At 37.3% G+C, this 288,358-nt stretch overlaps 1 protein-coding gene and 1 long non-coding RNA gene across 8 annotated transcripts; both read right to left on the bottom strand.

Moving 5' to 3' along the window:
* Positions 1–48,717: 48,717 nt before the first annotated feature.
* Positions 48,718–81,931, bottom strand: LOC102162836 (uncharacterized). Its single transcript, XR_014807845.1, has 6 exons — positions 81,210–81,931; positions 80,090–80,317; positions 52,415–52,502; positions 52,041–52,146; positions 50,902–50,955; positions 48,718–50,747 (listed from the first exon to the last, which is right to left on the bottom strand). It is a non-coding gene; the product is annotated as an uncharacterized LOC102162836 (long non-coding RNA).
* A 4,116-nt stretch (positions 81,932–86,047) lies between these two features.
* Positions 86,048–274,720, bottom strand: ASXL3 (ASXL transcriptional regulator 3). Of its 7 annotated transcripts, XM_084964439.1 has the most exons (14): positions 260,784–260,899; positions 257,858–257,913; positions 257,662–257,755; positions 241,624–241,710; positions 204,641–204,749; positions 203,284–203,389; positions 186,394–186,515; positions 177,184–177,301; positions 176,095–176,214; positions 164,098–164,261; positions 105,945–106,041; positions 103,981–104,086; positions 97,456–99,412; positions 86,048–94,385 (listed from the first exon to the last, which is right to left on the bottom strand). In XM_084964439.1, exons 5-14 carry the CDS (start codon positions 204,716–204,718, stop codon positions 90,663–90,665), a joined length of 6,591 nt encoding a protein of 2,196 aa, XP_084820565.1. In that variant the 5' UTR covers positions 204,719–204,749; positions 241,624–241,710; positions 257,662–257,755; positions 257,858–257,913; positions 260,784–260,899; the 3' UTR covers positions 86,048–90,662. The 7 variants fall into 7 exon arrangements, with proteins under 7 accessions (XP_084820565.1, XP_084820563.1, XP_084820562.1 ...); XM_084964437.1 differs by lacking the exons at positions 257,662–257,755; positions 257,858–257,913; positions 260,784–260,899 and adding exons at positions 243,709–243,830; positions 274,112–274,221; XM_084964436.1 differs by lacking the exons at positions 257,662–257,755; positions 257,858–257,913; positions 260,784–260,899 and adding an exon at positions 274,453–274,720.
* Positions 274,721–288,358: the final 13,638 nt, after the last annotated feature.

The raw sequence follows: 288,358 nt of genomic DNA, 5'->3' as shown, positions 1-288,358 counted from the left end.
TATTCTCTAAGAAGAACAACTTAAAGCCAAAATCTAGAGGAAAGAAAAACAAAAATAAAAGCAAAGTCACTAGAGCAATTTTATAAGCCTCTGACACTCACAGCTACAACAAATGTTAAGCACAGCCCCATGCCTTTTAATTCTTCCATTAAAAGCCTATTTACTTCAGTGCCCATTACCCAATAAAGCATGTCTGGATTTCAACAGAAAATTACAAGACATGTAAAACATCAAGAAAAACACAATCTGAAGAGAAAAACCAAGCATCAGAAACAGACTCATATAGTACAGATGTTAAAACAATCAGATAGGAAATCTAAAATAACTATGATCAATATATTGATGGCTCTAATGGATAAAATAGAAAATGAGAAGAAACAGATTATGTTGTCCGAGAAATGGAAACTCTCAGAATAAAAATTAATGTTAGAAATAAAAAAATACTAACAGAAAGGGAATAGGTTTTGCCAGGCTCATCAACAGATGAGACAGATAAGAAAGAAAATTCAAACTGAAATGCAAAGAGAAAAAATATAATTTTAAAAACACAAAACATCTAAGAAATATGGGACAATTTTAAAAGATATGTATAACTAGAATATCAGGAGATGAAAAGAGAATGAAGCAGAAGAAATACTCATATTATTAAGAGCTGATTAACTTTCCAAAACTAATGACAGAAGCAAAATCACAAATACAGGTAACTCACATATAGGAATATAGAATCTACAGGTTATCAAGCATGAAAACATGGGAAAAAACCTGTAAGGGTCTCCTGGTTCATCATATAAGAAGCTGAGAAGTTACCACTCCATACCAGTAATAAGAAAAAAGCTGAACAAACTGAAAACATGAAGTATTAGATACTTGAATTGTTTTAGAGAAAATCACTGCCCCCAAATTTGGAGAGACAAATAGTGAACACAGAGAATCACAAATTATTGTAGCAGAACCCCATGAGCAGAAATCTTGGCAAGAACGAGTACCAGGCTAGGAAAACCTTAGCTGCTATTAACAAGTTACTAGAGCCTCAGTGTAGACAAGTCTGAGAGTTATGGACTCTGGGGGGGGGCACTCATAAGGGGACACCTCACATTTTGGTACGTTATATCTCCAGGAGATCTACAAGGTCCTTGCAATGAATTTCAGAGAAAATTCCTCTTGTGCTTCCAGTGGGTTAGGGAGAGGTAAGGAATTTTTTTTCTTTTGATAATTTTTTTTATTATTCAATGAATTGTATTAAATTATTGGTGCATAATGATCATCACAACCAAATTTTATAGCATTTCTATCCCAACCCCTCAATGCATCCCCCACCCCTCAACCTGTCTGATTTGGAAACCATTAGTTCTTCAAAGTCTGTGAGTCAGCATATGCTCTGCCAGGAAGTTCATTGGGTCTTTTTTTCAGACTCCACATGTCAGTGATAGCATTTGATGTTGGTGTCTCATTGTCTGACTCACTTCACTTAGCATGATAATTTCTAGGTCCATCCATGTTGCTGCAAATGTCATTATTTCATTCCTTTTAATGGCTAAGTAATATTCCATTGTGTATATGTACCAAATCTTCTTGATCCACTCCTCTATCAATGGACATTTAGGTTGTTTCCATGTCTTGGCTAGTGTATATAGTGTTGAAATGAACATTGGAGTACAGGTGTCTTTTCAAGTCACGGTTTTCTCTGGATAGATGCCCAGGAGTGGGATTGCTGGATCAAATGGTAATTCTATGTTTAGTTTTCTGAGGAATCTCCATACTGTTTTCCACAGTGGTTGCACCAATTTACAGTCCCACAGTGTAATAGGGTTCCATTTTCTCCACACCCTCTCCAGCACTTATTGTTTATAGACTTTTTGATGATGGCCATTCTGGCTGGGGTAAGGTGGTACCTCATAGTGGTTTTGATTTGCACTTCTCTAATAATTAGAGATGTTGAACATCTTTTCATGTGTTTTTTGGCCATCTGTACGTCTTTTTTGGAGACTTGTTTGTGTAGGTCTTCTGCCCATTTTTTGATGGGATTGTTTGGGTTTTTTTGGTAGTGAGCTACAGATGTTTATAAATTTTGGAGATTAATCCCTTGCCAGTTGCTTCATTTGCTCCCATTCTGTGGATTGTCTTTTTATTTTGTTTAGGGTTTTCTTTGCTGTGCATAAACTTTTAAGTTTAATTAAGTCCCATTTGCTTATTTTTGTTTTTATTGTCATTACTCTAGGAGGTGGATCTGAGAAGATGTTGCTGTCATTTATGTCAGAGTGTTTGGTCTATGTTTTCCTCTAAGAGTTTTATAGTATCTGGTCTTATATTTAGTTTCTTAATCCATTTTGAGTTTATTTTTGTGTATGGTGTTAGGGAGTGTTCTACTTTCATTCTTTTCCATGTGGCTGTCCAGTTTTCCCAGCACAACTTATTGAACAGGCTGTCTTTTCTCTGTTGTATATTCTTGCCTCCTTTGTCATAGATTAGTTGACTGTATGTGCATAGATTTAATTCTGGGCTTTCTGTCCTGTTCCACTGATCTATATTTCTGTATTTGTGCCAGCACCACATGATTTTGATGACTATAGCTTTGTAGTGTAGTCTGAAGTCAGGGAGCCTGATTCCTCCCAGCTCCATTTTTCTTTTTCAGGATGTCTTTGGCTATTCTGGGTATTTTGTGCTTCTAAACAAACTTTAAAATATCTTGTTCGAGTTCTGTGAAAAAACGTCCTTGGTAATTTGATAGGGATTGCATTGAATCTGTATATTGCCTTGGGTAGTACAGTCATTTTGATAATATTAACTCTTCCAATCCACAAGCATGGTATGTCGTTCCATCTGTTTGTATCAGCTTCGATTTCTTTCATCAGCTTATAGTTTTCAGAGTACAGGTCTTTTGTCTCTTCAGGTAGATTTATTCCTATGTATTTTATTATTTTTGATGTGATGGTTAATAGGATAGATTCCCTAATTTCTCTTTCTGATCTTTCATTGTTAGTATATAGAAATGCCGTCAACTTCTGCATATTAATTTTGTATCCTGAGACTTTACTAAATTCATTGATGACCTCTAACAGTTTTCCAGCAGCCATCTGTAGCATTCTCTAAGTACAGTATCATGTCATCTGAAAATTACGATTGTTTTACCTCTTCCTTTCTAATTTGGACTCCTTTAATTTCTTTTACTTCTCTGATTGCCATGGCTAGGAGTTCAAAAACTATGTTGAATAGTACTGGCAAGAGCAGACATCCTTTTCTTGTTCCTGATCTCAGTGGGAATTCTTTCAGCTTTTCACTATTGAGAATGATGTTAGCTGTGGGTTTGTCATATATGGCCTTTATCATGTTGAAGTAGATTCCCTCTGTGCCCACTTTCTGAAGGGTTTTTATCGGAAATGGGTGTTGGATTTTGTCAAAGGTTTTTTTCTGCATCTATTGGTAGGATCATGTAGTTTTTAATTCTTCAGTTTGTTAATGTGGTGTATCACACTGATTGATTTGTGGATATTGAAGAACCCTTGCATCCCTGGGATAAATCCCACTTGATCATGTAAAATCCTCTTAATGTATTGTTGGATTCAGTTTGCTAGTATTTTGTTGAGGATTTTTGCATCTATGTTCATCAGTGAAATCGGCCTGTAGTTTTCTTTGTTTGTGGTATCTTTGTCTGGTTTTGGTATCAGAGTGATGGTGGCCTCATAGAATGAGTTTGGCAGTGTTCCTTCCTCTGCAATTTTTTGGAATAGTTTCAGAAGGATAGGTGTTAACTCTTAGCAAATGTTTGATAGAATTTGCCTGTGAAGCCATCTGGTCCTGGACTTTTGTTTGTTGGAAGTTTTTTTCATCACAGTTTCAATTTCAGTTCTTGTGATTGGTCCATTCATCTTTTCAATTTCATCTTGGTTTAGTCTTAGAAGATTGAACTTTTCTAAGAATTTGTCCATTTCTTCTAGGTTTTCAGCTTTGTTGGCATGTAGTTGCATGTAGTAGTCTCTTATGATCCTTTGTATTTCTGTGACGTCTGTAATAGCTTCTCTTTTTCATTTCTAATTTTATTGATTTGAGTCCTCTTTCTTTTTTTCTGGATGAGTCTAGCGAAGGGTTTATCAATGTTGTTGATCTTTTCCAAGAACCAGCTTTTAGTTTCATGGATCTTTAATATGATATTCTTCATTTCTATTTCCTTGATTTCTTCTCTGATTTTTATGATTTCTTTCCTTCTACTAACTTTAAGTCTTGTCTAGTCTTCTCTTTCTAGCTGCTTTGGATGTAAAGTTACATTATTTATTTGAGCTTTTTCTTGTTTCCAGGGTAGACTTGTATTGCTATAAACTTTCTTCTTAGAACTGCTTTTGCTGCATCCCATTGGTTTTGGACTGTCGTATCTTTGTTGTCATTTACTTATAGGTATTTTTAAATTTCCTCTTTTATTTCTTCAGTGATCCATTCGTTGTTTTGTAGCATGTTGGTTGGTCTCCACGTGTTTGTGGTTTTTGCAGTTCTTTTCTTGTTGATTTCCAGTTGTATAGCGTTGTGGTCAGAAAAGATGCTTAATATTATTTCAATTTTCTTAAAAGTTACAGAGGCTTGATTTGTAGCCCAGAGGATGAGAATGTTCCATGTGTACTTGAGAAGAATGCATATTCTGCTGCTGTTGGATGGAATGTCCTAACTCTTAAGTCCATCTGGTCTAATGCTTCATTTAGGGTCTCTGTTTCCTTGTTGGTTTTCTGTCTGGATGATCTGTTCATTGCTGTAAGTGGGGTGTTAAAATCCCCCAATCTTATTGTGCTATCATCAATTTCTCCTTTTAAGGTCATTAGCAGGTGCCTTATATACTGAGGTGATCCTATGTTGTGTGCATATATATTTATAATTATTATATCTTCTTCTTGGATTTATCCTTTGATCATTATGTAATGTCCTTCCTTGTCTCTTAAAATATTCTTCATTTTAAAGTCTATTTTGTTTGATATGAGTATTGCTAACCAGCTTTCTTTTGATTTCCATTTGCATGGAATATTTTCTACCATCCTCTTGCTTTGAATTTGTATGTGTTCCTAGAAGTGACATGGGTCCCTTGAAGACAGCATACATTGGGTCTTGTTTTTGTATCCATTCAACCAGTCTCCATCTTTTGGTTGGGGCATTTTGTCCATTAACATTTAAGGTAATTATTGATATGTATGTTCTTATTGCCATTTTATTAACTGTTTTGGATTTGTTTTTGTTGTTTTTTCTTCTCTTTTTCTCTTGTTCTTGCCTCTGGTGGTTTGATGGCTATCTTTAGTGTTGAACTGGAGTTGATTTTTCTTATTTGTGTATCAATTGTAGATTTTTTGGTTTGCAGTTGCCTTGAAATTTTGATATAGGAGTCCATATATATGAGATTGCTTTAAGTTGTTGGTTTCTTAATTGCAAATGCATCTCCAGTGTCCTGCATTTGTACCCTCCTCTTGTAATGATTTCTGATTTTGATAGCTTAATTGTGCATGGATGATTTTGTATCTTTACTGTATAGATACCTTTACTGGTGAGTCTTCTCATTTGCAGTATTTTTATTTCTAGTTGTGGCCTTTTCTGCCTGGAGAAGTTCCCTTAGTATTTGTTGTAAAGCTGGTTTAGTGTTGCTGAATTCTCTCAGCTTTTGCTTATATGTACAGCTTTTGATTTCTCCTTCAAATCTGTATGAAAGCCTTGCTGGATAGAGTAATCTTGGTTGGAGGTTTGTTCCTTTCACCACATTAAATATATTGTGCCACTCTCTTCTAGCCTGCAGAGTTTCTGCTGAAAAAATCTGCCTATAACCTTGTCAGGGTTCCCTTGTATGTTATTTGTTTTTTTTCCCTAGCTGCTTTCAAGATTTTCTCTTTAATTTTGGTCAGTTTGATTAATATGTGTCTCAGGGTGTTCCTCCTTGGGTTTATTTTATATGGTACTCATACTTTCTGGATTCAAGTGAGTGGCTCCTTTCCCATGTTAGGGAAGTTTTTGGCTATTATCTCTTCAAATATTTTTTTCTATCCCTTTCTCTCTTCTCCTTCTGGCACCCCTATAATATGGATGTTGGTGTGTTTAACATTGTCCCAAAGTTCTCTGAGACTCTCTTCATTTCTTTTCAATCTTTTTTCTCTTTTCTCTTCTGCATCAGTGATTTCCTCCACCTTGCTTATTCATTCTTCTGCCTCCTGTATTCTGCTGTTGGCTGCTTCTAATGACTTTTTAATTTCAGTTATTGTATTTTGCATCTCTGCTTGCTTAAGTTTTATATCTTGTATTTCTTTGCTCATCGTTTCCTGTAAATTATACATCTTCACCTCCAGTTTATTTCCAATGTCTTGCATCATCTTCAAAATCAACACTATAAAGTCTTTTTCCTGGAGGCTGATAATCTCCAGATCACTTAGCTGTTTTCTGGCTTATTTTTCTTTCTCCCTTATCTGAGTTATAGTTCTTTGTCTTTTCATTTTTATAGGGTTTTGGTGTGGTGACCTTTTTGCTGACAGTAAGAGTTGTAGCCTCTCTAACTTCTGATGTCTGCCACCCTTGTGGCTGAAGATGGTACAGGGGTTTGCTGTAGGCTTCCTGATGGGGGGGACTGGTGCCTGCCCACTGGTAGGTGGGGCCGATTCCTATTTCTCTGGTGGTTGCGGCTTTGTCTCTGGGTGAGAGTAGAGCCTGCTTTATGTATGCAGTCTGTTTACTGATTGGTGTGACTTTGATCACACCTGGATTATTGTTTGGCTTGGGGCTTCTCAGCACTGATGGGCAGGGTCAGATTTTCCCAAAATAGCCACCTCCAGAGAAACACGCACTGATGAATATTCCCAAGGGTTTTGCCTCCAATGTTCCTCCCTCACAATGAGCCACAGTCACCCTGTTTTCCAAGCAGATCCTTCAAGATCTGCCGTCAGGTCTGACCCAAATTCCTATGGAGCCTCTGCTTTGCCTTGGGACCCAGTGCACATGAAATTCTGTGTGTGCCTTTTGAGAATAGGGTCTCCATTTCCCCCAGTCCAGTGGAGGTCCTGCACACAAGCCCCACTGGCCTTCAGGTTCAGATGCTCTGGGGGCTCTTTCTCCCAATGTCAGAGCCCCAGGCATGAGAACTTAATGTGGCCTCAGTACTCTCACTACTGTATGAGTCTCTCTGATAAACTTACTTTCCAGTCTGTGGGCTTCCCACCCTGGAGGTATGGGATTGCTTATATCATGTAATCGTCCCTCCTACCTCTTTTTTTTTTTTTTTTTTTTTTTTTTTGTTGTTGTTGCTATTTCTTGGGCCGCTCCCACGGCATATGGAGGTTCCCAGGCTAGGGGTCTAATCGGAGCTGTAGCCACCGGCCTACGCCAGAGCCACAGCAACACGGGATCCGAGCCGCGTCTGCAATCTACACCACAGCTCACGGCAACGCCGGATCGTTAACCCACTGAGCAAGGGCAGGGATCGAACCCGCAACCTCATGGTTCCTAGTCGGATTCGTTAACCACTGCGCCACGACGGGAACTCCCCTCCTACCTCTTGATGTGGCCTCCTCTTTGTCCTCTTTTTGAAAGTTTCCAGTCCATTTGGTTTAAAGTTGCTCTGTGTTTGGTTGTAATTTTGTTGTTTTTATGAGAGAAGTTGAGCTCCAGTCCTTCTATTCTGCCATCTTAATCCCATAGCAGCAGCAAGGTTTTTTCTGGTGAGGCCTCTCTTCCCAACTTGAGACAGCTGCCTTCTCAATATGTCCTCAAACAGCATCTTCCTCACAGTGTGTATACATATGTATTGTTAATTTTTACAGCTGCTCTACAACTGGGACTTCTATAGCTCCCTGTATTATGATCCTCTTCCATCCCTATCCATTTCATTTTGATTTAATTTTTCTAGACCTAACCTTCCACTCTGTATACAATGGGGTGGGGATAGAGATGAATAATCAAGGGGTTTTTTTTAATAGTGATTTTTATTTTTTCCATTATAGCTGGAGTGTTCTGTCAATTTTCTATTGTACAACAAAGTGACCCAGTCACACATACATGTATTTGAAATATACCAGAGTATTCCCTCCTTATTAATAAGATCTGAACTTAGGAGAAACTATTTCACCAGATCCTGGCCTATTGGGCTTTTGTCAGAGCCTAAACAACTCCTGCCCACTCGTGCAATCCTGTCCCAATTAAGAAGGGAGAGATCTGAGAATCAAATATAAAGTTAACAATCCAGTGACATAGGCTAATGAAATGGCTGAGACCTTATCACAGGACTATGGAATGTTTCCCCTCTCTCCACACCTCCTCAGCACATCACCTAAAGTCTATTGACAACAGTTTCCTTTACCCAGTAAATTGGTCTATCTATTTAAAAATACAAACAAACAAAAAAACAGACAGTTTGAAGAGCAGAGCAAGCATCATAACTGGATAGGCAGAGATGCTGGAATTATCAGACTGGGAGTTTAAAACAACTATGATTAGGGTTTTTGCTGATAAAGTAGACAGAATATAAAAAGAAGTGGGCAATGTAAACAGAAAAGTTCTAAGAAAACATCAAAAAGAATTGCTAGAGATGAAAAGAAAATACAGTAAGAGAAATAAAGAATGCCTTTGATTGATTTATTATTAGACTGGCCATGGCTGAAGAAAAACTCTCTGGGCTAAAAAAATATCAGTAGAATTCTACAGTCTCTTCAATGAGTGATGCTGAGAAAACTGAACAGTAAATTAAACCATAAAAAAAACAAAAAAGACGGAAGAAAATCTTTGTAAATGGAGCAACCAACAAGGGGTTAATCTCCAAAATGTATAAACATAACATACATATCTATACCAAAAAATTAAAAATGGTCAGAAGATCTAAATAGACATTACTCCAAAGACATTCAGATGGCCAAAAAGCACATGAAAAGCTGATTAACATCAGTTAATTATTAGAGAATCAAAACTACAATGAGGTATCACCTCACACTAGTCAGAATAGCCATCATTAAAAAGTTTACAAACAAGAAATGCTAGAGAGGGTGTGGAGAAAAGGAAACCCTTCTACACTTTTGGGAATATAAATTGGTGTGACCTCTATGGCAAACAGTATGAAGTATCCTCAGAAAAGTAAATATAGAACTACCATACGACCTGACAATCCCACTCCTGGGCATATGCCCAGAAAAAAACATAATTTGAAAAAATACATGTACCTCAATGTTAACTGCAGCACTCTTTACAATAGCCAAGACATGGAAGTGACATAAATGTCCATCAACAGAGGAATGGATAAAGAACATGTGCTATACATTTACAATAGAATATTACTCAGCCATAAAAAGGAGTGAAATAATGCCATTTGCAGCAACATGGATGGACCTGGAAATGATCATACTAAGTGAAGTTAAGTCAGACAAAGACAAATTTCATATGAGACCACTAATGATACAAAAGAACTTACAAACCTGAAACCAAGACAAAGATTTTGAAACCAAACTTATGGTTATCAAGGGGAAATGCTGGAGGGTGGGATGAAGTAGGAGGTTGGGATTAATACATACATACTACTATATATAAAATAGGTAACAAGGATACTGTATATCACAGGGAAATTTGCTCAATACTATATAATAACCTATATGGGAAAAGAATCTGAAAGGGAATGGATATATGCATACATTGAACTGACTTGCTTTGTTATATACATCTGAAACTAACACAACGTTGTAAGTCAACTATATTCCAATAAAATAAACAAATATTTCTACCATTAAAAAATCCAAAGCAAAGACAACTAAGACTGCGAAACAGAACAGAATATCTAGAGTTGTGAGACAACTACAAAGTGTTAACATACATATAATAGGAATATTACAGGAGAAGAAGAAAGAGAAAAAGGACCAGAAGGAATATCTGAAACAAGAATGACTAAGAAAACTAATGTTAGATACCAATCCACAGATCCAGGATGCTCAAAGATCAAGCAGGATAAATGCCCAAAAAGCTATACCTAATCATATTATCTTTAAACTAAGAAAAATTTAAAAATCTTGGAAGGCAAGAGGGAAAAAAACACCTTATCTATAGATGAACAAATATAAGAACTCTTTCCACCTTCTCAGAAATCATGCAAGGAAGAAGAGAATGGATTGAAATTTTTAAAGTTCTCAGAGAAAAAAAGAGCCACCAACCTACATTTCTGTACCCTATAAAATTATTCTTCAAATGTGAAGAATAAATACTTTCTCAACAAGCCAAAATTGAGGGAATTTGTTGACAGTATATATGCCTTGCAATAATTATTGAAAGAAATTCTTTAGAGGGAAGGAAAATTATGTGGGTCAAAATTCAGATCTCAGGTCAGTCTCCCAAAGCAATAGAAATTAGAGCAAAAATAAACCCATGGGACCTCATCAAACTGAAAAGCTTTTGCACAGCAAAGGAAACCAAAAAGAAAACAAAAAGACAACTTACAGAATGGGAGAAAATAGTTTCAAATGATGCAACCGACAAGGGCTTAATCTCTAGAATATATAAGTAACTTATACAACTCAACAGCAAAAAAACCAATCAATCAATGGAAAAATGGGCAAAAGACCTGAATAGACATTTCTCCAAAGAAGATATACAGATGGCCAACAAACACATGGAAAAATGCTCCACATCGCTGATTATAAGAGAAATGCAAATCAAAACTACCATGAGATACCACCTCACACCAGTCAGAATGGCCATCATTAATAAATCCACAAATAACAAGTGCTGGAGGGGCTGTGGAGAAAAGGGAACCCTCCTGCACTGCTGGTGGGAATGTAAACTGGTACAGCCACTATGGAGAACAGTTTGGAGATACCTTAGAAATCTATACATAGAACTTCCATTTGACCCTGCAATCCCACTCTTGGGCATCTATCCGGACAAAGCTCTACTTAAAAGAGACACATGCACCTGCATGTTCATTGCAGCCCTATTCACAATAGCCAGGACATGGAAACAATCCAAATGTCCATCGACAGATGATTGGATTCGGAAGAGGTGGTATATATACACAATGGAATACTACTCAGCTATAAAAAAGGATGACATAATGCCATTTGCAGCAACATGGATGGAACTAGAGAATCTCATCCTGAGTGAAATGAGCCAGAAAGACAAAGACAAATACCATATGATATCACTTATAACTGGAATCTAATATCCAGCACAAATGAACATCTCCTCAGAAAAGAAAATCATGGACTTGGAGAAAAGACTCGTGGCTGCCTGATGGGAGGGGGAGGGAGTGGGAGGGATCGGGAGCTTGGACTTATCAGACACAAGCTAGAATAGATTTACAAGGAGATCCTGCTGAATAGCATTGAGAACTATGTCTAGATACTCATGTTGCAACAGAAGAAAGGGTGGGGAAAAAACTGTAATTGCAGTGTATACATGTAAGGATAACCTGACCCCCTTGCTGTACAGTGGGAAAATTAAAAAAAAAAAAATTCAGATCTACCTAAAAGAAAGGAGAGCATTGGAGAATAAAAAATTGAAAGAAAATTAAAACTTTTATTTTTCTAATTCCTAATTGACCTGGGAACAGTTTGCACTAAGTATTATGGCAACAATGTATTTGATAATGTATGTTTATGTATAAGTGAAATGAATGACAGTAATGATACAAAAGATGAAAGGGAGGAATTAGGGCTATTTTGTTATTGCAAGATACTCAGGTTACTTTTAAAGTAGTATAGCATTATGTAAAAATGGACTTGAATCAGTTATACACATATATTACAAACACTAAAATGTTTTTAAATGAAGTATAACTGGTATGTTAAGAAAGGGGAGAAAATGGAATTAAAATCCTCAGTTAAAATCATGAAAGGTAGAAACAGAATGGAAACTAAAGATAGGAATACTGAGCAAGAGAAAAAAAATTGAGAACAGTAACAAATATGGTAGTTACTAATTCAACTATGTAAATAATCACTCTCCAATGGTCTAAATACACCAATGCAAAAACAGAAGATTCCAGAGTGGATTAAAATACAACTCAACTATCTATTTGCTACAAGAACCTAATCTAAATATAATAGCACATATTAACTCAAAGTAAAGGTATGGGGAACAATATACCATGCTAGCACTAATCAAAATAAAATAGGAATAGCAATATTAATTTTAGTCAGAGTGGATTCAGAGCAAGGAAAATTATTAAACATACAGAGGATGTTACATAATGATAAAGTGATCAATTTTCCAAGAGCACAGAACAATCCTTAATGTGTATGTTGCCTAACAACAGAACATGAAACTACATGAGGCAAAAACTGATAGAACTGCAAGGATAAATAGATGAATCTACTACCACAGTTGGAGATTTCAATACCTCTCTCTCAGAAATGGACAGATTCAACCAGCAGAAAAATCAATTAAGAACAAGTTGAACTCTAGCACCGTCTATAACCTGCATTGTTATAATTGACATCTATAGACTACTTCATTCAACAATAGTAGAATACATATTTTTCTCAATATCACATGAAATATTCACCATGGTATACCACATTCTGTCCCATAAAACATACTGTAACAAATTTAAAAGAATAGAAATCAGAATATCTATGCTCTCAAACCATAATAGAGTTAAATTAGAAGTCATTTAACAGAAATAGTGCTGCTAGAAAATCTCCAAATACCTGGAGAGTTAACAATAGTTCTAAATAATGTATACTATTTGACAAATAAGAAATCAATATATTTAGAATACTTTAAACTCAATAAAAAAATCTATCAAAAATCTATCAAAATTTGTTGGATGCACTGAAAGCATTGTTTATAGGGAGATTTGTAGAATTAAATGTGTATATTAGAAAAAGGGATTGGCCTCAAATCAATAACCTAGGATTACATCTTAAGAAACTAGAAAAATACCAAATTAAATCCAAAGCAAGCAGTACAAAATAAAAATGAAAACAGAAAATAGTGGCTTTTTTTTTTTTTTTTTTTTTTTTTTTTACTTTTTTACGGCCATAACTGTGGTATATGGAAGTTCCCAGGCTAGGGGTTGAATTGGAGCTACAGCTGCCAGCTTATGCCATGGCCACAGCAATGCAGGATATGAACTTTGTCTGAAACCTACACCACAGCGTACAGCAATGCCAGATGCTTAACTCACTGACCAATGCCAAGGACTGAACCTGCGTCCTCAGGAATACTGGTCAGGCTCATTACCTCTGAGCCACAATGGGAACTCTAAAATGAATGACCTTAAAAATAAAAATACAGTAGAGAAAAATCAACAAAACCAAAAGATAGTTCTTAGAAAAGGTCAGTAAAATTGTTAAGACTCTAGCCAAGGTAACTAAGAAAAAAGAGAAGAGACAAATTACCAATATCACAAATAAAACAAAGGATAACACTATAAATGTCATAGATATCAAAAGGATAAAAGAAAAATACTATTAAAAATTCTATGCCCACAAATTTGATAACCAATGAAATAGACCAATTGTCTGAAAGAAAAATCTCCCAAAATTCACACAAGAGGAAAGAGATGATTTGAATATGCCTATATTGATTAAGGAAATTGAATTGATAATAAACTTCTAGAAAGTGTAAGGCACATATGGGTACATTGGTGAATTTTACATTTAAGGAAGAAATTAAAAGAATTCTCTACAATTTCTTCTAGGAGATATAAGCAAAAGAAATATTTCCTAACTCATTCTATGAGGCCAGCATTATCCTAATGCCAGAATTAGAAGATTTTAAAAGCCAAGTAAACTACAAACCTATATCTCTCATGAATACAGATGCAAAAAAATCTTCAACAATATATTAGCAAACCAAATACAACAATGCATATAAAGAATTATTCATCACCATTAAGAGTAATTTCTTCAGGTATCCAAGACAGTTTCAGCATTCAGAAATCAATTAATGTAATCCATCACATCAACAGGCTAAAGAAGAAAAAATTACATGATCATATAAATAGATGCAGAAAAAACATTTGACGAAATTCAATACCCATTTATAATACTCTCAGTAAACAGATGAAAACTTCCTCAACTTATTATTAAGTTTGAGGACTATCCTCAAAAATCCTACAGATACAATCTACTTAATTGTCAGAAACTTGAAGGTTTCCCATAATAATGAATTTGAGGCAGGGATGTCCACTCTCACCACTCCTTTTCAACATTATATTGGAGTCATCTGATAAGCCAGTAAGACAAGAAGAGGAAATAAAAGGGATACAAATTGGGAAGGAAGAGAAAATTATTTGCAGATGATATGATCATCTACAGAGAATTTGAAAGAATCGACAAAACATTACTGTAACCATTAAGTGATTTCAGCAAGGTTTCAGATTATAAGGTTAATTAATATACAAAGTCAATGAATAGGTATAATTTGACAATAAAAACAATACCATTTATTAGTTTCCCCTCAAATGAAATAGGCACAAATCTAACAAAAACATGTTCAAGTTCTACATGAAGAAACTTCTGATGGAAGAAATTAAGAAACTAAATAAATGGAGATATACTCCATATTCATGGAAAAGAGGACTCAATAGGGTCGAAAGTTCAGTTCTTCCAAGCTTGATCTACAAGTTGATCATTATTTCAATCAAAACGCCAGCAAGTTCTTTTACGGATATCAACAAAATTAGTCTAAAGTTTTTTTATGGAAAGGTAAAAGATACAGAAAAGCCAACACAATATTCAAGAACAATGTTATTACAAAGATACTATGTGACTGTAAGACTTTTAAATGTACAGTATTCAGGACAGTGTGGTATTAGCAAAATAATAAATAAAGGGAATGGAATAGAGAGCCCAGAAATAGAGCCTCAGTCAACTGATCTTTGAAAAGAGTAAAGACAATATAACAAGAAAAGAAGACTGTCTTTTCAACATATGGTGTTGGAATAACTGGACAACACGTGTAAAAAAAAAAGGAATCTAGATGCAGATGCTATAACATTCAAAAACATTAACTTAAAATGGATCATAGACCTAAATGTAAAATGTGAACATATACAACCCCTATAAGATAACAGGAGAAAATCTAGATGACCTTGGCAAGGCAACAACTTTTTAGATATAACACAAAGACATAATACATGAAAGAAATAATTGATTAGCTGGTTAGCTAATGATTGATCAGTTGACTGGAGTTCATTAAAAATTTCAAAATTCTGCAATGTGAAAGACATTGTCAAAATACTGAGAAGGCAAGCCATAAACTGCAAGAAAATGTTTGCAAATGACATATATGATAAAAGACTATTAGACAAAATATACAAAGAACTCAAAACTCAACAATAAGAAAACAAGGAATTCAATTAAAAAAATAAGCTAAAGACCTTAAGAAACATGTTACCAAAGAAGATAATGCATATGGCATATAAGCATATGAAATGATGCCCCATATCATCTGTCACTAGAAAATCCAAATTAAAACAATGAAAAACCACTATACATATTCTGAATGGCCAAAACCTTGAACACTGACAATGCCAAATGCCAACCAGGATGAGGAGCAACAGCAACTCTTATTCATTGCTTGTGGAAGTGGAAAACAGTACAGCACTTTGAAAGACAGTTTGGGAGTCTGTTACAAAAAAGTGATGGAGTTCCTTAGTATTTACACAAAGGAGTTGAAAATTTTAGACCATTTGAAACCTGCACGTAGATGTTTACAGCAACACTATTCATAACTGCAAAAACTTGGATGCAACCAAGATGTTTTTCAGTAGGTGAACAGATAAACATGGTACATCCAGAAAATGGAACATCGTCCAGCACTAAAAGGAAATGACCCTTCAAGCCATGAAAAGACATAAAGAACTGAGTCACTTTGCTTTACGGCAAAAATTAACATAACATTGTAATATTTAAAATTTTTTTAGGAGTTCCCGTCGTGGCGCAGTGGTTAATGAATCCGACTAGGAACCATGAGGTTGCGGGTTCGGTCCCTGCCCTTGCTCAGTGGGTTAACGATCCGGCATTGCCGTGAGCTGTGGTGTAGGTTGCAGACGCGGCTCGGATCCCGCATTGCTGTGGCTCTGGCGTAGGCCGGTGGCTACAGCTCCGATTCAACCCCTAGCCTGGGAACCTCCATATGCCGCGGGAGTGGCCCAAGAAATAGCAACAACAACAACAACAACAAAAAGACAAAAGACAAAAAACAAAAAACAACAACAACAAAAAAAATTTTTAATGAAAAAGAAAGAAATGTAAATGCATATTACTAAGTGAAAGAAATCCACCTGGAAAACTACATATCGTATGAGTCCACCTATATGACATTCAGGAAAAGGCAAAACCATGGAGACAGTAAGAACATCAGTGGTTTTAGGGGCCAGAGAGGGATTAATAGGCAGAGCAGTGAGGATTTTCAGAGATTTTTAGTAGGGAATGTACTCTGTGTGGCAGTGTAATGGTAGGTACATATCACACCAAGTGTGAATTCTCATGTCTATTATGAACTTTGGATGATAAGATGTGTCAACATAGGATTCATCAGTTTTAACAAATCATCACTACATGGGGGATACTGATATGGAAGGGGTTATGCATGTGTGTGGACAAGAGGTAAATGAGAAATCTCTGGATCTTCTGCTCAAAATCTCTGTGACCCTAAACTGCTGTAAAAAGTAAACTCTAACATAACAAGTAAACAGAACTACAGGTATGCATACATATTGAGAATGAAGAAAATTATGGGAGTTCTTATGGTGCAGTGGAAACAAATACAACTAGTATCCATGAGGATGCAGATTCAATCCCTGGCTTGCTCAGTGGTTGGGGAGCTGACGTTGCCATGAGCTGTGGTGTAGGTCACAGACATGGCTGGGATCTGGCATTGCTGTGGCTGTGGCAAAGGCCGGCAGCTACAGTTCTTATTTGACCCCTAATACTTAGGAACTTCCATATGCCACGAGAGCAGCCCTAAAAAGCAAAAAGTGAAGAAAACCAAAGACAAAAATAAAATAAAATAAAATAAAATTCTTGAAATAAGCCTGGGAGATACAGAAGTATCTTATCTTAAAAAAAAAGATAAAAATAAATAAAAAAGAAGTACCTTATCTATAGAGGAACAAGAAAAAGAATTAAAGTAGACTTCTCAGAAGCCATGCAAACAAGAAGATAGTGAGTGAATCTTCAATGTTTTGAATGAAAACAAATGCGACATGTCATTTTATATCAGGAAATGTTTTCTTCAACAATGAAGAATAAATACTCTCAGAAAAATACTTAAAACAAACAAATGAAAATGATGCATGTCATCACCAGCAGACCAGTCTTTAAAAAATGCTAAAAGATGTTCTTCAAGGAAAGGAATATTACTGGGTCAGAACTTTGGATCTAGATCAAGAAAGGAAGAGAAGGAATTCAGGGTATTCAAGAAAAGGAATATTTGAAGGTGAGATAATTTTCTTCTTAATTAATCTAAAAGATAACAGCTTAAAATAACAATAGTAATAATGTATCAAGTCTTTACAATATACAGATAAGAGAAATGAATGACAATAATGTCATAAGGTCTGGAGGATGTAATTAAGAATATTCTGTTTTAGAAGTTCCCATTGTGGCTCAGTGGAAACAAATCTGACTAGCATCCATGACGATGCAGGTTTGATCCCTGGCCTCACTCAGGAGGTTAAGGATCTGGCATTGCTGTGAGCTGTGGTGTAGGCCTGTAACTACAGCTTGGATTCAGTCCCTAGCCTGGGAACCTCCATATGCCATGAGCGCAGACCTATAACGATTTTTTTAAAAAAAGGAATATTCTGTTTTAAGGTTCCTTCACTGCATAGATAATGAGAGTGTTACTTGAATGTGGTCTTAGATTAGTTTAAAATGTCATAATATGGCATAGTCCTATGAAATTCTTTACCGTGTTTACTCTAATGATATTGTCTAGTACTTTGTTCTTCACAATAAAAAGTGCCCTCACTATGAGCACCAATGGGCAGCTCTCAGTATCAGATATCATTTTGCTTCTGATAGGAACTGATTGATATAAATTATGGATCCTCTGAATCTTATACTTTTCAGTGTTTCTCTATTTGCATCATTACTTGAAAACACTTTATGGTATGCCTTTTGACCACTAAACCGCACAATCCTGAAATCTTATATAAATTTCTTTTACCTCACTTTTTTCTTAGATTTCATGTTACTTTTTACCATGTCCTAATCTGTAGCTCTTTGTAACCTACTTTAAAATCTTTTAAAATAAGATAAAACAAATAAATCAGTATTGTTCAAAGTATAATCCTGAGGGATACGAGAAAATCATAGCTGCCACAGAGTAAACCAAATGGCATTTATCCTTTTAATCACTGATGAAGTTATTTATTTTCATAGTTGCCTCACTGTCTTTGAACCACACTAAGGGACCAATAACGTTACTATGGATTTGTCATATTTTCATATAGTTTTCTTATTTCACATAGTCATTATTGTACTTGTCACTTTGAAAAGCATTAATTAATTGCCAGCAAATAACAAGGATTACTATTGTAATGCAGTTTACAATCATCATTTCACAGAAACATATAATCCTAGAGCTAGAATCAATTTCAAAGGATCATTTGTTCCAGTCTTTGCCATCAGTTAATAATTATTTGCAAAGCTCCCAATTACAAAAACCCTGCAGGTTCTCCTAGAGCTTCTGAAAGACCTTTACACTTCTCTCTTGCCAATAAACTCAGGCTGAATGTTGATTTTTTTTTGGGGGGGGCACAATTGCAGCACATGGAAGTTCCCAGGCTATGGGTTGAATCGCAGCTACACCTGCCAGCCTACACCACAGCTCACAGCAATGCCAGATCCTTAACCTACTGAGTGAGGCCACAGATGGAACTTGCATCTTCATGGATACTAGTCAGGTTCATTACCATTGAGTCACAAGGAGAACTCCCTTGAATATTTTACAAACAAAAAATTCCTTATCTACAGTACACATTTTAGTATTCCTTGGAAACATTTAATACCATGATTAGTGAACATTTTCTATTTCTGAGAAAAGGTTATTAGAACTCTTACTTGAGGGCAAGGAGAAAAAAATATCCCACATTTTAAAGAAAACTAAAAATTGAGGTCAAATGACCCTCAGTCCCCTGGGGTTATTAAAAGGCAACTTCAGAAGGCTATGTTACCACTGATTTGCTCCCAGATCCCTCTTGCCTTGCTCTAAGTGCTATAAGAAGAATAGGGGAGATCTCTCATTGTACAGGGGGGGTATGGAATCAGTGTTGTCACTGCAGTGGCTTGGATTGCTGCTGTGGTACAGGTTGGATCCCTGGACTGGAAATTTCCACATGCCTTGGGTGTGACTCCTCCTCCCACCAAAAAAAAAAAAAAAAAAAAAAAAAGAAAATAGAAGAAGAGGAATGATAAGGCTTGCACATAAAGAGACAATTTTTTTGCCCTGAATCATTGGAAAAGGGTTGTGTTGTCTGCATTCCTTGCACATGCCCTCTTCCATAGACAATGTAAGAGGTGCTATCTGAAATAATCCTTCATAAAGACTGAGGAAGCCTGCAAGAAGGGGAGGAGGAAATCTCATTTCAAGCTTGAAAGAGAATCTAAGCATCCATCACCTGTGTCATCTCCAAGTGACAGGGATCCTGATTTGCCCTTGTGAGCTCCTCCTAGTTTGCCTTGAGAACAGCATATTTTTGTAGCCCTCTCTCCCCACCAAAAAAAGTTTAAAACTGCATGAAATCAAGTACACTGTCATTTACTAGTAAATATATATTTATAGAAGATATTTAAAGATATGAATGAGGGCAAATTGCTAATTTTGAGAAAGGGCCATATAGGGAAGGGTGTCCCCCCAATTATGAAATCCTTGGATTTCATTTTCACAGATCATCTTGTGGGACTGTTGTTCCATGGAACACATACTGGGAAAAAGTACACTGGACTTTTTAAAATCAGTAATAAAAGAAGACTGTCCATCCATATCTCATCATTACTATTTTAATAGTTTTGAGCTTTAATCAGTGAAATAAGACCAAAGATACCAAAATTAAAATCACAATTATTGGGGAGTTCTCACTATGGCACAGTGGGTTATGGAACTGGCATTGTCTCTGCAGCAGCTCAGATTGCTGCTGAGGCATAGGTGTGATTCCCTGGCCCAGAAACGTCCATATGCTGGGAGGTGGCAAAAAAGTATAATTGTTGGATAGAAGATAAAATTATCATTTGCAGATAATGTGATCATATAGCTAGAGAATTCATGATAATAAATTACAAAACTCTTAGAACTATGAAAAGGGCTAAATAAACTACACAGGTACAATAAAAATGCTCAACTATTAATGTCTTTTTACATGCAAGCAGTAAGGAACTAAAGGCTATAGATAAAGAATAGAAAAATATGAAAAATAACTTAGAATAGCTCAAAGAAAAATACAAAAACCTTTTAAAAAGGCTGTGAAATCCTTCTAAGAGACTTTTTAACTGTTTGAAACAAAAAGAAAATATTCCACATTACTGCATAGAAAGACAGTATTAGAAAATATTGTCTTTCTAAATTAATTTATAGGTTTAATGCAATTAAGACAATTTTACTGTGATTTTTTCATAACTTGATGAAATTATTTTAAAGTTTTATAGCTGGAGGCGAGCAAGATGGCAAAGGAGTAAGAGATTGTGCTCATCTTCTCCCACAAACACATCAAAAATACACATCTGCAGGTAAAATGACTAGCACAGAACATCAATTGAATGCTGGCAGAAGAACTTAAACCTCCAAAAAGGGAAAGAAATTCTTGACATAACTGGGTAGAACAAAAGAAAAAAAAAATGAGAAAGAGAAAAGGAATCAGGAAAACATAAGCAAGTTGAAGAAGCTCAGAAACCATTCTCATTTAAAACAAAGGATAATTCACCCAAAGCAGTGAACAATGAAACAGAATTCTACAGTCTGACAGACACTGAGTTCAAAAGGGAGATAGTAAAAATACTGAAGGAATTAAGGCTGAATATCAAGGAATTAAAAGAGGATATAAACGGTAATGCAGATTAGTTTAGAAAGGAACCAGAAAATATAAGGAGGAACCAAGAAAAATTAGAAAATTCATTTGCAGAGATGCAAACTGAGCTAAAGGCACTAAAGAGAAGAATGAATAATGCAGAGGAACAAATTAGTGACTTGGAAGATAGAATAATGGAAATCACCCAGTCAGGACAGTAGACAGAAAACCATGAAAAAACATGAAAGCAATATAGAGATATATGGGTTAATATATAGTGGGCCAATCCATGAATAATAGGAATTTCAGAAGGTCAAGAAAAAGAAAAGGGGATTGAAAAATTATTTGAAGAAATTATGGTTGAAAACTTTCCAAATCTAAAGGAAACTGATATCAAGATACAGGGAAGCACAGAGGGCCCCAAGTTAGCTGAACCCCAATAGGACCACATCAAGACATATTATAATAAAAATGGCAAAATTAAATATAGAGAGGATTCTAAAGGCAGCAAGAGAAAAGCAAAGTGTTAATTATAAAGGAACCCCCATAAGGCTATCAGCTGATTTCTCTACAGAAACACTACAAGCCAGAAGGGAGTGTCAAGATATATTTAAAGTGCTGAAAGGAAAAAATTTGCAATCTAGAATACTCTATCCAGCAAGAATATCATTTAAAGTAGAAGGGGAAATAAAGAATTTTTCCAAAAAACAAAAGCTAAAAGAGTACAGTGATACTAAACCCATTCTAAAATAAATACTGAAAGGGCTTCTCTAAATAAAAAAGAATAATAATAAAAAAGGAAGTAAGAAGAAATAGGATGGATGAAACCACAATTGGAAACCAATCACTTAAATAAGCCAGCATACAATTCTAAACATGAAGATGCTAAAAAAAAAAAAAAAAATCATACAATGTGGGGAAGGAAAGTAAGAAAATATAAATTCTTTTTTTTTTATTTTAATGATGCGTTTGAGCCTATTATGACCATCAGGCTAAAGCAAGCAGATATAGGAAGGGGTTAACGTATGTAAAAAACAGCGCAACCATAAATCAAAATGGAGCATTACATTCTCAAAAGCTGAAAAGAAAAGTACTCAAGCTAAAATAAATGGAAATCATCGAACCAAAAAAAAAAAAAAAAAAAGAAAAAGAAAAGAAGAAGAAGAAGAAAAGAGAAACCTAGATTGAGCTGGAAAACAAGGTTTAAAATGGCAATCAATATGTATCAATAATCACCTTAAATGTCAATGGACTGAATGCTCCAATCAAAAGACACAGAGTGATAGATTGGATAAAAAAGCAAAAACCTTCAATCTGCTGTCTATAAGAGACTCACCTTAGGGCAAAGGACACATATAGCTTGAAAGTGAGGGAAGGGGAAACTTTATTTCATGCCAATGGACGATATAGGAAAGCAGGAATTGCAATACTCGTATCAGACAAAATAGACTTTAAAATGAAGGCCAAAAAGAAAGACATGATTTAATGGCTAAAGGATCCATTCAAGAAGAGGATATTATAATCATCAATACATATGCCCCTAATACAGGGGCACCCAGATACTTCCAATAAATACTAACAGACATAAGAGGAAAAATTGATGGGAATACAATCATAGTAGGAGGCTTTAACACCCCACTCACATCAATGGAGAGATCTTCTAGACAGAAAAGTTTTAGACTTAATCAACATTTTCAGGACATTACATCCAAAAAAAGTCAGAATATGCATTCTTTTCAAGTGCACATGGAACATTCACAAGAATTGATCACATCATGGGACACAAAAATAACCTCAACAAGTTTAAGAGTATAGAAATTATTTCAAGTATCTTCTCTGACCACAATAGCATGAAACGAGAAATCAACTGCAGGAAAAATTGAGAAAAAACTAACTACATGGAGACTAAACAACATGCTACTGAAAAACAAATGGGTCAATGAGGAAATCAAGAAGGAAATTAAACAATACCTTGAGACAAATGGTAATGAAGACACAACCACTCGAAATCAATGGGATGCTGCAAAAGCAGTGCCCAGAGGGAAGTTCATAGCAATACAGGCCTTCCTTGAAAAAGAAGAAAAATCTCAAATGGACAACTTAACCCACCATCTAAATGAATTCGAAAAAGAACAAACAAAACCTAGCGTCAGCAGAAGGACATAAAGCTCAAAGAGGAAATCAATAAAATAGAGATTAAAAAAAGATAGGAAAAGAAAAAGCAATAAAACCAAGAGCTGGTTCTTTGAAAAGGGAAACAAAATTGACAAACCTCTGGCCAGACTCACCAAGAAGAGAAGAGAAAAAACCCAAATAAACAAAATAATAAATGAAAAAGGAAAAGTCACAATGGATACTACAGAAATACAAAAAAATCATGAGAGGATACTATGAACAATTGTATGCCAACAAATTTGACAACCTAGAAGAATGGAAAACTTTCTAGAGACTTACAGCCTGCCAAAACTGAATCAAGAAGAAACAAATCAACTGAACAATCAATCACTAGAAATGAAAACGAATGTCATGAAAACACTCCCTACAAATAAAAGTCCTCCTTAAACTTTTTTGAAAGGTTGAAGAAGAAACACTCCCAAAGACATTCTATGATGCCACCATCACCCTAATTCCAAAACCAGTCAAAGATACCACCAATAAAAAAACTATAGGCCAATATCTTCAATGAATTTAGACGCAAAAATTCTCAACAAAATTTTAGCCAACCGAATCCAACAGCATATAAAAAAGGCCATACACCACGATCAAGTGGGATTAATCCCAGGTTCATAAGGATGGTTCAACATACGCAAATCGATCAATGTCATACACCACATTAACAAAAGAAAAGTCAAAAACCACATGATCATCTCAATAGATGCAGAAAAAGCATTTGACAAAGTCCAACATCGATTTATGATAAAAATTCTTATCAAAGTGGGTATAGAGGGAACATACCTTAACATAATAAAAGCTATTTATGGCAAACCCACAGCAAATAGAATACTCAGTAGAGAAAAGCTGAAAGTCTTCCCACTGATGCCCACTCTCACTACTCTTATTCAACATAGTACTGGAAATCCTAGCCCAGCAATCAGACAAACAAACAAACAAAAAAAAATAAAAGGCATTCAAATAGGAAGAGAAGAGTAAAAATGTCACTATGAAGATGACATGATACTATATATAGAAAACTGTAAGGACCCCACCCAAAGTTACTAGAACTGGTCAACAAATTCAGCAAATTAGTAGTATATAAGATTAACATTCAGAAATCAGTCACATTTTTGTATACTGACAATGAAATATTAGAAAAGGAATACAAAAATACAATACCTTTTAAAATTGCACCCCAAAAAATAAAACATCCGGGAATACACTTGACCAAGGAGGTAAAAGACTTACATGCTGAGAATTATAAAACTTTAATCAAGGAAATTAAAGATGTAAAGAAATGGAAAGCTACCCCATGCTCCTGGGTTGGAAAAAATAATATTGTAAAAATGGCTATACTATCCAAAACAATCTACAGATTCAATGCAATCCCTATCAAAGTACCCATGGCATTTTTCACAGAACTCGAACAAACTACCCAAAAACTTATATGTAACCACAAAAGACCCAGAATTGCCAAAGCAATTCTGAGGAACAAAAATCAAGCAGGAGGGATAACTCTCCCAGACTTCAGGCAATACTACAAAGCCATGTCATTAAGACAGTGTGGTACTGGTACCAAAATAGACATACAGACCAATGGAACAGAATAGAGAACCCAGAAATAAACCCAGACACCTATGGTCAATTAATCTTTGACAAAGGAGGCAAGAATATAAAATGGGGAAAAGACAGTCTTTTCAGCAAGCATTGCTGGGAAACCTGGACAGCTGCATGCAAATCAATGAAACTAGAACACATCCTCACAGCATACACAAAAATAAACTCAAAATGACTTAAAACCTTAAATATAAGACGAGACACCATCAAACTCCTGGAAGTGAATATAGGCAAAACATTCTCTGACATTAACCTTACAAATGTTTTCTCAAGTCAGTCTCCCAAAGCAACAGAAATAGAAGCAAAAATAAACCAATGGGACCTAATCAAATTGACAAGCTTTTGCACAGCAAAGGAAACCAAAAGGAAAATGAAAACACAATTTATGGAATGGGAAAAAAATAATTTCAATGTTGCGACTGACAAGGGCTTAATCTCTAAAATATGCAAACAACTCATACAACTCAACAGCAAAAAAAGCTAACAACGCAATGGAAAAATGAGCCAAAGACCTGAAGAGACATTTTCTCCAAAGAAGATACACAAATGGCCAAGAAGCGCATGAAAAAATGCTCAACATCACTGATTATTAGAGAAACGCAAGTCAAAACTACCATGAGATACCACCTCACACCAGTCAGAATGGCCATGATTAATATGTCCACAAAGAACAAATGCTGAAGAGGGTGTGGAGAAAAGGGAACCCTCCTGCACTGTTGGTGGGAATGTAAGTTAGTACAATCACTATGGAAAACAGTACAGAGGTACCTTAGAAATCTATACATAGACCTACCATATGGCCCAACATTCCCACTCTTGATCATATATCCTGACAAAACTTTCCTTGAAAAAGACACATGCACCCACATGTTCATTGCAGCACTGTTCACAATAGCCAAGACATGGAAACAATCTAAATGCCCATTGACAAATGATTGGATTAGGAAGATGATATATATATATATATATATATATATATATATATATATATATATACACAATGGAATACTACTCAGCCATAAAAAAGAACAAAATTATGCCATTTGCAGCAACGTGGATGAAACTAGAGACTCATACTAAGTAAGTCAGAAAGAGAAAGACAAATACAATATGATTATCACTTATATCTGGAATCTAATATAAGGCACAAATGAACCTTTACACAGAAAAGAAAATCATGGACTTGGAGAATAGACTCATGGCTGCCAAGGGGGAGGGAGAGGGAGTGGGATGGATTGGAAACTTGGGGTTAATAGATGCAGACTATTGCTTTTCGAATGGATAAGCAATGAGATCCTGCTGTGTAGCAATGGGAACTATGTCTAGTCACTTATGATGGAGCGTGGTAATGTGAGAAAAAAAGAGTATAGACATGTATGTGTAACTGGGTCACCATGCTGTACAGTAGAAAATTGACACAACACTGTAAACCAGCTATAATGGAAAAAAAATTATGTATAAAAAAAACTTTCTCTAGCTGATCAAACAAGAAGGAATTAATTAAATTTTTGAAAAAATAATATAGCTCTCACTATCAAATATGAATACAGATCACAATCCTTCACTAATTATAGTATGGTATTGACAACAAAGTCAACAGGTAGATTATTGTGATAAAATGTATAAGGCTCTGAAATAGTAATAAATAAAACTTCACAAAGAACAAATAAAGGAATCCTCAAAATGAATGGATTAATAATTACTGTTCAATAGATAATGTTGAAAGAATTGACTAAATATATGGAAAATTCAAGTCGAGATTTTTTTTTTTCTCACATGATTCAACAAAACAAATTCCAGAGTTTAACGAAATTTTTTTAATAAAGTAAAAAATAAGTACAAAAACTTTCTACTTGACTCATACAAATGAAGAATCCAAATAGCTGTTATAAAAATGCAGCTTTATGAACTGGTATACTATGGAAATCTGTATATATACCCATGAATAGGAAATGAAATATAGATGGTCTTCACAAGGAAAATCATTGGGAACAAAGTATCAGGTGCTGTGTCTTATTTCTCTCCTTCTAAAAGTAATACAAATTTTTGCCCTGATGTTCTTCATGTATCTATTGTTTTTCTCTCTCTCTAGACCCTTCCTTAAAACCTGAATCCCAACTAACCTTAGTGGGTTTTCCCCATATGCAACATTAACCATTAGCTCGAGTTCCCGCAATGACCTGCAAAAACTCTGACTTTATTTTTCATATTACTAGGAAGGGGTAATATGATTTAGCTCAAAAAACAGGGGTTAATATCTCCAGATCTTCCTCTTCTCAGCCAGCCTATTGTTTTCCCTGTCCAAAAGTCTTATCTGCCACAGAAGTTTTAATTAGCAGAACTATAGTGCTTGTATTTACAAACCAGCTTAGACTCAAAAAGGCTATTTAATTTCTATTTTCAGAAAAATAGAAATTAAAAAAGGCTTCAGTTGTTTAATTCATTTTCAATTGCTGACCCTGAGGAGAATTATAACCAGTGCTTCTGATTATAATCATAATTGCAATTTAAAGCTGATCATTTTTAAGAGATGCATTTGTTCCTGGTTATTTGTGAGTTATTTCACTTAAGCTTATTTAGAAGTAAGAGAGGATTTGGTGGACATCAAGTTTCTAATGGCTCATTTTAGAACATTTAGAGTTTTAGAGTTAGAATGAAAGAAACAAGGACACAAACAAACCCTAGTTTCCACTCTGACCCTTTATCCCTCTCTCATCCCTTCTGTGATTCTCTACCAATGTTCTTCTCAGGCTCCTTCATTTATTTTAGACTATGGTGCCTGGTTTTATGCCTTATTCTACACACTCACATTCTGTCATCCTTGGTGATAATAACATCACACAGTGTCCTGGATGCTCAGGTCACTTTGCTTCATCTCCAGTGGCCCTCTCTCCTCCACCCAAGCCCTCCAACATCATGGCCAGAGCCTGGCTCTTATCATCTGTCAATGCTTTACCTCTAAAAATCACAAATCCATGGATCCCACACCTTCAATCAACCTCCTATCTTCCCAATCACCCACTACCCATTCTATCCACTCAATATCCATATCCTGTTCAACTACTCAAATGGTAGCCATGACTTGGCCCATTGACCTCTCTCCTTTTTCCCAAACCTCCAGACTCTCCCTTTTATATTATGTAGCCAAGATCATTACAGTGATCATTTGAATAAATTATTTCCAATAGCTTAACAATGTAGTTCACTGGTCCATCATTTTTTAGTCATAGCCATTGGGCAAAGCCCCAAACCTAGGTGAATATATCTATATAATTTCCTCATGGCTGCATCAATGAAACCAAGAGCTGTTGGAGAAAGTCACATTTAGTGGAATAACAGCTTCACAGCAAATTCATGAATGCTGGATTCAAATGGTACTAAGAACTGCAAGAAAAAAAAAAACATTAATATTCCAAACTCACTCTTCACAATGACTATTTTCAAACTTTTTCATAATTAAAAAAGTTTAGCTCCCCATATTTGTATATTCATTCTCATATTCTCTTTACACCTATCACCATCTCTCTTCAATCTTTCAATTCTACCTTTATTTCTCTAAAGGAATACACATGTTTTTTTCATTGTACTTGTTATAGTTATAATTTATACGTTCCTATAATTTAATGTAATGTGCATTATAAATTATATGAATCAGGAGAAGAATCAAGATGACAGAGTAGGAGGACATAGAATGCACCTCCCCCCATGAACGCACTGAAAATACACCTCCATGTGGAAGAATTCTCACTGAAAATTGTAGACTAGGAGAAAGACTCCTATACAACCAAGGCTGTAAGAAAGAGTCCCACATAACTGGGTAGGATGAAAAGAGAAGAGATCAGGTCAGGACATTTATCCCAGCAGGGGAGTCAGAAGAAAAGGGAGATCACACAGCTGATGATTCTCTCTAGGGAGTGAATGGTTCAAGTCACACATTGGGTGCCCCAGCCCTAAGGTTCAACACAGGGAAGACAATCACACTTAGCTGGTTAGAGGACCAATGAGACTAACAGCAGGGCTGTGAGAAGCCTAGAATCTGCTTGAGAGGAGTGCACACATGCTTGCTTGCTTCCAAAGCAGGGCAGAGAGGGCATATTGAAAACTTTACAAATGGCTAACTTGTTTTCCAGTGCACACCCCAGCCAGAGCCAAGTAAATGCTCCAGCCCTGCTTGCTTTATAATGCAGCTCCACCCTGGGTCTAGGTCTGCCAAGGCTAAGGACAGAGCTCAGCTGTAAGACTCATAGGTAGCTCACACCTGAAGTGGCATCTGAGCAGGGTAGGGACAATCATTGCTGGGGCATACACAACCAGTGAATCAGAAGCAATCCAGGTCTCAGATCTTGCCAGACTGACACAGCTCACACCCCAACCCATGCCAAGAGCCCACATAGGTCCCACTTGTTCTATGGTGCAACTCTGCAGCAATGCAAAGGTCCCAGTGCTGGGAGCAGGGGTGAGGGCAGAGGATAGAGCGCACACTTGAAGGGAACAGAGCCAGTTTGGCCCCAACTCTCAAGGCTTCTGCTCCAGCAGCTTGGGATATGACTCTACCCTGGATAGGGTAGTAGAGCACCAAGAAGAGAAGAAACCCTGGCTCTGTCCCTAGACCCTCCTTCTCCAGCCCCACACCCTATCAAAGTGATAGCTGCCAACATCTCCTGAGGAAAGATGTGATTTATGTTTACATCGAATTCAGCTCTCTCACCAAAGCTACTGAGCAAATGTAAGCTGTATAGGAATGTGTCCACATAAGAACACCCATCAAGCTGCCCCCCCCCAAAAAAACCAAAACCAAATCACTCCCAGACAAAAAACATCCAGGACTAAACAGTTTCACAGGGGAATTCTACTAAACATATAAAGAAGAGCTAATACATATCCTTCTCAAACTGTTCTAAAAAACATTGTCTAGAATGGAACACTCCCAAATCAAGCCATTACCTCTATATCAAAACCAGACAAAGACACTACAAAAAAAATAAAATTAGAGTCCACTATAACTGATGAATATATATGCAAAAATCCTCCAAAAAATACCAGCAAGTTGACCAATTTATAAAAAGGATCACTCACCATGATCAAGTGGGATTTATTATAGGGTAATTCCAAAATTGATTCAGTATTCACAAATCAAGCAATGTGATACACCACATTAACAAAAGGAAGTAAAAAAGCTCACATAATCATTTCAATAGACAGAAAAAGCACTTGACAAAATTCAACATCCATTAGTGATAAAAAGCTCTAATCAAACTTGATCTAGAGTACATATCTCAACATAATAAAGTCCATTTATGACAAATCCACAGCTAGCATTATACTAGATGGTAAAAAGCTAAAAGCCTTTCCTCTAAAGTCAGAAATAAAACAAGAATTTCCACACTCATCACTTCTACTTAATATAATTTGGAAATCCTAGCCACAGTAATCAGGTAAGAAAAATAAATAAAAGGTATCCAAATCAGAAGCGAAGAAAGAAACCTGTTTGCAGATGACATGATACTATATATAAAAAACTATAGTCTCTAGCAGAAAAATATTAGAATAAATGAATTCAGTAAAGTTTCAGGATACAATATTCATATATAGACATCTGTTACTTTTTTGTACACTAATAATGAACTGCCAAAAAGATAAAGCAATCTCTTTTAAATTGCATTAAAAAGAATAAATACCTAGGAATAAATTTAACTAAGGAAGTGAAAAATTTATACTCTGAAGACTATAAAATCCTGATGAAGGAATTTGAAAATGATCCAAAGAATTGCAAAGATATCCTATGTTCTTGGATTGAAGAATTTTAAATTATTAAAATATCCATAATAACTAAAGCAATCTACAGATTTAATGCAATCACTATCAAAATACCCAGGACAGTTTAAACAGAAAAATCAATCATAAAATTTTTATGGGACTACAAAAAAACCCAAATTCCCAAAACAATATTGAGAAAAAAGAACAAAGCTGGAGGTATCATGCTTCCTGACTTCAGACCATACTACAAAGCTACAGTAATCAAAACAAAATGATACTGCCAAAACAAACAAGCAAACAAACAAAAGCCATAGAGCAAAGAAAAAGAATGGAGAGCCTAGAAAAAAGCTTTGCACTTATGATCAATTAATCTACAACAAAGAAGGCAAGTATGGTGAAATACAGTCTCTTTATTAAGCAGTGCTGGTAAAACTTGTCAGCTACATGTAAAAGAATGAGATAAGAACATTTCTTCATACCATATTAAAAAAAAACTTCAACAAGGATTAAAGATCTAAATCTAAGACCTGAGACAATAAAACTCCTAGAAAAGATCATAGTCAGAACACTCTTCATAAATCATAGCAGTATTTTTCAATCTGTCTCCTAAGGTAAAAGAAATAAAAGAATTAGGACCTCATTAAACGTAAAAGCTCTTGAAAAGCAAAGGGAGCCACTGAAAAAGTGAAAAGATTATCTAAGAAATGGGATAAAAATATTTGAAGGTGATGTGATCAATAGAGTTAATACTCAAGCTCATACAACTCAATATAAAATCAAAAGACAAACAATCTGATTAAAAAGTGGGCAGAGAATCTAAATAGATATTTTTCCAAAGACATACAGATGCCCAACATATATGTGAAAAGATGTAGAACATCACTAGTTATTAAAGAAATGCAAGTAGAAAATACAGTGAAATATCACCTCACACTGGTAAGAATGGCCATCATCAAAAAGTCTACAAATAATAAATGCTGGAGAAGATGTGAAGAAAAAGGAACTTTTCTACACTGTGGGAATGTAAATTGGTATAGTCACAATGGAGGACGATATGAAAGTTCCTCAAAAAACTAAAATTAGAATAACCATATGGTCCAGCAATTCCACTGCTGGGTATATAGCTGAAGAAAAATAAAAACATTAATTCTAAAGGAAACATGCACACTAATATTCATGGCAACATTATTTATAATAGCCAATGTATGAAAGCAAAATAAGTGTGCATCAACAAGATGAATGGATAAAGAAGTTTTATATATATATATATATATATATATATATATATATATATATATGTATGTATATACACACATACATACATATAAATCATACATTATACATTATTTATATATGTTATATACATAATAGAATACTACTCAGCCATAAAAACAAATTCTGCCATTTTCAACAACATGAATAGACGTGGACCTAGAAAATACTATGCTTAGTGAAACGTCAAAGACAAATAATCAGTTATCACTTATGTGTGGAATCTAAAAATAAAACAAATATCTAACAAAACAGAAACAGACTTACATATACAGAGAACAAACTTGTGGTTACCAGTGGGAAGAGAGAAGGAGAGGAGGGGGAAGACAGGAGTATGGAATTGAGAGATACAAACAACATTGTTTAGATATATTGTACAGCATGGGAAAATATTATTTTGTAATAATTTTAAAGATAGTATAATCTAGAATTATATTGAATCACTGTTGTACATCTGAAACTAATTTAATATTGCAAATCAATTATACTTCAATTAAAAAGAATTATATGAATTGTTATATATTATATGCTATGAATTATATGAATTATTTATTATTTTGTGAGAATTTTTAATCAATAAAAATCTACTCATTAGATTGTTCATGAGGGCAAAGCCACATCTGGTTGTTTACCATTCTATGTCTACCAACCATTATAACACCTGACAATAGTAGATACTTCAAAAAGTATTTATACTGAGAGAATCAATACATAGACTTCAGTATATACATTAAGTCACTCTTAAACACTCCTTATGCCATAAGAATAGTGCTCACACTGAAATGTCTTCAGTATATGTCTAGTATAATATATGTGAACTGTGATCCCCCTTCACACTTTTTCAAGTCAGTTCTGTTCCAAATAGTCATTGCTTTCATGTACGGTTAAATTATCCATTATTTTTCCTGTTCTTGCTTGCTTTGATAAAGTATCAAAAAGTACATTTTTTTACCTTGACTAAAGTCTTTAAATATATGATTTTAAAACATTTTGGCAGTTGATATACGTTATGCACTGTGATAGTTGCTGAGAAGAGACTTGAGATGGATGCAAAATAAGATATAAGACCTACCACCCAGGTATTACAATCTCATGAGAGAATTCTTTTATAAATGTCCAACTGTTATAATTAGCTTCTCATTCAAATGGCATAAAATCCAAAATAACAGGGGTTCAGGTAAGACAGAAATTCATTATCTTGTCATTAAATATAAGTAGTGCAATATAATTATGGGAGTCCCATCATAATTAAGATCACAGGTTATTTTCTCCTCACAGCCCAGCATGGTTACTCCTGCTCCAGCCATTGCATCTACATTTTGAACAAGGTAATAAAAAAGGCACATTTCCCCCTTTTATGACATTATATGGATCTCTGACACACCAATATCACTCATTCTTCTTTGATAAAACTTAGTTACAAAGCTGCTCTTAGCTGCAATGGTGGTTGTGAAATGAACCACTAAAAAATTTACAAGTTCTGATACTGAATAATGTGAGGATGGATACTAGGAAGCATTCTTTAGCATGGTAGGAAACTCTAAAGAAAAGTATGATAAATAATAAACTAGACACACAAACAAACATAATGAATGAACATAGAAGAGAGAAAGCAATTCTCTTGGAATTGGAGTAGATTTCACCATCAGGAGAAATAGTTCTTCATACATCAAAAAGATCTAAACAAAGAGATTAAAAATAAGAGAGAGAGAGCAGGGCAAGGAGGGGGCAAATCAAAATGTGAAATCCAAAAAATATAGAGTAGTGAGGGGAGGGTTGAGTAGTCCAGAGTGGCCAGAACCCTGGAGCTGGACTGTGTAGCAGGGGGGATGGAATGTGATGGAGATTTAAGGATGAAAAGGTAGATGGAACTTAGGATGCTGAGAGTTGTGAATAAAAGACTGAATGCATGTTTGGTATTAATATTCAAGACACTGTAACCATTGCTATTGTTTTCATTCCTGTTTAACTATTAAAATGTTTCCATTTTGAATATTACTCAGCCATAAAAAAGAATGAAATAATGTCATTTGCAATAACATGGATGCAAGTAGGTATTTTCATACTAGGTGAACAGACTTGTGGTTGCCAAGAGTGAGGGGGCAAGTGGAGTAGATTGGGAATTGGGGGTTAGCAGATGCAAACTATTACACTTAAAATGCATAAGCAATGAGGTTCTACTGTATAGCACAGGGAACTATACCAAATCTCTTGGGATAGAACATGATGGAAGATAATATGAAAAAAATAATGTGTATATATATTATATACATATTTGTATTACATATATGTAGGACAGAGTTACATTGCTGTACAGAACAAAAAATATGGCACAACATTGTAAATCAACTATAATAAAAAATTTTAAAAAATCTTTCCATTTTTGTTATTCCTTCATTAAATATGGAAACCTGTAACCATTGCTTTAGATGTTAAATCTTGCAGAGACTAGAGATTTTGGCTTTATTCATGTCCCAAGTATGGCATTTTGAATCATCATCATTACTTTATAACAGAAAGGAAGTCACAGAATAGAAAGTCTGCACTACCCTGGCTCCTCCCGTTGAGTTGAAATTACATTCTTCAGATATATAAACACCAATGAGAACCTAGGTAAGACATGCGAAATGTGCTTTTACGATGAAACAGCTTCTTAGAGTCACTGATTTTCCCACATCTGTTCAGGTTCAAGAGTCTTCAGCTTATTCAGCCAGATAAAGGCACATGCCCCCTATCTCTGGGTATTGGTAGCAGGAGAGGGTGAGTGGGGATAAGAAGAGATCACCAGCTGCTTCCTGTCAACCTAGAAGATGGGTTTGTGAAGCTGCCATCTGAGCAAGGGCTGGGGTTAAATCACTGTCTACTGACACGTGTTATTAGGAAAGCAGCAGGGAGTGGTTTTTCTTCCTGATGCATGAATACTTAGATCTGGGGCTCTTGTTGTAGTTCTCTCACTGGGATGAGCTCAGATGGGAACAGTGAAAACAAAACATTCATGCCTCTGATATTTATGTTGCCAGTCATTTTGCCACTCCTTGTAATTATACAAAACATGACTAATATCAGCTTTACTTTCTACTTATTCTGCAATGAAGACATTTGACCATATTTTGTCCTGATCCATGGGAATTGTGTGTGTGTGGTCACATGGCCTATAAAAAAAATTTACTATGTTATCCTAGAAAGACAGATGATGCTGTTACTGAAAGAGCAAAAAACTTTGCTTATAAGGAATGGAGGTACAGAGAAATATCCACTGTGGTAAACATAAGTCCACTGAGATGTTCAATCACATAAAAGAGGTCCATCAATGAGAAAGCTGGGATTTTTTTTCATTTACTTTTTTACATAAGGTAGAACTTTCAGTGTTCTTCAGTGAAGTCCTGAGCCTGGTTTTTAAATGCATCTAAACACACATATTTCTAATCAAGCTCCTGATGAGAAGGTAATTCTCTGCCAGTAGAGAGTAATTCAGGTATAACCTAGCTTTCACCAGGCTGCATCAGCCTGTGGGTGGAACAGGTCGTATTATGATAATAGGATGATGCTAAGCTGATAGCTCCTCACCACAGGACCTCAGTAACAACCCCTCCGCTCCTCACTTGTTTCTGGGAGCCCCAGGACGTCTCCTATGTGGAGTGGACAATTCCCCAATGAACATATCAAGTCACAGGCTAGCTGGTGCTCATCCTCTGGGGCAATAGCATTTCATGCTCCACGGCAGGTTCTGCTGGAAGAATATTTGAGGTGTGCATTGCTTTGCTTTCAATCTTCATCATCCCAGATCCACACCATATTCCACATAGTTAAGAATTTGAACTCCTCCAGAACTCCTGTTGCACTAAATGCCTACAAGAGACTGAAGCAACACAATTTCTACCAAACATCCTTGCTAAAAATAGTCTAAGATTTTTGGTGTTGATTGAATGGTTTGTTGATTTTTACAGCCTTTCCTTCTCTAGGGCTCAGGCCTAGTCCCATTGCGCTCAGTTTGCAGACAGAAATCATAGAGGTCTCTGATTCCCCAGTGCTCCCATTTCTAACTCCAGACTCTGAGCATAACTGTCATCAGAAGCAGTGTGATCACACTGAGAGGGTATGGGGAGCTGCAACGGAGGGTCAATAAAGATCACACTTCAAGGTCTAACTCAGTATTTCTGAAAGCACTTACAATCTTAGAAAAGGAATATTTTAAAATGTAATGCCTCTCTCAGTAGTCAAAAATAAATTTATCTTTTGCAAATCTTCTCCCACTCAGTAGATGGCCTTTACATTTTGTTGCAAAAATCACTGTTGTTTGATGTAGTCTCACTGTATATTGTTGTCTCCTTTGTTGTAGATTAATTACCCATATAAGTGTTGGTTCCTCTCTGGGCTCTCTATTCTGTTTCATTAATCTACATGTATTTTTTTGTGCCAGTACTATATTGTTTTAATCACTGTTGCTTTTTATGGTTTGAAATTACAGAAACTATAGATTCAACATGGGGTTAATATCTAAAACATACAAAGAACTCATAAAACTCAACATCCAAAAACAAACAACCCAATAAAAAAAAATGGGCATAGGGTCTGAATAGACATTTTTTTCTAAAAAAAATACATACAGATGACCAACAGGCACACGAAAAGATGCAAACATCGCTAAAATCATTAGGGAAATGGAAACCAAAACCACAATGAGATATCACCTCATGACTATCAGAATGCTTATTATCAAAAAGACAACAAAGTAGGAGTTCCCTCTGGTGGCCCAACAGGTTAAGAACCCAACTGGTATCAAGGATGTTGGTTCGATCCCTGGCCTTGCTCAGAAGGTTAAGGATCTGGCATTGCTGCAAGCTTCAGTGTGGGTCACAGATGTGGCTCAGATCCAACTTGCTGTGGCTGTGGTGTAGGCCAGCGGCTGCAGCTCCATTTCAACCCCTAGCCTGGGAACTTCCATATGCCACAGGTGCAGCCCTAAAAAGCAAAAAATAAGACAACAAATAACAAATATTGACAAGGATGTGGAGTAAAGGGAACAGTTGTGCACCATTGGTGAGACTGTTAAGTTGGGGCAATCACAGTGGAAAACAGTACGGAGGTTCCTTGAAAAATTAAAAATATAGAACTACTGGGAGTTCCCGTCGTGGCTCAGTGGTTAATGAATCCAACTAGGAACCATGAGGTTGCGGGTTCGATCCCTGGCCTTGCTCAGTGGGTTAAGGATCCATCGTTGCTGTGAGCTATGGTGCAGGTCGAAGAAGCTGCTTGGATCTGGCATTACTGTGGCTGTGGCATAGGCTGGGGGCAATAGCTCCGATTAGACCCCTAGCCTGGGAAACGTTATATGCCATGGATGTGGCCCTAGATAGAGACAAAAATAAATAAATAAATAAATAAATAAATAAATAAATAAAATTAAAATTTAAAAAATAGAACTACTGTAGGATTCAGTAATTCTTCTACTGAGTATTTATCCAAAGAAAGCAAAAATAATAATTTGAAAAGACAGATACACCCCTATGTTCATTGCCACATTATTTACAATAGCCGAGATACATACACACATAAGCAACCTAAGTACTCATCAACAGATTAATGGATAAAGAAGATGTGGTATATATATATAATGAAATGCTGATCAGCCATAAAAAAGAATGCTATCTTGCCAACTGCTACAACATGGATGACCTAGAGGGTATTATGCTAAATGCAATAAGAGAAAGACAAATTCTGTGTGATCTCACTTATGTGTGAAATCTAAAAAACAAATCAAACATAACAAAATGGGAACAGAGTTATAGATACAGAGAAAAAAAACAGGTGGCTATCAGAGAGGAGGGGATGGAGGGAAAAAATAGATGAGGGAGATGAAGAGGTATAAAATTCCAGTTGAAAAATTAATGTCACAGATATGAAATGTACAGTGTGGGGAATATAGTCAGTAACTATGTAATATCTTTGTATGGCAACATATCCTATGTTGCACAACAGAAACTATAATTTAGTGTTGTAGGTCAATTATACTTTAAAAACTAACAAGCAAACTCATTGAACAAGAGATTAGTTTTGTGGTTACCAGAGCTGGGGTGTAGGGGGAGGTGGAAGTGAATGAAGGCAGTCAAAAAAGACACAAATTTCCACTTGTAAAATAAGTACTAGGGATGCAATGTCCAACATGATATTAACACTGCTGTATGTTATATATGGAAGTTGTTAAGAGAGTAGATCCTAAGAGTTCTCATTGCAAGGAAATTTTTTTTTTATTTAAGTTGTATCTATACAAGATAAAGGCTGATCATTATAGTGATAATTATTTCATGATTTAAATAAAATCATTGTATGGTACACCTTAAACTTACACAATATTGTATGTCAATCATATTTAATACAACTAGAAGAAAAAATTTACCTTTCCCAACTTCACTATCAGAAAAACATAAAGAGTGACAGTCACCAGGGTTATTCCACCAGGGCTCCAGCAACCTATGAACTTGTATGGCAGCCTCTTATTAGTGCACCCCTCACAACAGAGTTATTTTTTACGTCTTGGGTGTACCAATGATTTCTGTATTTCCACCTATTACATGACATCAGAATTGTGTCAGGTTCTATGTTAGGGGCTGGGGGTGGGGATCCACACAGTTTTATTGGTGCTGCAAATTGTCATAGCTTACGTCTAGTATTTCATGCCTTCTCACCACATACAAGCAAAAATTCCCTCAGCAGCTCCCCTCCATGCCTCTACTCTTGCAGGAAACTCTCCAATGCCCTCATCTACCAACCAGCTAAATTTACACAAGAACTCAAAATCATTAGTCATTAGGGTAATGCAAATTAAAACCACAATGGGATACCACTACATGGCAATTCTAATTTCAAAATGACTAAAATTATAGGGAAAAAGAGGCTAAAATACCAAGCACTGATGAGGGAACAAAGCAGCAGAGCTCTTATACATTGCTGGTGGTAAAGCAATTTGGTGGTTTCAGATAAAGTAAAACATATTTACCATATGACTCAGCAACCCCATTCTCTTTATTATCCAAAGAGAATAAAAACTTATGTTCACCACCAAATCTATATGTGAATATTTGTTGTGGTCTTATTCATAATCGCCAAAATCCAGAAATATCCAGATGCCCTGAAATCTAAGAATGGATAAATTACCATCAGTCTATCATATCAACAGAATACTACTCAGAAATGAAAAGGAGCAAATTAGTGGTTCCTACAACACTATGGATGACCCTTAAATGCATTTTTCTAAGTAAAATAAGCCCGATCCAGAAGGCTACATATTGCATGATTCCCTTTATAGAACTGGGAGAATTTTAAGAGTGAAAACAAATTACTAGTTTTAAGGGATGTGGAGTTGTGTTGACTACAAAGGGACACCAGAGAGAATTTGGGGGGAATGATGGATATCCTCTATATTACATTTGTCAAAACCATACATCTGTACTCAACAAAGAGTGAATTTAACAGCAAATACATTTTTTAAGAAATCAGGCTTTGTTTTACTTCCTCATGTAAGGAGCTTGGAAATCACCATGCTGTCCTAACAAGTGAAAATCTGGAGTTCCCGTCGTGGTGCAGTGGTTAACGAATCCGACTAGGAACCATGAGGTTGCGGGTTCAATCCCTGCCCTTGCTCAGTGGGTTAATGATCCGGCATTGCCGTGAGCTGTGGTGTAGGTCACAGACACGGCTCGGATCCTGCGTTGCTGTAGCTCTGGCGTAGACTGGCGGCTATGGCTCCAATTAGACCCCTAGCCTGGGAATCTCCATATGCCACGGGAGCAGCCCAAGAAAAGACAAAAAAAAAAAAAAAAAAAAAAGTGAAAATCTGAACAGACCAAAAAATCAACAACTCTTCTTGGATTCCTAAGAGAGGGAAGAATGCATGGTAAATCGCTGGACTCAAGATTAGAGAGACTGACGGCAGCTACAGAGAATAAAAACTTACCAAGGCAGAGACTGAAGAGCAGAATCCACTGTGGGAACGAGTGCTGGGGCAGGAAAACCTGAACTGTAACTGATGAACTGCTGGAGGTTCAGTGTGAACAAGTCTGAGAGTTACAAAGTCCAGGGGTACCTGGTCAGAGGGTTCCTTTGTGATATGTGAGATTTACCACTGTGAGCACAACCAAATTCTCACAGAAAGTATCAGAGAAAAATCTCCTGGGGCATGAGGCGGAGGGGAGGTAAAGGAACCATTTTGAAATAAGCAAGAACACATTCCTTCTTCTTAAATAGCCTGCCATCAGGAGAAACTAATTAACCAGAGCCTGACCTGCTGGGGTTTTATCTCAGCCTAACTGGCCTGGGAAAGGAAACTCCAGTCAACTCAAGAAAAACTGCTCCCTATCCCACCTGAGGAAAGAGGAAAAAGCCTTGAAACACTTGTGATGTGCACAATCCAGAGGCACAGGCTCACTAAATGACTGACACTTGATCACAGGACTCTGGAATGCTGCCCTGCCACAACCACCTCAAACCACATTACCAAAGGCCTATTTACAATGGTTCCTTTTACCCAATAAATTGTGTCCAGCTATTGAGAAAATATTACAAGGCACACCAAAAGCCCCAAAACACAACTAGGAGAGACAGAGAAACATCAGAATCAGACATGGCAGAAGCATTGGAATTAGCGGACTAGGAATTAAAGAAAAAACATGATAATATTGCAAGGGAGTTAGTGGATAAAGTACACAGCATGCAAGAACAGATGAGCAATGTAAGGAAAGCAAAGGAAATCCTAAGGGGGGGAAAAACAAGAAAGAAATGCTAGAGATGAAAAAGCTGCAATAGAAATAAAGAATGCCTTTGATAAGCTAATTAGTAAACTGGATGGAACTGTGGAAAGCATCTCTGAGCTAGAAGATATACCACAGAATTTTCAGAAACAGAAAAGCAAAGAGAAAAGTGACTAAAAAGAAAAACAGAGCAAATACTCAAAGAGGAAGGAAACTATAAAACATGTAATGGACATGTAATAGGAATATAAAAGAAAAAAAAGGGGAAGAGAAGAAATAATTTGAAACATAATGACTAAGAATTTCCCCACAATTAATGCCAGTCACCAAACCACAGACCTGGGAAATTCAGAGAACACCAAGCAGGGTATACGCCAAAAAAAACCACTACACTCAGGCATATCATTTTAAATTACAAAAATAAAAAAAGAAAAGATAAAGAAAAAATACTAAAAGAAGCCAAGGGGGTGGGGGACCCACCTATCTACACAGGAATTAAGAATTACATCCAAATTCTCAGAAACCACACAAACAAGAAAAGAGTGGAGGGAAATATTTTTAAAAACTTTAGCAAACTAACTTCTGTACTCTTCAAAACTATCTTTCAGAAATGGAGGAGAAGTAAAGGTTTTTTCAGACAAACATTGAGGGACTTAGTTGCCAGTAGACTTGCTTTGCAAAAATGTTAAAGAAGTTCTTTAGGTAGAGGAAAAATAATACACAACTCAGATCTGTATAAAGAAAGGAAGAGCATTGATGAAGGAATGAGTGAAAGCAATAAAAACATATTTTTTTCTTTTTATGTCCGCACCTGCGGCATATGCAAGTTCCCAGGCTGGGGATCAAATTGGAGCTGAGCCTATGCCAAAGCCATGGCAACACTGAATCTGAGCCACATCTGTGACTTAAACCACAGCTTGAAGCAGCACTAGATCCTTAACCCACTGAGCGAGGCCAGGGATCGAATCTTCATCCTCATGGTTACCAGCCAGGTTTGTTACCACTGAACCACAAAGGGAGCTCAAGAACTTTTACTTTTCTTGTTTTTAATTGATCTAATATATAACATTCTGTTCAAAATGATAATACCAACAGTGTATTCAGCTATTTATTTTTATATATAATGTGTGTATATACGTATGCTTACATGTAGGGTAAATGAATGAGAGTAGTAATACAAGGGATAGGAGGAAGAAATTAGGCTATTTTTTTATGAATAGTACTCACACTATCAGTGAAGTGGTAGAGTGTTATTTGAAAGTGAAGCTGGAGTTTCTTAGCCCAGAAACATCCATATGCCACAGATGTGGCCGTAAAAAGGAAAAAAAAAAAAAAGTGTACTTGGATTAGTTGTAAATGTATATATGTATATTACAATCTCTAAGTCAACCATTAAAATAAGTTTAAAAAAATTATAACTGACATGCTAAGAGATAAGATGCAATCATATGTAAGGCTCAATTAAAACCACTAAAAGGCAGGAAAAAAGTAAAAGACAAAAATAAGAACAAAGGACCAGGGCAACAAATGGAAAACAGCAATAAATATAGTCTATCTTAATCCCCCTGTTCAATAATTACGTTGACTATCAGTGGTCTAAATATACCAGTTAAAATATCGGCATAGTGCGTCAAAAAACATGACCCAATTATGTCTTCTTTGCAAGAAACACATTTTAAATATAAAGCCACATAAGATATTAAAAGTAATGGATAAAGAAAATAAACCATGCCAGAAATAATTTTAAAAATCAGGAGTAGCATATTAATTTCAGACAAAGCAGACTTCAAAGTAGGAGAAGTGATGAGAAATTTAAAAAAAGATTTATCATCATTACATAATGATAAAAGGTCAATTCTTCAAGAAGACATAATTCTTAACATGGATGCACCTAACAACAGACTACCAAATTACATGAGGCAAAAACTGATAGAACTGCAAAAAGAAACAGATGAATCCACTATCACAGTTGAAGACTTCAACACTACTTTCTCAGAAATGGACAGATCCAGAAGGCAGGAAATCAGTAAGGACATAGTTAATTTCAACACCACCATCAGCCAATGGGATATAATTGACATAAGGAACAAAAGTAGAATACACAGTTTTCTCAAGCTCATTTGGAATACTCAACAATATAGACCACTTATGTGTTATGGGCCCTAAAACACACCTTAACACATTTAAAAGAGAGAAATCGTACATTGTCTGCTCTCATACCCCAAACTGGAAATCAATCAGAGAAAGATAACTAGGAAGTCTCAAAACATGGGCTGATTAAACATACTTCTATATGACACATGGTTCAAAGAAGATACTGCAAGAAAACTTTAAAAATATTTGGAAAATGAAAACACAACTTAACAAAATGAATGAGATGCAATAAAATCAGGGCTTAGAGGGAAATTTATAGCATTTTTTTATACTTGAAAAGAAGAAAGCTTTAAAATCAATGATCCAAATTTCTACCTTAGGAAAGTAGAAAAAGAACAGCAAATTGAATCCAAAGGAAGCAGAAGAAAATAAATAATAAGAATTAATGCAAAATTGAGGGTCAAGATTAATGTAATTTACCCTCAAATAAATCAGAAAAATATTATATATGTATATGTACACAGACAATAGATAGACAAATAGAATAAATTATGAAACAGATGTGGTAAAATATTAGCAATAGATGAATCTAGGTAAAGGTATTTGAGTGCACTCTTTTTATTTCACAACTTTTCTGTACTTCTAAAAAGTAAAAGACCAAAAAACAATGAAACCAACCAACCAAAAAAAAAGAATGCAAAATTAATGAAATTAAAATAGGAAAATCAATAGAGAAAATCAGCAAAATCAAAAACTGATTCTTTGTAAAGACCGGTAAAATTAATAAGCCTCTAGAAAGACTAAGACAAAACGAAAGACAAAAAGTACTAATATCAGAAATACTAACGCTAGAAGAAAGGGCCATCACTTTACAAAAAGAATTAACAATCTGAATAGTTCTCTACCTATTAAAGAAATTAAATTAAAATTTAATAATGACATGACTCCATGAAGGGGATGGTGAAGTATAGAATTAACCTACTAATGTAGGAAAATGATAATCTGACCATATACGAAAGGCTAAAGACTGAAAGATTTGTATACAACTGTTGTACTTTAGTTAGCAAATGTATTTTTCACAGAGAGATGGGTTAGATATTCTGAAGATACTTTATGTATAGACTGGAGTTGGACAAACAAGTAAATATCTTACAGATGATGAGAGCCAGGCTTTTCAATGTAGAAAGAAGTTACAAATAAGAAAAAGGGAAAACATAGAGTGAACTTTCTGGTATTAAGACTAGAATCAAAGGTATCATTTTAAAAACTATATAGCCACAGGAAAAAAAATTGATGTGTTTGTATGCATGAGTTAGTATACATGCATATATTCCGACCTCTGTTCAATGACGGATTTGGAAGTAATGACACTCTACCAGGAATGAGCACACCTAGAAGCCCAGACCTTGATTTATAAATATTGTTCTCCAAACAAAATGGAACCAGGATTCTTCAGAGAAGTGGTCAATCCCAGGAATGGGGGAGGGAAAATAAGATGAGGCTGGGGCATTGCATGGTTCCAGAAAGTAAATAACTTCTCAAATAGGATGTGATGTAGGCATGTTGAATAAGCAAAGGACCCAACCAAAAGAAGCTCTCAATGGTCAAAGTGAGAATGATTTCGACAAATAATAAATAATTGTAATTTTGGATTATAACACATAGAATAAAATAAATACCCATAAGCCCATACTGACAAATGTAAATCAGAGAACAAATTATGACTTTATGGAGGAGAATTCTTCCTTCCAGAATTGCAGTTGATAAGTATTGAAGGAATAAGAGAAAATCACCATTAGAATGCCACAGTAATAATTATTATAGGCAAGCTCCACCAGTGGGATAAAAGCATGCAAAGAAATAATATGTATATAGTAGCAAAATAGGACGCATGAAACCTGACACAACCTTGATCTACTGATCAAAGTCAACATCACTACTAAGACATATCAAATTCATATGCCCTGTGACATGATAAAACATTAAGAAAGCCACATCCCTTTTTAATATTCTTGCCAAAAATGTATAACCTCAATCTAATTATTAGAAAACATCAGGCAAACTCAAATTTAGATAGAATCTATTTAAAAACAGTTTTTAAATGATCAATATTCAGAGTTCCTGCTGTGGTGCAAAGGGTTAAAAATCCAGCATTGTCTCTGCAGCAGCACAGGTTCAATCCCTGGCTGGGCTCAGTGGGTTAAGAATCCTGCATTGCTGAAGATGTGGCATAGGTCACAGGTATGGCATATGTCACAGCTGTGGCTCAGATTCAATCCCTGGCCCAAGAACTTCCATAGACTGAAGGTGCAGCCAAAAAAAAAAAAAAAGGAAAAAAAAAGTGACCAAAATTGTTCAAAGACCAATGTTCATTTCTTAGTTTTGAAAACAGTGCTATGATTATGCCAGATATTAACATTAGGGAAAACTGGTTAAAAAGTAAACAGGAATTCTATTATTTTGTAAGTTTTTGCTAAGCCTAGAATTACATCAAAATATAAAGTTCTTAAAATGTTCTTAGAAACATAAGTATTCAGGGAAAATCTTGGTTCCTTTCATAAACTCTAAAAACACTTTATCCTCCAGCTCAGGCTTAAAGATATATAAATATAATATTACCAAAATAAACATATTACAACTGTATTAAAGTTGTACAGGAAATGACATTCTGCCTCACAGCCTATAGCTGTGTATTTTATATTTGTGTAACTGAAGGCTAATTCTTGGAGTTTCCTTAGCATGAAAGAAAAATCTGCCTAAAATGTGTGTTGAAAGCTCTATTTCTAGAAAATAGAAAAACCATTAGCAACTTACAAATAGTTTTTCACATGTTTGCTCATAAGGTTCCAAATCTTCATGTCTGGATTCCTCCAGAGCAAGCTGTTAATAATGTAATTTGGGACTTCATTATTTGCTATGTGCATTGTATCCAAAAAAGACAACTTTTGGAGTTCTTACTATGGCACAGTGGGTTAAGAACCTGACTGCAGTGGCTTGGGTCACTGTAGAGGCACAAATTCCATCCCCAGCCCCGAAGAGTGGCTTAAAAGACCCAGAGCTGCAACACACAGCTGCAGGGTAGGTCGCAGCTGCAGCTGGGTTCTGATCCCTGGCCTGGGAACTTCCATATGCTGAGGGTACAACCATTAAAAAAAAAAGAAAGACTACTTTCTGTGTGGGTAATTATAGAGCCTTATGATATCTCTGCAAAGAAAATGAGATTTTTATGATAAATTCCAAAGCCTCCATTTCAAAAATTGAATAAGATGATACTTAACAAAATTCAGCTAGCTAAATTTAGGGCAATAAAATAAGAGTCCAATCAAGAATATTCTCTGGCTTTGGGCCCACCTCATTTCATTTGATTGTGAATAGAATACATTTCCATTCACAATAATCACTTGGTTCCAGCACTTGGTTATTCTTAGAGAGGCAACAAGTGTCAATAGCCATATTTGCTTAATGATAGCTGCTTTCTTATATGAAGGATCTATTTATATTTATTATTTCCTGTTCAAGTTGGCCACATGCTTGCTGACAGTTTACTAGAACAATCAATCAAGATGTGTCTCTCTTCCATGATTTGCCTGGTAGGCAATTAATACTCAGGCTGCCTCACTCCTTCTCCTATTTGAAATAATGTCTTTTGGTCCCAATATAGTATTAAAGACTGAATCAGATATTGAGAATGCATCATCTCCTTGTTGCAAGTAGAATATAAGAATGCGAATGTGTTTTGTTATTCTCAACTTTCCACACTTCCTGAACTATATTCTCCTTTTATGACTTACTCTGTACAAACTGGGGACCCCTAACTTTTGGCTCTCATGTGGGTTTGGCTAATTTGGGCCATAGGAAGAAAGCAGAAGTGGAAAGAGAAAGGCTATGGTATTTTCCCTTGTCTTTCTACTTGCCTTGCAATACTTCTGAGAATGTTTGCATTCCTCACGATATGTATTCTAGATGTGAATTTTCCTTCCCTTTTCAACATGCTACTGCCAAACCATTATACTTGGAAGGGCTGAATGCATCATTTACTGCCACAGTGTCTAACACATCATCTTTGACCTTGAAACGTTTTGTGGCAAAAAAGGTTTGACAGTATAATCACCCTGAATTTTACTTGGACTCCATCATCCAGAAGCAGCTGGTGTTTGAGGGTTCTTCCTCTAGTTTCTTCAGGAATTTAATCATAAACTGGTGATGAATTTTTTCATTTTTTTCCCTGCATCTATTGATATGACCATATGGTTTTTTTTCTTTAGCCTACTGATGTGGTGGATTACATTAAATGATTTTCAAATGTTGAACCAACCTTAAATACCTGGACTAAGTCCCAGTTGGCAGTGGTACATAAACCTTTTTACACACAGTTAGTTGATTTGCTAATATTTTGCTGAGGAATTTTACATCTAAGTTTATGAGAGATAATGGCCTGCAATTTTCCTTTCTAGCAATGTCTTTGTCTGTTTGGGGTATTACAGTAATCCTGGCCTCACTGAATGAGGAAGTATTCCATTTGCTTCTACTTTCTGGGAGAGTCTTTAGACAATTGTTATTTCATCCTTAAATGTGGTTAAAGTTCCTGAGGGTACACATATGGGCCTGGTGCTTTCTTTTTTGTTAAGTTATTAGGTACAGATTAAAGTTCTTTAACAAGTATAGACCTACTGATGTTATCTATTTCTCCTCTGAGTTTTGGTAGATGGTATCTCTCAAGGAATTAGTTCATTTCATCTAGGTCATCATATTTGTGGGCATAGAGTTGTTTGCAGTATTTTAATGTCCATGGAATTGGTAATGACGGCCTCTCTTTAATTTTTGATATTAGCAATTTGTGTCTTCTCTCCTTTCTTTTTTACACCTGGAAAGAAGTTTAATCAATTTTATTGATCTATTCAAATAACAGCTCTTGATTTCAATGATTTTTCTCTATTGATTATCTACTTTTAAATCATTGATTTCCTTTTTTTTTGGGGGGGGGGGCCCACACTCTTGGCATATCAAGATTCCCAGGCTAGGGGTCTAATTGGAGCTACAGCCACCAGCCTATGCCACAGCCACAGCAACACAGGATCCAAGCCATGTCTGCCACCTACACCATAGCTCATGGCAATGCCAGATCCTTAACCCACTGAGTGAGGCCAGATATCAAACCTGCAACTTCATGGTTCCTAGTTGGATTCTTTTCTGCTGGGCCATGATGGGAACTCCAAATCATTGATTTCTTTTATTTTTATTATTTATTTTCTTATGCCAGCCTATACCACAGCCACAGCAACACCAAATCCAAGCCGCATCTGTAACCTACACCACAGTTCACAGCAACACCGAATCCCCAACCCACTGAGCAAGACCAGGGATCAAACCTGCATCCTCACAGATACTAGTTGGATTCCCTTCCATCATACCAGAACAAGAACTCCTAGCATTTCCTTTTGAATCTTTCTCAGTTTCCATTTCTCTGCTTACATCACCCATATGTTCTTGCACTTTGCCTACTTCTCCATTAGAATTTAAAACAACCATCATTAACATGTTAAGGGCTGTGGCATATCTGAGTCTGGTTGTGATGTTTGTTCTATCTCTTCAAACAATGTTTTTTGCCTTTTTGGTATTTTTTTTTGTTGTTAAAAGCCAGATGTGATGTTCTTAGTTAAAGGTTCTGACTTAAACAGTTTTTTGTTTGTTTTGTTTGTTTGTTTTGTCTTTTTTTTGCCATTTCTTGGGCCTTTTCTGTAGCATATGGAGGTTCCCAGGCTAGGGGTCTAATTGGAGCTGTAGCTGCTGGCCTACACCAGAGCCACAGCAACACCTTATCCAAGCCACGTCTGCAACCTACACCACAGCTCACAGCAACACCGGATCCTTAACCCACTGAGCAAGGCCAGGGACCAAACCCGCAACCTCATGGTTCCTAGTCGGATTCGTTAACCACTGTGCCACGATGGGAACTCCTGAAATAGTTTTTAATGTAAGTTTTTATGTTCTTCTGGCTAGGAGTTAGTCTGTGTTTAATGTTTGCTGTAATTGTGAGTGTCCGAGGCTAAAATTTCTTCTGGCGTCCTTGTTTTTGTCTCTACTGCTGTTTTTGGATTTTCCTAGAAAATTTTCCTTAAAGTCAAACCCACGCAGTTCTTTCTTTTGTATTTTCCTGTTATTTCACAGGAGACGTGTTGATTTAATGTAAGTGTAGGGAGAAGAATGCATTCCATAGTTGTAGAATTAGGTCTCAGCCTTTTACTGAGCTGTGCCCCTGCTCTGTGACTCTTACCAGTGTTTCTGTTGTTCTCCCTTTAGGTGAGGCAGAAAGGCTAGAGGGGTCTGGAGTTAGATGTTTCCTTTGCCTCAGGATGGTTAGGCTCTGGTAAAATGGTTTCCCTTGATGATAGGCTTTGGTAAGAGAACAGAACGCTCTGGACAAAATTAAATATGACTAGTTTCCCCCTGTGTCTCCATAAGCAAAGGGAATTTTTTCTGAGCTTTACTATGAGAACCCTGTAGGAATACTTACAAAAGTATCAGGTGCCCCTAAGGCTAGGTACTCTAGAGGTTTCCTCTCAGATTTGCCTAACAATTTGTTCATTGTGGTTTAGGTATTTTCTTCCTTGGTACTTATTTCTGAGGTTATTTCTGCTCTTGGGCTTTTGCTCCAACAGCTTCTGTATCTGTATCCACCTGTCTCCTCAGTTTTAGTGTTAGTAGTTTACCTTGCAACCTCAATTCTCTGCTAAATCCAAGGAGAGTTTTTTTGTTTTGTTTTTTTTATTTGTGTTTTTAATGTCCACACCCACAGCATATGGAAGTTTCCAGGGATTGAATCTGAGCTGCAGCTGTGACCTATGCCATGGCTGCAGCAATGCTGGATCCTTAACCCACTGTGAAAGACCATGGATCAAAGCTGTGCCTCAACAGTGACTTGAGTTGCTATAGTCAGAGTCCTTAACTTACTACACCACAGATGGAGCGCCTAACGACAGTTATTGATTTTCAATGTGTTCAGCTTCTGTAAGAATGGGAGTGATGGGTTCCTAACTTCTTACACACTAGACCAGACACCAGAAGTTCTCAACATGTTATTTTTAGTTATAAAAATTGAAAACATGTAAATATCCATTACCTGGAGAGTGAATAAATTATGCTGTATTTATATACTAAATTATCCAACAACAATAAAAGTTAAAAACTAATGAACTAGAAATTTCTATCTCAACACTGATGAATACCATAAACATTTTGCTGAGGGGAAACATCAAATTTCTTTTGATATTATTTACATAAAGTTCAGAAATATGCAGAAAAGTACTATGTAGTGTTAAGGCATACGTAAACAAGGCAACAGAAAGTAGAAAATACAAAGAATTGCAAAGGAATAATAAAGTCCCAATTCAAGTTTAGAGTCATTGGAGAAGAGGAGGGGCAGGAAGGGGGGGTTACACAGAGCTTCCACAATATTGGTAACATATCATTTCTTAGCCTTGACAATAATTTCGTAAGCAGCCTTTTATCTTAAATATTGCAAAATAAATGAACATCCATACTTTGTAATACAATATAGCCATTAAGATGAATGAAGTAGAATTATGTATATAGACTTGGAAAAATCCCCCAAACATCTTTTTAAGAAAGCAAATCATAAAACCATATGAATGAAACGAGCCCATTTGAATATGAGTATATATGGCTATAACACACACAAAAGTTTATATATCAAACTTTTAGTGACACTTACCTTGGAGGGGACAACTTTAATTTGAGGAAAAGAAACAAAAAAATTCATGTGAGACTTTGCCTGTTTATGAATTGTTTGAATACTTTACCAAAAAATCTACTTGTTACTTATGTAATAGAATAACATTGCTTCCCTCCCCTAAAATGTTTAAACTTTATATATGTTAATAATGTACGTAAGAGTAAGAAGTTAATGAGGAGGAGTGATAAGAAGAGACTGTGAGAGTAAATAGGGTAAGAAAAAGACTCAAAGCTTCAAACTGAAACACTCAAGTTTTGAGGTCCTGAAGTGAGGAATCCTCTCTCCTATAAAATTCATTGTGGTAGACTTGTCCAGGTAGAGAGAACTCGAGAGTCTCTGGGCAGTAAATAGAGTCAAGGGTGAGATGATGGTTCAGCAACACAGGAACTTGAGTTCTTTGAATAGCATGAAATTCCTGGAATAGCATCATGACACGTTTATGAAATGCCTAATGGTTTTGTTTTCTATGTATATTTATAGGGTATAATCATGAACCTCTGCCCATGAAAATCTCCTTCAAAGAAATTCCCAAAGGAGGGGATCTGCCATCTGAAAAATGTTTGCCTCACCTGTAGTTGGTTAATACATCTCAAAGAGACATTTATCCCATATTTTGGGTTTGCCTAGGGAAAGAACAGAGATAGCATAAGATAGGTGGTTAGACTCTTGAATGGCTGCTTAACATTTAAAGTTTTATAAGAGTTTAATATTCATATTTTGGAGATAGAAAATATAACCTTAATTTTTTTTTATTCAGCGATGTTAGAATTTAAATCAACTATAGGTCACAAAAATATTTTTGAAAATTAGTGGAAGAATAATGTTGGTCAATACTTTCATATTTCAAAGTTATGATGGTGGTGCTAGAATACTTATATTCAGTGATCATAGACCCAAAGAAAACCAAGTACAGAGCAAGGGACAAGTTAGAAACAGGTAAAGTTTCCATTTACATTTGTGAAGACTCTGTCTCTTACTATGTCTTAGTTATTATATTGAAAAGGGAGCAGTGATCTTCAGGATATACTCAGTACGAAGGAAGTGAAAGTTAGTTTGGTGTCTGTTTCTCCTGGGGCATTAAACAGTTCTTCCTTCATCCACAAACAAAACATGCAACCTTCAGAAGGCATGAAAACATATTTTTAATTTAGTCTGTAGAATATATTTGTTACAGGAAGTGGAATATTTTCAACAAAATTGAAAATGAACTGACCAGAGATATTACATAGACTATCCTGTTAGAAAAACACAGACCTCTGGGTCTAGTTTTCTCCTATAGATTACAAATAAAATCTAACAGCGCCTCTAGCAGATCACAATTATATTTCAACAGGAGGTTCTTGACAATCATACAGAAAATCTCCTGTGTGTTGGCATAATTTTAATTATTTTTTTCTTCTTTAAATCAAAATTATTTAAGCTAACTTAGGGTGATTTCTTTATGATGAAAAAACATCTATTCTAATTGGCTAGTCTTTCCCACCCATGCCCAAAGGTCTTTAATCATTAATATCATTCTTTTAACTATGATACTTTTTCTTAGCATCCATTTCCTTTTTTTATTGACTATCTGACATGGAAAGTCCATAAATATTAAGATATTAACATCTTAATATAAATTCAAATTTCATTTTTATTGATTATTACATTAGGAAAAATGAATTATAAGATTTTTTACAACTGAAATAAGAAGTTTTCACATTTTTACCTAAGAAGAAGATACAATTTATTTTCTGGAGTTCAGAGGGTAAATAAGAAAGAAAAGGACTGTGTGCTCTGTGTTTTGTAGAAATTATTTCTTCAAAGAAAATTACCTGTTAAAAGAAAATAAATGAGATTAAAATCTAATTTTAATAGTTAATAAATAGCAATTATTTGCTGAGAGACAGGCTCTATTTTAAATACTTTACTTGCATTGCATATTGAATCCTTTCAGTAGCCTTATGAGGCATAAAATTTTATCTCATTTTACTAAAGATAAAACCTGATAAACAGGGAACATAACTCACCCAAAGCACACAGCTATAATTGCAAAGACTCATAGCCAGTCAGTTTGGCTCAAGTTTGCCCTTATAACCTTACCATCATTGTTTCCAACATCTTATTCATATCAATGGTGCTGCTGTGTAGTATCCAGAACACACCCAGTATCCTTATTTATCTGCATCTGCTGTCAATAAAAAAAGAAACAAGCCTGAAATTGAAAATATGAATATCAAAGACAAACATGTGCCAAGCCTACAGTCCTGAGTCTTTCTAAAACCTAAAGTGCACAAAGAACAGTTTCCCCTTTATTTCTAGCCTGTGCAAATATAACCTTAGGTATTTTATAAATACATGTTTATATCTTTTTCTCTGACATATATGTTCTATAGTCTCTCTTTTTTGGCTTCTCCTGTGGCATACGGAAATTTACAGGCCAGGGACTGAACCCGTGTCACAGCAGCAACTCAAGCCACTGCAGTGAAAATGCCAGATCCTTAACCCACTACACCACAAGAGAACTCCTGTGCTATATTTCCTTTATGATCTTTTCATTCCCCACATAGTTCATTATTATTTTTCTTCCTGCCTCCCTACCAAGAAAGTGACTTTTATACTTTTGTTTCTTATAAAACATGGCCCTGTTTTCACATAAGACCCACTCTCCCATATAAGTTCGATAATGTTAACTTCTTACAGTATCTATGATGGGGCATATCTTTGGTTTGTCACTAGAGAGAATTTTCTTTCCTATGTGAATTCTATCTGCTTCTACTTCACATCTTTTTATTCTTCTCTCCCTATGTTTAACAATGGCAAAAGGTCAGGTCTATTTTATAGAAAATGTGTATTCGACACCTGCTGCTTTTCCTGATTTAAAAAATCAGCTTCTCTACAGGGTTTAAAAGAATTTTTGATGGAGACAACATAGATTCTTAGGAGAAATTTAGCAATGGAGGCATATTTTTCTCTTGGGTAAAATAACCTCTAAATTATTCTGTGATAGTTTTAAAATGTTACCTTAGGAATTCCCTGGTGGCTTAGCAGGTTAAGGATCTGACATTGTCACTGCTATGGCATGGGCTCAATCCCTGGCCTGGGACATGCCACAGATGCTGCCAAAAATAAAATAAGATAAAATAAAATCACAATGTCGAACATTAATAAAAGTTCATGCCAGATGAAATGGGAAGTCGAAGGTCACATGAAACAATACATTTAATAAAACTAATTTTGAGTTTCACAATTAAATCAGATGGTTATGAAATCTTTCCTTGAAAGATGGGGAGGAGAATATCAAAGATTCACATTTCACCCAAAATCCTTTCTCACGGAAAGTAACACATCATTACTGAGTGGTCTGCTACATCCATAAATGCCAAGTTGTGGTCAGTTTGTACCTTGGTGATTATGAACCAGCAAGGATGCTGTAGAATGAACTTTATCTACTGAAGAAATTTCAACTTGAATAGAATTAAAGAAAAGAAAGAAAATCGCAATTTATCTAGTGCTTCACTTGTGTCTAGTATTATCCTAGGTGTTTTCATATATTGTCATTTAGTTGAAATTCCCTCAATAGCTTTCAGCTGAAGGTGGTGATATTATCTCCATTTTCACAGATGAGGGAACAGAGCCTTATAATGCTTGACTTAGTTGGCAAATAGCCAAACTGGATTCCAATCCCTGCTCTAACCAACATTCAGCTGCTTCTAAGATAACAAATGTGAGCATCATTAAGGACTGACATGAAAGAATCAGTCATTAAGAATATGCATGCAAATCAGAAAAACCTTTGCTTCCCAAATACCCCCTCTCCTTTTGCTAATCCATCACATTTCAGAATTAGTGGTTTTTTTTTAATTTCCCTGGACTTAATATTTATTATTCACTCCTAAAGTGCAAATGTTTTAGGGATAAGAAATAGAATATTCCACAGCAATCACTGATGCTTTAGTATGAATAAGTTCTTAAGCTACTTTCTGGCTTACACATTATTTTGGCTTTTTTTTTAACATTTTTTTCAAAACAACTTTTAATTGAAGTGTAAATGATTTACAATGTCATATTAGTTTCAGGTGTACAGCAAAGTGATTCAGTTATACCTAGAGATGATCCTGCTAAATAATGTCAGAGAAAGACAAATATGCTACCACTTATATGTGAAAACTAAAATATGATACAAATGAACTTATTTAAAAAGCAGAAATGGATTCAGACATATGAAACAAATTTATGGTTACCAAAGGGGAAAGAGGGAGAGGGATAAATTAGGAGTTTGGGATTAACAGATACACACTACTAAATATAAAATAGATAAACAACAAGGACCTACTGTATAGCACAGGGAACTATATTCAATATCTTATAATAATCTATAATGGAAAGGCAATGTATTAAATTATTTTAGTTTTTAAATTTCTTGGCCATGCCCATGGTATTTGGAAGTTCCCAGGTCAGGGAATGAATCTGAACCACAGCTGCAACCTACACCACAGTAAGGAAACACTGGATCCTTCAGCCTGCTGCTGGGGAGCAAACTTGAGCCTCAGCAGCAACCAAGCCCCTGCAGTCTTACTCTTAACCCACTTTGCCACAGCAGGAACTCCCTGGAAAGGCAACTATTAATAGAAGAAAATGTAGAGTTCCCGTTGTGGCGCAGTGGTTAACGAATCCGACCAGGAACCATGAGGTTGCGGGTTCGGTCCCTGGCCTTGCTCAGGGGTGAGGGCTGCAGACGCGGCTTGGATCCTGCATTGCTGCGGCTCTGGTGTAGGCCAGTGGCTACAGCTCTGATTCGACCCCTAGCCTAGGAACCTCCATATACTGAGGGAAGCGGCCCTAGAAAAGGCAAAAAAAACCAAAAAAACAAAAAAACAAAAAAAGGAAGAAAATGGAAGAAAGGGTTGCAAGAGGGATAGATTGAAGATACACCTCAAATATCACAAACTGATAGCTACTTATAGCTACCTTGTCTGTGGGCAGAATATCATCAGGTACTTCTTTTTTTTTAATGATAGAAGAGTTATTTATTTTTATTAAAGTATAGTTGATTTACAATGTTGTACCAATTTCTGCTGCACAGCAAAGTGACACAGTCTATATATATATATATATGTGTGTGTGTGTGTATTCTCTATATTATTTTTTATCACGGCCTATATATAGAACTATACAAAGTTCCCTGTGCTATACTGTTTATCCATTCTAAATATAATAGTTTGCCTGGACTAACCCCAAACTCCCAGTCCATCCCACTCTCTCCCCCATCCCCTTGGCACTTTCTCAATGGAAAATTAGAAACAAAAAATACAGCTCTAAGACAACATCATTAGACTTCTTTATTGAGTTTATCGAGTTTCCACAGCTCTAAAATAGAAGAACTTTTTTTCTTGGTAGATGGCTAAGAAATGTCAAGCCTGTTTTAAATGGAAGTCTATATGTGTCTCCTCAGTTCATGTGAATTTACTTATCAAAGAGAAAATAGTCATTATCTAACCTTTGGAAAATCTCTAGGTTTCTATTTCTTCCACAAGGAGTCTTCTGTTGTTCATGCAAAGAAAACAAAAGACCCAAGTCACTTATGTGTTCCCAAAAAAACCCAAATAAATCCAAAAGCTGTAGTAGTTATTTTCACTTATTTCTAGGATGCATATTGGGTACTTTTCTTGTGTCAACTATTCTAAGAAGAAGAAAACTATAACTAGAGGGAAAGACAGTAAGAAGCTTTTCAACACTGGGAGGTAATTGCTATAAAGTTTCATAAATCAGTTTGATAACAATAATGATTAATATATGATGCCTCTAGGTAACTTTTTTTTCTATTTGGGATGTTTTCTGTGCTCTCCAAACACACTGATAAGTGTAATATCATAGAATCTTCCTAACATCCAAAATAGCCTGTCTGCAGTGGCAAGCAAAAAGTACTTATATATCATATCTCTTCAGCCCTTTGTGGATGTTGTAGCTATGTTTCCTGCTTTGTCAGCTAAACCCATGAAAGATTAAATGCTATGTACATAATAGCCAGTTAGCACAGGTCTGTCTTGGAGGCTGGCAGGTGTTTCCATGAAATTTTGCCCCACCTGTCATAGCACACAAGGAAGCCAGCACCTGGCAACCTTATAAACAGCACACTCTTTAATTGCTTTGAAACAGCACAAGCAGCAGCAGCTGCTGCCAACATTGTTAAGTAAACAACAGGTTTTGCACCTGCTGGACCAAAATCCTGACCTTACTATTGGCCAATCAGGTGACACCCAGGTAATTCGGGCCGGCTGTCCTAATGCAAGTGGCCTAGGAGATTAGTAGCTGTCTATCAGCATTGATTCTTTTCCTCAGGTGTGTAATATTTGCTCCCTGGTTGCCTCCGGAGGGCATTTAATTCAACCGCTCTGGATAATTAAATTTGCAGTTCTTTTTTGTTCTTCTTTCTTCCTTCCTCTGCCTTCTTTTGGGGATTATAACAAGGAAAAAAAATTGACTCTCATTTTCCATTTTCTGTGTAATCTACAATACCTATTAGAGAATGGGGGGTGGGCAATGAACATGCTACCACTGGCCACTCAAATATTTAAGCTCTCTGCCTCCATGACCAGAAAAATGAGGCTGTGGGGGGAGAGGGAGGGAGTGGAAGATTGGGGTTAGTAGATGCAAACTATTGCATTCAGAATGGATAAGCAACAATCACAGGGAACTATACCCAATCACTTGTGATGGAACATGATAGAAGATAATGTGAGAAAAAGAATGTGTGTATATGTATAACTGGGTCACTTTGCTGTACAGCAGTCACTGACAGAAGACTACAAATCAACTATAATGAAAAAAATAAAACAAAATTTTAAATGAAAAAGAAGAAAAATGAGGCTGCAATTACATATACTTGTTTATAAAAAGTCCATATTTGGCTTTTTCAGAAAAGATGTTTTCAGTAGTTTACAGCTTTGTATATAGGTTTCCTTTTATTATGAAGTAAAAGCAGGCCACTCAGTTTTTACCTGCTGAAGCTGGAGTGAAGTCACATTGAACTTTGCCTCCCACTTGATATCCACCCCTCTTTCACATCCACAATTCTGAGATTTGTAGCAAGATCTATTCCAAGTCTCTTTAAGAAACACAGTTCAGGCTTTGGGGAATACAGGCCAGAGAAATGGAATACAAAGGGACAATATGGAAACACAACCCCAGGGTATTCATAGGAATGTCCCCATCCCCACCCCTTGCTCAAGTCTTCCAAGAGCTCCAGAAGTCTCTCACCATTGGATTTGACTAAAACACACATGCACATCCTAATTCTGGGTAGGAAAACACAAACTACATAAGGCTAAATCACAGAGAAAATCACTTGATATTCTCCAAGTTAGCAGATGACCATGAACTAATTGGGCTTTGGTATGTATTTATTTGTACACAGTTTAATCCTTAGAATCAGTCTCCTTGTGACTTGACTATTTTTAAAGATGATAAAGGAAAGGGCTTGGTTTATCAGACCTACTACATGTTCAACAAGAAAAGCACACAACAATATAAGCTGAACCTTGAGAAGGAGAGATAAAAAAGAAGTATTGTGAATTATGGGTGGAAACATACCAGAATGTGCAATGTTTTAGGTTCTTTCATTTTCATCACAAACACACAGAAAATTCAACCAAGTAGAACAAAGATTGGATAGGCCTGAAGGCAAATGATTAAAAGTCTATTTCACATCCTAAAGCCAAATAAATGTTTTGCCTATGACTTGTTTATACCATTTTTATCAAAAAGAATAATGCAATTGTGAGCTAGCTCAAGGTTAAAGAATGTTTCCAATGAGGTAAGTTAATTATTTACTACTATTGATTTGGGAGGACCTTTCTGCAAAATCAAAGTATATTTCTTTTTCCATGTTAACATTTCTAAGATTTATATAACAATTCTCCAAAGTTATTGTTAAACCAAAGAAAAATTTTTATAGCTTGCATGAAGCAGCTGGTCAGTGTGCTATATCAAACACAGACATATTTTAAGTAAGGCAACATATAAATTACATGCCTCATGCATAATAAATGAAGCATATAAGAATGTTAAATTTCACTTTTGGACTTTCTCTTGGGTCATACTAACCACTAAAAGACACACAGTGTACAGAGAGAAATAGACTCAGAAATGTAGGAAGAAATCTCTAGGGTTCGTTAGATCTAATCTGTTGAAGTTCCAGAGAAGAATTAGAGAATTTTAGCCAAGATTTATACATTATATAAATGGAGTGTAAATAAGACAGTGAAAAAAAAAATCACTCCAACTTTTTCTCTTATTGTATCCTTACTTTTAATATCAACATCAAAAGGAAAATAGATACTTAAGATACAAGAAAGAGGCAGGTTTCATGATCTGGATTATAGTAGGACGGAAGTGGCACTCTTTATTCTTGAAAATTATAGAGAAGCATTTGAGTTATATAAACGGAATTTTATAATGAAAATTGATTGTCATAAATATGAAAGGGTGCATAATGAATGACATCTGAGTCCTAGAGTTTGGGAGTCTTGATATGTGAATCTGAGAAGATTATTTGGCCTGAGCATCAGAGCATCAGTAACAAACTGATATTCAAGGATTTATTGTATAAAATAACTAGTAGGGATGATGATGAAAGTTGGATGCTTATCTGTTCATCTCTATAGTGTGCCAATTTTTCAGAACCATGGATGTGACCACATCTTTTTAACATTAACAAAGCAAACAAAATAAAACTTCTTAAAATGATTACTATTAGGTCAAACCAGTCTCAAACAAAACAAAACAAGACAAAAACAAAAACAAAATAACTGATACTGCATGTGGGCAAGAAAGGTGGAGGCCAGGAAGGAGAGATCAATGAATAGAGCTGAGGGGGAGGCTAACTAACATCTACATAGAAAAGAAAGACCATCTTTTTTAAGGAACTTGAAATGCTAAGACTTCATGACTTCAAGACTTTGTCTTATACATAGCAGAAACTAAATACTTATTTGATTAAAATTTTTTATCAGATTCAATGAGTTATAATTTACCTACAAATACACATCTTAAATGTGTAGTTTATGAGTTTTAACAAAAGTATTCACCTATAAAATTACCTCCTTAATCAAGATATGGAATATTTCTATCACCCAAAGAAGTTCTCTCATACCAACAATTTCTCTCTCTCCTCCCACAGTTAACAGGCAAACTCTGATCAAAATTCTGCAACTATGTTTAATCTCACCTGTTACAAAAATTCATATAAATGGAAGCATACAGTATACATTCCTTTATCAGACTGCTTTGCCCAGTACGGATGTGATATTCATCTACGTGACTGCATGTATCACTAGTTCATTTGTTGTTATTGCTGACTAGCATTCCATTGTGTTAATATCTGTTATTCACATGTTAACAGATATTTAGTTAACTTCCAATTCTTGGCCATCATGGATAGAATATAAACATTTAAATGCAGATATTTGTGGCATGGGTTCCATCCCTGGCCCGGGAACTTCTCTGCATGCCGCAGGTGCAGCCAAAAAAAAAAAAAAAAGTTACAAAACTTACCCTTAAACTCACCTAATTCTTTTATTTTAATTTTTAAAAAATGTTTTATTAGGCTATAGTTGACTTACAATGCTGTGCCAGTTTCTGCTGCACAGCAAAGTGACTGAGTCATACATATACATAATACATACAGTATTTTTTTAATATTATTTTCCATCATGGCCTATCCCAGGATTTTGGATATAGTTCCCTGCGCTACACAGTAGGACCTGTTATCTATCCATTCTAAATTTAACAGTTTGCATCTATTAACCCCAAACTCCCAGTCCATTCCACTCCCTCCCCTTGGAACCACAAGTCTGTTCTCTATTTGAGTCTGATTCTGCTTTGTATATGTTCATTTGTGTCACATTTTAGTTTCCACATATGTGTTGTCATATGATATCTTTTTGACTTATCATCTACTTCTTTTAAAGTATTTATACTACGAAGTAAAATTATCACTGCTTTCAGACCACAAAGGTAATCATTATTAGCATTTTGGTGAATATAGTTTAAGATAATTCCCTACTGGAAATTTTTTTTTTGCTACCCTTACACAGACATTGCCCTATGTCCATATAATCATATTTATACTTTTATTAAAAATTGATTAAGGCGCAGGGGAAATGAATCCAACTAGGAACCATGAGGTTGCAGGTTCAATCCCTGGCCTTGCTCAGTAGGTTAAGGATCTGGCCTTGCCAAGAGCTGTGGTGTATGTCACAGATGTGGCTCGGATCTGGCATTGCTGTGGCTGTGGCATAGACTGGTGGCTGTAGTTCGGATTAGACCCCTAGCCTGGGAACCTCCATATGCCGTGGGTGCAGCCCTAAAAAGCAAAAAAAAAAAAAAAAAAAAAAAAAAAAAACCCAAAATAATTGATTAAACAACACATATTATCTATAACTTGTTACTGTCACCCTTCTAAATCAAAATATATAGGTTTTTGTTCTTTTAATTGCTATGGAGAATACCACTGCCCTGACAAATCACAATTTAGATTAACAGCCTTCTATTGATGCCATTTATGTCTTTTCCATTTTCATTGCATTACTTTTCTTATTATATCTTTAAACATTCCTAAAAAAGGATCTCTAAAACATAAAATATAGATTTTAATAGATAAAAAGGAAGTTATTCTGAGTTCCAGAAAAAAAAAATTGAAGCTATCTTATTTGATTTAATGGGTTTCCTTTCATGTGTTCTACCTGGTACTGATTCACATGAATGCATTAATCAGTGTTTATGTGCCAGCAATTAAGCTTTCTTTTTGGTCGAAATTTTTGGTTCCTGAAATATTTAATCCATAATCATCAAGGCTTGAAATGTTTCACTTAAGTGCAATGGAAAGAACAGGAGGTTTATTAGCCATAAGTGGCCATGAATCCCAGGTCAGCCATGTAGCAGCTGTGTGTAACTTCTCTGACGGTGTAAAGTGGGCACAGTGACAATTCCATACCTTACAGTTGTTAGGGGAATTAAATGGGAATGTCTGCTAGGCAATTAGGCACTTTATAGGTATATGCTCATTCATTTGTAGCAACTATCTTTGTCATCCTGAAATGTTGATTACAACGGAAAGAAGGTGAGACTAGAAAAAAATTAAAAAATCAATTATTAACAACTAAAATATGGCCAAAGATAAAAATCAGTATAATAAAATACAAAAGGAATAAATCTTTGGGTAATGAAATGCCAGTTTTACTTTTACATTTCTGAAGAGGTTAAAATCAATACCAAGGAAATTGAACTAAAATAATATGTAATCAAGTCCTTTCTTGATGGAATGAAAGTCAAGACCATTTGGAAAAAACTATTAGATAAGGAAAAGCAGTTTGGGGGAAAAAAAACATTCTAAAGAGGAGAGTAACGCTTTCTGTCTCATAGGCAGAAAAAGCTGATGACTGGCAAAATAGTAGACAATTTTAAAATAAATGCTATCCCTATATACAGGGGTAATTTCAAAAAAAGGGGGGAATACCTGTTTCATATTCTACTGGTCAATTAAGGTACAGAAAGCAAAACTAAACAAACAAATTACATTTCTTCCCTTTTTATGACATAGTATGAATCCATCTTTAAACCCATTCAAAGAAATTTTCTGCCAAAATCACTGCTGCTCAGTGATTGCACTGCAACAATTTTCCAGTACAGAGTAGAGTTATAATGACTAGAGACATAGCAATTCCTAAAATAAGGCCATGGGGTAACACTCCCCTGGATACCATATGACAGAGACAGAAGGAAGCAAAATAACCTATAACAGATAAAACATCTTAGATTTTTCAGCTCTCCACTCCTGCCCATTGGATCCTGTGCTCCTCAAAGTTTCCTGCCAAGCCTCAAGAGAGAGAAATCCACTGAGTCCTAAGCAAGGCCTGACAGGTCCCTTCCACTGTCCTCTCTCTTGCACACAGAATGTCAGATAAGATTTGCATTTCACAAACAAACAAATTACTTGCAAACCCAGGTGACAAACTGAGCTGTGGAGGGAAAAAAAGCTATGAGTGACAATTCCACTCACTGCCTTTAGTGGGAACAGTACCAGAACCCAGAGTTCTGGTTTCAGATTTCCCCTTGTATGTGCAGAAATAGAGAAACAGAGAACAACGGTGAATGCAAGAGCTCACTAATGAGCCAGCCTTGTAGCCACAGCCACTGCAAGCAAATGTCATGATCCCTTGCACTCAGCCTTGTTTTGTGCACAGAAAACTCAGTACTTACCACTCAGCCACTGATCGTGCTGTTAATGAATTTCTCTGTAAATAAATAAACAAGTTGTAACCATGAAAATAGGATACAATCCTTTTTTCAAAAAAAAAATCTGTTTTCTGCAAGAGTTTATGCTCATATTCCCTCTTTATAATGTACCTTCCCCCTCCACTCAGTTTTTGATAACCCAGGAACAGAAGCTTTTAACCAGGCTAGATTTTCATTAGATTTCTTTGGGAGCCCTGACAGTGTCTGTGACACTTTTAAAACAAAAATAGAGAATTGCACATTATCTTTATATATGTTAAGTGTTTATATCTAACAAGTAGGCTACCGAGGAAATCTCATAATGAGAACAATTACACAGTCAACTCTTTGCTACTGTGGGATACACTTGTGCACTGATCTATGCCAGAATGATAACCAAAATGAAATGTGCAGTTATTTTTCATTAGGTGTCAAAGGCAACCTTAGCAACCATATTTTTTTTTAAAAGAAAAGCAAAAAGGTTACTATATATCATTATGTTGGGCAAAGGGGAGCAGTCAGGATGCTGAAAAGCCTCTGCTTAAAGACAGAGATACAAATTAGTGTATATCATTTTCATTAAGAGTTTCCTGGAGTTCCCGTCATGGCACAGTGGTTAACGAATCTGACTAGGAACCATGAGGTTGCAGGTTCTATCCCTGGCCTTGCTCAGTGGGTTAAGGATCCGGCGTTGCCATGAGCTGTGGTGTAGGTTATAGATGCTGCTCAGATCCTGCATTTCTGCGTCTCTGGCAAAGGCCGGCAGCTACAGCTCCGATTGGACCCCTAGCCTGGGGACTGCCTTACGCCGCAGGAGCGGCCCTAGAAAAGGCAAAAAGACAAAAAAAAAAAAAAAGAGTTCCCATTGTGACTTAGCAGTAACGAACCTGACTGACCAGTATCCATAAAGATGCGGGTTTCATCCCTGGCCCTGCTCAGTGAGTTAAGGATACGGTGTTGCCATGAGCTGTGGTATAGGTGGCAATGTGGTTTGGATCTGGCATTGCTGTGGCTGTGGCTGTGGCCGGCAGCTGTAGCTCCGATTCAACCCTTGGCCTGAGAACTTCCATATGCCGCACCTGTGGGCCTAAGAAAAGAAAAAAGAAAAAAAAAGATTTTCCTTTTACTTATAAAATATTAATGGCTGTAGTACTTTCTTATTTATTTGTCCCCTGTGTCTATCAGAAACCAGCATTTTTTAAGAGTGTGTGTGCATACATGTATGTGTCCAGTATTTTGCTAAGAACTGGGAATCAGCGACTAAGACATTCCCCACCCTTTAGGGGTTCACAGCCTAGGAAAGGAACTGAGACTGGTAACCCTAGGATGTTCCAAGTACTGGGCAACATTCAGAGTTTGTGTCTTGCACTGAACCCATACAGTAGCTGTACCTATTTCGTAAATGTGGACACTGAGGCTAAGAGATTGGAAGTAACTTGCCCCAGGACATTCAGCTTCTAAACAGAAAGAGTAAGATTCAGAAAGAGCTCTGGAGCGTGGGCTCTTCCCACTCTGTCACACTGCCCTAGTGGGAAAGACAGGAAGTAAACATGGCACAACAGAACCCAGAATGCGATGGACAAACACAGCTCTCCAATACCGGATGAATTTTTCTTACTCTCTCTAAAATGGCATGGGCAGGCTCATCAGAAGGAAAGTCAATATTATGACTACTTGTTTTTATATTTCCACCTGACAGTCCAGATAAAGGGCTTTCATTCTGAGTATCTTTGTGAACACAACGCCTCGGAGCTCTGAAGCATTGAGTCAATAAGCACTTGTAATTAAATGGTTTAATGGGCAATCCTTACCCAGTTAGATTCATGAAAAATTTACATATGCATTCCACGCCCAGCCCCCTCTCTCTCCTAGCAGATCACTTTCTCCCGGCCCCACATTCTGTCTAAATTTGCAGCCATCCTAACTTCTTTCCCTCTAATCTTATCCTTTCAAAGTCCAATGTCTTCGACTCACTTCCATACCACTTTGTTCTGTCTCTCCAAAACCCACTTCCTTTTAGGTTCAGTGTCTCCCCTGACCGAAAGAAAATCAACCCATAAACAGGCTAAAATCTCTTTTACTTAAAAATAAAAAGAAAGCAAAGAGAGACAAAACAAAACCCACTTAACCTTGCATCACTCTTTTTCTATTGGTCTTATATTCCCATTTCCCTCAATTTTCTGGAAAGTTCTATATCTACTGTATTCAATTTATCACTTTTGGGGGGCAACACCCACAGCATGTGGAAGTTCCCAGGCCAGGGATTGAGCCCACGCGCCAGCAGCGACCAAAGCCACTGCTGTGGCAACACTGGATCCTTAACCCACTGTACCACAGAGGAATGCCCTCAGTTTCTCACTTTTAATTCACTCCTTAAATGCTATGTGGTAGCCTCTGTTCTCATCAAAAAATACCCTGAATTATTGTAGAATTTTATTTTTTACTCATTCAGTCATTTAATATATAAATTACAAAAAGCTTTGGAAAATCTTGAATCCATGATTCTAAATACACGGGACTTATATATTTATGCATTTATTTTGCTTTTGCACATAAAACCAGGCTAGGGGTTGAATCGGACCTGTAGCTGCTGGCCTATACCACAGCTAAAGCAAGGTGGGATCCAAGCCACGTCTGTGACCTACACCACAGTGCAACACCAGATCCTTAACCCCTGAGCAAGGACAGGGATCAAACCTGCATCCTGCATCATCATGAATAGTAGTCAGGTTTGTTACTATTGCACCACAATGGGAACTCCCACTGGACATCTTTAGATTCTGACTTTTACTGCTACTTTTAGCTCATATGATACTGCTGACACACTTGTCTTCTGTTAAGTTTCTTCTTGCTCCTTTTTTACTCAAACCATCACTTCTCAGTCCCCTTTGAGAGTGCTTTGCATCCTGCCCCATTTAAACAGGAATTTCCCACAGTTATGTCCTCAGGCCATGGTTTCTTCTCTCTACACGCTATCCTGGAACATTCTCCTGAATTCTAATGATATGAACAATTATTTATAAGCTGATGACACGTTAATAGGTAGCTCTGGCCCACATCTTTTTCCAAAGCTTCAGAATCATTTATTCAATTGCCTATTACTCTTACAATTTTGATGCCTCACAGGCACATCCAGATCAATGTGTGTCAAATTGAATTTTACACCGTTCCCCTAAATGGATTCTCCTCCTTTGTTGGATGAATTAGATATCAGTGCTGTTTTATACTCAACACTGAAAACTAAAGGTTATCCCAGCCTCATGCTTCCCCTCATTCATTTATTCACCCCCACCCCCAGAACTACACGTGCATGATAGGATTTCCTGAATCCTGTTTATCCTAGCTCCTACACATCATCTCTCAAATCTATCTCCTGTGATCTCTGATGCTAGAGACCAGATTCTCATCATCTCTTTCCTGAGTTGTTGTACGAGTTCATGAGTGTCTCTGTTCATTTTCTCTTTCTCCTTTTTCTCCCCAGTGACGTCAGAGTAGTTCATCTTAGACATGAAATCACCCTAAAAAGCCAAAAAAAAAAAAGAAAGGAAAAAGGAGTCCCCATCGTGAGAAAGAAGAACAAAGTCATAGGACCAATGCTACCTGACTTCAATACTATAAAATTACAATAATAAAGGCAGCATGTCTATTCATGAAAGAATAGACACATAGATCAATGGAACAGAATGAAGAGGCCAGATACAGACCCACATAAACATAATCAACTGATCTTTAGCAAAGGAACAAGGGAAAGTAAATATAGAAAGGACAGTTTTTTCAACAAATGATGCTAGAATTAGATGTTCATGTGCAAAAAGTAAAATACACTTATATCTTTCACAAAAATAACAAAATAAATCAAATATCTAAGTGCAAAAAGAAAAACTATAAAACTTTTAGAAAAACTGAATAATATATTTTTGAACTTTAGTCTGCAGATGAATCTTCATGTACACTAAAGCATGATTAATGAAAAAATTGGGTTTATTAAAATTAAAAGTTCTATCCTGCAAAAAATTATTTTAATAGAATTAAAATATAGCCGTGGCTTTAGAGAAAATATTTTCAAAACAAATTTTATAATGTACATGTGTTCAAAATACAAATACTCTTAAATCTCAACAATAAACAAACAACTCAGCTAAAAAATGGACAAAAGATCTGAACAGAAAACTCACCAATGAACATACGCAGATGGCATATGATAACCATATGTTAATATTGCTTGAGTTCCCATTGTGGCTCAGTGGATTAAAAACACAACATAGTGTCCCTGAGGATGCAGGTTTGGTCCCTGGCTTCGCCCAATGGGTTAAGGATCAAGCATTGGCGCAAGCTCGGTATAGGTTGCAGATACAGCTCACTCAGATCCTGTGTTGCTGTGGCTGTGGCATAAAGTGGCAGTTGCAGTTATGATTCAACCCCTAGGCCAGGAATTTCCATATGCTGCAGTTATGGCCCTAAGTAGAAAAAAGAAAAGAGTGTGAACACAAAATTCCATTAAGGAATTGTAAATTAAAACCAAAAGATACCACTACACAGGTATTAGAATGGCTTAACTTCAAAAAACTGACAATATCAAATGAGATATTTGAGAATGCAAAGCAACCAGAATACTTATTCGATACTGGTAGAAATGCAAAAAACAGTACAAGATTTTGGAAGAGAGCTTGGCATTTTCTTACAGAGTTAAACATAATCTTATCATATAATTGAACAATTATGCTCTTAGGTATTTACCCAGTTGATTTTCAAACTTAGGTCCACACAAAAACCTGCATGCAAATATATATAGAGGCTTTATTCACAATCACTCAAACTGGAGGCAACCAACATGCTTTTTAATAGATGAATGGATAAACTAACTGTGGTACATCCATACAATGGGATATTATTTGGTGCAAAAAGAGATGAACTACCTATCACGCCAAGAAAAGACATGGATGGACCTTAAGGGCATTTTGCTAAATAAATGAAAACACTTTGAAAAGACCATATAATATAAATTATATTACATCTAGAATAGCTATAGAAGCATAAAAATCCTCCGTGATTGCTGATGAGGGGAGAAGAAAAGCTGAGAAAGGTAAATTACAGGCTATATTTAGAGCAATATAATTATTCTGTATAATATTATAATGGAAATTGGCACAACATTGTAAATCAACTATAATTTTTAAAAAAATACTATAATGATGGATACATGGCATTATGGATTTGTCAAAACCCATAGAACAAAGAGTGACATTGACATAAACAAATTCTAAAACAATAATTAATGAGGTCAAGGGATTGCAAGATAGGACTCAGTGAATCCAACTGTATTACAAATGTATGAAACAACCTCACCAATAAGAGTTATAGGAAAAGATGCTGACCTAAGTAACTTTGGAAGTAGTTTCTTAGACTAAAGGAAAGCAGAAGTTCACATAAGCACTATACTCTAGTTGATTAATTTTTTCCTATAGGCGGGTATTTCTGATACTGCCATATGTGTTATACTGGAATTAACAAAATAAGTAAAGGCTTGCAGATGGTAGGAGCAAGCTTTCTCACTGTGGAGTGGGAATTTGGAGGTAAGCAAGTAGAGGAGAACAGGATGACCCATTAGTAATGAGTTCGAGTTGGAGACATCAGTAGGAACTTATGTTTAACTTAATATAGAAACAGATACTTACATATAGAAATATTTATATATAGGTGTATATATATGAGTTAGAATACCTATACATACCTCCACGCTCTAGAAGCAATGACAACTTAGTAGCAATGAGTGCACCTAAGTGCTTGAACCTTGGTTTCCAACACCATTCTCCAATAAAAGGAGTAAAGGCTCCTTGGAGAAATGGCTGATTATAGGGCAAGAATGGGAAAAATAATGAGCCTTGAGCAGCTTATAGTGCCAGAAAATAAGGAAGTGCTCTCCACCATTAGCACCCTTTGAACAACAACAACAACAACAAAACCCACAAAACTTTTACATTAATGTGGATATTACAAAGGAATACAAGAGTTAACTGAAGCCTCTCCCAATGGCTAAAGCTAGAACCATTTGAGCAAGAGCATAAATATTATTACATTATAACTTAAAATATAAAATATCCATGAGTCCATACTGATATAATAAAGAACTGAATAAATACATAGATGTGGAGAAGAGAAAAATCTCCCTTGAAGTAATTTATATAGAAACCCCACCCCCCTCAAGGAGGAGGTAGTGGGTTGAATGGTGGCTTGCCAAAAGATATGTCCACCTGGAATCTGTCCATGTGACCTCATTCTGGGAAAAGGTAGATGTAAATATGTTAAAGATCTTAAGATGAGATCATCCTAGGTTTCCCAGCAATGACAACTTAGTAGCAATGAGTGCACCTAAGTGCTTGAACCTTGGTTTCCAATACCATTGGAAAATGACAGAAGTCCTTATAAGAAGGGGAGAAGACAGACACAAGAAGACCCTGTGAAGATTGTGGCAGATGTTAATGTTATGTTACCATAAGACAAGGAAAGACCAGGGCTTGAAGATGTGAAAAAGGATTCTCTCCTAGAACTTTCTGAGGGAGCAGGACACTGCTGACACCTTGATTGCAGACCTTGGCCTCTAGAACTATGAGAGAATAAATTTCTATTTTAAGCCACCAAGTCTGTGGTAATTATACAGCAAGACACTTAGGAAACAAACATGGACAGAGACTCTTTTAGTGTGGTTTGTTCATAGTGACCTCTTTGCAAAAAATACAGAATGGGGAGGTTGGAGTTGGTGTATACATGCTACTATACAAAAAATCCATCAGTAACAAGGATCTATTATGTAGCTCGGGGAAATCTATTCAATACTCTGTGATTGCCTGGAGTTCCCACTGTGGATCAGCTGTAATGAACCCGACTGGTATCCATGAGGATAAGGGTTCGATCTCTGGCCTCCCTCAGTGGATTAAGGATCCGTCATTGCCATGAGCTGTGGTAGAGGTCACAGATGTGGCTTGGATCCTGTGTTGTCGTGGCTGTGATGTAGGCCAGCAGCTGCAGCTCTGATTGAACCCCTAGCCTGGTAACTTCCTTATGCTGCATGTGTGGCCATAAAAAGAAAAAAAAGAACAAAAAACAAACAAACAAGCAAAAAACCTCTGTGATTGCCTATATGGGAAAAGAATCTGAAAAAGAACAAATGCATATACATGTATGGCTGATTCACTTTGCTCTATACTTGGAACTAACACAACATTGTAAGTCACCTGTACTCCAATAAAATTTATAATAAAATAAAATACAGTATGGAAAGTGGGGGAAAGTTGAGTAATGTTAAAGTAGAGAAACCTGACAAACACTACCTAAGCCAGGTGATCAAGGCCAGCATGGAAGTTTCCATCTTGGCGCAGCAGAAAGGAATTCGACTAGGAACCCTGAGGTTGTGGGTTCGATCCCTGGCCTCCCTCAGTGGGTTAAGGATCTGGTGTTGCTGTGAGCTGTGGTGTAGTTTGCAGACGCAGCTCAGATCTGGTGTTGCTATGGCTGTGGTGTAGGCTGACAGCTACAGCGCCAGTTAGAACCCTAGCCTTGGAACCTCCATATGCCTGCCATGGGTGCAGCCTTAAAAAGCCAAAAAAAAAAAAAAAAAAAAAGGTCAGCATCAATAGGGATAAATCTCGTTGATATTATAAACTCCTGGCATTGTGGGATGAAAATAGCGCTTTAATGCTGTTCTTCCTCCCTAAAACCCATGTCTCTAGTTTCATCATGAAAAATACATGAGAAATTCTTACATAGGGAGATTCTATAAAATGCCTTAACAGTATTTAAAGTATTTAAACAGCATTTAAGTATTTATTTCCTTAAACTAGAAAAGTCCAGGAAACTGTCACAGCCAGCAGGAAACTAAGAAGACATATTGTCTAAATATAATGGGATATTCTACACAGGATCCAGGAACAGAAAAAGATATTTGGTGAAACTAAAGAAATATGAATAAACTAGGGACTTTAATTAATAATCATGTATCAATATTGTTTTATTAGTCACAATAAATACATCACAGTAAGACGTTAATCACAGGCAAAACTGAACACAGGTTATAAGCAATTTCTACTGTCTCTTCAATTTTTACATAAATCTAAAACTGTTCTAAAAAACAAAGTCAATTGATTTTTTCTGAAAACGAAGGCATTATTTAAATAGCTTTAAATAATTGGATCAGACTGAGGCTACCAGATTTGACTAAATTTTTGAATTTCCCTCATGTTGTCGTCAGCTAGAACATAAAGATGACACATTTTCTTTGCACTCCTGAAAGTAATGTGTGTAAATGAGCCAAAGAAGTTAAGAATCAAAGATTTAAAAACCACATAGCTACTAATGACAGAGCTGTAACTCAACCCCCAGATTTCCGACTCTGTAGCGTCCAAGTTCTTTCTACTTTACATATAAAAAGCACTCTGGGAAATTTTACCAAAAATAAAACACACTCTTTTCTTTTGAACAAGCTACACTATACTTAAGGCGAAAAACATGAGAAATAGTAAGATATATAGTGAAGAGAATAAGTCTAATTCATGTCTGTATGATTCAGAGAACCAAAGGAATGTTAGGAATGAAATGAGAAGGTAGTGACCTCAATTATTCATATCAAAATAATCTCTATTACTGTGCTTTTTATGAACTTTTATCTAGGGTCTTCTGGTCACTGTGGATCAAAAGGTTAAGGTCTTCACCTAGAATCTAATTTGTTATGGTTTGTTACTATTTTATAGTCTAAAGGAAAAGAAAAATTTAATACGTTCACTTTTCAACATTAAATTTTTAACACTGCAGCCTGTAATTATCCAATATCTGAAATACCCTCTTTTCAAATTCTGACCATCAGGTCTTCTTTCTACAGCATAAATTGAAAAAGTAGAGAGGATAAGAAACTTAAAGTTGTTAAATTGAGTATTAATATTTATGAAGGCAAGCGTTACACAATTAGCCAAAATCTTGTTTAGGGATTAGCTGAGCAAATTTAAAAGTTAGCTGGAGGATATTATGAATACAATACTATCAATCCTAAGAATGAAGTTCAATAAGGTTAACTCCCATATTAAATTTGTAGTACATGATTCCATATATATTTAAACAAAGATGATAAAAGATATTTAGAATATCACATCCTTTTTCAATGACGGAAATTTCCTTTCAAGAAATATATACTTCTAGTTTCTACAAGAAGAGATAAATGACCTAACTCTTGTTGATTCAGCGTAAGGGCTGATTACAAGTTGGAAAATAAGTTAAAACTAAGAGACTTCAATTTTAACCAGTAGGGCACATTTGCTTTTCAAGTAAAATGCTCTTGAATGAAAAGACTAATAGAAAATAATATTAAGTACATGAAAACTCAGAGAGTATATTTCAATTTGTCAAAAACTTACTTTTATCACCTTACTCAAATAGCCTATGGGTGAACCGTCACATAAATTAAAAAGGTAAAATGGAAGAGACAGCAACCCTGGAGCTGAAACTAAATTGGAAAAGGAAAGGAAAGGGAAAAATATCATTTACCAATGTGCAAAACTGTGAAATGAACTCATTTCATATGTTTGGAAAGTACCAACCCATATAAGTGTTCCACAAATCCAAAAAACCATTCTCTTTAATGTATGCTTACCTGTCAGAGGTATCAGTGTTATGTCTTTAATTGCTCACTTTTCTCTAGGTATCATTAACTTCTAAAGGGATTATTAGAGTTATACTACATAGCAGGTGTAGTAAAAGAAGATGATAGTCACATACTCTAAATCTTTAGACTATGTGTATCAGAATCACCTGAGTTGCCTTTAAAAAATGCCTTTATATAAATTTATAAAACTGATAAAATCTTGAGTTCTATTCCTAATATACTAATTTTTATTTTTTGTCTTTTTAGGGCCACATCTACAGCATATGGCAGTAGCTAGGGGTCTAACCTGAGGTGTAGCTGCTAGCCTATGCCACAGCCACAGCAATACCAATTCTAAGCCCCAACTGCCTCCTGCACCACAGCTCACAGCAACACCAGATCCTTAACCCACTGAGTGAGGCCAGGGATGGAACCTGCATCCTCATGGATATTAGTTGCATTCGTTACTGCTGAGCCACAACAGGAACTCCCCTAAAATACTAATTCTAATATCAGAGACCCAGAATCCACCTTTTCAACAAGCATCCAAGTCGATTCTTGGCATACTAATGCTAAAGAATTTTGCTTCAAGCTAATCTAATTAAATATAGCACAAGATATTTAACTACCAGAGAGGAACAAAAAGTAGAAACAAATGACATAAAGGTTTAAGGAGCTAATGTCTTGATTTGTTTGTTTACAAAGTTAAATGAGAATGTGACAAGGACTATCACAATATACTTTAAAGAATAGTAATATGGATCAAATTCCAAATGGATTTTAGCACTGGTTGAAGAATTCATGTTTGAAAATAGTCCTTTTTTCCTTCTTTTTTCTCTTTCTTGAGAAAAACTGAAAGTCTCATATCTGAGCTAACTTTGAGATCAGAAAAATAGAAAAGCACCACATCTATGTTATGTAACTGATTGCCATGCTTTTATTCTTTTCTCTTCGGTTTCATCCCAGGCATGTAGAAGTTCCAGGTCTGCGCCCATCGGAGCAGTGACCCAAGCCATAACAGTGACTGAACCCTCTAGGACTCCAGGGGACTCCTGCTGTGCCTTTATTCTTATCCCAAACCATTCTAAAAGGTTTGTCTTTGGTAGTGATAATTATGCAGAGGAGAAAAAGCAGGTCAGGGGAAGAGAGGCGAGTGGGGAGGTCCACCATATACAAGTGGTCAGCAAGTGTTCAATCTTATCAAGACATGAAAGCAAAGACTTTAATTGGTCTTAATGTATTTCCTGTGTTTTTAACTCGACTTTGGTAGTTTCATTAGGAATATAAAAGTATATCAACTCTTACTGTTCTGAAACTAAGATAAATTTCGATTAATTGATTTTCAAACAGCTCAGAAACATTAACAAAAATGTGCTAAGTCCTTTTACATATACTTAGTTTAAGAATATAGGAGATCCCACTGGGGCGCAGCAGAAACGAATCCAACTAGAAACCATGAGGTTGCGGGTTCAAGCCCTAGCTTCACTCAGGGGGTTAAGGAGCTGGTGTTGCTGTGAGCTGTGGTGTAGGCCACAGATGCAGTTTGGATCTGGCGTTGCTATGGCTATGGCACAGGCAGACAGGTGCAGCTCTGATTCAGCCCCTAGCCTGGGAACCTCCATATGCTGCAAGTGCTACCCTAAAAAGAAAAAAGGAAAACAAAAAAAAGAATACAAGTCATTTATAAGCCTAAATTGTTTAAAATTAATAAAACAATCAAAAGCTTACCTCATTTAGGTTGTAGTAAGCCTAAATGAGGAGGCTTTGAGGTCATAGCCATCCAAAGCCAAAATCTGTCAGCAACGAGCCAAATCAAAAGGGTGCCTTAAAGTCAAGAGTTGTGGTAATTTTACACACACACACACACAGACACACACACCAAGTGAAAAATATACCTAAACTAAGCTTAAAATGACCCCCTGGGCTAAAAAAAAGGTTTCTACACAGGAATGAAATACTCTGAGATGAAAATCTTTACAGCTGACCAGTCCATGATCTACCCTCCACATCCTCTAAGGCCACCTCCCTGCTTTAGAATTAATAACCCATAAGCATCAGTCATGAGCATGATTGTCACAATTACTAAAGGATTTTCCAGTCTGCTCTGTGCAGGGCAACCATTGTTGGGCACTGTGACTCAATTAGAATTTGAAAAGTGTATACTTCCATACAAGTGCTTTTTTATTCATTTTCCTTTAGCTCCTAAATTATTTTTTGACAATGCCCTTTCTTAAGCTTGATTTAGTATTGGCTTCAACTTCATGAGTTACCTTCCAGTCAAAAGATGTCTCTGTTTTACATTAGTTGACCTGGTTCTCTGTGGGCCCCAAATTGCCTTCCTTTGTGCGAAAGTATCTCAACCCTCCCTCTTTCTTACATTCATGTCTTTTGGGGGGAAAATGGCCTTTTACAGCCTTGAAGACAATTTCAGGTAGCTTTTCTCTCTTCCTACTCAAAGAAATACAAGAGGTCACTAGACCACTGCATATTACCTATTCCTTCATTTCACAATATTTCATAGGGTTTTTCAAAAAAGTACATTTCTTGTCATCTGAGTTGATTATAACAGTTTAAAAAGCAGTGAGGGAAAAAAGGTCATTTTCTCCTTTTATTCCACCCACATCATGTAACCAGTGAAAGTATTTGGTGTTTATCTCTCCATTCTCCTCCCAAGACTTTTGCAAACCTATGTAAACACTGATTTACAGATCTGACCTTTATGTTTCTCATATGGTCTTCTATGCGTGGCTTATCTTCTAAAATTTCTTTTCACTGGAACTAAAACTTGTTCAGATATATTTCTTTTTCCTTCATGCTTTTTTTTTTTTTTCTTTTACATGTTTTTGGTTACACCATACACTGAGGACACTGTTTCAGCTCTTAGCAGACCTGCCAGTCCTGTTCTATCTAGTTAAGTCCTTATTGAACTGCAGATGGCTGCCTTCTGGAGATGTCCAAATGTAATTTGGCCTCATCCTCAGCTTTTCTCTTCTCTGAGATTTAAAAGTGACTGGATTCAATTCAGTGAGCAGGTGTTAATTGCTACTGTGTGGCAACTGTCCCTTGCATGGGACTCATGGGACATTAGTTTAAGAAGGACCCTGTGATAGCAGGAAAGAGATTCTAGAATTTGTGGAACAAAGAGAGTTGTTGGCAAATTACTTTCATGGATCCAAAACATTTTAGTGCTAATGTATTGAAAAAAAAATTCTATTACTTGATATGGTTTCACTTGTCATTCTTAGAACTAAAAAAAATCACTGCTTCTTTGAGGCAGGCTGATTTTACCTACAAATGTAGAGTAACTTTACAGGTCAATCAGCTAGGAGAAGAGAATATGTAAAACAGATTGGGCAGCCACTGGGTGGCAGCAGAAATTTGATAAATATACTGCGTGACTATACTTTCTTACTGTTTTAGCTTATCTTTTACTATTAGCATTCAAAAAGACATTATTTTTAACAAAATGTCTTATAATAGATAATATTCATCTACCTTATCTCTCTAATGTAAGCTAGCAATATTCAACTATGAGAAAATAGAACTTCAAAACATTAAACCTTGTTACTCAATATTCTATGAATATAGCATAAAGTTTTAACATTACTTAGGATGAATTTAAGTTGTTTTCCTAATAATTAAAAGTTGCCATTACTTTTAATAGCTTTAAAAATATGCTAACAGAAATCTTACATATTCAAGGAAGAACTGTTGAAGAATTCAGAAAAGACAAAGAACAAGATTAATCAAAACTTTCTTACCTAAATTAACCATTGATAGTCACTGGCTATTATTTATATCATCTTTTTCAGCGTACGGTGGTTGTTTTTTTTCCATAGTAATATCTATCTTTATATAACATTTTAAACTGCTTTTTATTTTCCATTTAGTATAGTGTGAATTATTTCCCCATGTCGTCTGATATACTTTTGGAACATTATATTTCGTTATGGAATAATATTCCCTCTCATTATGCGAGAACATAATTTATAACCAATTTCTTCTTATTAAGAATTTACCCATTATTAGCCAAAATTTCCAGTATTTATTCTTATAGACCACCATTGCTAAATTTGAAGGCTAGGTAGCCTTCCAATGTTAGGTAGTAAGTTGATATTTCATATAATGAGAGATAATGGTACAACGTGTTTCTAGCTTTCTCATCAGACTTTCTGATCAGAATTATTTAGATAGGTTCTAAATCAGAACTCAAGGGCTGAAGCCCAGATTTCTGCATATTTTAACAAGCTACCTGAGTTACTTAAATGCATACTGAAGTTTCAGAAATATTCACTCTCTGAATGAAATTATATAGTTAGAAGACCCTCAATAATATTGTTAATAGGCAATTCATAAATGTGGAAAAGCATTTACATTTCACTTGTTTCCATTTCTTCTATATTAAACAGAAATGATGATAAATCCTAAGGTTAGTGTGGTGTCAATGGAATACCAGTATTTATCAAGTCCATTTCCAACTAAAATGCAGGCTTTGGAGATACTATGGGGAAGAACACGCCTCTTTGACTACCAGAGATCATGTATTGAGTGTAATATGCAGTAAACGTTATGCTAAGCAGTTTACATGTACCTTTATCCCTCATAACAATCTTTCCAGGTTAGTTGGATAAGCTCAGAGGTTCAGATGGGTTAAGTAAATTAACCCAGGTCACACTGTTTTTCAACATCAAAATCTGAATTCAGAATGTATATATGTATATGTGTGACTGGGTCACCTTGCTGTATAGCAGAAAATTGACAGAACACTGTAAACCAGCTATAATGGAAAAAATAAAAATCATTAAAAAAAAAAAAGAATTCCTTCTGAGAGTTCCCACTGTGGATCAGTGGTAATGAAACCAAGTAGTATCCATGAGGATGTAGGTTCAATCCCTGGCCTCACTCAGTGGGTTAAGTATCTGCGTTGCCTTGAGCTGTGGTGTAGGTTGCTGACGTGGCTCAGATCTGGTGTTGCCATGGCTGTGGTACAGGCTGGAAGCTATAGCTTCAGTTTGGTTCAACCCCTGACACTGGGAACTTCCATATGCCACAAGTGTGGCCCTAAAAAGCAAAAAAAAAAAAAAAAAAAAAAAAAAAAAAAAAAAAAAAAAAAAAAAGAATTCTTTCTGCAAGTTCCTGTTGTGGATCTGTGGGTTAAGAACCCAACATAGTGTCTGTTAGGATGTGTTTTCGATCCCTGGCCTCACTCTGTGGGTTTAGGATCCAGCATTGCTCTGAGATGTGGTGCAGGTCACAAATGTGTTCAGATACAGGGTTGCTGTGGCTGTGGTGCAAGCCAGCAGCTGCTGCTCCAATTCGATCCCTAGCCCAGGAACTTCCATATACTCCAGGTGTGGCTATAAAAAGAAAAAGAAAAAAACAGAACTCATTCTAGTGCTATGACCTATGTTTGTTCATCTCTGGGACCCTATCAAGCTGTATGCAGAAAGGTGCACATACAGGTAGGCAGAGGAAGTTTTTTCCTGGTTCAGTAAATTTACTCTATGTTTACTGGTTTGTTTCTTCCCCATACTCTTTGCAAATGGCAAGGGAATACTACGGAATTGATGTTGTCTTATGTGACAGAGTGAATTGAGAGGCAAAAATTGGATTTATTTGTTCTTTTTTTGTAAGCTTTGCATTCTAGATGGGCAATTATCAGTTATAGGGCAGAAAGCAGTATATCTACTGTTTGGAGGTTTTGAGTAAAAAGTGTAACAAGATGCTCCAGCAGGAAAATCACATCCCTGCTAACAGTTTCTTTAAAATCTATATTAGCTACTCACAACAGTGGGGGCTATGACAGAGAAGCTAATTCGGAATAGTTCATGCTTGCTGATGCATACCCAGAACTGCATGGTTTATAAAGGGCATGGCCTTTGTGGACAGAGGGTCCTGAGGTCATACTTTCTTAGCCCTCGGAGGTGGCTTTAGACCTCGATGATATGATAGGTGATGTCCTTTTAATAATCTGCTGGGTGAATAAATAATCTAACTTTTTATTAGAAAAAAATAATAGTTTCTTGGTCTACTAACATGGCCAAAGGAAAAATCATTGATTTTAATTATCTGTTGGGAAAGCTACACTTTCTCCTCAAGCTGGGCCTTTGGAAGCAGCTGATCCCATCAGTCATGAAAGAGTGTTGGTAAATGCAAGGCCTGGAAGTTCATTATTTTGCCTTGTGTGAGAGTCTCTCCTTCTTTGAGGGCTTTTCTGACTTGGGATAGCTTGATGTAAATTATCTACCACAGCATAGACACATGCGGCATTCTATTTGCTTTGGCTTGGACCCTGAAAGCTCTCAGTTAGACGCCCACAAGGCCCACTTCTGTGCCCTCACATCTCCTTCAATTCTCTACTCAGATGTGGCCTTTATATTAGTCAACCCAGGAAACCACAACAGTAGACCATGTACTGGGGGCTGAAATAACAAAAATTTATTTTTTCGTAATTTGGGAGGCTGAGAAGTCCAAGATCAAGGTGTTGGCTGATTTGATTTCTGCAGAGGCCTCTCTTCTTGTCCTGCAGATGCCACTGTGTCCTTACACGGCAGGGGAAGGGGGGTAGGAGAGGGAGTACTCTGTAACCTTCTTTTTTTTTGGCCACGCCCAAGGCATATAGAACTTTCTGGCCGGGAATCAACCCATGCTTGAGCAGTGACCCGAGCCCCTGCAGTGACAAACGCTGAATCTTTAACCCACTGAGCCACAAGAGGACTCCTCGTAATCTATAACCACACTAATCCTATACGATCAGGCCCTACCTTTATGGCCTCATTAAACCTTAGTTATCTTTTGATAGGACCTCTTTCCAAATATAGTCACAACAGATGAATTTGGGGGGAGAGTTCAGTCCACAGCACTTTTTCAGTGAGGTCTTCCCAGGAACCCATTTACATTTACGACCCCCATACCATGAGCTTTTCTTCGACACTACTAGGCTTCATGGTCCTTCACAGCACTTTCCATCCTCAAACCTACATAGTATATATTTATCCCTTGGCCACCTGTCTCGCCACACAAAAATAAAAAGTTGACTCTGTTTGTTTTGGTACTTGTAGCAGCCACGACAGAGCCTGGCACAGAGGAAGCCAACAATATAAAAATTGCTATGCCCATGGACTGCTCTCTATGAGGATGAACTACTCTTTCTTATTCATCATGGAATCCAAACAGATGAGACACTACCCCTGCCCTTCCAGAGGTTTCAGCCAGTTACATAGATGGGGCTCGGTATAAATGAGTGAAGCTCTCTAACTATAAACTGAAATTCAGGAAATGATCAACAAGGAAAGTTGAAATCTGTATTGTGCATAGTCCAGGAATATATCTGCCTCTCACAGGAGTTAACCTCTTCAGATTTGCATAAATCTATTTGCTGAACTAGGTTAGGAAATCAGATTTCCCATTATTAAAGTTATCATTCATCCTTGGTACTATTTAAATGAGCCAACTGCAAACTATAAGAATAGGTCAAATCTATGTGCTCAAGTACATTTTAAATATCCATCTTCACTGGCAAATTATACACAGAAATGTCCCTTTGACAATATTTTAAGAAATGACCATGTGTAAGAATAGCCAATTGCACAGCCCAGGTTTTCCTTTCTGATAAATTTGTTTGATATCAGTTAAAAAAAAAAAAAAGAATGATTTACTAGATCTCAGCCAGAGAGGGTTTTAAGTCAAATCACACTGAATTTATTAAGTTCGCGAAGGTATTTTTTTTAAACATCACCTCATCCACTTGAATGTAAAATTATAGGAAAAATAATTTCTAATTTCATTTTCCTGCTAAGGTCTAAAGAATGTTATTGACATTGCTATCTATTTTTCCAATAGTGAACCCCAAATGAAATGAAATGCTGCTTTACCTTCACTGGTGAATCATGCAGGGCACGAAACCACAATCCTGAATTGAACCAGACCATCTGTCCTGTTTCTCCAGATGAGCTGAATTTGGTGACAAATCTTTCTCCACACAAAGGAGTTTTCCTTTTCATTTTCTGTCTTAAGGGGGAGAGTGTAATTCCTCCAGTGGAAGATGCATAAAAGTATTTTTGCTTCTCATACTGTATTGCTGAAATATTTTGACTCTGAACCTAGATAAAGTAGTCAATAAATTATGACTTCAAAGGAGGTTTATCTCTCTGAAACTTTAATTCTCTCATTATTCCTCCCCTCCACACCCACGCTGTTCTGGGAAATAGGATGTTTCCTGGAAAGGTAGCTTTGAATGACATTTTCTGAGAAAATTCCTTCATCGTATGACAATGCTACAATGCTGAAGCACAAAACACTAAAAGAATGGTAACTTTATACTCCTTGAAGAATCAAGTCATCAGTGAAAAGCTTTTGTCCCCTAAAATTCAGCAGCCAGTTATAACAGTGGGCAGCCAGAAAATGTTTGCTCATTGAATGTTGGATGACTATTGGCACCAAAAGTGCCCCAGTCGTTAGAGCCCCCTTCCAAGTGCTGGGGATCAAGGAGAAAACTGCTTACATTCAGTGAGATGACACTCTCTCCTTAAAGAGAGAGGAGAGTTAAAGCATCTCTTTTTTGGAAATAGCAAAATGCATTTTCTCCTACCACCTAAAATTCTAAATAAATTTATTGTTACTTTGACATAATTTCAAGTAATTACTTATTAAAATGCTTAAATTATTAGCTTGCCAGAGGGCTTTAAGAAAAATATTTATAAGAGCTGATAAAAGAAAGCTTTGTCCTGTGGGGAAGATGGTGAATCAGACACTAAATAGGAAGGTAAATAATTCAAAGTCATGTTCTTACAGAGGTAGCATAACACACAGGGTGGCAGACACCACTGGGGCTCTGGAATATTTGTCTTTTATGGTAACAGCTTATCACTTATGTTCCCAGTTCCCAGGCTGGAATGAACTGGGCAGTGGGGCTCCCTTCACCAGTCAAGGCTGGCTTGGAAAAATATTGCTACTGATGACATTTATCTCTGGCACTTTGTGTCCGGGGGTTACCTGTTGTCTGCCTCTGTCATTTCTCCCATGGTTAAATGCTTCCCTCTTGTGAGCCCCAGCAAATCAGGAAGTTTTATTTCTCAGGCATACTGGTCCAGGCGCTGTGAGTTCCCTGACGTCCATCCAAACCTGCAATTTGTATGTGTAGGGCTTGCTTTTTGTTTTTTTGTTTTTTGAAATCAGAACCCTACTTAATAACATGATCACTTGAATAGTCGGAAGCAATGTCAACTCCTTAAAAAGAATTACATTGCAATGTATTTCAGAACACTGTCTTTTTTTTTTTTTTTTTTTTTTTTTTTGGCTATAGTCTCTGTAATATAAGCTGACTTTTTAATATGGGAATATGTATTACATTGATCTTTTAAAAAGTATTGTGCAACTATAAATGTAATAAATTCATTGAGTAATTAAAAGTATTAAAAAGTACCACCAATAGGTACCACATTGTTTTACTATGTTTTTAAATTTTATGAAATCAATTGTAAGCATTACCAGCATCTAAACAAATTCCTAGAGTCATACAAGAAAGGCTTGGGGAAAGGGCTCTGGATTGTGTAAAGAATGGTACACCTTGAAGAGATCATTATCAGGAGGACTGTGTTTTTACTGAGGAGCACTCTTCAAGGGGAATGACTGGGATGCTGCCTCCCTCAGTGGGAGCGCCCTGAAACTATGTCAGATGTGGGCAATGGATGCCCCCGGATGTTTCATTCTCATCCAAAGGCAATCTTAAATGGTTTCACCTAGTTATCTCCCCCACTGCACCTTATATGAGTCCTGGTTACACTCTTGTTATAATAAAACTATCAATCATCTTTTCCAATAGCCTATCATAATTTTTAAGATTTGGGACCCTCTGAATTTTCTCAGTGTCCCCAGTACTTTGCAGTATGTATAGCAGCCATTGCATCTTGTGGCAAACAAGAGAATGGGATGTGGCCTCTGAAAAACCTTTCATACTCCAGATCTCAGCTGTTACTCTTTTCTTTAAACTCTGGAAGCCTCAGGTTCCTCATTTATTACAAGGATATAGGATTTTTCTTAGGATAAATGTGATAATTAACCCCTATGAAATGCTTTGCAGCACTTGGTACATAGCACTTCACAAGTACTATCTATTATTATTTTTTAATAAAGACAACCTGCCTCTTGGGAACAACTCTTGGAAACTGCTCTATTGGGTGTAGTATATAGCTAAATCTCTGAAAGTTTATTTATATGAACATAATTTATTTATTTTTATTTTTTTCTTTTTAGGCTACCCCCATGGCCTATGGAAGTTCCCAAGCCAGATATCAAATCCAAGTGGGAGCTGTGACCTACATGGCAACTGCAGCAATGCCAGATCCTTAACCCACTGTGCCAGCCCATGATCAAACCTGAAACCCCACCGCTACCCAAGCCACTGCAGTCAGATTCTTAACCCACTGCACTACGGCAGGAACTCCCTGAAGAGGATTTACCAATTCTCCCTCACTGAAGGCTAAAGACTTGGGAATGATTTATTGCTGAGAGAATTGCAACTAGAAAACTGAAACTGCAGAGTGTGGTGTCTTTGATTGTTCCCAGTTTTTGCCAAATAAAACCTTTTGGGAAAAAAAAAAAAAAATCCACCGAAGGATATTTTCAAGCTCAATGATACAGAGAACAGATTGTCTGGTGGTTGTCAGAGCTGGGGGTGGGGGGAAAGCGAAATGGGTGAAGGGAGACAAAAGGCACAAACTTTCAGCTACAAAGTAACTAAGTTCAGGGATGTAATATATAGCACTGTGACCCCAGTTAATAACACTGAATTGCATAGTTGAAAGCTGAAAGAGAGTGATTTTGAAAGTCTTCACCACAAAAAAAAAACCTTTGTAACCATGCATTATGATGGATATTAACTAGATTTACTCTGATGGTCATTTCAAAATATATTCAAATATCAAATTATTTAATACACCTGAAACTAATGTTATATGCAAATTTTACCTGTTAAAAAAAGACAAAAAGAACAATTCCAATATCAAATATATATATATTTGTTATATATATTTGTGTGTGTGTGTGTGTGTGTATAGCACACACTATATCTGCTACCTCTTTCACTGTCCTTCCTTCTCTTGGTCAAAAAGTGCCTTGTATGCTCTGGACTCTGACAGTGAGGAACTTAAATATTTGAAGATTAGAGATAATAAATTATCCATAGAGTTCTACTCTAAATGTAGTGTTGAAATGTTTTTGAATTATTGACACTTTAAGATGCCAACTCATTTCCCTTGCTTCCCTCTCCCGCTCAAAAATATAAAGATTATTTTACCAAACCAAACATATGGTACGAAAAAATCTACACTGATCTCACATGTTAAAGGAAGAAGAGGTATAAAATGCGTCAGTGGTTTCCACTTAGAAGCCATCGTGGAGAATTGTCCCCACTCATACACAAAGCCTGTCAATTCCTCATTTGGAGATTTAAATTTATTGGCAAGTGAATTTTATATTACAGTAAGAATTCATGTTTTTAAAATTTCTACATAAATGGACACGCATAAATGTTCAGCTTCTGAACATCCAGGAGAAACTTACGTGGGTCCCACAGTCACTGAGCCAACCACATTCTCCTGCAAGATGTTACAGCATCCCAGAATTGGATACCGAAAGCCAAATCAATTAAGGAAAATACAACCATAGTTCTGCCCTCCTCCGAAATCCCTCTGTGTTCTGTCATTAAAAGAAAAATGATTGGGAACACAGCGTTTTCGTGAAATAAAACTGTTATTTCAAACTATAGATATAAGTTTGGATCAAAGGTGAAACCTATTTCCTGTTAGCCAGCTTTTGATCAAGACTTTGTGCTGAGCACCCAGAAAATGAAGTGAATCTTACGTGATCTCAACAGTCCTGGACCTTCTGTCAAAGCAGCTGGTGCTTCCACCCTTTAGCCAAGTTGCTATTTATGGGGAGCGTCCACTGAAAAAGGTACTCGGAAAAAGCAAACAGGGGAAACTCCTGGACATTTTGTTGTGCTTGGGTTAAAACTCACCTTTGAACCATCTCTAAATGATTGCCTTAAAAAAAAGTGAGAGAGATTATAAATGGAAATTTTAGCTTAAGGAAAGTTCCTCAGAAATAAACTTCCCCATACATGCAATGGATATACTAAAACATAAACACTTTGATAAAAGCAGATTCAGGGAGCTCCTTTGTTCACAGACCTGATTTGTTGTAATAGAGTCATCTCTTTTGACTTGTCTGGCATCTGTTTGGATCTTTGCAGGACTGTTAAATATATTCAATGTCAACTTTACTTTCAGTCAGGTATCACAATAGGATTTTATTTAATACATCTGAAAAACACAATGAAACTATTTTAAATAAAATGGAAAAAAAAAAATCAGCCTTGCTTTCCAGTTAGTGAGAGTGTATGGTAATTACACTAACAATTGGAAAAAAGTTTCTATGCAGAAAAGTATTAGGTTCATCGCCCGATTTAGACTTCCAGATTAGCTGTGACATTGGATGACTCCAACTTCTCATTTCCACACATCACTGTGGATTACTGTGTTCTCTGAACTTGAAATATTACACCCAAGCAATCTATACCTAAAGTTTTTAAATAATTTCACGGAGAGACCCTTTTGAGAGTTTATGTTCAATTGCTATCTGCAGAAAGGAGCCCCAAGTTGTCGTATCAACTACTCTCCAGGCTAGGTTCTTTCAAAATAACATACTTAATGTTTGTTGACAATGAAGTATCCATACGAAAATTGATGAACACTGGCTAAATCACTTGTTCTCAGATAAGGTCTAGGATAGATACAAATGCAAACTATAGATCCTAACAGCAACCATTACCCAAATTAGGACCCATTAATGTATTAAGAATAGTGAAATATTTAGATAAAAGTTGCTTAATATTGTATCTATTTTATGAGAATAAATGAATTAAAAACATAAAGCATTCAGATCAGTTTCAAGAAACATCAGCTAAAGAATGCTGGCTTGTTCAATCTTCTCTAACAAATTTTGAAGCAGATGATGCCTGTGGAGTAATGTGATAAGAAGAATTCCATAACACTAAATAAAATTAAGAAAGCATTCTATATACATTTTAAAAGAAAAGGACAAAAAAGGAATGCCATCATTGTAGTGAATATAATTTAAACTTAGAAGTATCTACCTTCCGTTGCCTTACCTGAATAAGTCATACTTTCATTATTCTAATCATTTAATTTATGAGGAGGAAGAAGTATGTTTATTTTTTTTTTCCTCCCAAAGCAAACATCCTCTTTCGCCATCTGGTGGCTAAAGACAGCATTTTCCGTGTAGATGAAAACAGCTGAATTCAAATTTAACACTCAATTATGTTTAATGCCTATAGATTCATCTTACTGTAAAGATATGCATATTTTCTTAACCAACATAGATATAACCAATTATACAAATCACTCTAGCTGTAATATTTAATGCAAGATAAGAAAAACTAACCAGAGCAATTCTTTAAAAAAAGAATTTTGAGACATAATTCATTTTGAAAGGTAGACTGAAATATGGTAATGACAATTTACTTGACCTACATGCCTTTTGGTAAAAAGAATTAAAAACACTTTTACAAAAATAAGGTTCAAATATATTTTTAAATAAGCATAGTGGATATAGTTAATTTCAAAGAAGTTTCAACATACAATAGTTATATGTTGACAATTCACCATACCAAAAAGGGTAGATAATCTAACTCTATATGGTTTTTCTTTATACATTTTTTTTATTCAGTAAAATTTTCAATGTATCTATTTAGTACACTTTATGTATACGTTACCTACTTCATTTCATTAAAAAATTAAAAATGACAATAATTTCATGTTTAATTTCTTTATTTTCTCCCAGAATATTTTAATATTGAATCCCAAATTGTTACTTCAGAGAAAGGGAAAAACAGAGAAACATGAAGAGACAAACATTTCATTTCATTTAACTTATGGAATTGTGAGCAGTCACTTCCGTAGGCAACACTTTTTTTTTCTTTGTAGAAAAGAAATAAAAAAACAAACAGCACCATTAAAGAATGCATGATCCCTGAATTCTAAACAAAACACTGTCTAAAAAATCGTTTCAATGCTTGTTGCACTCCAGTCACATTTAGTCAGGTATCAAAGCAAGCATAACAGGATTAAATTGTAGCAGTCTGACTGTATCAACTGCTCTCCCTTCCGAGGATTTTACACACCTTTTCTGAGTTTTTCCTGTGGGAATAATATATTCTTTGGTAGAGGACTGAAGGAGGGTTTTGCTTTTCTGTATGCTGATATAAAATGTCTATGTATGTTCAGGGCCTTTTCCCCAATCTGTGTTTGTCATGCATGGTATGTTTGGGTTAATTTCACATTTTGCTGTTACACTGTAAGAGTAATACCGCCTTTAAAAAAAAAAAGGCATTAAATGGCTAATGTCAAACAGATGTAAACATTCAGAATACTGACCAAAGGAAAAAAAAAAAACACACACATATTAAAAAAACAAAAAAACAAAAAACAAAAACTGTACTGAAAATAGGAATCAGATTAGGTTTCCATGAAGCCTGGGTGGGGGTGGGGGGGTGAAATACAGCAGTACCAGAAAAATTATGGCAACCAAGTAAAGCACTTTCTTTGAAACATTCATGAACAGTACAAATACAACAAAGTTTTTCTACAGTCTAAAGTATTCTGCAACTATTCAATAGAGTACAAAGCGAAATAGCATGTGCTATGAAAAAAAAAAGCAGCTCCTTTAAATTATAGTAAAAATGCTTTTTGTTCGATTTACAGTGACAAAGCATGAGGACTGAAGACGACGAGATTTTTATATTCAGTGACATTTTGGCTACATGGGCCCCTGACAGTCTGACGAGTTCCTTTCTTAGGACTCTTCACATTGTTCTCTAGAAACATGGACAGTGACTCTGGGCTTAGCAGGCTCACCCCACCGGGCAGCGAGCACAGTGCTGTGGCTTCCACACCAGAGACGACGTAACCCTTAACTGGGCTTCAGCTTCTGTCACCTGGGTCTTGGCCAGACCAAGGAGGAACTGGGAATCCAAGGCCACGGTAACTTCCCCTTTAGAAATTGTGCGAGTGTTTGTAAAGGACTTGGGGCTGGAACAACTCGTATTTGTACTCTTGGCTGCTTTATGAAGCCCCATATGTATCAGCTTGTTTGTGTTTGTTTATTTTGAACTTAAGTGAGACCATCCAAGCTCTAGAAGTCAACTAAACCTTCTATAGCTCATCCCATAAACACACAACCACCACAAAGTCTTTATACCAACCAGCTCAACCTCATAGGTTTGTTTTCAAGTTTTGTTCTTCAAACTAGACCTTAGCAGGGGAAGAGTATATATATAACAATGGTGCTGAATACACCAACATTTCTGCTATTCTCATTTGGGGAAGAAAAAATATTTTCATTCTGAAAATCAATTTGCATCAGAATGTTCGTATTAACATGCCCATTAACTACCTAAATGTCTTTACACAAACTCAGGCATATGCATATCATGTAGGAGGGGGTTAGGGATAGCAGTTTTCTTCCTTCCCCTGCTCCAAAAGTGCTACATAGAGAAATACATCCTTTGTGATCATAATAAAAAAAAAATTACATGTTACATGTGCAAGCTCTATTCCTGACAGGGATAGCATAGTGTCCAATCATCAGGATAATGCACACACTAAATTTTGCACATTATACCACAACAACCATGTAGTAAATAACATACTCCATTTGCACATAGGCAGATAACTGTGAAAATCAGGAAACTAAGAACCTGCTCACCTCATCCAAATACACTGGCTGTTGTATATATATTAAATGGCCACTTGTAAAATATCTCACCCACATTTTACTTCTGAGTTTTTCTTTCCATTTTTTTTCTAGCCCAAAGATATTAATTCTTCAGTAATATAAACCATATGCAAACACAAGGGATTTAAACTGGGGCAAAAAAAAAAAAAAAAAAAAGCAAAGGGCAGAGAAAAATTACTCTCTTTGTACCAGGGTGATAGAATCCACACACGATCAGCAATTGACTCTCCAAACTTCCGTGAAAAATCAGAACATAAGGAAGGACACTTTTCTTTATTCTCAGTAAGTAACGTGCAGGCAGTATTCCACAGTGACAGAACGATAATGAGCTCAGTATCACATCAGCCTCAAATGCACCTCACATGCAGAGTGCAAAGGTTTTGTAGACCAGAGTTTCAACATGGTGTCAGTTACTGATGTGGTAGTGTTGAATCTGCTGGTGTAGACAGTATCTGACACTGGTAGAGCGGCAACTGAATTTGGAAGGAGGTGGCATGCAAGTGTTTGTATTTTAAGGGTGCCCCTCTGTCAAACTAGAGCATGCTCTCCTGAACCAAGATGACATCAGAGTCAAGTAGACCACAGAGACACAGCTGACGAGCACACCACCCAAACCACTTGGTGCAGAGTGAACTCAGGTTACGCTGGAATTTACACTGTGTCCCTTGGGAAGGGCTGGTTAAGTGCATTGCTAATATTCTCAGTTGTTAATATTGTTACTTTTAATGTGAAAAACAGAAGTAACATCAACTGAAGCACTGATCTCGGCCATAGAGGTAGTAGGCCTTCTTTCCTCTCTTTCTAAGATAAATTATCTTTCACTATCAGCAATCTGTTACTAAAAATGATGTCTCTATCACCTAGTGAAAATTGGCAACATCACAATAATAAATATGGAGGAAAAAAAATACCATGATTGATTACTGTAAAAAAAAAATCACAAATTGTTTTTTGTTTGTTTGTTTGTTTTCTCCCCAGGAATGTAACTTCTACTCCTTCCAGTTAATTTTTAAGACATATTTTAAGGGATGTCAAAAGTTAACACTGATTAGGATGATCCCTTGAGAAAATAGCTGTCATTCTTACCCTGGGTACAGATGATGTTCCCCACTTGGTTTTTTTAATTCTGCAGCCACACTCAATCGATGGGTAATGGTACTCCACATTTTGTGCTCTGTAATCTGAAGTTAAATGGACATGGTTTTTGTTGTCTTTCATCTTCCCACAATGTGCATGTGCTTTTGAACTTGCTTTAGGGAACAGAGCCTCTGAACTACAGCTGTTCTCTGGCCAAAGTATATGGAATGTAGCTCAAATACTCAATACCCAGACTTTCCTGGATAAACACTGCCAATACTTGTAAGATGCAGTATCCCTTTTTCAAAAGCAGATCCACTCCCCCAAAGAGGAAGAATGCACTGAATTCATTTGAAGGGGGCGGGGGGGGGAGCAAAACATGCAACCCTCAGAACAATTTTTAAAATAAGGGCTAGTTTGGAGTCAAATGTAATTAACTTAGATCCTGACTCATGAGGAAAAAATTGCTCAGAAAAATGTCAACACTTCAGCCTTCTATAATCCCTTTTTATTATCATTGACACTTTAAAAAAGAGGTGGTCAACCTCTGCAAAATCGGAGGCCAGAATGCACTGGTCTCATCAAAGAAGGGCTATGGTATTTTCCCCCAACTTTTAATATCTAGTAATTGTATCAGAGTGGAATAGAACAGACCACTATTTACATCATCAACCCATTTATGTGTGTTTGCATACACAGCATTTTGCTTGCCTGCAAAAAAAATTTAGGGCATTTTTTTCATTCTTGCTCTTAGAAACCACACAAGGAGTCTGAAATCCTCTGGGCCGATGGCTCTCTGTTGGCCCACTGACCTTAAAAGTCTCAGATGTCAAAGGGCTGGAACCAGATTGCTGGGCAGGAGGCCCACACTGCAATATCAGGTAGAAGAGATATTTCACTACAATGTGTGCACCATGTCAAGGCAGATCCAGCTAATCTGCCAGTCTCCATAAAGAGTCAAAAGGGAGCAAAGAGAATAAGGACAGTGAAGTTCATTAATGGCATACCTCCTTTAATATATCCTTTGTTAGATGAGTAAATACAAGGAATCATACACTTAAATAAGATTCCCCTTTCCAAATATGATTTAACCACTAAGATAAAGGTAGGTCCAAAAGAGTCAACTCTGGAAGCCCTTGCTGTAAAGGTGAATCTACAGAAGAATGCATAACCACCTTAAATTGCTTTGATGGGTCTCTCTCTCTACATCTCCATTCCTGGTAAACTTTCAGTAATTAAAAATGTCCTTTTCCTATCTACACCTGGATTAAAAAAAAAAAAAAAAAAAAAAACTGGAAGTGGCCTGTATACACACGAATAGAAATTTTCCAAAGCTGCAAATGGCAACTAAATACGTAAAAAACATGCTGCTGAGCCCCGTGGCTGGGACGCGATCTCTCCTTTCCCTAAAATGCAAGAAAATAATCAAAGATCATCTGTTCCAAAGTAAAATAAATTAGCATGGAATACACCACCGAGTTATTCAATTGGTTGCTGCTGACACCTTTTGGCTTTTCCATGGCGAAAAGGGATACTGCATCTTTCACTCAGCTCTCATCGCACCACCAGGCAAGCTACACAGAGTTTAGAAGGCCCTATGCAATCGTCATGGCAGAAGGCCCCACAGCCTTTGCACACAATCATGGCTTTCAGCCGGCAAGAGCATTTCAGTTCCAATTCGTCTGCGTTGCTGCTGTCGGCAAAATTCTGAACGGGCATCTGAGCATTCTGACTAGGCAGGCCGGTGGCGGGACTAGAGCCACTTCCCAAAATCCCAATGGACTTTTCGATGGCAGAGGCTGCCCTTTTGAAGCTCGTGCTACCAAAGTGTATTGTTGGATAATTTCCACAGAGCTGCTGTTGTTGCTGCACCTGCATTTTCTGAGCAGCTAATTGGGTAAAAGGCTTTTGTGGCTCAGAAAGCAAATAGGAAGAGAAATCTGCATTTTTCAGCGCAAATGCCTTCAACTGTTCTTTCATTTCATTCTGGTCATAGGAAACTTGTTTCATGCCCAGTTCACAGCTGCTGCTTAAACCTTCCTCAAAAGAAAGAGGTTCCGATTTTATATTGCTACATATGCCCGTGGACTGTGGCCAACTAAGTCGCTTAGTGGTTTCCATGGTAACCGGTGGCTGTTTTTGATCAGATGGGACTTCAGGGTTAGGAAGAGGTGGAGGTAGTGGAGGAGGCGGTGGGGGAGGTGGGGGCAAAGCCAGGGGTGGAGGGGGTGGTGGGGGTGGGGGCGGGGGGTGCACTAGTGCTTTGTGTGGCGGCATTGCATGTGCTGCGCCCCCCACATCATCACCTTCCTTAATGGGCATACTGGGGGATAACATGTTGGCTAACCTTAGCTGGTGAGGTGCTGCGGGAAGGCCAACCTCTCCCAGGCCTTTTTGTTCAAGATGCCTATTGAAGGCAAACACGTTACAGCCCACTGGGGGCTTGGAGGAGGCCTGTAACAGAGCTGTTGGAGGAACGGGGCCCCTGGCAGTCAGAGGCATTTGGTAGAACTGCTGTCTGTGGGAGGTGCCAGCATCGGGGTGGAAGCTGCCGTTCTTGTCCACGTGAAACAAGTTCTGCTGGAAGCTGCACGAGGGGAGCAGCCGCTTCTGCTGTTTAACCTCAGGGCTGTGAGAGATTCTGTTCTGCAGGGAATGCTTGTTCAGCCACTCCTGCTTCAGTGGTTGGCCATGTCCTAGCTGGTTCATGCCAGAGTTGATGACACAAGGCACCCCTTTCACGTCTGGGTCCACCAGAATTTTCCCTGGCTCACATTTCACTTGAGTGTGTTCCCCCACAGTCCTGGCCACTCTCTTTTTGGGGTGGTTCTCTCGCTTTCGCATTTGCAGTGGTGCAAGAGCTCCCGCCAAGTAGCCCTTCCCGTCCGGATTGGGAGAGTTGGGGGGCATTTCAACCACGTTCCTCTCTGGGGGTGCTTTACCCACTGAGGTAGTTTGAAGAGGCAGAGGAAGCCTGTTGATTTCGAGCTTGGCCCCCAACCTGGGCTGTGGTAACACTTTCTCCAAAGGCAGGTTGCCCTGGAGTAACTGTGTGACCAGGGGATTGTTGGCCTCTACAGAGGACAGGCGGCAGCTAGAGCTGCCAGCGCTGGGAACTCTTTTCAGCGGGTCAGTGGCCAAAGAAACGGCCTCTTCCACGGGGCCAGAGGCGGAAGCCTTCACAGTCTGCATCGGCTGAACACTTGGGGCAGCCTCTGCTGCTGGAGGAGGCAGCTCGGGGCCAGGAAAGTCTTCAGTATCCATCCTGAAGCCCTTGTCCACGTCGTGAGGTTCAGACTTCACAGGGAGAGTGACGTTGGTGATGAGATTCCTGGGGTGAAGCTCTGACACGTGCGGGTAGCCGGCGTGCTCCGTCTTGATAGCCTGCGCGCAGCTCTGCTCCAGACATTCCTTCGGTTTGCTTGGCCCAGAGTGACTGAGCAGGGGCTGGCCTGTGCTCCTCAGCCCGTCATCGCTCCAACAGATCCGGCTGCCCGGTGTATACTGATTGCTGCAGGCCGTGTCGGCTTCACTTTTGAAAGCACTTGAGCTGCGCGCCTGCTCAGCAAAGCTGTTACTAGGAGGGGTCCCCTCCCTTAATTTATCCGGAACCACCAGGGGGACATCGCGGAGACTCGAGCAGGTGGCCTGCATCATCTGGCCATCTTGTTTCGCCGCGGATGCAGCAATGAAACTAGAACCGTGATCTCCGCCTTCATTTGCCACTGGCTCAGGCCTGCTGATGACGGATACCTGCGGACAGGCCACCGGCTGGACTGTGGCCTCCGTCCTCCCAGACCGGCTCTGGAGGTCCAAGCTGCCTTCCCCACTCTCAATGGAGACAGTCAGCGACAACGTGGAGGTCAGTGTGGTGCTGTGGTCAACGATGACTTTACATGGAATCGATCTGTTTATGGCTGCTGGTGCGAAGCCCCCTGGGGGTTGCTGAGGTTTCCCAGAAGTGTCTGCCCTGTTCCGAGTCCCTGAATTTTTGTCCAAGCTTTCAGCACTTAGCTTGGGAGGACTCTCATAAGAGTTTATGGTCAGCATGCTTCCAGTAAACACTGCGACAGGTGGACGGGCCACCAGGGCGTCGGTGACTGCAACAGGGTTCCCAGGGTCCCTGCAGCTGAGCGTGGCTCTCACAGTGGTGCCCATGGATCCCGTGGCCTGTTCTTCACTCCCAGACATGGCTATCTTCTCAGAGGGAAATCTGTGGTTCATTCCCGTAGCGGGGATCAGGACAGAGTTAGTGGAGAGATGGTTTGGCAAGTTGCTTCCAATGGAGGGAGTTGGCACAGAGGTGTACTGACCAGAGACTAAGTTCCCAGTGCTGCTGCTGGGAACCAGTAACTGCTTGTCATCCAGGGGGCTCACCTCGCTGGAGCCCTCCTTGGTGGCCGGAAGAGGGGTGCTCTCGACACATTTTGGTATAATGGCTATGCATGGAGTGTCAGTTCCCTGGATGGTTTTTAACATGCTTAGGTTACAAGCAGAGATTGTAGTGTTTGTGCTGTCAACAGACATTAGGACAGAGGATTTATCAACAGAACTCACAAAGGGGTGTTCTTTAATTGCTCCCGACATAGCAGTGCTGCAAACAGACACGGGGACAGGATTTTTATTAAAAAGCATGGGCACACTGCTATTTTCAGAAGAGGTAGATGAAATAATTTTCTCAGATAAGTGTGACACAGGTCTGTTTTCGTCAGAACTATGCACAGTTAAGTCCGTGGCGGTTTCTGGAAGTTTCATCGTGTTGAGAGACTGCTGTAATACAGCGGTGGTCTCCCGGAGGTGCGCAGCCTTGTTGCTGGGGGATCGGCAGTTTGGATTGACAATGATGACGCCAGGCGAGCCTTCGATCTTTGTTTCCAGGGCAGAAGAGACTTCTAGGCCTGGGGGTCCTTCCTTTGAGCTGAGAGGAGGCAACCGGGGCTCTTTAGTGGTCTGGAAGAGGTGGGCTCGGGCTTGATGCTTTGCAAAGAGCTTCGCCTTTGTCTGCTCTTTGATGTGTGCCAGGGTCCTAGCCTTTCCACCCTCTCCTGGGCTCCCCATGGCTCCCGAGACAATGCTTGCTGCTGCCGCCACAGCTGCTGCTGCTGCCGCCTCTCGTTGGGCCCTTGCTTGCTGCGCTCGGGCCTTGATGTCTGCAAGGGTCCTGGCTCCTGTGTTCCGCCCGCCACTGACCGATGTGCTGGGGGATCCGCGAGACTCTGGCTTGGAGACTGGTTGGCTCTTGATAATGAAAGGTGGCCCAATTTTGGAAAGCTGGATCTATAGGAAGGAGGAAAATGGAAAGATAAGGTGCATGTACCTGATCACGGAGGAGGCATGTGGCAAGGCAGGCGAAGGAGGGGCCCTGTGGCATTGTCTCATAATGTGGGGTGACCCAAATCCCTCAATGGGACTCTGGGGTATCAAGCAGCAATCCATGCAGCAAGAATGTGAAAATTAAAAATTTTAATCTCTGTTTTTCATCTATAAAATATCAACTGGTGACTTCACTTGGCACAGAAATGAAGCATTTTAAAGCCTCATATAGACAGAAACAAAACCCAGGCTTCTTAAAATGAGGTTAGCTTAAAAAGTCTTAGACATATTTAGCTTTCAAATTATCTTCCTTGCTGGTGTGAAAAAGTGGGACCTTATCTCTATTTGAGTTTAATTACTCTTAATTTGACATCAAGGACAAAACTCTAAGTAAGAGTCAAGAGACTAAAATTCTGAGCCTGGCCTGACTCAAAGGAACACTCCAGAAAACCACCGTGTGCTCTGGTTTCTCCAATAACCTTCTCTAGTCAGGGTTTCTGTAGCTTTATGTAGTCCGGTACCATATAGTGTGCCTCCTTATGCATAGATAATAAGCACACGTTAAGCATTTGGAAACAGACTAGTTATTTCTGGTCTGTTTCCTTCACAGGGCTGTTTTCAAGATGGAATGAGACTGTATTTGTGAGAGTGCACTGCTCTCCGCAGGGATGTTATTATTATTATTATTATTATGTTTTCATGATGCAAGGACAACTCTGGCTTTCTGCCTCTAAAAGAAAGTACTGGGGAGTTCCTTTGTGGTGCAGCAGGTTAAGGATGCAGTGTTGTCACTGAGGCAGTTCACAGCAGCAGGTCACTGCTGTGGCGTGCATTCTGTCCCTGGCCTGAGAACTTCCCCATGCTGTGGGCATGGCCAAAAGTTAAAAAAAGAAAGTGTGGGTTGGGCAGTTTATTTGATATTGGAAATCCACGATTTGTTGAATTTCATAAATGTCCCAACCCACACCGTTTACCTATTCATGCTAATTAAGAGTCATCACCAAATTCATGAGGCATAAGACCTAATGACTAACATCCCACAGCATTGCCTGTGATGCTCATAGAGTCACAGATTTGCAGAGCTGGGAGGGATATAGTTAAAGCCCTTCATTTATAGCTGAAATAACTAAGCCTCTTGAGACAGCTTGCCCTTGGTTCCTATAACTAGGCAGTAACAGTCTCTGGGCTGCCCATTCTGGGCGGCTGACATGTATTATGCTTCCTTTCATTTTTCACTCTAGAAAAATTTTTTTCCTAGAAAACTCGCATTTTTCTCCTTAACATAGGTATATCTACATATATTGACATTATAAACATTTGATACCTACTGCAAGATCATATCAATTTGGAATTACACTTGAAAACTCCGGTAGATGGAATTATCTCCCTGAGCTATCTCATTTGTCATTTTCAAACTTGGGATGTCTCTCTTCTAATCCAAAGCCTCCAAAGAAAGATGTACTTAGAGAAGGAATTCAGTTTTTCCTTTTAAATATTTCCCTTGGTGTAAGAATTAAAAACATTAAACCCAACAAATATCAAATACACTTATTCTTTCCATCTCTCTATCATTACATGAAGTGTATATCACTTTGAAAATAAGCTTTTGACAAAACAAAATTAGACTGGAATGTTTAAATATATTTCCTACGAGAAGCCTGCTTATATTTTCTTTCCATTGCTTCAGAAATTAAAATGCAGAGCAGGGTTCTAACAGGAGCTTAATGTTCATCTTTTATATCTCTAGGATCTTACTTAACAGGGACTGTTTTATTAAATAGAAGAACTACAATCACAGTCTTAAAAGTCAACCTTAGGGAGATCATGAATCACATATTAAAAGTAGATGTCAGGGCAGAGCAAAATAAAGAGGAGATTAAGAAAAACAACGCTTGATTATGTTTATAATTCTAGACCAATCCTATAATGGAGTAATTCATTTTACTGTAGTAAAATATAAATGGACTGAGATAAGAGCATGAAGTAAGTATAAATTACAGGGAACAGGATTTTTCTTTTATTAAAAATAGAGTTTCTTTTGAATTAACCTTAATTTTCAGTTTACTCAGGCAGAGTCCATTTATACAAAAGGGTTGTTTTCTCTGAGTTAATAATCTACCTGGGAGCAAAATAAAATATATCAATAGGAATGTTTGTCTACAGGCTTTATTATTTTGTGAAGTTAAATACTTCTTTACTATCTTGGAAATAAAATAGTAGGATTTGTACACCTATATGTCTACTGCATTTTCCTCAGGGTTTGGCAAAGCAATTTCATTGATTTATTCAAGGGATATTTAATAAGGCTCTTTCAGAAGCTAGGGCCTCTTTACTAGTCAATGAGGGCATTCAGTGTTGGCTGAAAAATGAATGAAGGAATACCTTCATTTCTTGAATGCATGCCTTTGATTTTTGACAACTTTCTCTAATCCTACTTAACTTTCATAAAGCCCTGAATTATCTTCCAAATTTTCCAGGTTTACATAGGTCTCTGTCCTACACCTTAGAGTCCTCCAAAGACCCTGTATCTCAGTGGCCTGTGGGCCCCTCCAAGCCCTGTTCTCCCTCCCCATTCTTTTTCCTTAAATGTCAAGGTCTAAATACAGACATGTATCTAAACTTATCATATGAGCTCAACGCCATCTGAAAAAGGATCGTCTAATATTAGACTGGTGCTGGGAGTATTAGATTATGAACTATTACATTTATTTTTGAAAAATTAAGCCTCTAAATAGGAAAAGCCTATCTATGGAATTTTCTTTTCTTTTCCTTTTTTTTTTTTTTTTTTGCTTTTTATGGCCTCACCAGTCTAGAGGTCAAATTGGAGCTGCAGCTGCCAGCCTACACCACAGCAACGCCAGATCCAAGCAGCATCTGCAACCAGTACTAACTACAGCTTGTGGCAATGCCAGATCCTTAACCCACTGAGTGAGGCCAGGAATCAAACTTCATCCTCATGGATACTAGTTGGGTTTGTTGCAGCTGAAGCCACAATGGCAACCTCCTGGAATTTCCTTTAAAAAAAATACCATACCTTGAGAGGTGGAACCCTTGGTTCCTCTCTGGGCGGCTGCTCTTTCTCAGGTGGGCTGCTGGATGAGATGCCCCGGTTTGACTGGTCGTCTTCTATCCTAGCCCGCTTCTCCTTACAGATCCCAAAGCTGTGATGCTCTGCTGTTTTCCTCTTTGAGATCTCAGATTCTCGGCTTTCATTTCTTACCCCATCTGGGGACTTGGAGGGCTCTGACAACTTGGAAGTATGGGAGGTCTCCAACCGATTCTGTGAGCTCCCTTGCTTATGCATTTTATTTCGAGAGCCTTCTGAAAATGATGCCTTATCCACTACAGACACATACTGCTTGTCCTGTAATTTTGCCAATGGGAGCTCATTTCCCTTACTCTCTGTCTCTTCAGAAAAGACAGGTAATTCCAAAGGTGAAGGCATTCCTTTCTTTTCTGTCCTCTGCAGGACATTATGATTTTTAACAATTATCATTTCTGTCGAAGGAAGTTCTGGAATCGAAGCAGGATAAGGTGTCTCAGTTTCAACATGTGATTTACAAGGCTGTGGATTCAGGGTCTTATTGTGCAATGCTTCAGATGAAAAAGCGTCAGGAGCAGTGGAAGAAGTGCCCATTTTGATGGGTTCAGGAGTATTTGATAGAGAATTCTGCTGAGAGATGAGGCTCTCTCCCAAGGGCTTGGCAGGGGCAGAACCTTCATCTTTCGGTGGGGAGAGTGGTTCTTCGGGTATGGAAGTTGACTTCCTTTGTTGATGCACCATTCTATCATTCATGGAAGAACTGGAAATCGGAGAAGTGTCTGAAGGAAGTGGCAAACTAGATATAAAAGGGGTCTCAGATGTGAGAAGCATGGAAGACACTGAAGAAGTTTCTGACGTCAAAGGTAAATCTGACATGGGTGATGTTTCTGATGTTAATGGCAAATTTGACACTGGGGATGCTTCAGATGTTAAAGGTAAATTAGACATCAGAGATGCTTCTGATATTTCTGGTGATGTGGATACTGGAGAGACTTCTGACATCAGAGATGCATGAAGATTTTCATCCGTGGGGTTTCTTTGATTATATTTGTCCGCATTTTCAGTGCTGGACACCTCAGAACAAAACGTTGTTTCAAGGGAGGCTGGAGTACAAGATTCTTCTGAAGTGGATTGGGTTTCACCTCCTGGGGATGTCAGGCTGGTACAGGCTCCCTCTGGGCTCTCAGAGGAGAAGGAAGTCTCAGAGATGCAGGCATTTTCAGAAAGCTGTTCATCAGGATCACTCTGCAGCTCCATATCTACAGCAATTCCTTCACTTGGAAACTGACCTTCCAAAGAAGATGACCCTGCTTTTATTTCTGGAGTGTTGGTCTCTACTGCAGTTTCTGGCTCCACATGTTCCGTGTCACTGACACGCGTCACAGATGAAGTGGAAGGAACGAGAGGGTCACAGACTTCCAGCTGATCGATAACAACTGACATTTCTTCCTGGGAAGATTCTGATTTCTCTTCCACCTTAACTTCAATATGAGGCAAGGTTTCTAAAACATCATTCATTATAACACAGGATTCCAAGTTATCTTCAGGAGGTGCCATCTGGGGTTCTTCATGAGAATGGGCCGGACTTTCCGACTCCTCGGAAAATTCGGGTACCACCTTGTGATTCTCTTCCTGGCATTCACAGATGCTAGTCTCTACCTCTTCTTCAATTTCCTCCTGAATCACAGATTCTTCAGGGATCAAGATGTCCTCTGATTCTGATTCAGTCATTACATCTTTACCGACATCTACCATAGGACAAAGTGTAGCACAGAAATCAGACTCAGGAGAAGTTGGACTTTTCATGCTTTTTGGCTGTTGTTCTTGTGAGGGGGTCTGTATTGAAAGACTGGGAAGGCCAGAGGTCCCACATGAAGAACTACTTTCAGCCCCATCCTTGTTTGGTCCAGATGTTAGCTTTATAGATTCCTCTCTTGACATGCCCAACCTGAATGGGAATTAGAAATACTGAATTATTGTTCAACCACAAAACGTGAAAGGTACAACTTGGACCTCTCACCAAATACAGAATTCAACAGAAGTAAACACATCAAATTAATTTTATAATCACTAAGTAACATGCTTAATTTATATAAACTAATTTATGATGGTTTAGTTTTTCTATTGCTTTTATAATTATAACTAAATTGAACTCTACTTCTGTATGAAAGAGGTATTTATTTTCATTTGTAAGAAAGGATATACGAACCTTACCAAGTGTTAGTAAAAGCAAATAACTCCATATTAAAAATATTTAAACATATGGGAAGAAAAGCAAAAGAATGCATAAGATCTCAATTTACTCAGAAAGCACAAATATGTTCAATTTTTAAAAATTCTTAAATTTATTTTTTATTAAAGTATACTTGATTTACCATGTCGTGCCAATTTCTGCTGTATAGCAAAGTGACCCACATATATATACATTCCTTTTCTTATATTATCTTCCATCATGGAAGAGACCGAATGTAGTTCCCTGTGCTATACAGTAGAAGTTCACTGCTTACCCATTCTAAATGTACTACTTTGCATCTACTAATTCCAAACTGCCAGTCCAAAAAAATGTCTTCATAATAGAAAACTACAGTCTTCAAAAGATATAACATAGTCAAATAATTAAGATCAATAGATCGGTATGTTGTCAGATCTTTAAATTGAAATGACTTCCAAAGATTAAGTTCTCTTAACCCAATGTAAAAGGTGTATTAATCACTTTATTTTAGTATCTAAGTGTCTAACCTAGGATGATATGGAAATTTAACTAAAGAATATCAAACATATTTGGGGTCACTGAAGTTCTGATTCTACTAGATTACATTTGTGTGAGACAAGACTACTAAATCTTTCATGTAGACCTCTTCTTGTAAAGACATTCCATAAACAGCACAGAATATCAAGAAATAGCTCAGCCTAAAGTACAGGTCATAAGACAAAGTTAATCAGAATTATAGTAAACAATACTGTAAATCACTATAATGTCAGGATCAGAGGGTGGGAAAATATGCTGTTCTAAATGAAGTTAAATTAGATTACAGGGAATTACAAAGATAAGCAAAAGACAGAACATTTCCAGAGGAAGAAACATGAAGAAATAAAGCTATGGCAGGAAAATAACCTCAGTGAAATCTTCTTCAAACTTTTGCTTAAATTAAGTCCTCAAAATGAAAGGGAAATAAAATTGAATGCACTTTCGGGGTATTTTATCACTACTTCATTTATTAAAATGAGTGAGGAAGAGTGAGGATACCTGCCTTCATAGTCTCTTCTCTTTCAACTTTCTCTAAGATGGGTTTGAATTAAACCACAATTTACATTATATTGATAAGAACACAAGAACTACACTATAGATGAATTTAGAGCAGAATAATCAGCTAGAAATTAGGTTCCTTGGGGCTAGATCAGGCAGACATACTATGGTAGTTAGGTTAGATGTGGAACATATAGAATCTATCCACTGGCAGACAAATTTCAGCTAGTTGATTAATAAGAATATTATTAAATATCATATGTGTATATGATATATATCTCCTAAGGAAAATAGCACTGTATAAGATACACATGTAAACATCTTATAATTTTCATGGGAAAACATATTTAAGATAGAGTAAGGCTTAGAAGGAGGATGTTCACAGCACACCACAGAACCACACAAAGGAAAACCCTGTCTTGCAGAAATCCAGACCGCAAATCAACAGACCAAGTCCTCTGATTTTGCGTTAGCATTTACATGGGATCACTATAAGTAACTAAAACAAAAATAGAACAGAACAGTATTATAGGCAGAGGAAGTTAATAAGAACCAAAATAAAGACCTCCAAGAGTGGAAAACTAAACCAGGCAGATCTTACCTAAAGCCGAGTTTCATTGGTAACATTTTTGGGAAAAATTAGTGCAATGAGAAAGCACATGCTGTCAGTCAACTGAACATTATGTGATGGTGGGAAAATATCCCTCACATATTGAGGGAATGCAGGTATAGAAGTAACAAAATTAGAAGGGCTGCCAGTGAAATGTCCAAAATGTATCAGTCAACCAATATATAATCAACAACAGAAAAAGACAAATAAGAAGTGCAGTGATGTAAGGGGACAGAAACTCTATAGATAAACTACAAGCAAAGGATCAATCAAATACAAGAATTGTTTGGATTCAGAACCCAAGGATGCTGATGGGGAGTTGAGTTTACTCATGGTCTGGCAGTTCTTATCTTCAAGGGCAGGGTTCTCTAACCTGATATCCATGAGAGTCTATGGAGCCCCAAATTTCATGTGCAAAACTGTAGGTGAGTGATTCTTCTGGGAAGGATTTGCAGGATTAAGACGCTAAGCCAGTTACTTAACTACATCTTCTAAACCTGAGGAAATGACTTAGTTTCACTGCCTCTTAGTTTCCTAAACCCTTTTGAAAATAATAACAACAATAATAATGGTATCCGCTGTATACAACTGTTGGAAGGATTACATGAGACAATTTCCAAAGCTCTTAGAAACATATCAGAGCCAGAGGATGCTCAATGATATTTCCTGACTGAGGAAATGCTCTCTGTATGGTCTCTATGACGCAGGCTCTGTGGCATCTCGGATGATGTAAGAACAGAAGTGATACTGGATGAAAACTGCTGAACTGATAAACGAACAGGCCCAACACACAACAAAAATTAGGGACCTGTGCTTTGGAGATAACGAACTTGGTTATGCTTCTGCTATTAGTGACAAAAGTACCCCTAACACTCCCTTTGTCAGAAAAGGCAAGCGAGGCCTCCAGAGTGGTTTTCAATGCCATCTTCCAGAGTTCTTCTTTTTTTTTCCTTTTCTTTTTTGGCCACAAATGGTGTATGGAAGTTCCCAGGCCAGGGACTGGACCTGTGCCACAGTGCCGCAGCAGTGACTTGTGCCACTGCAGTGATAATGCTAGATCCTTAACCCCGCTGTGCCACAAGGAACTCCTTCCAGGGTTCTTAATCCTGCTGAGGATCAGCATGATGGGTAAGCATTTGAAAATACAGATTTCCAGGCTCAACTCCTGGATATCTCCAATCATCATGTCTGGGGTGCTTGTCGGAAATCCGTATCTATTTTTAAAAGTTCCAATGAGGATTATGATGCAGCCAGGCTGGAGTCACACTGCTGGTCACTACGCAAGAAGGTGTATGATTAGCTGGCCATGATTTTAATTTTTGAGAAAAGACATTAATTATCTCCTTTTAGTTTCTGAAATATGTGTATGCACCCAAGGTCTGGGCAGCAAGTGAAAAGGAGTCTGTCTACTCCGACTCATGAGGGCTGCTACTCAGGACAAGTCACCAGAGGCTCACCTACTCTGAGGAAACAGGCTGCTCATTATAGGACTCCTTTTTATGAGGATCACTCACATGAGACTCCCCTGACATTTTTCCTCATTTATGGGTGGTGGGAGGTGGGAAATTAGATCAAACGGTACAGGTTTTATTGCTGGCAACCATTTCAGGGTCTCTTACACAAAACAGAGACTTCCAAGAGTTAACTGTGTATCTGAGAATTAAAGCACAAGTTCCTCTACTCGAGACCATGTAAAGTTATTGTCAATTGTCAGCTCTTAAATCCCTGTTTCCTTCTTAGGGGTCTGATTGTGACACCTGAATTCTGCTCAAGTAAAATATGTCCCCGTTAACTGGGAGGCAATGGAGAAACCGCTTTCAATTTAGCTCAGTTACCACCACACTTAGGTGTGGCTGGTATTATTTTTAAAACACACTGGATTTCCCGTCGTCACGCAGTGGTTAATGAATCCGACTAGGAACCATGAGGTTGCGGGTTCAGTCCCTGCCCTCAGTGGGTTAACGATCCTGCATTGCCGTGAGCTGTGGTGTAGGTTGCAGACACGGCTCAGATCCCGCGCTGCTGTGGCTCTGGCGTAGGCAGGTGGCAGCAGCTCCGCTTCGATACCTAGCCTGGGAACCTCCATATGCCGCGGGAGTGGCCCAAGAAATAGCAAAAAAAGACAAAAAAAAAAAAATCACACATGAATAAAAATAATAAATTAAAAAGTGGTTATACACAAAGAGGAAAATGGGTAGAGTAAATGGTAACATCTCAGGACCTTCCCAAAATAAGGATTAAATAAATATACATGCAGAATTAACATTCTTTGAAAAATGAGAGAATTTGTGTCTGCGACTACTTATCTCTAATGCATTCATTAATGAAAATGCTTAGATAAAAAAAAACATGAGATTTTTTTCCCCTGAAATCTGGTTAAGAAAGCCCAAACTGAATTCTATAGGATTTCATGTGCTATTTTCAGTCCCCAAATGAATTTTCATGGACAAGTAATAAACCTTTAAAATGCATTTTTTAAAATTTAAGTGCTGATATGCCACTATAATTTTACCTGCAATTTCTTACACTGAGGGACTATTGGCTTTTATCACGGGTTTATTAAGTTTTACAGCATATGAGTGTGCTATGTGATGCAGAGAATTACATTTTCATTTCCTTCTAAGAGAAGTGAGGAAAAAAAGAATGCTCTAGTACTTACTTTTCTCCATAAAACCGTTCAAAGAATTTTTCTTTCCAAGGTTCTGTTTTCTTTTCCTTCTCAATTTCTTGCCTTATCCGCAATTGCATTTCTGGAGTAAACTCTCCTAGAAAGAAAATGCTTAGATATTGGGTAAAAGTTGTCATATCTTTTGCCAATCAATAAAGAGGACATTTAACTAACAGGAGTAAACTTTTATGGATGTTGAAAAATAAAGGCCTGAGTACTGATAATATTTCCACAGCTTCTCTTTTTAAGAACATCACTCAGTCATCAAGTCATAGGTGAACTTTAAAGCATTTAGCAAATATACCATGTGCTAAGGGTTGAGAAGGAAAGAGTGTATATTTGACGTCCTTGATGAAATCAGTCTGGTGAAAGAAAAAGCACACAGGTGACTATAAAAATACAATGTCAAAAGCCCTGTATAGGCTATAAGAATCAATGTAGTGAAAGTTTAGAAGGGAAGGCACTTAACTCTGCCTGAATTGATTAGGGAAGACCATAAATAGAACCTGATTCTTCTTGAAAGATGAGCAAGCTTTCATGAAGTAATCAGCGCACAGGGCACAGAGGTATGAATATGCAGAGTTATGTTCTTTTGAGTGGCCAACAGTGAGTAGAACACAGGATGAAATGAAACAGGAAAGATAAGGTTGCCGCCAAGTACCCAATACACATTTTAAAGACAGCCCTGAACTTTCCCTACAAAAGACAGAGGGAGTCCTTGGTCGTGTTCAGTGAGGGAGGAATATGACCAAATAAGCAACTTAGAAACTGGCTATGAGGCCACTGTGCAGCATAGATGAGAGACAGAGGTAACTGTGAGGCCAGCATCGTGAGAATGCTGAAGAGGATTCAGATGCAAACACAAGTCACAGTTCATAACCAGATAGACCTGGGGAGAAGGAAAAGGAACAAAGACATCACCAAGGTTTCTAAGTGAGGAGCCACGAGGACTAGAGTGACCTTCACAGACAGGAGGTAGAAGAATAGTAGAATTTTAAAAGGAGGATAGTTTAATACTGGCCCTTTGGTTTTAAGGTGCCCAATATTAGGAACATCCAGCAGGCTTCTGGAATGGAACACTGAGGGCTGGGAAAGAGGAGTTAGAGCTAGATTTGGACGTTTTCAGCATCTGGGCCACAGCTGAATCCATGTTGGTGAATGGGGCTGCTTAGAGTGCAGGTATAGTTACAAAAACAAATACTATGGCAGAGAATGGTGGTGTTCTCACCATTTACCATCAGATGGATGAACAGAAGCTTCCTGGAGGAAGCTAAGAAACAGCTGTCAGAAAGGTAGCCCCAGGACACAACTGAAAATATATTATGAATGTCTAAGGGAGATGGTTTCAAATTGGATGGGATAGAAAACAAATGAGATGTTGGAGAGAGAACATGAGATGTTAAGGGCTGAGAAGAGGAAAGTGAACTCTGTAATTAGAAAGCCCTTCATATTCTCTAGAAGGGCTTCTACCTCCACTGTGTCTGGTGGGCGGGGGACCCAATTATAACAATGTGAGTGGTTAAGAGAGTAAAAAATGCATAGCACTGGGTATTTCTTTATCTTTCCAGAAGGTTGGTGACTAAGGAAGGTTAAGGTGAAGTGGTAGCTTCAGGGGAAGATAGTAATAAAAGAAGATTTTTCAGGCTCTCAGTTATTAAGAGAATACATAATACATCAAACACATAATTAACATTACTACTCCAAAGAAAATCTTGCGGTGTCAAAATTTTATTATTATGCTCCAGATAACGTCATGCCTTCTTAAAAAATACTGGACATCAAAAACCCCATGTTACAACAAAAGAATTAATGAATTCATTTGAAACAGGATGTGAGTTTTTACAAAAATATACATTTGGGGGTGGGGAATGACTTGGAAATCAGAGAAAAGTGCAAATCTCAGTACAGTATGTATACCCAAATATGTCAAATAATAATGGAAAACAGAAATTTACCTTCTGCCAGTCGCTGTTTCCAGCCTTGTGCTGCATATGCAAAGAATTCATTATTTAGAGCTGAAGTACTGAGGCGTAAAATTCCATCACTTCCCATCTAGGAAATAAGCCGACAAAAACAAGATTCCATGAAGAATAATTCAAAGCAAAAGTATGCAGGAAAGAAGCGTAACTGAGGGTGTGTGTGTGAAAGAGAGAGAGAGACAGAGAGCAGGGTAGGAGGCAGGCAGGAAAGGAATCTAACAAAAGATGAATCTCCTACTAGGAAAACAGCATTGTTTACAGTGACTATTACAATGACTAAATTCATCAATTTAAAGAAACTCTGAATTAGGCATTTCCGTTATCAATGATGAGTATGACATAGATGAGTATAGGGTTTAATCAAAAAAGTTCTATATTTTTATCATTTTAATATGCCTTAAATGGTAACAAATTAAAAGTCAACATTGGTGTACAGTTTTAGATTAGGCGTTTTAAATTAACTTTTCTAGAATTTTTGAAAGCTAATGAAATTCAGTATAACCACTTGGATTCTTTTGTTGTCTGAGGTTTGGAGGACAGAAAGTTCTTAAACATAGGAGTTCCCGTCGTGCCTCAGTGGTTAACGAATCCGACTAGGGACCATGAGGTTGCAGGTTTGATCCCTGGCCTTGCTCAGTGGGTTAAGGATCCGGCATTGCCGTGAGTGTGGTGTAGGTTGCAGATGCGGCTCGGATCCTGCGTTGCTGTGGCTCTGGTGTAGGCCGGTGGCTACAACTTCAATGATTCGACCCCTAGCCTGGGAACCTCCATATACTGCCGGAGCAGCCCAAGAAATGGCAAAAAGACAAAAAAAAAAAAAGGTGTAACATATTAAAACAAATACATCCACACTGTCATATATATCCCTCTTCTCACCTCTTTGGATGTACACAAAAAAACAGGTATACAACAAAGTCTAAAATCTTGCATTTCCCTCTGTGACATGTTGGGTTAACAATCCAGTGTTGTCTGTGTGGCTGCAGCTGTGGCATAGGTTGTGGCTGCAGCTCGGATTTGATTCCTGGCCTGAGAACTTATTGCAGGTGCAACTGAAATAAATAAATAAATAAATAAATAAAATATTGATGATTACATGCTATTAACCTTTTCCCTCAAACATATTTTTTTTTTTTTTTGGCTGCACCCATGGCATGTGGAAGCTCCTGAGCCAGGGATCGAACCTATACCACAGCAGCGACTCAAGCCACAGCAGTGACAATGCTAGATCTCCTTAACCTGCTGCTCCACAGGAGAACTCCCACAAACATATCATTTTTAAAATTCATGTGGAGGAGAGATTCAGATAAGCATAATCAAAATGGATGCTTTTAACTTTCCAAATATTTACTATATCTGCTCTGTGCATGTATTCTGCTTGCTGACACAGGGGGCAAAAAGAATAGCATGGCCTTTGACTGACTTCTGATGTAGTTGAGGAGTAAAGATGGAACATATAAAAAGTTAAATGGTTCTGAGTATTAGGTTAGTGGAATTTGAAAAGAGAAGAAAAAAAAATCAAAGTTAGGGGAGGGTATCTAAGTGGATGTGAGTGGTTAGGAAGAACTTGATGCCAGAGATGAAACAGGTACAGGGTCTTGGGAGATTAACAGGATTTGAACAGAATGGTTTTATATAAAACATATAGTACAGAGTGTGCACCTTGTTGTAGAATAAGGGCATCACAAACAATCGGTAATTGGGCCATTCATGAAGGTATGAAGATGTCTTAGCCTGCTACTCAAAGGCTTGACTAACCATAGCTCCAATTACATTTTCCAAGATTTCCTCTTACGTTCATATACACACCTGTGCCTCCTAAGCTGTAAGTCACTGCTATCAGAAAACACACTCAGAGATTTCTCATCGCCATATTTTTGCTGGTTTGTGGTCTTACCTGCACTCCATTTTTACCCACTGAAATACTGTCCCTCTTTTTAAAACTGAACTCAAATCATGCCTTCATGAATGTGTCAGCTAAACTATCATTCGGGAGCAAAGGAGAATACTGCCTCTAAAAGTAAGTATTAAACATATTATAATACTAAAATACTATACTAGCTACTCTAAACTGTGTAACGGTCAATCAGATCCAGAAAAGAGAAAGACTGGGAACAGATGTGAGATATACTGGATGCTTCCACCACGACATCTACAAGAGAGCCACAAATCTGAGATCTTACATTTCCTCATCTAAGAAGATACTGATAATCACGCTATAATATTCAATACACTTGGAAAACTTCAGGCAAGACTCCATTCATTCATTGACTCACTGTTTACTCACAATTATTATCATCTTCATTCAACAGATATTTATTAAGCCACTCCTATGAACCTCTGTACCTGGGACTTGTATGAGTGCTGGCAATCCAGGGGCTGTGGAGAAAAAGCCTCTGTCCTTATATTCTGAAGAGATCCTACCTACAGTAGATGCCTCTGGTCCTTGGACATCTCTTCCATCCACATGAGTTCAGCACAGCTGTAACATATGATGACATCACCATGCCAGTGTCCCAGAGCCTGAAGATATGAGTGGAAAAATGTCCTAGCCTTTCCATCTTTTGACAGAACAATTCCAGGACAGGACCCTCTGGAATGTGGGATATGAATGGAACCAAGGGATGCTATTTGGTGTTGGGCCCCCAACAGTTAGAATATATGGATCTAGGAAACAGCAGGTGGAATGAATGAACCTTTGTACTATCACTGCCAAAGAACCACTGGTGGACTGTGTACTTCCTGTCCCCTTAGCTCCAGACTATGCAGGATCTGAAATCCATGTTCCCAGGGAAGAATCGTTTCTACTAGGGTAGGATTCTCAACCTTGGCACCATTGTCATTTAGGTCCAGGTAGATCTTTCTTGTGGAGCATGTCCTGTGCACTGTGGATGTTTACAGCATCCTTTTGTCTACTCACTAGTAACCAGAAGCAACCTCCCTCCCAGATATGTCAATTAAAAACATCACTGGGCAAACCAGCAGTACATCTGGGAAATCAGACATCGGTGTCAGAGAAGGAAGATGGGGAACCTCGATCACAGCTCAAGACCAGCTTGAGGTCCCATGTGGAGATGACAGCTGGTCTGCTAACACTTGGTCAGAAGTCTTGGTTTGTCTCCCCTTCCCCTTTCCAAATACCATGAGTAGCCACTCCTTTAAGCCCTAGTGACAGAGTGGACTTAACATGAACCATAATAAGATCTGAGTGGTACAGCGGCACAACTCCCTGGACATCTGTGATGCCCATTCCATAGCAGCTGTGGGAAACAGCTCACCCATCCAAACATCTGTCTACCCAAGCCTGTAACACTCTAGGCCTTTCTTGGAAGCATGAAGGCCTTGGAGGTGTCACACAGATGAAGCCTGGAAATGGGAGAGATGGGCCTGTGCTCAAAGGCCTCGTTCTCCTGTTTTCTTCTGTGGCTCATTCTGCATATTTTCTCAGAGGGTTCCCAGTAGATTCGCTCCCTAGTTGGTCATAGGGTTTCTCCTCTCCTGGCCTCACACTGTCCAATCCTAACTTCTGCTTCCAAGCTACCTGAACGTAAGTTCTTGTTCCAGGATTCACTTTAGGACAGTGGGGGCAAAGGAGACTCCTAGGAGTTTGGGCTTCATCCTCTGGGGGGATGGAGGGGAGAGTGATGTATCAGAAAGTGAACCTGAGACCTGAGGCAGGGTTGGAATCAGCACAAGGCCCCAGACTAGGGGCCTCCAGGCTCAAGCTCGCCCCTCAGTCTATCCTGCACATTTACTGCCTTTTTCCAAGTCTGCCTTGAAACTGGGAAGCACTGCTCTAGGTAATGGAACCCTTCCGCCTGGGAAGAGCCTAGAGAAATTTCTTAAACAGACGACTTATGAGTGATGAAAAGCATGGAATGGAGAGGAAAAGACAGACACAACAATGTCACTAGCAGGATAATGAAAATACCTTCATAAAAGATGATAAAAAAATTTAGAGCACCTCAAGACTGGGTGAAGGCCTGCAGGACTGGGGAGGGTAAGGCTCTGGACTAATATTTCAGGATGACTCTGGGAGGTGGGGTGGGTGTCAGAGGCAGCCGAGCTTGAGGACAAGTCTTCAGAGACTGCTATCAAGTCGGGTGGGCAAAGACAGGAAGGAGGAGAAGAAGATGGTCGATCTCAAAGATAGGCCTTTAAGAAGTCTGAAATTGTGAATATTGACTCAATATCTCTCCTGTGGTTTGGAGCCTTGAGAAAAAGCAATGCCACCTAGGAAGAATAAAAGGGAAGAGGTATTCTTATTGCACAGATTTTAAAGTGTGCTTACGGAAGGCAGGATAGAAAAGGTTAGATTTTCTACATTTGAGGACACGTATGGTGCCTTATAATTTGGTGTCTGTGCACAATGCCTATTATATTGTAGGTACTCAATAAATGTTTATTGGACTGTCTTTGCTTTGAATAAATGACAGATTTAAAATTTAACTCCAGTAGCTGACATGTAGGATTTTAGTCTGGTGTATTTTGCCAGGCCGGGGGCATGATTAGTTGTTAATTGAAATTTCAGCATTATTTTAAGACACAAAGAAATAGTGGAACCAGATTAGCTCTGACAGAGTCCCAAGATTTCAGCACATGAAAATGCAAGGCAGTGTGAAATAAACACTTTCAAGAATATGGAAGCTAGCCCTGGAGGAAAATGTTTTTCTTTTGAAACAGAAAAATAATATTAATGGCCAGACTTCCAGCCTGAATGAGACAGCACAAGGAAACACTAGGACCAAATGAGACTTAGGAAATACATGCCAATAAAACTTTTAAAATACACTATTAATTTTATGGCCTTTAAGAAATACTGTCCAAAAGACATGGCATTTTAATGATCTGGAACAATAAATGTTTCTGGAAGGTTTATTTATTTATTTATCACTGGGCTATAAATTCTTGTTTTTCTGATTACCCACAATAGAAACATTCATTTTAAAACCTCCCCTCTCTTATAACAAAGTATCTAACACGATATTGATAAGCTAGGGTTCTTTTGTAATTAGAAGGAGAAAAAATTCTGACTGTGCTAATTGTTGCAGAGGAAAATAAAGAGCAGTAGAGGAAAACTTATTCGTACAGAAATCCTTTTATAAAGATTTAAATCTCTATTAGCGAGTATATCACTTGCCTTTGGTGTTGAATAACATATATTTTATGGGACAGATGTCAGTGGAATTGAAAGGATTAAAATATGGTTGCTACTTGCATACCATCCAATGTTTGAAGTTCGATGAATGTTAATTCTGTACAAGACTCTATCAACATCTAATAATTATCCTTTGCACTTCTAATATATTCTTTATCACTTTTTTTCTTAGTCTGGGTTTCTTGCAAGCGATTTGGAATTCATGGTACTGGGCTGCTTACAGGAAGAATGAGACATGTGCTGGAGAGTCAGAAAGTGGCTAAATCATATTGGGACACCTGGATGTTCCAAGTGATTTGCGCTTTATTCTACAGATGAGGGGAGTGTCATTCAAAGGGAAGCTAAAATAAGATGGAAAAATGCATGCTGAGTGTGTGTGGGGAAGGAGACAGCTAGCATAGATTGTGTGTCCAGAAGGGGCTTCTCTAATGCACCCTGTTGAGCATGGACACTGAAGCAGACATGTGAAGGAAGGAGCCATGCAGCCAGGTGAGGGGGTGTGTTTAGTGGATGGATGTAAATGCAGAGGCCCGGGGTAGGTTGGCGGGGGGGACTGTGAGGAGGTGGAGAGACCTTAGAAGCAGAAGAAACAGGAGCCAAGCAGATAGGATCAAGCTGGGTCTTGTAGCCCACTGTAAAGACTGGCTGTTCACCTGAGCATGCTGGAAAGCCTTTGGGAGATTTTTGGCCTGACAAATGAAAAGATCTGACATTTCAAAAGGAGAGCTCTGACTGCTGTGTTTAACAAAGACTTTAGAGAAGAGCTGTCCAATAGCAATATAAGCACTGGGCCACATGTGTGATTTCAATTTTTATAATAATCACATTGAAAAAGTAAAAAGAAACATTTGAGGAGCTCCCTGGTGGCTCAGTGGGTTAAAGTTCTGGCATTGTTACTGCTGTAGCTCTGGTTACTACTGTGGCATGGGTTCAAACATCGACCCAGGAACTTCCACATGCTGCAGGCACAGCCAAAAACAAACAAACCAAAAAAACTCAAAACATATGAAATTAATTCTAATCACATATTTTATTTAATCCAACTTATCTGAAATGTTATTATTTCAGCATAAAATCAATGTGAAACACTATTAATGCTATATTTTTCATTCTCTTTGTATACTAATTCTTTGATATCTAGTATATATTTTTACAATTCACCTCAATTCAGATTACCTGTATTTCTAATGTTCAACAATTACTGGTGGCTAGTCGCTACTGTACTGGAAGTACAAGCATAGTTTTAGAACATAATGACTCATCAGGGACATGAGTATGTAGTTACTGAGATGATCCAGAAAAAATAAATTAGATGACAGTAGCTTAACTAGGTTGACAGCTGCAGAGGTGGTGAGAAATGGTTGGGTTCTAGTTTTATTCTGAAATTTGAGCCAACAGGACTTGATGCTGGATTGGATGTGTGGTGGGAGAGAAAGAGAGTAGGCAAGGATGACAGCAAAGACTTTTGGCCTTGTCACTTAAAATTATGAAATTGCCATTTATTAAAATAGTGAAAACTATGAGAGCAGGAGGATTAGTTCTGAACTAATTAGGATTGAGATGCTGGTTATAATTCTAAATTAATGTCTTAGATATGACGTTTTGCACATAGTATAAAAAGTGCCCTGGATAAAGGCAGGACTAGAAACATGGTCTTCTTCTCAAGAAGTATCCAAGAGAAGGCCAGAAAACAAATGATGAAAAGTCTTAAGACTATTCAGGCAGTGGGGTCAAAGATGCATGTCATTTAGGAAAAGTACAGAAACCAGGAATGAGGGGGCTGAGTGAGTCTGTATGAGGCTAGTGAATGAGATAAAGGCATGACATAAGATTCCCAGGAATAGGGTTTGAATAATTTGGTAGATGCTGGTAGCAGACATCAGAACACGAAAAGGCACAGAGAAGGGCAGTGTCTTGGACAAAGAAATGATGGGTATTTCTTTGGATATGCAACATAAGAATACCATTGATGCATCCAGGTAAAGATGATATAAATCAAGAGCCTAAACTCAGGGAAGAAGCTCAATAGTGAAGAAGGAATCAAACACAGAGATTAATAATTGTTAGCAAAGAAAGTATAACTGAAAACATGGATATGGATGAGAACATCCGGGAAAAATTTACTGAAAGAGGACATGGCTTCAAGCAGGACCCTGAGGAACACCAACATAGGAAGAATGAACAGAAGTCAATCCTGTTAGGAAGACTGAGAAAAAGCAGTCAGGAGTAGGAAGAAAATCACAGTTATCATAGCTGAAAGGAAAGGAAGCATTTCGAGAAGATGATCTGTACTATGTGCTAATAGCTATGAAGCCATGTGGCATTATTTAGATCTACACTGTACAGTACACTATGCTGGCTGTCATGTCCAATAAAACAAGCAATAGAGTCTTCAGAGCCAAGACAACCTAGTCCATGACAGACCAACCAGGAGTTGAATGTAATAGCAGAAGAGTAAGTAGCAGGTAGACTCTAAGCTGTTATGACTGACCCTCTTATAACCTGATTAAGCATCCAGCACCCTTGTATTCCATACCCCAGAAGCAATTAAAGTCAGGGTATTCATTCTCTCAAAAAGGTACTTTTTCATTTTTTACCTTACCATTAAGTATGATTCAGACAGCTCAGGAGCTATATAACTATGGCTCAAGTTTTATCCATAAAAGAAAATATAATTCTTTAAGCATAAAGTTAGGCAAAAAAAAAAATGAAAGAGGCCTGCTGACAGAGATAGTACTAGTAGAGGAGAAAGAATTAATGATATAGTAAAGACAATGGGGCCAACAACTTTTGGATGCTCTTTCTAAAACTGCATTATGATAATATTTCCCAAACTGTGCTTTGCAAAATAGGAATTTTAATGGAAAATTATAATTTTAATGAGTAATCTATCTAAAAGGGAATTGATTCCATCATTCAATAAATATGGCCTATACATACTAAACATGGTTAAATAGTTTTCTTCACTAAGTATTCTTGAGTATGCTAGAATTTATTTTAAACCCTTAACAATATATCTATCATGCGGTATTTCCCAAACTTTTAAACCTTATTATCTTCTTATAGAACAATTATTAGGGAATTCACGTTGTGGCTCAGTGGTAATAAACCTGACTAGTATCCATGAGGACGCAGGTTTGATCCCTGGCCCCACTGAGCAGGTTAAGGATCTGGCACTGCCGTAAGCTGCAGTGAAGGTCAAAGGTATGCCTCGGATCTGGCATTGTTGTGGCTGTGGCACAGGCCCACAGCTGCAGCTAATTCGACCCCTAGCCTGGAAACTTCCATATGCTGTGGGTGCAGCCCTAAAAAGACAAAAAAAAGAAAAAGAACAATTACCAATATCTCATGGAATATGTAAAAGTGTTCTCCAGACTATAGTTTGGGAAATGATGCATTAAAAGTTGTGAAAGTATCATGTTAGAAGCAGTCAAATGAGATAAATCTAGCACAATGAATTTGCACACACTAGATATTAAATCCTTGTTAAGCAAATGAATGAAAATTTCTAAGATCTGGACACGGGATAATTTTCAATGCATTGCAAAAATCAAATATTCAAAATAAATAAAATAGAGAAACTAATTAAAGGATTATGTTATAATCCTAAGCAATCTCAATTTCAAAGCCCATTGCAGGAAACAATTATTGGCATTACTTTAAAAAAGTATATCAAAATATTAGCACATAGGAGTTCCCTGGTGGCTCATTGGGTTAAGGATCTGGCATTATCACTGCTGTGGCTCAAGTTACTGCTGTGGTGCACATTTGATCCCTTGCTTGGGATCTTCCTCATGCTGCTGGTGTGGCCAAAAAAAATATATATATATATATATAACAACTTTTATTTAAATAAATAGAGACTGTCATTATAAAGTTGTAATTAAGACTATCTGGAACTACATGAAGATTAAAGAAAAAATGCAATACCATTTTTATCTCCACTCTATTATTTCCCCAATACATTATTTTTTTTCTACTATATAGCATTGTGACCCAGTTACACATACATATATAGATTCTTTTTTCTCACATCATCATGTTCCATCATAGGTGACTAGACACAGTTCCCATTGCTACACAGCAGGATCTCATTGCTAATCCATTCTAAAGGCAACAGTATGCACTGTTAACCCCACACTCTCCATCTATCCCTCTCTCTCTCCCTTGGCAACTACAAGTCTATTCTCCAAGTCCATGATTCTTTTCTGTGGAAAGGTTCATTTATGCCTTGTATTAGATTCCAGATATAAGTGGTATCATATGATATTTGTCTTTCTTTTTCTGACTCACTTCACTCAGTATGAGAGTCTCTAGTTGCATCCATGTTGCTGTAAATGGCATTATTTTGTTCTTTTTATGGCTGAGTAGTATTCCATTGTGTATACATACCACATCTTCCTAATCCAATCATCTGTCAATGGACATTTGGGTTGTTTCCATGTTTTGGATATTGTGAAAGGTGCTGCAATGAAAATGAGGGTGCATGTGTCTTTTTTAAGGAAAGTTTTGTCAAAATATGTGCCCAAGAGTGGGGTTGCTGGGTCATATGGTAGTTCTATGTATAGTTTTCTAAGGTACCTCCATACTGTTCTTCATAGTGGTTAAATAATTGTGCATGGAATTAGCTAATCTAAAATCACAGAAAATATTAGCCCCCAAAATCATTTAGACAGCAAAGCAGAAGATTTTTTGTGTTATTACTGTCATGATAGGCCATTAAAGTTGATTTTATAATAAAAGCCTCTCTTCTGAATCCAGGTGATTCCTTTTCTTCCTACTACTTACTGCTCTGGGGACCACTGCTGAGCACTAGGACTGAAACCACAAGGTGTGATGTTCAGCAGGCAAGAATCTGGGGATGAAAGAGTCACTGTACGTAGGATGGTGGCAGGTATAATTCTTAACTGGAATAAAGTCCTGAGGCAGAGCAGCAGGTAACATTTAGTTATGAAATGAGATGTGTGAATATGTAAATTGCAAAGGGCTTTGAAAACCAAAGAAGATTACAACAAAATATCAGCTAGTCTTGTGGGAATTGATTATCACATTCTCATTTAAAGAAACATATAAAATCAGAAAGAGAATGACTAATACTACATGATATCACTTATATCTGGAATTTAATACATGGCACAAATGAACCTTTCCACAGAAAAGAAAACCATGGACTTGGAGAACAGACTTGTAGTTGCCAAGGGGGAGGAGGAGGGATGGATTAGGAGCTTGGGGTTAATAGATGCAGACTATTGCCTTTGGAATGGATTAGCAATGAGATCCTGCTGTGTAGCACTGGGAACTATGTCAGTTACTTATGATGGAGCATGATAATGTGAGAAAAAAGAATATATACATATATGTGTAACTGGGTCACCATGCTGTACAGTAGAAAACTGGCAGAACACTGTAATGGAAAAAATAAAAATTATATAAAGATACATATAAACATAAGTGTGTATATCTACTATCTGTACATATATACATATGTGTGTTATGTGTGTATCTATTTATTATCTGAACATACATACCTGTGCGTGTGTGTGTGTGTGTGTATGTATGTGTATATATATATATATATATATATATATATATATATACACACACACAGGTTTCTTCAATTTCTTCTTCCTCTGGAAACACAATCTGTAAACAATTCAACCACTTGGCTAAGATAACAATTTCCTTTAGAATGGGAGCTCCTTTCCACCAGACACTCGCCCAAGCCTCCAAGTATGCTGTGAAGGTCTTCAGTTGGAGGTTGGGAAGGCCATTCCCTAGAGTAAGGCCTGCTACAAGTAATTTCTCAGGCCCCAGTTTATAGAAAAAAAGGAATTTCCTAGAAATAAGAGAAAAATGTTTTCTTATAACTACTGCTATGAATTTCAGCATATACAGTCAGAGCATCGACACTTGAGGAATATATATGACGTTAAAAACATATGAAATAAGAATCTTGATTTTTATTTTCTTAAAAGGCTTCAATTATTGAGTTTCCATTGCTTACATGGGATTAACCTTAATCTTCTATAAAATATTAAAAACAAAAATCACTTTCTAATGACATTGTTTTATACTTTTACCTTCTGCCACTTTCATAAGAATCATTCTGTTTTAAATTTCAAAGGAAGGAATCTCTATTCAAAGTGCTATGGTATCTCTAATGCTTCAGTATCCTACACAGGCTTATGGTGAAATAGGTTAAAATAATGAAATAAAGACATTTAAAGACAGACATCAAGTCATGGAGAGATCAAGCTCTAATTAATCAACCTCTCAAAACCAGAGAAGTTGTTTTGTTTGTTTGTTTGTTTTTTGTCTTTTTAGGGCTGCACCCATGGCATATGGAGGTTCCTAGGCTCCTGGTCGAATCAGAGCTGGAGCTGCCCCCCTACACCACAGCCATAGCAATGCCAGATCTGAGCCAAGTCTGTGACCTACATCACAGCTCAGGGCAATGCCAGATCCTTAACCCGCTAAGTAAGGCCAGGGATAGAACCTGTATCCTCATGGATCCTAGTCAGATTTGTTTCTGCTGAGCCACAATGGGAACTCCCAAGAAATATGTTTTGATGTTTATAGTTCATTAGTCAGAAAGACAAAGACAAATACCATATGATATCACTTATACCTGGAATCTAATACCCAGCACAAATGAACATCTCCTCAGAAAAGAAAATCATGGACTTGGAAAATAGACTTGTGGCTTCCTGATGGGAGAGGGAGGGAGTGGGAGGGATCAGGAGCTTGGGCTTATCAGACACAACTTAGAATAGATTTACAAGGAGATCTTGCTGAGTAGCATTGAGAACTATGTCTAGATACTCATAATGCAACAGAACAAAAGGTGGGGGAAAAATGTATACATGTAAGAATAACTTGATCCCCTTGCTGTACAGTGGGGAAAAAAAAAACAACATCTGGCTAAATATTGGGGCAATGTGGTAGGCCTTGATGAGAAGCGATTTTTTTGGGGGGGCCCAATACAGATAAATAAAAATTGAACACATTTTAGCAACTATGAGAATGCATGTCTATTTTAAAAGAAGTTCTCTCATATAATTGTATTTTCATCAATGTTCCCTCTGTGGGAGAAAATAAACAAAATAAACTTCCAGTGTAACCACAGAATACTAATGCTTTATTTAGTGAAAATCCAGCTCATGTTCTTGTATAGATAAATAAGGTTCTGTTATACTGTAGTGGGAATCAATGAATCACTGTTTCCACTTGTAATACACTGAACAGCTGTGTTGAAGTGATTATCTATTAGTCATTCATTTCTTTAACAAATATTTCATAAGCAGCTACTACTTGCCAGGAACTGTGAAATGGACCGGCAGATGGGACAGTAAAGAAGTCATGTTCATTGTAATAGTATAAGTACCCAGAGAAGTAAAAGATGCTATAAGAATTCCCAAGCCTCAGTCCAACTATGCCTTTCATTTCCCCTTTGTAGTCTGTTAATTTCTACACCTGAAGGTTGCTCCCAGTTAAACAATGGTCTGATCCACACTACTGGTCAGGGTTAACTATAATGTTTAACTGTAATATTAACTATAATTAATTTAGTACCTACAACCACAAAGGCAGGTAAGTAATGGAACAGGATTTGACCCCACAATATAATACCTCTTCTATTATACCATGGGGCTTCCTTTAACTAACATGCTGGCATTCATCCTTCTACTCAAAATCTTTATGTACTAGGATCTTGGAAAAAACAATAAACAGAAAGATAGGTCTCTGTCCTATACAGTTATAATCACAAATTATGTTACGGCCCCGGAAATGAAAGCAACCTGTACAATGAGGGAGTGTTCTAGGTGCATATGTTCTGGGTGCATAGGAAGGATTCTCTGAGGTATTAATTTCTAGGCAGAGATGTGTGTGAAGGATGAGGAGGGGAAAGCCCTGGGGTAAGTACAAACGAAGTCATCGGAACTCTGAAAGGAGAGTAAAGAACCCTGTTATGAAGAGAAATGGAGAGTGTGGTAGCTGCAGGAATATGCAACATCAAGATTTTTTGTTGTTGTTTGTGCATGTTTACTTTTTTTTAATGGATATTCTCAGCTGAGAAGGATCCACCTTTATATGTGTCAGTTTCATCACTTGTAAACCAAGGTTAACAAGCTAGTTACTTCATTGAGTTTCTGTGAGGATTAAATCAATAAACATATGTAAAATGGTTTGACTAATGGAGTTCCCATCGTGGCGCAGTGGAAATGAATCACACTAGGAACTATGAGGTTGCAGGTTCAATCCCTGGCCTCACTCATTGGGTTAAGGATTGGGCATTGCTGTGAGCTGTGGTGTAGGTTGCAGACGTGGTTTGGATCTGGCATCGCTGGGGCTGTGGTGTAGGCCAGCAGCTGTAGCTCAGGTTTGACCCCTAGTCTGGGAACCTCCACATGCCGCAGGTGCAGCCCTAAAAGGCAACAACAAAAAAAAAAACAAACAAAAACATATTGTGAACTGCCTATGGAGAGAGGTGGCCTCTAAGAGCTGAGTGCTTCAGCCCTACAGCTGATAAGGAGGTGGATTCTGCCAGCAATTTGAATACACTTGGAAGAGGATCCCAAACTGCCAAGGAGAACACAGCCATCCAAGACCCTGATTTCAGCCTGATGAAACTCTGAATAGAGAAATCAGCTAAATTGCGCCCTGCATTTTACCTATGGAACTGTGAGATAACATATAAGTACCATTTTAAGCCACTAAATTTGTGGTAATTTGTTACACAGCACAGAGAACTAATACCAGGGAAGTAAAGGAAACTCATTTGATTGTTTCTTTTTTATCTTTTGAGAGAAAATCATCTGCTGATGGCTCTGTGTGTGTGTGTGTGCGTGTGCGTGCGTGCACACATATCCCTGTGTGTATCTGTGTATAGGGGATAGGAGGAGAGAATATAAGACTCAAAGCAGCATTATCAAAGAAGATATATTATAAAGAAAGAGCAAACTGTAATTTCCATGAAGGCAGGGATTGGCATTCCGGCACAAAGTAGGTACTTAATAAATATGGTAGATTATAATAATTCTGTTGTGGTTTAGTTGTATCATTATTTGATACACCTGTGTAACCTATCCAGTCTTTTGCTGATGGTACCAAAAAGATAGTTTTGTGAGGGTGTATAAACAACTGATTTTATAAGGAACTTACAGAGAGCAGGAACTACTTTTTGTTGCTGGTTTTTTGGTTTGTTTTTAGTTGTTCTGGCTGCACGTGAGGCATGTGGAAGTTCCTAGGCCATGGACTGAACCACAGCCACAGCAGCAAGGCGAGCCACTGCAGTAACAACACCGGATGCTTAATCCACTGTGCCACAAGGGAACTCCTAGCTATTGCGTTTGATGCAAAGTAATAAAGAGAAAAAAATAAAAAAAACAGACAATGGACTTCAGCTTTCACCTAGGATGTTACCAATACCACAGTTGTGCTACTATAACACAACATTCCCAAGTGTGAACAATGTATATTTTCAAATTAAATCCATCAGTTGTGCACAAAACAGAAAATGAATTTAAATTTTATGTGTATTGTGTTCCTCCAACATCCTTTAATGAATTAAAATAGAATAAAACAAAACAATAAAAACAAACCTCTGATATGTGCAAAGATGTTCCCTGTTAGTCTCCTTAGGTAAGCAACCCAGAATGTCACAGTGGAAAGAGGGCTGGATTTAAAGTTAGAAAAGTGGGCTGTTGATCCTAGTTCTACATTTTCACAGCTGTCTGAAGATGCTCCGATTTCTTAACAGTTTCCAGTCTCTGTTTGTCTCATTATTCGAAAGGGAAAAGTGAACATTCTTGCAAAGCTGTTACATGCATCAGAAATAATAAATGTAGAGAACCCAATATACTACCTGGTGAGGAGTGAAAATTTGTAAAGATTAATACATAATAATACTAACCATCATTTATTAAGTGCTTAGTTTGTGATCTTTTAAGTCTGGGAATTCTCAAGTATGTCCTTTTTAAGTTTACATCACTTGAACATAGAAACCATGGTATCTAAGAAGCAACATTTGGAAACTAGTTATCCAAGCTGGAGAGTCTAGTGTACTAGCCAGGCATTGCTGCCTTAGTGCTGGCTGGTCATGTGAGCGCTACTAGTCCCTTCTGAGAAATTGGCCCCTTTCCCTAACCTTGAGCAGTATCACTCCCACTGTGTGGGTCAGGGCTGCTTGGCCCAGAGATCAGTTTCAGAGACAAAGCTGTCACAGAGAGACATTCTATGACTTAAGATAATCAATTAATCACCTCCTTCCAGTTTCAGGGAAAGAGATGAGGTCTGAAATACCATGAGATGTCTTGAGAGGCACCAAGATATCCCAAGATCACATAGCAAAGGAACAGAGAGGTCTATGTATTTAACTCCTTCTGCCTCCCCTGAAATTACTTAAACGCCCCCCCCCCCAGCAGATTTTGATTTCTTGCAACCTGAGCAAGACCAAACGAATACAACTAGAAAGTATTACACTGAGCAATCATTTTCCACTTTGAAGAGAGTGTGCAGTTCGCTGGAGAAAGAAATGCCATTTGCAAAGAAAGCCAAAGACCATGAAAAAAGTTGGACTGCAATGCAAATTAATAACAAGCCAGTACTTCAACTTACAGCACATTATAAGGGTAGAGTTCATAAAGATAAGATGAAGCCAACCTTTAAATTTTCCAAACAAAATGCCAAACATGCCATCTACGTCAAATTGACAGCAAGCACCTAAATGAACATCCTAAGACACACAACTCTCCTTGTGTTAACAACAGAGACTGCCCATCCATCCCTGGTATCTGAATTACTGCTGTCACAGAGAGTGACATGCCTAACCTCCATTCCTTTACTTCTTCATGTCCCCAAATACATTCCATGATCTAAGCCTTGAGACATTTCTAGGGAAATAAACGATTTTATGGCCAAATAATTTTGTTTACACAAAGTTCAACAATTTTTCTTTTTCTTTTTTTTTTTTGTGTGTGTGTCTTTTGAAAACTGTACCCACAGCATATGAAGGTTTCCAGGCAAGGGGTCGAATCAGAGCTGTAGCTGCTAGCCTACACCACAGGCATAGCCATGCAGGATCAGAGCCATATCTGCAACCTACACCACAACTCACAGCAATGAGTTTGCTCCTTAACCCACTGAGCAAAGCCAGGGATCGTACATGCATCCTCATGGATACCAGTCAGGTTTGTTTCTGATGAGCCACGATGACGGAAACGCCTCAACAATTTTCTTTATTACAAAGGTTTGGAGCCTTTCCTATGCCAAGGAGTGTAGCCTTTCTCAAATTCCTGAAAGCTCAGAGCTCTGCTCCCCATAGAATATTCTGTGGGAATGCTGTTGTGTGGAAGGTGTTCACCATAGCAAAGGCCACCTTATGGTATCTAAAGTATAGCAAGTCAGCACACTCAAGAATCACAGAGCTAGACTCCATTACTCTATCCCTCAATGGACAAAATCTTCAAAATTCCAATTCATTGAACTCTCACCCTATTGTCAAAGACCAGAACAAAAAATGGACTTTGTGGGAGTTCTCATGATGGTTCAGCAGAAGTGAACCCAACCAGTATCCATGAAGATGCGGGTGTGATCTCTGGCTTCGCTCAGTGGGTTAAGGATCTGGCATTGCCTTGAGCTGTGGTGTAGGCTGCAGATGCAGCTTGGATCTAGCATTGCTGTGGCTGTGGTGTAGGCCAGCAGCTGTAGCTCCGATTTGGCCCCTAGCCTGAAAACTTCCATATGCCAAAGGTTTGGCCCTAAAAAGCAAAAAAGGACAAAAATGGACTTTGTGAACCATGTTCTCATCATTCTTACAAAATTGCCATTGAAATATAATTCACTGCTGTGTAGCACAGGGAACTATATCTAACCACTTGTGATGAAACACAATGGAGGATAATATGAGAAAAGATTGTGTAACTGGGTCATTTTGCTGTACAGCAGAAATTGATAGAACATTGTAAATCAACTACAATAAATTTTTTAAATAAATAAAATAAAATCTATGCAAAAAAGAGAAATATAATTTAAATGCTATTGGGTATTTCCTCTATGTAAACCAAGTGTTCTTATTTTTTTTGTCTTTTTAGGGATGCACCTTTGTCATATGGAGGTTCCCAGGCTAGGGGTTGAATTGGAGCTGTATCTGCTGGCCTATGCCACAGCCACAGCAACTCAGAATCCAAGCCACATCTGTGACCTATACCATAGCTCAGGGCAATGCGACCCTTAACCCACCAAGCAAGGTCAGGGATCGAACCTACATCCTCATGGATGCTAGTCAAATTCATTTCCTCCATATTCTCATTTTTAAAAATGAGGTCTATGTGGTTTTTTGTGTTTGTATTTAGCTCCAGAGTATGGACACCATGAACTGCTTCACTGGGAAGCAGGAATACAAGTGAAACACTGACACTCGACTCTCATGTCCATTGTCTTAAGTCACTTACTTTTGGGGGAGGGGGTGTGCTGAGGGAAGGGAGAGAGGGACCTTCTCCCAAGGGGAAGAACCCTCCTCCTTCATTTAAGCTCAGTGAACTTCAAGCTGTGCACTCAACTTATTTCCTAGTAAAGAGCTTTTCCAACCATAAATTTTAACTAAAGAGTAACCAAAACATAGAAAAGGGGATTGGAAAGGCCCCTACAAAGAAATGAATTAAACACTAATAAGCAAACTTAAGGAAAAGGAAATAGAGTAGAGCTGACATGGATCCTTCCAGTATAAGTCAATGTGAACCATACAGAAAAAAAGGACCAGGATGAGGAGGATGGGATAGACAGGTGAGAGGAGTGGCAGGGAGACGCGTACGCCATGGGTATAGAGAATATCACCAACTCAGGAAATGAGCTGTGGTCTAAAGCTGAGTTAGGGAAAACCTGGACAGAATAAAAAGGATGCTTGCTTCTCAAGGGAAATATGGGAGCAATAATTGGCCTCTTGTAGAGTTGGAGCTAACCATATGTTCTTAGGCAAGTTACTGTAACCATATGAAACTCATTTACAAGGTTTGTGAAATTAAGTGATTAAAATAGAAGACCTCTAATGTTTCTTCCAGACCCAATGTTCTACACCATAGGTAGACTAAAGGGGAAAAAATGACCTCTCAGATCAAGCCTAAAGAAACACCTGTTAAAGAAAATAGGGTGAGGAGTTCCCTGATGGCTCAGTGAGTTAAGGATTCAGTGTTGTCACTGTTGTAGTTCTGGTTACTGCTCTAACATATATATGTTCACTCTCTGGCCTGGGAACATTCTTATGCTGTGGGTGCAGCCAAGAAAATAAATAATAGGGTGAAATGAAGCACAGAAGAAGGTAGATGCTGACAACTCAATGAGTGGCATGATTCCATGAGCTTGTGGCCAACTGCCTTGAAGACAGTCTTAATCCTTGAATGTGGCTGTCCTAAAACCTGTGATGAAAAGGACCGGAGGGTCTGTGAGTTCTGGATTACTGCTGAAGAACCACAAGAGCAAGAGACAAGGATGACACCTAAGGGAAAAGCTTTCTAAAAATAAGAAATGCTACTTGAAGTGTGTAAGTTGCAGGGGTGGGTGGGATGGGTATGTTCCCACTTATAGGGACATTCCCAGCCTTTATAAAGATACAGAGGCCCAGAAATGGGCCCACACTTGCAGGATGGAGAAGTGCATTGCACATGTCTTAAGGGACTTGCATGCAAGGAAAACACTTGCTATGATGGTCCAAGCCCAGACTATAACACCATCTGTTTTACATGGGTTTTGTTATCTACTGAGTTTTCTTTCTTGGAATGCACTGAATGTGTATTTTGAGAGAAAACTGCAGTTCGGAACTTTTATGAAAGTTGTTCATGGAAAATTGAGTTATTAAAGTTAACTTCAACCTTCTATGGACAGTCTGCTGTACCTGTATCTCCAACTAGCCATGGCAAGCACGGCAAGTCATTCTATGTAGATGTGCATTATTCTACGCACACCCACCCCCCATGGCTTCCCAGATCTCATGCCTGTTTACATACTGGAACACATAAGGGCTTACTACTAATAATTTCTGTTTATTTCTCTTGTATACTGTAATCACAATATATAATTTATAGATTTAAAAATGTGTGTGTGGGAAAATTCTTTTTGAGATTTTTAAGACAGTATGAAATATGCACTTTAAAACAGGGTCATTGCTTCTTAGAACTTTACATCAGTGGTCTTAAATGTTTTGGGTTCACAATGCCTTTTCTATATTTGATGAAAACTAGGGATGAAACTACAGATGAAAACTCAGTGTGGCAGGCTACTCATTTCCCAGCATCCATTCTGTCCATCATTGCAGACAGAATGAGTTTCAGCAGCATTAGAGACTCTCTTGCACTTAGATGTAGCCATGAGCCTAAGTTCTCAACAAGGGAATGTGAGCAAACACGACATATCTTGTCTGTTATTTCTGTAGGCCTGCCCTCCATGATCCTTGAGCTAGAACACAGACATGCCGGCTTCAACCACTCAGAATGAAGACCTCTAAAGGAGACAACTTCCCAATCCCCATGGAACAACTCTATACTATGTAAGAGAAAAAAAAAAAAAAAAAAACAATATAATGTTGAAGCTGTCCTTTTCTGAAACTCTCTGTTATAGCACCATAGCCTCTACCTTGACTAACACATCCTGGAAATAAACAGACAAAAGCACTCACGCACACACATGCACACAATGTAATGCAAACAATCTCAGGAATTTAATAAAGACCCCTGAAGCCTTTCTTCGTGTGCTGAACCAAAAATTTTGTAGTACACTGGGTAGCTAAAAAGTCTCCTGGAAAACTAGCTTAAAAAACATCCGATGAGCATTTGTTGTGGAGCAGTCACAAGAAAACTCACTGTGTTACCTAGTATTCTGATCAACAGGTGAAACAGGAAAGCATTCTGAAATACGAAAGCATGCCAAATGACTGGCTCTTTCCCTCATGAACTAAATTCTTCCATGTTTCTCATCTCAATGTTCAGGTCTACTAGCCCCTTAATCTTCATGAACACCAATCTTACATAGGTGTGTCAACGTAAAGTCTAAACAATCATTTAGACTTTAATACTATAATACGATGCTTCTTTAAATGTGAAAGAAGTCATCAGCCATATTCTTTTTCTGTCATTAACAAAGGGCGAATCCCTAATGTGACCATCTCGCCATAAGTACATGAAGTAGAAAATAAAGAGCCAAAATCATAGTTTATGATTAACCACTATGAACAGATACAACTTAAAGAGGAATATGAGAAATTTGGCAAAATTATAGCAATTGCAGGATCAACAACAGTTCTCAAAGTTTTCGAAAACATTATCTGTTTTCCCTTTAATTCCATATCTCATCCAAGTAAGCAAATAATGCCTCAAGAATAATGTATTGTCCATTAACTAGAAAATGCAGGAGTATGTGAAATGAATTAATTTCATATAGTATGAAAATGTAAGAAAATAAGGACTGCATATTGTGTGACTGTATTACTATTTTTCCAGCAACTGGAATGGATAGAATTTTAATCTTTTAACAGAAGTTTTGAATTGCTGAACAATATACAAATGACTAGACCAAAAACGTGAGAATATGGGAACATGGAGAGACAATTAGGGAAGCAATATTGTAAAAATGCAGAATTGCCTCTGCAAGGGATACCCACAGACCCCCAGCCCCACCTCAAATGCAGAGTGATCTAATCACACCATATGCTCTCACCCAGGGGACACATATGACCTACATGCAATCAACTCAACCACCAAACTGTATTCAAATGATAAAAAGGAAGAATGGCTTTTAAAATTCCAAGCTGTTTTAAAAATCAGTTACCAGTGACACAATTCATTATCCTAACAACTGAAAAATGTTTCCATCTCATTAGATAATAACAAGTAAACAATCAGTCATTTGGGAGTTTGGAAACTTCATGATATGGTTCTTACTTCATAAAGAGGAATCAAATGCAGTTATATAAATACTGTACACAATTAGGACAGGGGAGCCAAACTAAATTTGGAAGAAAATCATATATATTTTGAGAGCCAATTTGAGACACATGGCACAAATCAAAGCAAAAAATTAAATAGAAAGAATATTCACGACATTTACATATAAAGGCAAAAAAAGGAGCAAATGTGAGTGCCATTGACATTAGAAATTTAAAAAATAATTTTATTGCTCCAAAAGGAATAGCAAAATATGGCAATAAAATAAATTCAAACATCTGTTTACCAAATAAGATGTAATTTACTTAATTTAGAAATCAAGAAAAAACATGGTATCTACATTGATTCTAAAACGCCAAAATTGCTCTCCTGGGCTAAAATACAGGAAATAAAATAGAAAATCTAAATGAAATAATAAATCTGGAAAAACAAAAAAAAGAATATTTTAAAACAGCATTAAATAATACAATAATATACATAAGACAGTATTTTACATATACATTTATTTTACCATAAATTTTTATAGATGGTTCATAAAGATTTGGTAAAAATGTTTTTCCCAAAACAATAAACCAAACAAAACTCCCTAAATATTCAAGTAAAGAAAGAATCAAAATATCATATGCTCAAGTAAACTGAAAATCCATATATTTCTTTTATGGTAAAAGGCAATAATCTGATACATAAATCTCTCATGTTTGAATGGGAAAAAAAGGTTTTCACCAATAGATACATATCTAAATAAGTAGGGAATTGTAAATTAGATACTCAAATCAAGGACAAATATTCAAGGAAAATTTATACATACATCAATACTATTTAAAAAGATAACTATAGAGACATGCATCTTTAATAAGCTTAAGAAGGGAATCTACTTTTTGTGTCTTTGAAAATGTATTCAGAAGGTCATAGGCAACAATCTCCAAGTGAATTATGATCAAGTGAAAGAGAAAACTCAAATTACAAGAAAAAAAGTTAATTATGAACAACTCTAGTCAAGACATTCCAATTATGGACCCATGTGGACCCCATTTTTCAATCTGACACTAATGCCAATTACAGTTTTCCAGCTGACCTTAATGAGCTACCAGTGAAACAAGGTACAACAAGAAATGACATATAACACACTTTGTCCAGATCAAAAGCCATGATTCAGCTTTTAAGACAGACCTACCAACCTCATCATCTTGCTAAGGGTATGATGGGTATGATGGGAGTGGAGGTGACCAGGAAGTGGAGAAGGAAGACCAAAAGAATTCTCCTTGCATGCATCATAGAACAGGCTGGCTATTGCAGAGCAAAATTATGGCAAGAAAAATACATGTTTTTTTTTTTTAAATTTTACAACTTTTTATTAAAGTGCAACATATATGGAAACTGAACTAATTACAAATATCTAGCTTGGTCCATTTTTTTCATAAATTGAATACTCTCATGTCATCAGCATCCAGTTTAAGAGACAGAAGAGTAATAGCACTTGGAAGTGCCACCTCCCAGGTATCAATCCCCAAGGATAACATACCATCACAGATTAGCTGGGTGTATTTTGACCTTTAATGTAGATTGATTACACAGTATACATATATACATATATATACATACACACACACATATATATATATGCATATTTTATATCGGCACATATGTTCAATATGACTGTGAGATTCATCCACACTGTTGTGAGCAGAGATAGTTCATCTGTTCTCACTGCAGGAAATTCAAAAAGTGGAATACTGCACAGCAATTTATTTATCCATTCTGCTGTCCATGGGTAGACCAGTAGTTTACAGGTTCTGAATCTTTCCACGTTTTGAAATAGAATGTCTATAAACACTTTTTCTCATGTCTTTTGGTAAACAAATACATGATTCCATTGGGTACAAATATAGGAATTTAAATGCTGAATCCACTTTCATACACATTGACAGACTATATTCTCAAAGTGGTTGTAACTCCCACCAAAGCAAGAGCTCAAGGTGCTTCACACTTCCTTACCAACATTTGGGTTTTTTGTTTGTCTGTTTTGTGGTTTGTTTTTGGCCACACCCATGGCATGCAGAAGTTCCCAGGCCAGGGATCAAACCTACGCCACAGCAGTAACCAGAGCCACTGCAGTGACAACACCGGATCCTTTACTTGAAGAGCCATAAGGGAACTCTAACATTTATAATCTATATACCTGTAAAAAGATTTTTTTTCTGGCCGCACCTAAGTATGTGCAAGTTCCTGGGCCAGAGCTTGAACCCATGCCATGCTTGTGACCTGGGTCACAACTATGGCAACTCTGGATCCTTAACCTGTTGTGTCACAGGGGAACTTCCAATATAGATTTTAAATTTTTATTATTTTTTGCTTGCATTATTAGCCATCTTCCTGGGTGTGTAGCCGTTTTTCACCATGGTTTCATTTGTGTTTACTTCATGATTAATGAAACTGAAAACATTTTCATATGATTATTGGCCATTTTTATACCATACTTTTTGAAGTTTCACCTCAACTTTTTTTCCCTAAATTTATAAGAATTATAAGCATTAACAGGCATATTTAGCAAAATTCTTGGATCACAATTCATAGAAATTAATGACATTGCTAAATGCCAGTACCAAATAGAAAATGAAACTTTAGAGAGATACAACAGCATAAGCAATACTTTGGGACAAAGAAATCCAAATGAAAGATGTGTGAGACAGACCCTCTGTATCAATGGTTCTTAACCTCTCAGCTTTGGGAGATTTTCCCCCAAGGGTATATTCAGCCATATCTAGAGATTTCTTTTTTTCTTTCTTTTTCAGCCACGCCCTGCAGCATATGAAAGTTCCTGGGCCAGGGATCAAATCAGAGTTGGAGCTGGGACCTATGTGACAGCTGCAGCAACACTGGATCCTTAACCTACTATTCTAGGCCAGAGATCAAACCAGTGCCTCTACAGAGACAAGCCAGATCATTAATTAACCCACTGCACCACAGCAGGCACTCCATACAGAGACTATTTTTAATTGTCAGGACTAGAGGTATGGGATCCCATTGACATCTAGTGGGTAGAGACCTAATATGCTGGAAAACATCCTACAATGCACAGGAACCCTCCCCAAACCCCTTCCCCACCACCTCAATGGAAGATGATGCAACACAATATATCATTGGTACTGAGAATGACAAATCCTGCTGTACACTGAAAACTACAAAACATTTTAAAAATTAATATCTAAATAAAAGAGGGAATGGGGTATACAATTTTCATGTATCGGGAGACTTTACAGATGTCAGAAAGGCATGAGGAAATTCTTTGGGCCGATGAATATGTTCATTAACTGTGGCACTGGTTTCATGGATGTATATACATATGTCAAAATTCATCAACATTCAATGTTTCCAGGTTATTTTATGTCAACTGTACTTCAATAGAACTATTTAATTTTTTCAATTCTCAAAAAAACTGTGATTTTAAAAAATGACTCACTTGAAGTTCTACATTTACTTTTATCTGTAATTAAAAGTTGCCCACAAAGAGGAGTTCCCATTATGGCTCAGTGAAAACAAACCCAACTAGTATGCATGAGGATGCAGGTTTGATCCCTGGCCCTGCTCAGTGGATTAAGGATCCAGTGTTGCCATGAGTTGCAGTTTAGGTCACAGATGTGGCTCAGACCTGGCACTGCTGTGGCTGTGGCTGTAGCCAGCAGCTACAGCTCTGATTCAACCCCTGGCCTCGAAACTTCTATATGCCACATCTGAGACCCTAAAAAAAAAAATAGTTTCCCACAAAGAGATCTCTGTGCCTAGATAAATTTGTAAGTGAAATTTTCCAAACATTTAGGAAAAAAATTCTATACAAACTCTCCCATAAAATAGGGTACTTACTAAATAATTTTAAGAGGTCAGCATTACTTTTACTAGCAAAACCTGACAATGACATTACCAAAAAGGAATTATTATAAGCCAAATTCTCCCTGGATCATAAATGTTAAGATCCTAAGCAAATTATTAGCTAATTGCATTTATATGTGTATTTGTGTGTGATGTGTTTATTCTAGGAATACAAAGTGCGTTTAACATCTGAAAAACAATTTGTCATTTATCACAATAGAGAAAAAAATTATCTTAATAGATGCAGAAAATATCACTTGTGATTAAAACTCAGAAAACTAGGAAAAGAATGAAACTTACTTAATATGATAAAAAAAAGTCTATTAAAAAATCTGCATTAAGCCTCCTGCATAAATGTGAAACTGTAAAAATCTTTATTCCTCAGACTGAAAACAAGACAGAGTGGGCAGCTAACTTCACGTCTATTCGACACTGTCTTGAAGATATTATTCACTGCAATAATGTAATAAAAAGTTTTAAAAGAATAAGTAAAACAGTAATTAGTATATAAAATACAATGATATATTCAGGGGACACAAAAGAAACTACTTTAGAACTGACAAATGATTTAGTACAGTCACTGGAAAAAAAATCAACATACAAAAATTTACAGTGAAAAATCAGCAGATACAGAGGAATTAATCTATTAAAATATGTACAAGACCTTCCCTAAGGAAACTGTCAAACATTACTGAGAGAAGTTAGAGAAGGTTTCAATCAATGGAAGGGAAAGCTATTATTCATCTATTAGAAGATTCAGTGTGCTAAAAGTCTGTTTCAATTCTTCCCAAAATTAGCCTAGCATTAGATGCATTAGCCTAACATTAGATGCATTCCCTAATCAAAATTCATGTATTGTTATTAAAATTGATAGTATTATTTCAAAGTTTTTATGAAAATACAACGAGGGGGAAAAAAAGTTGGTGCACTGCCTCTACCAGATATTAAGCTACAAATAATCAAAATAAGATGATTTGGGTTGGAAATGGACAAAAAAGACCAATGTAAAAGAACTGTGTCTATACTAGAAGCAAACGTGCCTGGTCACTTGTTTTTGACAAAGGTGACATTACAGTACAATGGCGGAAAGAATGTTTGACAATTGTTTTTTCCAATAAACCATGTTTGACAAGCTGGATCTCATTTTAAAAAACCAAACAATCTGTATTTCATGTTACACTCATATTCAATCCCCGGTGATTTGTAGATGTCAACCTAAAGGTATAATATGGACATTTATCATCAACGCACAAAAGGGCTTAATATATTAATAAAAATCAACAAATTGGGGTACCTTGAAGTTAAGAACTTCTCTCTTCATCAAGGAAAATTAGAGAATCAAAAGACAAGCCACAATGTGAAAGAACTGCCATCAAGAACTGCCACAAATCAACAAGGAAAAAATGACTAAAGTGGAGTAAAGACTGTGAACTGGTAATTCACCAAGGGGTATTCAAATATTCAAAAGCACATAAAATAGTGCTCAACCTCATTAGTCATCACAAAAATGGAAATTAAAACTGCAATATAAAATTATAAAAACTGATAATTTCCAGGCCTAGTTAGGATGTGTAATAGCCTAAATGTTCACTAACTACTGGTAGAACTGGGAAAACCATTTTGGGAAGCTGTCTAATACTAATACTAAGATGACTAATTTTTTTTTTTTAAAAAGCTGAATATATGCAAATTCTATGATCCAGCAGTTAGACCCATAGGCATATACTCTAAAGACTTTTGTACTTAGGCAAATCAAAATCAAAGGCACAAAAATACTCAAAGCAGCACTTAAAGCCCAAAATGAAAACAACCCAAATGTCCATCAAGAGAATGAATCGATAAGGAAATAATGATGTAATCGCTCAATGGAATATTACACAGCAATAAATTAATTACTGTCACACACAACAAAATGTATGAATCTCACAGATACAATGTTTACCTTAATAAAAGAGTACACACAGAATGACTTCATTTACATATAAGTTCATAAACAGACAAAACTAGTTGATGGTGACAAAAATCAAGATAATAAGTTCACCTGAATGTTTATAAAGAAGGCAGAGTTCTGAAATGCTAGGACATTTTTTCTTCCTTTTAAAAAATCTGTATGCCAGTTTTAAGGATGTATTCACTTCTCAAAAATTCATACAAGTATGCAAGTATCAGATGAGCACTCATGTGATCTGTATGTTGCATTTCAATAAAATATTTACATAAAAATAATTATGTTTTCCTTCCATTACTCCCTCATTTTAAGAAATATCTGGCATACAGAATGACAAATAAGAGAAATGTGGTGAGAAAGACCTAGCATTGATAAAATCAGAAATGGCAGAGGTAAATTCAGGGGGTTGCTTAAAATAATACAGGTTTAACATTTTCTGCAATTATCTGTAGTCTGACATGCTTTAAAAAAGCTAGAGTAAAAGCAGGATCCTGCTGCTGAATATGGCTTCTTTTATATAAAGTAAATCTTATAGTAGTTCACTGACCACATTATTAAATTTAAATAAAACTGTCAAACACATTTTGTATAAGGGAAATATTTTCAGTTAAATAAAAATTGCAGTATATCTTCAAGTTTTGAAAATGGATCTGTGTAACATTGGTAGGGTGGTATTCCAATACTCTTTCTTCTCCAATAAATATTAATTGATACTAAAAATACAATAAAGGTTAGATTTACTATTGCTATGAAGTTATCTTGTCTTTTGTAACATTAAGTATATGCACGTCTATTTTAAAATAGCCAGAAAGCAAAAATATTCCTTACTTCTTTTTTAAAAATATTCCTTATTTTTAAGAATTAAATGTATATCACTATATTGAAATATATCAACATATCTCAAAGCTATTAAATATATCAAATAATATCTGAGTATTAACAATAGCTTATTCAATCCTGTTTAACGGATTTTTTTCCTAGCTTCCTTTTCCTTTCAGTGGAATCTCTAAATAGATAAAACATCAGATGAATAATTTAAATGAGAACTCACAGCACAAAAAGTAACATTCTGGAAACAATTCCAAGAGGAGATTAAAGAAAATGGGGAAATTGAACCACCTGAAGCCCTCCATGAATGCATCGACTCTTTCTTTCTCTCACCACTTAATCATATCTTTATGTTCAAAGCACCAGGTTTACATAATCAAATTTTGCCACTAAAACATCAATTAATAAAATTAAATCTGGGAGTTCCCATCATGGCTATCGGTAAGGAACCCAACTAGTATACATGAGGACTTGGGTTGATCCCTGGCCTTGCTCGGTGTGTTAAGGATCCTGCATTCCTGTGGCTGTGGTGTAGGCTGGCAGCTATAGCCCTGATTCGACCCCTAACTTGGGAATTTCCACTTCCTGCGAGTGTGGCCCCAAAAAACATAGAAAAAAAAAAACTTATATGAAGGCTTGATGCAAAATTACTCTAGGAAAGAAAAATAAGTGAAATATATATTCTGAGAATCATTATCACCATTGAACTCCCACATATCAATGACACAATTCTGTTTCAGACCTCATCATGCTATTCTTCAAAGATTGCATATCTGACTTTCAGCTTGTAAAGTCCTTGAGTACAGGCATCTACTCATTAATTTTATCTCCACTGCTTAACAAAGAAATAGGAGATATAGAAACAGGCTCAATATTTATGAGCTGCAAAATGAAATTTTATTGTGACCATTGAAAATCTACTATAAATTAATTATCACATTCTCCAGAAAAATATAAACAAATTCCTCAAAATTACAGACCAAAAGAAATATTTCCCTTCTTTGAGGAAAAAGTATTTGAAACAATTACTATAGGTAATTAATGTAGGTACTAATAATGGAAACTGTCAAGTTCTTAAGCTCTTTATGTTGTTTTTCAGATAATCTATAATATAACCCTCTCTTTACAAGCTTCTGTGACATAAAAGAGCTCAGTAAAACTGCAACTTTTCTCTTTGAAGTCTGAATGTGAAATATAATTTAAGATGACAGGAAGAATATAAAGCTTTTTTGAGGTATTTTTACTCATAGAAATAAGATGTTAATTTAAATTTCATTGAAAAATATTTATCGAGTACGTACTATATTACAGCATATATCAAAATATCCATACATTATTAATATGCCACTTTAGAAAAAGGATGGCGTATTTAATAAATGGTTCTGGCATACTTAGCAATTCAGCAGAGAAAAACAATTTGAACCAATATTTATTACCATCTATAAAAGTTACATTAAAATCTAAAAGTAATAGAGTTCCACTTTCAGAATGATGGTATGAGGAGCTCTGTGAACCTGTCCCCAATGAAATAACTATAATGGTGAAAATTATTCTTAAAAAAAAAAAAGGCCACAACCATTTAAAGTTTCTGGAATTTATCTTAATGGAATATAGCAAGTGAAGAAAGAGTTATCCAAAAAATCTACTAACCCTTGGTAACAACAGCAAGTGTGTCAATTAAGCCCTGATAGGACAGGTTCCTGTGATGGAAGCTCCTCTCCAGGTGATCATGACCCAGGATAGGGGGCTCTCTGCTCAGCCCCCAGTAAAGGAATGTAATAGCTGAATGGGAAGGGCAGGCCAACAGCATTTCTCATCCACTTCTAGTCCTGAGGGGCAGAGGCTAATTTCCTGGAAAGTATAGCCAAAAGGTCAGGGAGTCTTTTTATTCCATCAGTGATCACTCTAGGGTGGGAGTTCTACTCCAGGTGTGGCAGGTCAGGAATACTGGGACCTTTAATGTCCTAATTTAAGCTCACCCATAGGGTGGAGGTTCCATTCCACCCGAGGCTATCACCCCTACCAAGCTCTGTTACTAAAGCAGGAGTGTCACTCCTCTCCCTGAAACAGTGGCTCTAGATTTTTTCCCAAGCCAAGAGAAGAAACAGACTCACCCCAAAAGCTGATTATACTTAAAACAGTGTGTAGGGAAGTTTAAGTGGAAGGGTGCTCTCTGAGAGAAACAAGCTAAGCCATGGGACAATTAATCCATCAGAAAGAACCGGGGAAAGAGACAGATATGACATATCCTCCTAGAGGTCAAAAAAACCTAAAAAAGTAGCCTCAAAGCCATCCCTGCAAAGGGGCTATAATTTAACAGGATCAGACTGTGGAGGAATATATGCCCCAAGCCACTGTTAAAAATAATAAGGCAATTAGGCAGTAATTACTGAAGCCTAAGGGCTAAGTGTGATACCAAATGAGATGGTAAAATCCTTCAGCACAGTCTTTAAAACTACCCATTAATTTTATCCTCATTGCTTACCAAGGAAACAGAATACTAAGAAAGAGGCTCACAGTGTTTATGAATGGCAAATGTAATTTTAATGTGACCACTGAAAACCTAATATAAATTGATTATTCCATTCTCCACAGCAAAGATAAATTCCTCAAAATTATCATAGACAATGATAAAGTTACAATCAAAAGAAATATTCTCCCTCTTTAAGGAAAAAAATATTTTAAACACTTACTAGATTTAGTATAGGTATTTATAGTGATTTAACAGAGAGATCAGAGAAAGAAACAAAGAACTCCATCATGACTGTGACCATGGGCAAGGTTGTGCCATTTAAGAAGCAACCTCAAAGCTTTCAAACTGCAGGAAAAATCAATTTTACGATAATAATCTAGATAAATTTCTAATCAACTTAGTAAGAAGGAAACAACAAAAACAATCCCTGGAGAAGGGTTGGGAGTGGAATCAATATACAGATGCTGCAAGATATAAGCTAAAATATCCAGAGGGAGTGGGAGAGGGAGAGAGGGAGGGGGGAAGTGGGGAAGGGGAAGGTAGCACTCTCTCTCCCCTTCTCTCTCCAAAGACATAGGAAAAGAGTGACCCATAGGCTGGAAAACAATCAGGCTACTGCTTGTGAGAGACCCTAAGGTTAGATTTAAGACAAAACATTTTCAGGCCATTATAACTACCTTTAAATAATTAAACAAAACCATGCTTAAATAAGTTGAGGAAGGTATGATAACAATGTTTCATCAAATAGAGAATATCGATTGAGATAATGACTATGAAAAAGAACCAAATGAAAATTCTGAGTGAAAAGTAAACTAAAATAAAAATTTCACTAGAGAGGGTCAACGGCAAAATCTGAACTAGCAGAAGAAAGAATTAGCAAACTTGAAGATAGAGCAAAAGAGATTATGATTTTAGAACACAGAGAAAAAAGAATGAAAAAAACAAACAGAGCCTTGGATAAATGTGAGGCACAATTAAGTAATACGTAATAGGAGTAATAACATAAAAAGAGGAGAGAGAGAAGGGAGCAGAAAAAAAGTCAAAGAGCAATGTCCAAAACTTAACTAACTTAATAAAAAACATTAATCTACAAATGAAGCACCTTAACATACTCTAAGTAGGATAAATGTGAAGAGATCCACACCCAGACACATCATAGTAAAACTGCTGCAAGCCCCAGAGAAAATTTTGAAATAAGCAAGAGAAAAAAAAAAAAAAGACATTATGTAAAAGGCAAACACGGTAACATTAACATCTGACTTCTCATAAACCCCCCCAAAAAAATCCATTTACAATAACATTAAAAATAATTAAACAGTAATGGAAAAAATTAAGAAAAGGAATGTAAAACTTTATTCTGAAAACTAAAAAATATAGTTGAAAGAAATCAAAGAATAGCTAAATAAATGGGAAGACATCCATAGTTACAGATCAGAGGAGTTGGTATTGTTAGGATGGCAATATTCTCAAAAATGATCCACAGATTTAAGACAATTTCTATCAAAATTAAAGCTGGCTCTACTTTATGATTAAAAGCAGCCTAACAATTGAGGTTCTGAACTTGCACCTAACAAATAATTTGAAATATTTTCCCCATATGATAGTTGAAGTATAATAAATACAGGCTTAATCTCTCTATATAGTCCCTTAATTCAGGTGCACATTTGCAAATTATCAAATTAATTTCAATAAGTTCTACTGTTAAATTGGTCACAATATTAATATTTCCACAATGCTTTAGTTTCTATTTCTATACTTGATTATTCATTATTAATAAAAATGTCACTTTAAAAAAATGACAACTGGCTCCTTTACAGAAATTGACCAGCTAATCCTAAATTCACTTGGAAATTCAGGGTCCCAGAACAGACAAAATCATCATGAAAAAAAAAAAAACACAATCACAGGACTTGAACTTCTAAAAATCTAAAGGGAAAATATTTTAAATATATTTAAAAAATCAGAATGCTTTGGGAGATATTAGTGTAACCAATATAAGAAATATATTCTTGAGCTGGACATGAAACCTTACATCACAAAGGAAAACTCAAACTTTCTATCAAGCTACCAACGATTTAAAAAAGACAAAAGACTACAGATAAGTGGGGGGATAAAAATCCCCCCCATCTGCTCTATCACAGTAGCACTCAATTATATATTATGCTGAATATGCTAACACAGTTTCCTCCTTGCAGTCTGCTTGTTCACATACTCCCATGACCATTCTTGAACTCATTTTGACCTGCTGGCCACGTATCCCTTACTTCCACCCAGACCACTGTTTCTGTTTCATCATTCCTTTCCTAAGTTTAGATTTTTTGGCTTATCATGTTTGTATGATTGTTGCCCTTGCCATCATTCAGATATGCCTGTCACAGCCATTCTCTTCACCCACTTTTCATGCTCTCTTTCAGTTTTCCTGGAAACAGGGCTCTGCTTCCTTCCCTTTCTAAGGAACATCTCTCCCCGTTGCTTTGATGACTACTTTCTCCACCCCTGCCTTTTAAGAGATCATTATAGTAAGCAGCCAATCTCCATTTCTTTCTTTGATTATTTGACTGCTCCCTCTCAAAAGGTCCTCCACTCTTTTGGCAATAAACATACTAAATCCTCCTCCACATGAAAAAAAATTCAAACAAAAACCCACCTTTCTCCTTAAGTTAAGCAGTTCCAGTTACCCTTCTGACGGTTCACACTTCATAAGAAATTTCTTAAAAGATATGCCTGTCTCTATTTCTTCCTTCTTTTCTTCCTTCATTCAATCCTTATCCTATTCCAATCTGGTTTATTTCACTATAAGTAAATAAATGAAATGGGTTCTAAAAAGCACATTACTAAGAAGTGCCCGTCATGGCGCAGTGGTTAACAAATCTGACTAGGAACCATGAGGTTGCGGGTTCGATCCCTGGCCTTGCTCAGTGGGTTAAGGATCCGGCACTGCCATGAGCTGTGGTGTGGGTTGCAGATGTAGTTTGGAGCCCGTGTTGCTGTGGCTCTGGCGTAGGCCAGTGGCTACAGCTCCGATTAGACCTCTAGCCTGAGAACCTCCATATGATGCAAGAGCAGCTCAAAAAAAGGCAAAAAGACAAAAAAAAAAAAAGTACATTAATAAGAAAGGAGGACTTAAAAGTATCATTGACAGTGATACGATTATGTGGAAAACTCAAGAGTACAAAATGAAAGACAAAACATTCTCAAAAATTGAGTAAGATGGCTAAGAAAAAAAATAGCTTTCACATACACAAGACAATAATTCTATTATAGAAGAGCCCATCTGCAATAGCAATTTTAAAAAGAGAACAATGGCCTAAATGTACTCAACAAGAAATTCTCAGACCTACTGCTTCAGACCTCTATGACCCTTACACACAGGGAAAAATGATGGAGTCTATCCAATTCTCTCCCTCCACTCTCCTTCAAAGCCATTGGTTTTTCCTCCCTGTCATGCTTGTCAAGATCACCAGTGCAGGACTTCCCATTGTGGCTCAGCAGAAACAAATCTGACTGGTATCCATGAAAACGCAGGTTTGATCCCTGGCCTCACTCAGTGAGTTAAGGACCCAGGGTTGCTGTGTGCTGTGGTGTAGGCTGCAAATGCAGCTCAGATCTGGAGTTGCTATGGCTGTAGTGTAGGGTAGGGGCAACAGCTCCAGTTTGACCCCTAGCCTGGGAACCTCCATATGCTGTGGATGTGGTCCTGAAGAAAAGACCAAAAAAGATCACCAGTGACCTGTTTATGTGAACTCTGATGGTGAACTCTCCACTGCCATCAATTCAGTACTTAATGTTAATATGAATCACACACTCCTTAAATATTTACCCCCTTGATTTCAGTGATAAAAACACTTGGTTTTTCTCTAGCTCACTTCACTGACTATTACTTTTAACTTTTATTTGCGAGTTTAATTCCTTTTATTCAGCCATTGAGATCCGGAAATCTCAAGCCTAAGTCTTGGGTTGTCTCCTCGTTTGATTCTAGGGTGCACATTGTTTATATCCATGTCTTTGTTAACATCTGTATGTTGGTGATTTCCATTTTTTTAAAACTCCTGCTTAGAGATCTAAATTTTAGACCTATAGAGCCAACTTTTTTTTTTTTTTTTTTTTTTGTCTTTTTGCCATTTCTTGGACCACTCTCATGGCATATGGAGGTTCCCAGGCTAGAGGTCGAATTGGAGCTGCAGATACTGGCCTACGCCAGACCAACAGCAACGCAGGATCCGAGCTGCGTCTGCGACCTACACCACAGCTCACGGCAACACCGGATCCTTAACCCACTGAGCAAGGCCAGGGATCGAACCCACAACCTCATGGTTCCTAGTCAGATTCGTTAACTGCTGTGCCACAACGGGAACTCCTAGAGCCAACTTCTTATTCAAATTTTCCATACAGACTTCTCAAAGACACCTCAGAGGCAACAGATCCAAAACTAAAAACACACTTTTCTTCCACTTTCACCTATTCCAGTAAAGGGTACCAACCATCCATTTACTGGGTTAACAAGATACTGAAGCTGAGTAGCGAGGAAACTTGATATAGTTAGAGTTCGCAGGAATAAAATCAGAGACCAAAGAAGAAAACCAGAGAACCATAGAAAAGTTCTGGAGTTTTTCTTGAAGGAAATCATCAGGGGCCAGGCAAGAACTACTCACAAAGTCTGATTTCACCAGGCAGACTGGAAAGACAAAAGCTTCAGGGATAGACAAGAATGTCACAGCCTGAGCACTTCTGGTTTTGCCTATGATATCTTAAGATTCCAAAGCATCAAACTGTTTCCAAATATAGACATCTCATTTTATTGTGCTCTGTCTTACTGCACTTTGAATACATTTCATTTTTTTTTTTTTTTTACAAACTGAAGTTTTGTGGCAATCATGCATTAAGCAAGTCTATCAGTGCCATTTTTCTGACAGCATTTGCTTGCTTTGTGTCTCTGTTATATTTTGGGAATTCTCACAGTATTTCAAAGTTTCCATTATTATTATATTTGTTATAGTAATAAGTTATCAGTGAATTTTGATGTAACTTTTTTTTGGGGGGGAGGCTTTCCCACAGCATGCAAAAGTTCTTGAGTCAGGGACTGAATTCAAGTCACAGCAGTAACCCAAGCCACAGCTGTGACAACAGGAAGTCCTTACCACTAGGACACCCGAGAACTCCACTAGTGTAAGTGTGGATTTAGGGCACCACAAACCACATCTATATAAGATGACAAACTTAATCAATCAAAGTGTGGGTTCTGACTGCTCTATCAGAAGGCTCAGATGCTGGTTAGCTTTTGCTAGCAATAAAGCATTCTTTAATTAAGATATGTACATTTTTATCTTAGATATGACACCACTGCATTCTGAATAGACTACAGTATAAACATAGCTCTTATAAGTACTGGGAAACTAAAAATTCACATGACTTGCTTTTTTGCAACATTCACCGTATTGCAGTGGTCTCAACCAAACCCAAAATATCTCAGAAATACACCTGTAACTTAAATGCATCAAGCCCACTTCCATGCCTGCTCACAAGCTTCCTCTCTCTTCTTAAAAATTACATTCCCAGGGGGCTTCCTGTACATTCTCTCCTTCAATGTCATACTTCCTTTTAGACTATAAGCTCAATGAAGGCAGATGCAGGCCAGTCTCCTATAACATAATATTCCCAAACTCCAGTGCATTGCATAGCCCACTGTAAAACTTCAATTAATATTCATAAGTATGACTAATTTCTCCTAAATCACTTTAAGCTTACTAAAAGATATTGTTGAAATCATTTCTCTCCTGTTTCAGTAGTATACAGAAGGTCTTGTTCTCTGAACTGTCACATTGGGTTTATTTTTGGAACTACAAAATCTTTTCTCTGTCACATTATTGACCTGTTTTTTCATCCTAAGAGAGAAAGGGCTATAGGTGTTGGATCATTGCTGGATATTGAGAGAGCTTATTTTTCTTTTCTTTTTATTTTATTTATTTATTTATTTTGCCGAGCCCAAAGCATGTGGAAGTTCCTGGGCCAAGGACTGAACTTGCATCACAGCAGTGACCTGAGCTACAGCAGGGAAAATGCCAGGTCCTTAACCACTAGGCCACCAGGGAACTCTGAGAGGGTTTCTTCAGAAACTCTTTTGGATCTTGTACCAGTTTTTCAGGGTTAGATAAGGAATCAGGAAGAAATGCCTGTTTATCCATCGATACTTCCCCCAGTAAATTTTGGCACTTGTGAGGAGCAGCAATTGATTCTTTAATAAGGAAGGTATTAATCACATGTTTAAGGATACATCAGTGAGGCTAGGCCTTCCTTTAGCTGGCCAAACAGCTAGCCTTTGGACATGGAACACAAGCCAACTCCTAGGCAAGCACAGACTGGGAACACTTTCTGCAGCAGTAAACTTGCGCAGTTGTGAGACTAAATCCTAGTGAACACTTAACAGAGACCAAGAACTAGATAGAGATTTGTTCCTCCTGGGGATTAAAATGGTGGAATAGAAGGACTGGAGCTCAACTTCTCTCCTAAAAACAACAAAATTCACAAATAAACGCTGAGCAATCTTCACTCAAATGGACCAGAAATCTTAAAAAAGATATCCTACTCCAGAAGACAAAGAGGAGGCCACATCAAGAGGTAGGAGGGGCAATTTCACGATATAAACAATCCCGTACCTCCTGGGTGGGAAGCTCCACAGATGGAAACTAACTGGTTCAGAGAGACTCACCTACAGGAGTGAGAGTTCTGAGCCCCATATCAAACTCTCATGTGTGGGGATCTGGCACTGGGAGAAAGAGCCCCTGGAGCATCTGGCATTGAAAGCCAGTGGGGCTTGTGCGCAGGAGCTCCATGGGACTGGGGGAAACAGAGACCCCATTCTTGAAAGGCACACACAGATGTTCACGTGCACTGGGTCCCATGGCAAAGTCAAGTCTCCATGGGAATCTGGGTCACACCTGACTGCAGTTCTTGGAGGACATCCTGGGAAAACAAGGGTGAATGTGGCTTGTTGTGAGGTAAGGACATTGGAAGCAAAGGTCTCGGGAATATTCAGCAGCTTGCCTTTCTCTGGATGAGGCCATTTTGGGAAAACCTGGCCCCACCTGTCAGTCAGCACTGAGAAGCCCCAGGAAAAACAACAATCCAGGTGGGATCACAGCCCCACCCCTCAGTAAACAGGCTACCTAAAGACTCCTCAGGCACACAGCTGCCTCTAATCCCATCCAGAGACTAAGCCCCACTCACCGGAGGGATTAGAATCAGCTCCACCTACCAGTGGGTAGGCATCAGCCCCTCCCATCAGGAAGCCTACAGCAAGCTCCCCATACTGACTTCAGCCACAAGGGGGGCAGACACCAGAAGTAAGAGAGTCTACAACTCTATTATCTGTAAAAAGGTCACCACACCAAAAACCTATAAAAATGAAAAGACAGAGAACTATAACTCAGATGAGGGAGAAAGAAAAAACCCCAGAAAATCAGCTAAGCGATAAAGAGATTCTCAGCCTCCAGGAAAAAGACTTTATTTAGTCTGTTGATGCTGAAGATGATGCAAGACATTGGAAATCAACCAGAGGCAAAGATGGATAATTTATAGGAAACACTGACCAAAGAGATACAAGATATAAAACTTAAACAAGAAGAGATGCAAAATACAATAACTGAAATAAAAAATTCACTATAAGCAGCTAATAGCAGAATACAGGAGGCAAAAGAACAAATAAGCGAGGTGGAGGACAGATTAGAAGAAATTACGAATGTGAAAAAGAAAAGAGAAAAAAGAATGAAAAAAGAAGAAGAGAGTCTCAGAGAACTCTGGAACAAAGTTAAACGCACCAACATCTGTATTATAGGGGTGGCAGAAGGAAAAGAGAGAGAGAAGGGACAGAAAAAATATTCCAAGAGATAATAGCCGAAAACTTCCCTAACATGGGAATGGAACCACCCACTCAAATCCAGGAAGCAAAACGAGTACCAGATAAAATAAACCCAAGAAGGAACACCCTGAAACACATATTAACCAATGAGTACCAGATAAAATAACCCCAAGAAGGAACACCCCGAGACACATATTAATCAAACTGACCAAAATTAAAGACAGAGAAAATATTGAAAGTAGCTAGGGAAAAGAAACAAATAACATACAAGGGAACCCCAATAAGGTTATCAGCAGATTTTTCAGCGGAACCTCTGCAGGCCAGAAGGGAGTGGCATGATATACTTCATGTGATGAAAGGAAAAAACCTCCAACCAAGATTATTCTACCCAGCAAGGCTCTTGTTCAGATTTGAAGGAGAAATAAAAACCTTCTCAGATAAGCAAAAGCTAAGAGAATTCAGCAACACTAAACCAGTCTTACAACAAATACTAAAGGAACTTCTCTAGGCAGAAAAGAAAAGACAGAAACAGGAAGCAAAAATACCACGAAATGACAAGGCTCACTAGTAAAGGTATATGTACAGTAAAGATACAAAATCATCCATGCACAATTATACCACCAAAATCAGAAATCATGAGAAGAGATGAGTACACATGCAGGACACTGGAAATGAACTTGCAATTAAGAGAACAACAACTTAAAACAATCTCATATACATATAGACTCATATCAAAACTTCAGAATAACTGCAAACCAAAAATCTACAATTGATACACAAACAAATAAGAAAAATCAACTCAAATACAACACTAAAGATAGTCATCATACCAGAAGAGGAGAGAACAAGAGAAGAAGGAAAGAAAAAAGAGCAACAAAAACAAATCCAAAGCAATTAATAAAATGGCAATAAGAACATACATATCAATAATTACCTTAAATGTTAATGGACAAAATGCCCCAACCAAAAGACATAGGCTGGCTGAATGGATACAAAAACAAGACCCATGTATATGCTGTCTTCAAGAGATCCACTTCACTTCTAGGGACACATACAAATTGAAAGTGAGAGGATGGAAGAAAATATTTCATGCAAATGAGCATCAAAAGTAAGCTGGAGTAGCAATACTCATACCAGACAAAATAGACTTTAAAATGAAGAATATTTTAAGGGGCAAAGAAGGTCATTACATAATGATCAAAGGATCAATTCAAGAAGAATATATAACAACTTTAAATATCTATGCACCCAACACAGGTTCACTACAATATGTAAGGTAACTGCTAACAACCTTAAAGGGACATATCAACAATAACACAATCATAGTGGGGGACTTTAACACCCCACTTACAGCAATGGACAGATCAACCAGACAGAAAATCAATAAGGAAACACAGGCCATGAATGATGTATTAAACCAGATGGACTTAATATATATTTATAGGACAGTCCATCCAAAAGCAACAGAAATAGATACACATTCTTCTCAAGTGCACATGGAACATTCTCTAAGAATGATCACACCCTTGGCTACAAATCCAACCTTGGTAACTTTAAGAAAATTGAAATCATATCAAGCATCTTCTATGACCACAATGCCTTAATACTGGAAATCAACAACAAGAAAAAATCTGCAAAAAACACAAACACGTGGTGACTAAACAACATGCTGCTAAGAGACCAATGGATCACTGAAGAAATCAAAGAGGAAATTTAAAAATACCTTGAAGCAAATGACAACAAGGACACAGCAATCCAAAACCTATGGGATGCAGCAAAAGCCGTTCTAAGAGGGAAGTTTATAGCAATACAAGCCCACCTCAGGAAACAAGGAAAAGCTCAAATATAAACAAGGTAACTTTACATCTAAAGCAGCTTGAGAGTGAAGAACAGACAAGACCTAAAGTTAGTAGAAGGAAAGAAATCATAAAGATGAGAGCAGAAATCAATGAACTAGAAACAAAGAAAACCATAGAAAAGATCAATGAAACAAAAAGCTGGTTCTTGGAAAAGATGAACAACATTGATAAACCCTTAGCCAGACTTATCAAGGAAAAGAGAGGACTCAAACCAATAAAATTAGAAATAAAAAGGAGAAATAACAACAGACATCACAGAAATACAAAGGATCATAAGAGACTACTAGATGCAACTATACGCCATTAAAACGGAAAACCTAGGAGAAATGGACAAATTCTTAGAAAAGTACAATCTTCCAAGACTAACGCAAGATGAAATAGAAAAGATGAATGGACTGATCACAAGAACTGAAATTGAAACTGTGATTTAAAAACTTCCAACACACAAAAGCCCAGGACCAGATAGCTGAACAGGCAAATTCTATCAAACATTTAGAGAAGAGCTAATACCTCTCCTTCTGAAACTATTTCAAAAAATTGTAGAGGAAGGGATTCTCCCAAACTCATTCTATGAGGCCACCATCACCCTGATACCAAAACCAGACAAAGATTCCACAAACAAAGAAAACTACAGGCCGATTTCACCGATGAACATAGATGCAAAAATCCTTAACAAAATACTAGCAAACCGCATGCAACAATACATTAAAAGGATTGTACATCATGATCAAGTGGGATTTATCCCAGGGATGCAAGGGTTCTTCAATATCCGCAAATCCATCAGTGTGAAACACCACATTAACAAACAAACATATGATCCTCTCAATAGACACAGAAAAAGCCTTTGACAAAATCCAACACCCATTTCTGATAAAAACCCTTCAGAAAGTGGGCATAGAAGGAACCTACCTCAACATAATAAAGGCCATATATGACAAACCCACAGCTAACATCATTCTCAATGGTGAAAAGCTGAAAGAATTCCTGCTGAGATCAGGAACAAGACAAGGATGTCCACATTGCCACTACACTTGAACATAGTTTTGGAAGTCCTAGTCTTGGCAATCAGAGGAGTAAAAGAGATAAAAGGAATCCAAATTGGAAAGGAAGAAGTAAAACTATCCCTATTTGTAAGATGGCATGATACTATACCTAGAGAATCCTAAAGACTCTACACGAAAACTGTTAGAGCTCATCCATGAATTTGGCAAAGTTGCAGGATACAAAATTAATACAAAGAAATTGAAGCATTTCTATACACTAACAATGAAAGAGCAGAAAGAGAAATTAGGGAAGCAGTCCTGTTTACCATCACATCCAAAAGAATAAAATACCCAGGAGTAAACCTACCTAAAGAGACAAAAGACCTGCACTCTCAAAACTGTAAGACACTGATGAAAGAAATCAAACATGACACAAATAGATGGAAAGATATACCATGCTTGTGGAATGGAAAAGTTAATATTATCAAAATGACTATACTACCTAAGGCAATATACAGATTCAATGCAATCCCTATCAAATTACCAAGAACATTTTTTTTGTCTTTTTGCCATTTCCTGGGCTGCTCCCGCGGCATATGGAGGTTCCCAGGCTAGGGGTCAAATCGGAGCTGCAGCCTCCAGCTTACACTAGAGCCACAGAAACGTGGGATCCGAGCGGCATCTGCGACCTACACCACATCTCATGGCAACGCCAGATCTTTAACCCACTGAGCAAGGCCAGGGATCGAACCCGCAACCTCATGGTTCCTAGTTGAATTCATCAACCACTGCACCAGGATTGGAACTCCTACCAAGGACATTTTTCACAGAACTCGAACAAAATATTTTAAAGTTCGTGTGGAAGCTCAAAAGACCCAGTATAGCCAAACACATCCTGAAAATGAAAAAGGGAGCTGGAGGAATCACGATCCTGGACTTCACATTATACTACAAAGCAACAATCATCAAAACCATATGGGGAGTTTCCGTCGTGGCGCAGTGGTCAACAAATCTAACTAAGAACCATGAGGTTGTGGGTTTGGTCCATGCCCTTGCTCAGTGGGTCAACGATCTGGCATTGCCGTGAGCTGTGGTGTAGGTTGCAGACGCAGCTTGGATCCTGTGTTTCTGTGGCTCTGGCGTAGACCAGTGGCTATGGCTCCGATTAGACCCCTAGCCTGGGAACCTCCATATGCCATGGGAGCAGCCCAAGAAATGGCAAAAAGACCAAAGAAAAAAGAAAAAAAATCGTATGTAACTGGCACAAAGACAGAAATAGAGATCAGTGGAACAGGATAGAAAGCCCAGGATTAAACTCATGCACCTACAGCCAACTCATCTATGACAAAGGAAGCAAGAATATACAATGGAGAAGGGACAGCCTGTTCAATAAGTGGTGCTGGGGAAACTGGACAGCCACATGGAAAAGAATGAAATGAGAACACTTCTTAACACCATGCACAAAAATAAACTCAAAATGGATTAAAGACCTAGATATCAGACCAGACACTATAAAACTCTCAGAGGAAAACATAGGCCAAACACTCTCTGACATAAATGACAGCAACATCTTCTCAGATCCACCTCTTAGACTATTGACAAGAAAAACAAAAATAAACAAATGGGACCTAATCAAACTTCAAAGTATCTGCACAGCAAAGGAAACCCTAAACACAACGAAAAGACAACCCACAGAATGGGAGAAAATCTTTGCAAGTGAATTGACTGACATGGGATTAATCTTCAAAATTTATAAACACCTTCTGCAGCTCCATACCAAAAAATCAAACAACCCCATCAAATAATGAGCAGAAGATCTAAACAGAGAGTTCTCCAAAGAAGACATGCAGATGGCCAAAAAACACATGAAAAGATGTTCCACATCACTGATTATTAGAGAAACGCAAATCAAAATCATGATGAGGTACCACCTTATACCAGCCACAATGGCCATCATCAAAAAGTCTATAAACAAGAAGTGCTGGAGATGGTGTGGAGAAAAAGGAACCCTGTGACACTGTTGGTGGGATTGTCAATTGGTGCAACCACTGTGGACAACAGGATGGAGATTCCTCAGAAAACTAAAAATAGAACTACCATTTGACCCAGCAATCCCACTCCTGGCCATCTATCCAGAGAAAACCATGACTTGCAAAGACACATGTACTCCGATGTTCATTGCAGCACTATTTGCAAGAGCCAAGACAGGGAAACAACCTAAATGTCCATCGATAGAGGAGTGGATCAAGAAGATGTGGTACATATACACAACGGAATATTACTCAGCCATTAAAAGGAATGAAATACTGGCATTTTTAGCAACATGGATGGACCTAGAAACTGTCATGCTAAGTGAAGTCAGCCATACAATGAGACACAAACATCAAATGCTTTCACTGACATGTGGAATCTGAAAAAAGGACAGACTGAACTTCTTTGCAGAACAGATGCTGACTCACAGGTATTGAAAAACTATGGTCTCTGGAGGAGACAATTTTGGGGGTAGGGGGATGTGCTTGGGATGGAAATCCTGTGAAATCAGATTGTTATGATCATTATGCAACTACAGATGTGGTAAATTCATTTGAGTAATAAGAGAAAAGGAAGGAAGGAAGGGAGGGAGGGAGGGAGGGAGGAAGGAAGGAAGGAAGGAAGGAAGGAAGGAAGGAAGGAAGGAAAGGAAGGAAGGAAGGAAGGAAGGAAGGAAGGAAGGAAGGAAGGAAGGAAAGAAAGAAAGAAAGAAAGAAAGAAAGAAAGAAAGAAAGAAAGAAAGAAAGAGAGAGAGAGAAAGAACAAACGAACGGAAAGGGCTTTGGCCCTAGAGGTAAAGACTATAAACGCCGATTACATATTTGTGGAGGATCGGGTGGAGGTGTTTAGCTAAAAATATAAAATTTTTATGATTCTTGGAAAAAAAAAGAGATTTGTTCCTCCTGCAGGCTCCACCCTTGTCTCTGGCCCTGACAACTCAGCTGGTTTTGTCTAAGGTAAATGTAGATTCCACATGGAGTTCTCCTATCCAGGCAGTCTTCCTGGTGGTAATCTCTTAGCTCCATCTAGTCTCACCTTCATTATGTCCAGCAGAAATTCCCCATAGTTTTTGGCATCAGGATGGCCTTCTTCCCCCAGGTTTCAGGACTGATAAGGAAATAAAATAATGGGAAAAAGCCAGTGCCAATTTGAATGGGAATTTAGAAGCAGGGAAGTAAATTAAATATGCAGATATGCTGCCACCTTAATCCATAGGTTCAAACCCTATTACTCTGTTCACTCTGTGCTTATAATTCTTTATTCCTTTACAATGATCTTTAATAAATTTTACAAATGGAATTAAAATATTTTGTCAGGCAACTTATCATTTGAATAGTTTATTAACTACTAGGAGTTCTAAAGGCGATTTAGTAAGTGAAATAAGTTCTCTTTTTTGTACCCTTGAGTCTAATTTAAAGAAAAGTCATTGCACAACATCTGTTCCTAAGGGTCCATTGGTGACCTTGGCATTAGAATGCTCCTTATCAAAATGAGAGGCACTAATGTGTAATCTGCCACATGCACAACTCCCTTTCACACACCCTAGTCATTTGTATGATAAGGCCAGGTTAAAGTTCCTTATTTTCCACTCCTGTATAAACTGGTAGTTAAGTATTAAGCATACACATAACTAAATAATTATATAAATATTAGATGACACTATTAAATATTCACTAATCTGTTTTTGTTTTTGCCATGGTGGGCAGCGGCTTGATGTGGAATCTCAGTTCCCAGATCAGGCATTGAATTTGGAACATAGCAGTGAAAGCAATGAATCATAACTACTAGACCACAAGGGAACTCGTAAATATTTATTAATCTGATATGATATGCTAGTGGCAGTTGATCTCACAGGACCAAGATACCCCCCCTCAGACCATGGGGTTGCTACTTACTATCCAGTGTATGGGGCGGGGGGAAGTGTTTTATTGCACAGAATGGAGTGTTCTCCATGTTAAATGAGTGTGTTCTTCAATAAACCACCTTATGCCCAGGATGGAAGTAGGTTTCCTTTGTTGGATTGCCTATTATGAGCAATTACTTGCACATCTGTAATTCAATCCAGTCTAAATGTTATTTGATATACACTGAAGCAGATCTTGATAAGCAAAAGTTGATGGTAACTATCCAGTTAGCCAAGAAATGAATAATATCCAGATGAAATCACTTCCCTCTGTGAGCATAAAACTCAAATGTCAAGAATGGAAATATCCAGGCATGGTCTGCAAGGATGTCTTTGGCCATATATGATTTACTATCACCAGTAAGTGTCTTAGGCTAGAAGGAATATTGGATTTCCTAAGTACTTTAAGATATGCTTTCAGAAGCAGGGAAAAAGCCAAAGTGTCAGTTCCATTAAAATAATTACATCTCAAGTATGCACTTACTTTTACCTAAAGGCTTAAGATACTTGTATTTTTTCATATCTTTAATACTTCTGAATTTTTATAATCTGTTAGGTAAATTGACATTTCATTATATATGCCATTTGTAGAATAAAATAACGGTGTAATTTTAAAATCAATACATACAGTACATAGAGCAATCTCTAAGAAGAGCCTGAGTTATTGCAAATTGTATGAGCTATTTCCATGGAGGAAAAAGATGGAAAGCCCTTTCCCATTTGCATTTATAAAGGCTGCGTGACTTCTTTAAATATATACACTGATGCCAACAGAGCCATCAGAAATCAATAAATCACATTTTCATGTGCCGTAAAATGTCTGACACATACATTCATTTTCCTGGTCCAAAATTCTCTGCAAAAGGGACTGTGTAAATGTTCCATTTTAGTTTAATGACATTCTCCACAGTTAAAATTATGTGCATTATTGCCAGTGAGTTCAAAAACCTGAAGAGCACAAAGCTAGATAGGATTTTAAAAGCCTACACAGTACATATCCTTCAGTGGCCCGTCATTTAACAGACCACAGACACACAGATATAAATGCAGAACAAAATCGGGAGATCAGTAAGAATGGATTGTAATGCAGCAATTACCATTTGGACAAAAAAATAATAATAGGCATAATTTATTTAGAAGCAGCTGAGGGATGGTCTTATAAATATTTGGAGAGATAGCCCTGATCGCCCAACACCATCAAATGGAGGCAGAGATGAACGTAACTTAAAAATGACACAGATGACAGAAATGACAACAACCTATTCATCAGTGACATTCGATTTGAAAGTATAATAAAAACCTAAATACAACTTTACGTTAGTTGACATTTATTCTACCAGCTGCCATATATTTTAAAAATGGGTACAAAATTGTTCTATGTAGACACAGTTTGTAAAGTACAAATTCTTAAAGAAAGAAGGGATCTGTTATGTATAATCAAGAAGGTTCTAAAAATTCTCCAAGCACATCTTGCAGAGAGCTAGGCAAAACAGCCACGTCCGGCTATAAACCCAAGCATTGAATTTATTAAGCCAATATTCATACATGGGAACTGAATGAAGGCTTAGCTACAAATCTGCCTGTTCACTGGCACTGACCAATGGTCTGGCCCATCGTTTCTTTGCATTTGATCCCTAAACCAAAATTCTATGGCCAAGGAGATGACTTTGGATTCATGTGTTTGCCCAAACTTGATTATATTCAAAGTGTCTTATTCCAAGACTATAGCCTTTTGTTCAGTAACGTATCTTTCTCCCTTTCACCCACATTTTCCTTTCCCCAAGACCACCATGCCCAGCCTTACCTTACTGACCTCACCTTTCTCCCTATCCAGCCTGACACCCATAATCAACCACCCAGCAAGCATCTCACAACTCCCCTAAAATATCCTGGCTCCTTCAACTGGAGCCTTTGCAAACCTCCAACAACCCTGGCAAAATCCAACTCTTGGCACCAAGCTAAATGCACAAATACTCAGTATTGGTAGGTGGAAAAGAGAAGTAGACCAAGTGTGTCTACCACCATCTAACCTCAAATGGGGCCTCAGGGCTGTTCAGCAACCACTTTTTCCCCAAGATGAACCCAGGGGACGATCTATCCAGCTGCTTTCTGAAGTTGTTTTACTCTCCTGAAACCCCTAATCCTATAGTCTCTGAGCAGATACACCACCAACCACCTGAAAACCCCTCACTTTTCACCATGCTCTTCACATTTAGTTATATCTTCCTTCCTTCCTTCCTGCCTCTCTTCTCTCTGGTCTCAGAAATCAGCATTATTTTTTCTCTTAAACCAGCTTCTTCACCTTTCCATCTATTCAAAAACTCTTAATGCTGGAGAGGATGTGGAGAAAAGGGTACCCTCCTTCACTGTTGGTGGGAATGTACATTGGTACAACCACTAGGGAAAACAGTATGGGAATACCACAGAAAATTATATATAGAATTACCATATCATGCAGCAATTCCACTCATGGGCATATATATCTGGACAAAACTTTCATCCAAAAAGATACATGCACCCATATGTTTATCACAGCACTATTCACAATAGCCAAGACATGGAAACAACCTAAATGTCCACTGACAGGAGAATAGATTAAGATGTGGCACATATACACAATGGAATACTACTTAGCCATAAAAAGACAAAATAATGCCATTTGCAGCAACATGGATGGAACTAGAGACTCTCATACTGAGTGAAGTAAGTCAGAAAGAGAAAGACAGACACCATATGCTATCATTTAGATGTAGAGTCTAAAATATGGCACAAATGTTCTATCTATAAGACAGAAACAGATAATGAACATGGAGGAGAGAATTGTGTTTGCTGGGGGGAGGGAGAGCCAGTGGGATGGATTGGGAGTTTGGCGTCAGTAGATACAAACTATTGAATTTGGAGTGGATAAGCAAGGAGTTTCTGCTGTATATCACAGGGAACTATATCCAATCACTTGTGATAGAACATAATGGAGGACAATGTGAGAAAAAGAATGAAAATATATGTATAATTGGGTTACTTTGATGTACAGCATAAATTTACAGAACACTGTAAATAAACTATAATAAAAAAACCACTCTGGTCTATAAATCAAATCCTCCCTCTTCTATCTTTAATTTCTTCTACCAATTGCCTCAATTTTTTAGACAAAAACATGTTCAAGGAGTTTCCACTGTGGTACAGTGGGTTAAGAATCCAAATGCAGCAGCTCAGGTTGCTGTGGAGGCATGGGTTGGACCCTCAGCCCAGGAACTTCCATATACCCTAGGTGCAGCCATTAAAAAAAAAAAAAGATGTTTAAGTCCATCTTAGCTTTAAAGACATACCAAGCTTTTGCTATTCTCAAATGTGCAATTATTATTTACTGCCTAAAGGGAGTACTCAATTCCTCCTTCTCCTTCAAATCCAATTAACCAAGTCATAGTGATTTTATTTCTAAAATGTGTACATTGGACAGAATTGAGTCCCCTCCTAAATTCATAGGTTGGAGCCCTAACCCTATGACTATATTTGGCAACAGGGCCTTCAAAGAGGTAATTAAGGTTAAATGAGGTCATATTGATGAGGTCGTAACCCAGTGTGAGGGGTATCTTTATAAGAACAGAAAGGACTAGCATAGATGCAGGTGTGCAGAGAAAAGGCCCCATGAGGACACACAGCGGAGGAGGCCTTCTATCAGCAAAGGAGAGGGGCCTCGGGAGAATCCAGGCACACTACTACCTTGAGCTTGGACTTGCAGCCTCCAGAACTGGGAGAAAATTAACTATTGTGTTTTTTTGTCTTTTGTCTTTTTAGGGCCACACCTGCAGCATATGGAGCTTCCCAGGCTAAGGGTCAAATCAAAGCTACAGCTGCCAGCCTACACCACAACCACAGCAACACAGGATCCGAGCTGCATCTGTGACCTACACCAGCTGCTGACCTACACCACAGAACAGAGCAATGCCAGATCATTAACCCAATAAGTGAGGCCAGGGATCGAACCCACATCCTCGTGGATCCTAGTTGGGTTCTTTAACCACTGAGCCACGGCGGGGACTCCAATTCAGCATCCTTTGAAGAGAGATTAAAGTGACAATAAAGGTGAGGACAGGGTGCAGCAAAACCACAAAGAATAGTGCAGAAATCCAGAGTTAATAAAGAAGGCTAGTATCTGACTGGGAGGGGAAGCGGGAGAGTGGTTATAAGAACTTGGACAGAGAAGGCTGTGTGGAGAGGACCTTCTGATAGAAGCTGGTCAGTGGATGCAGCCTGGGCTGACCACATAGGACAGAGCCCACAGAAGGGCTCAGTCTAACCCTTCTTCTGCCCAGTCCGCTGTTGGGGCTTCCCAACAGCTGAAACCAATTAGAATCCAGAGGGCCTGCTCTTTCCACCTCTAAATAATTCAGGCCCAAAGCCTAAAGTAATATAGGCTTCTGGTCTAGAGGGGGAGCAGAGGGGCTCAGAGTGGTCCTGAGCAGGACCGCAGAGCCCACTGGGGTGAGGTGAGTATCCATATGGAGAAAGCAGAATTTGATGGTTATAAGCAAGTTCTAAGTGCTTCAAGGAGGAATAAGACTTGGGTTCATTCATTCAACCAATGTTCATTTATCCCTGTTATGTACCAGATAAACACTGATGATATCAGTGTTAAATGTCACAGTTCCTACCCTGAGGGATGTAATGGTTCTAGGGGTAGGGGGTACAGTGAGAGAGAGAAAAGCCTACAGGTTCAGAACCATGCCCTGGTGGTTGTATACACATTGTGCTAAGGGGACATAGAGGGATTAATTATATTTTGTCTGTGAGAGTTAGAAAAGATTTCAAGTGAGCACCCAGGAGGAGCTGCAGAGACAGATCATGGTGGAGGGGGGGCACCTGCACAGGAGGGGCCAGATGGGCAGTGTCAGAGGTCGAGCAAGAAGGGGAAAGAGCCCAAGTGGATGGGTAGGTGGCTGTCATGGAGACTCAGAGCCTGAGGGTAGTAAGGAGACCATCCCCGAGGGGACCTGTGGGGACCAAGACGGAAGACTGACTATCTCCAAGAGGGATAATCAGCTATTTAGACATATTAAGGGCAACAGTTAATATATTAAGGGAGTATGTAGGGTAGTTACACAGGTAGTTTTAGAACTCCTACTAGGGAATTAAAGACAGAAGTGGAACTTTGGGAGACCACTGTAAGTTAATGATCACCCAAGAAAGGAATCATAACATCTTGAAACGAAACAGGTCTGCTTAACCATGAAACCAAGCAATAAAAGCCCCAGGCCATTAGGCGAAAAAATGAGGCCTGCATCCTGCTGGTGGAGGTCATCAAGATAATGAACCTTAGGACATGTACCTCTGCACACACCAAGGACAGGAATATAGGGGAAAGGTGACATTCCAAAGTTGAAGCCCCTCATCATACTGAAACCTGAGATGATTTAACACATGTTGGTATACGTTACCACTCTTCTGCTGATTTGAATAGTGCCACAACAGACACAATTTGACCAGATAAGGAAAAAAACTCCCCCACCTGGCGAGTTTCCTGGTGGCCTAGTGGTTAAGGATCTGGTGTTGTCACTGCCATGACCAGGTTTGACTCCTAGCCTGGGAACTTCAGCCTGCCATGGGCACAGCCAAAAAAACCCTGTCTGACATAGGCTTGACATCTGTTCAAAGAATGAGGAAGAGGGTGGTTCCCCCCCCACACTTTTCCTTTTATTTTGAAAATTTATTTATTTATTTTGTCTTTTTACGGCCGTACCTGCAGCATATGGTTTGGAGCTACAGCTGCTGGCCTATACCACAGCCACAGCAATGCTGGATCTGAGCCACATCTGCAACCTATACCACAGCTCACGGCAACACCAGATCCTTAACCCACTAAGCGAGGTCAGGGATCAAACCTGTGTCCTCATGGATCTTGTCAGATTAGATATTTCCATATTTATATGTAGATTTTATATTTATAAATTGTGATATATTTATATATTGTGAATAGGCTCGTACCCTTTCTTCTGTAAGCTGTACCTGTCTCCAGAACACAGGAGGGTTCACACACACACATGCACATACACCTATTCATGCATGCGTTCCTGTATATACATAGATATAGTTCCTGGGTCTGTCCTAGACCTGGGAGCAGCCACACCCCAAGAGCAAAGAGCATATGTTTAGTGAAATCTTGCTTTCTAAATACCATCTTTCACTATAGGGAACCATGGCTCCTTGGAAAAAGGGTTCACTGCAGGACTGGGACAGGGAAATTCTAAGATGAGACTGAAATAATTTGATGTGTTTTTCAAAGTAAGGAAGTGTTCAAAGAGTGATGGAGACCCATCAGAAGACACAGAAGAGAGCATGAACAGGTTCCTAGTGACCAAATGTGGACAACTGAGCATAATAACCTATTGAAAAACTAGGAAACAGTGAAATCATATGTATAGGAATAAGTGAGTAAATTGAAAGTCTGAAGAGAAACATATTCTCTTCACAAAATACTCACAGGTTAGTGGAAGAATCAGAGTTACAGCCGCTGGCCTACACCACAGCCACAGCAACTTGAGAACCGAGCCGTGTTTGTGACCTACACCAGAGCTGATGGCAACGCCGGATTCTTAACCCACTGAGCACGGCCAGGGATCAAACCTGCATCCTCGTGGATACTAGTTGGGTTCCTTACTTCTGAGCCACAATGGGAACTCCATGAAATACTATTTAATTACAAAGAATGAAGAGAAGCTTGATGGATACATTTTAATCAAAATTCATCAGTATTGGGACAAATCATAACTGTGTCCCACCTCATAGGTGCAAGGAGAATACAGCATCATTCACTGTATTCCTCCCAATAGTACACAACCTAAAACTGATCACTATGGAACATTACACAAACTAACATTGGCTTATAATCTCTAAAGATGTCAAAATCATCAAAGTCAAGGGAAGAATGAAGAACTATTCCAGAACGAAGGAAACTAAAATGACATGACAACTGAATGCAATGATGGATTCTGTACTGGATCTTATTGCTAAAAGTGACATTACTGGGACAGATGGCTAAACTTTAATAGAATCTAAAAATCGCAGTGGAACTGAGCAGCAGCATGTGATTCCCCCCACCCCAAACTACAAAGGTCCCTCTTGTTTGTGGGTAAGTTGAAGTCTCTCAGGCCTCCCAGAGTCAGAAAAAGAGCAAGCTTGAGCAGTTAGTGACTAGGACAATGGAGTCACAGACTCAGTATCTGATGAAAGAAGAATAACACTATTGCTCATAATAATATATATCTTTATGGACATTAGAATAATTGCAGCTTACTCTGCCCATGTATGTAAGCGGGCAATTAGAACTCTCAGCTAAGAGATGCTACAGACACATGCCAACATCTTCTACTCTGAAAATACAGCACCCTAGGTCAGGATGAAGTTACAGAAGATAGATCTTTGCCCCTAATCTCATAGACATGGAATGATGTCTGACAGTGTGGATTTGTAAGCAGCTTTTTTCGCCTTTCCTGTTTGTCTATCTCTGTTCCCCTTACACCTTAATAAGTAACATTTAAACTAATTCCTGACTTCTGCTCTACTGAATGGACATGATGCCTTGCTTAACCTGTTGATTCATTTCCTGGATTAAAAGGAGTAGGAGTGAGAAGCATCTGTTGTGGCTCAGCAGGTTAAAGACCCAACATTGTCTCTGGGAGAAGGCAAGTTCAATCCCTGGCCTCACTTGGTGGGTTCAATCCCTGGCATTTCCACAAGCTGCAGCATAAGCTGCAGATGTGGCTCAGATCCGGTGTTGCTATGGCTGTGGCAGAGGACACAGCTGCAGCTCCAATTCAACCCACGGCCCAGGAACTTTCATATGCTGCATGTGAGGCTATAAAAAGAAAAAATAAATAAATAAAAGGAGTAAGAATGAAAAATTAAGTAGTTACAGAATGACGGACTCTCTACCCCCATGTTTCCCCTTAGCAAATCTGCAGGTGGACCATGCAGGCAAGAGAGCATCAAAAGGAAGATCAGGAGTCAGCAGGTCCACACACAGTGGAAAGATGATGAAGAATCTGACCTCTTTAATGATGAGCTGAGATTGCTTCTCATTTTTCCCTTTAAAAACTGCCGTGGCTGAGCAAAATTTCTGGTGTTGGTCTATGGACACGAGTCCACCTTCTCCTTAGATTGCTGGCTTTTCTGAATTAAGCATTTTTCCTTTCTACTAACATTTGCCCCTGATTATTGGCTTTGGAGTAGGAAGCAGCCAAACCTGAGTTCAGTAACAACATGGTAAAATGATCAATGCTAGTTGAGCACAACCCACATGTTCTCCTTGCTTGGCCTTATTCCAAATTCTGATGTTTCAGTTTGTTTGGCCTCACTGTGCATCAGACACATGAACTTGCGTTTGGTAACAATGTACAATGGTACATAGCACCATTTGCGTAAATCTTGTCTTTGAAATACTAGGCTAGAAGTATTTTCTCCATGAGTGTGAACCAACAGGCAAGTACCCATTTTTTGACTAAAGTAGCCAACCCACCACAAAGGGATTCAAGTTTAGAATAGTGCCAGCAACACAGGAGAAGCTTTTTTAAATGTACTCATTAAAACCAATTAAATGGGTCCTTGATAATAACTGACTCCCAAGACCAATAATCAGAGGTCCACTCTAACCTCTATCTTATATCTACCTGAGCCAATAAATCTTCTTTCCATTTAAGTTAGTTAGAGTTTGATTTTCTGTTATTTGCAGTATACTCTGTGCAGAGTAAAATTAAATATAAAACTAGATGTGACAACATTATTAAAAACAACTAGAAGTAAGTAAAAATTGTAATCTACGATAAACAGACCTCTAGAAAAAAAAAAAAAGAAGTAGGAGAAATATGGAAAAAAAAAACAGACAGGTTGGCTTAATGATAGTTGGCACTGGCAAAACAAATGGGAAATCTAGCTTATCTTATTTTAAAGATGTAATAATGAAATGTCTTGGCTTCACCTGTTCCAGAACAGGAAAGCCTACAGGACTGCTTCCGGGGAGAAATCAGGCAGAAATATGAAGTAGTCAAAAGAAGGAAACAATAAAGCTGGGAATTTCAAATTTTATGTGAAAAAGTTACCAAACAAAGTTTGTGTGCCCTGCACACAGTGAGGTCAAATAAACCAAAATGTAGGAGTTTGGGGCACAGAGAGGTTTTTACTGCAGGGCCAAGCAAGAAGAACAGATGGCTTTTGCTTAAAAACCCTGAATTCCCCAGTGGTTCAGGGGGAAAATTTTCACAGACAAAATTTAAATTGAAAACTCCAAGTGTCTGACTTTCTTTGGGTTCGTTGGTAATGAGGTAACAGGAAGGTGCTTCCAGGAATCTTGTGCTCAGCAAGTTAGCAACCTCCACCTGGGGGGGGGAGCTTCAGTTCAGCAGAACTTAAAGATATTACTATGCCTTGAGGAGGGACCAGGACCCTGCCCCAAGAGGGTACTATTGCTTCTTCCTTCCCCCTTCCTAGTCTCTGCATCCCCTTCCTTCCCTGATTAGCAACTGTTAGAACCTGCCCTTAGGAGCTCAGGAGAGTCAAGGATGTGGAATGAAGCCTGTTTCCTACAAACAAGAATGGGGGACACAGAAAGGATTTGTACTTGGGAGCCCTGGGAGCCAGCCCACGGGGTCCCACTCAGTTTCAAAACAAGCTTTTGTACAAGTGAGATTCTTAGGTATTTCACATAATTATAGTACCTCCCACTGGCTCAAATAAACTTATGTAATCAGATTCACATTTTCATGCCTTTTCTACTCTCTGGTCTAGATGGGGATGTTCAGTGCATCCCCTTTTGGATTTTTATAAACTGAACTGAAATAGAGCAGTTTTGGAAACTTAATGCATCAAGTCACCTGTTCCTATCTGCTATGAGAGAGGGTTGAACTCACCTCCAGCAGGGCAGAGAGAGAGTGCTAATTTTTTTGGTATCAAAAGTTGATAGGCTTTCTGTCCTCCCAAATCACCCTAGATAAAATCTCCAGTAGCCTTCCAGACCTTCTATAAACCCACCTTATAGGCAATGTCATTCCTTGCCACTTGAAATATGAAAATATGCCAGGAATTCTGGCCTTTCTTTTCATTTCCAAGGCCAATGCCCAAGTTACTTCTTATCTCAACTACTTCCATGATCTCTTACCCAGTCTCTCTGGATTTTATCTTTCTGCCTGTCCATTACATTAGTCACAGGGCTACTGGCTTCTAAGAGAAAATAAGGACCATATTTAATTATCCCTTTGGATATTCTGCTCCTGCCCTATGTCCATGTACTAAAATATTTATTTAAATTATTTTATGCATGCTACTTCTCATTTGAGAAATCTTTTTTATTTGTATTTTTTAAATTTTCTTTCATTTCTTAAAAATCTTGTTTTTTATTAAAGTATAGTTGATTTACAATGTTCCTTCTATTTCTGTTGTACAGCAAGGTGACCCAGTCATGAACAGTTCCCTGTGCTGTACTGTAGGATCCCATTGCCCATCCATTCCAAATATAACAGTTTGCATCCACCAATCCCAAACTCCCTGTCCATCCTACTCTCTCTAATGGTACCTGCTAGTTTCAGAAAAAGTTAACAGAGCTTAATGTGCAACCAGCTCATCGAGGTGGTAGCTCATGCTACCTATGGCGCAGCATTGTACCACACAAGCAGCAAGTCTTTATAATAATGACATGTTCCTCCTCTGCCAAAATTCATTTTTCCTTGGTTCTACTTATAAAATACCTATCAGTTCTTTAAGGTTCAAGTTAAGTATCCGTTCTGCCATAAAAACTTCTCCAATACTATTTTCAGATGAAAGTTCTTCATCCTCTGTGCCTTCAGAGGACTTTCTTTATACTTTTATTTGACATTTATGTTACCCTGCCTGGTCTTACACTAAATTTGGTATAGCTCTATCCAGTTATTAGACTTCTTTCCTAGTAAAGATGAAACTGTATTTCAGCATGAGGTTGTCTTTCTCCTCGGTCTATTATTGTTCTGCAAGATTCATTTTTGTATCCTCCATATTCAGCAAAGTGTATGCAGCACATAACATGTGCTTAGTAAATATTTCTTGATTAAATAATTCTACAATGGATTATATATTATTTGAGGACAGGTACTGTGCCTTATTCATTTACATTTCTTGCAGTGACTGAAAAAAACTGAGTAACAGAAACTGCTACAGGTTGAATTAAATATTAGATTGATTTAGACTGGCCTCATAGGTTATTGAAATATTTGGCTAATTATAGGACTGTTATTTTCTCACTCCAAAAAGATGTGAGTACCTTTTAAATGCCAAATATTATACCAGGAGCTGGAGGTGGAACTATAAACAAAATAAACCACACATATCTGGATTTGGGGGAAATAGCCAGACAGCTTATAAATCCACCTCCCTCTCCCCTCCCCCCAAAAATAAATAAAGTTTTCCCAAACACCTGAACTCAATGCTCAGTCATACCAGCTTGAAATATGAAAATCATCAGTGGCTTCTTCCTACACCTTGCTTCAAATGTTATTTGATAAAATGTACAATTAATACCACCAGATGATGATGGTGGTAGTGACTGCATTATCCTACTCCTCTTTCATTTCAATGCTTTTCTCTAAATCCATGCCCTCATTTTGCCTTTTGGAACAATTAAAACTTTTTTTCTAATGACTCATTCCCCTTTCATGCTTCCTGTCTCTAACATTCCCTTTTCAGTTCTGCCAGAACTGTCTTCTTAAAAAGCAGCCATCTTTTTATACTATAGTTCTGCTCAAAAGCTCTCAATGGCTTTGCCCTGCAAACACAGGGCAAACACTGTTCAGACTCTTTAGCCTTATACTCAAGGCAACTTCCCAAATTGGCTTCTAATTTGTCTTTCCAGATTCATTTGTACAGTTCTTCCTATAATCCAGACTCCCTCAGAATTGGGTTTTGATTTTGTAGCTCTGAATCTTTCACATAAAATACAGTTCTATTTATTTTACTCAAATTTTGCCTATACCTCAAGGTTCCATTCAGGTATCTCAAATTTGTCTCTGATTTTTCCCTTCTATATATAAAAGCTTAATTTACTTTGGGCTTTATCCCCTAAGCTTACCTGTTTCAAACTCATATTTTCATTACTCACAAATATAGCTTCTGTATCCAACTACAGTGTATGTAATCACTGAGTCAAAAAACATATAATATTATGTTTTTTAAAAAACATATAAACATATAATACTTACTATATTTCCAAAGCACTAAAAACAAAACAAAAAAAACTGAACAAATTTTAAAACAAAAAGGTACCCAAAATCAAAACAGTATTTTTCTAAATATCTCCAATAATCTCCACCAGGGATACAAAAGAATGTAGAAAATAGTAACTCATCAAATTTTAAGTATTTATGAAAGGGTAGGTAAGTTAGTAGAAAACAGAATCAAATGCTAAGAAAATTTATTCAAAGTAATATGGAAATATTGGATCGGTCTTGCCCATTTCAATTTATGGAGGTACCTATTATTTTGAGATGCAAATTCATAAACACACACATTATGTCCATCAACTGGAAACTATATACAGAGTAAAAATTTATTGAACTGAGAATCACAAGGAAATGTTTCCTAGTTGCCATTTAATAATTTTTGTGAAATTTAATAAAAGTTTATGTGATGAAATATTTTTTCTTTTCAAAGGGAACAGCTTTAGAAGATGATTGATGTCTGCTATTATGAGTCTATATTTGTATTTCCTTATTTTAGAGGCTTTTCAAAAATACAAAAATACACTTAAGGCATTTCCAGTTACACTAAAAAAAAAGATAAAAGGTGATTATTTATAGGCAATCATATTCCTGATGATAGACTCTCAGAAGGCAATTCCAAACATAAATTTTAAATGCTTTTTGGAAAGAGTTGAGAATAAAAACATTTACATAATTTCTTTGAAACCCTGGCTTTTTATTGCTATATTTCAATATTCCCTCAGGGCAAAGGAGCAGCTACTTCAGAGATTTATTTGATAATGGAATGTTTGATTTCTTTGTTTTTCCTTCCCATTGTGGGTAGGTCTGTTGTTTTCACTCTATGGCAATGTGCTGTATTTTAAAATCTGAATTGGCTCACTACTGATAATAAAAAATGATTCTGCTTTGGCAGATTAAACAAATATACCAATGCTAGCAATAAGTATATAAATCACATAAATATACTAAGATTATTACAAAATGATCCATCTGTGTTATCAGTCAACCTCAATAACAGACCTGCCACTTCATAATAATATAACTAGTGACAAATATCAAATGTCTGAAACTTCTACTTACCTGCCTATCCACCTCTGGAAGCAAAAGCAGGAGGTATTGTTGAAAATGCTGAGGTAAGGAGGCAAATGTATGTTTATTTATTAATGCCCTCAGGTTAGTGTTGACAAGAATAGATCCTGGGGTTTCTATGTCAATGTCCTCAGCTTTGGTCCACTTCAAGTGTCCTGTGATAAACAAGCAAGAGGCATGGATTCACTATGGATTGGGAAAAACATACACCTGTACACACATATGTATGTATATATTGAACATATATATATATATTTGATAATGCATTTAATTCTTTCTCTTTTAAAATTGATAATTTCAGGAGTTTTCCCATTGTGGCTCAATGGGTTAAGAACCTGAATAGTATCCATTAGGATGTGGGTTTGATCTCTGGCCTCACTCAGTGGGTTAAGGATCCACCATTGCCACAAGCTGTGTTGTAGGTTGAAGATGTGGATCAGATCTGGTGTTGCTGTGTCTGCAGCTCTGATTTGATCCATAGCCCCAGGAGTTCCATACGCTTCAGGTGTGGCCATAAAATAATAAAAATAAAAAGGCTATTTCCAAAGTAAATCTCCAAGGTTTCCTTGCATTTCTATCTTGCCTTAGTTGTCTTTAATTTTCATTGTGTATACTTCTCTCAATACCATCTATATTTTTAACTCAAAGCACCAGGTCTCGATAAGGGAGTATTTTAATTACAATCTTCCAATTAATCAGCATTCTCAAAACTTTAGGACCATAAATGGTAACAACTACAGTTTTGTAAGATTCTATAAGACCTAGGATTAATGATAACAATAATAACAGTGCTGTTAATTTTAACAGAGATAATGATAGCATTGATAGCTGACAGCTGCCTGTTCCCCATGTGTCACACACAAGACTAAGCCCCAGATTATTTCAGAAGATTCCTATTCTGGGATCTGAATTGTGAGAGTAATACTTTAAAAAGTAATCCTTTTTATAAATATTAGCTGTAAGGTCTGAAATGTCAATATGCTTTGTAGGATAATTCTACAACTCAGGCACCCAGGCCTCCAACAGAAGGTTGTAAAGAGTAACCACAAATTAAAATTAGGACACACAAGAAAACAACCCACCATAAGGGACAGTCAGCAGAGGCATCAAACAGAAGAACTGCCACTCTCAGTTGCTTAAGAGAAACACTTGAGGGTGATTTTAATAGAGTATATTCTAAATCAAGGGTCAGCAAATTATAGCCCATGAGCTATATTCAGTCCAGTGGCTACTGGTAAAAAAAACTTTTACTGGAATGTAGTCATGACAGAAATTGCATGACTTACAAATCCTACAGTATTTACTCTCTGGCCCCCAGAAGGAAAAATTGCTGGCCCTTGTTTTAAATAATTAGAGGAAGTAAGCTCTAAAAGGAAAAAAAGGAAGTAAGCTCACTATGAATAAAACAGGACACTATGGTTTTAAAAAGGCAGATTTGAAACAGAATCAGAACTTTTACAAATAAAATTTGGTTTAAATTTTTTAAATATTAATGAATAAAGTAGATAAAATAATTATTGAATACTTTGAAGATAGAGTTGATAAAAATATCTAGAATAAGCATTAAAAATGATGAGTCAAAAAAAACAGGACAGAGAAGAAATACAGGGAATGGGGTAAACATAATGTACATTTATAGGAGTTTCAGAATGAAAAAACACAGCAGATGGTACAGAAGCAATGTTTGAAGAACTAATGTCTGAATTTCAGAATCTAAAAAAATGACAAGAGTCCTCAGATAAAGCAACATACCAAATCTTAAAAAGGATAAATATCTATCCCCCATCTGATAGGTTGAAATCACAAAACATTAAAAATAAAATGAATACCTTAAAACAATTTTGAACAGAAACAGACTACATCCAAAGAGATCACAATAAGACACAGGCACCTTATCAATAAATAACAATGACAATGAAATACCATCAATGTCGATGTCATGGACACTGGACCACAAGAAAGTAAGTGTCCATCTAGAATTTATTAATAATAAAGTCCCCCTAAATGGCAATGACAGCCATTATATGAGAATATTTTCAGGATCCAAAATGGAAACTCTATCCCTTAAAGAATCTTTCTAAAAAACCATTAGTGGATGTTATTATAAAGAACTTAAATCAGGAGTTCCCGTCATAGCTTAGTGGTTGACAAATCCGACGAGGAACCATGAGGTTGCAGGTTTGATCCCTGGCCTTGCTCAGTGGGTTAAGGATCCAGCATTGCCATGGACTGTGGTGTAGGTTGCAGACATGGCTCGGATCCCACATTGCTGTGGCTCTGGCGTAGGCCAGCAGCTACAGCTCCAATTAGACCCCTAGCCTGGGAACCTCCATATGCCTTGGAATAGGCCCTAGAAAAGGCAAAAAAAGACAAAAAACAAAAAAACAAACTTAAATCAGAGACAGAATGAGTGGGTTGCAGGAGCAATGATATACTATGACTAACAGACATGAGTAACCCCAAATAAATATTAACTGTGAAAAATAAAACTAATACCTAATGAGAATTAAACCAAAATGAAAAGAAAGTAAAACAAAATCCAGTAGACAACGACTGCATGCAAGATGGGAAGGTATGATGAAAATGATAACACTATATAACCCTGGCATGGTTTGGGAAGAAGAGAGATATGATATATTCTAGTTCTTGACTTTGTTAAAATTCCATAGGTCACCCATGAAAGAAATGAAAAAGACTTCTAACTTCCAAATACATTCATGCAAGGAAAATTCAATCAAAGGAAGGCATAAAAGGAGAAAAACAATTTTAATTTAGTCCAACACAATAAAATATACACAAGTGGATTTTCATATTAGGTTTAAAAGTAACACAATCTAACTATAAGAGATATATTTAAAATAAAAATCATATAGAACAGAAGAAAAGGAGATAAACTAAGAAATACTAGGCAGACATTCAAAACAACAACAAAAAAAGCAATATGACAATATTAACACCAGACAAAGATAAAGGTAAAAAAAGAAAACAAAAACAAAAACAAAAAAAATAACAAACCTTATTGGGGATAAGAAAGACAATTCCTTAAGGATAAAAGGAGTAATTCATTGGAAAAATATAATGACTGTAAACCTGCATCCATTTAAACAGCAGAGCATTAAAAATTTAAAATTTAAGAGAATTAAAAAGAGAAAGTCACACTATAAAGTGCTAGTGGGAAGTATGAACGTATTTTACCAGACACTGTGATATCAAACAATGTGTCTTAATATTGAGGACTTTATGGAGTTCCCTGCTGGTTAAAAGGTTAAGGATCCAGCATTGTCACAGCTGTGGCTTGGTTGCTGCTGTGACATGGACTCAATACCTGGCCCAGGAACTTTCACATGCCATGGGAACAGCCAAGATAATGATAATAATTAATAATAACAATAATAATAATACAGAAGACTTTAAAATCTCAATAATCAACCTTAAACCAATGAATTTAACATAGGACATGGCACTAAACCTTTAAGGAGCAGTAAGGAAGGGGGAAAAAAAAAACAACAAATACTGAACAAATACTGAAGAATAATATAAAATCTCATCTCTCTATCCACAAAGAAGTAAAATTAGGTATAAAGAACAGAAACACAGCAACTGTGCAATCCTCCTACACCCATTATATATTTGGACATTTGAAAGTACTCTTCCAAGTATTTCATGAGTTAACGAAAAAAAAAAATTGTAATGGAAATTACAAAATACTTAGATTCTAAATGACAATGCCAAAATTTATAAAATGCAGCTCAACTGGTTTTAAAGATAAACTGTAGGAGTTCCCGTCGTCGTGGCGCAGTGGTTAACGAATCCGACTAGGAACCATGAGGTTGCGGGTTCGGTCCCTGCCCTTGCTCAGTGGGTTAAGGATCCGGTGTTACCGTGAGCTGTGGTGTAGGTTGCAGACACAGCTCGGATCCAGCGTTGCTGTGGCTCTGGTGTAGGCCAGTGGCTACAGCTCCTATTCGACCCCTAGCCTGGGAACCTCCATATGCTGCTGGAGTGGCCCAAGAAATAGCAAAAAGACAAAAAAAAAAAAAAAAAAAAAAAAAAAAAAAAAGATAAACTGTATATATTACAGAGTAGGAAAATATTGAAAATTCAAGAGTTAAGTGTGAAAATTAAGAAGTTAATGAGTGAACTACAGAATAAAAACTTGAGAAAGAAGAAAGGAAAAAGACTATAAAGAATAAGAATAGACATTCATGAAATAGAAAAGGACAATGAGAACCATCAGCAACAGAAAAAGGCTTTTAAAAAATTAAGATTAATAAAATAGGCATACTTCTTGAAAGATGGCCTAAACAAACACGAATGGGAATGAAAGGCATGTGATTTGAGATACAGCATAGATTCAAGGCAAATACAATTAAAGTTAGATTTTAAAAAGTATAATATGCATAAAAAGCATACTACTATGACTTTAATACCTTTGAAGACAAACTAAAGTATTTCAAGTTTACAAAATTTCAAATTCTATTAAAAATAGAAAGTCTCAATAAATTTGTGAAAACTTCTGTAAAATACACAACCCTTCCTACCCCACATACATATACAGTACATATTACAAGTAACTCTAAAGATGAATTTTACCAAAACGTGAAGGATATCGCCTACTACTTAATTTTACACATATTCCAGTAAATAAGTAAAGAAAGAAAGCTCTTCACTTTATGAAGTAAATATCACCTTTATTCCAAAATAAGGACAAAAAAGGACAATATGAGAAAGTCTGTTGGCCAATCTCACTTATAAACACAAAAATTAGTACAAATATTGCATTTTTGTTTTAACCTAAATCAGGTCCAACAAATTCCTAACACTGGTTAGAAGCAAAGACAAGGTGACAGGTATATAGTTGTATGTTTTATTAGTATCTGTATTCTTCTATATGTTTGAAGTATTCAACAGTAAAATAAGAGAGACTACAAGGAGAGAATTAGGAAGAAGCTTTTTTTTTTTTTTTTTTTTTTTCCTCAGCAGCGGAGACAAAGGCAAAGCACAGAGACAGAAATGTTGAAAATATAGGAAAGCAATTTGTTTAAATCTTATGGATGGCCAAAATATTCTCTTGGTTGAGGTCATTTACCAAAAGTGACTTTGGGAGGGAGTATTGGGGAAACGAAAAAATTCTAAAACTTTAGAGACAATGTGTTACGGATAATGTAATAAGCAAGACTTATGCTGTTGGTTACTATTTTGTAAGCTTCAAAATATTTAGGAGTATCATAGGGAAAAAAAAGATACAGAAGGGTACATAGTCTTTTAGGACAAAGTCAAAAGATCTATTTCTAAGATGTCCAACTAAGCAAAAACATGTTTTTTTTTTTTATAATTTTGGAACAAAGAGCAGATGAATTTATTGCTAAATCTGCTGCCACAGTGGATGATTAATTCCATTTTGATTATCCTTACTTTCTCTTAACTGGCTTAAGAACAATCTCATTATGTCTGATTGTCTTATCTCATTAAAGCTGATACCTCATCTCCCTAGACTAAGCCGAGGAAAAAAAAAGATATTAGTTAGCATTTAACTCCTGGACACTAGAGAATGTAAAGCAGCTGATATTGAAGGAAGCAGAGATGTGACAATGGTCAAATTGCCACATAAGAGTTTATGCTATAGATGATGACACTAGGCTGACCTCATGATAAAAATCATGGGGAAGTGTCTGATCAGGGTCAGGGAAATTATTACTTTGACCATAGGGAGTTTGAAGAGCACCCATCTGAGTAGACGCTGCAGACTCTGGAGCTCTTGGTGATGGGTGAGTATTCTGCTGGTTTAAAGTCTCCTGTTTCCCAGAAGGAAAGCCGTACAGAATTTCTGTGGAAAATGTGCACACACTCACTTAGATGCACACAGAGAGAAGGGGCACATGAAAGAGGCCAACCAAGGCCTTTTGTTACAGGAGGAACTGTGCAAAGAAACTCAGCAAGAGTTGAAAACAAGAGTTAGTTTTTGTTGTTTGAAGGAAAATACAGAGGATGATTCTGAAAGAGCTCAGAGGAGAAAAGCAGGCTTCCAAAGAGTAAAATCTAAGGAGGAAAAAATTATCAGAGGATGAAATTGAATCATCTACAACATGAATCCTAGGACCCTTCACAAATGAAGAAACTGTGTAAAAAGTCTATCAAGGAGCAATGAATCTATTATCATCCAGTACTAGAAGCGTCCCTGTTGTGGCTCAGCAGTTAACAAACCCAACTAGTATCCATGAGGAAGCAGGCTCAATCCCTGGCCCTGCTCAGTGGGTTAAGGATCCGGCGTTGCTGTGAGCTGTGGTGTAGGTTGGAGACACAGCTCAAATCTGGTGTTGTTGTGGCTGAGGTGTAGGCTGGCAGCTGCAACTCCAATTGGACCCCTAGACTAGGAACCTCCATATGCCATAGGTGGAGCCCTAAAAAGCAAAAGCAAAAACAACAACAAAATACAGTATTAGGGTTAGTGAACTATAGGGATTATGGTTAAAAAAAAATTAAATGTTAACAATCTTGATTTAAAAAAATAAAATAACAAAAACGTAGATAAGAGGGGCTTTGAGTACAATTATCTCCCCATCCTTTATAACGTATTGTCCAAAGTTTCAGTAGTTAAAAGGTCATCACTCATTTCAGAGTTTCATATTTTTAATATCTTTTGCAGAGAACTTTTAGATATGAATATATCTCGTGGCAATGTTTAGCAATTTTGTTTTTGGTTTTACTTCTATTCTTTTTTACTATTCAGGCCAAACTTAATTAAATTTAGTACTTTTAATTAAAATGGTGTAACAGAGTTTTTCTAAGATGACCTCTATGACTGCAAATTAGCAAATGTCAAATAATGTTTATGAAACACTGGAGGAAATTATCTTTGATGACAGGATTTAGAGTTACTATTCAAATATATTTTTATTTTCCTGCATTAATTTATTTTAAAAGTATGGAACATTTTATGAAACCAGCAAAGTTGTAATTCTTCACTACAAAAAGATTAAACGAAATAAAGTATACTGGAATGAATCCCAGAAGTTGGGCTCAGCAAGGACATTTATTTAAAAACCCTCAGAGACATCCATTAGAAACTTGCATTTGTTTAGCAAGCACTTTTTAAACTCCTACTGTGTTACCGAACGGGAAGAAACATGATTAAAAACTAGTTTAGGTCAACGACCTAACTTGAGGAACTCACGTTTTAGTTAAACATTTAGGAAAAATGTGAGAAATTTATAACAGAAAAAAGTGGTTAAGAAGGAATACATATCATTAAACAGTTTTCAAAAATATTCACAATCCATCTCTTAAAAAACTCCACAGGGAGGTTTTTTAAAATATATAAAGTGATTTTTATTTTATTTTTTTCCATTATAGCTGGTTTACAGTGTTCTGTCAATTTTCTACTGTACAGTATGGTGACCCAGTTACATTTACATATATATATTCTTTTTTCTCAGATTATCATGCTCCATCATAAGTGACTAGATATAGTTCCCAGTGCTACACAACAGGATCTCATTGCTAATACATTCCAAAGGCAACAGTCTGCATCTATAGGGGAGATTTTAAACAAGTTTTATCCTTTGCTAAGATAAGGATAAAGGACATTAAAACAACTGATTAGGGATGAAAACCATGTACTTCAAACTCCATTTTTAGCCTATACCTACCATACATCGCACCAGATGTGGGCTCTACTGCCTGGTTATTTGGTGGTCTAATTCTATACTAATTTTATAGCCCTATGACAATAAAAGGGCCCTAGTAGATGTTATTACCATTTGCTGTCATGCAAGTCAAAAAATACCTTCTACCATGCATGATTCAGAAACAGGAGAGGGACCAACACAGTCTTGTTTCTTTTTTACTATATAGCATCATCAGAGAAATACTCTTTGCATCCATAATGTTTTTTCAAGTGCACTCACTCATGGTAACTCATGTTACCATGTCTACTCAGCCAGAGGGCTACTCAGAGAAATATTCTGATAAGTTTCATACATAAACCTGGCTAAGAATAAACAAAGACAAAAAAATGAAACAAACAAGCAAAAAAATCTGTCAAAAGCAATTAGCGAGGGGGAGGGGGAGGGAGTGGGATGAATGAGGAGCTTGGGGTTAATAGATGCAGACTATTGGTTAACAGATGCAGACTACTGTCTCTGGAATGGATTAGCAAATGAGATCCTGCTGTGCAGCACTGGGAACTATGTCTGGTCACTTATGACGGAGCATGATAATGTGAGAAAATAGAATGTGTACATGTATGTGTAATTGGGTCACCGTGCTGTACAGTAGAAAACTGATGGAACACTCTAAACCAGCTATGATGGAAAAAAATTAAAATCATGATATAAAAAATAAAAAAAGCAATTAGTTCCCATGCAGAGTGATACATTTCTCATAAGAATTTTAAGATCACCATCAGAACTAGAACGACTGAGGGAACCGAAGCTCAGTTATTTCCTAAGCCTCTCTAGGGAAGCTGGCATATAAAGGAAGCTGAGGAAGTCTGTAGTGTGTCCCTCACAGCAGAGTCCTCAGGGAAACACACTGGGGTTCACTGTGCTCTGAGCTACACATATTTGGATTCCAGAACCCAGGTGAAACCTGTACCTCAGACAGGGTGAACATTCTGCAACTGACAAATGAAATAAAATTGCCAAAGACCAAAAGGAAGCACTCAGAGACAATCAGAGGTATTTTACGTCCTACTAGGAAAATCTCACAATGGGAATCAAAATTTAGACTCAGAGCCTAAAGTCTGATTTGGACTGGATTTAGTTTCATAATTATTAATTTAAGTTAGAACAGACTTACCGTATTTGTTTGAATTCAGAACGATTTCAACACTCTAGGAATTATATAGTTACTTCTACTAGAGAAGGCAAAGTTCAAACCACATTTCTGAAACTGCGTGAATTAGATGTCTAACTAATGGGAGAAACAGATGATTCCCTGTCTGGCTGGCTGAGGGATGTCAGGTGAGCTCATCTCTCTTTGCATTAGTTCTGCAGCTATATGTTGGTTCAACAAAGAATGACCTTCCCCAAGAGCACAGGATCATTCTTACTCAATGATATATAAGTAACTGCCCTACTGTGCTAAAACCTACAGATGTCTCATTCATCTGGACAAACTTAATAGTCATTCTGTTACTTAACAGTAATTCATCTGAAACCTATTCAATAACTACTAAATAAAAGGGATGGAAGGGGTGCAAAAGGTACTACAAAGATGGATGGGAATTAACAACTTAATGGCAAGGAAGAGAGTAAAATGTAGATAAATATGCTTTATGGAATACTAATCACTATCCTGATTCTAAAATGCTTCATAGTACAGAAAATCTTTTACTATGTAAGATTCCTAAGTTCAAAGAACATCAAAAACATTACTTTCCAAAAAAGACATGAGATACTATCTAGAGATAGTTACATTTACATGGTTATATGTCTTGTTTTGTTTTTTTCCTTCTACATTTTCACTTTTCACTTTATATTGCTGGACATAACTTAGAGGCTTATTAAGTACTACCGATTTCATTTGCACAAAATAAGCCACTAGGAGTTTTTTGCTTTTTGTTTTTTTTTTTTTTTTTTTTTTGGCCATGCCCACAGAATATGGAAGTTCCAGGCCAGGAATAAAACCCGTGCCATAGCATCGACCCACGCCGCTGCAGTTACAATGCCAGATCCTTAACCTGCTAGTGCCACAAGGACCTCCAAGTACTGTTTTCAGCCACTTTCCAGGTTAACTTAGTCACTGACAGCTCCTTCCTAGTAATCACCTTCAGTTTATTTTTGACAGATTTTTACCTTAGTTGACTTATTTTAAATCGCACCTTCTTGCTCTGATTTTATAGGATAGGCCAGGAAATCTTTCAGTTGCCAGCTCTCCTACATATAACTAGTATATCCACGTTTTAAGACCCATGGCAAGCTCATCATGTCATAGATGCTATGCTGCTCCCCACTGGTGCCCACAGGTCTACAACACAGGCTGCGTGACAGACATTCAGAACACCTCCCAAAATAATGGTTCAGATTGTGAAGCTAGCTGTGCCTTGGCTTGTATCTTAGCTGTGTCATTTAAGGACAACCTCCTCAACCCTCAGGGCCTCAGTTTCTTCAGCTGTAAAATACAAATCAATTCTACCATAAATAATTGAAGGACTCAATGAGACGATGTGTCGAAATACCCAGACCGCTACATTACACATGGGCAGTGAAGAGGATGCCACTTCTCCTTTCCTTCATTAAAACTGCATCATTATTTCTACGACTTGGTAGTCGAAAGCAAGCAAGCAGAACATGGTGAAAAAGAACATGGTGGTCTCCTTTATCGCCTTTAAAATCTGCTAACAAATTAGCTGAAATACCTTTACTGTCCTAACTTTTAAAATACAAGATGTTTAGAGGCATGCAGGACTCCTAGGTTACCACAGAACAGGAGATCCTGATGGAAGACCTGAGCACGTGACAGGATCCTAAGAAAGGGACAAGGTCTTGCTGACCACCAGCCCTGAAGTCAGCAAAGTAAAGAAATGAAAAGGTCCCTTAAATTGTCTTAAACTTATGATATGGCATTGACTTTACTGAGGTTGGTAGCAGACTGTTTTAAACTGAGGGTCACTGACTTTTAAATTACTTAGGGTATCATGATATGTGGGGGAGGGGGCAGGCTTATTGCCATTGTTGCTTTTTTTTTTTTTTAGTATGTTGTTTACATATCACTCACTCTCCCATTATAGTTTTCAATTTCAGAAGCTACTCATATTAAAACACTTTACAATACTCAAAAAACTAGGAGAAAGATGTCAGTATATATGTACACGTGGTTATCCATGAACACATACTCATACATTTTGAGCTAGACGATAAATATGACATGATTTAGGCTTATGAAAAAAAATACGCTATGTTTAAAAAATTTAAAACAAAAATAAATTCTGCTTTCCCAAAGATCTCTTTTGTAAGGCTATCTAAACCCTATTCAAGGATTTTACTGAAACTGCTCCCAGTACTTAACAAAATCCTGGTATACAGTAGGTAATCAATAAACCCTTACTAAAGAAAGAAAGAAATGGGCTAAAATCTTGCTTGAATTTCACAAACAGATAAACCCTGCAAAGAAGAATTACCCTAAGTTGCCAAGAAAGTAAATGGCAGAACCAGTAATAAAGTTCAGGTCAATAAATTTGTACTTTCTACCAACCATTTTCCAAAATGTTACAATGATCCGGGTCATTATCATTACCCTTATGCAGAGATGAAATAACTGAGAGAGGGAAATGAAGCCATTAGGTCCAGACATCCAGCAAGGCGGATTTGGTCTAGAATTTTAATGTTCAGCCTAGGATACGTTTACTTTCCTCTTTTAAATTTCCATATTCCTTTTCCCCCCTCACGCTGCTAAGTCCCCGATAAATGTTATCAGTAAGGAAATCTTTAGAAAAAAATCTGGCACTGACTTGCAAGACCCACTAACGTTGCCTCCTACACTTCTCAGCAATTGTACATGATTTTTCAGACAGGCACCATGGAATATTTCAAGCAGAAAAGATGAAAAACGAGGCAGAGCAGTTTTACTTCAGCAGACTCCGATGACAATGTACTCTCCAGTTCAATGAACTCTTTATAAAAGTTGCATTTTTCCCCTCATACAGTGTATTCCAATAAAGTGAAACCCAGTTACAGGAACAAAACACAGCATGTTAGAATCATGACTTGACAGATAATTACTTGAATATATCATTTTAAATCTCTTATCTTTAACCTCTGCATCATCCAATAATATCATTCACAAATTTTAGCAACACGCTTGAAATCATTCCATTGTAACAGGCTGCCTTATTTGGCCCCCTTTTTGGTTTAGATAAATTGGGAAGATCGTAAAATTTCCTTGTTTAACTATTAAAAAACGTTCTGGGAATTAATTTTCCATCGTTTCATTCAAAAAGATTTAAATCTCTAAAATGTGAAATGTTATAGTCTATTGAACACTCACCTAAACCAGACTTTTTTAATCGTTTTAAGTGCTGACTTGTTTGTTTTCCAGTAGGAGATTTTTGCCCATGTTTCATTTCTTTATCTGAACTGTCTGCTTCACCATTTTTAGATTCAGATCCTAAAAAAGGAAATAGTTATTATGTCATTATCTTCCTCTTGCTGTCCTTGAGAAGAAAAATCTAAAATTGTTTTAAAAACCATAGATATAATCTCCTTTTCTTAAGAGTTAATACACTACCTTTGGCCACCATCTGATTCTTCTACTGGATATAAAGAGAAAAGCCCAATAAATCAATCAAACAGAACAAAAAGCAAGAACAGATGGCCTAATAGTGGAGTCACAAACTCATTCACTATCTGATAGCTTTTAAAAGAAACACTCAGCTCTTTTGTAAAAATACACGAATAAACTTCAACAATACCATGCCACTTGGAGACGATGCAAGACCGAGACAGAAAGATGAAGGATGAGGGGAGGCTTGACGAGAGGGAGCGATCATGCCTTTATTAATAACTTTATGTCGAGGCAGAAACAGCAAACGCAAACATCAGTCTATAATAAATAGAATGGTACGTAGCTGATAAAGTGACAGAAGGTAAATTAGAAGAAAAGGTCAGAGCTGCACTGAGGTGAGAAGAATGTTGCCAGAACACAAAAACTAATAAAGGATTCCTGATTTTGCAGCAGAGGACTGAAAAACAAATTCGCACTCACAGAAGAACGGCTTTTGATGGCATTACACATCAGCATGTGGTCCACCATTAAAGTTCAACATGCAAACAGAAGCCAAAGCAACCACAACAAAAAAATCTACCTAGCAGTATCACACATTTTCTTACATCTACTGACATTAGCAAATGAATCCTTTGGTGATGAACAAGCTGATGCTTTTTTTTCTGTTGTTTAAGAGCAAAATATCTTATTATTTTTGAATCACTGAAAGAGTCAAAGGTATAAAAAAAATGAAATGAAACCTCAAGTGGAAATAGTATTCAGTTTCAGAGAAAATTCATGACATCTCTCTCTCAGTGAGGATGTCTCCTCCAGAAGGAAACTGGCCAAGCATACAATATTTTAGCTTTTTACCTGAAGGCGAATCCGACTGCTCATCAGACACCTTTAATGGTGTCAAAACAACACGAGGAACAGTCTTGTTTACCATCATCGAGACTCCATTTCTTCTCTTCTGCTGCTGCCTCAAAGCCTACAAAACATGATAAAATATAACATGGAAGAATATCGTCAAAATGCTTTCTCATAATTGAATTAAATGATCCACTTGCCCATCATTAGGTAGCATCTCTTAAGAGACTTATTATATTCCAGAGTCACTAATTTGTCAGGACTCTTCATTGTCATCTTCCTGTCATTTTTCCTCAAAAGCATAAAATCAGGCTTTGGCAAATGGTATAAACCTGAGACCATTTTTCGGTTTAATTCTGAAAACAAAGCCTCACTTCAAGGTTTGTTCTACCTGAACAGTATGGCTCGAGAGCCCATGGAATTTTAAGCCATGACTCCCCAGGAAAGTAAATGTAAAATAAATGTTTCGAGACCAGGATAAAAATATATGTGTCTGCACTTCTCTTGCAGGTGCGTCCTCTCCAGTGGGCTGCTCAGTCAATCAAGTTAACACCGAGTGTCATCAGTATGTACAGCAGGTAAGGACTACAGTATTGATGCACTCACTCAGCCGTGGGGAGCGCGGCACAAAATCACTGAACATGGCAGGAATCATTTATTTCTGTGAAGGGAATCAGTCCTAATCTTGGAAACCTTGCAGCACTTGGCTTCTGTCTGCTTGACTTTGGGCATTAACCTTCAGAACACGAACATGATGGCATTCTGGCAAATCCAGAGGGGGGAGAAAAATTGATATGAGAATAAATCTCTCCAAATGGGAGTGCTTTGTGTTTCGTAAATGAATCAACCATGATGATGATAATAGAATAAAAAGACACTGAAAAGTTTTGAAATACAGCTTATCTAGCTGATCATTTTACGCAGAAAATTACCTGTAATAAAAAGGGTCTTAAGCACACACAAGTGAAGAGACGTTACATTCACAGTTCGAGGAAGGCTAAAACTCCTCCAAAGGTTAAAACGCTGACCATGGACAGTCTCAAACTTTTAAATTCCTGGTTTCTGTGGAATTTTTACCAATTTTATAACATCTCAGTTACTTGATTAATGTTCTTTGACCAAGAGTTGTCACAATCTCCTGAAATACTGCATTGACTGTATATTTCCTGCTGACAGAAACGACACCATTTTATTTGCAAAGGGTTTTAGCTGAATGTTCAACTTGTTGATCCCAAGATTTAGCAATCACATAATCACAGATGTGAAAAATTAAATATCATTTAAATGAGAGAATCAGATGGAAAGGCAAGTGGATTGGGAAATCTATTATAAATGATACTATTGCTAATAATAACAGGAAACCTTTTCCCTTCAATTCTTACACTTATTGAGCTTTTACAAAATTCCAAGCTCTGAGGTGGGGTGGGGGTGGGTACAGGGGACATAAGGATAAATAAGATGCTATCCTCCTCACCTAAGCTTGCTGTAAATAATATACCTAACAAGAGCATGTGTGCTATAAAATATTTATGACATTTCTCCTTTCCTTCAACAAGGTGTGTACATAATTGCATAAATCTCTCTAGCCCTGTGTTAAGAACTCCAAGCACTTCATAGACATTAACCTATCAATCCAATAATAAAAGAGAATAAGGCAGCGCAGTACCTTAAATTACAATTAAGCCCATCTTTGCCTACTATGTAAGACTTCACAAAACAATTAAAGCCTATATAAAGTGTGATTAGTTTGTAGGCATCTATCCATCATAGACTTCAACCTCTTCCCTTGGCAATCCAAATAGGCGTCTATTCATTTTATGTCAGGGTGGGGAGGTAATATTTTGGAAAATGTTCATTAAGAAAAAAAAAAGAGATGAAATAATAGGAGGCTTACAAGCTGGAATCATAAAGTCAAAGATGATATGCCTTTTTACAGCATTTGCGGTAAATAATAAAGTAACAAAAATTTTGTCCTCAATTTTTAGAGCTGAGAAGACTCTAGAAAAATCAGTAGCTATACAGAAATAAACTATGATATAAATAATATAATAAAAGAAAAACCCACATCTATTTTGAATTTTAAAGAGGCAAGCTAGGGCCAAAGTAGGGATAAAGGAATGCTTATTGAGCCCATTTTAATGGTCACAGTGGTTTTTTTTTTTTTTTTGAATATGTATTTCCAACTCAGAAATTTGAACAATATTTCATGAAACAATATTTTTTTAAAATACTGAGATGCGACACTATGTGCCTGTAGGTAATTAAAATTATGCCTACCATTTACATCATTGTTTTAAGTGTATTAAAAATATACACACTTTTTTGCTTTACTCCTAAAAACAAGCTTTCTATTTTACTCCCAAATAACATGGCTAGGATGAAATCAGGAAAAATTGGGAAGTCTTTGTACTCTGATGCTGGTCATCATGGGAAAGCAGCAGGCTCCTAGGTAAACTCAGAAGTATCAGAACTCAGCTGTCTCGGCGGCATCTTGATCACATTTACTAGATCCATAGCCCTTTCAGGCTAAGTCATTTTAAGCCACCTTCAAGATTCCAATTCCCTTTCTAGAAAGCAGGATTTATTTGACCATGGGCACTGGAGATAGCCTCTAAGCAGATCAAAATGAGGATGGAGGGGAAAAAAACAATATGGACTCAACAGATTCTGGGGTGGTTTGGGCTGGCTCCACACACACACGAGAACGCTAGTACCTATTATGTCCATGAGGCAGGTAGTACAGTGATGCCTCAGTGCAGGGCCTGAACTCTGCAAATAAAGGACCTGGTTGTTCATGGTTTGGTTGGTTAGTTGGCTTTGGTTATGCAGCTACACTTCTGCAACTATGAGCACATCAGCCACTCAACCATGGCTGTGTGTCTCCTTCTCACAATCTCCTGACATATGTGCAATACTTTTCAGAGCACACTGGCTGGGGGAAGCCAATGACCCAGGGGAGGCTGATGAGAGGGAAGGCACATACATAGCCCTTTAGAGGTGGTAGCAATACTCAAGAAAACACAACTGAATTTTTAGGTGAGTTTTCTTGTTTTAAACAATGTTCCAGACAAAACAAAGAGGATTCTGAGCCAAATTCAGCTCGAGGGCACCAATTTTCAGTACCTTCTAAACACCATTCCCAATGTTCCTTACCTCCCCAGTAAATGAGCCTGATCACTGCCCAAGAGAGGTTTTAACCCCCCACCCCTTCTAATGTGCTCACTTGTAGAGGAACAGCGGATGCTGCAGAGTTATCTTAACGACTATGAGGTACAAGACTGGAGAGTCAGAGAAAGATTTAACTAGCTGAGTAATGCTGGGAAATTACTTGGGTAAATGTCCCTGTAAAACAGAGACAATAAGACATTAAGACATTTTAAATAGGAACTCCATGGAGCTATTTTTTTTTATATAGGCTTTGGGGGGTATGGCCAATAGCCATCTGGCCTCCTTTGAGGCTATGTCTAGCACCCCCTTCACAACAGGGCACACCTGCATCCCACTGTTTTTAACTTTGAGCTTTAACTAAAATTTCAAGAGAACAAGAAAATTCCTATTTTACACTACAAATATAATTGAAGTTAAATGCAATTTACCTTGTAATTACCTAATTTTGGGGACCCCAGCCAGGAAAATATACCTCCATGTAACAGATTAAGAAAATAGGATTAGGAAGGCCACTTAGATGCTCAGGAAGATTTGCTTTGCACATGGATATGCGGAAAAGGGAGATTTATTTGTTGTGACAAACTGGGGAGGGGATGGCTTTTTCTATTCCACACCAAAGGTTTTAACTTGTTAGTGGTAGCCCTGTTGATCCATCTGTAACATGTTTTTGCTTTGACATTGACATTCTAAGTCTTACTATATTAGTGTAGATTTATTTTTGGAAGAGGATATCCCGGAAGTACTTCCAACCTCCAGGATATTTCATTGGAGTGCCAATGGAACATCTTATGGAACAATTTTAAACCCTAATTTCAAAACTAGAAAAGAAGCAATATGGAAACTGAAATAAATAAGCAGATGGCAAATGTAAAGTCAGTCTACTCTAAAGGGCTGTACCTTCAAGCTGCCCACATGGATAATGACCTCATGCCCAAACTACACAGAATGCACTGAACTTGCCAAGTTTAATACTTCCAAATATTATTCAATATTAAAGAAATTTACAGGCTTAGACTTGAAAATAAACTTATTAAATGAAACCAAAATAACAGAGCTCAAGTTGTAGGAAAGTAAATATCATTACCACACATCAAATTATGGACTTGGAGAACAGACTTGTGGTTGCCAAGGGGAGGGGGAGGGAGTGGGATGGATTGGGAGTTTGGGATTAATAGATGCAAACTATTGCTTTTGTAATGGATTAACAATGAGATCCTGCTGTGTAGCACTGAGAAATATGTCTAGTCACTTATGATGAAGCATGATAATGGGAGATAAAATAACGTACACATGTATATGTAACTGGGTCACCATGCTGTACAGAAAAAAAAATTTGTATTGGGGAAATAACAATTAAAATAAATAAATACTCTCTCGAGATAAGTTTAAAAAAAATTACAATTCTAGCTTTAAGAGAAAAGAAAGAAATCAGAAGATGCTGAGCAAGCATGCCATCCTCCAGACATGTATCACAATAGTTTCTTGTAAAAAGAGACGGAAAACCTTTAGAGGAACATTTTATTTTTAAAACAAAGTTTGAGATAACTGTGAAAATAATTTCCACTCCAAAGAAAAATAAAATAAGATCTAAAACCAGAGGCTTCTATGTTAACTTGGAATTTGCATAAATAAGTAATACCTCCCTTGTTTTAATAAAGAATACCAACAATGTAACTTAAGAATGCACCGGATGCAATAAGCCCTTTCTGAAAAATCTGAAAATACCGCATGCTGTGAATGCTAAAATGATGAGAAATACACACATATGAAACAGCTGGCTCTGTCAGCCACCAAAAACAGGCATTGTTGCTAGTACGCTAAATGTCAACACCCACATCCAGAAAGTGCTATCATGCAACATAACCTTTTGAATTTCACAGTATTGGTCAAACATATAAAGCAAAAGCAAAATACCCAGGGATATGTCTGCTTTGCAATACGAAGAGGGAAAAGGATCTGCAACTTCATGAATAAATTCCACCACCCTAAATTAATAATGAAGTCAAAGAAACCAACAGAAACAACACAGAAAGGTTCTGTTCTCTACCATGTTACTTCCCAAAACAGACCCCATCCCTTTTTGATCTTTTAATTCTTCTGTTTAGAAACTTCCAAGATTTAATTCTTCTTAATTATTCTTCCTTGAAACTCAAAAGCTAATCATTTCACAATTTTTAGGATCATGACAGCTAAAATACTAGGCAGAAAGACAACAGGGAACACGGTAATCAACAATCTGCTATTCTTCAGAGGTTTCTGAATATGCATATGTGAATATCCTATTCAGAAAAATAACTACTGAAATAACAATATATTACTCATGCAATTATACCCAACATATGATGTTAACTAATGTGATAATTAGAAAAAATTAAAACGATCCAAATATTTGAAGCAATGAGAATGCTCTATGCCAATAGCCAAAAGGCATTATAGCCTCCATGTTGTCCAGCCTGTAATTACACTGCAACCAACAGCAGTGCAAAGGAAAAGCATCCATCCTCTGTAAGAACTTGCTTTGGATTGGGGTGGGGCTTCAGAGTTAGGAAATTATGCCTGGCTTATTTTACATGAGATTTGTTTTAAATTATTTTTTTTCACAATACCTATGCTTATGTTACTTAATAGCTTATGGCTACCGGGGTTTGTTTCTGGTTTTTTTGCCTACTTCTAAGAATTTACACTGGACAATGTATAGTTGAATTACTAAGCCCTACTGACTCAGAATGTACTTCAGTAAAATGACAAAAGCTAATGTATTTGAGTTCCTCCCTTTAATACATGGTAATACTGAACATGAGCAGTCTTTGTTGGGAAATAATATTCTTTTTATTATTTATTTTTTCTTTTTCAGCCATAGGCCATACCCATCACATATGGAAGTTCTGAGGCCAGGGATTTTAAATTGTAGCAACCTCAGCAAATCTGCAGGGATCAGATTCAGGGATCGAATCTGAGCTGCACCTGCAACCTATGCCACAGCTGCAGCAACACCAGATCCTTACCCCATTGTGCCATAATGGGGACTCCTAGGAAATAATATTCTTTTTGTTTGTGTGTCTTTTTAGGACCACACCCGTGGCATAGGAAAGTTCTCAGGCTAGGGGCTCAAGAGGAGTTGTAGCTGCTAGCCCATGCCACAGCCACAGCAATGCTAGATCTGAGGCATGTCTGCAACCTACACTGCAGCTCAAGGCAATGCCAGATCCTTAACCTACTGAGTGAGGCCAGGAATTAAACCGGCATCCTCATGGATACAAGTTGGATTTGTTACCACTGAGCCACCACAAGAACTCCCGGGAAATAATATTCTTAATGACTATGCTATATTGCTTTCCTTCCATTATACAAATTCTCAAGAATGTAGATTTCTGTGGATAATGTCAAAAATTCATCTGTTCTATTATATAGCATATGCTGAAAGGAACTATTGGTTAAGAGGGCAGGACCTACAACTGTGATTCTGAGTTCAAATGTCATCTCCCAGATTTACTCACTGGCCAATCTTGAGCAAGTTTTCTAAATCTTGTGGGCAGAAGCTCCTCTGGCTTCTCATTTGAAAAATATTTTAAAGGATTACTTTAAAAGATGTATATGAGGACTAAACGGCATAGTGCCTATTAAATGCAGAGCATAATGTCTAGAATTCAGAAAAGCAAATGACAGCTAATGTAACTGTTATTAGGGTCATTCAGCTGGCCGTAACCTTCATGAGATTATGATTTGTCTCTATATGCATACACACAAGACATATTCACAACCACAGAACACATATACATTGAAATATGTGGATATATAGACACATAAAGAATTCTACATGGTCACAGCCATTCAACTATAAAAAAGAAAAGAAAACTGCCGATTTGCTGAGGTTGCTACAATTTAAAATGCCACAAGTTCAGTCAATTTTTGAAATGCTGTCTTAAGAAATTCAGCAATTACAGGGAATCTGGGCAAAATTCTGCAAGAACAGCTTTTCTTTCAAATGTATTTCCAATATGAATTTTGATTATTAATCAAACATTAACATATCTACTATTAAATTGTTCCATATTATCTGAGTAATCTGTTACTTGGTTGTACAAAAGGAAGTTTTAAGAAATTAATAAATAGCTCTGTTAGGACATTAAGAAACATACAGGACAGGTTTCTTAAAACAAGGCTTAGACCCTAATCAAGGAAGTGGCACTTCCCTTGAACATATTTTCTAAAGCACAACAAAACAAAAATACCCCACTGACTCAGTTATGTAATGTTTTAGAAATTGTAAAAAAACAAACAAAAAGTTCAAAGACTATGAAACTGAAATAAAGAAAGTGAAAAATGATGAGAAATGACAATACAGAGTCTTGAATGTTTGTCTTTACATTCACACACAGGAAGACTTCAGTGTATACACTTTCTAAATCACTGCTTTTCAGAAGTTTGAGTTTCATTTATGACTGCATCTGTGTTTCTTAAATCTACAGGTACCAGCATCTGGTTTTGCAACTTTTGTTCCATCCTGGTTAGTATCCCAGTACCTGCATCCTATCTGCCACCTGAATCAGCCTTTGGCCAGGCTTCCCTACCATCACCCATCCTTTATGCCATTAATTTAAAAAGGATCTCAATGCTGAATTCAGTTTTGTTCGTTGGCATCTAAACATCCACCAGAGCAATGATACGAAGGGCAAGCTCGCTCAAGATTATCTGACCTCTATAGGATATAATGCTGTCACTACCTTAAATATAACATCTATGAATGGAAACACTGCAATTCCAATTAATACAGAATTATTAATAAGTAACAGAATTCAGTACAGAAATGTTAAGTTTCTTTCCTAAGTTTCCTTGTTTGAACTAGAGGAGGAGGTGTAGACATTCTAAGTTTACCAGATTGGATGTGATGATTAAGTAGCTTTTCAAGTGGGTGGGCCTTCAAAACTTTTTAAACTTTAAAAACATGGTTTCTCTTTCCTTGTTATAAATATATCACTAGAATGACACCTCAATTCCTCGCCTGGGTGAGGGTCAGCAAGGGGTGAAGTGGAGGTGGCTGTCACAGAAGGATAAAAATAAAACATATGAGGAAAGTCAAACAAGGGAAAACCACGAGTTCAGGGTTAAATATGTGAGCTTCACATTCATTGATACTATTACTATTACAATTGTGTAATGTCCCCCTCTAACCAAAGCATCTCTTCCTTTTTCTTCTGGGCATTTTCGGCATTTCTGGGGTGGAGCAATAGCTGACATTTACAGAGTGATGATTCTGAGCGAGGCATTCAGGCTAAAACAGGCTTCTAATACGTCACCTCACCTAATTCTCAGAGCACTCTCAGGTCAAAGGTACTATTATTTTCCACATCTTCTGGGGGAGGAATTTAAGATTCAGAGAAAGAAAGTGGCTTGCCCAGAGTCACAGAGTGAGGAGCAAGAACTGAAACCAGGGTATGTCAGAGCTCAAAGCCCAACATTACCACGCCTGCTTCCCACCACCATCTCTGGACAGAAACACCCAAGTCAAGACCGCTTACCTAATACTGGCACGATACTGCAAAGCTAGCCTCCACTAAGCACCAAACATGCTAATGGATTGTCTAGATATAAGTGAGTCCTGGTTGCTATTTTTCTTACGTATAACGTAGCACATTTTAAGAACAAGAAAGAAATTACATTTATTTCTAATGTCAACCATCAGAAAAACATAAATAGAGGCCATAAATAGACCACAGAGACCTTCTTTTCAAAATATGCAATTCGTGTACAATCCCAATATGTCTATCATCAATCACATACACACACAATCTTAATATAAATTTCATATACTTCTGAGCACATTTTTCCCTCTTCTATCTGACATCAGAGTTCTCAGCCAAGCCGCTCCTAGTTTTTAGCACAGATTAAAGTCAGTGTTTTGAATGTTAGGGGAGTAGCTGAATGTGGAACACCTCTGTGGCTTTCTGAGGACTATGTTCTTATTTATTTTACTTTCTCTGCATAACCTCCCTCATCTTAAGCAGGCAGAACTGAAGGCCAAGGGAGAGATGCCAGCTACCTTACCTGTTTGAGGGCCTTTTTGGTGTGCTGCTGGAAGGAAGACACTAGCTTGCTCTGCACTGCAGTGTTGGTAAGGCTCGCCTCGCGAGTGGAAGATGCTTCATCAGTTACCTGCTTTGCACACACTAGAAACAGAGAGAAAATGATATTACTAATTTGAATTCCTTTTTTTATATTCACCATAATTAACTCACTCAGAGCTTTTCTCCAATTGAAAATGGAATCCGAAAATAAAGCAAAAGAGCACAGTAAAAAGAAGAGTCTCTAGATTTGAAAGAATTTCAAAGATGGGATCATTTAATAACTGTGTGGCCAAGGTTACATTTAACCTCTCTAAACCTCGATTTCCTTACCCACTAATTGATGGTAATTTTATGTCATGGGGCTATTGTGTGGACATAAAAAAGAACACAATGTCTGTCTGAAGAGTTGGGAGCCAGTTCTTTCTGGAGCTGAAGGGACAGACTGGACAATGCATAGTATTCTGAAGAGACAACCTAAATTAATGAAATTGTTTTCAATCTACCAATCTCGGAGGAATTATGATTTTCCTATTTCTATAGAATCAGTGGCCTACGGGGGCGTGTTTGTCCTTTCCAACCGGCCAAGGCACATAGCATGGAGGAGGCAAAATGAAATCTGAGATGCTTGGTGTCCACCGAAGACAATTATTTTCAAGAAAATTGTATCCTCTGCAGATTATAACATGATCTGCCCATTTTTGCCAGTCAAACTTTCCAGCCACCTGGTCTACAGAAGTCAAGCCCCCTATCACTTTCTGCTCTGTTGACACCTGTGCTGGAGCTCCAGTGCTAATATCCATCCTCTTCCAACATTCCACCCGGGGGACTGGGTTTAACACTGGAGGGACTTTGGCAGCTGCACAGACACAGGCCTTTCCTGTGTACACGAGGGGAGGGGAGGTCATTTGGAAAATCAGAGTGAAGAAGCACTACGGTTAGTGGCAGAACAGAGGCATACGCTAAAGGCAGGAGGCAAGAGGAAGTTAGGCGGAAGAAAATAACTTGAGAACATATTGTAAAAGCTCAAAATAAGATTTCTTAAGGGCACCAGGGTTCACGCTAATCCAAGAAAATTTTCCAAGGAACAGTAACTGGGGGAGGATTCTGATCTAAATTTTAAAGGAAGGTGGAGGAATAAAAAACTATTCTAGTCAAAAATGGAAGCCTATGGGAGTCCCCTGGTGGCTCAGGGGGTTAAGGACCCAGCATTGCTGCTGTGGCTCAGGTAACTGCTGTGGTTCAAGTTTGATCCTTGGCCTGGGAACTTCCACATGCCATGGGTACAACCAGGAAAAAAAAAAAAAGAAGCCGATGTCTGTGGAAGTGTCAAGTGCTGTTTTAGATAGACTCCAGCTCCTACTCTCTAAGAATGAAAATGTGGTTCATGAAAGAGAACGTTTGGAAAAAAGTTAATCGTTTTAATAACAAAAAGTAATCCAGAAGCCAAAATGAGCACTTTTTGGAAGGTAAAATAATTGTTATTAATGTCAGGAGTTTGATATGTGATTGCATTTCATCCTTAGAGCTTCCTTGTGAGATGGAAATGTATGATCTCCATATTGGAGAGAGAAAACCAGAGCTGAGAAAGGGTCAGTAATTTGCCCATGGTCACACAGCCAGAGAAACTTCAGAGCTGGGATCCAAGGCTGGGTGCATAATTTTCCACTTAACATATCTGGTCTCAAAGCCAAGAACTAATGCAAAAGATTTAATGTCTAAAGAAGTTTAATTTATTTGTGTCACGTTGGAGGTACTGAGACAGGAAGTTAATAAGGACACAGGGAACAAGAAATTTACCCATGACATGAAAAAATAGAGTGATTGGTCCAGGAAACATTAAGGTTGAGGTAGCAAAAGGATTTTCCCAGTGAGAGCAGTCTTTGAGTTAAAGATCAGGTAACTTTTTGATACAATATGACATTTTCCTTTAAAACAGTCTAAATGTTCTAGTTAAAAAACATTTTATAATACTGCTTCCATAAGCCATGGCTCCTGGTTTCTCTCCTTGAAGTCATCACTGGAGTAATTTGTAATACTTCGCCAAAGCTTACTTAACAAGAGATATTAGAAATAATCATCAGTTTACATTCTAAAGACAAATTTATTTTTGAGCTGATTATGTAGATGGCCTTTTCAATGTTCTGGAGCTGCTATGAAGTGTGACAAACTGGAGAGGTAAGAGTAAGGCATCAGACAGGATATATAAACCCAAGTGAACAGACCTAAATGGATGTAATGTAAGCCCAGCCAGAAGTCAAGTGTACATTAGCAAATACGTTTTATTACTTTCACATTCTTAGGGTAGTGTCTCCACCTAGAAGAACAGAAACTTAATGGTAGTTAAGAAGGATAACCAAATACAGTATGTGGATTTTAGGGAATTTGTAGAACATATGCTTCTGCCTCCTGGGCATCTAAGCAAATTTATCAATTTTCTCAGGAAATAATTTTATTCATAAGTGTTTCAAAGGTAAACTTCAATGCAGCAGGATCAAAAACAACAAATCCTGAATCAGTGGAGATGTAATTAAAGCCTTATGTCCCCATATTTTCTGACTGCTACAATAAGCAGTATACAATCAGCTGTCATCCCCCAAGGATAGCAGATATCTAAATTACAACTTGCTCTATTTCTTCCTGACTAGGAAGCCACAGGGTATTGTGATGTCTCTTTCAGTATCAGCAAATACGCTGTACAGAGTTTTTTAAGTTCACTATTGCACTGTGTTAATAGTGAATCACATAAATTTACATACAGTGTTTCCAAAAGAGAGATTTGGTTCAGTTTACAGCTTATAATTTCAGTGGGAAGTCAGGACAATAAAACTGAAACAGCATCAAAAAATACTATGAAGTTTTTTCTCGAGATGATTCATTTTCCTTTAACTCAACTCTGTTTTGCCTTTTCTTACATTCCATCTAGGCCCAAGTGAAGCATCATGAGAATTCTTTTACAACACAGTCATTTTACTCCCCAATTTCCTCTTTCTAGACTTGGTCCCATTTCTTGAGGTAAAACCATTTTCATCCAGTTATTTATTCCTGATAAAATAATTATAGAAATGTAAAGGAAGTATAATAGGAAATAAAATCTATAAGTGAGTGTTCCTTTGGATTTAAAAAAAAAAAACTTATTTTTAAGTGAAAAAATTCAAGAGTAAAAAAGGGTAGGACACAATGTAATGCATCCCTAGGCTTCAGTGTGTGTGTGCTTGTGCGTGTGTGTGGACAATGTAGACCCTAAACTTGGGCATATAATTGACTTGATTCATTCTTCTTCCATGTATCTGATGAGGGTGGGTGAATCTAAAAAACATTCACTAGGTAGATAGAGCAGCAGTTAAATATATTCTTGCAGATTCACATTCTGATAAAACACCGTTTTCACTTTTACTTATCCTTGCAGCTTTCTTAGCAGATGTCATAAATAAATAATACAAGGCTTATTTTAAACAGTTGCCTGACTATTTATCTAAGAGCCTGAGTTTGGTCTCTGAAATATAAGCCAAAGAAAAATTAATGTTAAAGAAAGGACCAGGGGAAATCCTCTGTATGTGAAATTACAACAGGAGCCAGGAAACTGAAGAATTAGGACAGATGTTTTATCCAATAAATATCTAACACTGACAAGCAGCTTAGAAAATGATATCTTCTTGGCATTCAAACAGACTAGGAGCTTTTCTCCCCCCTAACTGTGCACTGGCACCATCACAAAATGAATACCAGGATTTTATACCTGGAAACCCCATAAGACTGCCTGCCCTTTTCATAGCTGGACAAACAAAAGACAAGAAAATATTTTTTTAAGGGTATAGAAATATTATTTCCATCTATGTTTTGCTTGCCTGCCAAAAGTAGGCAAGTTGAAAACATAGTTAAAAGCTAATCTGCTAGTTTTTAATTCAATGGGTTAATGCGATTTTTTTCAGTAGTTGTTGCTCCTCTCTCTCCACTCTCATGCACACTCAGATCCCCAACCCCGCCTCCAAAATGTTCTTCTTAGAAGACTTGGGATCCAAGGGAGATGGAGGATTACAGGTAACCATGAGACAGCCTTGCAGGCTAGAGAAACTGGTGACTGTGTTTCAGCAAGACTGGATTCCAGCCTCCTTCCTCTGAGTCTCCAAGTTGTCCCTCTTTTTCATTCACCACTCAACTTGACAACACAATTGAACTGGAAAATCTGGGATTGAGTTCGTATTTTTTTTTTTAAAGTTGGTGCTAGAGAGAAGGTAAGGGTGATATTCCTCCCAAACTAAGAACCAAACCACAGACAGGCATACCGAGGGCTTTGACTTTCAGACCAAGACACAAAGATGGGAGAAGGCAGAATATAATCTTGACCCTGTCTTTACTTCTCCTCTCACTTCTGGTTACCTCCCCAACTCCCACCCTCTCTGATCCAGCCTGTTGAGACCCAGTGGCATCTTCTGAACACACATACTTGCTGTATTTTGTTGTGCTGCTGGCTGTCCTCTTCCACCTTTCTGCCTAGCAAACTCATCTTGATGGACCAAACTCAAATACTTCCCCAAAGGTTTCTCAACTATCCCAGTCCCTAAGGTAGACTTATTCCTCTCCTACCCATGTTTCCTTGGAACTGAGCGCATGAATTGATGCAACCTCTGCAATACTAGTACTTGAGTCTGACTTACCACCCACAGGCTCAGCACCTTGAGGACTTACTTATGTGCAAAGAGAGGCACAGAGCAGTTAATCTACAAATGTTTATTAAACTAAAGGGTCAAATTTGATTTTCATTAAATATATCTAAAATATCTATTTCTAAAGTTAACTGTCAATTACTGTTTTTTATAGGAATTCATAGAAGGGGAAGTCAGCATAGTTTTTTTTATTATGGAAAAGTATCCATAAAAGATACATTTTTAAATTAAAAAAAATTACCCTGAAGTCAATTAGGGAAAATATGAAAACCAAACTACAAAACATCCTATGCAAGTCAGGGAGAAGTCATATGACCTGACACTAAATGTATATAAATTTCCTTCTGCCATCCTTATTCATGGTCTTATTTTAAGAGGAAAGTCACAGTTTGGAGGTTTTGCATGGTAAAAAAATAAGTATAATTTAAAAGTCAAAATTAGAAATCACAATGCTTACTTGAAATGGCAGGAGCTGAATGGGGGCAGAACCACAAAACAGCCCAGGATCTGGGCTCAAGACAGTCACTGCAACAAACATATGAATCATTATATGTCCACTAAACCACACACTAAGTAACCGGCTATCTGAGGTACCTGGGGTTCAAAGGGCTAATGGGGGTGGGGAGACAGGCATCCTTTAACCAATTTCATTTTTCGATTCTCCTTCCCTCTACTCCCTTTCTATTTTTGGAATAAACTAGATGCTCTCAAATAAAAACAGTTTTCTATCAAAATGATCCTTATATACACTATAGGCTTAATACAATTTTTATAAATAAAAAAATAAATCAAAAGCCCACAGTATATCAGGGATAATACCATGGCACACTGTTAGAATTCAATCACATTTTTAAAAAGGGCTGCGTCTTAGAAGGAGCTGAATTGTTTATGTAGTAATCATTCATTCAATTGTAAAATTTTCATTGAGTACTTCCCTGTCAAGAACTGCATAAAATGTGGGGGTGGGGGGAACAGTGACTAAGAACTAAGACTTTGAGACCATAAGATTTCTTAAAAATACTATTCTTCCTGAGAATAACCAAGTCTACAAAGACCTAGTGGTGGCAACTAAAACTGGTTTTAAAAGATCAATAAGCAGGTAATTCAAAAGTATTCCCGGATTGGCAAATAATCAAAAAAGCTTATGTTTGGATTGTAAAATGTTCTATGCATCATACTTACATTTGAAATTGCACATATGAGATATTCGGGATATATACAGAAACAAAACACATGCCAAAAACTGTTAAAGATGACTTAATGACAACCAGACAAATTTGACTCCAACTAAATAATTCCAGAACTCCATTTCTTTCAGAGAAAAGACAACTCCTGAATCCTGTTTGGGCCCAGACTATAGAAAACCACCTCTCTCAAAGCATTCCTTATTCTAAGATAGGTATAGGTGTCTAGATTTAAACAATTTCCCTTGTTGCATTAAAAGAAAACATTCAAAGGGTGTGAGAGGCAAGCAATTAAATAGAGAAATAATGGCAAGAAAATAATGGAAGGAGCCATTTTCCCCTAAGAAACTTACAAGGGAGACAGGGTCTAAACACTGTACATATTGACATTAGATAATATTTGAACAATATTGTCTGTGAATAAAATATATCCAATATAACTGAAAGTTTTACTATATTTTATAGCCTGCTTCATTGAGCCAATGAAGTCCTCTTCTTACTCAGATGAGGTCTGCAAAAAAGTAAGCAAAATAAACCAGGAGGAGCAGTGAAGCAGATGATAAGTATACCAGCAATATATAGTCTTAAGAACACTGGAGTTCCCGTCGTGGCTCAGTGGTTAACAAATCAACTACGAACCATGAGGTTGCGGGTTCAGTCCCTGGCCTCGCTCAGTGGGTTAAGGATCTGGGCTGCTGTGGTGTAGGTCACAGACGTGGCTCATATCCTACATTGCTGTGGCTCTGGCTTAGGATGGTGGCTACAGCTCCAGTTGGACCCCTAGCCTGGGAACCTCCATGTGCTGCGGGTGCGGCCCTAAAAAAAAAAAAAAAAAGAACATGCTCCACAAGATGTAATCATACAGGACAACTTAGTGATTTGGATGGCTGATCTCATGGCTACACATGACCATCATCTGATACCCCAGAACTGGATATCTAGTTCACAGTTTCATCACAATGTCTACAAATGGTACATTACCACTTTGGTTTGCACTAGACAGGACACTGAATCTCCACAGCTAACTAGGAGGAATGGTTTATACACTGAAGGTATAGCTCTGGAATCCCTTCTAATAAGCACCCAACTCATCACCAGGGCAAGTTAGTTATACAAATATCTCTGGATATCCCAAAAAAATATCCTTCTAAACTGAGATGAGAAAGGAGAAACTCATACTAGAAATAAGAATATTTATTAGGAAAAGGATATTCTCTAGGAACCAGCCTTTAGCCACCTAATCCCTTCTACCATAGAACCAATACAGATTCCTCTATCAGAATTATGGGGAGCAAGAACACAATAAAGCTGCCAGGGGGAGGGAGAGGATTAGAAGCTATTTCTCTTCTACTACACAAAATCTGTGATTCTCTACAGTGCATCATGTTCCTGAAACGTCTACACAGAAATACAGCAACCCACCTAGAAAATGAGAAACAGAAAAAGCAGACAGGAAGAATATCATTAAAAGGTTGCTATAGGTGAAGCATAAGTGCTTCATTCACAGGCACCATTACTAATTACTTCAACATATAAAAGAAAAGTGCAGCATACAATAAAGGGAATTAGCTAAACAGATGGTTAACTGTTGCAGAAATGGTTATAAACTGTCACTTTAGAGAAAAAAGAATAGATTATCTGACATCAATTTAAAAAAAAAAAAAACAACTTCACTTTTTTTAAGAGCATGGGCGCTTTGCTCCTTCACACCAATCACAAATCACATCAATTGAAAAGAAATTTGACTAGTCAAGATGAGTAATTGGGGGAATATGTTTTATTTGAGAAGGAGTTTGCTTTTCTCATGAGATCATACTCTTTCCAATCTTTAAATTATGAAGTATTTCTCTCCTAGCACCAAAAAAAAAAAAAAAAAAAGAGGAAGTACACTTAAATGGGTCACTTTATCTGCACTTAAAGCCTTTTTGTTTTCCTCCTCCATTACTCTGGGCTGTTAAAAGTGACCAAAATCCATTAATACAAGAACAAAGTTCACAGTTCAAGGGGAAATATGTAAGAAAAAGAGGTCCTTAATGGGTAAAAGAGATGGAATATAGTTAGTATCTGCAAGTAATGTTTGAAAGAGCTGGGGTAAGTCACTGGGCCAAGTCAAGATGAAGGGGGTGGGGTCCACACAAAGCCCAGCTGTTCTTCATCATCAGAAAGCAGAAAAAGAGAAAATTGGTTTAATTAAAAGCTCAAGAGATTTCAGCATAAGGAAAAAATTCTTGACTATAAGGGTTATCAAAAACACAGAGACAAATATCAAGGAGGCTATGAGATTCTTATCCCTCTGGGCATTTACTATTAAAGTAATGTCTACTTTAATTGACTTGCTTAAGTAAAATGCTGGCATAAGAGATGATCTGGGCCTGCATGAACTTCTGAAGTCCCTCATATTTCTCATGAACTGTGAAAGCTGTGGGCTGGGATGAAAGAAAGAAGAATGAGAAAGAGTGGGCTGAGGAAGTTTTATATCCTGCCAATGGTCATTTCTAACCATGAAGAGCTTTCTTTTCCCTCTGTACTTTCTTCCATGTATAACTAAAACAACATCATTTTCACACACTTAAGTTGCCCTGGCCCACCAAGGTAGAACAGGTGTCTCTACGAGCTAACAAGGCTGTTAACAAAAATGCAGATGTTGGATAAAAGGCAGATAAGCTTAACCTAAGAAAAATCAGGGGACCTGATAGAGTCACCGAAGGAATTCCCTCTTCTCCTACAAGATTCTCCAGCATGGCTGTCAGGTAGAAATTGATTGTGAACACAAAGAAGGCTCATGTGTCATCTTCTGCAAAATCACAGGGGAGCAGTCACAGACAAGCTCCTGAAAAGCCTTCACAAGACCAGACAAATAACACCAGGAGAAAAGAGACATTGCAGAATCCGGCGACACGTTCAGAAGTTTCTCAAACCTTCCCTTCACAGCTCCACAGTCCCCTCATTTTCCCTTCCCTCCCCTGGTATAACATTGCCACTGATAAACTGTCATGTGATTACTCCCTTAGGGCGCCACAAGCTTCCTTAGTACCCTCCTCACTTCCTCCAGGAAGCTCCGCGTCTGGTATAATTGATGTCTCAACTGAGATCCTAGCCACACACTTCAGGCCATCTTAAAGCACTTTTCACTTCCGAAAAAAGACCCCTCAAACTGGGGCCTCTGAGCCAACGAAAACAGAGAGTGGGCTGAATAATGTTTCATTAAGTTAACATGACCCTGCCAAGAATCATACAATCAGAGACCTGCTTATAAAACTGGCCATAAGGAAAAATGAAAAGGGACCACATAAAATTCTTCGAATGTTGGAATCATTATTCACCCTGGGATCTGAGGACTAAAATATAGGATATGTGTTCTCTATAATCTTTTTTCCCTAAATAGAGACTTTTAAAAATACTAATTCTTCAGCTAGAGCGCTGCTTCCTCCCTGAAAGCCATTAGGGTTAATAACAAGCAGAACCTTTTTTTTGATCTCTATGGATGAAAACTGTACATTCTCCAGTTTCCTCATTTTAGAAGTGGATGGTTGCTTGCAATTTTAAACATGAAATATATCAGGGCCACAAAAAGAGAAGCTTATCTTTTCTTGTTAATAATAATCTATAAATAGAATGTAAAGAAGATGATCTACTGATGGTATCATTTCATATAAAATATGTACGGGTTCTGCAGCCAGCAATGCAAGTCAACTTACTATGTGTGAGCAAGTTCATGATATACCAATGTATTATGTCAGAAAACAACTCAGATACCAACATAACCATAAATCTCTGACTAAAATAGCCCATAAAATTCTAAATATTTTCTTTGGCTGACATAGATCTATACTTGAATTGGCATAAATGGTCATGGATTGTCAACAAAGATATATCAAGTGATTCACCTAAATCACTCTTCCCTCTTCAGAGCTAAGCTTGTAAAATTTGAAGAGTTTACTTTCTTGAGTCTTATGTTTAATTCTTATTAGCTTGAAAAACTGTTTTGGAGTCAATGAAACAATGCATGACTCTAGTTTTGATGCTGTAAATTCTATAATTGATAATATATGCGATTTTTCCCACATGGTAAAAACTTTCAACAAAACCTGAAAACAAAATCTCTTGGTAAGGCATCTCATTTAAAATGAATCTGATTTCCTACCCAACTCACCGTAAGAGGACTAAAGACTGACTGTTATCCCAACTCTACCTAAAGACTCAAATGTTACTGACTGGAATTAAGCTGCAAGATTTCTTTCTGGTTACCAGTTTTTGCCAAGTGCTTGCTTTTTAAAGACTTCTCGGTGTTCTCACTTTAGTGGTGCATCAAATGTCAACTGATCTTTGTTAATTTGAAATAACTCTGGTAGCAGAAGCTTATTCTTTGGATTGCCACAAGGGTATCTTACAGATTGATAGTTATTATTCACCTCAATACTTTTCACTCTTTCATCCCAAAGGAGGGAGTGGATAAAAGATTTAAAAAACAGATGGTAGGACCCTCCCCCTCCCCCCTCCTGCCCTTTCTCCCATGTCCTCACAACCCCACACATCCCCACTTGCTTCTCTAATTATATTTTCAAAGTATATTTATACAGCTGTAAGAAGTGTGGAAATTATATCCATTCTAACTTCTAGTTCAATGACATACTAGGAAGAGAGTAAGCAAGGATATCATCTCAACCAGTTCAGTTTCACAGAATTTATTACTGATTTGTAAGAAATTGTGTGGTAGCCTAGTCCTTCTTTGGAATAAACCGGTGGTTCCTCTTTGTCAAGTTATTTATTTATTATCTATTTATTTATTTGTCTTTTGTCTTTTTAGGGCCGCACCTGGGGCATACGGAGGGTTCTAGGCTAGGGGATGAATTGGAGATGTAGCTGCCAGCCTTCACCACAGCCACAGCAACACCAGATTTGAGCCACATCTGTGACCTACACCATGGATCACGGCAAGGCCAGATCCTGAACCCATTGAGTTGGGCCAGGGATCAAACCCGCATCCTCATGGATACTAGTCAGGTTCACTACCCACTGAGCCATGACGGGAACTCCATCTTTGTCAAGTCTATAATCAGAATAGAGTTGGACAAATGTTGGAAAGTCAAACTGCATCAGTGACTCTTGGCTATGGTCCTAGGCAAAGTCACAGAGTAGTCTGAGCCTGGCTTTTAAGTGTCACTCACATCTACCTGGGCTTGCCACTTGGATTAAACTTTTAACCTCTAAGTCTGTTTCCTCACTGGTTAAAAAAATTATAATTAAAACTGGAGTTCCATTGTGGCACAGTGGGTTAAGGATCTGGCAATGTCACCACTGTGGCTCAGGTTGACCCTACTGCACAGGTTCAACTGCTGACCTGGGAACTTCCACATGCTTTGGGTACAGCCCCAAACAAACAAGATGCAACTAGAGATTCTCACACTAAGTGAAGTCAGAAAGAAAAAGACAGCTACCATATGATATCACCTATACGTGGAATCTAAAATATGGTACAAATGAACCTATCCACAAAACAGAAATAGACTCACAGAGAGAGCAGATTTGTGGCTGTCAAGGGTGGAGATGAAGGAGTGGGATGGACCAGGAGTTTGGGGTTGAGTGATGCAAACTATTACATTTAATACGGATAAGCAATGACATCCTATTGTACAGCACAGGGAACTATGGCCAATCTCTTGGGTTAGACCACAATGGAAGATAATATGAGAAAAAGAATGTGTATATATGTATGACTGGGTCACTATGCTGTACAGCAGAAATTGACACAACACTGTAAATTAACTATACTCGAATACAAAAATTAAAATTAGAAATAGAAAAATTAAATCAAATAGAATGACAGAGCCTAGCAAGACTGACTGACTCAGGAATGTCATGAGGGTTAAACAATATCCATGTTAAACAGCTTACAAAGGCTAGGCATTGTGAGCACTCAATGGATTTTCAATTCCTAGGTTTGAAAATGTATCCTAAGGCTAGGTTAATGGGTTATACGCAGAAAAATACTTATCCTACAAGAAGCAATTGTGGTTTGCAATAAGATGTAAAAGTGGGCAAGCCAAGGAATAGTCAAGGAAATAGGCTATTTACTATTCTTTCTGTGATTCCTCAAAGCAGTTTCTCTAATACAACTTCAAAGGAGAGGCCAGGAAATCTAGTTTGGGTCACATTAGCTGGAAATGTGTGGGTACGTGTTATTTGATGAAGTAGCTATTCACATTTCAAATTAGAGGAGTTTGCTTATCCCTGCTTTGGTTTAATTATTGGCTAAGTGCTCTCACCCTGATCTCGACCCCTTTCCAGCCACTAAAACACTCCCACTGTTTCCTCTGAAATTCGGGATTAGTCATTAGAAAAATCTCCTATAACCTTCATCTCTTCTCTGAACACTCTCCCTCACATTTTGACGTACCAAACCTGGCTCTCACCTATGGACACCACGTCCCCTGGAACCCTCTCAGGGAGTAGCCTGTTTCTTTTCCACACATCTTGTACTGCTGGGCCTGGAAATGGGACAGGTGACTTCTATCTCCCACCCCCCACCCCAATCCTTAGGTGCCTCCAGCATTGTATCTCATGTCAACAGACTATGGCACCAACTACTCCCCCTTAATTTAATTATCCACCAACTCCTAGGTTATTCCCTTTCATTTCTGGAAGATTTTTGGCCCTAAATGTCATACCCTTTCAATGCTAGTTTTATCACAGGTGAACATTTCCATATCCACACAGGTAATTTCTAATATCTCATGGCAGGGCCACTACCAGCCTTTACAACATCATGCTGCAAATAAGAAATGACAACATTTCCTTCAGGTAGACCCTGCTCCATCCCATGACACTAAGCTGGGCAAAGGACGGGCTGCTGAATTTCAGCCACTGATGGCCACCTCAGCCAGGCCACTCTGAAGAGCACACACCCTGCCTACCCATTCGTGATAGCCTTTAACCCAGCCTCCCTCTTTCTTCTCATCTCAGACATACATCCCAGACTGTAACCCTAAACTCAATTTCATGCATTCCACTCTCATGTCACCTATCCTTCTAACTCATTTTCTCTAGAATACCAACGCAAACAATCCTTCCACCCAAAGGAGATCTCTACCTCCTCCTCCACACCATCTCTCTGGCAGTTGTGTCTTTGCTTACCTTCACAACCAGCTTAAATTCTATGCAGATTGATCTTAACACGCCATTCCATGCACCCTCTACTCTTGCATCCCTCTCTGGCTTCATCATTCACACCTGGGAAAATCCCAACTCTGTACATGCATACAGTGGTCATGGACATGACTGTAGAAAAAATGTATAACCACACTGACTGGTCTCATGTTAAATTCAGGACTAGGAACCTTAGGAGTGTCCTTACTGCTGTTGAACTCTAGACAAACATTTTCTATCTTCTCCTTAGATCTACAAAGCTGCCTTCCCATCCTTGACTTCAGCTGATGAACTTGTTTCCTCTTTCACTGAGAAAAATGGAGTAATAAGAAGCAAACTTCCATAGCCCCTCCCACATGCACTCACTTACTTTCATTTCTGTCCAAATACCCTGATTTTTCCTACTGCTTCCTTACAGCACCGGTCAATACTCCTAAATAGAGCCAATCTCTTCATCTATTTAATCAGTCTCATTCCCTCTCCTTTAATCAAGCACACGGCAACAGGTCGCCCTCCTCCTCATCAAATTCTCTTCCTCAACTGGATTTTTCCCATCTGTACATGATTATTCTAATATTTACCTCTCATATTCAAGAAAACTTCCTTTTATTCCAATTTCTCTTCCAGCCATTTTCCCATTTCACTCCTTCCCTTTACCTCAAAATCCTTGCAAGAATTATCTACACCTGAGGTCCTCCACTTTCTGTCTTCTCATTCTCTTGAACACGCTCCATTCAAGCTTGTAGTCTCATCATTGGACAAAAAATAGTCATTGCCAAGTTCACCAATAACCTCACAAAGCTAAATCCAACGTTTTTTTTTCTTAGTCTTCATTGTAAGTTGACACATCAAAAGCATTTGACACATTTGAGTCACTTCCTCCCCACAAACACTTTCTTCACTTGGTTCTCAGGAGAGACAGCATATTCCCCTGTCCATTTATCCTCAGTCTCATTTGCTGGCTCCTATAATCTCTCCTACCTCTTAAATTTCAAAACTGAGCTCATTCTTTGGGCCGCTTTCTTTTTTCTATTTACCTTCAATTCCTTGGTGATCTCATCCAGTTTTTTTGTCTTTAAATATCATCTATAAACTGACCACTTCCAAATGTATATCTCCAGAAAGGTCTTTCCCATAAATTAAAGATGGAAAAATCCAATCATACAACATATTTACTTGGATGATGAAAAATGAGTCTCATGTTTAATACGTCCAAAACCGAGCCCCCCATCAACAACTCCCACCCCAAAGTGATTCTCTTACAGACTTTCCATCTAAGTTAAAGACAAGACTGTGCTTCTATTTGCTGACAATCACCTTTGGAATTATCTCCAGCTCCTTTCTCTATTTCACAACCATACCAATTTCAGCAGTTCCTGTTGGGTAGACACACACACACACACATTCAGAATCCAATTACTTTCCATCATATCCAAACCACCATCACCTCTTATCTAGATTACACCAACATAGTTCTGACTGATCTCCCTGCTTTTGCCCTTGTTCTTCAATACATAGTTTTCTGTACTTAGTGATCCTACTAAGCACTAAGTGACAACATTGTCTTTTTAGCTCAAAACCCTACAACGGTTGAATATCTCACTCAAAACAAAAGCCAATGCCAACGCACTATATAATCTGGCCCCATAACTTCCCTGACCTTGTATCTGACCATCTTCTCTCCCTTGTTCACTCTGGACTCCAACCACACTGGTCTCTGGATGTTTCTGGATTAGTCCAGGCACTCTCCTGCCTCAAGGTCATTGAAATTGTTGCTTCTTTTACCTAGAACTCTCTCCCATCAAACACAAGCTCTCTCACTCCCTCAGGTATTTCCTCAAATGTACCCTCCTTTCTCACTCTTTCTTTTTCAACTTGTAGGGCCACACCTGTAGCATATGGTAGTTTCCAGGCTAGGGGTCAAATCCAATCTGCAGCCACAGCAACTTAGGATTCCAGCTGCGCCCACAACCCATCCCACAGCTCACGGCAATGCTGGATCTTTTAACCCACTGAGTGAGGCCAGGGGTGAAACCCACATCCTCATGGATACTAATCAGATTCATTACCGCTGAACCACAATGGGAACTCCTCACTCCTATCTTCTTAATTCGTTTTGCTCCATATCACTTACCAGCACTGAATAAGCTGTAAATTTTACATACTTATTTTGCTTACTTTCTCCCTACCAACACAAAATGTAGGAGAGGTCTCTTTTTGTTGTTTTCCCTGCTACAACTATAACGTAGAGAACTGTACTTGGCAAGTAGCAGAAACTCAATATACACATTGATATACAGTAACAGAAAGCGGGTGGGGAGGGGAAAAGAACACATGCAAGTCCCCATGCAAGCAGGCAGTACAAGGAGTGACCCAGTAAGATCCTGCTCATCCTACTGATGGAGAAGGGTGTGCCCCATTCACTACCCCTTCCAGAAATCCAGAAATTATCATGCATCTCTGCTTTGTTCTCTTACTAACCACAAGGACCTGCCAAATTCACAGCACTACCACAACAATAGTGGGGCTCTGAGTTGAGTTTTCGAAATGTATAGAATTAAAGACGTCAAATTAAATGCAAGCTGGTTTCAAAAAAAAAAAAAAGTCTACAAAGCCGAATTCAGTGATTTTACTAAGACAAGAATCTGTTTCCTGAGTTAATTCACCACCCTGGCTGCAGGTCAGATGGACTGGAGCAGAATCAGTCTCCAGGGGACTATCAGAAAAGCACACCAGTTTAAAGGGCAGGAGTGGCCAGTGAGAACACAAAGGGACTCCTATGACCATTAATAAAATGAATGGCTTTGGGCTATTACTGAAATACGATATTTCTGCAAGGATCCTTTAAGGTTTGTTTGTTTAAAGATAATTTACTGATTTCTAGGAGTCCACTGACAGAGACTTTAATGACACAGTCTTCCTCCCAAATCATGATCTGAGGCCACTTGCGGGACCACTGGGTAATGTTAAAAAAGAAAAAAAAAAAGTATAGCAGGTTTTGTGGAGCAAATAATTGCCAAAACTGCAGTACATAGACCAAAAGAATCAAAGTGCAAATGTCTTGAGAAAGATAAAAATGAATCTACATGGACAGAATTCATAGGTGGAAAATGCCCCCTTCGAATTCTAGAAAGGTTGCTCACTTTTCAAAAGCATTTCATAACTTATTTGTCCTGTTTCACTGTGAGGACTTAATTTAATAAGGACAAACCTAGGAACAAAGCTATCATAAAACTACTTGTGATCACAGGAAAATCAGCATAATCAGAAATAAAACAATGGCATTCTCAGTACTTATGTAAGAATAAAATCAAGGGGAGGAGGAGGGAGTGGGATGGACCTGGAGTTTGGGGTTAATAGATGCAAACTGTTACATTAAGAATGGACAGGCAATGTGGTCCAGCTGTACAGCACAGGGAACTATGTCTAATCACTTGTGATGGAACATGATGAAAGATAATATGAAAAATACATATATATGTATGACTGGGTCACTTTGCGGTACAGCAGAAATTGACAGAACAATATAAATCAACTATAATAAAAATATTTTTTAAATGTTTATAAAGAATAAAATCACTATATACTCCAATAGCTTTCTCACCTTGCAGGAGAAATACACTGGTAACATTCAAGAATACTATCCAAGGAAATCCATACAGTTAAAAAAACTAAACAAAAAGCAAAGAACTGTATCCTTAGAGGCTAACTTTTCTGGAAAGAAAAGAATTGTTTGATGATAAATCTAAGCAGGTGGTAAAAACTTAGAAGAAAATCATATTTATAACGGTAGAGTATTCAATTAGCAAGTTACTAGAATTCTATTTAATCTTTATGAGAACAGGTTGAGTATATCTTGAAATTTGTCACACTCACCATTCCCTTCCCCACTGGCACTGGCCTCCGCCATCTCTGTACCATCCAATTCAGACTCACAGCCTAAATCCAGTGTTCCATCAGCTGGGCATGACGACTCCTCTTTCTATATTATTTTAAAAATAATGATTTATGGAGATGTACTAGCAACTGAAAACATTCAAAACACTTCCAGAGTCCTGGGAATTATCACAGTCACTTGTGATTTGGAATTTCAATACTGATTTACTTTTTAATGTAAAAATCACTCCTTAGAAGGGGGGGGCGGGAGAATAACTGGGAGAAGCACATCGCCATAGCTGATTTTTTTGATAACCTTTAACATCTCTACAAAGTTTCTTTTGGATGTATGTCGTTTCCATTTTTTTTTTCAATTCCTCCTTCATCCTTATTTTTGAAAATGGCTTAACAACTCAGAATTTTAATCATAAATTTAAACACTCAAGTAGCTACAAAAATCAACTGAAACAATGCATGTCTTTTGATTAACCTGTGTAGTTTTCTAAAATGTATATAAGACAAGAGCCTGGTGCTTAGTAGCTGAGAAAGAACCCTTGCTTCTTTGCCAGGTATAAGTTTTGAATTTAAAAAAAAAAAAAAAACTAAAAGGAAATTAATGAACTTCAAATGTAATTCATCATTTATTAAAGCAGTGAGGTTTTTTTAAAATTTATTACAAATGGTACACTGATTTTGTTTGTTCAAAATTATGCTGCTATTTGCAAATCATCAACTTTTGTCCCCTGGAATTCTGCACCTTAGACAGCATTTCCATTCTAGATGAGAATGGGAATCACACTAAAATAATTAAGGTTCAGTTATCGGAAGCTTTTAATTTTCTCTATTCTTTTCATGTAACATGTATACAATAACAGTAAAACTTCTGAGATTACTGGTGGTTTTAAATTTGAATAACTGATTTAAATCAGTGAATTTTCAAGAATGGGTATATTTCTTCATTTTTATAAAAGACAAAAAGGCAAACAGGTGTGAAGCCTGTATATTAACCGATGGTCATTAAGTCAGTTTTTGGCAACTGTGATCATCTTAAACTTTTGGCTGATGAACCACGGCACTCCTCCATGTCAATTTTTAAGAATCAAGAATTTTAAGGAAGCCACAGCTATTTTTCCATTACCATATGTTAGAGTGAAACCACAGATATGTTTTCTTTAAAGAAAAATGTCATTGTTCATTCTGAATATGAAATCATTTTTAAGACATCTGAAAACATTTAAAAGGCACAGGGGTCACTCTACCCTTCACCCAAATCTAATTTTGTTTACCTTCACATGTCGGGAAAAAATGCATGATACATAGTAATAAGAGATATAATACGCAGAACAATCCAACTTACTTTGAGAGCATAGAGGCCTGACTTTCCAGGGATTTTGAAGAATGTTCCATCCCCTATTCGAGTGTTAGTGTGAAGCATTGCATTCAGACAGGCTAATGGAGAAGTTCCACTAGAAAATAAAAGTGTGCAAAAAACGAAGCAGTCTGAGACGCAGTTTCTGTGGCAAAAGTGTTCTCAGTCTCTTAAGAAAAAAAAAAAAAAAAAAGACCCTCTCACATGCCTTTTTAAAATATCCTCCCAACCCGGAAAACATCTACATTACAATAACGGGCCAGTCCAGTTTCACCAAAGTTAATCAGATACATCTGTCTTATAGGCTTCAGGCAAAAAGTCTCCTGAATTGAAATTATGCTTTTATTCATAAAGCAACCAACACTCTATTTCAAAGAAACCAAGGCCCAAACATTTATGCGGTATTATTTTGCAAATACCATGAAGCCTCAGTTTTTAAATATTACAGACAACTTGATGGTTGCACTTGAATGATCAAAACACCAAGTTCAAGGACAGCCCCATCCTATAGGTTGAAAAGCAACAAAAGAATAATAAGAAACCAGGGAAGACCTGATTTGAAATTACAAGTATTTAAGTTACTCGTGGGATTGCATTTCTCACAAGGCCAAATACAAATGTGTATCTGTGTTTATATCTCTGACGGCTTCTACATTGACATCCTTTTCTCAGTTCTTTGTCAAATAAAAAAAAAAATACGTGTTTGGGAATTTTGCCCAGCTAATAATTATGTTCTGTTTTAGTAAAGATGTAAGTGACTGAGTTACGAAAATAGATTTTTTTAAGAAATCAAATATTAAACATTAAAATATCAAAACAGAAATATTATTGAAATACACTCATACTTAAAAAGATGCTTATGAAATGTATAATACCTATGTATATCCTGGGTAGACTGTAGAACTTTTTTTTGCATATTTGGTTGAACCAATATAGGTTAGAAGCCCTAGTTCATCCCATTCGCCCATTAAGGGGTTTGGGTATTTAATCCAAACTATTCCGGAACACGAGGACCTTTAGGATCCTAAGGTTTTAAGGTCTGACTTCCTATGATAAGAATATACTTTCATGTTATTAAATTAAAAGATTTCTAAATACCAAGATTATCAAATCGCTTCCTTAATATTGAAAACCCAGTAAAATGAAAAAGCCAAATTTGCTGAGTTGCCACAACACACTTAGTAACAAGTCAGCATATATACACATCATGGTCATAAAGGTTTATAAGTATTATAATAACAAGAACACTCTTTATTATTTTAGAAAATAGCTCCTCTGTGCCAACACATCAGTATGATTCCAAATGGTCTGACAGGAAGCAAGAAGTTGGTCACAGCACAAGGCAGTTAGAACACTACAGTACACATGGTAACAATGCTGGGTGTTTATGTAATATATTTTCCTCACGAAGCTTCTACAAGCTTACAGACCTCATTTCATTATTTTTCCTCACAAAAGATGTCCTGCTCATATGTAAAACAGGCCAGGCATCCCTTATAAAGTAAAATATATGCATCTCCCAGAAATATCTGTCCATGAATACATTCCAGATAAATAATGCTCTACATGTTTTACTGAATACTGCAAAATATATATTTTTATCCTTATTCTCTTCAGAAAAAGCACAGACAATTTGAAGCTGGGAATTATTGTACCAGATTTGTGGAGTTTTAATTTGGTGAAACTGTCAGAAACACAGATTTTTCTGTAGGGACTTGGCAAGAAAATATTAACACTACAAGTAAAATAGAATCCTTTACATAAAAATGGAACAATGTAGATGGTTTTAAAATGTAACTTAATAAAACTGTCCACCTAACATCAAACCTCACACACATTTTCCCTGTTCTTTACCTCTAAGGTCCTAATACACACAATTCCAAGAACTCAGACTGAAAATATTAAAGAATAATACAAATTTAAAGACAACTAAAAAATACTGAATATAATTCAATGTTATAACTGACATTTGCTTCCTAAAGTACAATAAACCAAAGATAACTGTAGTAAACTATTAAAAAGCAGTTTATTGCTATCCTTGTTGCAAACATAAGTGATTAGCACCCAGTTTCATATAATAAGAACATGAATATGTTATTAGATTACTATTTATTAACTCAATAAACTCAAGATTTACAATGGAAATATTAGAAAATATATAATTTACAATCACATGATAATATATCTCCAAAAGTCTCAACGACAACTGCAATTTTCCTAAATCTTTCCCCAAACAAACCTATGAAGTTTGTTTCATTTTAAAACTATACAACATTGGCATTTCAAAAGAATTAAGAATATTTTGCAATGAAATGCAAATTTTACAATTCAAATCACTGGCAATTAGTCATTTAGTCTTGAGCATATCACTTGCATTTCTCTACAGATTAAAAAAAAAGCACATTATATGGTCCATTTAATTTAAAAACAATTAAATACTGGCAGATAAAGAGTGAAGTGCTTACTAAAAAGGTAACTGACCCACTGCATATACAGTGGTGAATTTTAAAAATCTTTTGTAACATTTACTCCTTGCTACTATATTCAATATTTATTCCACAAAGTCTAGAAATTTTAGACTGCTTTTCCTAAAAAAATGGATGTCTTAATTAGCTGTCATTGAACAGGAATAAATAAAAGTCTTATTTACATATTACTATTTTAATATTCAGAAAAAATAGAACTACCAAGTATACCTAGGCCTGCTTTAAGAAATATATAAATATATACTTATACATCTGTATATATTAAAAAACACAATGATTTACTATGGGTCTGAAAGAAGATGAGGCAAATATGTCATATTCTATATTCTTAGCAGGAATACCTTCTATGTAATATTTCTTATTTTAAATTTTTAAAAATTTAATGCAAAATCAGAATTTATAAAGCTCAGAATTCTGTCCTGGAATATGTAAGTGTATATTACATATAAAGCAATAAAACATTTTAACCAAAAACATCTTTAAAATTTCAAAGTTACTTACTTTCTAAAAAGATGAATTAGAAGAATTGCGAGATCCCGATTTATAAAAAGAAAACAAAGAAAAAAGGAAGGAAAAAAAGAAGTTAGTTTTTTCAACTTAAAATGCAATTCTACACCTTACCATTTCAATACATAAGAAAAAGTACAAGATAACATCAAACTCTTAGATTTGGCTGTTGGGAGGGAGGAAAAAACTGGAGGACTGGGGCATAAGGTAAATTCCACTTCTCTAACACATCCATAACTTTCTCATTTTGTCCACAATGCACATATATACCCATACGAAGAATATAATGAGAAAGAAATAAGCAGGGCACTATTTGTCCCCAGTTCTTTTCTTTCTGCTATTCCCTGTAATTAGGCCCTTTCCTATACACCTGCCAGGGTAGATATACAGCTTATTCTATTTGTTTGTTTTTCTCCCTAGACTGTAGGGTTGTGGAACCCTTCTGGTTTGTTTTCATTTCCCACAACCCCTGAAGCAGAACAGGGGTGGAATTTGGAGGCAGGGGAGCAGGCATAATTTAAACTGTCTAGACATCAAAGAACCCCCAGAGATGCTTTGCAGAGCCCCAGTGCTGTGTGAACTACAGAAAAACCATTCCTTTATCGCATCAAATTGTTGACAGAACACAAAATTTTACTAATAGTGTACACTAAATGAAGAGACTGAATGACCTGTCTATTTTAATAATTTTAAAAGCCAGAAAGAATATCTGGGGAATGCAGTACATCCAGACATGACAAAGAAAACATCATCTTTGTGGTCTTCTGCTCCTTTCCATCTAAAATAATAATGTTTTAAAAGACTTCAATATTTAAGTAATCCAAATCTTAAATGACTTTATTTCTTTAAATATCTCAATAAAAAATTCAGATGAAAGCTATGTCCTGGAAACATCTTAAAATCTCATTTTTGAATTATGGGAACATCAAAAAAGTAATCCTGAACAATGTAAGTCTAAAAATTTAACAAATTTAACTAGTAATTATTAAGCGGCATTATTAGACAGTTATTGCACTAAGTGATATTAATACAAATTAACCGAAGCAATTTTCTGTTCACTCTTTCAAAAAAAATGAATAATAGCTCCTTTCAAGTATTTTCAGGGTTGATAGCCCAGAGAAAATGTCTTAATTATAAGGGATATATTTTTAAGAGGAAATTGTGTGGGCCTCTGGGGTGGAGGTAATGTTTCAATGCTTTGAACATAATTCCAGCATTCACTACATGAAAATTACATTGTTTACTTAGGATTTGCACATTTAATTTAATATGTGTTAACACTTCATAAAAATGTTTTCAAAATGTTAAAAATGAATAAATCCACTGTTGGATCTATTTATTTATTTATTTACATATTGAATGAGCAGGTCACTACTAGTGGAGAAGAATAAACTATTTCTACCAGTAAATGTGGATGACTCCTAAACACACATATGCACAGTGGACTTCAGCTGATAAATCAGTAACACAGATGATTAAAAACTACCCTATCAAGTTCCCGTTGTGGCTCAGAGGTAAGAAGCCCGACTAGTATCCATGAGGATGCAAGTTCGATCCTTGGCCTCTCTCATTGGGTTAAAGATCCGGTGTTGCCGTGAGCTGTGGTACAGTTCATAGACATGGCTCCAATCCTGCACTGCTGTGACTGTGGTGTAGGCCAGCAGGTGCAGCTCTGATCTGACCCCTAGCCTGGTGGGAATTTCCATATGCCGCACATTTGGCCCTAAAACAACAACAAACAAACTATCCTAGAAAATCAAGGCCATTCTTACTCTCGAGAAACATTGCTATTAGTCTGGATTCCCCCAAAAATGATTGAAAACAAAAACTTAAAAGTTAAAGTCCTTCATAAATGCTCTCTGAAGAATCCCAGAACATACAATATCAGCCAAAGATTGACCTACGGTAATTCTGAAATTTGATTTTCAAGACAAGAACAGTATCCCAAACCTCAGAGTTCTTCTAAGAAGATCACTAATGAAAGTTTTTCATGGACACTGACATACGGCAAATAACAAAGATTAGAGTTACAAAACGTAAATATGATTCCCATTTCAGCAGATACAACTGGGGCTGAGAGGTTAAGAATCTTACCTCAGTCTAATATCTAAGTGATACAGCTGAAGTCCAAATTTTACTCTGATTTCAAACCCACATAAAAATATAAAAATAAATGGAACAACCAATTAACTCAAGAGATGGCTCATATTTAAAAGGAAGATATTTTGCATAATTTCTATGTAAAGACTACCTACATGCTTTTCAATATTTAACATGTCTTTAGGGTAAAATTAGAAACATAGTCTCAAGTATTCTTTTTATGAAGTGGAGATACTGAGGCAAGAAATAATTAGCAAGTGACATACTCTGTGCAATTATTAAATTTAAAGAAACAGTGTCAGACTCCAGACCTAAACATGCATTTCTGATTGCCTTGAACAACATAAAAATATATTCTTTAGAGCATATAAACAGGCATCTGAACTCAGACTTGTCATTCCTTAATTAATGGACATTACCAAGCTACTACTAGATAGTCTATAGTGATTCATACATTTCAGTAAAAGGACCATTTCACTAAAATTATCTTTTTTTTTTAGGAGACAAGAATTCCAAAACATCGGAGTTCCCGTCGTGGCGCAGTGATTAACGAATCCGACTAGGAACCATGGGGTTGCGGGTTCGGTCCCTGCCCTTGCTCAGTGGGTTAAGGATTCGGCGTTGCCGTGAGCTGTGGTGTAGGTTGCAGACGCGGCTCGGATCCCTTGTTGCTGTGGCTCTGGAGTAGGCCAGCAGCTACAGCTCCGATTGGACCCCTAGCCTGGGAACCTCCATATGCCGCAGGAGCGGCCCAAGAAATAGCAAAAAGACCAAAAAAAAAAAAAAAAAAAAAAAAAAAGGAATTCCAAAACATCAATAAGGACAAAAATTTGCTTAGTATCATTTTAGAATAGAATCTATAAGGAAATGAAGAAATATCCTCAGGGAGTTCCCATAATGGTGCAGTGGAAACGAATCCGATTAGGAACCATGAGGTTGCAGGTTCAGTCCCTGGCCCTGCTCAGTAGGTTAAGGATCCGGCATTGCCATGAACTGTGGTGTAGGTCGCAGACACGCCTCAGATCCTGCATTGCTGTGACTATGGTGTAGGCCAGCAGCTGTAGCCTGTGACCCCTAGCCTGGGAACCTCCATATGCTGTGGATGCAGCCCTAAAAAGAAAGAAAAGAAACAGCCCTCTAAAAGTGTAAGTGAAAGCATATAATCTAAATTATAATTTTAAAGACTTTCAACTAAAATATGAAGTGTGGTTATTATCTTTGATTATAGACATTAAGTAAAGAACATAGCACATGTATGGCTGTATACTGGCAACTGTTTTATCTACAACTATGCATGTCGTAACATGCCATATTACCACTGCTATACTAGGAAAAGTGATGGAGTACAATGAATAAGACTGTGGTTTCTGAAGCCAGTCAGCCTGACTTCATGTGAAGCTAGACTGTTTCCTACCTCTATGACTTTGAACTCTACCTCTCTGAGTCCCAGCTTCCTCAATTACAAAATGTGGATAACAAAAGTCACTATTTCATAGGGGACTGTTCTGAATACTTAATGAGTTTAAACATGTAAAACACCTAGAATAGTGTCTAGAATATTGTTCATGTTCAAAAATTATGAGTTATGGTGGTGATGAATACTACTATGTGTCAAAGTAACCAACATCCAGAGGTACAAAGGATGGCAAGGGGAACGAAATTAAATATTCTGTAGCTTCTTTAAAGACTTAATTAAGGTAACATTTTGTCTAATGTCATTTTTGTTTCATTAGCAAAAATAAATATATGGGAGTGTACACATTCCTATCTCAGAGCTCTCACTTGTGATTAATACTGAAAATAACTTAGTAAAGGTAGAGAGAAAAGGATGATAATAATGCATATTTATTATTATAGTTACCATTCATTGAGTAACTCTAATGCAATCAAGCTTTCACAACTATTATCTAATCCTTACAGTCACCACAAAATGTAAGCATGGTTCTCAGTTTTACAGCTGAAACTGAGGCTGAGAGGTTAAGAATCAAGTAACATCTAAATTGAAATCCCAGGTCCGACATTTGGTTGTGGTTTTTTTGTTTTGTTATTTTTTTTTTTTTTTTTGGTTTTTTGTCTCTTTACGGCCACACCAGCAACATATGGAGGTTCCTAAGCTAAGGGTCTAATCAGAGCTGTAGCTGCTGGCCTACACCACAGCCACATCAATGCCAGGTCCAAGCTGCATCTGCAGTCTACGCCACAGCTCCCAGCACTGCTGGATCCTTAACCCACTGAGTGAGGCCAGGGATTGAACCTGCAACCTCATGGTTCCTAGTCAGATTTGTTTCCACTGCTCCACGATGGGAACTCCCAAATTCTGACATTTCTATATGTAGAAATAACTCTGTTGCATACAGCACAAATAATCGTAACACTGTAAATCAACAATACTTCAAAACTTTAAAAAATGAAAAAGAAATCTCGATTCTACTCTGATTTCACAGCCCATGTTCTTTCCACTAACCCACATTCTCTGTTCACACAGTTGTTTCTTCCATTTAACTAACTGAGGATACCAAAGAAGAATATTTAGCACTTGAAGGAAAGACACAGAGAAATGTCAGATGCTTGGAAAATGGTAAGACATTGGCTCCATCTTCACTCAACGGTGCCTATAGCAATGATTCCCCCAGGAAAGATTTCAAATAATATAAAGAAAGAACTAGAATGCAGAAGATGACATTGTTGGCTGTCTTGCTCAGGTGATGGTACTCTATGAAAACCAAGGGAGAAGGAACTTTGAGAGAATACAGTAGAGAATTCAGGTCCATAATTGAGATACCTTTTTGTAGAACTGAATCATTAAAGAAAACACAATCCATTAGTTGAATAAATATTTTCTGAGCACATTATATATGTCAAGCTCATCTTGAAATAAATTTGCACTCTGACAGTGCTTTGCACGAAACAGAAATGCAGGCTGAGTTGAACTGAGTTCTCTGAATACATATGAAATGACAAGGGATTCAGGAGAAAGGAGCCTTGAGGCATGTGCCACAACAAGAAGAAAATCATCTGGAATTTAGATGTTATCCCTAGTTTATTCTAAGGAGATGACTGAGATGGGATCGTGTGTGGATTTCTTCTAACACCAACTCCAATGCAGAGGCAGCCCACTCATGGCCTTTGACAGCCCTTTAGGACTTTATACGATTTCCCCACAACTGTAATCTCAAAGAGAATATGTTCAGTTATGCCAAAAAAAAAAATCTTCCAAAATAAAAAGATTCCATATATCAGAGAAAAGAACAGACACTAATTATATCTGGTATGATAAATTAGTTTTGTATAAAAATGTAGATTTCCTTTTTTTTCCTTTTTTTGCTATTTAGGGCTGCACCCGTGACATATGTAAGTTCCCAGGCTAGTATCTGAATCAGAGCTGCAGCTTCTGGCCTACACCACAGCCACAGCAACACAGGATCCAAGCCACATCTGCAACCTATACCACAGCTCACGGCAAAACCAGATCCTTAACCCATCGAGCAGGGACAGGGATAGAATCCGCAACCTCATGGATCCTAGTTGGGTTTGTTACCACTGAGCCACTACAGGAACTCTGAAAAATTTAAATTTCTATACTCTACTTGCAGGTATTTTGTTAGCGATGACTAATATTGTAGCATTTCTGAATGTGTTCTGTGGGATATTAGTCCCAAGTGATGCTCAAAAAAACTGTCAAAGGAGTTTCATAAAAGCTGTATTCTTCCCTTGCAAACTCACCAAATCCATTGAAAATATATATTAAAATCTCTGAAAAAAATCCTATATAACTTCAGAAACTGCTTAACTCTGTTTCTTAAGCATAATTTAAAAATCTTTCCCATTATAATATGTAGTAACATCCCTGATTACAGTATGCCAAAAAATATACTTGGGGAAATGCTAAATTATATTTATGATTAGGATTGTTAGGAAAAAGTGATCATACTCCCAGGGGGAATGCTTAATTTTATTAGCAAAATGCTTAAAATTATTTTAAAAGTATATAAAATAAATCTCTTTTCCCTGAAAAAAATAATGCTGTGTGACAATGATTTTTTTCCTTGTCTAGACTTATAAAATTGAAAAATATCCATGCATTTTATTTATTTTTTTGGCTGCACATGTGGCATGCAGAATTTCCCAGAACAGGGATTGAACCCACTCCACAGCAGTGACAATGATGGATTCTTAACCAGCTAGGCCACCAGGGAATTCTAGGTACTTTAAACAACATTGAAAAATTTATAGATAGTATCTACATATAAAAGAAAATACTATATATTTGCAATATTACATTACCCCACATAAAATTCATCTTTCTCATCTTTCCCAGTGGAGATCTTCCTCCTGATTCTCTATTTCTCTCCTTCAGTGATGGGTGGGATCCTCCTCTTCATCACCCAGGAATGAAGTATTTTTCAGACCACGTGAATTATTCTGCCTCAACAACTTTTATCCCTCATTTTTACTTTCTCACATCCTAATTCAAACAGTCTTAATAGCACAAGAGGACAATTCTGTAGCCCCCGTCCCTAACACTGCCTTCAATACATCCCCACTCCAATTCAGCTACCCACTGGTGGCCAGAGTAGTTTTCCTATGTAAAAAAACAAAAATAAACAAAACAATGCTCAGAGTTCAGGCTATGTCACACACTGGATTGATTTTTCTGAGTTTTCTTTTCTTTTTTTTTTTCTTTTTTTTTTTTTTTTTTGACCATGCCCACAACATACAGAAGTTCCAGGGCCAGGGATTGAACCTGTGCCACCGCAGTGACAATACCAGGTCCTTAACCTACTGAGCCTCCAGGGAACACCTTTTGTTTTAAATCAGTGCTTGCTTTTCAATGACCACCAATGAAAGCACAAACTCCTTGGCTCACAGTGGGATCCTCTACAGTACCCTGGGCACCTCCCTCAACTCTCAAATTACTCCCCCACTCCCAGACTATTCTCCTATAACTGGATCCAACTCTTGCACCTCCCATGGCTTCTCATCTCTCAGTTTTGGCTCCCATGAAACCCTCTGTGTGGAACTATACCACACCCCTTGCTCCATTTACCATTCAAAACGAAATTTTTAACTGCCACCTGTATGGTGATTTGTGACCCCAGGGTTATCTTCCTTACAGTATTACAATCTCAACACTTTGCATATCCCTCATGGTTTCCTTTCATCCAAACTGTTTACACTTCTAACTTTCCTGATTGAACAACTTCCAACAAGTTTGGGAACTCCACAGGGAACAGACACATATTTATTTATCCTTATATTATTTGACAAGCAATCCCAATGTACTCAAAGGGTGTTTGGTAACAAGAATTTTAATCACTGTTGTTACTATCATGGATCTGTGGACATAAAGCACTCACAATGAATATTATCTCTATTCTCTTTAAACTCCCAACTGCATCATGTGTGTCAAACACCCTCCATGCCATACAGGCTACGTGGCCATCGTGTATTTTCATGCCCTGCCATTCCTTTCTCTTAGGGACTTTCCCTTATTCTAGTTTAGCCATCAATGATATGATCCTGATTTCCCTACCTCAAAGGCCAGCCTGGTTACACTACCTGGCCAAATGGTGGGAGTTTCACTGTCTTTTGGGGAACTGATAGAGAAATATAGGAAATGAGCATTATTTTCAGTAGAAACCTTAGCTGTAAAGGTATAAAAAATATTAGCTAGTGATGACCTCTGCCTCCACAAGGACAGAGCCTGCTGAGCCCAAAACCAACTACAGGCAAGCAGAGCAAACCATAGGAAGAAAACGTGGGGGGAAAGATGATATTACTTGGACTCCTGCATTATCTAGTCAGGTTGAAGATCAACTATTGGAAGTCCAAGCCAATAAATGCCCTGCTTATTTTATTTTTGACACTTATCCATAATAGAAAGGCTAAGCGATTCATACAAGCTGACCTCACTTCTCTGGGCCTCAATTTTCTCATCTGTAAGATGATGAGTTGAAAACAGGCATGCATGAAAGCTCTGCTAACCTCTTCCTGGTTAAGGTTTTAAGGGCAATTAATAATGGTTAGACAATTGGCATACTGTTCATTCTAGCTGTGCTGCCTTTGCCTTCACACTCCATGACTTCAGTGCCCTCTGTCCTCCTTTCTTCTTACTCATTTGTAAAGAATGCTTCACCTTCTCCTCCTAGAAGCTTCTAACTAACTCTCCTGTCCATGGCGATAGTTTCTGAACCTCTGTAGGCATTACTGCCTGTCCTAGGACTGCAGCATTTAGTTCTGTGCCATCCAAAACCTTACTGCTCTATAGCAATCGGCTCCTTAGGACTCTGACTTCATTGGGATTCTTTTGTGTGCCCCTGCTGGGGCCCAGTCAGATGCTCAGAAAACATCCAGGGGCTGGTGATAAGCTAACATCTAATGATTTATAGTGCAGAACAAACTCTGAAGCTTGGCAATACCAAATATTGGTTGAGGATGTACAGAAATAGAAATTGTGAAATACTCCAGTGAGAATATAAATTGACACAACGTATTTGGAAAGACATCTGGCAATATCTACTTTTAAAAAATCCACCAAAAAACAGGTGTGCATGCTTAACAGATCAACAATTCCACTTTTTGGTGTAGATCCTAGAAAAACTCAGTGCAAATTCACAAAGTCATAATTTGTTAAGGACAAAAGCTATCAATAAACTAAATGGTCACCAATAGGTTGTGATTATAAGCAGAAATATATTTTATCTATATATTCATAGTGAAACTACAGAATTCTGAACCACAACATTATACAGCAAATCTATGACACTGATTGCCTCTGAGAAGAGAAGAAAATCAAGGGACTCCAGCTTTTTCTGCCAGACTTTATTTAAAAGAAATCCAAAGCAACTATGACAACATGTCCACAACTGTTAATTCCAGCTGGTGGTTGCTGGTCTGTGATATTGTTCTGCATTTTCAAAAAATTTCAAAACAGAAAAAAAAAGACTGTTACTCATTTTGTTCTTTAACCCACAATTTGGCTTCTCTCTATCAGATCCTCCTACCTTGTTTCAACTTATATTAATGTTTAAACATTTTTATGCAAATAAATAAATGATGGAAATTATATGAAAGTGTAAAGGGAGGTCATTACTGAGAGTTAAAAGTAATAGATTCCTCTCAACTTCCCCAACCTGCCCACTGCTTCAGCAATAATGACCATTAAAGATCTATCTTGTTTCTTCCTAGAGCTTTTCCTAGTTTCATTCATACATATGCATGCATTCAACTCTGTGGTTTGGTCTCTTATATTTATTTTCAACACAAATGAGAGCAGTTAGTGCATACTGGTAGGTACATGCTTTTTACTTAATAACATGACTGAGAGATTTTCCCAAGGGATAGTTTTTGCTCTTCATGTTCTATAGAATATTAAATGCTCTTAATATTCATACACTGCTCGTATTATTCTATAGACTAGATAGATTGTATCATAATTTTAAAGTCTTTATTATTTAACATGTAGTTTGCATCTAATTTTACCTATCAAAAGTAATGAAGAATCTGGCATATACTTCTCCTTAATATATGTGCTATAGATTATGTTCTCCTCAAAATTCCTATGTCGAAATCTAATCCCCAGTGAGATGGTATTTGATGGTGGGGGCCACTGGGAGGTGACTAGGTCATGAGGATGGAACTGTCATGCATAGGATTAGTGTTCTTACAAAAGAGACCCTAGAGAGCTCTCTCCCCCATCCCATGTAAAGACTCAATGTGAAGTCAAACATCTCTGTGCCAGAAAGCAGGCTTTCACCAGACTCTAAATCCAAGGGTGCCTTGACCTTGGACTCTGCACCCTTCAGAAGAGGGAAAAACAAATTTCTGTTGTATTTAAGTCACCCTGGTCTATGTTATCCTGTTACAGCAGCCTGGACAGACTAAGGCAGTATGTATAACTTTTTCTCTGGGATAGATTCCAGAAAATACAATTTTTATATTAAAAGTTACTTTAAAAATATTGTTAGTTATGTCCAAATTACCTTCCCTGAGTGTAACTATTTTCCCCACCCTAGTCAATGGTATTAATCTTTCAATTTCGCTAATCGAATCAAAGGGCTGTAAAGTGGTCATCCCAGGTAGAGAGAGCAGCATGAAGAAGGCACACAGAGATAGAACCAAACGTGGTCTGCAGAAACATGATTATTTGGTATTTCCAGGGCAGTTAGGGGACAGGGTTAAGATCAGATTCCAAATGGAAGGTACATACCACGCCATGTGCATGACATTTATACCCATTTTAAACTCCATGGAGAGAAGCTTAAGAGTTCCATGCAGGAAATGATGATGGAGAGCCCCAGAAGATTTTAAGGAAGAAAACACCCTTGTCCTGCTGAGGACAGATCTAGAATGAGACATACCTAGAAGACAGATCCATTAGGAGCCTGCAGTATTGGACTGCAGATAACAAGAACCTCAACAGAGCAATGATGGTAAGGAAGAGAGATGGACCAAAAAAAAAAAAGAAAAGAAAAGAAAAAGAAAAAAGAAAATCAAGAAATACAAGAGAAGAAATACATTGGAGACAAAAACCAGTAGGACATAGAAACTGACTAGATGTGTATGATAAGGGATCAGAAGGAATTTAGGATTGCTTCAGAGGCTGAGGGTAAATGGTGGTATAATTAATTTAAACTGGCAGTTTAGAAGAGATGGTTTAGAAAACAATGTGGTGAATTTAGTTCTGGACTTACTAATGTAAAGGTATGCATCCTAAATTCAGATACACACATACGCATCACAGAATTAATGCTAGGGTTAGAGACAAACACTAGGGAACCATCAGCCTATAGATGGTATTCAGAAAGGTGAAAACTGAGAGGCACGGATGTAGAGTAATAAGAGAAAAATGACTGGCTTGAGCTTATTACATTCCAAAGTCAAAAAACTACATGAGAAAATATTTCGGAGACGAAAAAAAAAAGAAAACAGAAAAAAGAATCCTATGAAGGATTTCATTATAATAATATGAGGTAATACTCTAACTTCAGGATATGATATTTTAGAAGTCAGAATAAATCTTCATATTCATAGGGAGAAACAACCAATAAGTAGGAAATTACCTAGAGGATCCTGCCAGAATCTTGAGAGCAGGAACCCTTCTTTTAAGTATAGTTTTTCTCTTAAAAATTAATAAGAACATCACTACATATCTGTCAATTTAAGAAAAGATAAAAAAACACTAAAAAACATTCAATTTCTTAAAACTACTCTGAACATTTTATGAAGTTTCTTCTAGCCTATGTTTCTAGTATGTTTCTATTTTAAAGTTATAATTTACCTAAATGTTGAATCACAATATTTCATTTTATGTTACACTCTGTCCATACTATTACACAGCCATAATAAATATATCAAATGGTTTAAAATAATCTATCAACTTGTTTTAAGTCAGTGGTTTCCAGTCTGGCGGTGTATTAGAATTTTTAGGGGAATTTTTTTAAATGCAAATTTTGAGGCAACACCAAACTTATTAAATAAATATTTCTAAATGAAGGCTAAGGCATCAAGATTTTTTTATATTTTCCCAAATGATTTACACTGCAGTCAAGTTTGAGAACCACTGCTACTACCAGTAAGCATTTAAATTATGTCCTTTATTTATAATTGAAATAGTATTGATTTGAATATTTTAGTGTACATGATACTTTTTCACTTACATTCAAGGATATTTTAGGATAGGCTTGCAGAAGTGGCATTATTAATTTAGGAGATATAAGCTATATAATGACCTTTTGCAAATAATGCCAATTGGCTTTTCAAATGAGCTGTTTGGATTTACATTCTCCTTAATAGTATGCAAGCAGAACACCTCATTTGGAGCCAGGGTCGAAGTGCTTGCACTCATTAATTTACTAGGAAAACTAACAGACAATCTCCAGTGGTTACTTTACCTTACATTTCTATGATTAATAAGATCAAATCTTATCTACGCACTTACTTATTCCCTAGTTTTATGCACTGAAGCACCTCTGACCTTCGACCACAGGGTTCTAAAGTTATTAACATTTTTTGTTTTACTGATCTCTATATAATACTGCAAGCCTATATTTGCTAAAAATAGTAACTAAAATATGTTCTCCATTGTCACATAATAATGGTTTTTTTTTTTTTTTGGATATGCAACCATAAAACCTTATGTAGTCAATTATGTCCACCTTTCCCTTTGTAATTTATTTTACAGCTTCTAACTGTGAAAAGTCATTCCCTCTCAAAGGTGATTTGAATTTTTCTAATTTCTTCCAACGGTATGACATTCATGTTTAAACTTTTGATGATGTTTGTATCTAATGTTGAGAACATTACACACAACTAACACATTATATGTTCCATGGACATTTTAATTAGCTTTCCCCTGTCCATTATTTCATTTCTGATTCATCCTCCTACCCCTTCTCTGCAGAAGGACTCTGGTACTTCTCATCGGAAATGCCTTAATCAGCGGGATGTCAAAAGAATTCAACTCAGAGTTTTGCAGGCTATGGGAAAATTTCTACCTTTAAATGTTTGATAAAGGAAATGTCTAAAAATAACTACACCAACCACTACTGTTAAGATGGGCAGTCATACCACAGGACAAATGTCAATTTAATTTAGCCTTCTTCTCCCTTCCTCCCTCCACCTCCTCTTTCTTTGACCACTTGCATTCTCAAGGCAACACATTCAGGGGCAGCTGTCTGCCTTGATTAAAAGTATTACCATAAAAATATATTTAATAAACATAGCTTTCTGCTATGAAATAGAAGCTTTGTGAAATTCAAACACCATAATTACTTAGAATAGCATGAAATACATCCACAAAATTCAGACAGAAGTAAAAACAAACTTTATAAGGGGCCTAAGTTCTTAGGTAAGATCTCTTTTGGAAACAATATGCTCTGAGAAAGGAAGAATAAATACAACAAGCAATGAATTTAAGCATCCTCCCCTTCCCAAACTGAGTATTCGACACCTAAAAATACATCTAAGAATCTGGCAGTAGGCCTAAAAGAAATTTAATACACCTAGTTCTTGTTTTAATTTCACCCTCTGGGAAATATGATTCATGAGAGATGTAGTTGGGAGTAGGGATCGCAGAAAGCTGATGTCTGCTACAACCCAAATTAACACTCTTCCCTACAGAGGAAAGCAATGAAAAAAAGGTAAGAATGGCTAGATCAATATGCATGTCAAAAGAGAATAAATAATACTGTTTGAGGCTAACGTTTTCTGAAAACTATAAAATTATACACCCATACATATTGATAAATTCCAAAAGTAATGCTACTAATATGTTATTTATGTATTACCTCGTTTTACAGAAATAAACATCTTCCTTTGGGAAAAAATGCGCATTTTGATGACCCATGGGGAGAAATGTATCTTTAGACAAAACAAGATTTCCTGTACATTATTTTACAGCAACATCAATGTTTCAGCTAGGCACACAGAGACCCTCCAGACAACAACTCCAGCAACAAAAAGAGAAAACAATATGCAAATATAATCAGGGTAGAAAGGAAGAGAATTTGTGAGCCAAGGTAATAATTCAAGAAAAATTACTTAAAACCTGGAGCCCTATTTAATCAACTAATTAAATGGTAACTGATTAAATGGCTACTAAAATTATAGAGAAATATCTATGTTTATGGAAAAATAAGAGAAGAGAAATGTTCTTCTGCCTTCATTTTTCAATGTTTCAAAAAACAAAACTTTGGATACCATGGCTCCTGGCCATTTGGCAAACATCTTATTTAAGTAAGTACAACTCCAACCCACTCATTTAATCTGAATTATTATTCTTGAGGCTTTAAATAGCCTGTTAAAACTTTCAGGAAATAGTTCCTCGATGCACCTGCCACTTAATTTCATGAAATCAATATTTCACTTAAGCTAAGTCAGGAAATCTTAAGGTGCTGAATTCAATTATGACCATTACTTCATGAGCTGCTAGGAGATAAAACATAGCATTAAAGGTGAAAATCATTACAGTTAAAGAGCTTTACCTCCTTGGGGAGGCTGAGTGTTTTCTAAGGTACCATGAACATAATTAAAAAGAGCATGACATATTAGGATAACAGTAATAACTTTAATATGTAATATAGTACCTTTCTATTGCCAAATGTTAGTTTATAAACACATAAACAACATTCTCTCTGGCTATACCTGAAATGAATCTACTGGGACATTGGGAGACAGCTGTCTATCAATATAAAAAGGAAAACTGACAATGTTGATCCAAATTTCATTCAAAGAGGTAAATAGGTATTTACTGAAATCCAGATATATTACTATTTAAGAACACAAAAATTCACCTCCTCCTCAGTCTCAAGCACCATTTATATACAAAAGGCAACAGTAAGCTGAGGTTCCACAAAGAAAAGCTTGCAAATGCATTTTTTAAAAAAAAGGTTTTATAAACAGTAAACACCTGGTGTTGGTCTCCAACTGCTATCTCTCCTCAGATAACTACTAATACCTGATCAGCTTCCATGCCCCAATCTTTCTAGTTGCCCTAGGAACCACTGTGGGGTATCATTACTTCAATTTCCAAACAGAGAACGAACAAATGTCCAAAGAGATGATAAAAAATCTGAAATTCTCAACCTCTTCATCTCATAAATGTAAACACCTGATGATGCTAAACTTGCTCTTTTTGTCACTTAGCTTGTTAAACTGAGCTTTAAGAAAATTCTGGAAATGTTCAAAATAAATGTTATGCTAATGCATTCCTATGTCTCTCATTTCCTCTTGGTTTGTTCAAGACTTTTAATAGGCATTCTTTTTCTTCTGTTCCCCCCCCCTTTGGGACCCCCTCCCCACTTCATGTCTAATATTTGCCTGTGGCCTAACGTTTGACTGTGATGGAAAGACTGAGCTTTGGAATCAGCCAGATCCAGGCTCAAATACAAGCTTCTACTTATAATTGTGTGAAGCTAGGCAAGATACCTAACTTCTCAGCATCAATTTCCTCATCTGTAAAATGAAGACATAACATCCACTTCTCAATGTTACTGTGTGGATTAAATGAGCTAAAAAATTGAAACTGCTTGGCTCAGTGCCTGACACTGATCAGTTACTGCATAAATGTTAGTTTCCTGCCCTTTTGCCAAAATGACAGTCAATAGACAGTTCTAATGATATTTACAGACACACACATCTGTGTTTGTTCTTTTCATTTCTTTACCTGTATTCCACTCTTGGACCCAATAAAAACTCCTCCATGTTCAACACCCAGCAAGCTTTTTGTTACCATAAAGGAAAATAACTGAAATAACATTACATAAATAAATAACAACCAAGAAGAGGCACCAAACTTCTAAATACCTTGTTCAAAATTGAAGAAACTCCAGCAAATTCTCTCTAAAAACTTAAAATGCCTGAGCAGTTTAAGGAGAAGGAGAGGCAGTATTTATTAACAAGTGCAGCCCAATTTGATTCTTAGTAAAACAGGGTTAGAAAAAGCAAAACATTCACTGGGAAAAATCAGCTATCACCCTTAAGAACATTTATTAATGTAGTCAGACTGCTTAAAAGAGCCCCAAGCAAAAGGGTGAACAAGCAGACTACAACTTCAGCAAGAAAGATGATGGAGATGTAGTCGTTGTTCACGGGGAAGAAGGCTCCGGATATATATATACCAGAAAGGAAAATAAAACATTTCTATCTAATGGCGCAATAGGATTTCTGTGTGTAGATGAATTTGGAGGCAAAATATGGCCACAGTTGACACAATTCAGACAGAGAAATCAGAAAGCACAGCGGGGCCTCCCAGATTTTCACTTTCCAACAAGTCACACTCAGTTTCAATTCTAGTCTGCACTGTCACACTGACAAAACTGAAATGACGTATGTGAGCGACACCAAGCTGGGAATCACCCTCATAACTTTCTTCACAATCATTCTAGTTACTGCCTGGCCTCCAGGTGTCCAGTTGTCTTCTCAAACCCATGGAACGTGAACAGGGGAATGAGCGACAACGACAGGTTCCATACGGGAGGACCCTCAATGTCCATTTGCACCCAACATCACTAGCTGGTACCTACCCGGAAGGAATGAACGGAACCACTCCAATGCAATCCCAGCCACTCCTGCTAGTTCAAGCATTCGGTTCAGCATCACCTCATGACCAACACGAAAGCAGCTGAGGCTCTAATATAATCATCATGGAAAGTTGTCCCAAATCCTTCATTCGAGGAAGATCCTTCATACACACCAACGCTGTCTCCAAGCCATGCCGGGGTCTGAAACCAGACTGGAAAATATTATATATGTGTATATAAAGTAAAACTCCCACAAACCACGCTTCTACTACGTCACATTTATTTATAGCTGCTTAACCCATCCTATATAGACATATTGCCTTCTCAAGGTGAAAATATGAACATTCAAGGAAAGATCCTTTTTAGCAGAAGGTAAACTGAAAGCATATGAAGACCTGGTGCTGCCTGGTAAGGTAGTTGAGGCGGTCCCAAATGGAACATACTTTGTCCTGAGGGAAGAGAGAAAACACAATATTGGTTTCCAAGGCTAGTCTTCTAAACTTGGCATACAGGATCAAATTATTCTGGTATTCAAAAAAAAAAAAAATTAGCTTTACCAGGAGATGGGAAAGCAAAGCCAGATTAACCAATGAAGCTTTGCCTGGTAATACCAAATATGCCTTCTTCCTCCTGAATCCCACTTTTGTAATCCTAACTACCATTGCCCTGACCGCATTACCAGACTCCACAGATTCAACAGCCCTACACTGACTGCACTTGCTCACTGTGCAGACAGCGCCAGGAACCTTTGAATGAGTAACAACTTCCAATGGTAGGAATAATTAAAAAAATGATCAATGAGCCCCGGGAGCGATTACATGTCAAAGAACAAGAACAAGCCAACTTAAAAAATACTCATTTTTCTTCTCATTTCTTAGTGAACAGGCTTTTTAGAAACTAAGTGACATTATATATAGTTTTCAAAGTTTAATGAGAGAATTCACTTTTTCTATCTTCCTAAGACAAGATTTAAGACTATATATTTCCTTTTTACTTGCCCCTTTCTCCTAAACTAATATAATACTGAAAACTGAAACAATCCCAGTTGAAATTTACCAAGTTTCTCAATTTCCAGAGTGTGTCTAAAATAAAATTAAATGGGTAAAATCACTGCAGCATTATTTTCTATGTGCTTACCCAAATTATTACTTGCATCAAGCAAACGACTATAAGACTGTTCATCATAAATAGTCCCATTTAAAATTAATAGAATTCTGTCTTCTAATTTCATTTCACTTATTCTACTGGCCTTATTCATCCCATTCTTGCCAGTTACTAAAAGGAAAAGGCTTGGTAATGTCCATCTAGTACACAATTTCCTCTACCCATTCAGGATATACTTGGGTTCTAGAGTCCATTATTCCATTAATGTCGAATATCCAGAAATTGTGTAGACATTTGAACCAAACACAATACTCATGTTTTTCTGGACACTCTCCACTAACTGCACTGCATCTCATTTAAAAAATGGCATGTCTCTCATAAGGAAAATGCATTGAATTCATCACCTAGGCAAAAGACTCAGAAAATATCACTCTGAAAAGAAGAGACCACTTGCTTAGCTCAAACTTACAGTTCTCTTGGTGCCTAGCAATATGCGATGCTTTTTCTCCTCTAAAATCTTAAGTCCTTAAGTTTGACATATTGACCCTCTATTGCATAACCTGTGAGTCTGACCAAGTATAGTAAGAATAAAAGTCTTGGAGTTCCCGTCGTGGCGCAGTGGTTAGCGAATCCGACTAGGAACCATGAGGTTGCGGGTTCGGTCCCTGCCCTTGCTCAGTGGGTTAACGATCCGGCATTGCCATGAGCTGTGGTGTAGGTTGCAGACGCGGCTCGGATCCCGCGTTGCTGTGGCTCTGGTGTAGGCCGGTGGCTACAGCTCCGATTTGACCCCTAGCCTGGGAACCTCCATATGCCGTGGGAGTGGCCCAAAAAAATAGCAAAAGGACAAAAAAAAAACAAAAAAAAAACTCAAGAATAAAAGTCTCCTCAAACCATCCCTTTTACAGTTGTCAGATAAATATATCTGAATGTAATACATGTTCAATGAAATATCTTCTGAGATGTCTTCCATGATCTAGGAACTATACAGGGATATATAAACAGTACAATACATCTCTAGCTATGTTGGAATTCTTAGTATCGTTGGGAGAAAGACACATAAACTAAAAGTACTGTGATAAAGTTACATTAAAACCTCCCTTGTGATACAAAAGAAGGGACTATATTTCTGCCTAGGAATTGAGGGAACAGTTTCCAGGGGAGATAATCTGATCTTAAATGACACGTAGCTATTAGGGAGGCAGTGATGGTAATAACCAACAGAAGCTAAGGGATGAGCATATATGAAATTTACAAGAATCTTGGAAATCAGATCGCTCTTCAACAGTAAAATATACTCTATTCTATAGTATTTAGTTTATGGACAGCAAGACTATTTCAGTATAATGGAAAACTTCTTATATAATATGAATATTCAGAAAGTATTAAACGAGACAAAACTTTGAGAACCTTAATGACAGAAGCACACACAATGATGTGGATTTTCCCAGAAATTAATCATTTCCTATATGTTTAAATGCAGACCTCTGCCAATACAGCAAAGTGGTTTTGCTAACTATTCTCCAAAATTTCATTTTGTATATTTAAAGCTTCTGAATCAAATTTCAAACAAAATTTGGGTGATAGTACAAATACACAGAACTGTGAGACACATCTCTCCCCCCAAAAAATATCAGTTAGATAATCAGTAAGAGGTACTTTCAGGATATGACATGTTAACATACATGTTTGCAGGGTGGAAAAGCAGAAGAATCAGAACATCTATACTGTACATTCAAAAAGCTAACGTGGCCCAAGTATGAGAGCTGGAGAAATATACCTTCTAAATTACAAATAAGATCCTCCCCAAAGTATTTCATTTAGTGAAGAACAATTTATCCATTAGTATATTGTAAATCGAAAAAATCCCTGATCCCAGAATCCCAACATTAGTCACTGTCAGATACTGTAATTAAAAACAATTCAGGCTCTGCTTTATCAAGTACAATGGTTTTAAATCTAATCATGGAATCAGAATTTTTTTAAGAACACCAAGTAATGAGAATCACTCTCCTAATTTATCATGAAATTTTACATTAAAAATTAAGTATTAAATATTATATATTTCTTATTAAATGTGCCAAAATACTACTGTAGAACATCTCGGAATACAAATTTGACTTGATAATCCATTCCATCTTGATTAATTTTTCTAAAGTCCTAATAATGTGGCAAAGTATGAAATCTCACAAATCAAATATACAATCGACAGTACACTTAAAAATTATTTTATCTTCATTTCAGCCCTATGGTGCATATAAAGACCTGTATTTTTTCCTATTTTTCTGGAGAAGAAAGACACACATACACAAAGACTGACTGATTTATCCAGGATAACACATTACATTGGAAACAGAAATAGAGCTGAACTCAAATTTCCATTCAGAAAGTATCATAAGCCTATTATATGAAGGGCACCACAGGGAAGAGAAGGATCAATGAGACATGAACTCTACCATTAAGGAAACTGCAATCTTATTATAACAAGAGAATATTTAAGAGAGTTTATTAGATAGTACAACAAAGGAATACACATATTATAATGGAATAATAATGGATAAAATGATGACTTAAAGCTAGAATTAAAAACCTCTTCACTGAGAAGGTGGTATTTAATACTTGCATTGGACTGTGGAGGTGGAGGGTAGAGGACAAGAAATGGTAAAGGTCCTAACAGGCTGAGTAGAGTCAGACTTTAAAGAATATGTTAGTGTTTGCATAAAGTATATAGGTAATTTTTTTCAAATGTCACAAATTTTAATAAATATTTAGTCTAAATCAAGCCAAGCACCGGGTTTAATTTAAAAATAAATACAGCTGAGGCTGGTGACTGTTCTCCAATAGCCAACTTTCCCTACAGCTAAGACTCCCACTTTTTAGCTGGGAACATGCCTCCTATAACACACTATACACTCCAGCTTCCCCTTGGGCTAAATGCAACAATATGTCTGGCAAATAGGACATGAGGAATGCTATAGTACTCAATGTTTAGCACCTATCTACCAAGGGACTGTGTGTGCCCCTTCTTCTACCTGCTTCTTGGAACACGAATTTGGTGGCAAGTTATGTTAGACCACCAGATGAAGACAAAATCCTGAGGACAGTAGAGCAACAAGACAAGAGGAGTCTGCTTCTTGGATATCCTGACTTAACACAGCTATCTCATCATTCCTGGGACTCTCCACCTTCAGACTGTAATGTGAGAAGTGAAACTGTATTTAACTACTACTTTGGGACTTCATGATACCTATCCTTATATAATATCTACGCTATAAAGTAAATACAAATTAGAGGTATTTTCTTGGACCTTAATTTTCAAAACCTGAGAAAAATAATCTGAAAATATTTAAACTAATTGCAAAGGATTTATTATAATCAGCAATATGCAGTTGTAATAGGCTTTCGAATCTATTTTTAAATTTTAATCTGTATGACAACCATAAGCAGGGGAAAGGTCAGAGATCAGTATTATCATATTATAAGTGAAGACTAAAACAACAGATCAGGAATTCATTCTCCAAATTGTATTGGGTGTAAATTCATTTAATCCATAAAATAATCACTATATATAATTCATACTGTATTTATATACTAAGATCCATTTATAAAGAAAAGTCAAATGAGTTAATGCCGGGAAAATGAATCAATAAATGAAAACTAGATTTTTGCTGTAAGTTCACAGTAGTTGACAATGTTTTCATTTATTCATTGGACTTCTCAGCCACTCAATTTTATTGTGATTACATTTAAAGATTGCTATTCTTTTTTAAAGAGAACAAAGGAAAATTTAATGAGTAAACATAAATTAAATATATCATCATGGTGTGAATGAAGAAATGGAGTGGGCTGCATGAGTCCACAAGGAAAACCTGAAAAGGGAAAATGGAGGCAGGATGACGGCCTGTTTGCATCAAACCGTCCGCAGGAAAAGCTATTCAGCCTTGCTTCACAAATTACTCATATTATAGGCATTTCAGAGCATAACTGGAATAAGCATATTCAATAAAATGATCAAAGGCATTGTGTCTCCCTGGGCTTAGTGGTGCTTACGACTGAGGCAGGAACATAAGGCAACCACAACCCCTCCCTTATTTTTCTCATAGTCACCCTTCGGGCAAGGTCTTGATGGCAACAAAAATACCAGATAACATTTGGAGTTCCCATCGTGGCTCAGCAGAAATAAATCTGCCTAGCATCCATGAGGACGCATGTTCGATCCCTGGCCTTTCTCAGTGGGTTAAGGAGCCGGCGTTGCCATGAGCCCTGGTGTGGCTGCAGATGCAGCTTGTATCCCAAGTGGCAGTGGTGTAGACCAGCAGCAATAGCTCTGATTCGTCCCATAGCTTGGGAACCTCCATATGCCATGGTGCAGCTCTAAAAAGACCAAAAAAAAAAAAAAAAAAAAAAAAAGATTATATTTGAAGTATAAATTACAACACAATCTCTCTTGCACCCCTAACTTCTGCCAAACTTGTTACAAGTATGTAGTATTGGAAGCAAATAAAATCAGGGTAATAGAGGGTGACAGGATCAATGAAAACCATCACTTCAGGAAAACCAATTGAAAGACATGTCCCTTCTAATATTACCTTAGAAGACTTATCTTCTTTTTCTTTTTCAGTTTGTCCTTCACTTACTACAGGGCTTTTGCACATTCTTCTCAAATTCTGAAATGATCAACCTTTTCTAAGTTTAAAAATAAGTCACATATTTACTAGTCCTATTATGGTGGACAACTCATCTTCTCCAAGTCTTGGTTTACTGATCTATAAAATAAAAGTTTAAGGCTATACGATCTACATACAAGTCCTTAAGAGGAACAAAATGTTATTGCTCTGAATTAAACTTCATTCACATCTTAGATTGCATCCTACTGTGGGAGAGGCTGCTCTGAATGCCCTGTTTCTCAGGAAGCTTGCATTCAAATAAATTCTCAAAAGCATGGCTAAAAGTTGGGATAATAATGACAATAGCAGATGGCCCTCTATGTAAACTAGCTGCGACTTTATCAAAGGGTGTAACTCCTTAGGTATTAAGAATTAAGAATTATTCAGCCCATTACTCTCTTACCACAAGAAAAGGTTCAGATAAGGCCCAGAAATTCCTTGGGTTACCAGGTGGTGGAAAATTGGGTAAGGGAAAGGCCAGTTTTAAAATTTAGATAATTATCTGCTCCTATTCAAAATTCTATAGACACCATTTTGTAATTCCTCATCACTCTCGTATGAGAAAAGGTAAGAATGAACCACTGTACCTAACATACAACCTAATTTATAAAACGTTGAAAACTAAAAGTTTTAAGTTGTTTGACTCAAAAGAATATCTAAAAACAATTAATTAAATCAATCCTAATTTTCTTTTTTCTTTTCTTTTTTTTTTTTTTCTTATAGGACCACAGGTATGGCATATAGAAGTTCCTAGGCTAGGGGTCAAATCAGAGATACAGCTTCTAGCCTACCCCACAGCCACAGCAACACTAGGTCTGAGCTACGTCTGCGACCTACACTGCAGCTCATGGAACACTGGATCCTTAAATCACAGAGAGCGGCCAGGGATTGCACCCGCATCTTCATGGATATTAGTCAAGTTTGTATCCACTGAGCCACAATGGGAATGCCCAATCCTAATTTTAAATGAACAAAGCTTATGGTTACACCACAGGGGAAAACCAAAAATGTGGCAGGAGAGGATGAATTAGAGGGGTGGGAATAACATATGCATACTACTGCATAAAACAGATTATTAATAAGGACCCACTTATAACACAGGGAAATCCTTTCAACAGTTTGTAATAACCTATATGGTAAAATAGAATGGATATATTATATGTATAACTGATCTACTTTGCTGTGCACCTGAAACTAACACAACATTGTAAGTCAACTATACTCCAAAAATTTTTAATTTTTAAAAAATTAAAATAGGAGTTCCCGTCATGGTGCAGTGGTTAACAAATCTGACTAGGAACCATGAGGTTGCAGGTTCAATCCCTGCCCTTGCTCAGTGGGTTAACTATCCGGCGTTGCCGTGAGCTGTCGTGTAGGTTGCAGACGCGGCTCGGATCCTGTGTTGCTGTGGCTCTGGCGTAGGCTGGCAGCTACAGCTCCAATTCGACCCCTAGCCTGGGAACCTCCATGTGCCACGGAAGCGGCCCAAGAAATGGCAAAAAGACAAATAAATAAATAATTAATTAATTAAAAATTAAAATAAAACCATGTGAACTGTTCTAAGTAATTCCAAAGAGTGCTTTCCATGTATCTGATTCAGCACTTTCCTTCTTGGGGAGACGGTATAGGGGTATTCCAAAACGATCTTTGCTAATCCTAATTCTGTATTTAGAATTCGAGCCATTCTTAGACCATCCCACTAGCAACAACTTACTCCAACAAATCTTCATGATGCCATTTTTCTACATCTAGCAACCAGAAGGTCACCTTAAAGGAACACAAATTAAGCACAAATTGAAATATAATCATTGTACAAATTGTTGTATTTCATACAGACTGGTTAGAGAGGAATGAAGTCATGAATTCAGGCTCTGTGCAGTGGCCTGATAGAGAAAGCACTGTGCCTGGGCGTGTTCCATCTGTCTTTTGTAAATGGAAAAAAGAAACAGAAAAATGAAAGAGTAGTTATTTTTCTACTTCCCAGAGGATGGATGAGGAAGGATGGATAAGTGATCATGACACAGATTACCAATAACAGGAAAGCTTATTCTCTGCTTAAGAAAATTTCCTAAAGAATGCAGTCATTTTGGTTTTGACCATACTCATTTTTTTTTTCATTTGGACCTCCTTTTCCTACCCTAAATGTATGTCTTAAAAGGAGAGCAAGGCTATGTTAATAACTTAGCCTCCTCTACTAAGCACGGTTTAGTCAATCTTGTCTATTTTCATTCAGTTATTTCACAAAAGCAGTAACTGATACTCTCTAAAATTGCCTTTATCAGCAATTATGCTTTGAATGGTCACAGTTAGTGAGTTTCCCCAAAAACAAGTTCCAATTATACCTCCAATATCAACAAAAGAGTGAGAGTCCTATGAAGAAATGCTTTAAAGATTCCATTACCATTCTTCCATTACCTGAAGTATGTTTCCTACCCTCACAGCATCACCTTCTAAATCAAACAATAACAAGCTGCCTTTCATATATGTCTCAATACTGTCCATAAGCCCAATCTTCACTCAAGATCATCCTCCTCATGTTGTACAAGGTCATGACAGTTAAAGTTCACAGAAGGCTTTGCATCTTCCAAATCTAAATGGAAATTTAAAAAGTTTTCAACCCTATTTACAATTAGGCCATAAATGGAAAGAGTATACACAAATCCTCAGACTAGACTTTAATCTCAGTGAGTAATATGCATCGATAATCAACAGTTAGCCAGAAAGGCTGTTAAGGGGGTGGGGGTGGGGAGCATTTACTTGATAGAATCATATGACCAATATTTTTTAAAATAAAAATGTTATCAAGCTCAGGCCACAAATACTTAAAAAGGCTAAGTGTAGCTGGTACTGAACCAGACATCAAATCTCAGATTTGTCACTCACCAGCTGAATGAACTATCTCAAACTATGTATTCTCATCTGCCTCAGTTTCCCTTTCTGTAAAAAGGGAAATATAATATCATCAGCGTACCAGCTTCGAAAAATTTTATAAAGATAATAAATGTAAAATCCTTAGTATTGGGCCTAATATAAGTAAATGATCAAAGGATATTAGGTATTTTTTTAATCATCAAGTCCTGACTCATTAATTTGCTTGACATACTATATAAAGCATGGTAACTTGGCACTAGGTAAAATAAATTAAGAACACAAAGATGTGTGTCCCTAACCTTAATGAACTTATATTCATGATGGAAATACACTTCTTTTCGGAATATCACATAATTTTTTAAGAATTCAGGAAAGAACTTAGAAATTCCTAAATTTATTTTTTAATAAAAATACAAAACAATTACGTACTAGGCTGAAGATATACTTCACAGAGGAAAGGTTAAAAGGCATAACTGAATGACGAGAAAAGAATGGTTTGGAACCATGCTGTTAAATCTTCAAAAGCAGGAACTTCATTTTATTCATCTATTAATCCAGCAACTTCCACAGTCTCAAGAACATACCATGTGCTTAATAATGGAATGAAGATATGCCTTAAAGCTTCCACAAACCCCCCATGGTCTTACCCACTGAGCACAAAGGAGGCACTTGGTAGGCATTTAATTGAATAACATCTCCCCAACTTGTTTTCCTTTCCTCTGATGTCCTCTCATTTGAGCACTAAGCACCTGGAAAAGCTTGGTACCCACACACCTGAGCACAGTGAACCTGGCCAGAAGCTGCTTACCAACACACCAAAGACAGAGTTGAGCCTAAATACAAGCCACAAGCCTTTTTCAAAAAGGTTAATAGGAATCATCCCAATTTTAGAGAAAATCCCAGCCCACAATTATTGATCTGATTTTGCATAGGCATCTCAGGAGGTAGAGGATAAATAGTCCTAATTGTCCTGAAAGAACTAGAACTTATTCTTGGGAATTATGCACTGCAGCTTTTAAAAAACCTGGCTTAACAAAATGTCATAATTTTTATTCCTCTGAAAACAAATCAACTATAAAAAGAAGACCCCATGTCAGCATATCAACTGCTTTGCATTTGAATTATGTTGTCAAGTTCAAACAACGAAGCAAAACTAAAATCAGTTAGGCATGTGGCAATTAAGAGCATAAGCAATGAAATGAAAAGATAAGAAAACCACCACCTAGAAAAAAAAATTAAAGAAAATCACCCCAGTTAAATGCCTATTCCTCCCCAAAGATTTTCACCTGCATAGGATACTTAGAAAGACTCTCATACAATATAATTTTACATCCATTTCTGCACTGAAATATTTATAGAGTGCTCAGTATTTCTGGAGTAAATTATACCTAGATCTTGATAAAGCTGAAATCACCTAAATTACCTTTTTTGTTCAATTATTTGGAAGAATGGAGAAAGAAAGCTTGACAGAATAAAAAGTTGCATTAAGAAATGGCCATTTCAGAGCTATAATTGTACACCTTAGTGAATATTGATGTCTTGAGGGTTATATGCAATCACCACAGTTATTTTTACCAAAGGCTTCAAATAAAACCCAAATCAATTTGTTATATTAATATACACATTATATTTGAACATGAAACTTAAGCCAAGTATTCTACTGGTTTATGTTAGGAACAACATGTGAAAATACATATTAGATGTATGTAAAAACAGAAGCATAGTACACAGTTAAACATATTGTTATGAATACCTTTAAAGTTGAATCAGATACTCAAAATTCTAGAAAAATTCTATGGTAAGCCATAAATTCTAGAAGTGTAAAGTTTCAAATTTCGAATCACTGTTGTAAACTGAATTTTTGTGCCCACCCCTCAAGTTCCTATGCTGAAGCCCTAGTCCCCATTGTGGCTTTATTAAGAGAGTGATTAAGGCTGAAAGAGGTCATAAGGATGGAGCCTTGATCTGATGGGAGCTGTGTCCTTATAAGAAGAGATACTGAAGAGCTCTCTCTCCCTCTGCACATACACACCAAGGAAAGGACACAGCGAGAAGGTGGCTGTCTGCAAGCCAGGAAGAGAGGCCACTCCAGAAACCTACCCTGTGAGACCTTGACCTGGGGCTTCCAGCTTCCAGAACTGTGAGAAGATACATTTCTGCTGTTTAAGCCGCCTAGTGTACAGTGTTTTGCTATGGCAGCTAGAGCAGATTAACTAATCACTGTTCTTATGACTTCAACATGGGAACCAGGAGGAGTCCTTTTGCAAATTTATTACATTAGTTTGAGATATTCTACCCAAAAAGTACTTCCTCCCCATTCAGCAATCCAATGTCATAGACTCTTGTAGAACAATATGATAACCATCAGAAGTGCATGCAACACACATATTTTCACACACACACACACACACACACTGTACCTGAATGTCTCATGGGGCTCTACTTGTACTTTCCAAATTGTGAAAAGATTATGGAGGAAATTTCACAGCAAAAGGCAAGTACAGTTGACCCTTGAGCAACACGGGGGTTAATCCACATATAATTTAGAGTCAGTTCTTTGAATCTGCAGTTCCTCCATGTTTGCAGACTCAACCAACCACAGAATGTGTCGTATTGTAGCATTTACTACTGAAAAATATTCATGTATAAGTGGACTCACAAATTTCAAAAAACCAAGTTGTTCAAGGCTCAGCTGTAGTCAACTGTGGCTGCAACATCAGATGCTTGACTACAAAGGCTTTAAAGCTGCCCAAGTCCAGGCTGATTAGAGCTGTGCTGAGGAGTTGAAACCTGACCTTGAACGGTTTCAACGATCATTTTTTAACGCAGGAAATGCTTCCACGGTCAAAAATAATTTTATCATCCTTCTGAAGAGTGGTTTCAAAAAAAGTAACTTTAAGTTAAAAAAATTAATTATGATAGATTAGTTGTTTTAAAACAGTATAAATTATGAATTTGGATTTAACCAGTCTTATACCATTTAATTCAAAACTAATTATGTACAAAGCATAAAATATTAACAAACAACATCCTAAATGACATATTTCGGGAAGAACCAAATTCAAATATTAGAAATTCAAAATCTTATCTGAAGTATACTGTATGCATTCATATCCTAAACCCAACATCATCAGAATATCATGTTTATTCAGGTATCATGTGACTAGAAAAATTACCATGCCTGATTTCATCTAATTATATCCAAACATACAACTGACAATAGCTTTTGATTCATAGTTTATTAGGTGCAATATACTCTTTGGAATATTTTTGATTATCAGTTAAGAAACACTACTATAAATGTCAGTGTTTGAGGAAAAAAAAAAGATTTTTAAAAAGGTAGACCAGATTTCAAGAGATCAGGTAAGAAGATACTGCATTAGTCTAGTCAAAAAATTACAAGTGCAAAGAATGAATGGCAAACAGTAGGGACACAGAGAAAAAGAGCTGCAAAAGGGCATAGAACTGATACTACCCAAGGGCCAATCGGCCATGGGGGGATGGGCCAGAGAGTTAGGAATGACCCTGATTGAGATTTCCAATCTGAGTAATGATACGTAAAATTCTGTGGCAACTAAAATAAATTATTCTAAAGGCTTGCTAACACACACTGACGTACACACACCAACACACACACATAAATATATGCAGGTGCCCTATGGCTCTGTTTAATAACTCCATTGTCTCATTCATCCCTCTCTAAGTAGCCAACTGTACAGAGCATTTACACAAGGAGAGAGTTAGATGTGAGCCAATGGCAGGGATGACACTGTGAGTTAACACTGTAATTCTAAAATGCCCTGACACAAACAAATGAGACCACCCTTTCAGTATGAAGGGGGGGGGGTGCGACATGGAGTCTGGAGATAAGAATTGATTTTTCAGTTGCAGTTATTTGTGTTTCTTTCTTATCTTTAGACAAAACATTTCAGCAGTGAGAAAGAATCATCTCCTATAGCACTAATTAGAAACGTAAATCTCACCAAGAGAAATGCCAAGAAATTTTGTTTGTCACGATACATGGTAATGGAATTTTCTGACATTTTATCCCACTAGAAAAATGCGACATCTTTAATAAAACAGACTACAAAGTGGAGATCCTAATTTCAGCATATCATAACAGACTACAAAAACAGAGAACATGAAAAACCTTAAGACAAGTAGCTAAAAGCAAATTTATTCTAAGGATTACGGGGGGTGGGGATAAAAAGTTCTCATGGATACAAGGGCAATTACAAAATCGTGGGTTGTCAATTGCATGTTGAACATTGCAAAGTCAAAAATATGTCAATATTCTGAGTAATACCAAGCACAAGAGAGATTGTTTATAAACCTTTTCAAATGTCCCTACTGTGATGTGTTATTATAGGCCGCTGCTCTGTAAATGGCTGATGAAATCTAACATAGATTTCTTCTAAAGTGTCTATGGTATTGTAAAAATGTACCTCATAAATATTGTCCTGCCCCAACCCAATAGGTTTTTTTTTTATTGCTTTGTGATATGCCTTTATTTTATGACTGCCTCACCTCCATTAGAAAACTATTTACCTATTACCAAATAATAGGAAAACTATACCACAGTTCATGCTACATTAATGACGGGTATCTTGTAACAATAATGCCTTCCACGTAAGAAATTATCCCCTGCTGATGAATGATTGTTTGGCTCTCGCTAGGTTAGTGCTGCAAACCTCACCTCCTTGACCCTACTGCCCCTGGATGTGTCACGAAAACAGAGCACACATTTCTCCGGAAACATCACTTTTAAAATTACATGAGCAGAGAAAAACATATCCTTGGCATCGAAAATCACCCAGTCCTCTTGATAAAGGAATTATAACTTCTCAATAAGCAAACCAAAAACAGCAAAGCAGAATTAGGACAACCCCAAAAGTCATCCAAACCTACATGGTACCCGCAGGAACTTCTCTTTTTCTGTGAACATATGTTTAATTACTGCAGACAAGACTACAGTCTACAGTAGCACCCTCTCTCCCTGAGGAAGTGGGAATGTTTAGTCAAGCCATTCAAACAGGCATATCAAATATCCATCCATAAAAGCCGCAGGCTGGAATGTGCATATTTCTATCCCCTTTATACAAGTAACATGGCTCTTTGATTGATTATAAGATTCCAATCATCTGAAAAGCATTCCAAACAGCTATGTCTTATCAATTGTTGACAACTCACAAACAAAAAGTAACAGAAATACTGAGAATCAGGAAAGCAGGTACAGTACAGATGGACCAGAATAAAATTACATTGCTAGAAATCTTATTATTATATAGAAGGGAATTAAAACTTACCAAAAATATTTTCATTAAAAGATACAGTTCTAGGAGATCATGCCGTGATCATATTGTTAATTTTCCCCTACAAAAGCCCTATGTCCTTCTGACCATTTATTATATCCATATACCTTTTTAAAGACACATAGAGAGTGCTTATTTCAACCCAGCCTTTCAAAATAGAATTTAATCATGCACTACACATTTCATCAATAACTTGAAGATACACAGAACATATTAAAACACTGTCCTCTTTTTATCCTGTCTACTTGAAGATTACACAGTTTAAAGTATTGCTTGAAAAGAGGAAAAGGTACCATAAACTGTCAAGAATTTCACCTTAGTCAAATGAATTAATAATATCACATATCCTGAACACATTCAAATACTCATATCTGCTTTGTCAAAATTATTGGGTTTTTTTTTATTGTAAGTTCCAAGTTTAAACCAGAGGCACCTACAGTGTTTGAAAACAGTTAACAGCATAATAACCTTACTTGTTCACAGCTAATCTGCTAGAGACTACTGGCATGCATAAATTTAATGGAACTCCCACAAACCCAGTAGGTTCCTTTTGATTAAAACAAACAATTAAACAGGATAAAAAGACAAATTGGAATGTTAAAAAAGAAGCTTCTAACTCTAAATGCAAGCCAAAGTTATCACTAAGGACCAGCAAATTGACATCCTGAGGAAGATTATTTACTCAACAAATATTTACTGAGTATCTTCTGAATGCCAGGAGGATTGGGTACCCCGCCCTTAAAGAGCTCACAGACCAGCGGGAAGACAAACAAGGACAAATTTACGGTACAGTGAGGTCAGTGCAATAGTACACGAAATAAATTTGTTACTTCAAAACAAATGGTCTTGGAGTGATGATGACTAAAGGGCCAATCTTCTCTTTTCCAGAAATGCTAGGTACAGTGGTGGGCTGGCTGTTTGGCATGACCTCTCACTCATAGCGACCGCCAGAAGAATACACATTAGTAACCCCCCCAGGCCCGCCCCTGCATTTAATCAGGCATATCTGAAAGCCTGCATTTCTTAAAAAACACACCGTTAATAAATACCTAGAAACGAAACAGCTATGTGTGACCTCATGATGATGGAATTTCTAAATGTAACTTTACTTAAGAAAAGTAGATACAGTTACACTTCATTTACTCAGCTACCATAAATACTTGGAAAATAGCTCAGAATTTGGAAGGTAGTACAACAGTACCTTAGGCAGGCAAAATAAATGTCAGAATCTGCTCCCTAAGGCAATATACATAACATGAAGGAAAGCTGAAACCCTTTCAAAATCTATACACTCCTTTTATTTTAGAGATGATCCTAAGAGGCAAGCTTGAAAACAAGGGGAGAGTGGCCACAGATACACTAGCATAAGTAACTGTCACAACTGGCAAGAGGGAGGATTCAAAGAAACAAAGAAATGAGAACACAAAATGCACAGTCTGAGGCCCTTTGAACAAAGCTGATTATACAGACTAGAACTAAAAACAGAACTGGGGGCTCTTTCTTCACCTGTCCTCTTTCCTATTTAACTTGCGAATTTCCTGCTCGTACCTCAAATAGTACGGTACAGGTTCATCAATACTTATAACAACAAATGGGTTTTTTTCCCTTCACAGAAGGACATAATAACAGGGCGGGGGGATGGTAAGGAGGGAGGGTTGTATTTAGAGGAATGGGTTATGCTTTCCATTTCAATGTCTGGAGTCTTTATAAAGAAGCTGTTTTGTGTTGTGTTTAACAACTTAAAGCCCTTTAATATAACACTCTAGGAAGACCAGCATCTTGAAAAAATATGAAAAAAAAAAGGCTGTTACAATCATAAGTGCAATTAAAATCCTGTTCAGGGCCATGGTACAAGAATTTTATATCTCAAGGTACATAATAACGGATAACAGACCACATGCGCCTGTGGAGAAGAATATCATAAGGAACAAATTTCAAATGTCTGGGTATACGAGATGCTTTTTATGCCTGTATAGGCAGATTCCTCTGGCTCAGAGCCTGCATTTGACAGGAGTTGATATCCTTAGTTTTTACCCCTTCTTTTATTTTGGCTGCCCCACAAACATTTTTCAGTGCTTTCTAAATGGCATAAATATTTTCAAGGGTTTTTGACAGACATCAGGAGAAAATTCATTTCCAGGTGTCCCCATCTTGTTCCCTCACTCCTCACACTGACATCTGGCTTAGAAGAACAGGATCCCCTCTAAGAGAGCTGCTAGGCTCTGTCAGCAGCTTCCCTGCCCATCGTTACCTCCACCTTGTCGGGGGACAATTATTGCAAACAGTCTAGTTACATCATCTCAGGCTCCTTCTTCAGAACAGGCAGAAAAAGCCTCTGAAACAGAGATGAAAAACAGAGCCTAGCTGTCCTATACGCCACTAAATTGTGATGTTTGAATTTGCAAAAGATGCATTGTAAACAGTTAGAAGCTGATGTGACTCATGTTACAGCCAGAGGAGTTACAGGTAATACTGATCTTCTAGGAAAGGTTGGTCCCAGGAGGACACTCATTTCTCTCAGCAGGTTCCATCTCCATATCAGATTCAAAAGGTAGCTCTGCAGGCTTGATTTTCACCAAGCTGGGACCACTGTCTTCTCAATGGCTTATAGGTAGACAACCTCATGCAATTAAAAAAACTTCACTCAATGTAACATGGATGATTAGATATACATATGACCACAGCTCTATGGTTATTTTACCCTGTAACAAAACTTTTATTTTTTTCTCTCTCTCCTTGAGTAATATCACTGATATGGTCCTGAACTGCTCACCAAGCTGGGACCATTGTCTTCTCAATAGCTTATAGGTAGACAATTTCATACAATTAAAAACTTGACTCAATGTAACATGGATGATTAGATTCACATATGACAGCTCTATGGTTATTCTACCCAGGAACAAACTTTTTTTTTTTTCTTCTCAAGTAATATCATTGATATGGTAATATGGCCCTGAATGCTGTACAAAGCCAACACTGAAAAAATCCATAACTAAACAAACATAAAAATCATCATAAACAAAATGTAGTATATATCTATACAGTAAAATATAAAGTATGATTTGGAAGCAAAAAAAAAAAAAATGAAGTACTGATTCATGCTACAAAATGGATGGACCTTGAAAACATGATGCTAAATGAAAGAAGCCAGTCACAAAAGGCTACATACTGGGTAATTCCATTTACATGAAATGTCCAGAATAGGCAAATCCACAGGTATAAAAAGTACATCAGTGGTTGCCAGGGGCTAGGGAGAATAGGGACTGACCATTAATGGGTCCAGGGTTCCATCTTAGGGTGATGCAATGTTCAAAAACTAGATAGTGGTGATGATTGCACAGTTTTGTGAATATAGTGAAAACTACTGAATTGTACATTTTAAAAGGGTGAATTTTATGGTATGTGACTATCTCCACAAACCTTTTCAAAAGGCTCAATAGTTGATTAATGATGCTCTGAGTGGAGTAATTCTAAATATAAGAGGACTAAATTTTCAAGCACATTCATTGGCACTTGGAATTTTATCAGAGCGAGTTCATCTTTGGATCTTGGAATTTATCTACTAAGGCTATAAAAGTGTTTCTCTTTCACTACTCTCAGAAACAAAATCTCCTCTTACAAAAAAAAAGAAAGAGGAATAACTCCAATTACAGGCTAATTCACACAGTGCTGTTCTTTGTTAATGAAGTACATTCCATAGCAATCCATCTAATGTAATTTATTAAGCCAGCAGGTAGTTCCAAGGAAATCTTGGGTCGCTCAAATATTTGGCAGTCACAAAAGAACTTGCAAGTAATTCCTTAATTCACAATAGACTATAACATCAAAATCTAGATACACTTGTTTTGCAATTAGTAGCAATTATGATTCAGTGAAAATAGAAAATGTTGTAAATATGAATACTGACCTTGTTTCTTTTAACCCTTCTTTCTGAATGACTTCCAGTATCTGCTTTGCTGTCATTGGTGAGTTGGGGTGTTTTTCTAGTGCCTAAAAAATAAAAATAAACATAAGAGTCCTAAATTACTGCATGGAAGCACACAAGATGAAAATATGTGTGAATCATGCAATATTTCCTTAACATTTTAAAGGGGGAAGGGACTGTTATGCCAAAACTAGGTCCCATCACACAGATCAGGTGTCCAAAGTGAGAATTTTTTTTCTGGACATTTATGGCAATTTCTGCAACATATAGGGGCCATTCTATAAAAGTGTCACAAAGGCATACACACCAAAAAAAGAAATGTTAAATCAAGTAACACCAAGTTAATAAAGGTATATAATTTCCTTTATTAAAAATTGCTAATATTTTATGTTTAAAGTCATGTTCTCAGGCTGTTAAAATGTTTCCCAATTTTCCGGGGCCTTGGAAACACAAGCCTGAATACTACCAATAGCAGAGAACAAACTGCTGGTCAAAAGTAACCTCACTGGATTCACACTTTGATCAACTTCTTTTGCATAAAAATAAATTAATAAACAAAAACCCTTCACGGCCAAAATGGAAAAAAATCCTACAGAAACCCAAGTATCTCACTACAGTGTGTTTTCCAGTTCAGCTCAGTTTCCTTTCTTTTGCCTTTTCCAATTTATTTCAAATAAACCCCTGCCTCTTCCCTTCAGCCTAGCTCAGTTTTATGAACTGAGTCCTATTTTCTTTCTCTCCCCTTTTGTTCTCCCTATTGTTGAAGAGGAAGGGAATTGTCTTAAACAAAGTATGGGGAATATATGGGATAGTAGTTCGTTATTTCCACAGGCATTAGACCCTCAGCTCTGGAAAGCAAGCTCCTTTATTTATCCAGGGACATAACTACACGTAGTGAAAGCGGTAAACAACAGTGCCCACACTGCTCACCAACAAGGTCTATGGGGCCACCTCTGCGTGCAAGAAACAAGTCTATACACATCTTCACAATGATGTCCTCCAAGGATAGATGATACCAAAATTTTCTGTACAGGAGCTTCTGCAGAAATCATGGCCCCATGCAACTTAGTAACTCTAGACTCCTAATTTATGATTATTCACCAGAGTTGTCATAATTATTAATAATTAACAGGGTCACTCTAAAGGCTTCTAAACGTGGTTCGAATGATCTCTTCTTATCAATGGCTACATTTCAACTGGGTCACAAGCAAGGCTTCTGCTCATCAAGGTTCTCCAGTGAGTTCCAAAAGCCTGCCCTGCTTCACCGTTAGGGCCACGCTCCCGTTCTCCCCTTTCTCATTCCCAGGAAATGCCCCCATTTTCCCCAGTCTGGATCAATCGCTCAGCTGCAGTTGGTAAATTCTTTAAAGAATACAGAAACAGGAGCTATACTGGAGAAAGGGTATAGCAACAAGTATGTCAACAGGAAAGAAGGAAAACTGTCCTCATAGGCAGGAGGAGAATACGGGAGAGCTGAGCTGAAAACTGTGAAGGAGGGGGAAGAAACATAGGCATAGCTGTGTCGGGAAGAGGACTCAAGTGTAAAAATATTGGTTTTACAAAAAGGCAAGAAGGAAACTGCATAATAGAGCTGAAAGGGGAAAAGATTAGGTCACAAAGAAAGGCATAGATATAGACATGAAAACAAAAAAGCCAACAGAATTTTTAAAATAAGAAGAACTAAGTAGAACAGTGCGTACTTATGAATTACTGAAAGGAGATGCTGTGGTCACATGGACTATATACACGGTGGGCACCACCCCAAATGAGAGGCAATGCTGGGGACACTAATGGTCTCTTAGAAAAGATATGGGCAGAAGGTCAATAGAAACAGACATACACAAGTAAGCAAGCAAGGAAGAGGGGAAACTGGCAGGGAGAGACACAGAATGGCAGAAAGAGGGGGACAGAGGAGAAGAGAGAGAAAGGAGGAAAATTGAGCTGAACTGGGAATATCCAAAAGGCCAACTGATTCAATCTAGAAAGGGCCGAAGAGGAAACCCCAGTGTACTAGGTCACGTTTTAATGGAAAGTTGGGTGCACTCGAAAGTGGGGTTACTCACTGTGGAGGACTCCCTGTTTCTCTTCCTGAGTACAGGCCCCTCAGCACACCTGGGCAGCTCCTCCCAGCAATTGAGAGAATTTGGATAGCCCTGTCCCCTTCTCTATGACATCACATCCTACTCTACAAAGGAAGTAAAAGTGCCAAGAATTACATCATGAAGTGGATGAGAGGCAGGAAGGAAATGATGAAGCCACACAAAACACCAGAAGGCACCCTCAGTTCCTGCAAGACAGAGAAAGGTGACAGAGAAGGAGAGGGTCCTGGAGGTGAACAAGCTTCACTGAACTAGCTGTGTGAACATTCAGAGAACAAAAGGTAGAGAGAAATTACTTTCACGGAACAAGACATTGATAGCATCAAAATAATGTGACACGTTCCAGAGACATGAAACAGACTCGCAGGCAGCCATACTCAAACACGACAGTGGGAAGAAGCCAAAGTGAATCTACAGCCCCAAATGTCAGACTGAGCAACTGCCCACTGCTCTCATGATGGGTGTCTTGGCTGTGAAGTGTTAGGGCTTCATATATTGTGCAAAATTATACTTTCTGGATTATTTTTCTTGATGTTTTTGCATACAACTAGTATTTGAGTATGTCTTCATGGCTATGCCATACTTATTTTGAATTTAATACCTTCTTCCAATTGCTTTCCACCTTGTACATACCTCTTTAGAAACAGGGGTCAGGGTGCAACAGAGCAGGGAAAGGAGTATGATTATTCATAGCTTTTAATATTATGTCTCATAATAAGATTTTTTTTAGAAAGAAGACCAATACATATTTCAGATAAAACAGGATCAAACCTCTTGGACAATAATGATATAACTGTGACAAAGTAGGAGATCCAATTTTAAAGCTCACCATGAATCATAGTTATTTAAAATAATCTTCTTTTCTGATTGTAAAAACTGGAAAAACGCAAAGTCATACCTATATTATAGAAAATAAAACGTACCCATAAGCTTACAACCAAGAATATTAACCACTGCTAATACCTGTGTTTTCCTTCCACTTTTTTCTATTCATACATACTTTTAAAACATAATTATATATAGTAATGTATGCATTGTTAGCTGTCTTACTTTTCTTCATGTAATTTAAATTCTCCAAAATGGCCACCATAATTGACACTTAACTGAGGAAAATAATGGACCTTGTTTTGAATGTTCAATTAATAAAAATACATTTCCGAAGAACATAGAGAATGTAACATTCTTAGACTATTGTTGAGTCAAAGGATGTGAGCTCTGTCATGTCTCTTGATACACTGCCAACTGTTCCCAGAAATATTTTCACAATTTATACTCTCACCAAGCTGAACTGAATCCACCCCTCTCCCCAACTTTGCCAGTATTAAATATTATCTTTTTAGTAATATTTGCCAACAGAGTAGGTCAAATAAGTTTAATTCATTGTTATACTAATTACGCCTTTGTAAATACTTATGAGAACAAAGATTTTTTCTCAAATGAATATCATATGGGACATGACATGGGAGAATACTATTTTTCTTATTAATGTGTAAAAAGTTATTTACGTAGTAAGGATAGCATTAATTGCTGTGCATATGAATAATAGATCTTTATTCCATTTGCTGTTTATTTTTTGGATATTTAGGGAGATATGCAAAGCTTACTATATTCACATGAACAACTCCATCAGACTTTTCCATCATGACTTCTACTCTTATGTTTAGAAATTCCTTTTATAATTATCTTCAAATGTTTCTTGAAAGTATTTTATGCTTTCATGTTTTAATTCATCTCGAATGTGTCTTTTTGCATCAAGGTAAAGCACTAACTTAAGCCACTACCTCCTTTATGTTAGTCAAGATTCCCCAATATATTTGTTTTATAAGCCAGCCAAACATCTCTACCATATACTAATACTAGGATGATGAAAACTCTCTTGGAGGTGAAGCCAACATATAAATGTGGGAACCTGATACATAAAATGTACAAAAGCAGAGCTGATGCTGAGCTGGAGATGCGAGTGCTCAGAGCCTCCATACTTAACTCCCTCTAATAGCTAAAGGCACTTCTGGGAATTTTCAGGGTCTCTGAAATAAACTGCAAACCACTGTCCTTGGGGCTCATCCAAGGGTCCTGCAATGTTCCTCTGATCTTTGCATCAATTGCTATACCAGAAACAGCCTGTTTAAACTGCTATAACACTACAATACACTCCACTCTCTGGATAGGACACACTGCTCTCATTATTCCTTCTTAAATTTTTCATTGTTCAGTTCTTTCTATCTCCAGATGAAATTTAGACTGGAATTAAAGGAGACATCTAATTAAAATTTTAAAACATTGTTCCATGTGTTTAAGTTTTATTGTATAAACTGTAGTAAGCTTTTTATTAAGTGCTTTATACTTTTGGTTGCTATGATGAATACACTTTTCCATATAATATGCTCACATTTTATTGTTCATATATACAAAAGCCACTGAACTGTGATACTTATTATCTATATGAACAGTTAATTGAATTTGTAATAGTTTTAATAGTACAGAAGTACAGCATCATATTTTCTACAAAAGCTGAGAATCGTGCCACCTTTTCAAAGCCCCCTACATTGTTTACTTTGGATAAAAAGTAATCTTTCCTAGTCTCTTTCAAAAAAACATTTTGCTGAGAACTGAGACGGTTTATAATTTATTTCTTCAAAAACAGGCCCCTACAACTGCCATTTCCCCCAGAATATCCACGGCTAGAATTATTAGAGCTCGCACTGCCAAGAGAAGGCTGTCATTAGAAAACTACTGGCCAGATATCACTGTCTCTTCTATACAAATCAGAGTCTGTTACAGCCTTCAATCCTCACATAAAATGCCCTTTCTTTCTTTGTAAAATGGATTGTTCTCCGGTGTTAGAGCCGTATTTGTGATTCCCCTCAACTATCTCTCCTCAAGAGCTGGGTCTTGCACTTCTCATGCTTCTGCCTCATGCACTCAAGTCCCTTCAATTCTCAACCACCTTCTTTCTTCTGCACTGCTGCTCCCAACAGGTTTCAAATTCAGCTTTGCTCTCCAAAAGGGGAATTAGGACACAAAGCACACGTATAATCAGCCGCCTTCCTAGCAATGGATTCCCTTGTCTTATTCGAAGGATGTGAACAGATGTACAGAACTGGCGAACACAACACTGGATGTCACCTTCTTTACTGAGGTGACTAACTCTATAAGAGCCTATCTCAAAGACATTTAGATTCATGCAACTTGGAGGCAAGACAGACTGTTGTCTCCAAAACCTCTTTCCCCAGATTTCTATATGCCCCAGTAATAGGAGGAAAAAAAACCCCTGCAAAATAGGACAGCAACATGGTTAAAAGAAGGAAGGAGATGTTTGCTAAATCACTGAGGACACAGACCATGTTAAAACTGTATTTTTCTGCTTTAGATTCATTCTTTCAGTACTTTTGTAGTCCAGAAATACCATTTCTCAAACATTTTAAAGCTTACTCAAGACTTTTTTGGTGTCTCTCAAACAGAAAGTCATCTCAAGTTATCCTAAGATAAACACATTACACCGGTGTTCAACTAGGGGCTGAAGTCTTGGCCTTTTAAGCCCTGAAGAAAATTTTCTGAACTTAGTTACTGGACTGCAGAATAAAAAGATTTCCATAATTTAGGAGTTCCCGTCATGGCTCAGTTGTTAACGAAACTGACTAGTAACTAGAAGGATGCAGGTTCAATCCCTGGCCTTGCTCAGTGGGTTAAGGATCCGGCATTGCCATGAACTGTGATGTAGGTTGCAGACATAGCTTGGACCCAGCATTGCTGTGGCTGCGCTGTAGACCGGCAGCTACAGCTCCGATTTGACCCCTAGCCTGGGAACCTCCACATGCTGCAGGTGCAGCCCTAATAAAACAAACAAACAAAAAAAAGATTTACATAATTTAAAATCACATCAATGATTCACATTTGGATTTGTAGAATCTAAAATAATATGAAACATCAGGCTCTCTCCCTTTCTCTAACATAAAGCATCTTCCTTTAAACCATGTTGGCAGATCATCAAAATGTTTATTAGTTATTTAAGGTCTCATGTATTAGGTATAATGATTTGGGGGTTATAACAATAAACCATAATACAGCTCTCTACAGAGTGTTTATGAACAATACATATATTATTTAATTTGCTTACATACAACATTTATTTTTTAATCCTTATAGGAACTCTGTGAGATGCAGAGAAGAAGCAGGATTAACTTCCTCTGAGATGTACAAAGTTGCAGTAATTGGCCCAAGGTCATAAAGTGGAAGGACAGGACTTGTATACATGATGATATTGATCATGACAATGTTTAAATACAATAAGAGCAGCTAACACTTATTAGACAACTCTTCCAAGCTAAGTCTCTTGAGGTTTCACTTGTACAATAGACTCCTGGATTCATATATTTAACATTCCTTATTGTTACTGTTCTTGAGAAATCTCAAAGGTCCATGTCATTTTGATAAAACATGAATTTGAATGGATGGTAGTAGTGAGATGAGGAAATGAATCACGTAAAAAGTGACAGCTCCTTGTCCACTGCCCAATAGCTTTACCTCGATTAGGTTACTCTCTACTCCTAACACACGAGGTTACGAGCTAAGGGTTTAAAGAAGACTCTTACAATTTTTTATTCCAATTGCATGCATTTGATGGGGAAATGACATTCTGTAGTAATATTTGTGAATGTGTGACTTAAAAGATGCAGAAATTTGTTATAATAACCTGAAAATTGGACCTACTTCACTCAGAAGAAAGGAGACTCGGAGATGATAAAGTGGGGAGTTTAGCCAACACTGAAGGTTGCTCCTTCTATTAAGTTGAACTGCCTCTCCTCATGAGCACAAGGCTTTTGCAAAAACTGAGGACCTCCAATCAAGCGATTATATTATATGCAGGATCTACCTCATGATCCCCATTTCAGCAATCTCATACCTTAACAATCAGATGTTTCCTTGAATTCTCAGGTAACGGTTTAAACTGTACTTTTGGTAGCACCTATTGGAACTGTCATTAATTAGCATTATCTGTTTAATGATTCTTCCAGCTACACTGCCAGCGTCATGAGATTGAAAACCTTGGTCCTCCTTCATGTCTGCCTTGTCAGATTATAGCACCGTTCCACAGGCTTTGATAAAGACCGAGTCAGTTTTGAGTTGCTGTATATTAGGAATTTTTATAGAATAATAAAGAAGGTTACAAGCTTTGGAGCCAGATGAACCAGGAGCCCCTACTCAATAGTTGTCTGATCTTAGATAAGATATTTAACCTTCCCTGAATCTCGGCTTCTTCATTTCCTTGTTTATAAAAATGGTGTGAGGACTAAATGAGTTGGTGAGTGTAAAGTGCTTATTATTTCAGTGCGCCAAATGACTGCCTTCAGCAACCTGTGTTAATAAACATTGGCTAATACTACCGGCTGGGGGAAAATACTCACCCTTTGAGCATGGCCTAGAAACATGAATCTTTTCAACACAAAGAAGAGAGCTATAAAAAAGTTTTTAAAAAGACACTGGATGTGGTCTCTCTTTGAGATTTTCTGTGTAGACTGCACCAGGCTTTCTACAAATCAGGTTAGACACATATTGCCACCCCTCCCAGAGCCTGATCACGGCCAAATTTATCCCACTGAGGATTCAGACGCAAACCTGCACCACGCGGCGCCGGGTTTCATCACCCCACAGCCTTTCTCTCTGTGTTTAACGAGAGGGATTATATGATGCGGCACTCTTTTAGACACTGCTCTGTTACCTAGGAAGAAAAGCACCCTGCAGGGACAAATTATCCTATTATGCTTGTGTTACAAACCAAGGAAAAATAGAGAATATCAGCAGAAACAACTTCCTTCCAACAATATATACTTAAAGACAAACTTTCGAGCAACTATGATATATAGTATCATAGAATACCTGGCAAGGAAATTGTCTTACAAGGAAATTATTTTGGTTGCCCAGCTTCATAAAACCTGAGCACAGCTGAGAGTAGCGAGATGACTTTCTAGGCCTAGAAGAGCTTCAGAGAGTGATCACCATTTATTTATTTGTAGATAAAATTCTATTCAACTGAGAGATGACTTCTAATTTCCTGTGGGATTCTGGCAACCTTGTTCTACCTCAGTAAGTTCCTAATCTTTCCAAACTGTTGACATTCCTTTTATGCACAGAAAGAAAACAAAGTGAGAGACATGCAGGATTTTCCACCATGTTCTTAAAAAGGTAAAATGAAAATACGAAATGATTATTTAAATGATACCTATGAAATCTTTTTTTAAAAGCCAAACATCTGGGAGTTCTCATGCTGGTGCAGCAGAAATGAATCCAACTATGAACCATGAGGTTGCGGGTTCGATCCCTGACCTTACTCAGTGAGTTAAGGATCCGTCGTTGCCCTGAGCTGTGATGTAGGTCGCAGACGTGGCTCAGATCTGGCCGTGCTGTGGCTGTGGCGTAGGCCGGCAGCTACAACTCCGATTAGACCCCTAACCTGGGAATCTCCATAAGCTGGGGGTGTGGCCCTCAAATGCAAAAAAATAAGAGTCAAACATCTATTTAATGAAAAAGAAATACTTATGCCACAGAAATGTGAAGATAGTCTACTCAGAACCTAATGATTATTAAAAAGTTTGTTCTGTGTATTGAAAAACATTCTGTTTTCCTATTATTTCTACTACATAGCCCCAGATTTTCCCTTGGACTGTGGGAAAAAAAATTTTTTTTGGTCTTTTGTCTTTTTAGGGCCACACCATGGCATACAGAGGTTTCCAGGCTAGGGGTCGAATTGGAGCTACAGCCGCCAGCCTAGACCATAGCCACAGCAACGCCAGATCCAGCCATGTTTATGACCTACACCACAGCTCATGGTAATGCCGGATCCTTAACTCACTGAGAAAGGCCAGGGATTGAACCCGCATCCTCATGGATACTGGTAGGGTTCGTTACCACTGAGTCACTATGGGAACTCCTGACTGTGAAAATATTTAACATTAAATTACAAGCATTTTTCTACTATGAAAGCTTAAAGTAAGGTAGTTTTGTTACATGAGTTTGTAAAATGGGATCCAACAGTTTATTCACATGATATGTTGCCACCTGTTTGAAAGCACTATTAGGGGCCCAGCCTCCCTTTATTCTTAGGCTAATGGTTCCTTGGTGTCTTCCATCAATCCTCACATAAATTAGCTTGCAGACTACTTCCCAAAACACCCTTCTTTGAATATTCTTGAGTTTACCAATATCACTTATAAAACATGAAATCTTCAAGAACTATACTAACTGAAATAAATTAGCTAAATACCATTGATATTCTAAATATAGTTTTCTTGAAATGTGATCTGCATAGTAAAATTATTACTTCTCCTCTTCTTAACTCATACAATTACACTAATACAACCTAAAACAACACTTGCTCTTTTTCAGCCATCCTCACACTGTCAATCAACTACAACTTCCACATTTTTCAACATTTGCTTCTGAAACCACATGCATAATTCTCTGGTATATTTTCCAAACTTGTTGGACAGAAATGTATCTATAATGAGCTAGTGTCTGTTTCAATCCATTTTTGCAGGCTCTGAAATGCTGTTACTCCCTAATATCTAATTATTTAATGGAATAGGTAAGGTTTGTGGTATCCACAAATTTGAGAAATATTTGCCTCAGTTAAATTTCATCTTTTCAGGTGCAAGTTGTTCATCCAAGCTTATAAAGTTCTTTTGGAATCATTATTTTCTTGTCCAACTGTGCAGTTTCCCTTTTTATTCAATGATGTCCACCTATTTGACAAGCAGGATTTGATGAATTAGTCCAAGTTTTTCATGACAGGTGAATCATGTAATGAAAAACGAAGCAACAAACTGTGTGTTTGTCGCTGGGATCTCCTTTCAAAATGATACTGATTACCCAATCAATATACTTTGTCTACAGAAGTTCAACCTGGTGAAAAATTCATTTAATTATATTACCGCCCAGTTCATATTTGTCCATCACTTTTATAGGAGTTCCACAAGAGACTGTGTCAAATGACCAGCTGAAATCTAGCTCTGACAGGCACATTCTCCTGCTGATGTCTAATAATCCTATCAAAAATAAATTAATTTAGTTTGACATGAATTAACTTAGAGAATCCATAATACCTTCCAGGGATCACTACTTCCATTTCTGACTATTAATATACTCTGGAATTTGACTGAGAGTTGAGATAAAGGTCAACAGCCTGTGATTTTTTTTTTTAAATTTTTCCTCTTTTTAAAATAACCATAGGGAATACCCAACAGTTACTTTGAATCAAGCATTATTCTAACAAGCATATAAACTCACTTAATTCTCAAAACAACCACCTTAATCAAATATAGGGACTATGACTGCCCGTTTTATGGATGACAGATGAGGGAAGTAAGACACGGAGGTGTTAATTTGATTCTACCAAAGTCACAGAGCAACAAAGTGGAGGCACCAAGATTTAAACCCAGGTGGTTAAATTCTTGGACAATTACCCCCCTGTTCTCTGTGATTTTCCCCAGGTTTATCAGCAGCATACTTGATCATTATCTGTAAGTTTTTTTCGCTATCTTATCATCAAGCTCATATTCTGTTGTTTCCTATCCCATTCTGTATTATTTTCCTTATCACATCTTCTTTTTAAAATATGTATTAGTTTAAAGAAGAAAATACAGTGAAATGTTTCAAAAATGAGAAACCATGCCAGATGACAACGTTATTGTGACTCTGACCACAAACACGGTACTGATTCCAAGGCAGCTCAAATACAGAGGCAAACAGTTAACTCCTATTAGCTGAATGAAAGGAACACTGGTTTGTCAGAGCTGGTAAGTTTTCCTATTTCTAAACTAAGAGAACTGCCTCATGTAAATTCATACAGAGGCACTGGGTAGAAAGAGACAGCATCTTCAATGACAGTTTGACAAAAGCAAACAAACATATAAATCTGATGGTAGAAATCATAAAAATCTAAAAACAGCATAAAAATATAACAATTGAGACTAATTAGGTGAAATAAGCCAGGTAGATAGTATTACCCAAGGTCCAATATGATTGAGATTATATATCCTAATGACAACCTGGAGTTTATATTTTAGTACTACAGGTAGATAGGATGACTCTGAAAAGCAGGCTAGCGGATGGCGGAAGAAAATACTACGAAAATTACAAAGCTTAATGTGGATTTTTGTCCACATATGGGAGACAAAACACTTGTGCATATGGACATCTACAGCAAAAGCCACAATTCTGATTCTGAGGCAGCAATCAGATGAGACCTCAAATTTCTTTATCTTGGGAATCCTTACAAGAAGCCCATGTTAATAACAGCAGGTAATACATAATGCTAGAAAGCACTTTGTAATAAAAAACAGGCTAGGCACTTTTATAAGAACTTGGCTTACGTGAACACATTTAGTTCTCATAATCACCTACCAAAGTACGTATTACCTTTTTTTTTGTAGATGAGAGAGGTGAGATGCAGAGAGATTAATTCGCTTATATCTGGCTGGTCCCAAGTAATAACCAGAACCAGGGTTCAAACTCATGCCCTCAGACTCAACGTTTGCACCACCACAATGTGCTATCCCCACAGAATGCTACCTTGTAGCAAACAGTGCAAAATTACTTGGAGGGTAATTTAGAAGTACTATTAAAATGTAAATGATTAGTGGTCCCATTTGTTGACCCTACTTCATCTTTAGGTATTTTTCTTACAGAAATCTTCAGTTCAATCCTGCATTTTCAATACAGCATCATTCGAAATTTTTTTTTACAGAGACACAATCCAAGAGGAAGAGGGCTAAATATATGAAGGCACACACAAACCACAAAACAATACACAGCCACTGGAAAGAAAATACAGAAAGATATCCAGGAGAAAGCAATGAGGACATCCACACACATATACCCACAAACCCCAGTCACACACACATTCACACCATATAAAAATATTCAAACAGTTAATAATCATTACCCCGGAGAGTGATAGAAGAGCAAAAGCTGAAGGAGGAAATTCTATAGTTTTAAATCATTTTTGTATTTAGAAGCACAAATTAATTCCATAATCTTTAAATTATATATTAATATGTCTATATTATATAATTTATATTGTATGCATATATTACATAAATTACATAATACTTAATAACCAACTTGAAAATAAGTTCCAAAACAAAATAAAAATGAACATTCAAACAACAACAGGCACAGCTATATACCTTATACTGTAGAGTATTGTGGAGCAAAGAAAAGACAGGTATATTGAATTTTTTCCAAAGCAAACATTACTCATCATTCAATCTGAGTCAGGAAAATTCTTCAGTGTTATGCTCACAGACTAGCCTGAAATGACACAGCATCCAGATGTAGCTGCCAGAAGGAATTAGTTGCAAAATGTATCCTGAGATAATTGTAGAAAATGACTTTGTTATATGGGATTATTTGATTCTGACCACTTACATGTTGAAGAATGACAAAAACAATGATGTTTGCTTTGTCACAGTTAATAGTAACCCTTTTCTCCTGACTAGTTAGACAACAGCATCACCTCCTCAATAATTCATTGATTTAACAAATATTTACCAAGCACACACACCAAAATGAAATACAATAAAACATGTCATTACCATCTCTGGAGACACTTATCTTCTGGTTTACTAGAGCTGAGGAGGGGAGGGTGGTAAACAGCTAATTGACTTAGAAATGACTGAAAAGGAAAGAGACTAAGCCCCCTCTTCTTTCACATTCACTCAAAATGCTAATTTATTCTACATAGAAATGACCCTTTCCTACCCTCTCCCAGTGATGGTGATGATTATCATGATATTTTTTGCTTTTTGGTCATTGTTTTATTTCTAATTATCTGGCCCATGGTAAGCACTTAAGAAAAACTTGCCTAATTAATGAAAACAACATGAATAAATGGAGGAGTTCCCTGGTGGCATAGAGGGTTAAGGTTCCAGCATTATTACTGCTGTGGTGTGGGTTCACTCCCTAGCGCAGGAACTTTTGTATGCCACAGGTACAGCACCCCCTGCCCCCATCACCGCCAGAAAAAGGCAAGGAAGAATTGATGTATTAAATTTCTGTGGACACAACTTTTTATTTTCTTCTTCTAAAAAACACCCTCTCATACCTTCATTTGAATGGGGGCTACCCTATTTCTGTAGATACTGAAGAAATAGCTTCTAAGGCTGAGGCAATGGGATGGCGGAGGGTGCAGGGGGAACACAAGAGAGACCTTCTCCAGGATACATGAGACTAAAACTCAGGAAAGCAGGTAACAGTGGCTTTCTGGTAATAATGCCATGTGATGAGATGCTGAGATATGCTGAAAGCCATGTTCCTAGTCCTGTGGAAGCAGCCAGGCTCAGAAACTGAGGCTTCTGTACAGAGAGAAGCAGCGATTAAAGAGCCCTCTTTCACAGGATACTGAAAAACACACAAAATAGATTTTCTTTTTAAACCTGGTGTTAATTTTTGATTTAGAAGATGAATAGAAAAGTGGTTATTACTAAAACTTACTTCTTCATCATTGGCAACCCAAATTCTTAACAAAATAAGTTGGAAATGCAGTATGTTAGCCCTTTGTCAAACATGCACTTTGATCATCCAGAGACAACAGTTGAAAAATTAAACAATCATATTAAACTAGGGATTCATCAGGCAAACCTATAAATAATTCTAGCAGTAAGAGGTCTCTATCTAGAACTCAACTTGATGAATAATAGTTAACAGAATTTCTGAATCCCAGGCTTCTGAAAGAGGGCCAACATTTTAAAAATATGAAGCAAGTATCTCAATATTTTAGCAATACAACCTACAGGCCTTCTATAAACCAAAAGGTTTATGTGATATGTGCTTTCCTGTCTCTAATTAGAATTGGGCATAAAAATCTACCATAACTATTTATACGAAAAACCAAGTCAAAGATCTCCCAGCAGATTTATTGTACTCAAGTAATTAAGACATAATTAAAGTATCTGCATCACCATGTATACTAAATACAGTCTTGGGGAAATTACTTTAATATTCAACTTGATGTATTACCCACTGTAATATTAGCCAAGTTTTCCAACTTTCCATCCAATTCCCCTTTCTGGTCCTATTCCTTAAACTATGTGCTAGAGGAATGAAGGCCATATTTATCAGGGCACAAAGCAAACAGAACTGGTTTCAATCAGCCCATATTTGTTGATATGAAGCATGGGCTGAGTCTCTTTCAGGAGGCAATGGAACATTAAGACTTACCTTTGCCAACAAAAGATTCTTTATGAAATCAGATAGTCCCTATTGCTTTCTAGCTTTCCTCAGCCCTGATTTTACCAGTTGAGTTTTGCATACAACCAGGCGGGGAGCTCATTATACAATAATGCCACATTTAGAAGTCACAATGAAGAAAAATGACAAGCTCTGTTGTGATCAAACTCTCTATGCCTTTGAAGGAAATGCAAATAAGAATTACCTATTAACCAACCCTAAATTAGTGCTTACATCAAGTCTTACTTAGATTTCCCCCAGAGGTTGCCATTCAGCATTATTGAATTACACCTGAAGATAAATTAGGCCAGATGTTTTTCTCCTGGATTCACTCAACTAAAGCCAGTGGGCACTAGGTCCACAAGGAATCAATTCCTCCCTGTGGAAACTATCTTCAGAAGAAGCTTTGAGAGTTCTGCTAACTACCATGATATTCAGGTTTTAAGAGATAACTAGGGCTGCCATCAAGTGTGGAGGACCTATGAGAGAACAAACACTGGAAAAGTCTGTAGGTAACCTAGTGCAAAGGGGAGACAAACACAAAATGTGCCATCTCTATGTTATCGGGAATTAAAACGAGGAGATCAAAGTCTGTTTTGTGACCCTAGCAATTCAGTCATGGCCCTGCCTATAAAAACTATAGCAAAGTAGCTACACCCTCATATAAATGCCAAAAGTACTCTGAAGATAAGGAATTCACTGTGAAAATCAACATCCCTGCAGATAAATTTAGCCATGATAAAAAATGTAATTGGACACGTAAGGGATTGTGCATTAACAACTCCACCTCCATTTGAGCCAAAGACGGGTAGAAAATTCTAGGAAATCTGGTTTTGAGCTTTTGCTCTTGAGCCTGGCACAGATACGGCTGCATACTGGTGAGCTGAAGGTCGGGACCAACATAGTTCGCCTGGTTTAAGATGCATATGGTCAACACATTCCTTGTGGTCTGAAAGTCTGCAGGCTTTCAAGGCAAGTTTTCTACATTTTTTTCTTCCATGAAAAGGTAGGGCTCAATGGGGAGTCTGTCAGCTGTCAGGAGTTTGTGTGTACTGTATCTAGAGAAGAGTGGGAACTGGTGGGAAACAGCCCGAGGGTGACCGAGCCCTCAATGGAAGGGAAATGGAGACAGGAATCTCCGAGACAGACTGGGAAATATAATCCCTTAGTGGGGGCGCTCCTTTCTACCAGTACTCCTCTAGGCCAAAAAAAAGAAAAAAAAAAAAAAAAAAAAAAAAAAGAGAGAGAGAGAGAGAGAGAAGGAGGTGTTATTACAGTGTCTGCTTTCCTCTTCTCAATGGTGTGGAAATCTGGCCATACCTTTTCAACATGAAACACAATTTGTCTGGACTTAGGAACCTAAACTCATTGAAAATGTCCAGGTGCCCTTTAACTATCTCTTCAACTATCTTGGAATTCAATTCCCTGTTAACCATAATTGTTCTATTATTTCTGGTTAGAAAACTTTCCTCCTTAGCAAACAGATGGAAAGAAAGGCAATGATTTTATCAGGAAAAACCATAAACAGAATTAGCCTAAGAAAGACTATAAAAGGATTTTCCTTGTAATGAAAATCCTCTCTTGTTTTCTGATTTAAAAATATCAAGGATTTTTGCTGGAGAGGATGGTGGTACGAAGCCATTTAATGTAATGAATAAGAAAAAAAGACTTAACCTTGTTTGCCTTACTTACCTCTTAAACATGTAATTAAGCATTTAGTGTCCCATAAACAAAGAGGAAAAGGTGGCCTGGAACAAAAACATCCATTGTGCTATCAGGCCTGTATCTGTCAGGACAGGTAGAGACACAAAACAGTATAAAAATCAAACAAACAAAAAAAAACTTCCAAATCTTAGCGGATTAAAACAAACACTGATTTCTCACTCACATCTCTATGTCCAATAAAGAACCAAGATGACTGAAATTCCATCTTGTCACCAGCTTCTGTGATCAAGACCGACAAGAGAGAAAAAGGTGAATCAAACACTGGCTAGAGGGACCAAAACCACAACCACGCACCTGGTAATACCTGACTTTAAGAGGCAAAGAAAGTGCCATCTAGCACACGGCCCTAAGGAGGATAAATCAAAAGGTATGTGCCAACCTATAGTCTGTAATGAAATACCTAGTCAATCATTCGTTAAAGAAGAGATGTGAAGAAGAAAAAAATCTTAGCAGAAAACAATTTTTCTCTCTCTCTGTAGACTATCCAACACAACTGCTGACACTTGAACAACATGACTGTGTGGGTCCTCTTACAAGCTGATTTGTTTCAATAATAAATGCGGAATCCCCAACGTGGCTCAGCAGAGATGAATCCGACTAGTATCCATGAGGATTTGTCAATCTCTGGCCTTGTTCAGTGGGTTAAGGATCCAGTGTTGCCACAAGCTTTGGTATAAGTCACAGATGCGGCTGAGATCTGGTTTTGCTGTGGCATAGGCCAGCAGCTACAGCTCCAATTCAACTCCTAGCCTGGAAACCTCCATATGCCGCAGGTGTGGCCCCAAAAAGAAAAAAATAATAATAAATACTACATGATTCAAACATGGCTGGTTGAATTTATTGATATGTAAACCAAAAATACAGAGGTATGACAGGTAGGGAGTGTCAACTCTAAGTTAAACAGATTTTGGAACATGCAGATGGTCTGTGCCCCTAACCATCATGGTGTTCAAGAATCAAATGTTTATGCCAAACACACAGAAAAAAATTATAACAAAATACTAAGCTTTACTAAAGTCCTCCTATCAGCGTCTTCATCATTCATTTTTCTGGATGACACCTTTAATGGACTTCGAGTTTCTTTTTCTGTAAAGCTACCTAGGATTATCACCTCGCACCAAGAGAATAAGAGACAAAAAACTATGAAAAGACGAAGTGAGAAAACTGGAGTAATTTAAAAAGGGCCTCATTCTCCACTGAAGCTTTTAACAACTGAAAAAAAAAATGTTTAACTTTCATGAATCTTGCATTTCCTACTATGAAGCTGAGCTCACTAAATAGTGAATTCTGGAAAAAGAAAAAAAAAAGGCATTAGAAGATTAAAAGGTAATGCAATTATCTGTACCTCCTCATTGATTTTAATTTGTTTGTTTGTTTGTTTTCCTGCTCATAGTCCTACTACTCCTATTTCATTACTGGAACTTGTTTTGTGAAGATAGCATTATCTAAAAGTGACAAGACAGACATATAAAATCTAGAGAAAGGATGAGAACAGGAGATATACGATATTTTGAAAGAGAGAATTTTTCTACAGCACACAAACTTTGTTTCATTTAAGCTCCAGGAAAAGAGAAATGAATAAACAAGAAGTGACAGCAAAAAGACTGTGACATCCATAGAATTCTACATGAAATAAGGAGTAATTATCTTATGCTGATCTTATCGCAATATTCAGAGAAATGAGTGAGGCTTTCCACCACAGGAAAGAATAGTTTACTATCTTTCGCTACCCTGGTATTCTCTAAGGGTCATGATCAACCCTGTGAAGAAAATTTGGCATTTAAACAGTGGATAAAAAATATTTACTTGCATCCAGAAAGTACCTAGAAGCTTCATCCAGAATAATAATAGATTTTGTGAATTCAGATCATGAATTGTGCTAAACTATGTTATAAATATTATATAAAGACCACTCATATATAACTCTATTTAAAGAAATTGGACTGTGAGGGAGAACAGAACAGAAACCATCCATTGTTAACTTCCAGCCTCTAAATCAGGAAATTATGTTTCAGAGAAAACACTCCAAGGAAATCTTCAGAACCTTTGCAATGGCTGCCTTGGCTTTAACATTTCGAAAATGCAAAACAAATATCATAAAAACAATACCAGAAAGAATGAATAAGAAAGTATCTAAACTTAATACACCTAAGGTCTAGAGCTTTGAAGTTAGGCAGGCATGGATTTTAATCATTGCTCCACTACTTAGTAGCTCAGCAAGTTGATTCACCTACTCTAAAAGTAAAGGCAATGGCATCTATAATTTGTTTTCCCAGCATACTTTCCATCTGCCTTATATTGGTGCTTCTATGTAATTTTCTTCTGCTCTATGGGACCTTTCTGCAGTAATCAATCATGTTACCTGATCCTAGTCAATGCTGTTGGTAAGGGAGGAGCATACAAGCCAAGGAGGTCAAATACTTCCCTGGGAAGGCATTTAAAATAATGACAATAATAATAATGAGAGTGGAGGGAAAGTGATTCTTTTTACACTGGTATGCTAAGCTTAGAGGATGCAGGTCCTCTAAGGATGATCCAGTGACCATCTTATTTTGCCTGAGAATTCATCAGAACCTGTCTACAGTATTAAGTCAAGAAAAAAACAAAACCCCAAGATGAAGAGAAAGCAAATACTGTGATGTCATTCTCTACTTCTACACCCGCTTACAACTGAGGTCCACCCCTTGGACTTCTGTTATGTGAGCCTTTTTACTTAGGCTAGCTTGCACTAAATTTATTTCACCTGAAACTGAGAGAAACTCAACTTTAACAGACACTCTAAATCTCAATTTCTTCATTTAAAAAACTGGATAATATTACAATGTGTCTTCTACATTTGCTCCTAGGATTAAACAATGCAACGCACATAGCAAGTTAGTGTAGCATCAGGCATGTGACTATCCAATATGCATTAGCTCTTATTAGCCATTACCATTAATTCCTTTAGCGGTAGTTACTTTAATTAATAGTTACTTTGTAATAGCAGTATTTTAGGATAATTGGTATATGAAGACTATTGCATCACTATATCAGATTTCTTCTACACTGTCAAAAGGCTATGACATCAGGCTTATAAATATTTTACTTACACGTATAAGGGAGATTATTTACTTTGCAATTCCCAATCTGTGCTGTGATCAATGTACTAGATAATTCTTCTCTTGGTTTGCAAGTCATAGAAAGCCTTTATAGATCATCACTGTACCTTATTAAAATTAAACATAGAATATTAATTTTAGGTTACTGTATTCCTATACACGGTACAATTTTAAAATTACAAAAAAGTATCTTTTGGGCCCTAAGGGTTTTTTACGTTAATTTCCCAAAGGTCATGGTCCATATTTCATTCACATGGTACCTAATATATTAATGGCAGGAACAAAATATTTTTCATTGCTATTAATCTCATCAAATTATTACTCCAAAGTAATGTAAAAGGGCTACTGGGCTGACAGTGGACAGAGACTTTCAAAATCTACCAGTTGTCTAAGTCTCAGGAAATCTGATCCCTTCTCTAGACTGCACAATGACAATTCTGTAATGACACAGAAATAAATCAAGAGGACTTTTAAGTTTTATAGTTCTATAGATCTTCCGAAAACTTTGAAAGACTTAGCTCTAACAGCTCCTCCAAAAATTCTTTGACTCATTCACTTTATTCGACTATAATCAGCACCATCTTAACATGATGTGGTGCATGAGGCACTCAGGAAAAAATTATAAACAAGAATGTAAACAACTAATTATAATATACTGTCCCAACTATGAAGTGCTTTGGGAACACATAAAAAAATTCTCAAGGGAAGCTGAAATCTGAAGAAAGTATAGGAATTTACCAGATAAAAAGAAACAGAAGGGGAGGGAGAGAGAATTTTACAGAGAGAAGGAACAGTATGTACAAAGTCAAGACAAAATATGGGACAGTCTGATTAGTTCAACAATCTAACTGCACTTTTAAATGACTGGGGTTTAGAATGCCAATGGTAAGAAAAGTAAGCAATGAAACTGGAGATGGACAAAGAAGATCTTCAAACAAGTGGGACTAGACTCTTAGAAAAATGAGAAGCTATGAAAAGGTTTTTTAAAAAAGAGGTATTTTATGTATTCATTAGCCACTCCAAATTCACTTTTTCCCCTTCTCCACCCATCTCTGTGACCCAGGACGCTGACATGTAGGAATTTCCTCATGTCTCCTGGCTTATGGATGGGTTCAGCCAATAGGTCATGCCAACTGGAAACCAGTGGATGGAGGGAGAGAGGAGTCAAAGTGCATGTTGATATCCATGTTTTCCACCTTGCAGTGGTGAGGGCTGCTGTGGCTATGTTCTACTACCTATCATCACAGTCTCTGTCCGGCACCCTTCTCCCACAGTCAGAGTCCATATCACTGTGTAACCACTCCATGCTCTTCTTGACCCTTCAAGGATAATGACATCTTCCTGCTTTGCCTCACTATTCCTTGTTCTTTTCTTTTACTGTGCTCTAACTTTCCTTAATCACCTATTTTAAAATAATGCCATGTTTCCTCCAGGGACTAAGTCAGACTGAAGGGGACACCATGAACCAATTCTACCTCTAAAGAAGTGGCTATGGATTCAATAAGAACAATAGTTCTAAGTGAAGGCAAGTCTGGAGTCAGTGAAACCACTCATAAGGTGACTGCAGCAACTTAATGAGAAGGGAACTACCAGACACTAACATTAACTGGCACCTTCTAATGTCAGACACTTTGCTAAGTACTTTATGTGCATTATTTTATTTAAATATTCTAAACACTCTGTAATGTCATTATTCCCTTTAATAGGCAATTGAACTAAAATTGAGAGATGTGAAATAATTTGCCCAAGGTCAAACACATAGTAAGTGGCAGAACTGTGACTCAAACATAAATCTCCCTGACTTTTAGGCCTGTCATTAATCTACATTCTTTCCTTAACCCATATACTGCCTGAGTCAGAGTAAATTACAGCAGAAATGGATATAAATACAGCATGTAAAGATAAGGGTTTGAAGGTTTGAAGGAAAGAAAATCAAACTGGCAGAACTCAGGGACTACTGGATAAAAAGGAAAGAAAAATACAAAAAGACATTAATGATGACAAGGAAGTGTCCAGTTTGAGCATCTGTGCAGATGGTGATCACTTCCATTGAGAGGAGAAGGGTGGAGCAGACTTTCTGGGAGCAGGAGGTAGGAAAGAGACGGAGTATCAGGTTTAACTTTGTTGCCTCTACTGTGTACCTACTACAATACTGAAGAGGCCACACACTCCTTCTCATCAGTCCCAAGTAGCTAGGGTAGAGATCTTGGAACTAAAGTCTGCATTAGATGCATCTGTGTATGAACTTGAATCTTGAGCCTGGGATATAAAGACAGAGCAAACTGTGATACAAACTGTAACACATTCATATGATACATTGGGAACAACAGCAGTGTCCTACGTCAGCACTAAGTCACAGTGGTGACCATCAGTGGTGGTAGCAGTGCCCAAGCCATATCCCAACTCTTGTAGCAGGATTGTGCATGTTTTTGCTGCCCAGCCTCTAATGAGCTCTGCTTATTTTCCTAGCCTTTTTTTTAAAATTCTCCCTGACAATTATATACATGACTTTATAATTTATGGCCTCAAAAAAAAAAATAGCATTTTCTACTTAAGGTAGCAAGAGTTGTTTTTTATTGCTTGCAATCCATAATTCTGACTGATAAAGCCAGCACATTTCATTATTGTATCCTGCTCCATGTATTTGGGATGTCTTTTCCACATGGCTTTTAAATCATTTCTAACCTATAAGCTAAACTATTAGATGCTAAGGTAACTCTTGGAAGACTCAAAGAATTTATGGCGTGGTGAAGATACAATAAGTTCTATATCACAACATGATTAAAATTTTAAAGCATAAAAACACAATTAAAATATACTCTAAAAAATAATTCTCTAGGTCTTTCTGCTTTGCCTTAGCAGTTTAAGAACCCAATTAGCATCCATGAGGATCCAGGTTTGATCCCTGGCCTTGCTCAGTGGGTTAAGGATCCATCGTTGCCACAAGCTATGGTGTAAGTCTGAGACTTACATGGCTGAGATTTGGCTTAGCTGTGGCTGTGGCCAGCAGCTGCAGCTGCAGCTCCGATTCGACCCCTATCCTGTGAACTTCCATATACCAAAGGTGTGGCCCTAAAAAAAAAAAAAAAAAAAAAAAGTATACTCTAGTAGGATAGTTATACAGGTAGCTGTAGAAGTGCCAGTAGGTACCATAGTTAGAGAGGGAAACCAGGGAAGTTTGGGAGACCACTGTTAGGTTAATAATCACTCAAAAAAGCCATCAGAATGAAGCAGGCTTGCTTAACTATAAAGCTATAAATAAAAGCACGAGATGCCTGAGGTCATTAAGTGAAAGGTAAAATGAAGCCTGCATTCAAGCTCCTTAGGACCAAGGACAGGAATTTAAGGGAAAGAAGACATTCCAAAGTAGGAGACCTTCATACAGAAACCTGAGATGGTTCAACATATTTTAGCATATGTTACCACCCTTCTGCTGATTTGAATAAGCATTATGACAGTCCTAGTTTGACCTCTTAGGGTCAAATACACTCTTTACCAGATCCAGAGGAGCTAATGAAGTAAACCTGATGTCTACTCCAAGAAAGAGGAAGGCAGTCTTTTCCTTTTCCGAATTCCTATGGATTATAAAAATATAGCCCACCTAATCCTCGGGGCAGTGCTTCTTTGTCTGTCTGATTATATCTCTCACAAGCATCCTATCTTAATAAATCTATTTCCTGCTTATCACTTTGTCTCTTGCTGAATTCCTTCTGTGCTGAGACACAGCCTGAACTTCAGTAAGTCCAGACACGAGCTGAATGATTCTAATAAACACACATACATACAAACATACACACACACATACACATACACACCCACACAAACAAAACTGTGGGTTCAAGTCTCAATCTGGCTTCTGGATAAGTTTAAGTCATAAGTGTTGTCAGTTTCATAGGTACGAAGTATGATGAAGACAAATATTTAATACAGAGTATTAAAACTTCAGAACTTCAAGGATAAAGAGACCATGTAACAACTCTCAGACACAAAAAAGCATATTACCTCTTAAAAAATAACAATGAAACTCACCACAGACAAGGTATAACAACCACTGATGCAAAACATAATGAAGAAATATTTCTAAAGTACTAAGGGTAAAAAACTGTCAACTAAGACTTTTATAACTAGTTAAATTATCACTCAAGGGCGAGAGAACATGCAATCTCTTAGTTTTTTCCTATCAAGTTTCTCCAATTTTTTTTAATGAAAAATGTACTGACCTTTGTAAACAAAATGACTTTTGAACTATAACCCACATGTTTGAGAGACATTGCTTCCTAAAGGCTGCCACTGACCATTGTGTCCACCCAATCTTGGTTGTATTCAGATTAGAATTATGAGGATAGGGAGGATTTGGGGAGCGGGGTATGGCTAATAGGCAGACTTGGCCGTTTGTTCACTCTTTTAATATTTAATGTGAGTTTCTAACTCAAACACAAAAGCTTATTAATGAGAAATACTTTTAAGGGGTGGGGAAAAACAAAAACATTTCAGAAATTCAAAGACTGTTTATGAACCTAGAGACCCTCACTTAAAAAAGAAGCTGTTAAAGGAGATAATTTAGAAAGAAGAGGGAGTATGATACAAGCAATAAAATTGAGCACAGGTGCTAAAATATGCTGATAAATTTAACTATTTCATGTTAAAAATAACTACTTTGTTGTCCTTTACAAGCATTTAAAATAAATCTAAGGTTGTATAGATTGCTACAAAATGGGAAGGCTAATGTAATGTAAAATGGACATAGAATGCTAAACTCTGCATATTAGGGAAAACAATTATGTACCCACTTAAAAAGAAAAAAAAAAAAGGAATTTCTGATATTGAAATGGGCATCCCATGACCTGTTGGACCTTAACTTAACCATAAAAGTGTAAGTAAGCTCAGATCTATTCTAGAAAGATAAACACAGCTTCATTCACCAAGTAAGATTTGGAAAAGAAACCAGAAACAAAATTAGTTGGAAGGTCCAAACTCTGTAAAATATAGTGAATGAAGAGCAGAGGAGCTAAATGTGAGCTCTATTTAGAAGACACAATTTACCACCCTCCACAGATACCAGGTGCTTAGGTTCATAGAAGTTAAGTCTCCTCCAGACGGGAATGCTCTACTTTCCTCTTTGTTTGGATGCACAAAATGCATGGCACATGTGTGTGAGGTATACCATATTTAACCAAACTGGATAAATCTCTATTGAAATAGTCATAGCACATAAAAATAAACAGAAATTGTTAGTATAAAGTCTGAAATCTAAGGCAAAGATCCAGTCCAGAGTCCTCATCCTGAGATAATTGCCACTGAGTTGGGTGAGACTGCCCGAGGGGAAGAGAAAAATGAGAATAGAAAGGGGGCAGGGAGCAGAATTCTGAGATATATTAGCACTCAATGGGAAACTGAGAGGAGACCCTCAAGCAAGCAGGAAAGGGCAAGAGTGACTGAAAGAGAATAAAGAGAATATGGAAGAATTTAATTCAACACTGTTTAAGTTGAATTTCTAGAACTGACTTAAAAGGGATAGGAAATTAGACTAAACAGAGTTTTGGAATGGCAATTTCCGACTGCGAGCTTTTGAAGATATTATAAAGGAAGATCTTATAAATACTTTCTAAAGTTAGAGAATGTGTGTTATGTGTGTACAGTTGGGGGGGAGGGGAGTCATACAGAGTCTTGATGGTTCATATTGTGACTTAGTTTCACCAGCAGATAGGATAGCAGTTCCCCCAGAGAAAGAACCAGGAATGCCTTTCTGGACCTAAAAGAACCCATTTTGGCCTAAGCCATTTTGTGCTCTAAGCCTGGTTGCAAGGGTTGCCCTTGAAACAAATCTAATACTTAAAGATCAAGGGAGGGGATGCAAGAGAAGCAGACAAGAAACAATAGTACAGTCTTGGGGAAGGATCCTGGTTCCTCAAGGGATACACATAATAATAAAACTTTGAGTTCTGCAGGAACTAAGGCCCCACCCAGGTGGAAAATGGAATGACGACAATGACCCTTCCAATTTCAATCAACTAAAGCTTGGACTCTGTTGACTTTTGTCCCAATTCCACACAGAATTCTCCTCTGCTCAAGACCTAATCTTAAAAGTTCCCCAGTTTTGCTGTTCGGGGAGACACTGCTTTGGGAAAGATATCTGGTTTCTCCTTACTTGCTACAAGTAATAAATTCTTTCTTCTCCTGATTTGGCTTGGTTGTGTCTATTTGTCTACTGGTCACCCACCAAGAGTCAAATCCAGTTTTCAATTAACAGTACTGCAACCATGTCAATCAAGGTTCAATGTACGCACAAATTACATGTGTAGTCATTTATTCTTGACATTAAAACAAACAAACAAAAGAAAAATCTAACAGTAACCAACAGCCTCAACATACATGTCTTCCTATGACTGAGCTGGAAAACAAGTCCAAAGAGCCAATCTCAATTTCTAATCCCTTGAAATTATTAAAATAGGTTTCAATACATGATAGTTAACAAAATCATGGAAATACCATATGTCTTCTGAAAAAGATGAAGTGGGGCCATTCTATTCCCTTTTTTAAGTCATAAATAATATATTCAGAAATCAACTATTGGATAAGTAAAGAAGACTGGAACACTTGCCAAAAAATATCAATTGTGAAATTATTCTTTAAATCATTATCTAGTTTTTCATGGAACAAATTTATGCCAAAGACAAGCAAAATAAACCCATGGTAAATAACTGTACCATAAAGTAAATTACACATCTATATATTTAGAAAAAAATCTTTCAAGTTCTAAGCCTGTCCATTAAGTATAAATTGCACTGCCTTAGAGAATTTCTCAGGTTCTAAAAGTTCCACCAAAGCTAAGGTCTTGGATGTCATTTAAGTTATATATTTCAGCTATTAAAGTCAATGTTCTGACAAGCCCTTTGGCTCTAACCCCAGGGCATGAATTTGCCTTAAAACTACATAAGAATGTGTCAGAGGGCTATATGTCAATCAACTGGGAGAAGTGCCTATTCCCAATTTAGCCATTGTCAGTTGCTGACATTAAAACCAGCAACAGTTAATTGTTACCACTTCAAGTGGGAATATTGAGGGCAGAGGAGAGGTAGGTGTCTAAGTTCAGGCAGATAAAGCTGTTAATTGCTACCCTTTTATGTAGATTTGTTTAATAATGAAAACAATGTGGCTAATCATATAATGTTTCTATTTGTTCCCCAAGGGCTCTTCAGGGAAAGTTTCAGTCAGGGTTAGATTTCCACAGCTACCAACTGTGCGAGGACAAAAGCCAAACAATCAAGGCACTCAGGGCTGGCAAATAGCGGAAAGTCCTTCTATACCAAAGCCCCTCCTCCTGGCCCTATCAGGAAGGAGCCAGGATCTGCTACTGAAGACCCTGAGGTTGGGGAGAGGGGATTTTAAATTATAAATTAACAATAACGACTGTGCAAACTTTCGATGCTTAAAAAAAGAGAGAAATGAAAGGCAGGGAATAAGTCTGATGTGCGCTTGGATCCTCTCCATACCTCCACAGATGAGTGACATTCACATCAGTTAACATGCCTGTGCTATTATTATTACTATTATTACTGTTACTATTATTATTATTATTATTAATTAGAAAGGCAGCACAGAATTTTAAAAAAGATCTATGCCAGCCCTGCTCCTTTTAAGCAAGGTGAAGAGCATCATTAAACTGCACACTAGGGGAATGAGTTACTGAGATAACCCTAGCTGCCTATTGATCTCAAGGGAGTATTTTTTTGCAAATAAAAGCTCTCTGTATGTTTTCTACAAATGTAAAGTATAGTACTTACTGATGTTTACTTTTCCTCAGTTGGCAAAGTCTATGGGGCAGAACAAAGTTGTGTTATTTAAAATGAAATTTTTCTAACATCAAATTTGGTTTTAGACTTAATTACCAAGTAATGCAAGCATTCAGAGACACTCCTAGACTACTGGTGTCCCCTCTCTATAATGAATATTCATTTTGGTTTGTGTGTGTGAGTGTGCATGTCCTGTGTGTTTCTATTACCCCTGATCCCAAGAGCCCCATGCTACAATTTAAAAGGTCCAACCATCTTAAAATGATTTTCAATTGGGTCATAACTTAATGTTCAACTTTATTTCAGTGCCCACCTCCTCAAGTCTTATGATATTTCTAGGCTGGTCTGCTCATTGTCCCCTGAACCCATCCTCTTGCCTGACCCTACACTTTCACCCATGCAGTACCATCTTCTTAGAATATTCCCTCATCACCTGTTTAGTCTTACTCATTTCAAGGACAAACCAAATTTCACCTATTCCATTAAGCCTTCCACAATCACTGCACACTGCACAGCTGCTCCCTTTGGTAAATCTGTAAACTGGCACCTCTTGATTGGTCCTATGATGCCCACAGATAGTATCTTCTCAGTCACCCTCCAGTTTTTCTTGCCTCCTCCACTGAACTCTACACTCCTCAAGGACATCTCATTGTATCGTCCCCAGCACTTGAACCACAGGCTATGTAGTAGCCCTCAAAATATCTGGGGAACTATACTTCACATTTCTAATGCATTTCACTGAGTGTTAAAACTATTACATTATTAAAAATTAAATTTAAATTACCTTATCAGTTAGCTTTTCTGTGGTGAAATTCCTTTACAGGTATAACTCTACAAGTCTAAAAGCTACAATTAGCTCCTCTGCTACCAAAGAATTTGTCAAAAAGAGAAAAACTTAAGAAAGAATCAATTCTTAAAATTCTCTTTCATGTCAGCAAGAAATAAAAAATTAAAAACCTATAGACTAGGCCGAAGTTCACATTCCTCATTATTTCAAGCATATTTTTTTTTCCAACTTGAAACTCATGCTTTTTTTCACAAGAGGCATAGAGCTTGCTAAATGTTTTTCCATATTTCAAATTGCAAAGTGAAAATTTAGGTTCCATATCTGAAAGAAAGATGATGAGATATAGACATAAAAAGATGATGCTATGTGTGGATCACAGAAAACAGCTGAATCAAGCCAACCGAAATGTAAGCTATTGAAAATAAATCTCCATTTGCTCAACACATTAGCCAGGCTCCTAAACCAGTAAGCATGGTCACAGTTATGCTCATGTGCACCTTTGGGGCTTACCCCAAATCACAAGTCAAAAATGTTCTCAACTGCTATGGTCTGGTCATAACCTCCAATCTGAGTGCCACTAGCTCAGTAAGAAAGCACCAAAAGAGGGACCAATGCTCTCCCCTTCACCCCCATGTTCATCGTCCTGAAAAAGGATACTTATGTCTAAAATACAAAGACAAAAGGCAAGGCAACCACCAAATTAACAATTATGAACTGTTTTCTAATTTCACAGCCACCATTATCATTCAGCTTTGATAGAAACCCTAGCAGTTTATTTAGAATATAATGCATTATGCAAAAGAATCTTCACTGTGCAAAAGATTCACACAGACTTTAATTAATAAACCCCCCTACTTAATTTTTAATACAATATGATTTTCAAAAATTCAATTTACTTAAAACCTTCAGTTAACTCTGCTATGGCATAAAGGGGTTTGCGCCTGTTTTCTCCCAACAATGAGGCAAATTTGTCATTAAAATTTTTTTTCAAAAGGTCACCTTGAACTACCAAAAAAACCCCACTGATATTTATTATCTGTGTGAATGTATCTAAACTACGAGCAAATAAATCAGGCATGTTACCAAGCACAAAGCTATTGAAGATTGTTAAGATTTATTTCCAGGTGCCAGTGAGACTAAACAAAGATTGTAAGGAACGAAACAAACAGAAGGAAACTCAGGGAACAAATTAATACATTGAACCATTATCCTAACAGCAGCATTCCCTGTAGAACAAAGTGATGAAACTATCAAAAAGCACTTCTGGAAGCAACAACATTTTTGCATGTCAAAAAAAAAAAAAGAATTAACCTAGAATAAATATATAAATAACAGTATGTTCTATGTTAAGCCAGTAACAAAGAAACCCCTTAGTGCAGTAAAACAAAGTCCTGTCAAATCCCCATTTTTTACAAAGAAGCATGAAGATCCTTTCACAATGGTTTAAACTGTATTTATAGTAACAGAGTGAAGACTTGAGATAAAAGTCAAAAGGATTAAAGTCAAAGCCCCAGCTCAACATGAGTTATGGTTTTGATTTTTATTCTTATTGTGGTCTACAAATATTAAGACAGAAGATATTTCCATGTGATTGTGAGATCCTCTGAGACTCTACAACCTTAGAAGAGCAGATAAAACAGATGAAAATGCATCTGGTTTGGGAGCAGACTCCATATTAAATGGCACTGCACTAAGTAACAACCACAATGCAGAAGGCCGAGGGGGAGGGAGGTTGAAGATTGAAATTTCTGCAACTGATGCAGGGCAGAAAGAAAAAAAAATGGGGGTGTGTGTTACATTACTATTTTAAAATGGCAGCCTGTTAATAATCACCACATTCCTGAAAATACAGGGGAATTATGCCATCATTCCTCCTTTCCTAAAATAAACCTCACCACATACAAACATGACATACTTCTATGAGAAAATTGGTAGAGCTTGATAGCTGCATCTCTATCTAAAACAAAATCCCTGGAGTTATGCCTCAGAGTTTATAGATTTGGAGACTATATACTTTTCTCACAAAGGAAAAAAAAAAATCTGCTGTCAAATGGAAGTTCTTAGGTTACTCTAGAAAGAATTGTTCTTCCATATGCATTTTTCTTAAAAATAAATACAGAGTTACATTTAAACATCAGCTTTTGGTCTTAATTCAGAAAATATATTTTGCATTTCCTCTGTCCTGATATCCTCTTGTTCAAGATAATCACACACACAGACACACACACAACCAGTAAGAGATTCAGATAGATACATATAAAACATAGTATATGCTGCATCAATTGGAAGGTTATTCTTAATTTAATTAGGATACTCCCTCTTTAGTTCATATATTGCAAGAACCACATACTGAGCTGTATTTTTTCCATCCATCCTTAGTCTCCAGTAAAATCAGGCAGACATTCGATTTAACATTAGATGTAGAAAAGGCTAAAATTCCTTAACAACAACCACAGCAAAATCAGCAGTGGCAGTATACAATACAGAACAGTATTTCTATCACTGAAATTTTTCTTAAAGGCATTCCTTTTTCACTGAGTTAAATTAATACTATCAATTATAAGAGTAATAATGTTTTTCACACAAGTTTAGAAGAGAGTCTATATGCATTCATGTAATCATAAAGAAAACATGAAAAACTGTCACTATTACCCAAAGGGAACCATTTCTCTTTTTTCACAAAATAAGTTAAGAATGATCATAAGTCACTACTATAAATGGCAAATTTCTGGAAAAGATTTCCAGTAACAATCACTGGCTATTTTATTCAGTATTTTATTTCAACTGTCACACTCTGAATACATACACATTTGTACAACTACCAGGGGAAAAATAACTTGAACCAAATTGAAAAATTACTATAACTACTAGTTCAATATGTCTGGTTAAAACAGAGACATCTGGTCTATCATTAATTCTTTTGTGTTGATGACTCCTAGAGTGTCTTTTCCCATCAATGAACTTTGCAAGAGGAAAATGCAACTTTTAACAAAACACTGTAACTCAGGAACGTAGTTCAAGATTTATCAATACAAGATATATTATAACCAGATCAAATAAAGCAAGTACTTTCAAGAATAGCATAGTATACTGATTAAATACAAATGGTTAGCTTTAAATTCCATCAGAATTCTGTTATTTATTAAATAATTCGCTGCAGGCAGACATAGCTAATTCATGAATCACTATTTTAAAATATTTATAAATCAACTCGTTGTTCACTTGTTTAAAATACATACACTGAAGCTCTATAATAATACTTGATTGCCACTCCAAGGAACCTGAATAATGGATTTTCGAAAGCCTTGCACACTCCCACACAATTCTGAATTAATGGCTGAGCAAACAATAAGTAATGTACTCAGCTCTAGCAAAAACTCTGCGATAACATCAATCTGGCATCTACTTAACACTCACTGCTACTTTTCACATATTCCTCACAAATAAGTTTCCTCTCCCAGATGCAGTTCATTAGAAAATGACTATCACCTGCCCATTCATCCACGGAGAGTAAGTGATTTAGTGATTAACACAATCACAGATACGGGGAGAAATCATAACATACACTACTACAAATTAAAAGATTAAGTAAAGGGGCCTGGCCACTTCCGCTACCAATAACTAGACTACAATTAGGAAGGACTTTTGTCACTTCTTCGCAGGGCAATAGGGCCAATTATCTAAAACCCTTTTGCCAGAATTCAGAGACATACCAGCAAGGCCCTTCAACCAAACTCAGATAATCACTTTTGACAAATGTTCTCCTTGAACATGATGTAGTTACCTAAAAGCTTAAAAAAAAAAAAAAAAAAAAAAGACTCCAGTTATAGTAAAACAATCTTTACAAAGTCAACCCAATAACATACCCTGAGGTCTTTTCCCCCTACTGCTGCGTGCAGTCTAATTTCTTTTGGCCAATTTATAACCGATAGTTAAGTTAGTGAATAAATATTTAATTTATGCAGCCGAAACCCTGAAAGGCTGAGCTCCAAATGTAATTGCATTCCCCTGAGACACACTGTACAGAAATATCCTTAAAAAAAAAAACAAAACAAAAAAAAAACGTTTACAGCTGTCCTTTAAAAGAAAATGAAGAAAAAAGAAAAGAGAGAAAAACCCACACATACACATGCATCAATCCAAAGATGCCGACGCCCCTCTGCCAACCAGCATTTCTATAGAGACATTCTTTCGCTGATTAAAACGTAAGCTCCGAAAGGTTAAAGAAAAGGAAAAGCAGCCAAGTAACACCGCCCAGGAAGCCAGCAGTGAAACACACCTAGCTGTACACTCTTAATACCCTCCCGCTACAAATGACACTGACCCAACTTCACCAAACACACACACCTCGGCACACACACTCACAAATTGCACACACGTGCATAGAATGTACACACAAACACCGGGCAGAGCACAATACCTACAGACACCGACGAACTTGATCCGCACAAAACATGCACGTATCAGTGTGCATACATAATGCACACGACACGGCACACAGACACGCAACGACCGAGCCCACATGCACACGCCCCACAAGTCCGGATCGGACACACCGTGCATGCACGTGTAAAATGTATGAACTCACAAACGCTGAACATACACAGAGACCGTGCACAGAGAGTTATTGATGAAATTCCGGGGGGTGGAGGGGCCAGGAGGGAGTGGTAATTGCCACACAAAGGTCTCCGGAGCAGCAGGGAGGGAAGTGGAGCGGGGCCGAGCGCTCGGAAATTCACCCGTGGAGGAGGCACAGCCGAGCCCCGGGAGCGAAGTACCGGGAGAAGTGTCCCGGGCGGTCCCGGGCGCGGCGGGCGCCGGGTTCCCCGAGATAATCGCTGCGCCCCTCAGCGCGCGCACGCACACACACACACACACATACACACACACACACACACACACACACACACACAGAGGGGCCCCCAGGCGAGCCCACTCCCGCAGAATAACAAAGAGCAGGAGCCCGGCAAGCGGGCGGCGGCTCGGGCTGGAAGTGGCCGTCTTCGCCGCCGCGGGCCGGCGCGGAGCGAGCGGCGGGGCCGGTGGGACGCGCGGGCGGCGGGAGGGGGGCGGTACGTACCAGGCGGGCAGCCTCGGCCCAGGTGCGGTCCTTCTTCTTCCTCTTGTCTTTCATGTTTGCATCTCATTGATGGTTCTGATGATGACGTGGGGGATTCCACGGGGTGCTCGGGGTTCGGGCGTGGAGACAATGACCCAGTGACCCGGTGACCCGCACTCGCTCCGCGGGGGGAGGCGCGCGGGCGGCGGCGGCGGGTGGGAGGGATGGAGCGAGGGGGGTGAGTCGGGGGTGGAGGCGCGCGGGCGGCGGCGGCGCGCGGCGGGCGGGCCGGGGGCGGGGGCGGCGGCGGCGGCGGCGGCAGGGCCAGGGACGGGGCGGGGGCGGCGCCGGCCGGGCTCGCTCGTGCGGGGCTCGCGCTGCGCCGCCGCCGCCGCGGCCGCCGCGGTGACAGCTCCGGGGATGCTCCGCTCGGCCCCGCTCACAACAATACACTCTGACGTCACGGGGAATGGCGACGCGGCCGCACACTCGCCGCGCTCACACTCGCCGCGCTCACACTCGCCCTCTCTCGCGCGCACACCCGCGCACACTCGCCGCTCGCCCCCCCAGCCACGCCCTGAAACCCTCGCGAGACCCCTCTCCCTCCAACCCAACCCCCCAGATCCGCAGGGCGCTGCCCACTCTGTGCAGGCCGTGCCCCTTCGGCCCCCCTAAGGGCCGTCTGACACGGACACGATAGCCTTTGGAACTTGTGAGTCCGCTCCGCAACTCGATGCCTCTGTCCTGTGCGCTCACACCCACACACTTACTCACTACTCACTCCGCACTACTTCCCTCTGCTGGACTTCTTTAACCCTTTTCTGTTGGGCCGGGTAGATTCCCAGAGCCTTGTTCAAAGGGTGCAAAAAAACCAAAAACAAAAAAACAGGCTCTTCTGATACAGAATTATTATCGAAGGTGCAACTTGACGTAATGTTGAGCCACCAACATCATTTTAATGAAAGACCAAAGTACGGTGGCCATGGATCAATGCCTGGCAGTGCCTTAGCGCTGATTAAGTTTTAAAGAGCCTTAAGTCATCATTCTATAGCTTAAAACGTAATGCATATGTAAACAAATACGCAACTAACGCTTGTATATTGAAAAGTTATTTGTAATTGCCCGGTTTGGAGTGCACGAAGAGTTGGACTGTTAACCTTGTTAGAGAACTACAAAAAATGTGGTAAGCATTGAAAGTTTACTGTAACCTTTCCAACTTCGTAGATCGCTGGTGAAGTGTTTAGGTCAATCAAGTTATGGTTGAGCAAAGAAAGAAATTGGCTCTATGACCCACACATTAATAATGTGTGTATTTATCTTGAGTTTCTTTAAAAAAAAAAAAAGATCACTCATACTACATAATTTATGCAGGGTTATTTCCTGAATGTAATAATAAAGTATATAAAGAATACTTTGTGTTTTTTCAAATACATTATCTCATTTCATCCTCAAAACAACACAGTTAAACATGTATTCTTCCCTCTACTGTACAAAAGAGGAAATAAGACAAAAACATTACATTGAATTCAAGGTCTCCTGTTAAATTAGTTTTAAGAATTGAACCCAAGTTTTTTGACCCTAATCCCATATTGTTTCTATTATTCTAAACTGCAATGCTTAAAAATAAATACTCCTAATTCAAACATTTACATCTAATGAAAAGACATATGTCCAAGAATGAAAACAATTAAAGTAACTCCTTTGAGAATGGTGTCCAATGACTGAAGTAATAAAAATGTCCGAAATTAAGCATAGGCAGTACATAAAGAGCTAATTAATTCTTTATAAATATTTACTTTATTCATTAGAATAAGAAAAAGCAACACATTAGTTTTTTTAAGATATGAAAATATTATCTCCACCTTTTCTGTCTTTTTAAAAATGGATTTAGAAAACACGCTAAAGATTTCCATAGGCCAAAAAGTTCCCCATGCAATGTGCATGACTCTATCCAGGTGTATTATATTTTTACTTTACATTTCAAATACATTAAATTTGAATTTTGTCCACATCTGTATTCCCATTCTGTTTTCTCTTCTATTCAGAAATGCCTATTTTAAGCAATCAGACCATAACATATATATGTTATAACTTGTAATTTGTTATTTTCTGTGAAATAGTGCTTAAATTTTGTCCAGCTAAAGGAAAACATATATATTCAGTTGCTTTGCAGTAAATTCTTCTTTTTTTTTTCTTTTCTTTTCTTTTCTTTTCTTTTCTTTTCTTCTCTTTTTTTTTTTTAAGACTGCACCCTCAGCATATAGAGTTTCCCAGGCTAGGGGTGGAATTAGAGCTATAGCTTCTGACCTACGCCACAGCCACATCAAGGCCAGAGCTGAGCTGCATCTGTGACCTACACCACAGCTCATGGCAACACCAGATCCTCAACCCACTGAGCAAGACCAGGGGTGGAACCTGCGTCCTCATGGATACTAGTCAGATTTGTTTCTGCTGAGCCACGATGTGAACTCCAGTAAAGTATTATTCTTTAATAACCAATTCTGATTATTAAAGAAAATATCTAATCCCACTTAAGCAGATGCAAATTGATTGTACATTTTACGAAAAGCTGTTGTTTTTACACCCATACTTTGACAGTGAGTCAAGTATTATGAAGTGACTCTTAGATTCTTCCTCTACCACCTTTGGATATGTGATTACAAATAGTCCATATTAAGTAAATCTGGTTAAAGATTTGGTCAATATTCTAAGCCAAAATAGCATGTATCTTACATAGCACCAGAACAGAGGTGGGCCACCATTCCGGAGACATTGCTGCTGTTATTATTCTTTTCTTCATCATATAGCTATCTATATCCAGCCATACTTTCCTTTATGACTGACTAAATCCCTCAATAAATGTTTGTGGTGAGGAGAGGGAATATATGGCTCAATTACAGATCTTTTATAGTTTGCTAAATTCCATGAATATCCTTAAGTGGAAAGTGATGAATGTCACAAGAAATGTACAAGTAACATTTTGTGAAAATTAATAAGAGAAATAACTCTCTGCTGGGGAGATTAAAGAAGCCTTTAAGAAAGAGATGTCCTTTGAAATGGGATTTGAAGGATACGTAGGACTTAAACATTCAAGTTTGTAGGAATGAAGAGAAGCTTTTCCAAATATAAATGCAGTAAAAGTCAGGACAATTTAGAACTAGGAAAATATTCAATCGGATAGATGACATCTACCAAGCAATGCTAACATTCATTTAAATTTCATATAAGATCACGTGTATTTCAAGAACCCTTCCTTTAAATGAGGAGAGAAGAATAACTCAAAGAGCACAGATTCTAGTTAGAACTGTCCTATAAATTCTTCCTTTTCTGAGCACCCCATTCCAATTACATAGCAAAAGGAATAGCTCAAAAATTCATTTGGCCTGTAACAGCACCTTCTCTTCATTCCCTTGCTTTCTTTATTTCCATTCCTGCTTTTAGGTTCACAATTCAACAATTCAACCTCCTGGTGTGCATGTCTCCCCTCATCAATTCCAGCAGATATTTTTATCTCCTAGAATGCTATTTTACTTTATTACAAGATATTTAAACATCAATAAGTGTTCAGTACAGATCAAACCCAAACAGAAATATCAGTTTGTATAAAACAAAACAGAGGAGCTGGCTATATTAGAGAAGTGTTCTGAAGAGAGACTTCAAAATATGGTGACAGAAGTGGTTGTGTTATAGACTGATCTCTTAGGAAATACAAGGTTTCACCCTGAATCCTAATCAAAGTGTTGACCCTAGATGGAAAAGTTTAAGGCTTCCAGGCAAGAATAAGGGCTAGGATTGGTTTCATTGCCATCTCTGCAGGCCCATTGCCTGTGGAAGTCTGGAATGAAAGGAAATCCCTTCCACTCCTCCCCCACATATGCCCACCAGCAGGCACAGCAAGGAGCAGAAGGTGGGGTGGGGAAGGAGTAATAAAAGTTGAAGCGTGAGAATAGAGTCAAGGGTTGAAGAGGAGATGAGAGAAGTCTGAGGTGGTCTTGATGACCATGCAACATTTATTTCTGAACTATATGTATTATGCATCAGCTGAGAATCTCTGGTTTCCACAAATAAGAACATTTAATACTCTTATTTTTTCCTAAAATATCTTTCTTAATGATAAATTAGGATCTAACTAGTCTGGAATTTCCATGAAGGTAACCGCTTATCTTCTTTGTCAATTCATTGAATTTCCAGCACTAAGCAAATTACTTGTCATAATCCAAGCCACAATAAATATTTACTAAGTTAAAAAGAAATGATTGGAAATCTAGCAAATTAATCCTTTTTATTGTAAATACCATTAAAGTCCAGCCAATTAAGTTATGTTTCCTTTTTTTCATCTTAATAGCAAAATGCCCCTTTGCCCCCACCACCATGTTTCTCTGAGTAGTTCAGGAGAAATGCAAAGTGAAGTAAAGCCACATATCAGTATTATTAGTTACATAGAGTCAAAATGCTGATAAACATTTTTTGTTTTTTAAATCTACAACAGTTTACTATTTTAAGGTTTTAATGTACTCTAATTATAGAAATAGATGTAGCTAAAAAGAAAAAAAATTGTAAATTTTCTTCATAAGTTTTCTGTAACTGATTTTATTTGCATTTTGAATGCATACAGTTTTCCTTTATGTTGAGACTTATTTTAAATTCTCTGGTCAATTCATAGTATTATTACATTTCAGTGCATTCATTAAAAAATATAGATTTTCATCTTATGTCTGGACCTGTTAGCAGCTAAAGTATTCTTAAATCTGAGGCAAAGTAGAAGAAAATGGCTAAAGCATTTTCATAGTTTTCCTTTTTCATTTTCTTAAATTGCTTTTTTTTTTTTTTTTTTTTTTTGCTTTATCTATCTACTTCCTTTGTGAAATAACAAACTCTGCTCCTGAGTAGAGCCCTTCATTCAAGAATTTACCTTTTCCCCCTTTAAACCCTTAATTAGGCATAGAGAACACAGTCTGATTTATGGCCTAGCGTTTAACAGGACTCACACTTAATCCATTACGCAAAGAGGGATACACATATTTCCTAACAGCACCACTCATTAGTTTATACAAAATGAAAAAAAAAAGAAGAAAACACTTAGGAAATGTAAATAAAGCTTTGCTTGATACTATCTTCTTATGCATATGTAATGTGATCAGAATATCAACATTGCAGTCTAACAGCTTTTTGCTTATTTTCAAAACTACAAATTAGATTTCTCTAGGTAAACTCTAATTCAATCCCACATTTAGTGGATAAGAAGGAAAATTACATGCTGCTAAATTCATCTTTGTGTGGAAAGAATGTTCTTAGTTCACAAGGGAGAAGACTAGAATTCTGATTAGTACTACTATCTCAGACTCTACTTGAAGGGAATCTTGGCCATGTTACTGATATTCTGTTTGCCTCAGTTTCCATGTTTATCAGAAGAGTAACTTTTTGCAATTGAAACTCCCTGAAAAAGAAGTTCGGAGGAATTCACTAACAAGTAATTTCTTCCATTAATGTTTCACCTAGCTGTTATTTTAAGTTGTAAAGTGTATGAAGTCTACACTGTGGGTGTTAATTTAGTAGTAGAACATCCTCTCCATTCCATTCATAGCACCAAAAGCTCAAAGGAAGACAGAAGACCATTCTGAAACTTTTACAAGGATGGATTGAAGTGACGGGGACATAGGGCTCCTTTTGTAACTGAAGAATTCTTATTGCTTTCCCATCGAGTTTTATTGCAGGGGACATGGCCAGTCATCTTAGCCAACACACTTCCAGTAACCATGGGGTGACATGATTGATTAGCTAAATAGCAGGAATAACTGGAAGATCTCTTAGGAGCCCATTGTAGCCAGAGAAATGCCATCTATAATTGTCTTCTTTTTACGTGATGACAGGAAAGAGGTGTGTGTGTATGGAGGGTGTGTGTGTTTGTGTGTGCAAGAATTGCCACCTCCACTCAAAAAAAAGATTCACCTAGCAGCGAGGAAAAGCAGCAGGACCGAATTTCAGAAAAGAGAACAATGACCCTGAAGTGTCTGAAATCTATCCAGGATTTTCACAGCCCCTGAGCAGCTTGGGGTGGGGATGGAGCTAAGCATATTTACCTTTTGTATGAGAGTAGAGAGATGCAGAGAAAAAGATTCTTATTCACCCACTCCTCCTGATTTTCTACCATTCTATCACATTTAGGTAAGGTATCCCCAAGGAAAAGGATCAAAGATAGTTATGACATTTAGATGTCAAAATAATGAATCATGCATTTTTAACAATACCTTGGATTGAGTTGCTGGTAAAAATTTTGATCAATGCGCATTTTTTAGTAGAAAATTCTTTTCTCTGGAGACTCTCCCCCTTAATCACCCAGAGGTGATTAACTCTGTAGTAGATCCAAAATGTGTAGATCATATAACACATTTTTTGCCTAACCCATAATCATTTATTTAGTTTCCCATTTCATAAATATAGTTCTTTCTGCCTTTCTAGTTGTGGGTTTGTTGCTGATTTCTCTCCCCAGATAAGGAGTATTTGCTTTGTAAAATTAAAAAAAAAATTTTTCTTCAATTTATGTTCTTTTTTAACCTGGGGTATAATTATCATAAAATAAAATGCATAGGTCTCATGTGTTCTGTTTGATGACTTTCTATAAGTGTATATATCTCAATGACTATCATCCACAGTAAGGTAGAGAACATTTCCATCATCTTCAGAATGTTTCCTTATTCTGTTTCTAGTCATTCCCCACCCCTCAGAGAAATAACTACTTTCAGACTTCATTTTCCATAGATGAGTCTGGCTTGTTAATGGACTATTAATATTTTTCCCTGGCTGTCACTTGTCTACTCATTTTTGTTATGGCCTATATAATGAGGTCTATTTTATATGTTTTTCTTTGATGATTGGAGCTTCTGAGTATTGTCCAAGAAATCTTTGCCTATCCTAACTTCAAGAAGATATTTTCCTTTCTTTTATTACCTTACCAAGTTTTGGTGTTTTCTATGTTTAGTATTTTAGGGTGGTTTTTTTTTTTTTTTAGATTATTTTCTTATGATATATAGAAGTAAAATTGGTTTTTTAATATTGATCTTGTATAGTGTCGTCTTGCTAAATTCATTTATTGGTGTGACAAATTTAAGTAGAGTTTCTGTGTCTATAATTACATTACTTACAAATAATAAAGTTCTACTTATTTTCTGACTTAATACATTTTGTTTCATTTTCTTGCTGTATTACACTGGCTAGGACCTCTGGAACAATTCTGAATGCAATTGGTGAGAGTAAACGCAGTTATTTGATTCCCAAACTTTGGAGTAAAGAAATTCATATTTCATTAAGTATCAGGTTAACTATGTGATTTTTGAAGATGCTCTTTACCTGGTTAAGAAAATTTTCCTCTTTTCCTAGAAGGCTAAGAGTTTCTTTCTTCCCCTCTACGGGTGAATTTTAAATTTTATCAAAATCTTTTCTGCATCTATTGCAATGACCATAAGAATATTTTCTACTATTCTTTTAATATTGTGAGTTACATTGATTTTCTAATATTAAACCAAGCTTGCATTTCTTCAATAAATCCCACTTGGTCTTTTTTTATTATACATTTACATGCTACTGGATTCATTTTTCTAATATATTGTTAATTATTTTTGTCTTTATGCTTATGATGAATATTGGTCTTTAATTTTATTTTCTTGAGATTTTTTTGAGATACTTACTATTATGGTATTGACGAACTCATAAAATGAATTGGAAAGTCTCTTCCTCCTTTGTATAGCAAAATACTGAGAACTTTTTTATATTAGTGTTATTTCTTCCTTAGCTGTTTGGTAGAATTCATTGTTGAAACTGCCTGGAACTGGCGTTAGAATTGTATGTGTGTAAATGTTTTTGAGAACAATTTCAATTTCTGTAACATATGAAAAGCTGTTTATTAATTCAATCCACTGTTTCTCTGAATTCTATTTTATTGTTTTATCAGTTTTTGAGGAATAATTTATGTACCACATATCTACCCAATGTAACTATACAGTTTGATATTTTTATTTTTGAAATTTATACAGTTGTGTAACCATTACCTAATCTAATTTTAGAAAATTTTGATCACCCCCCCCCCCTAAAATTAACCTCATGCCCAGGTGAAGTCAAACTCCACTCCTACTTCCAGGACATGGAATTACACAATGTATAGTATTTTATATCCAGTTTCTTTCACTTAGCATAATCTATTTTATACTTAACTATTTCCTTGCATGTATTGGTAGTTTGTTTCTTTTTTTTATCTGTGTAGTATTCTACAGTGTATGGACATACAACATTTTGTTTATCCATTTACCAGTTAAAGGACATCTGGAATGTTTCTAGTTTTTTGCTATTATAAATAATATTGTTATGACTATTTCTATACAAATCTTTGGGTTGATATATGTTTTCATTTTTCTTTATAAATACCTATATGTGGAATTACTATATCTTATCATAAGTGTATGTTTGAGATTTCAAATTACTGTCTCTTACATATATATTTACATTTTTAAGAAGCTGCCAAACTGGTTTCCCAAGTGGCACTATATTCTCTGATGAAGTATGTGTTCAAATATTTTACCCATTTTTAAAATTGTGTCACTGTGTTCTTATTATTGAGTTTTAAGTGTTCTTCATGTAATCTTCATATGAGGCCTTTATCAAATATATGATTTAAAGATATTTTCTCCCAGTCTATGATTTATCTTCTTATTTTCTTAAGGGTATATTTTAAAGAGCAAAAAATTTTCAATTTTGGTAAAATCCAATTATCAATTTTTTAGGTAGTATCCTTAATGGTGTTGTTGCTAAGAAATCTTTGCCTTAGCTAAGATCACAAATATTTTCTTATGTTTTCCTATTAAAGTTTTCTAGTTGCAGCTCATAAATATTTGTATATGATCAATTTTATGTTATGGTATAGATTTGGGGTATGGTATGAGGTAGTTATCAATTTATTGTTTTTAGCATATGGATATTTAATTTTTTTAGTGCCGTTAGTTGACAAAAAAATTCCTTTCCCCTGCTGAAGTGTCATGGCACATTTGTTGAACATCAATTGACCGTAATTAATTATGTATGTATTTTTCTGGGAAATATATTAGGTTACATATATATATACACACATATATATTAATATACACCTATGTATGTGTGTATATTTATATTCTTATATCAATATCATAGTGTTTTAATTATCTTAGTGTTATTATACATTTTGAAATCAGGAAGTATAAGATCTTCAATTTTGTTCCCCTTTATATTTTTATTTTTTATATTTTACATAGGGAAGTTCCCAGGTGAGGGGTCGAATCAGAGCTATAGCTGCTGGACTACACCACAGCCACAGCAATGCAGACCCCAAGCCGTGTCTGCAACCTACACCACAGCTCATGGCAAGGCTGGATCCTTAACCCACTGAGCGAGGCCAGGGATGGAACCCACATCCTCATGGATACTAGTTGGGTTTGTAACCCAATAAGCCGCAATGGGAACTCCCTTGTTCCCCTTTTTAAAAGCTGTTTTATCTATCCAAGATTTCTCAGATTTTGTGTAAATGTTAGAATCAGTTTGTCGATTTCTGCCAAGAAAGGACTGGAAGGAGACCGACCACTGGTATGCAATCCCTATCAAATCCCTTAATTGTCTTCTCACCTGCATTTTTTTATGAGATCTGCAGTAATACTCACCTTTGTTCCTCTGTTCTTTAGGAGTCTTTTCATTTGACTGTTTAAAAATTCAAAAAAATTATTAGAGGGTTTTGAGCAATTTTCTTATAAATTTTTTTGGGTGTACTTTGCCTCATGTTTCTTAAGTGTGATGTTCATTGAACTTCCTGCATCTGAATTTATAGTTTCCATTGAAGTTGGAAATGGGTCAAATGGCTTTTCTGTTTAGTATTTAATCCTTAGCATCCTCCCCTCTAACTTCCTAAGGAAAGGAATGATGTATTTCTTTGCCAGCACTGTAGCACCATGATTAGCCTAGAATTAATACATATTAGTTATTAACAAATATATGAGTTAACTAATGCATAAACTTCCAAGCAACAAAAACAGCATTTGTTCTATTAACTTATTTTGATTAAGCAATGTCTCTGAATGTCTCTGTATTTGTTACAAATAATTAAGTGATTACATCCACCAGTTTGGATTAATATAATTCTCAGGCTTGTGCAATTAAGTCCAGCCATCTTAGGCCAAGACATTCAAATGTGATCTCTCCATTTTTCTTTATGTTTCTTTTGTAATCACTGTCACTCCCACCTTTGAAAGGAACAAGGAAAAGAAAAAAGAAAAAAAGTGAGAGAAAAAGGAGTGGAGGAGAAGTGAAGAAATTAGACTTTCCCTTCCAATTCCTTAATTATCAATATGGAATTTTCTGACCATATCCACAAGGCTACATTTAGAGAAATTGTATTTACTTTTTTTGGTGAGGGGGAGGGTGGATATGTGCCAGAGGTGTATGGAAGTTCCTGAGACAGGGATCAAACCTGTGCCACAGATGTGATGCCAGATCCTTAACCTGCTGAATCACCAGGGAACTGCTGTATTGACTTATTTTTATGTATCAATACAGTCAAATATTTGTCCATGTTAAGGACAATGCATGCGTGGAAATGGATGGTTCTTGGTGTTATGCCAATTTTAAGAGCAACAAGGATCGAGCATTTATTATGTCAGAGGGGCTTGTTATATGTCCTACTATTTGCAAGAACATTATGAGTTATATATGATCATCCTACCTCTTTTACAGATGAGGGAGCTTGACTGGAGAAAGACCCAGTAAATTGCAAAAGTTCATACAACTTGCAAGTGACAGAGTTGTGGTGAAACTTTAGCAATTTGAGTCAAAATTTCATACTTTCACCTACTACAACTAAGCACACCTCAGCATAATGGTGTACTTTTTTTTCCTAGTATAAAATATTTCTACATATTTAATTATATCTAGGATTCTGCTGAAATATAGGATGAAAACAAGGATAGTCAGTTAAATTACTGACATAATTTATCCACTTATAGCTGTAAAAGAAACTATCTGTTTTCTTTATGTTTATGCATGAATATCTTTATTTAGAAAAGCTTATCCATTGGGTGCTTAGCTTCCTCAGGACCTTCCTTAGAAATAACCTTTTTAAATAAACCTTGTATTTTAGAAGAGTTTTATACTTACAGTAAAATCTCAAAGATCTATGGAGAATTCTTCTTATAGCCCGGTTTCCCATATTATTAATATTTTTTTTGTTATGGTGTATTTGTGACATTTGGCGAATTAAGATTGATACATTTTTATTAACTTAATACTTTAAAACATGTTTCCATTGTTTTTACCTAATGTTCCTTTTCTGTTCCTGGATCCCATCAAGGATACCATACTGCACAGAGTCATCAGATTTCCTTTGGATCCTCTTGGCTGTGCCAGTTCCTCAGACTCTCCTTCGTTTTGATGAGCTCGAAGGTCTTGAGGACTTCTGGTCAGATAGATTTTCACATATTTTGTAGGATGCCCCTGTATTGGAATTTATCTGATGTTTCTTTTATGATTAGACTGGGGTTATGGGTTTTGTGATGAAAACCACAAGGTAATTCAGAGTACAGACTATCAACATGATTGATCACCTGACTGAGGTAGTGTTTGTCAGATTTCTCCACAAGTTTCCTTTTCTCTTCATTCCTTTCCATATTGTGCTTTTTGGAAAGTTGTTACTACATATAGTCCACACTTCAGGAGAGGTGGGCATGCATTTTTGGATTCTTCTGCATGAGATATTTATTCTTCATGTTTTATTAATTCAATCATTATTAAAATCACTATGGAGTCATGAATATTTTATACTTTGGGTTATAAACCAATACAAATTATTTATTTTGGCACTCAAATTATTCCAATTTTGGCCACTTGCAACTCTTTCAGATGGCTTCTATGTCCTTTTGATGTACCCCATTCCTATATTTTTTGCTTTTTGCTATTGCTGTTTTTTTTAATTGCATCCTTACCTTCTGACACTATGAGATGCTCAAGGTTCACCTTGTATAATTCATGCCCCAATCTTAGAGTCAGCCATTTGTCTAAGAAGCCTGGTTCTTTAATTGGAGAAATGTATACAAAACTACCAGAGTGGTAGCTGCTCTAAGGTATTTTTTTTCCCTAGCTCTTATGAGCTGAAAGAGTAAGGAAATATATGTGTGAATACTAATCTATATGCTATATATAGATCTTAACTATCTACATTTCTAAATGTACCCATCTGTATTTATTTAAGCTAAACATGAGTCCATATAATTTTTATTCAACTAATTCTTACCACTTCAATCATTCTAGCCTCGTTTCCTTGCATATATATAATCTTCTAGTACAACAATTAAAATCTAGCTCCCATCATCTGCCTTTTATTTAATTGTTCAACTCCAGTACACGTGCATAGCTATATTAGAATTGTTAACCAGCATCCCCAGGAGAAAAAAAAACTTCAAAAATAGAGTACATTCTGCTTTGCTGATGCATATACTTGCTTATAAAGTGATAAAATATTCTAGATATCTTACTCAGATAAAACCCAACACCACAAAGAATATATCATATAATGGTGAGTCTTTATTGCACTGTTGATATTACATAAAACATAACAAAAAATACCATGTGTTGGACTAGTAGCCTGGATGAAAGTTGTCCTTTCTCATTATGCAACAGAATTGGTGGCTACTATTGATATTGCAGTTCACCATCCTAGCTCTTAGAGCTAGGAGTAAGGTGCCATGAAGAACTAAAGGGAAAAATAGATATATATATTCTGCCGCTGGTATGTATTATCCCAGCACTTTTCAGCTCCCAGCAGTTAGGGGTCATCCTGTTGACTTGAACTTTGTGGTTACAATGACTTATACCACTGCTCAATGAAAGTGTTTCTGATCATCATCGGCCTTTTTTTCCTTCCTAATAAAAAACACCATGCCTGCAATATTAGCAGAAAAAAATTAAACCATAAATGGCTAATTGTAAAAAAAACAATAACCTGTCCATATTCATTTTTCAGGATAAGTCACTTCCACTTAAAAGCAAATAAAAATAGCACCAGCCCAAGTACTGTCCTGCCCCATAGCTTTGAAATACATTGAATTATGAAAGAGGCTATGATGAGGTTGACCTCTGGAAGTGCCGCACCTTTTCACTGAATACACAATTAACACAAAGGTAATAGTAAGCACGTCCATAATAGTGAGTTCATAAAACCTACTTCGAAGTCCAAATCAATGTCAACAAATTTCTCTCCTGTGAAATGTGCTCCCTTAGAATTTTGTTGGCTTGTCAGCTGTTTCATTTATATTTTATGACAGAAAGTAAATGTCTTGAGATTTCAAAATCATCACAAACTGCCCCAGCTTCACTCTATTGGTTATTATAATGTCATCAAAATCCTTTGATATATGTATAGAAGCCTCCTAACAGGGAATAGTTCCTATTCTCAGTTTATACATATGTAGAAGGAAAAAAACCTATAAAATTCAACTTTAATGTCATTGAATGTTGGGAAGGCTGTTTTGGAAATCTGTGTATGTTTTTGTCTTCTGGATGGTTCCCATGGTGAGGAGTATTCAGCACCTTTTTTCAGGCAACATCAACCCTCTTGAATTTTTCATCTTTTTTATCTGGCTTCCTGTTTACAAATTGATAAAGAAAATATTAAAATGGAATGAATATAAATAGCAGCTGTAGAATGTATTCTGCCAAGAATAAATCGATGTTAGAATTGCTAATGTATTAGAACTGTTTTATAGGGGAAAGAAAATGCTTTTTATGACATTTCTTACTCAGTGAAGATTCCACTCCAGCTGTAGTTGAAACTTTTATGCAGATTAAAGTGGGAAATTAAGGGAAATAGAAAAATTTCCTTTTAAATATGTATTTCCATATCATAGGAGCCAAGTAACTACTT

Source organism: Sus scrofa, chromosome 6 (genome assembly GCF_054392235.1).
Source record: "Sus scrofa isolate SSC_HxYL_T2T_F1_AM1 chromosome 6, Sscrofa_HxYL_maternal_Yorkshire_Landrace_v2.0, whole genome shotgun sequence".
In the NCBI taxonomy this organism is placed as follows: domain Eukaryota; kingdom Metazoa; phylum Chordata; class Mammalia; order Artiodactyla; family Suidae; genus Sus; species Sus scrofa.
Note: the sequence above shows the minus strand (reverse complement) of the source record. Positions and strands in the feature narration are given on the sequence as shown.

Excerpts from the sequence above, each read along its gene's own strand:
- ASXL3 (XM_084964442.1), bottom strand. The coding sequence starts at position 274,506 with ATGAAAGACAAGAGGAAGAAGAAGGACCGCACCTGGGCCGAGGCTGCC. Across the intron at positions 204,750-241,627 it reads GAAGGGTTAAAAGAAACAAG|TGGAACTTCTCCATTAGCCT; the intron begins GTCAGTATTCAT and ends TTTATTTTCTAG. Across the intron at positions 104,087-105,944 it reads GAAACAGCGACTGGCAGAAG|GAGAGTTTACTCCAGAAATG; the intron begins GTAAATTTCTGT and ends TTTTCTTTCTAG.